The following is a 236,485-nucleotide window of genomic DNA, read 5'->3' as shown; positions in this document are numbered from 1 at the left end:
ATAACACCACGCTCCTTTCGCGCCGTTGAGGCGACTGAAGTTGAGGGGCTGCGAGAGGAACGTTTGTGTCCTTTAAACTCGTACTTTTCGCGGGTCGTGAAACACCAGCTCGTTTCACACCGACATTAGCACACTCACTTGAAAAAGGAAAACCTTATGCGCCCCGGGAACGAACGCGCTTCTCCGCCTCAGGTCTCGGCGAGAGAACGCGCCGCCGGAGCGTCCGGCCCGGCTCGGCAGCCCTTCGCGCGACCGGGCGGCCGCGCGCTCCCCGCGCGCCGCACTCCGGGCCCGCCGGGTCCTCAGCCGCTGGCGGCGCGCCCTTCCGGCTGTCAGGCCCGCCGGGGCGCCCGCTCGGAGACGCGCGCTAGCCCCACGCCGCGCCCCCGGCCCGCTCGCGCGCGCGGGAGACGGGCGCACGCTCGGCCCCGCCCCCGCGCTCCGCGGGCTCACGCCGAGCTCCCCGCGCCGCCTGAGGTCTGGAGAATCGAAACCCGGGGGAGCTCGCCCTTCCCCTCGCGCGCGCCGCCTGACCGGCAAGGGGAAGTGGGCGCCTTAGTTCTCGCCGAGGCCGGGTTTATTAACGGAGTAAATGGTCTAGCTTGACACCACACATTGTCTAATAAAACGATGGTCGGGGGTTGGGGGAGTTGAAAGAACCTCTGGAGCCCCGTCCACATGCCATAATGACGCGCCAGAAAAGGCGAGAATTTTATGTTTGGGAAGTTTCTGCAGTTGCGCGAATTTCGCCGGGCTCTGGTTGTGCGGGCGACTTAGAACTCTTGAGGCATCGGAAACCTTTCTTCGTTGGAGGGGAAAAAATAAAAAATAAAAAGAGGGGCTTTGTGGGGGGGGGGGAAATCCATACGTCAAATATAAGTACAAGCACACGAGTGCACACTCACAACCGCCGCCGGCCTCGCGCTCCGGGACCGGCCGCCGCAGCCTTTCAGCTCCGCGGGGCTCGGGCAGCGGGGCGGGCGGGCGGGGGCGGTGCCCTATGCAGATGAGGAGGGTGTGGCGATTCGTGCGGCGCAGGGCCCCGGAAGCGCCCAGAGGACCTCGTATAAAAAAAGTACTGAGGCCGTTTCTCCCGCACAACTGCTAAAGCTCCAGAGACAGGAACGTGTGCGGCGGCGGCGGCGGCAGCAGGAGCCGCCACCTCCGGGACCACCGCGACTCAGGCGGCGCGGGCGGGGGCGAGGGGCGGGAGTGGCCGGCGCGGGCGGCGGGGGTCTAGGAAGGACTCGAGTCGCTCGCCGCGGCTGGGAGCGCACTCGCTGCTCGCGAAGAGTTGTCTCGCAGTTCCTCGCTCGCCGCGCTCCTAGAAGGGGCGGCCGCCTCCAGGTGACACAGACGGGACTCCCGCTTGCGCTTTTCCAGATGCATCAGAGATACTTTTGGTGCGGGGCTGCTCTTGCGGGGCGCGGCGCGCGGCTGGGGAACCGCGGGGGCCTGGGGAGGGAGCGTCTCTGGGGTGTCCCCCTAGGCGAGGCGGGGGGATTCAAGCGGAGAAAGGGGGCGCGTTCCTGCCTTCGCGGCCCCCCCCTCCCCCGTCCGCCCGGCCGCTTCTCAGCGTCCTCAGCGCGCTCCTTCCCCCACTCCCCCCCCCCCCCCCCGTTCTCTCTTAGGACCGACCAGGGCCAAGTGGCGTTCGGCGGGCACTTCATGGCGGAAGGCGAAGAGTACTTTGCCATGGCCGAGGACGAGCTGGCCGGCGGCCCCTACATCCCCCTGGGCGGCGATCTGAGCGGCGGCGACTGCGGCGGCGGCGGCGGCGGCGGGTTTGCCGGGCACTGCTTGGAATACTGCGAGAGCCCCACCGCGCACTGCAACGTGCTGAACTGGGAGCAAGTGCAGCGGCTGGACGGCATCCTGAGCGAGACCATCCCGATCCACGGGCGCGGCAACTTCCCCACGCTCGAACTGCAGCCCAGCCTGATCGTGAAGGTGGTGCGGCGGCGGCTGGCCGAGAAGCGCATCGGCGTCCGCGACGTGCGCCTCAACGGCTCGGCCGCCAGCCACGTCCTGCACCAGGACAGCGGCCTGGGCTACAAAGACCTGGACCTGATCTTCTGCGCCGACCTGCGTGGGGAAGAGGAGTTTCAGACTGTGAAGGACGTCGTGCTGGACTGCCTGTTGGACTTCTTACCCGAAGGGGTGAACAAGGAGAAGATCACACCACTCACGCTCAAGGTAAATCACCTCCCCCCACCCCCGCCACCCCAGAGGGGCCCGGGGCCCCCGCGGCGGGCCGGGCGCGAGTGCTGCACGGCTGACACCCGGGGTTCGGGTCGGCCACCTGGACCCGTGTGCGCGCCCTGGCTAATTTTGCTTTTCAGTTATCTTATTTTTTTTCTGAGTTCACGAAGGTGCGTGGACTTGTGTCTGAGTGTTTTCGTTGACTTGCTGCTTCAGCGCCCCGCGCCTTCTGCTTCCTCATCTGCCCTGCCCTCTCTTCCTTCTCCTTATTTTTTAACTCTTGGCTTTCCTTGCTTGAGTCCTGTCCGGAGTACATTCGTACATTCTGATAAGTAGAAGAGTGAAATGTTGTCCATCTTTTTTTTTTTTTTTTTGAGTCATTGGATGTTTGAGTCTCCTGCAGCCTGCAGCAGAGGCGAGTCAATGGGCTTATTATTGTGTTGGAAAAAGTGACTAATTTCCTAGCTGCTTTCTGCTGACTCCAGGCATTAAGATTAAATACGGCTTTTCTCCTGGTTGGTTGTTGGGTTCGGGATATAATGGGTCCCCTCCTCCCCACTTTGGCTCAAAGCGCGTCAAAATGATCTGAGGAACCAGCCTCCCAGAATGTCTTAATTTAGTTCATATTTGATTTTAGCTACAGAATCCCTGCGGGGACCCACAAGATACTGATCCTATCAGTTGCCTGGCGGGTGGAGGGGAAACTAGGTGACTAGGGACAGGATGAGAGGCAGACTGACTTTTTACTGTAGGCCCTTCTGTCTTTTGAATATTGCAGCTATATTGTGTGAATCTTGTACCTGTAAGAGCATTCTCAAAAAATAACATTTCAAAAGTCAGACATGACAACAGAACCGCTTAGTACTGTGCTATGTCTGCCAAAAGCCTCAAACTATTACTTCTAGTCTCTTCCCCAGACAGCAGAACCACTCGTTAAATGTATTTTTTGTTGTTGTTGTTTTCAGAAGACTGTTTAATGTTTAAACCTGTAGGTAGTGTTTTGCTGAAACTTGACAAAACAAAAGGGGAGGAGCAAAATAATTCTCAGCTGTGATGAGGATGTATTTATTATTTTTTTCTAGGTTTGCTCATCTTCTTGTTTTGTCTTTTAAATTGTAGGAAGCTTATGTGCAGAAAATGGTTAAAGTGTGCAATGACTCTGACCGATGGAGTCTTATATCCCTGTCAAACAACAGTGGCAAAAATGTGGAACTGAAATTTGTGGATTCCCTCCGGAGGCAGTTTGAATTTAGTGTAGATTCTTTTCAAATCAAATTAGACTCTCTTCTCCTCTTTTACGAGTGTTCAGAGAACCCGATGACTGAAACGTTTCACCCCACAATAATCGGGGAGAGCGTCTATGGCGATTTCCATGAAGCCTTTGATCACCTTTGTAACAAGATCATTGCCACGAGGAACCCGGAGGAAATCAGAGGGGGAGGCCTGTTAAAGTACTGCAACCTCTTAGTGAGGGGCTTTAGGCCCGCCTCTGATGAAATCAAGACCCTTCAGAGGTATATGTGTTCCAGGTTTTTCATCGACTTCTCAGACATTGGAGAGCAGCAGAGAAAACTGGAGTCCTATTTGCAGAACCACTTCGTGGGCTTGGAAGACCGCAAGTATGACTATCTCATGACCCTTCATGGAGTGGTGAATGAGAGTACCGTGTGTCTGATGGGACACGAAAGAAGACAGACTTTAAACCTGATCACAATGCTGGCTATCCGGGTGCTAGCTGACCAGAATGTCATCCCTAACGTGGCCAATGTCACTTGCTATTACCAGCCGGCCCCCTATGTAGCAGATGCCAACTTTAGCAATTACTACATTGCACAGGTCCAGCCAGTGTTCACATGCCAGCAACAGACATACTCCACTTGGCTACCCTGCAATTAAGAATCATTTAAAAATGTCCTGTGGGGAAGCCATTTCAGACAAGATAGGAAAAAAAAGAGAAAGAGAGAGAGAAAAGAAAAATAAAAAGAAAAAGGTTGAGTGATCCAGCCCTTATTAGGGATATGTTTTGTGCAATGATGATCTGCTCCTGGTTTTAAACTTGGCAAAGCTTTGTGGATCTTTTCATAGGTATGGGGGCACGATCTCAAAATAACCCACCTACCACTACCAACCCTCCCGCCTGATTCTCCTACCCAATTGGATTCTTTCCTGAAACAAAAGAGACCTGTCATTAAAAGCAACCAGGTTCTCCTAAAATAACTAGAGACAGAGGAAAAAAAAAGCTTGATGACAATATGGGTTTGCAGTACCTGCTCCCATAGCTTTGCCATAGGAAAAAAAGACAAGTGGATAGTTTCTTATAAGATGGAATTCATGAAAGGGAATATACAGAGATTAAAAAAAGGTCTCCCTCCAACTTAATTATCAATTCAGGAGTTCAGATAGTAACAATGGTACAGAAAGAAGGGGTACACCAACATTGGGATTGCTGAGGTTTGTAGTGAATACTATCTGTGGAACTCTCCCATTGCGCTAATAGAAATGGCTTGCTCCAAGTGAACAGTAGTAGGTTGGTGCAGTTCTCATAACAAACAGCAGAACTTATGATGACACAATCCATTATTTCCAGCTGCGTGCATAGCTCACATTTTTTAAAATGTGAAAATGCAAGCAAAAACAGCTGTAGCAAAGAAAGTATGCTCAAGGACCAAAGATTTACCGGATAAAAATACCCAAGTAGAAGAGAGATAGTAGAATATATAAAGAGTTACTATATTTGTTACACACCAATATACATCAAAGTGCCTGTTGCCTTCTGAAAATTTGAAGTGGAAAAATTTTATGGTTTAATGACTTATTTTATCAGGGACTCAAGAAGAAAATAAAACAACACATAAGCTTGTGAATGGTGGAGGAGATGCCCTATTTTTTTCTTGACAAATACTTGTATAAAGTTAACATTGTTGGTGTGATGTTATCCTAGGTACATGTGTATGTGTGTGTATATTATGTGTATATATATACATATTTGTGATATGTGTATATACACACAGTTCATTGACTATGGTCTAGAATAATGTAGCAAATAGGAAATGTTTAAATACTGTGTGCTTTTATGTTTTCAACAGGATGACCTGAGACGTGGGCATATTGCAGTGATGAATTAAATCCCACATCTAAAAAACTTAAAGTGAATGAAGGAGGAAAACAATTAATATATTTGATAGATTGAGCAGAGATTATACCTTTTTAGTGAGTGTTTTTGTTTTTGTTTTCTTTTTATTTTGTGAGCCATAGAATTCCACAAATGGGAGAATATTTGTTTGGCAGAGCACTCTTTTTTTTATACTGAACTGCCATTTTGACAGTTTGAACCCTTTTAGTTTTTGTAATACTTGCAATACCTCCATGATGTATAATCCGGTGGATCATGGATCAGTGATAGTCTGTTTAAATCCCTGACTGCTCAAAAGAATTTCTGGTGATCTGAACACTACTTATTAATATTTAAATGAATTTTTAAATGAGTGCATTATGCATTCCAGGACCACTAGAGTTTAGTAAATGTGAAATGACCCTTTTTAAAGAGTATTTGCACAATTGCTTAAAATTTATATATGAGATATATATTATATATAAAATTTTATAAATTCATGCCAACATGAAACATCTTCGATCTGGTTGTCACACTGCATTTAAATATTTAGTACTGTACTTCAAATTCACTCACTTTGCATCGAATCAGTTCCAACTTTATTTTCTGTCTCAAGAGACCAGTTACACCTTTGTGAAATGAACTGGCGTTACTATTTCAGTTCAGTGACAGCTAATCTTGAACCCATCCCTTCTCCCAGCCTTTAATTTCTTTGGACACTGGTCTCTGAAAATGCATTTGTTGAAAACAAAACTTAACATCCGAAAACCTTCCCTCTTGTCTTGTGAGGCAGCCACATCATCCCTTACCAACCCTAGTGGATGACTGCTTACTATGTGCAGCCCTCTGAAGAATCAACTGATTGTTGTCATCCATTAGAGAAGGATTGGGGAAGAAAATAGCATCATCCTATTGGCAGTGTAATCTGTTTGTTATCTGGGCATCCCTCAGATGCTCATTGTTAGTTTAATCCATCCAACTACCTTTCTTGCGCATCTTTCTTTGAAGCCTTAACCGGAACTTGATGGGTTTGCTGGAGTAGCCTCCCTGTGAACTCTGTCCCAGCTGTAACAGCTACTGCACTGCCACTCGCTGTTTTGTAGGGAACTTTTTCTTCTCCCATGCTGGCTCCGACTCGCTCACTCCAGCCCTGGGTTTTGAGAAATTCATTGCTAATTCCCAGGAAATGTTCCATTTGCAGATTAAGCCTGATACTAAATGGTCAGAAACCCAGAGCTCCATCCTCCTTACCTGTTTGGACATTCCCTAAGATTAAAGCTAAGGGAACACTCGGGAATGGAGGAGGAGCGTCTGGGCATCTGCCTTGTTCCTTCTTATCCTAACTCTTGATGGATGAGTCGTCCACTATTTCACAAAGAATCTGGAGGTCTCCGGCTCTGCCAGAGCAACGATCCGCTGTTATTTTATGGCACAGATTCTTGTATGGAGGGGCCTTCTTTGAAAAATACACTTTTCATTTGTTTTCTGATATTTATGTTCTTTTCTTGCTTACTCCAGGGCTGGTAGCATAGTTGGAAATGCCAGCACCTGGCTTTCAGTTAGAACAGGCTGTACTCAAGACAACCTTCGGCATTTACTTTGATTGATATAATTTATTTCCCTTTTGTATGTACTATAGTCTTGTGCATATGTAGTTGAACAAACGGTGGAATATATGTCTATCTTTGTGGATGTGTGGCCTAAACATTTGAATGTCTGGTGAGAGAGAGCCATGTGTCATAGGTTAGAAGAAAGGACAGCTCTCAACTCCTGATTAGTGTCTGTGATTTGCTTACCTTTGTGTTTATCTGGTCGAGTGCGCTGTTACTTTAAAGCAGGAAGAAGTTTTTTGTTTTTTTTTTTCCTCTGCTGGAGGTTCTTCTCACCTGTCCAGCCTGGCACATCAGGGAACACTTCACCCGTGACAGTGCCCTTTTAACAAGTTGACTTTGTTTGCAGTAAAGTCTCATTGCCTCAAGATGTCTTACATCAAGATGGACTTTTCCTTTCCAGAAACAGGATCAAATATTTGCTCACTCTTGGTATTGGGTGGACTGTTTTAATGAGGCTCCAGCATTGCAAGGATGGAAGGTCTGTAAGCCAAGCCAAGGAGGAAACGCCAAGAAGAGTGAACATACTGTTCGTTTTTGCCACCCCTTTCTGTTTGCTTATTGTAGGTTGCCTTACTGCGTGTAAAGTTGTTTTCAGTGCAATGCTTGCCAAATAAATATTGTGAACTATTTTGTAAATGAAATGTATTATGTTAAAAGCTGTCAGCAGTTCAGAAATAAGCTTTTTTGTTGTTTGAAGACAACATGTGTTAGATGACGCCAAAAGCCAAAAAAAGTAATTTCATATATAGTACCTGTTTGAATATAATCTTTCTTTATGATCTCTCATAGCATAGCCTTTTTAGTGCTAAGAAAGAATCTCTATGTAATATTTTGTCATAATAATGGCTTGCTAACAAAGTACATGGTCAAAGTACAGAGTTGGAAGATGGCAAGTAACTTGGTGAGAATGGCTGCAAATCCTTGCAGAATAGAGGAGTCTCTGCCCGCTGGCTGTCTCTTCGACCTCTCTACAACCATCACCTGCTCCGAGACGTCCTGTTTGCAGCAAACTGCTTCTGGGGTCACTCTTTTGGAATACTTTCACTTTAGACTGTGTCACAGGCAGAAAAGGAGTTGATGGAGAATGGACTCTTTAAAAACTGACATGTTTGAATCAACGCTAGAGGGAACAGATTGTGAATTTTGTTTACAGCATCCAATATTTGGATTTTTTTTTTTTGTAAATAAAAAGAAGTTATTTTTTTCTATTGATTTGTGTGTTGTCTTCCGTGTCTGTGCTGTCTAAAGACCATATCCTCCGAGTCCAGCTGTGTCCGTGAGAAAAGATGGGGCAGTGTTTGGAGAAGACCCACCTTTATCAACTTCTGATTGGAGTACAAGTCACTAAAATGCCCAGCTTACAGCCAGCCCAACTCTTGACTGGCTCGGTCAGCTCCATTAGAATCTAGATAATGAGTACTGACATTTTGAATCTGGTTATGAGCTTAGCCGTGTTAAGTGCCGCAGGCAGAGCTGTCTTCCAGGATCAGTAGAGGCTCCTGATTCTGGACTGTAGGGCTGCTGTAGCCCTGAGGGGGCTTTGGTTCTCGGGAGTAGCCCAAGTGCTGTGATGAGGTCATCACCGGTTTTATGTGTGTCATCTAAGGCTCTATAGTGTTACTCAGAGTGTTCACCTTGGGAGGAAGGGAGGACCTTTTGAAAGTCACTAATTGGAAGGAAGAGTGATCATAGGATCTAATTTGTGCTTTATTTGTGTGCATGTACCGAGTGCAAAGACATTGCTCTTTGACAAGCATTTCATGTAATCTCACCTGTTCAGATTGCCAGGGAGCAGCCATTTATTTTTTCTATGTGTTTCTTTGGAGACTTTCTCACTACTAGTAGTATGAGAGTTTGGTAAGCCTCAGCTAATATAGGACATCCTTGTGGTTTATAAAACCATTGAAAGTTCTGATGTTGGACAGAATGCATGCTTGACACTGTATCTAAGAAAGAGCCATTCCTGGTATTCAAAGCCAGTTTCCCTCACATACGCATTATAAAAATACTAGGTGGTTATTGGGTTTGGTAGTGGTATTTGTGTGTCATTCTCTTCTTCCTTTGTTGCAACCTCTTCATTTTTTTTACAACCATCCCTTGCATGTCTGTGGTCATCACAAGACTCCTTTTTAAGCAAGGGTTGAATAAGGACAGTATATATTAAGCTCCTACTTAAAGGGTAGCCTTAGGTATACCCTACTATTTCTAGTTGAACTACCAGACTGCACCTAGCTAAGCCTGGAGAGAAGTAACGCACTCTTCTTTGGGAATAATCTTAACTTCCATGCAATAGTTTCTTTGAGAAGAAAAAAGACAAAAAATTAATACCCAGAAAGCAAAAACAAGGAAATCAAAATCATAGTTTTAGAATATTAAGTAGAATATAACTGTTAAAATCATTAAATACCTCAGAAATTAAGCCGTAATTTCCTTCTTAGAACTAAGTTTAAAATAAAAATATGAATGTCCTGCAGTCTAATAGCAAATACAGTCAAGTGGGAGAGGGGGAGAAAAATGATTTAAATTGACAATGGCTTTCACCCAGCAACACCCAGGTCTTGATTTCTAGTGCTGTGCTCCCAAAAAAGGAACCAGGTCTCCTTTGACAAATGGCTGGATCAAGGGCTGGGACAGGGAATACTTCGGAGGAATCTGGAACATCTTGTTTCAGAAAGATAAGATGTGCTAAAAAAAGGTGTGCTAACAGCAACAACAAAAAACAGGGATGAAGGGCATGTCAAAAGGACACAGGGGCCATCTGAGTGAACTCCAATGGCCATAACTAGAACAATTTGAGCAAAAAAAAAAAAAAAAAATAGTAGTATTTGATTCTAACCTAAAATATAAAATGTCTGTGAGTCCACCACATGGATAGAAATAGATGGTTACATAAATAAATGGAAGCAAAAAAAATAAATTTCCCATGCAGAATTCCAAATAATCCGTGTAGATACTGCTTACTCCAGGAGGTAGAGCTTAACTCCCAGCCTGTTAAGCATGAGCTGGGTGCGATGACTTATTTCTAAAGTGCATTGTATGGAAAAAAGTGAATAAAGAATACTTTTACCACTGGAGAGACCGGACAGACCTTCTAAGCCGGGTGATCATGGTCCCCATCATTAGTGATAAATCATGACGATAACAAACACCTTTGGTTATGAGATGGTGAAAATGGTACTTTACCTCCACAATCTTCCTCTCCAAAGCTGTAATGTCTAATTGTGACAAATTTGAATTGAGGGGTATACTATAAAGTATCAGACTAGTATTCCTTAAATCATCAAAACATAGAAAAATCTGAAAACTGCTACAGGGAAGAGGAGCCTAAGGAGACATGACAACTGATTGTCCTCTGGTGTCTTGGATGGGATCTGGGAAAGAAAATGACGTGAGGTAAAATCTCAGGGAATCTGAATAAAGTGCCGTGTTATTGAAATAATATTTCCATCTCAGTTCATTAGTTAATGACAAATGTCCCATGCTACTGTAGGACATTACTGGTGGGGAAAGTGGATTTAGGGTATATGGAAATTCTCTGTACTCTCTTCACAATTTTTCTTTAAACATAAAACTATTCTCAAATAAAGTGTTTACTGAAAAATGAAGACTGATCCTTCTTTGCTATTTCTAGGGAAGTGAATCTATTTGTAGAAACAGTAATGCATAGTGAGTTTAATTTTTTAATGTCTACCATACTTAAGTGTTGGAGAAGGCAATGGCATCCCACTCCAGTACTCTTGCCTGGAAAATCCCGTGGACGGAGGAGCCTGGTAGGCTGCAGTCCATGGGGTCGCTAAGTGGGACACGACTGAGCGACTTCACTTTCACTTTTCGCTTTCATGCCTTGGAGAAGGAAATGGCAACCCACTCCAGGGTTCTTGCCTGGAGAATCCTAGGGATAGGGGAGCCTGATGGGTTTCTGTCTATGGGGTCTCACAGAGTCGGATATGACTGAAGTGACTTAGCAGCAGCATACTTAAGTGTTAGGAGAGCATATGAAGGAATGGAAATAAAATGTGTTTTATTCACACACATCATAAAAATTGTATCTACAAGTTTTGAAGAAAAGGAAGTGGATTGAAGAGAGTTGAGTTATAGGCAAGTCTTTTTCTGTAGAACAGCAGGAAGAATTTATATTACCTTAGAGCGTTAAGGCAAGGGAACACTAACTGTAACTACAAACCATTATGTAGATATTTTTAAATATGGAGACTAAAATGAGCAGGGAATGAAAATTTCACCACCCTAATATACAGAAAACCCGGGGAAGTTGTTTAGAAACTCTTTGCAAGGGAGTAAATGATTTTTTCTAAATGCTAGGGGATGCTAATAGTTGGTGGAGTGTTGAAATGAATTATTATTTAATATAAATAACCACTTTCACCATTTACCTGCTTACCTAAGCTCTTTCAGCAGATCAGGTTTTCTTAAAGTGAAGGGACAGCTGTTCTTATATTTACTTTCTTAGCTCAATCACTGGCATTAAAAATCGTTGAAAAATGCTGTTTTCAAAAATAGATGCCCTTAGTAATTTTTAAAAGCAGCCATTCCAGCGTTGCAGTTTATGAAGTTAGGACGAGGCCTGTGCTTTCTGCCGAGGGACATGGAGCGCCCCAACAGCAGGAATTTATGAGTGTGGGGCTAAGTTATTTCTAACCTCCATAATGGAAAGTTCCCTTCAGAATCCCCTTCAGAAACTATTGATTTTCCAGCACAGTGTGTACTTATCAGTAATGCCAAGATTTTGTGGCATCATCTGGCCATGTCATTAGAAAACGGCTGAAACCCTATTCTTTCTATTTTTTCTTCTTCTAGCAAAATTCAACATAAGGAGCTACACTAGGCACTATGGATATCGCCATCCTATGCACTAATTCTGAATTGCATAAGGTCTGGAGTATCTTCCTATAGACCTCTTCAAATAAGGTAAAGACGATCATGCTTCATATGTTCTTGATTTTAATAGGGAATGTAAAGAAGTATTAAAATATCTGCATTTTGGAGTCTGATTGTCAGAGAAGAGAAACAAATTCAGTCAAGTTCAAGGCCTAATGTCTGAATTAGAGTTGCCAGATTTTGTAAATAAAAATACACAATGCCCAGTTAAATTTGAAATTCAGAGATGCCATGATTGTTTTAAAAGGGTAAGTTTGTCCCATGCAATATTTTGGACATACTTATACTAAAAATTATCTGTATTTATCTGAGATGCAAATTGAATTGGGAGTCCTGCATTTTAACAGGCAAGCCTAAAACCTAGCTTGGCTGAAAACGTTTCCTAGTATACAGCTAGAGTCCAGAACACTTTATAACTTGTTAATATCTAACTTCAGGTACCATGAAATGCTGTATTCACAGAGAGCAGCCCTGTGGCAGCAAACCCTTTGAAACATGGTTCATTCATTAAATATTTGCTGAATGCTTTTTACGTGTTCAGCCTTGTGTTAGACTCTGAGACCCAAAAGAAGGGGAAGGCCTGGTCCATTGACCTTTAGAAGCTTGGTTCCACTTACAAGCAGAACTTAGTTGCTGAAATTTAATTTTTCAGCTACCCTGGGGTTAATTACTCATGAGGCTTAGCTCTGCATGGGGTACTATAAAGAGCCCTGTAGACTAATGGGGAATCTGGATGAGGGTAATAGCCCTTGAAATGTGCCTTCCTGGGCGCTTTCAGGAGCAGATCTCCCCACAGGTAGCCCCCTGTGTGGACAGGCACTGGCCATTTGCTCGTTTGGCAGGAAGGATAAAGATAGATATTTTGCAGTTTCTGCTGAGGGAAGCAAAAATTCCCCCCCCCCACCCCCGCCGAGCTGCTGGACGTTTGCATTCTCTTTTTCAAAACCACTGCAAAAATCTTTAGGGCTTAACTAGAATGCACCTTGAAATTTTATTGCCCTATAATTCTGTTTGCTGCAGCACATTAAAATTCCCTTGAATGTTTCTTATGTAACCACTTCTGGTTAACTGTCATCTTGAAGTTATTACAACTTAGTCTTTGCTGCTTTTTTTTTTTTCCGTTTTTCCCAGAGCTGTGAAAGTTCTTTTCTCAGAGGCTTCAAATGCACCAGGCACCCCAGACCTTACCCGGTCCCAGTTTGTGTGGAGCTGGGTGTGTTGTCAGTCTGGGTATTTGTTTTGTCAGGGTAGAGATCTTATTTAAGGAGCATTTTTTAAACTGTCATTGGTGACTTATGTTCTCCTCCGGCCTGCACTGAGTAGGACAAATCCACAGCTTTCACCATCATCCAAACAGTTAATAAATACTTTCTTATGCCCTTGGCTTGATACTCTGTGAAGAATTACAAGGATTATTTGAAGCTGGCTCCTTCTCACTTGTGGTCTTAATTGAAAAGTGAAACAGGGATATGCACAAACAAATAAAACATGAAACTGCAGTGAAATTAAGAAATTTGCCAGAATAATGAGTGGCCAAGCTCGTTCCCTCTTTAGAGCATCTGCTGTTTGTTCCAGCTCCACAGAAAGTTCTTTCTCCAGATTTTTGTATCTCTTGTGCCCTCACTTTATTATTATTATCATTATTACCATCATCAGTTATTGTTATTGAAATATTACTTTCTCAGAGAGATTCTCCTATTTAGAGTTTCCCTCCAGCATTTTTACCAAGTTACTCTAAGCCTTTATCCTAATTTTAGATGCATATTATCAGTATATCTGTCCCTACCTGAAATTATATTATAAATGCATTTATTTCTTAATTTATGACTTATTTATCACCATAGAATTAAGTTCCATAAAGGCACTAACTTTATCTAATTTGCCACCATGTTCTTAAAGTCCAAAAGAACAGCTGCTATGTAGGAAGTGCTTGCTATATTTTGGTGGGTGAATGAATGAATGAATCCCATTTGGCTCAGGATGAGAGGTGTGGCAGAATATCTATTTGGGAGGGTGTTAAAAAAGATATAAGAAGAGTGAAGAGTAACGGAATCCTTTTAAAATAATAATGGGATCTCAGAGAATGTGTCTGATCATGGAAAGGGCCCAGAAGAGACCCAGGTGGAGAAATTCCAGTCTTGAGGCAAGAATGGAGCCCCAGACAATAGAAGAGAGATGAACTCTTCTCTCTTAGAAGAAGAGAAGTGGTGTTTGGGGCAGGAGTCTTCATGCCTCTTCTTGGTTCCTGAGCTCGAGTAGCTGAGAATAGTGGGCCAGTTTGTACAGGTAGCCTTTGTGTGGCCTGGTGCTCAGAACAAGGGTGATGGATAGTTCATCTTCTAGTGCCCACAGGTGTGTTCTATCTGTTCCAAACGAGACCTCACCTGGCAGCCTGTTAAACTGAGGACTTCAGTTGCCCTGCGCAGTGACTAGAGTCTCTTATTCATCACCTGCTCCATCTCTTAGAACCAAGGAATCCCTGAGAGAAGTTTTCTGGCAGAGTACAGAGACTGAGGTGTGTCTCCTATTTTAAGTTAAGGGTAGGGGCTGTTCGGGAGGAATTTACTTTGCTATTTGAAGGCAGATATATAAAGGACAGTTTGTTCATCAGCCCTTTCAGCTGATGAGACGGTTGGCGTTTCCACTGGCATCCTATCTGGTCAAACCTCATGGAACAAACAGTCCTGTCCTGGGCATTATACCTGCCGTGACTATTTGCTGTTGATGTTTCAGGAGTGTCCCAGTTGCAGAATGCTGTAGTGCCTGTTCTGGTGTTGCGTGTGTGTGTGTGGTCAGTTGCTCAGTCATGTCTGAATCTTTGTGACTCTGTGGATTGTAGCCCTCCCGGCTCCTCTGTCCATGGGATTCCCCAGGCAAAAATACTGGAGTGGGTTGCCATTTCCTCCTCCAGGGGATCTTCCTGACCCAAGGATCAAAGTTTTGTCTCTTGTGTCTTCTGCATTGCAGGCGGGTTCTTTACTGCTGAGACACCAGGGATTCCCATGCTGTGGTGCTGGCTAATGGTCACAATTAGATGCTGTTTAGATGCTGTTCTATAAGTGCCAAAGAAATTGAATCCCCGACTTCAAGAAATCATTCAAAAATTAGTTTCAGACTTTCATTATTGCCACTTGTATTTATGCAAACTAACTTGAACTTTCTGGATATTGTCCTAAGTCCAAAACCACTTAAGCCATGGTGATTCTCATCAGAAGGGATGTCAGGAGGGAAACTGGTTGAGATAAGCGAAACAAGCATGATACTTTTCATAAATAGTACTGAGCATTTCGGGCTTCTCCAGTGGCTCAGCAGTAAAGAATCTGCCTGCAATGTAGGAGATGCAGGTTTGATCCCCGAGTCAGAAAGAGCCCCTGGAGGAGGGCATGGCAACCCACACCAGTATTCTTGCCTGGAGAATATTATGGGCAGAGAAGCCTGGCAGGCTACAGTCCCTACGGTCGCAAAGAGTCGGGCTCAACTGAAGTGATTGAGCATGTGCGCACACACTGAGCATTTCATGTACAGCTCCATTGTAAAGCAGGTATGTGTGGGGCTTCTGAATCAACTCAAGGTTCTGAGAGTCAGCAGGGGAGATAAAAGATGGGTATGTAAAGAGAGAGTTTTTCCTTATTTCCATGAAAGGACAGTAGTTGACAGTATGTGCTTACCAGAATTCTTACTCCGCAGGAAGTCTTTCTTCCCTGGGCCTGTATCATGTGGTCTTTCCAGGCCACCTGAAGGGAGGACCTGATGTTTGCTGAGTTCTTCCTCTGGGTCAGGATGCTTAGCACTTGATGTACACTGTTCATCATCTTGTTAACAGCTAGTAGCGCCATTCTTTCCCCCACTTTACTGAGCAGGAAATGGAATTTAGGAGGGATAGAGTTCTAGCTCTCCAGCTGCTACTGCTGCTGCTGCTGCTAAGTCACTTCATTCGTGTCCAACTCTGTATGACCCCATAGGTGGCAGCCCACCAGGCTCCCCCGTCCCTGGGATTCTCCAGGCAAGAACATTGGAGTGGGTTGCCATTTCCTTCTCCAATGCATGAAAGTGAAAAGTGAAAGTGAAGTCGGTCAGTCGTGTCCGACTCTTAGAGACCCCATGGACTGTAGCCCACCAGGCTCCTCCGTCCATGGGATTCTCCAGGCAAGAGTACTGGAGTAGGGTGCCATCGCCTTCTCCAGCTCTCCAGCTCTCCAGCTGGATGGGGGTTAAAAAAAAAAAAAGGGAGGATTCCAGGGTGAGTCTTGAACTTCACCGTTCTTTGCTATGTCCTAACCTCTCCACCCCCTCCCACGCCTCACCCCTGGCTGTGGATGGTCAGTGCTGCTTTCTCTCCATCCTCTGAACTTAAGAGCAGAAGAGAGGCTACACAGCTCAGCCCAAAGGAGGTAGTGTGAACCCTAAGACAAAGAGTGGTTCTATGATTCAAGTCCCCAAGGCAGGCTTTACAGACAGTGTATGATATCAGTAGTGTGCATTTGATTTGATAAAATAATTATATTTTACATTTAATCACCAAAGTAATCCTGAGGATTAGATTAAAAGGATATTATGATCATCTCACTTTTAAGGTTAAAAAAAAAAAAATGAGACTTAAGGAGACAGAGCTTGTGATAAGACATAAAGGCCTTTAGAATTTGTTCAGTGTTCAGAGGGAGATTCTATTTCTGTCTGAGACACACAAGGCAAATTGGTATCCAGGTCCTTCTACATCCCCTCTATCAACCATCTATCCAGATGGCAGGTGCATCATAGCAATACAGCAGGTAAAAGGTCCAGGAAGAGTATCTGAGCTTTTCTTACATGATGAGATCACATAAATTGCCTATTGTGAGTGGATTACCTGACAAAAATTAAGCGTAATTTAAATTTTTAGTGGGCACTCAGAATTCAGTAAGCAACTTCAATGCTGTCAAAGCTGTTTTCTGTATGTCCTATTACAGAGAATGAGGCACTTAATCTTTAAAAAGTGATCAATTAGTCTGACTTACGTCACATCTTACTGACAATGCCTGCTACCAGCTGGCTGCTTCTGAATCTGTTTTTCTTCTTCTTCTTATTTGGGAGAAAATGTTTGAAAGGAAAGGTAAAGAAAGTCTGAATACATTTCTATAACTCTTGAAATGTTCATTAGTCTTCTTGTGCTGAAGGCTGATCACACCTGTTTACTTCTGCCGCCTGAAAGTTTCCTTAGCTTTTTTCTCCTAGCCTGCAATGTCTGCTTAATGATGTCACAAACCTTTCTCAATACACAATGTCAACAAGATTCTTTGTCGCTTGGTAGATAGTTGAGGGTGATTGGGAGTGGAGGGCAAGGCCAGGGCTGAGGGCCTGGATTCTAGTCCTGTACCAGCACCAGTTGAAGTGTTTCTAAGATGGTGCTTAAGGAAACCCATTCATGTGATTTTCATTTAGTCAGCCTTGAGTGATGCAAGAGCATCTGCAATTTTTTTAAAATGGTATTTATTTAGTTTTGGCTGTGCTGGGTCTTGTTTGCGGCGAGCAGGCTTTTTTCTCGAGTTGCAGCGAGCAGGGGGTTACTCTCTAGTTGCCGTGCACAGGCTTCTCACTGCGGTGCCTTCTCTGGTTGCAGAGCACAGGCTCTAGGCTGTGCAGGCGTCAGCAGTAGCACAGGCTACACTAAAGTGCAGGTTCAGTAGGCCCTCTGTCTCCACTTCGGTCAGCCTTTTCCGAGATTTTGTAAGTACCCTCTTTCTGCATTTAAACTTTTGGTGAGCCATCTAGAGCAGTTTCTCTTTCCTGTAATGCAACCAGAAACACTCATTGCAAAGTAGGCTTTGTGGGAGCCTGATGCATGGAGCCTCATGCTCTGATCTTAGTATCCATCCATCATTAGCCTGGGAGTGGGAAGGGCCAGCCCTGCCCCAAGGCTGCAGGGCTGCAAGGGCACAAAATACAGTGCCAAACTTTCAAGCTTGAAATCTGGTCCCACCGCTTACAACTTTTTTAACTTTAAACAAGGTAACCCCTTTGGATTTTTGTTTCCTTACTGTAAAAAGAGACTGTGTGCTGTGTGCTAAGTCGCTTCGGTCCTGTCCGACTCTTTATGACCCTATGGACTGTAGCCTGCCAGGCTCCTCTGTCCATGGGATTCTCTAGGCGGGAATACTGGAGTGGGTTGCCATGTTCTCTTCCAGGGGATCTTCCTGATCCAGGCACTGAACCTGCATCTCTTACATCTTCTGCTTTGGTGGTCGGGTTCTTTACCACTAGCGCCACCTGAGCAACCCAAAAAATGGACTAGTAGATGGCTCAGACTGTAAAGAATCTGCCTGCAGGGTGGGAGACCTGGGTTTGATCTCTGGGTTGGGAAGATGCCCTGGCAACCCACACCAGTATTCTTGCCTGGAGAATCCCCATGGACAGAGGAGCCTGGCAGGTTACAGTCCATGGGCTCGCAGAGTCAGACATGACTGAATGACTAAGCACAGCACCATAAGTAATTCTAAGTGACTTAGGTCATTGCTATACAGATATAATTAGGTGGGTATAGCATTGCTTTTAACAGCTGTGCTTATGCTTAGTCTCTCAGTCATGTCTGACTCTTTGCGACCCCATGGACTGTAGCTCACCAGGCTCCTCTGTCCATGGGGATTCTCTAGGCAAGAATACTGGAGTGGGTTACCATACCCAGTATGTTTTAAATCTGAAGGTTTTAAGCACTGGAGCTTCCCAGGTAGCTCAAGCGGTCAAGAATTTGCCTGCCCATGCAGGAGCGGCAGGAGAGACAGGATTGATCCCTGGGTCAGGAAGATCCCCTGGAGGAGGAAATGGCAACTCACTCCAATATTCTTGCCTGGAGAATCCCATGGACAGAGGAGCCTGGTGGGCTACAGTCCACGGGGTCGCAACAGAGTCAGGCACAGCTGAAGCGACTGGGCAGGCACATGCTTCAAGTAACATGTGTTGTACCTCGTCACCAAGACTAGACTGAACCTGCCCAAAGGGTTCCAGACACTGGGAGCTGTTTGCTCACCACTGCACCCCCTCTTGCTAACAGAGCTTGATGAATGTTTATGAAATGGATAAATAGATACCAGGCAGCTTATATGCAGACTATGAGTTGCAGGTGAGGAAGTAAGAATAGACCAATGTTCGGTTTCACTCATGAGTGGCCAACACTCTGCTCTCTGGGGTGGGTGGAAAGTGTTTAAGGGACTCATTGATTAACTCCTGCCCCCTTTTGGTTGGTGACCTAATCAAGTGTTTGGGAGTTGTCAGTGCATTTTCTCCAGTAAATGTTTGAAGCACTCAATATATACTTTTCTTACCAAATCTTATTGATGCCATGAAGATCTGGTTGTTAGGAACCTGTGGCAGATGTATGAATATTATCTGGTTTTCTCACTTGTCTGTCTTGTAAAGTAGCGGAGGGTCACAGTTACCCATGTATTAGGGTCTCCCCTGGACTTTGTTATAAGTACCTACTTTTCTTGTATGTCCCTATTTCTAACCAGCTCTGTGGGTGATTCTGAGGCACAAAGAAGTGTGAGAACCACTGGCCTGGTGGCTGTACACATTTTGCCTCCTAAGAAAATGTTTTTGCATGACCGTCTTGCATGTTACACTTGTGTAACAAACAACATATTATATATATTTTTAATTTGCATTACATGAGAGCATTTAATTTGCATTACACAAGAACATTAAATGAGCATTAAATGTGCATTAATTTGCATTATACGAGAGCGTTAAAGGAGTATAAATGTGCTGTATGACTCCCAGTTTACAAAAGAGGAAAATGATGAAGTCCATCTTCTTTCTCTAAAATACACTGGTATTTCTGTTGTGCATCTTGTGCATGTAGTTTTGGTACAGCCTTTGTCATTAATTAGTTTTGTTATTTGCTTCTCTACACATCAGCTGCTCCACTTACAAATAACTTGAAGGTGGTCTGGAGTGAAGCAGTGGGGAAAGGGGAGCCTGAGATTAGATGGGGAATGGGCTAGTTTTTTAATTGTTCTTGACTGAAAGAATACCATTGACAGGCAGGACACAGCTTTTTGACTCATTTCTCAAGTTAAAAAAAATGCAAATTCTTCCTTTTTCTATGACAACAAGAACAACAAAAACCTATGTCAACCGATGGTTGACATTTATTGAGCACTCATTTCAGGACAGCTGTGGTGCTGAGAGCTTTACATTCTTTGTTGACTCCTCATAACAACCTCATGAGTCAGACATCATCATTGGTGCTGTTTGCAGAAGTTGAAACTGATGCTTAAAGAAGCTCAGTAGTTGCCTAAAGATACAGTCTAAGTGGGAGAGCAGTGGGCTCTCTCCAGAGGATTTAACCACCAAGGTGGTTTGTAAGGCCCTGATCCTTGACCAAAGCAGGATGCCTCCAGGAGGCGTCACTGAGTACAAGCAACTGGGTGAATCTCATTATGGGGCTTCCTGGGACCTATGTAGGGCTTCCCTGGTGGCTCAGATGGTCAGGAGTCTACTCGCACTTCAGGAGATCCAGGTTCAGTCACTGGGTTGAAAAGATCCCCTGGAGAAGGAAATGGCAACCCACTCCAGTACTCTTGCCTAGAAAATCCCGTGGACGGAGGAGCCTGGAAGGCTACAGTCCATGGGGTGGCAAAGAGTTGGACACGACTAAGCGACTTCACTTTCTTTGGGGCCTATGTGAATTTATTAAGAAGAGAAAGGCTTCATGAATTGCTGTATTTTAACTGATATTTTAGGCAAATTTCTTGCATAGCTGAGACCAGAATTGAGAGAATTTTACCTAAAATTTCCAAATCTTCCTTCTATTCCAAAAGTCCCCATAGTTTCCTAAATGAAAGGAAAAAAAAAAAAAGGTTAAGTAAATAACATACTTCCTCAAACTTTAGCCTTTTTAATCTGTTCCTGACTAGTAGGCTGTCTAATCACCCGGAACTTTAGAGCTATTATCTAAACAATCCACATTCTGACTCCAGTAGTTTTCAAAGTTGGGAGAGTATGATAACCTTTTGATTCAGGAAGGAAATCTTAGAATTTCTATTTTTAACTGATCCTTCAGAAAGTTTATTTTCACACATAAGACATAATGTAGTCATATGTATGTTAAATCAATGACTAAATAAACAAATGTTTATTATGTGTATTCAAAAATGTTGGAGACAACCAATTTAGTCATTATTCTTTTCTATTTTTTTAATTTTTTATTTTATATTGGAGTATCAGGTGTGACTGAGCAACTAATGCACACATACATAGTTGATTTACAATATTGTGTTAGTTTCAGGTATACAGCAAAGTGATCCCATTATACATATAATATATATCTATTCTTTTTCAGATTCTTTTCCCATTGATTATTATAGACTATTGAATAGAATTCCCTGTGCTATACAGTAGGTCCTTGTTGATTATCTATTTTATATATAGTAGGGTCTGTATGTCGATTCGAAACTCCTAATTTATCCCCTACCCCCACCACCTTTCCTCTGCATGAAGCTGGTTTTCTCTGTGGATAGAAGTACAGTCTGTGTTCCACTTATCTATTGCTAGCTAACAAACTACCCCCCAAACTGGTAGTTTAAAATGATATTAATATTTACATTTCTCACAAAGCTGATGTTTGGGCAGGGCTCAGTGGTACCGGCTTGTGTCTGCTCCATCAGGATGGCTTGCAAGCTGGGCTGGAGGCTGTGCACTTACAGGCCTGGCCACTGATACTGCCTGGGGTCTGAGAAGACTCAAACACTTGCAGACAAAAACAACTGGGGCTTCTTGGTTCCTCTCTGTTTTCCTCATTGGTCTCTCCATGTGACCTCTCCAGTGTGGCAACTTCAGCTTATCTGGACTTTTGACAGAGCCACTCATGGTGCCCACAGGGCGTGTCCCAAGGGAGAGAGCCGGGAGGGAGCCCAGTGACCTTTTCTAACCTAGCCTCTAAAGTCCTGAAGTCATCCAGGGTCACTTCTGCCACACTTTACTTTTTAGGAGTAACTTTTGGGAATCAGACTTCATTTTTTGATGAGCGGAGTGTCAAAAGCTTTATAAACTTCTACACTTTCCTTAACTTGATGAGGATGGTGAAAGACCAGTAAGGGGAATGGATATCATCTAATGAAATCTGGACATTAAACTGCAGCCTGGATGTGAACCAGAGGGGCTGAGTTGAGTGGATTCCAGACTGAGTGGATTCAACCCACCTGTCCCGGTTGCCTTCCTGCATCTCTACCTCAGCGCCCGCATAGGCCCTGGGAAACTCCACCAGGCTTCTAGCCTGGTCCAGAAGTATTTGAAAAGGCATTTGGAGGTGGGGATAGAAAAAAGATATCAAGAATAGACTAGATGACACCCCATGAAGGGGAAAGAATTCGGGATTCCATTTTTCTATTCAGGTAGGTCTGAGAGAAGGGGTTGAGGGTCCTCCCGCCAAACTGTTATGCATGTCAAAATGTCATCACTGATATGTGTGTTATTAAAAAAAAATGCATATTTCTTCCTTCAAAAGGTCATGTCAATCATAGGTATGTATGCCTATAAAAAATATGTATGTATGTGTGCCTGCTCAGTTGTGTCCAACTCTTTGCCACCCCATGGACTCCTCTGTCCACCCACCAGGATCCTCTGTCCATGGGATTTCCCAGACTGGAATACTGGAGTGGGTTGCCATTTCCTCTTTCAGGGATGCAATCTTTATGTCCTGTGTCTCTTGTTTTGGCAGGCAGATTCTTTACTACTGAAGCACCTGGGAAGCCAAAAAATTTGTATACTTTCTATCAAAAGGTTATTTCAGTAACAGATGTGTGTTCTAATGAAACTGTGTACTTTTGCTATAAGCATTTCCTATCTGCAGGTTAGTTGATATTACTGAAACAAAAGTATAGCCAATGAACACTTAAAGTCACTTTCTTTTCTGCTCTTCACAACCCTTCTTTTTTTTTTTCCTCCTATTATTAATGTCTTTTTTTTTTAATGTGGTATATCTGTTACAATTGATGAGTCAGTTTCAATACATTGTTTTTATACTTTGTATTGTCTTGACAAATGTATAATGATACGTAATGTAGTATCATACAAAAGTGTTATTGCCTTAAAAATGTCCTGTGTTCCATCTGTTCATGGCTTCATTACCCTCAAACCTCTGACAACCAGTGATCTTTTTGCCATCTCCATAATATTGCCTTTTCCAGAATGTCACATGTTTGGAATCATATGGCAGTAGCTTTTTTAGACTATCTTCATTCACTTATCTATATGCATTTAAGCTTATTCCATGTCTTGTCGTGGCTTGATAGCTCATTGCGTTTTATCACTGAATAATATTCTATTGTACACGTACACTGGTTTGGTTATTCATTCACCCATTTGTGAATCTTGGTTGCTTCCAATTTTTGGCAATTATGAATAAGCTACTATAAACATTTGTGGACAGGTTTTTCTATGGACATAAACTTTCAACTCATTTAGGTACATGCCAAGGAGTGCTATTGCTTGATTATATAAAAAGGGTATTTTCAGTTTTGTAAGAAACTGTCAAAATGTTTTCCAAAGTGGTTGTGCCATTTTGCATTCCCACCAGCAATGAATGAGAATTCCTATTTCTCAACATTCTCAACCAGCATTTGGTGTTCTCAGTGTTTTGGATTTCAGTCATTATAACAGTTGTATAGTGCTATTTCATTATTTTAATTGAAGTCCCCTAAGGATATATGATGTAAGTATATTTGTGTTTGCTTCTTTGCCACCTGTACATCTTCTTTGGTGAGGTTCCCAACACTTCTGATAAAATAAATTTATAACAAGTATTTGAGTAAAATCTCTTTTCTATAAATAATAAAACACTATAAAAGAATTCCTTCTTGATAACCTACTCCATTGAGGTGACTGAGGTTAAGTGCTTTGATTTGTGTAATTTTCATTTAATTCTTAATTTCTAAGAATATGTTTGTTCCTGAAATTATGCTAAATTCTGGGCTAAAGTCTAATAATGGCTTACTTTCACTTTGGATTAAGTAGCTTAAAAGAAGGCATAGAAGAATGAAGAAATTTGGAAGTTGTTCAAAGGAAAGTCTTAAAGATGATTAAAGAGTTGAGACATAAGACCCAAGAAAGTATAATTTATTGAGATTATTCAACTTTTTCTTGATGTTTGCTTATTAGATTTTTATTCACTTATTTTTTAATTAGAGGATAATTGGCTTACAATATTGTGTAGGTTTCTGCCATACATCAGCATGAATCAGCCATAGGTATACATATGTCACCTCCCTCTAGAACCTCCGTCCCACTGCCCACCCCATCTCATTTCTCTAGGTTGTCACAGAGTACTGGGTTTGAGCTCCCTGAATCATATAGCAAATTCCCACTGGCTATCTATTTTACATATGGTAATGTATATGTTTCAGTACTGCACTCTCAATTCATTCCACCCTCTCCTTCCCCCACTGTGTCCATAAGTCTGATCTCTATATCTGTATCTCCATTGCTGCCCTGCAAATAGGTTCATCATGTGAAGACTTAATTTGGGGGGAGGGGGGCTTCAAAATCACTGCAGATGGTGACTGCAGCCATTAAATTAAAAGATGCTTGTTCCTTGGAAGAAAAGTTATGAACAACCTAGATAGCATATTAAAAAGCAGAGACATTACTTTGCCAACAAAGGTCCATCTAGTCAAGCTATGGTTTTTCCAGTAGTCATGTATGGATGTGAGAGTTGGACTCTAAAGAAAGCTAAGCGCTGAAGAATTGATGCTTTTGAACTGTGGTATCGGAGAAGACTCTTGAGAGTCCCTTGGACTGCAAGGAGATCCAACCAGTGAATCCTAAAGGAAATCAGTCCTGAATATTCATTGGAAGGACTGATGTTGAAGCTGAAACTCCACTACTCTGGCCACCTAATGTGAAGAACTGACTCATTAGAAAAGACTCTGCTGCTGGAAAAGATTGAAGCAGGAGAAGGAGACAACAGAGGATGAGATGGTTAGATGGCATCACTGACTCAATGGACATGAGTTTGAGGAGGCGACAGGAGTTGGTGATAGACAGGAAAGCCTGGTGTGCTGCAGTCCATGGGGTTACAAAGAGTCAGACATGACTGAGCAACTGAACTGACTGACTGAACTGAAATAGGTTCATCAGTATGATCTTTCTAGTTTCCATATAATTTCTGACTTTTTAAACTCTTTATAATAGGCTCTAAGTTCATCTACCTCATTAGAACTGACTCAAATGTATTTCTTTTTATGGGTAGTATTGCACTGTATATATGTACAACTTCTTTATCCATTCATCTGTTGATGGATGCCTAGGTTGCTTCCATGTTATAACTATTGTAAATATTGCTGCAATGAGCATTGGGGTACATGTGTCTTTTTCAATTATGATTTCTTCATGGTATATGCCCAGTAGTTGGATTGTTGGGTCATGTGGTAGTTTTATTCCTGTTTTTTTAAGGAATAAATAAAAGGGATCCAGATTGAAAAAGTATTAATACTCTTACTGTTGCATATGGCATGATATTCTATGTAGAAAACCTTAAAGAAAGATGCAACCAGAAAATTGCTAGAGCTAATCAATGAATATAGTAAATTCATAGGATATAAAATTAATACACAGAAATCCCTAGCATTCCTATACACTGAAAAATCAGAAAGAGAAATTAAGAAAATAATCCCATTCACCATTGCAGCAAAAAGAATAAAATACCAAGGAATAATACTACCTAAAGATACAGAAGACCTGTATGCAAAAATTTATAAGACACTGATGAAAGAAATCAAAGGTGACACAAACAGATGGAGAGATATACCATGTTCTTGGAATGGAAGAATCAATACTATGAAAATTACTCTTCTGTCCAAAGCAATCTATTGATTCAGTGCAATCTTTATTAAACTATAAATGGTATTTTTCACAGAACTAGAACAAATAATGTCACAATTTGCATGAAAACACAAAATACCCTGAATGGCCAAAGCAATCTTGAGAAAGAAGAATGGAGCTTATCCATTCTTAACCAGAAAGCAACTTTCCTGACTTCAGGCTATACCACAAAGCTACAGTCGTCAAGACAGTATGGTACTGGCACAGAAACAGAAATATAGACCAATGGAACAAGATAGAAAGCTCAGAGATAAAATCCATGCACGTATGGGCAGTTTATCACTGATAAAGGAGGCAATAACATACAATGGAGAAAAGACAATGTCTTCAGTGAATGATGCTGGGAGAATTGGACAGCTATAATGTAAAACAATGAACTTAGAACACTTCCTAACATGATATACAAAGATAAACTTAAAATGGAGGAAAGACCTAACTGTAAGACCAGAAACTATAAATCTCTTAGAGGAAAACATAGGCAGAACACTCTTTGACATAAAGCACAGCAAGATTCTCTATTACCCACTTTCTAGATTAATGGAAATAAAAAATAAACAAATGAGACCTAATTAAACTCAAAAACTTTTATACAGCAAAGGAAACTATAACTAAGGTGAAAAGACAGAGTTGGGAGAAAATAATAGCAGGTGAAACAACTGATAAATGACTGATCTCCAAAATATATAAGCAGCTCATGCAGCTCAACACCAGATGGTCAATACTGAAATCAGATTTATTATATTCTTTGCAGCCGAAGATGGAGAAACTCTATACAATCAACAAAACAAGACTTAGATTTGACTGTGGCTCAGATCATGAGCTCCTAATTGCAAAATTCAGGCTTAAATTGAAGACAGTAGGGAAGCCACAGCGTCATTTAGGTATGGCCTAAATCAAATCCCTTATGATTATACAATGGAGGTAATGAAAAGATTCAAGGGATTAGATCTGGTAGACAGAGTGACTGAAGAACTATGGACAGAGGTTCGTAATGTTGTAGAGGAGGTGGTGACCAAAACTATCCCCAAGAAAAAGAAATGCAAGAAGTCAAAGTAGTTGTCTGAAGAGGTCTTATGAATGACTGAGAAGAGAAGCAAAAGGCAAAGGAGAAAGGGAAAGATATACACAACTGAATGCAGAATTCTGGAAAATAGCAAGGAGATAAGATAACCTTCTTAAGTGAATAATGCAAAGAAATAAAGGAAAACAATAGAATGGAAAAGACTATACATCTCTTCAAGAAAATTGCAAATAGCAAGGGAACATTTCATGCAAAATTGGGCACAATAAAGGACAGAAACAGCAAGAACCTAACAGAGTCAGAAGATACCAAGAAAGAGGTGGCAAGAATACACAGAAGAACTATACAAGAAAGGTCTTAATGACTTGGATAAACAAAATGGTGTGGTCATTCATCTAGAGCCAGATATCCTGGAGTGTGAAGTCAAGTGGGCATTACTACTAACAAAATTAGTGGAGGTGATGAAATTCCAGTGGAGCTATTTCAGATCCTAAAAGACGATGCTCTTAGAGTGTTTCACTCAATATGTCAGCATATTTGAAAAACTGAAGAGTGGCCACAGGACTGGAAAAGGTTAATTTTCATTCCAATCTCAAAGAAAATCAATGCCAAAGAATGTTCAAACTACTGTATAATTGCACTCATTTCACATGCTAGCAGGGTAATGCTCAAAATCCTTCCTTCAAGCTAGGCTTTAGCAGTATGTGAACAGAGAACTTCCAGATGTACAAGCTGGATTTAGAAAAGGCAAAGGAACCAAAGATCAAATTGCCAACATCTGTCGAATCATAGAAAAAGCAAGGGATTCCTAAAAACCCATCTACTTCTGCTTCATGACTACACTAAAGCCTTGACTATGAGGATCACAAGAAACTATAGAAAATTCTTAAAGAGATGGGAATACCAGCCCACCTCACCTGCCTCTTGAGAAATCTGTATGCAGGTGAGGAAGCAACAGTTAGAACCAGACATGGAATAATGAACTGGTTCAAAACTGGGAAAGGAGGACTACAAGGCTGTATATTGTCACCCTGCTTATTTAACTTCTATGCAGAGTCAGTTCAGTTCAGTCACTCAGTTGTGTCCGACTCTGTGACCCCATGGACTGCAGCACACCAGGCCTGCCTATCCCTCACCAACTCCTGGAGTTTACTCAAACTCATGTCCATCAAGTTGGTGATGCCATCCAACCATCTCATCCTCTGTTGTCCCCTTCTCATCCTGCCTTCAATCTTCCCCAGTATCAGGGTCTTTTCCAGTGACTCAGTTCTTTGCATCAGGTGGCCAAAGTATTGGAGTTTCAGCTTCAGCATCAGTCCTTCCAGTGAATATTCAGGACTGATTTCCTTTAGGATGGACTGGATCTCCTTGCAGTCCTAGGGACTCTCAAGAATCTCTCCAACACCACAGTTCAAAAGCATCATTTCTGTAGTGTTCAGCTTTCTTTATAGTCCAACTCTCACATCTGTACATGGCTACTAGAAAAACCATAGCTTGGACTGATGGCAAAGTAATGCAGGGTACATCATGCAAAATGCCAGACTGGATGAATCACTAGCTAAAATCAAGATTGCAGGGAGAAAATTCAGTCACCTCAGATATGCAGATGATACCACTCTAATGGCAGAAAGTGAAGAGGAACTGAAGAGCCTATTTATGAAGATGAAAGAGGAGAGGGAAAAAGCTGGTTTAAAACTCAACATTCAAAAAACTAAGATCATGGCATCTTGTTCCATCACTTCATGGCAAATAACTGGAAAAAAGTAGAAACAGTGGCAGATTTTATTTTCTTGTGCTCAAAAATCACTGTGGATTTTTTTAAAAATATAAATTTTCATTAAAAAGCAGAGATATCACTTTGCTGACAAAGGTCTGTATTTTCAAAACTTTTTTTTATTTTTATAATAGTCATGTACAAATATGTTTTTGACTATAAAGAAGGCTAAGCACCAAATAATTGATGCTTTTGAATTGTGGTGCTGGAGAAGACTCTTGAAAGTCCCTTGGACAGCATGTAGATCAAACCAGTCAACCCTAAAGGAAATCAACCCTGAATATTCATTGGAAGGACTGATGCTGAAGCTCAAGCTCCAGTACTTTGGCCACCTAATGCAAAGAGTTGACTCACTGGAAAAGACCTTGGTGCTGGGAAAGATTAAAGGCAGGAAGAGAAGAGGGCAACAGAGGATGAGATGGTTGGATGGTGTCACCGATTCAATGGACATGAATCTGAGCAAACTCTGGGAGATGATGAAGGACAGGGAAGCCTGGCTTGCTGCAGTCCATGGGGTCACAACGAGTTGGACATGACGTAATAACTGAACAACAACAGCATGCAGCTCAATACCAGAAAAAAAAAAAAAAACAACCCGATCAAAATGTGGCCGGAAAGCCTAAACAGACATTTCTCCAAAGAAGACATACAGGTGGCCAACAAACACATCAAAAGATGCTCAATATCTCTCATTATTAGAGAAATGTTATTCAAAACTGCCATGAGGTAATCTCTTCACATTGGTCAGAATGGCCATCATCAAAAAATCTTCAAACAATAAATGCTGGAGAGAGTGTGGAGTAAAGGGAACCCTCTTGCGTTTGTGGGAATATAAACTGCTACAGCCCCTCTGGAGAATGGTATAGAGATTATTCAACTTTGACAATCGGTGTTTGAAGGGAAGACTCACTCTGATTTATGCTGACCAGAACCCTCCCCTGTGGCTCACTCTATACACTAAACAATCACTATGCCAAATGATGCCATAATTGAAATTCTGAGTTAGTGAAAATGTCTGTAACGGTTTTGATTCTATTTCTGCCCTGTGCCACCAGGTTTAAACTTCACTAAATGTAATTTTAGTGCTTTCTAATACTTTGAATATGGGTAATCCATAGGACCCTTATTCTCAGACCAAGCCAGAAAACAGAGGTTTTTATTTATTTATTTATATTTTAACAGGAATTTTACATCCTGTTAAAATTCTTTAACAGGAAGGTGCCTTGCTGTTCATCTCCATCCTATTGAGTAGGGAGCTTAATTTTTGTTAGTTTTAGTGGAAAAAACAGTCTCAAAAAGTCAAATTTATAATTAATAATTACAAGCTAGTTGTTAAATAATTTTCTTTAGTCATGTTAATTGATTTTTCTCTCCCTAGAATGACAAATATGGTACCTTAAGATGCTGAAGATAGAAGTGCTATGTGTATTTCTTTGGAATCTACAATCTATGAATTTTCTCTTTTTTAAAAGTTGTTTTTTCATTGATCTTAAGGATTTTTCAGTATTCTACTATAGAATTAAAACTCCTGTGTGGTTTATATGCGTAAAAGACAAATTTAGTACTGTTCTGTTTGAAGAGAATTTGTTACATAATTATGTTTCCTAATTACTACATTAGGAAACATTCTCTTAGGGACTTTTTCCGGTAATTGATCAGTTCAGTATTTATTTTGATAAAGGTAACTGTTACATCAGTGCTTGACCTGTGTTGTGTAACACACATTTTTGCCCTAGATAAATTTTATCTCTGTTGTCAATGCATTGCACACAGAAAAGACCATAGACCCTCCTTTTCTTCTTGTAAATCAGTTCACTTTTGTGTATTTCTGATTGTATTTTTAAATTGATTCAACAGTGGGAGAAATTTTTAATTGGATTTTAAGACTATTCCATCTAACTATGGTAGAAAGGCATTTACGTATGGTATCTTGAGTTTATCTTGTAGGTCCAGATTTTGTAATTCTTAGAGTGTTACAGTCTGATAAATTTGATACCTTTACATCCCTCAGAATGCCCTACAAGTAGATGTAAGGGTTATTCTCAGTACAAATGTTGGATGTTTGTATTTGCTTCACTGGGATGCATTTAAAAGGAAATATACCAGTACCTAATGCAGGCACCTTAGCAGTTTATAAGCTACTATAAAAAAAATGTGGAGATTTCACAAACCATGAATACATACGTCATGTTCCTCGAATGCTTAGCTAAGAGTTTTTTTTTTTTTAGTTCACTATATAAAACTTGTTTCCTTTTATTTGTTTTCAGTTCCTTTTAAAATTATTTGGGTTGAATTCATTAATGATTAGTGTCCTCTTTTTTATAGACTGTCATGGTCATGGGGTATCCTAAGTTTGGTAAACATTTGAACTAGGATGCCAAGTAGAACAATTGGCATTGCCAGTCAACTGGAAGTCAATGGGAGATTCCTTTGATAGTGCTTCCGTAGGAACCTTCTTTCCTCCCGTCCTCAGTCCTGTGGAATTCAAGCCAGAAGGGTCCTCAACTGTCAGGAAGAAAAAGATCATAGCACCTGGGATGGGCATAGGTCACCCTTATGATTCCATGAAGCGCATTGCTCCATTTCAGGCTCTGCTTCCTTTGGGATGCATAATGAACTCAGTGACATTCTCTACCTGACTTTTGGCTGCAGACTTGTAAGATGAGAGCACGAAGGCTTTCTCTCTTAGGATAAAAGACTGATGGAAGTACAGGTTGCTTTGTGAAACCAATCTCAGTTGTAGGCTGAAGGTAGCTTATTTGTGAAATGTTAAAATTACATAGAATAACTTTTGCACTTTCCCTAGCTAATTATTATTTTTTTAAATGTCTGTCCTTTCTCTTTCCTGTTTCTTTTCGTTTTCCCTGAGTGTTGTTCTGGTTTTGTTTTTTTAAATAGACTGACCTTTTTGGTGATTGGAGTTGTTTGAGTTGAACTAGACCCTTTAAAATACTGGTAAATCCTCTCAAACAAAACAAAATTGTGTGTGTGTATGCACACACACAGAAAATCAAAATATGTAGAAAGAAAAATAAAGCTATTCTGTTATTCTTGGGCCTCAGAATTGTACTCATAAAAGCTTAAGGCAAAGTGAAGGATGAAATCCAGATGAAGTGGTGCTAATGGAACACTTGCTTTCTGCTTTAAGAATTTATTTGAAACATTACGAGTGCACTGAACTTAAAATTTGGTTCTAGGAAAGCTGTCATTGAATAAAGTTCTGCTTTGACATCTTTTTGCAAAATGAGGAATTCTTTCAGAGGGTAGGGATCATCTTTAATAGATCTCTTTACAGCTTAACCTATCTTTCTTTTAATCTCTTTGAGCATCAACTTTATAATCTATAAAGATAGAAATACTAATTTATCCCTGCGAGGGTGGTCTGGAAAATTAAAAGAAAATTAGTGTAAGCTTGCTTTTTGAGTAGTAAAAAGTCTGTATAAATGTTTAGAGGCTTGTGTTTCAGACTGGCACCTGTGATATATTAATTAGCCTTTAATATGTTACTATCACATTATTTAATTTTCACAAAGGGAATGTCAGAAAAATTGGTGTCTAGTACTGCCTTGTGGCTGAATTCCAGAGTGTGACTTTGTGAAGATCATTAACTCCTTAGAACATCAGTTTCTCATTCATCTATTCTTTCATTGTGTACTGAACGCCAGATAGTGAAAGGCAGAGGTGGAGCTCATGGAACTTGAGGTCCACCCCACACAGAATATATATATATATATATATATGTATGTATATATTATGGGCTTTCCTGGTGGCTCAGTTGGTAAAGAATCTGCCTGCAAATGCAGGAGACCACCTGCAGTGCAGACCTGGCTTCCATCCCTGGGTCAGGAAGATCCCCTGGAAAAGGAAGTGGTGACCCATACCAGTATTCTTACCTCGAAAATCCCATGGACAGAGAAGCCTGATGGGCTACAGTCCATGGGGTTGCAAAGTCGGACATGGCTTAGTGACTAGACCACCATAGGGGGTGTCAGAAGGTGGCAAGTAGTGGTCTGCAAAAAGCAAAGGGATGAGGAATGCAGAGAGTAGATTTTTGTTTTCCACTTTTATTGAAGGTAGCCAGAGAAAGGCCTCATTGAGCAGCTATCTTTTGAGGAGAGACCTAAAAATGACCAGAATAGGGGCAGGTAGGGATGAGTAGGTAGAGGAATGCAGATACCCCACAATAGAAGTGTGTCGTGGCAAGGAGGCCAATGTGGCTGCAGATAAGTCAGTGCAAGAATGAGCAGAAGATAAGGCCAGAGGTTGGAGAGAGGAGGACAGACAGCATAGGGCCTCATAGGCCATTTTCTGAGTGAGGAAAAGGAACACTAGAGGATTCTGTATGAGTTAGAGTTTAATAGGGTGTTTTGTCTGGAGAATATAAACACAGGGGTCAGGCTTTATCCTCTAAAATCTCTTGTAGTCTAGGTCCAAGATCCTATGATGCTGGATGGTTTCTCTCCCAATTCTCCCACTCTTATTCCAGGAAGAGTAAAAGCTTGTTCAAGCTCTTCTTGGCCCACTTGTGGGACCAGCTGTTTGGCAGACTCTAGGAGTTAGTTCTCCATCAATGTGGGTCAGTAGCATCAGTTGAACCTTCTCCTTCCCATGGCTTTCTAAAAATAATTTAAAAGAAGTTTTACTGTTTCAGAAGTACTAAAGAATTGATAAGATAAAAGTGTGTGTGTGTGTGTGTATCATGTCTTTTTGACCTCAGCACAAGTGAAAAGCCCAGGGCAAACCCGCTTATGAATATCTAGGAAGACTTCCTCCCAACTTTCCAATTCTTTACTGATCCTTGGAAGACTGCCCTCTGAGTGTTCATATGAGCCTCCTGCCTTACCAATAGGTAAAAGAATTTGTCTCAATGTGGTACAATCACAGGGGATTTCAGGGCCAGGAATATGCTATTTACTAAATTTCATAGGACTTATAAATTCTTTAAAAGCATTGAAAAAAGAAATTATAGTCTAGCACTAAAATTATTTGCCACCCTAGTTTGATCAATTTATTTTTGTATTTGAATTATTTAAATCCACAAATACAGTGTTATTTGAGCAATAAATATTTTATGTGTGTGATGACTTGGAGTACACCAAGCTTTTGGGAGGATAGCATCTAGTATGAAGTGAAGCAGCCATTGTTCTGTACATTCAAATGGTGGCTGATGATATTGATTCAAAAAAAAAAGAATAAGATAATCTTTCCTTTTCTTTTTAAACATTGTAATTCAATCAAAGCTTCCTTATTGAAATGTGAAATTTCTATATTTATCAAGTCCACTAAGTTGGGTAGAGAAATAGAAACAATACCTCAAATTCCCTTACGTTCTCTGAGAGACAGAGAGAGAAAATGAGAGAGGGAAACAGAGAGACAGAAAGACAGACAGACAGAGGAAGAGATCAGTGTTTTCTGCAGTGAATTTTTGTGCTTAGAAAAGAAAACATTAACCAAAAGTATCAATGTCATAAAAAAAGACGTGGGTGGAAGTTACCAAAGGGCATTTGGATTCTCTGTAAAAGGCCTTGAAATTCCCAAGAACTAAGTTTAATAAAGGAAAAATAATCTCATATTGAACTTCATTAAATTGATTTGGCGGATATTCACAGTGCAGCTTGCGCACATGTGTAAGATGGTTTCCCAGCATCACAATGGATTGAAAAGGACGTATACGTTGGTATTAAGGTGTAAGACACAGCAAAAGCTAATTGTGATAGAGCAAGAGGTTCTATTAGAAATGACATTGTTGGGATGGGGTGAAAGGTGGGAGGAAAGTTCAAGAGGGAGGCAGAAACCAACATATAGGCATACCTATGGCCAAGTCATGTTGATATATGGCAGAAACCAACACAATATTGTAAAGCAATTATCTTCCAATAAAAAATAAACACATTTAAAGTTTTTTAAAATGACATTGTTCATGAAATATGAGGGAGTACCATGGACCTCTGACTAAAAACAGACTGTCCTTAGGCTACTGTCTTGGAGAGATGAGGAATATGGGACTGCTATGTATTATAAACATATTCATAATATTATTTCCCAGGTTTACTTCTGAGTTGCTCACTTTGAGAAGTTGCTTATATATGATTAATAGGAAGATTATATATGAGTAATAGTAGTAATCATTACTACACATGGTTAATACTAACCAGACTATTGAGAAGAAACATGAGTAAAAGTGTTGATCAAGTAGTTGGCTTTCTTGATCCTTTATACATTTTTAATTTCCTTACACTCAGTCAATTAGTGATTTTGAAACTCTTTAGACAAGTGTTCTCTGATGCAAAATCACTTGCACAAAAAGTTAGGAGCTCCCAGAGTTCTGAGCCTGATTGGTGGATGTCATGTCCACAGCCATTGTGCCACCATCTATTACCAGCTCCCAGAGTTCTGAGCCTGATTGGTGGTCATCATGTCCACAGCCATTGTGCCACCATCTATTACTGGCTCCCAGAGTTCTGAGCCTGATTGGTGGATGTCATGTCCACAGCCATTGTGCCACCATCTATTACCAGCAAAGTCAGCAAGAGATCTAGCTGGCTTTGATTGAGAAGTTTTTAGGCGGATTGTCTTGGTTTTGAAAATCATCTCTTTTGATAACAATAGCAAGTATTAAGACTTACATAGTGCTGTGATATGCCAGACATTATTTGAATGCATTTAATCCTCACTTTGACCCTATCTGATGTGTATCAGTTAGCTTTCTACGTGTAAGAAACCACCTTAAAATACAGTGGCTTCAGCCATATCATTTAATATTACTAGTCTGTGTGTCATCTGGGTGGTTCTGATCTGGGCCAGACTAGTATGTCAACAAAGGTCCATATAGTCAAAGCTATGGCTTTTCCAGTAGTCATGTATGGAAATGAGAGTTTGACCATAAAGAAGGCTGAGTGCTGAAGAACTGATGCTTTTGAACTGTGATGTTGGAGAAGACTCTTGAGAGTCTCTTGGACTGCAAGGAGATCCAAACAGTCAATCCTAAAGGATACCAATCCTGAATATTCATTGGAAGGACTGATGCTGAAACTGAAGCTCCAATACTTTGGTCACCTGATGTGAAGAATTGATTCATTAGAAAAGACCCTGATGCTGGGAAAGATTGAAGGCAGGAGGAGAAGGGGACGACAGAGGATAAGATGGTTGGATGGCATCATCGACTTAATGGACATGAGTTTGAGCAAGCTCTAGGAAATGGTAAAGGACAGGGAATCCTCGTGTGCTGTAGTCCATGGGGATCACAAAGAATCGGACATGACTGAGTAACTGAACTCTACCAATAACAAGTATGTCTTCTGGCAGCTGGGGGTCAAGGAGGGAGTCATATCATCTCAGCTGAGCTCTGTTCTGGAGTCTCATTTGGGACCACTGGCCTGACCTACCAGGCCTAGTCCATGTGACTGCTCATCACTCAGTAGCATCCTGTTTACAAGGAGCATGCAGGGGCCTGGGACAGAGTGGAGGAGAGCAAGGTTCCTTGAGACCTTGTCTTGGAGCTGATCCAGTCTCACTTCTGGGGAATTATGTTGGCCAAAAGAGTCAGAAGGCCAACAACCTATAGTCAAAGGGAGAGGAAAGAGAGTACACTTTTTGATGGGGAGAGAAAGAATAGATATTGGGATGAGTCAAGGACTCGTTTCTCCCATCTCCCACAAGTAGACACAGCTATTTCCATTCGACAGGTGAGAGAGCTGAGATACACACTTTCCATGACACAAGGTTAGTGGTAGGTAAGTGTCCAAGTCAACATTCCGACATAGGGGGTCTGACTCCAGAATCCATGGTCTTAACCTACATGCTGCATATTTCCTTGTCCTTTCCTAGATGTCATTGCTGCATGTGTCATGGATCATGGTAAATCATGCTTGTTGCCTTCTTTCTTGGAGAGGACCTCTCAGTCCCATGGCACCATCCATCTGCCTCATCCCCTTAACCCAATGCTTGCAATAAGTGATACTTCTCTCCCTTTTAGTATTTCCTCCTGGTTTTAACTCTTATCTCAAAGAGAAAAATCACCAGGTTTTTATAAATGGATTTTAGCAAAGTATTCATGGTAGTGTGTCTTTGTCATTTAGAATACCAATAGACAAGGGTAAGCACTGTTTCTATACACTTTTGTTTAAGATTTTGTTTTTAACAAATTGCAAAATATTTTTAAAAAATTCGAAAATGAGCTCTTTCTTTTATTACTTTGTACATTCCACAAGGTAGGGACCTTGACTCCATGCTACAGTTATTTCACCAGCGGGTAGCAAATGATGTGTTTGGTATGTACGAATTAAATAGAAGAAGGAAGGAAGTCAAAATACAAACCATCATTAGTACTTGATTTTATCAAGTGTATTATAGTCTTTACTTTTCAAAATAATTGTCTGTGTTTTTGTTTGTTCAGTGTCAGTTTCTTTTCCTTATTATACTTTATGTATGTAAATATAAACAAATTTATAAATATAAATATATATCCATGTATATAAGTATATATACTTAAATAAATATATACTTTAGGTATATAAATACATTTATAAATATATATACATTTATAAATATTTATATATGTATGATACCATAGTACTATATCCAGATTTTAAAGAAATCCTTTGCTAATTTGGAATTAAATATATTTATATATAAATTTATAAATATACTCCAAATTATGCATAATAATTCAAATATTATAAATAATATAAACATATAAATATATAAATATAAAACATTTATATTATAAAGATATAAATATTTTGTTTATAAAGTTATATATGTTTATATGTGATATTTATAAATTCAAAATTAGCAAAGGATTTCTTTGAAATCTAGATATAGTATTATGGTATCACAAATATATATATTTATAAATTTACTTATACTTTCATATCTAAAGTATGTATTTAAATATATATATACTTAAACAAGCGTATATTTATAAAATTATTTATATTTACATACATAAAGTGTAACAGGGAAAATAAAATGGCATTGAACAAACAAAATCACAGAAAGTTATTTTGAAAAGTAAAGAGTATAACATGTTTGATAAATTTATGGGGTTTTCAGTTGGGTCAGTGGTATAGAATCCACCTGCGAATGCAGAAGACACAAGAGATGTGTTCCATTCCTGGAATACAGGGGTTGAGAAGAGCCCCTGGAGAAGGAAATGGCAACCCACTCCAGTATTCTTACCTGGAAAATTCCATGGACACAGGAGCCTGGTGGGCTATAGTCCATGGGGTCACAAAGAGTTGGACAAAACTGAGCATGCACACATACATTTATAAATACATACATACATACATACATATATATATATGTATTTGTGTATGGTTCCATAATATTGTATCCAGATTTTAAAGAAATCCTTTGCTTAAGTTTGAATTCTCTTTCTCTGTAATTTTATATTATGACTTTCTGGATCTGAATGTATAGTTGCAACTCTAGTGCTTGCATTAAAGCTTTTAAGACTAAGGAAACTTCCCACCCACATGGGCTATTGCAAAGATGGACGTCACCACCTACCCCTCCCACTGTTCTGCTGCTCTTTTGAAATCTAATCCTTGGGCTCGCCCTAGGGCTATGCTTTCATTAGAACCCATGCAAATATGAGTGTTGAAAACTCCCTGAAGTTCTTTATTGGAAACTCTTCTCAGTTACCTGCTGAGTTGTTTGTGGTGCTTTTCTTGCTTTACCAATGGGAACTGAGACACAGATGAGGTAGGCAGCTTGTCAAATATAAAATCAAGGCCAAGGGATTGGGTAGCCAAGATAAGAACTGAAGGAACCTCATTGTATAGGCCTTTGTTCAAGAGACTAAGAAATGTAGTTTGTAAGGAAAGAATAATTGGGAGAACAAACACAGCCTCTCTTAACCATGAATTGTGTGTACATGTGAAGATTTTTGATTAGAACATACTAAAAGGTTGATGTGTAGTTAGTTTGCAGAATTGATAGTGGATCCACATGATTGTTAATAGGAGAAACATTTTATGATTCATTTCATAAGCATGTATGATTGTTCTCCAGAAACAGAGCTTATGTCTAGAAGGCAAAGAGCCAGATGAACTTAAATTGATTTCTTCCCCCAGAGATTAGAACACAAGTCACCAGAATGTATGAGAAGGGTCCCACGTGAGAAAGCCGCTGAACAGTGAGTTCTTCCTTTGTGATAAGCCCTATGTTAACCCCAGAGTCTGTCCATATCCAGCAACTGGTCTCAGAATGTTTTCTATGAATATATTTTATTATAATGACATTTCTTATTATGAGGATTACGAGGTTTCATCAAACAAGAAGTGGGATTTACTTCTGAGTATCACTGGCACAAAAGTCTATGGTCTTTCTGACATAACAAACCACTTTCTTTTTGGAACATTATTTTAATTATAGTTTTAAATAATTAAATCCCCTGGAGAAGGAAATGACAATTTTCCAGTATTCTTGCCTAGGAAATCCCGTGGACAGAGGAGTCTGGCAAGCTATACAATCCATAGGGTCCCAAGAGTTGGACACGACTTAGTGACTAAACCACTACCACCACCCACCATGAATTCATACAATTGGTTGTGTATTTTGCCAATTTCTTTATCTGTGTCCACAGTAAGGAAAGGAACTGCTTCTGTGTGAGATCCCAGACTTTTACTATCCTTTCTCTGGATACTTCACCATTGTAGCTCAGGGCTGGGAGGGAAGGACTTACCCTCGATGCACTGGAGGCCCAGATGAGAGAAGATGAGGTGTGTGCTTGGAGAAAGTGGCAAAAAGCACACTGGATGTAAAAGACTTCTGTGAAACACTTAACTGATTTGCAATTATTTCTTTCTTTTCAATCAGAATTCTGAACAACACAGTAGAAAAGACCTAATAAGAGGGAGTGGCCTGTGCCCAAGGAGCTAGCTGACTGCTGCTAACACAGAAAATGAATTAAATGTAAACACAATGATGACACACACACGTCTGTGACAGCCTATTGTATAGCACTATATGGGTGACAAAGACTTTCATCTTGTTTAGCAGGGGAGCTGCTGCTGCTAAGTTGCTTCCGTCATGTCCGACTCTGTGTGACCCCATAGATGGCAGCCCACCAGGCTCTCCCGTCCCTGGGATTCTCCAGGCAAGAACACTGAGTGGGTTGCCATTTCCTTCTCCAATGCATGAAACTGAGAAGTGAATGTGAAGTCGCTCAGTCGTGTCCGACTCGTAGTGACCCCGTGGACTTCAGCCCACCAGGCTCCTCCATCCATGGGATTTTCCAGGCAAGAGTACTGGAGTGGGTTGAGATTGCCTTCTCCGTAGCAGGGGAGAGTAATCTATAAATCAGCCGTTCTCTTTGTCATTTTCAATTTGTAATTATCCAACTGCCTGACCGAGAGGCACAATAATTAGTGTAGTCTTTCCAAGATGTATAAAAAGAACTGCCTGGAGCCATTATTAAAAACATAGATTCCCACCTTTGCTGATGAGTGAGAGCCCCCAGGGAAGTGCCCTGAAAATATTTTTAATAAGTTTGAAGGTGGTGTGCTTTAGCTGATAGAGTACTAGTATTAGTCGCTCAGTAGTATCCAACTCTTTGTGTCCCCATGGACTGTAGCCACCAGGCTCCTCTGTCCATGGGATTCTCAAGGCAAGATTCCTGGAGTGGGTTGCCATTTCCTTCATCAGGGGATCTTCCCGACCCAGGGACTGAACCCAGCTGATAGATAGGAGAACTTAAACAGAGTTCAACTCTGTGATTGATTTACTATGTTGAAATGAAGAGCTATTTTCTTCATTTAAGTATCAGTTTCCTCCTCTGCAAAATCAGGACGATGGTAGTCTCTCCCTGTGGGTTTTATTGTGAATACCGACATGTGTGCAAAATACTGATCATAGCGCTTGACTCAAGTGCTCAATGAGCTGCTTCCATTTTTGCTGGCATTATTGTCATTATTCAAGGAGTGTGATGTTTGTGACTCAGCCAAGTGGAGGAAATCGTGCATAGAAATGATAAAGGGAGTGATCCTAGGGAAAAGGATGAAGGAAAAGGATCTCCAACAGGTTGGATGAGGACTGTGACATTCTGGGTTAGAGTCAGTGGAGAAAATGGAATTGAACAGAGTTCCTAGGGTGACCGAGGGCATACAGTTTTATTCATATCCCCGCTCCAAGTATTTGCCTGTCTTCCCCCTCTGGGAGGGAATCAGGTGCTTGGCTTGTTTGCCTTGATTCAGAAGCATTTTTGGAAGACCTAGGACATGATATAAGTTTAATTGCTCAGGCTCGATAAAGGACAGAAATGGTATGGACCTAACAGAAGCAGAAGATATTAAGAAGAGATGGCAAGAATACATAGAAGAACTGTACAAAAAAGATCTTCATGACCCAGATAATCACGATGGTGTGATCACTCACCTAGAGCCAGACAAAAGTCAAGTGGGCCTTAGAAAGCATCACTACGAACAAAACTAGTGGAGGTGATGGAATTCCAGTTGAGCTATTTCAAATCCTGAAAGATGATGCTGTGAAAGTGCTGCACTCAATATGCCAGCAAATTTGGAAAACTCAGCAGTGGCCACAGGACTGGAAAAGGTCAGTTTTCATTCCAATCCCAAAGAAAGGCAATGCCAAAGAATGCTCAAACTACTGCACAATTGCACTCATCTCACACGCTAGTAAAGTAATGCTCAAAATTCTCCAAGCCAGGCTTCAGCAATACATGAACCGTGAACTTCCAGATGTTCAGGGTGGTTTTAGAAAAGGCAGAGGAACCGGGATCAAATTGCCAACATCTGCTGGATCATGGAAAAAGCAAGAGAGTTCCAGAAAAACATCTATTTCTGCTTTATTGACTGTGCCAAAGCTTTTGACTGTGTGGATCACAAGAAACTGTGGAAAATTCTTCAAGAGATGGGAATACCAGACCACCTCACCTGCCTCTTGAGAAATCTGTATGCAGGTCAGGAAGCAACAGTTAGAACTGGACATGGAATAACAGACTGGAACCATCCAAATAGGAAAAGGAGTCCGTCAAAGCTGTATTTTGTCACCCTGCTTATTTAACTTATATGCAGAGTACGTCATGAGAAACGCTGGGCTGGAAGAAGCACAAGCTGAAATCAAGATTGCCGGGAGAAATATCAATAACCTCAGATATGCAGATGACACCACCCTTATGGCAGAAAGTGAAGAGAAACTGAAAAGCCTCTTGATGAAAGTGAAAGTGGAGAGTGAAAAAGTTGGCTTAAAGCTCAACATTGAGAAAACGAAGATCATGGCATCTGGTCCCAACACTTCATGGCAAATAGATGGGGAAACACTGGAAACAGTGTCAGACTTTATTTTTTGGGGGCTCCAAAATCACTGCAGATGGTGATTGCAGCCATGAAATTAAAAGACACTTACTCCTTGGAAGGAAAATTATGACCAACCTAGATAGCATATTGAAAAGCAGAGACATTACTTTGCCAACAAAGGTCCGTCTAGTCAAGGCTATGGTTTTTCCAGTGATCATGTATGGATGTGAGAGTTGGACTGTGAAGAAAGCTGAGCGCCAAAGAATTGATGCTTTTGAACTATGGTGTTGGAGAAGACTCTTAAGAGTCCCTTGGACTGCAAGGAGATCCAACCAGTCCATTCTGAAGGAGATCAGCCCTGGGATTTCTTTGGAGGGAATGATGCTGAAGTTGAAACTCCAGTATTTTGGCCACCTCATGCAAAGAGTTGACTCATTGGAAAAGACTGTGATGCTGGGAGGGATTGGGGGCAGGAGGAGAAGGGGACGACAGAGGCTGAGATGGCTGGATGGCATCACTGACTTGATGGATGTGAGTCTGAGTGAACTCCTGGAGTTGGTGATGGACAGGGAGGCCTAACGTGCTGTGATTCATGGGGTCGCAAAGAGTTGGACACGACTGAATGACTGAGGTGAACTGAGCTGAATATTATTTTAGGGACTTCCAGGGTGGTGAAGAATCTGCCTGCCAATGCAGGAGATACAGGTTTGATCCCTAGGTCAGGAAGATCCCCTGGAGAAAGAAACAGCAGCCCACTCCAAAATATTTTTGTTGAGAAAATTCCATGGACAGAGAAGCCTGGAGGACCACATGTGTCACAAAGAGTCAGACATGACTGAGCACACAATATTATTTTACTTTGTTATATTTCTTTTGGCTCATTCTGATAAGAGGATATTACCTTGCATAACCAGGTCTATCAGAGATACAAATTCATAGAGTTCTCATAACAACGAATTCATTTATTCATTAATTCAAAACCCATTTGTTGAGCACCTGCTGTGTGCCTTTTAAGCACAAAGGACACATCAGTGACTAGTAGAGGGAAACACTCCTGCCCATGCAGAGTTTATGCTCTTTTGTATGTAACAGGGTGGGAGACACTAAAAAAAAAAAAAAAAAAAGAAGAAAATTATGTGATGACAAAGAGAAATAAAAGCCAGGAAGGAAGACAAGGAGTACAGGCAGGGTGTGAATGTGTGTGTATATTGTGTGCACATGCTTGCATGCAGAGTGAGGCCACATCACATGGGGCCTCAATAAAGACTTTGGCTTTAAGCGCTATGGGAAGTTTCTAAAAGGTTTTGAACAAACAACATTTTAAAAGGATCTCTCTGGCTTCTGGACAGTACATTCCAGAGAGGCAATGGAACTCGGAAGTGTGCTATTAAAATAAACTAAGAGAGAGGTGGTAGCTGCCTGGGCCAGGGCGGTGGCAGTGGAGATAGTGACGAGGGGTCAGATGCTGGATATATTAGGACGGTGGAGCCAAGAGCACTTCTCCTGGATTAAATGTGAGGAAGGAGAAAAGGCAAGGAGTCAAGAAGGACTCAAATGAAATATTGGAATTACTATCCCCTGGGATGAGATTGCCATAGAGGACTGCATGGCAACCCATTACAGAATTCTTGCCTGGAGAATCCCATGGACAGAGGAGCCTGGAAAGCTACAGTCCATGGGGTCGCAGAGTCAGACACGACTGAAGTGAATTAGCATACCCGGACGGGATGAGGTACTGTCCCAGGTGGCACTAGTGGTAAAGATCCCATGGACAGGGGAGCCTGGTGGGCTACAGTACATGGGGTCACAAAGAGTTGGACATGACTGTAGTGACTTAGCATGCACCCAGGGGATGAAATACAGTGTAGGGGAGCAAGTTTTTACAGGTAGATAAGGACTTAAATTTTAGGCACATGAAGTCAGAGATACCAAGAAGCAGCCATCTGGATGGAAAAGATCTGGATCTCAAGGAAGGAATTTGGGTCAGAAACATGGATTTGGAGTTATAAGCCTATACATGACATATGAGGCCCAAACTAAATGGCATTACCAATGGAAGGTCCAGAAGACTGGCTCAAAGACAAGATCTGGGGATGTGCAAACTGTAAGTGGTCAGGGAGATGCTGCTGCTGCTAAGTCGCTTCAGTTGTATCTGACTCTGTGCAACCCCATAGACAGCAGCCCACCAGGCTCCCCCATCCCTGGGATGTTCCAGGCAAGAATACTGGAGTGGGTTGCCATTTCCTTCTCCAATGCATGAAAGTGAAAAGTGAAAGTGAAGTCACTCAGTTGTGTCCGACTCATAGCGACCCCAGGGACTGTAGCCCACCAGGCTCCTCCATCCGTGGGATTTTCCAGGCAAGAGTACTGGAGTGGGATGCCATTGCCTTCTCCATCAGGGAGATGAAGAGAAGCTAAATCAGAAGATGGACAGAGCGGCCAGTGACTGACCATGGCCGCAGACCAGGAGTGTGTGTCCTGTAGGTCAAAGGAGACATGGTTTCAGGGGAGGGAGTGACCAATTTTGTCAGAAGTGACCAATTCAGAAGACATAATGGAAAAAAAAAAAAAAAAAGGAAGACATAATGGATGCAGTTTCAATCCTTGGGTCAGAAAGATCCCCTGGAGGAGGGGATGGCAACCCACTCCAGTATTCTTGCCTGGGAAATCCCATGGACAGGGGAGCTTGGTGGGCTACAGTCTATGGGGTCGCAAAGAGTTGGACGTGACTGTAGCGACTTAGCATGCACCCAGGGGATAGATAAACTATACGGGAGACCAAGATGAGCTCATTAAGACCAAATTGAGCATTTGAATTCACCACTGGATTGAGCAGAGTAACAGTTATGTGATTCTGTGACAGCAATTTCAGTGGAGTATCGGGGAAGGCAATGGCACCCCACTCCAGTACTCTTGCCTGGAAGATCCCATGGATGGAGGAGCCTGGTGGGCTGAAGTCCATGGGGTCGCTAAGAGTTGGACACTGAGCGATTTCACTTTCACTTCTCACTTTCATGCATTGAAGAAGGAAATGGCAACCCACTCCAGTGTTCTTGCCTGGAGAATCCCAGGGACGGGGGAGCCTGGTGGGCTGCCGTCTATGGGTCGCACAGAGTCGGACACGACTGAAGCGACTTAGCAGCAGCAGCAGTGGTGTGGTAGCTGGATGAGGCTAGATTCAGGAAAGAATGAAAGGAATTAGAGAGAGAGAAAAGGTAAATCTCAGGGGAAGAGCTTGGCTAAAAACAGGAACTTAGAAATAGGCAGGAGCTGTGTAGGAAGTAAGAGTTGTAGCTTTAAGATGAAGAGTAACAACGATGTGTTTGTAAGCTGCAGGGAGTGATCCCTGAGGCAGGGAAATTAATGACACAGAACACAGAGAGAAGTTCTCAGAAGTGTTGTGCCACTTCCCTCCCGCCTAAATATGCTCAAACCACTGTCATATTCTTCTCCAGTTTCTGTTTCTATGCCCCAGGTGACAAAGCAAGGCCTAAGGCCTTAGACAAACCAGGGCACTTATGACTTTCTTAAGCCCCTGGGATCCTCAGTACAGCTAGCCATGCACAGAGTTTCATTTTGACTTTTGCTTTTGAAAAGGAAGGAAGGAAGCAAGGAAAGGAGGAAAGGAAGGAGGGAGAAGGGAAGGAGGGAAGGGGAGATAAATCATATTATATATATATATTTGACAAGTGGCTTTTTAAAAAAAAACCTGCTTCCTTCTTTAATCTCTTAAATTTTATAACAACCCTTGGAGATGGGTATTATTTCCTTTTTTCAGATGGTAAAGTGAGTTCATTAGTGATTAAATAACATCTTTAAGATCTCAGAACTCATAATAGGCTCATTCAATTCAAACTCAAATCTATCAGACCCCAAAATATAATTTCACAGACTTCTCTGGCATAGGAAACTCACGGTAGGTTTGTGGTTGAACTCAACCTTGGAAACACAGATTGCGGCCCTCTCTCTTTTTGCTTACATGATTTCATCACTCTGTTAGCAGAGCCATCTTCAGTTGTGTGATTATTAAACATCCCATCTTCCCTCTAGTGAAAGCATTTTGTTTCAGAAGCAAATTTATTTTGCTATAAAGATGACCGTCTCAATTAGTGAAAAAGAGGCTCTCCTACATAGAACACCATCTACACATATCCTGCATTTACTGGACATCTAGAAATAAGCTTTTCCTAAGAAACAGAAAGTGAAAGTGAAAGTAACTCAGTTGTGTCTGAGTCTTTGCCACCCCATGGACTGTGCAGTCCATGGAATTCTCCAGGCCAGAATCCTGGAGTGGATAGCCTTTCCCTTCTCCGGGGGATCTTCCCAACCCAGGGATCGAACCCAGGTCTCCCGCGTTGCAAGAGGATTCTTTACCAGCTGAGCCACAAGGGAAGCCCAAGAATACCAGAGACACAGAAGGACTTGTATGATTTTACCCTTAAGGGGAGGTTAGCAGAAGTGTATCATTCTGCCCAAACACTGTGAATATGATTGGAATAGAAATGGTAACTGACAGCTGCTGACAGTGGGCTCCTGAAACCAGCAAAACCTGAGTTTATTTTTGTGTGTCCTCTTAGGCAATTCAGCCCCAGGTCTCTTGGCTTCCTTCCTGTTGGGATATCTTGCTTCTCCTTACCAGTCTGCAAACTATCAGAAGAGAGAATTTCTCTATTGCTGTGTTTGGTGCCTTGAAACTCTAAGCTTCTTAGAGAAATGTTGATTCTCCTTTCTCAGGGAGCGCTCTGAGAAATATTGATAGTTCCACCAACTTCTTCCTGGAGGAGGAAGTCTTTTAGCGTATCCCTTGCAACAAAACTGAGATGTGCCAAAATGGTTTGGCTGAGTAAGTTGGTAGGGACAGACATGTCTTGACAGTCAAACAGGTGAGTCAAGTACCAATTCTTCACAAGTGGTGCATGATAGAAAAGAATGGTTGGAAGAATTAGGCAACTGGTGAGTCCTTTGGAACATACATGATTTTTTACATTCAAATAGAGTCGTGTTAGGGATGCTGTCTTTGGAAAATTAAAAAAAAAAAAAAAAAGGTACTCAACAAATGTTTCATGAATACCTACCAGCTATAGAATACAATTGGAGAATATACTGAAGAAGGAAATGGCAACCCACTCTAGTACTCTTGCCTAGAGAATTCCGTGGACAGAGGAGCCTGGTGGGCTGCTGTCCATGGGGTCGCACAGAGTCAGACAGGACTGAAGCGACTTAGCATAGCATTAGCATAGAATACAAAGTAGTTAGATGAGTTTTCTTTTAGAATGCCCAGCCTAGGGACTTCCCTGGTGGCCCAGTGGTTAAGACTTGCCTTCCCACAAAGGGGTTGTAGTTTCAATCACTGGTTGGGTAGTTAAGATACCATATGCCTCATAGACAAAAAAGCAAAATGTAAACCAGAAGCAATATTGTAACAAATTCAATAAAGACTTTAAAAATGGTCCACAGTAAAAAAAAAAAAAAAAAAAAAAAGAAAAACGTCAAAAAAAAGACAAAAGGGATGATAGAATTAAAATATGTCATAAACATTGTTAATCAAATATACCAAGATAAAAGTTAAAAAATAAAGTACTAGTGCAGACAAAAGAGGGAAAATTTTAAAATGCCATAAATACTCAACTATTTTATTAAAAAATAAAAAGAATGCCCAGCCTAATGGAGGAGATTGATAATTGGGTGAAAACATAAAAGAACATTAATTCCTACCATGAGACTTTACTAAATGATTATCTCCACCAGTTCCACCCCCCCAAATCAGGGATGTTCCTGCTTAACAATTTCCCAGCCAACATGATGAAATATGTTTTCGTGGAGGAAAGGGAAAATAAAATCATATTTCTACTTTCTTTCGCCAAAATGGAAATCAGATTACGAATTCAGCAAAATGAAACATAAAGTTGAAAGTTATCATAGCTAATCCATAGGTCGGTGACCAAGAGAACAGTAGTAGAATAAAGAATATGGGGACTTCCACGGTGGTCCAGTGGTTTAGAGTTTGCCTTCCAGTGGAGGAGGTGTAGGTTCATTCTCTGGTTGAAGAGCTAAGATCCCACATACCTCATGGACAAAAAACCAAAACATAAAACAGAAGCAATATTGTAACAAATTCAATAAAGACTTTAAAAATTATCCACATCAAAAAAAAAATCTTTTAATAAATAAGGAATGTGAAGAGAATATGCAAAAGTTGAAATAAGTCATCTTATTTATAAGGCATTTGTATAAAATCTGAATATAAAGTGTTTACTGAAAGACAGAAAAAAATCTTTACAATTGAAAATCAGCTCCATAACCCAATTTTTAAAAGTTTTTTCTTTCCCTCAGTTTTTTTTCCTTCCATTCTCTCTCTGGGGTTTGGTAAAGAGGTCATCCAAAATATGCGGTTTTCTTCTCCGGTTTATTTCCTTGTTTGGAGATGTTCATGACAAGGTTTTTTGGGTAGTATTCACATATTCATAAGCTACTAATCTTTCCTGTGTGATATCCTCTTCAAGGAATTCGATATATTTTTATAAGGGTTAAAAAACAATTGTCCCTAGACACTTGAGAGATATATAGTAAAAAAAAAAACTGGAATTATTAAGAAAATAATTAATGACTGTTTCATCTGAGTTTCCCTAGTATTTTAATTAAAACATGTATTCCATGTAGTTTATGGTTACACAACCGTGGGCCTGGTTACTCTGTCTTACTTATCAACAAGTTCCAATTGTTCGAAGTGACCTTTAATTTCTCTTGATACTTATTTTAAACTAAAACTTCCTCTTTCATATTCGTAAGGAAGGATTATATAAATGTCACCTATTTAGCAGCACTAATATTACTTTTTTTATTTTTTAATGCTGCTTTTGGATGCTTAGTTGCTAGTATTTTACAAGCTGAAGGCTGCTCTTGTGCAATTGTTTTTACCTGTTAAGTCACTGTTTCCACATTAATAATAGGGTAAGATATCAGGCTTCAGTTTAGATTAGGACAGTACCTAATGTCTTTTCCACATTTACTTCAAGCCAGGAGAAGACTTCCTCTCTTGTTTTCATGGGAATTTTATGAATTCGAATATGTATATTTTTCCAGCTGTAGTATTTTAATTGCAATTGGAAATTACCAGTTGAGATATCATTTTTCTTAAGAAAAATTTCCTAATACTAAATCCTAGCAGTTAAAGCTGACTTCAACTACTCAAGTGGCATGATTTCCTTATGCTTGCCTTAGAATTTTTTGATCTTTCCTTCAGTTTTTTCATTGATACTTCTAGGTCAATGAGACATTAAATTATATTTTTCTCCTATAAGCCACCTTTTCATAAGTGGAATTTTCTTCTTTTGGTATGAGTGTGATGTATCCCCAGGACTTCTCTGATGGCTCAGCTGGTTAAGAATCTGCCTGCAATGCAGGAGACTCAGGTTTGATCCCTGGGTCAGGAAGATCTCCTGGAGGAAGAAATGGCAACCCATTCCAGTATTCTTGCCTGGAGAATCCCATGGACAGAGGAGACTGGCTGGCTACAGTCCATGAAGTCACAAAGAATTGGACATGACTGAGCATGCACATTGACTATTGTCTGTGATATATCCCTTGAATAGGCGATTAAGATAAACATAAGCTTTCTTGGTTAATATTGCTGAAATGAACCCATTTGATCTGAATCCTATTTTTGATTACAAGTGAGGCTTCTTGATTGCACACGTTTATGTCAGTCAGTTCAGTTCAGTCGCTCAGTCGTGTCTGATTCTTTGCAGCTCCATGAATTGCAGCACGCCAGGCCTCCCTATCCATCACCAACTCCCGGAGTTCACTCAGACTCATGTCCATCAAGTCGGTGATGCCATCCAACCATCTCATCCTCTGTTGTCCCCTTCTCCTCCTGCCCCCAATCCCTCCCAGCATCACAGTCTTTTCCAATGAGTCAACTCTTCGCATGAGGTGGCCAAAATACTGGAGTTTCAGCTTTAGCATCATTCCTTCCAAAGAACACCTAGGACTGATCTCCTTTAGAATGGACTGGCCGGATCTCCTTGCAGTCCCAGGGACTCTCAAGAGTCTTCTCCAACACCACAGTTCAAAAGCATTAATTCTTCGGCGCTCAGCTTTCTTCACAGTCCAACTCTCACATCCATACATGACCACTGGAAAAACCATAGCCTTAGATGGACCTTTGTTGGCAAAGTAATGTCTCTGCTTTTGAATATGCTATCTAGGTTGGTCATAACTTTCCTTCCAAGGAGTAAGCATCTTTTAATTTCATGGCTGCAATCATCATCTGCTGTGATTTTTTAGCCCCCAAAAATAAAGTCTGACACTGTTTTCAGTGTTTCCCCATCTATTTGCCATGAAGTGTTGGGACCAGATGCCATGATCTTCGTTTTCTCAATGTTGAGCTTTAAGCCAACTTTTTTACTCTCCTATTTCACTTTCATCAAGAGGCTTTTTAGTTCCTCTTCACTTTCTGCCATAAGGGTGGTGTCATCTGCATATCTGAGGTTCTCCCAGCAATCTTGATTCCAGCTTGTGCTTCTTCCAGCCCAGTGTTTCTCATGACGTACTCTGCATATAAGTTAAATAAGCAGGGTGACAATATACAGCTTTGACGTACTCCTTTTCCTATTTGGAACTAGTCTGTTGTTCCATGTCCAGTTCTAACTTTTGCTTCCTGACCTGCATATAGGTTTCTCAAGAGGCAGGTCAGGTGGTCTGGTATTCCCATCTCTTGAATTTTCCACAGTTTCTTGTGATCCACACAGTCAAAGGCTTTGGCATAGTCAATAAAGCAGAAATAGATGTTTTTCTGGAACTCTCTTGCTTTTTCCATGATCCAGCAGATGTTGGCCCAAAGAAAAGTTCATGGTGGTGATCAATTATAGCAGCGAGTCTTAGTCTTTGATTATTTTCAGTTAAATTATTTCCCATTATGTGTTTAATAGACTAGCTCAAACAGACATTCAGGGCCTTAGCCTTCCACTTATGGAAGGTTGTGGTGCTCACATGGCACCGTATAGAGTCATTACAAAAGACTTTTTCCTGCAGAGCACCTCTTTGTTGTTGTTGAGGAATCTCCTGTTGCTTCCAAGAAAAGATGGTGGTGTTTGTTTGTTTGTTTGTTTGTTTTAGTGGGGAGCCTGAGCAGGTGGGAGTTGGGATATTTGCGTCGGCTAATTAGTTCAGGGAATCACTCTATTAGCTAAGTTCAGGCTCTTCACCTGTAAAGAGTGAGGCAGAATGAAAAGTGAGACAAGCTGGGAGCTGTGACTCTGCTGCAAGTGCTTGTGCCTGGACAAAAGTCTCCTCGAGCCATAGAATACAAAGAAGCTATATGATACCAAAAATAATTGCATGCACTGTGCATTGCATAGTTGGGGCAAATTATGAACAAGATGCAAAAGAGACCAAAAACCCAACTGCTTCTAAAGTGTCAGGAACAGAAGCAGGGTACTACTGCTCATGCTCTCTGCATATGGCACCACCAAGGGGGTGGGCAGACCATCCAAGCCACCTATCTGCCTCAACTCCTGGACCTGCCCTCACCTTCACTCCCTTTAAGGGAATGGCTTGGCAACCTCCCAGGGAGCAAGTGAGAGAGGAAACCTGTTCCTTGTTTTGTTCCCTCATGCTGCAGCAGAGACCCCAATAAAATGTTGCCTGAATCTGGTCTGGCCTCTTATCAATTTCTACTGACTAAAGTGTCTATGAACCTAGGCTGGTATCAAGAGGATCCTGAAGTTCTTTCTAGCTTAGAAATTAACTTATTTTCTCTAATTTTACCTACAGGTTACCATTTTTCCCCCCCCTGAATTTGTAGTTGATGAAATCCTTTAAAGCAGCCTGTAGAAACTAGGAGAGATAAAGTATCTACTGCCCCAGAGAGCCAAATTTTGAAACCATACTCATTCTGAGTATTTTCTGCTTTGAAAGAACATGCTGAGTAGGTCTGCAGGCAGCTATTAGATTGTAAGGCAAGCTGCAGGAGTTAATGATGGTGTTCTCACCAAAAGCCTAGAAAAGAGTTGACTTCGTGAATATATGACAGTAGCAATTCAATTGTACCACAAAGGAAGTTACATTTAGCATCTGTAAGCTAAAATCTTGGCATCTGATCTCATTGGGAAACAGGATTGGGAAACAGAGAGACTTCACTCTTAAAGTGAAGTCGCTCAGTCATGTCCGACTCTTTGCGACCCCGTGGACTGTAGCCTACCAGGCTCCTCTGTCCATGGGGTTTTCCAGGCAAGAATACTGGAGTGGGTTGCCATTTCTGATCTCATTACTTCATGGCAAATAGAAACAGTGACAGATTTTATTTTCTTGGGCTCCAAAATCACTACAGACAGTAACTGCAGCCATGAAATTAAAAGACACTTGCTCCTTGAAAGAAAAACTATGGTAAACCTAGACAGCGTATTAAGAAGCAGAGATGTCACTTTGCCAGCAAAGATCTGTATAGTCAAAGCTATGGTTTTTCCAGTAATCATGTATGGATGTGAGAGTTGGACCATAAAGAAGGCTGAGTGCCAAAGAATTGATGCTTTTGACTTGTGGTACTGGAGAAGATTCTTGAGAGTCCCTTGGACAGAAAGAAGATCAAACCAGTCAATCCTAAAGGAGATCAACCTTGTATATTCTTTGGATGGACTGATGCTGAAGCTGAAGCTCAAATACTTTGGCCACCTGATGTGAAGAGCCAACTCACTGAAGGTCCTGATGCTGGGAAAGATTGAAGGCAAAAGGAGAAGAGGGCGGCAGAGGATGAGATGGTTGGATGGCATCACCAATTCAGTGGACTTGAGTTTGAGCAAAGTTTAGGAAATAGTGAAGGACAGGGAAGCCTGGCATGCTGCAGTCTGTGGGGTTGCAAAGAGCTGAACATGACTTAGCAACTGGACAACAACAACATATTACGATTAAAAGCTGACTAGAAATTGAATTTTATTGTCTAATCACTTTAAAATATTGTTTGTTTCCCCCATCATGTCTGCTTACTTCAAATTTCAAAGTAAGGTTGATAGACTTTTCTATGAGCAGTTTTCAGTTATGTTGCCCAGGCCATTCAGTTTTATTTAACAAAGCAAACGGTTAATAGTATCACACATAGAATGGGTCGCTATTAACCATGCTTTTTGCATTTAAATAAAGAGCCACTGATGATGATGATCCTAAAGGGAAACTGCCAGTGACACAGAAAGAAAAGCCACCCAAGTGTCAATTCTGGGAGGTATAGATGTCACTATTCATTCTAAAGTAGAATTTCCCTGTCTTCTTCAGGAGACATCAGATGCATTTACTTCTTTCCTTGTATGTCATGGAAACAGTGAACTTTTTTCTTATCCATATTTCTTAGTACATGGGCCACTTTTAATGATGATCAATTTTGCTTACTGGTCCATAGTGCTTGTAAAATACTATTTTTATTAATGGAGCTATCTAAGGATATGAGGGAGAAACATGGAAAACATTTAAATGCTGAGAAATACCAGTACCTAATTCTAAAATCTGACCTTAGGCGAATAACACAGTGAATGGAGATAATCTTTGTTTCACAAAATACATTTTAAATACAAAATGAAAACGGAAGGAGTATGAAACTAAGAGCAGTCATAAGAGAAAATTACATGATTCAGTTATATAATATGTGGTTGTATTTGATCATTTTGTGCTTCTGCTTACATATCTGAGATGAATGAAATTAATGAACTGGCTTCTCTATTATGACAATTAGAAGAAAGGCACTCACTAACTTTGTATTTAGAAGTATTATTCTCATTGTATTCTGGAAGTGGTTTCAGAAATATTTTACCATGAAGCTATTAGTGTATCAAAAGTTACCAAGATGACTTTAAGTAAGGGAAAATGTACTCTTCTACAATTTAAATTTTATCTTTGACTTTCTATTATCCGTATATCCATCCCTTTTCCTTCAGATGAATCTGAAACATTGGATATAAAAAGAATATATTTTTAAGCTCATCTCGTAGAATTTCGGAAAAGACAGAAATGCTGCTTTACCTTCCAATGTTAATTATTAATAACAGTGGTATCTGATTATTAATCATCTCATGTACTAATAGTGAGGTCATTTTAAAATGTCATCTTGTGGGAAATCTAGTCCAAAATGAAAGTAAGAGTTTTAAGTCCCAGTTCAGTGGTAAGTATGTGCTCTACTACTGGTTTAGTTGGAGAGTTCAGACCTTCTCTTTAGGCTGCCCTTGGGTTTACATCTCCTGTTAATGCATCTTCTGAGAATCTGCTTGTGTCATTTCTGCTTCAGACATTATCATTAAGGATAAAACGTTTCAAGTCTGAAATTACAGGTGATTATGTTCATACAGTTGGAAGAATAGTAGATTAATCTAAAAAACAGCACATTTTGTATGTATGCATTGACTCCCATTTCCATAGTGAAAGGATTTTTATGCTGCTAGGATGTCATGTTACTGTCGTCAGACTCTAGTTCACCCATTGATAATGACAATTGCATTGATTGCTTCAGCATCAGCTGACCTTCTATGAATAAAGAGCTTCACATAGCAGACTTCATTCAAAAAATCAGACCTAGATTTGCTGATACTTTTCTTTCAGTCCCCAAAGTCTCTATACATTTTTAAACTGAAATGTTATCTTGAGATAGAAATTTTCTTGAGATTGAGAAATGGAGGCTTGCTCTATATGTTTAAATAGTTTTTTTTAGACTTCATGATTCTTTACGTAGACATTTATTGTTATTTTTATGTGTTACTTAAGCAGCTTATGATTGAGAGTATTGCTTCTCCTACTCCAAGTTTAAGACCTGTCTTCTCCCCAGGAGTTTACCTGTTTCTCTTTCTCTCCAGCCCACTCCTCTGCTACGTTTAGGTATTTCTCACTTTAGGAAGTTAATCATGAAATCTGTTAATTTAAATTGAACTAAGCCATATGATCTCCACATTGATATGAAAAAGTAATAAAAGGTTAGGCATCACAGCACGAAGTCAATAAAAGGGTGAAAGAGTGAGCTTCCCAACAAGTGAGGCTATGGAATAAGGCCAATGTGGATTTGACTGAGTTGCAAATTTGTCACTTTCTAGTTGTGTGATTTGATCAAGGTATTTCATTTCTTCAAGTCCATTTCTCATATTCATGAAAGGTGTTGATAATGCTTCCTTCGTAGCAGTCTTATGATGAACAAATAAGATATTTTAAAAAGGAACTTATTATAGTATATTATTATTATTTTATCATTATGCTGAGTCAGTGAAAAATGACTCAAACTAGAGATTACACCCCACTCCAGTACTCTTGCCTGGAAAATCTCATGGGCGGGGGAGCCTGGTAGGCTGCAGTCCATGGGGTCGCTAAGAGTCGGACACGACTGAGCAACTTCACTTTCACTTTTCACTTTCATGCATTGGAGAAGGAAATGGCAACCCACGCCAGTGTTTTTGCATGGAGAATCCCAGGGACGGGGGAGCCTGGTGGGCTGCCGTCTATGGGGTCGCACAGAGTCGGACACGACTGAAGTAACTTAGCAGTAGCAGAGATTACTAGACTTAGTTTATGAACGTGATGACCTAAGAGAAACAAAACTTATTTTCCTGACATAGACAGTAAGAGACAAAGTCAAATATATGAAACCACTGTCGTCAAATATTGAGCTATAAGCAGTGTAAGACTGTGATTCCTAAGAGCAGAGAGACAAATGAAATGAATTCAAACACATAACCCCTCTGGCTTTCTGACTCAAAGCATATTTTGGCATGTGGTATAGGGAGGACTGTCTTCTATCTTTAGCAAAGTAGGTTATTCTTCATGAGTTGAAGAGACTGAGATCAGAATTCAGTGAGGCCATGTTACCTGGAAATTGTAAAGTGGAGTTCTGGAAAGGAATGAGGTAAGCAAAAAAAACAAAAATCTGCATAGGGGTTCATTTGAGCCTTTGCTGAATCTTAATATGTGCATGTATGTGGTGAAACTCTAAAAGGCAGGGCAGAGAACCATAAAGATGTATGCTGAACACAGAATAGGGAACTTTTTGAGTGCTGGTCAGTTGGAGTGGAGAGTCTTTGTTGATCACACACATTATAGACAATTTAGAAAGGTCATGCCTTTATAGTAGGACTAAACTTCATCTTAAGAATAAAGATTATTCTTAACCTACTCTACCAAAGAATAAAAATAAGTCTTAAATGATCAAGTAATCCAAAAATAACTAAATTACTTGCTAAAACAAATGTCAATATTGTTTAAAAGAGACAACTAAATCCAGATATTCCTTGTCATTACTTAAAATATCCAGCATCCAATCAAAAGCTACTCTATGTGGCAAGAACTAGAATAGAGTAATTGATAACCAGGAAACAGAACCAGGAACTATAGAGATGATAATATACAAGGACTTCTAAATGGGCCCTGTTAATAGTTCAGAAATTTAATGAAAAACATGAATGTAATGGCAATAGATGTAGAAAAGAAAAACAAGACAAAAATGGAATGAAAGACTTGAAAGTGAAAAAAATACAGTACTTGAAATGAGAAATATATGAGAGATTATTAGAAATTATGAAGGAAAGCATCTTAGATGAAAGACAAAGGGAAAAAGACTTAAATGAAAGATAGAGGGAGACTCCACCAGAAAATTACTAGAACTAATCAATAAATATAGTAAAGTTGCAGGATATAAAAACAACACACAGAAATCCCTTGCATTACTATACACTAATAATGAGAAAATAGAGAAATTAAGGAAACAATTCCATTCACCATTGCAACGAAAAGAATAAAATACTTAGGAATATATCTACCTAAAGAAACTAAAGACCTATGTATAGAAAATTATAAAACACTGGTGAAAGAAATCAAAGAGGACACTAATAGATGGAGAAATATGCCATGTTCATGGATTGGAAGAATCAATATAGTGAAAATGAGTATACTACCCAAAGCAATTTATAGATTCAGTGCAATCCCTATCAAGCTACCAACGATATTCTTCACAGAGCTAGAACAAATAATTTCACAATTTGTATGGAAATACAAAAAAACCTTGAATAGCCAAAGCTATCTTGAGAAAGAAGAATGGAATTGGAGGAATCAACCTGCCTGACTTCAGGCTCTACTACAAAGCCACAGTCATCAAGACAGTATGGTACTGGCACAAAGACAGAAATATAGATCAATGGAACAAAATAGAAAGCCCAGAAATAAATCCACGCACATATGGACACCTTATCTTTGACAAAGGAGGCAAGAATATACAATGGATTAAAGGCAATCTCTTTAACAAGTGGTGCTGGGAAAACTGGTCAACCACTTGCAAAAGAATGAAACTAGAGCACTTTCTAACATCATACACAAAAATAAACTCAAAATGGATTAAAGATCTCAATGTAAGACCAGAAACTATAAAACTCCTAGAGGAGAACATAGGCAAAACACTCTCCGACATACATCACAGCGGGATCCTCTATGACCCACCTCCCAGAATATTGGAAATAAAAGCAAAAATAAACAAATGGGACCTAATTAAACTTAAAAGCTTCTGCACAACAAAGGAAACTATAAGCAAGGTGAAAAGACAGCCTTCAGAATGGGAGAAAATAATAGCAAATGAAGCAACAGACAAACAACTAATCTCAAAAACATACAAGCAACTCCTACAGCTCAATTCCAGAAAAATAAATGACCCAATTAAAAAATGGGTCAAAAAACTAAACAGACATTTCTCCAAAGAAGACATACAGATGGCTAACAAACACATGAAAAGATGCTCAACATCACTCATTATCAGAGAAACGCAAATCAAAACCACAATGAGGTACCATTTCACGCCAGTCAGAATGGCTGCGATCCAAAAGTCTACAAGCAATAAATGCTGGAGAGGGTGTGGAAAAAAGGGAACCCTCTTACACTGTTGGTGGAAATGCAAACTAGTACAGCCACTATGGAGAACAGTGTGGAGATTCTTTAAAAAACTGGAAATAGAATTGCCTTATGACCCAGCAATCCCACTGCTGGGCATACACACTGAGGAAACCAGAAGGGAAAGAGACACGTGTACCCCAATGTTCATCACAGCACTGTTTATAATAGCCAAGACATGGAAGCAACCTAGATGTCCATCAGCAGATGAATGGATAAGAAAGCAGTGGTACATATACACAATGGAGTATTACTCAGCCATTAAAAAGAATACATTGGAATCAGTTCTAATGAGGTGGATGAAACTGGAGCCTATTATACAGAGTAAAGTAAGTCAGAAAGAAAAACACCAATACAGTATACTAACGCATATATATGGAATATAGAAAGATGGTAACAATAACCCTGTATATGAGACAGCAAAAGAGACACTGATGTATACAACAGTCTTTTGGACTCCGTGGGAGAGGGAGAGGGTGGGATGATGTGGGAGAATGGCATTGAAATATGTATAATATCATATATGAAATGAGTCACCAGTCCAGGTTTGATGCACGATACTGGATGCTTGGGGCTGGTGCACTGGGACGACCCAGAGGGATGGTATGGGGAGGGAGGATGGAGGAGGGTTCAGGATGGGGAACACATGTATACCTGTGGCAGATTGATTTTGATATATGGCAAAACCAATACAATATTGTAAAGTTAAATAAAATAAAATTTAAAAAAAAGAACCTATAAGAGAAAAATAATACAGGAGGAAAAAGGATGATCTCAGACTTTATTTTCAGAAGATGATGGAGAAACAACTCTATCAGAGAAAAAACCCAATAAATATATCATTTAAACATGGAGATGGAATTTTTCAGACACACTGAAGCTAGTAGATTTCATTGCAGGCACACCAACACTACAACAAATGTGACAGGAAGTTCTTCAGATGGAAGGAAAGGGATACAAGATGGAAACTTGCATCTACATGAGTTCAGTTCAGTTGCTTAGTCGTGTCTGACTCTTTGTGACCCCGTGAACTGCAGCACGCCAGGTCTCCCTGTCCATCACCAACTCCCGGAGTTTACCCAAACTCATGTCCAGTGAATCGGTGATGCCATCCAACCATCTTATCCTCTGTTGTCCCCTTCTCCTCCTGCCCTCAATCTTTCCCAGAATCAGGGTCTTTTCCAATGAGTCAGTTCTTTGCGTCAGGTGGCCAAAGTGTTGGAATTTCAGCTTCAACATCAGTCCTTCCAATGAACACCCAGGACTGATCTCCTTTAGGATGGACTGGTTGGATCTCCTTGTAGTATAAGGGACTCTCAAGAGTCTTCCCCAACACCTGAGTTCAAAAGCATCAGTTCTTCGGTGCTCAGCTTTCTTTATAGTCCAAATCTCACATCCATACATGACCACTGGAAAAACCATAGCCTTGACTAGACGAACCTTTGTTGGCAAAGTAATGTCTCTGCTTTTGAATATGCTGTCTAGGTTGGTCATAACTTTCCTTCCAAGGAATAAGTGTCTTTTAATTTCATGGCTGCAATCACCATCTGCACTGATTTTGGAGCCCCCCAAAATAAAGTCTGACACTGTTTCCACTGTTACCCCATCTATTGTCCATGAAGTGATGGGACCGGATGCCATGATCTTCATTTTCTCAATGTTGAGCTTTAAGCCAACTTTTTCACTCTCCACTTTCACTTTCATCAAGAGGCTTTTTAGTTCTTCTTCACTTTCTGCCATAAGGGTGGTGTCATCTGCGTATCTGAGGTTATTGATATTTCTCCCGGCAATCTTGATTCCAGCTTGTGCTTCTTCCAGCCCAGCGTTTCTCATGATGTACTCTGCATAGAAGTTAAATAAGCAGGGTGACAATATACAGTCTTGATGTACTCCTTTCCATATTTGGAAGCAGTCTGTTGTTCCAGTTCCAGTTCTAACTGTTGCTTCCTGACCTGCATATAGGTTTCTCAAGAGGCAAATCAGGTGATCTGGTATTCCCATCTCTTTCAGAATTTTCAGCAGTTTCTTGTGATCCACACAGTAAAAGGCTTTGGCATAGTCAATAAAGCAGAAATAGATGTTTTTCTGGAACTCTCTTGCTTTTTCAATGATCCAGCAGATGTTGGCAATTTGATCTCTGGTTCTTCTGCCTTTTCTAAAACCAGCTTGAATGTCAGGAAGTTCACGGTTCATGTATTGCTGAAGCCTGGCTTAGAGAATTTTGAGCATTACTTTACTAGCGTGTGAGATGAGTGCAATTGTGCAGTAGTTTGAGCATTCTTTGGCATTGCCTTTGGAATTGGAATGAAAACTGACCTTTTCCAGTCCTGTGGCCACTGCTGAGTTTTCCAAATTTGCTGACATATTGAGTGCAGCACTTTCATCTACATAAAGGAATGAAGAGCCAGAAATATTAAATATGTAATAGGACAGATTTCTTCCAATTTAAAACATTTCTTTAGAACATAATGGTCTATTTAATAACAATTTATATAAGTGTATTGTGAGATTTTTAACACATATAGACATAAAATGTATGTTAATAATAGCACAAAGAACAGAAGTTAAAGTGGAAGCATTGTTGTTCAGTTGCTCAGTTATGTCTGAGTCTGTGACCCTGTGGACTGCAGCACACCAGGCTTCCCTGTTCTTCACCATCTCCTGGAGCTGCACAAACTCATGTCCATCGAGTCAGTGATGCCATCCAACCATCTCATCCTCTGTCATCCCCTTCTCCTCTTGCCTTCAATCTTTCCCAGCATCAGGGGCTTTTCCAATGAGTCAACTTTTCACATTATGTGGCCAATTATTGGAGCTTCAGCTTCAGCATCAGTCCTTCCAATGAAGATTCAGGATTGGTATCCTTCAGGATTGACTCGTTTGATCTCCTTGCAGTCCAAGGGACTCAAGAGTCTTCTCTAACACCACAGTTCAAAACCATCAATTCTTTGGTATTCAGCCTTCTTTATGGGCCAAGTATCACATCCACACATGACTATTGGAAAAACCATAGTTTTGACTAGACAGACCTTTGTTGGCAAAGTAATGTCTCTGCTTTTCAATATGCTGTCTAGGTTGGTCATAGCTTTTCTTCCAAGGAGCAAGTGTCTTTTAATTTCATTGCTACAGTCACCATCTGCAGTGATTTTGGAGCCCAAGAAAATAAAGTCTGTCACTGTTACCACTGTTTTCGCATCTATTTGCCATGAAGTGATGGGACTGGATGCTATGATCTTAGTTTTCTGAATGTTGTGTTTTAAGCCAACTTTTTCACTCTCTTCTTTCACTTTCATCAAGAGGCTGTTTAATTCCTCTTTGCTTTCTGCCATAAGGGTGGTGTCATCTGCATCTTTGAGGTTATTGATATTTCTCCTGGAAATCTTGATTTCAGCTTGTGCTTCATCCAGTAAGGCATTTCTCATGATATACTCTTTATATACATTAATTAAGCAGGGTGACAATATACAGCCTTGACTTCTTTCTCTATTTGGAACCAGTCTGTTGTTCCATGTCCAGTTCTAACTGTTGCTTCTTGACCTGCATACAGATTTCTCAGGAGGCAGGTAAGGTAGTCTGGCATTCCCATCTCTGAAGAATTTCTCACAGTTTGCTGTGATCTACACAGTCAGAGGCTTTGGTGTAGTCAATAAAGCAATAATAGATGTTTTTCTGGAACTTTCTTGTTTTTTTGATGATCCAACAGGTTTTGGCAATTTGATCTCTGGTTCTTCTGCCTTTTATAAATCCAGCTTGAACACCTGGAAGTTCATGGTTCATGTACTGTTGAGGCCTGGCTTGGAGAATTTTGATCATTTTGTTGCTTGCATGTGAGATGAGTGTAATTGTTTGGTAGGTTGAACATTCTTTAGTATTGCCTTTCTTTGGGATTGGATTGAAAATGGAATCACAGGCATAAAGGTATAAAACTTCATAGAGGAAAATCCTTATAAAGCTAGGACTGGTAAAGATTTCATGCATTAAATATTTAAAAGGATGAGCCATAAAAATAATTGGTAAATTGGACTTCATCAGCATTATAAACTTGTGTTCTTTCTAAATAAAATAAGGCAAGTCACAGACTAGATGAAAATATTAAAAAAACATATATTTGATAAAATTTGTACCTGTGATTATATAAAGAACTGCTGGAAGCAACCTAGATGTCCATCAGCAGATGAATGGATAAGAAAGCTGTGGTACATATACACAATGGAGTATTACTCAGCCATTAAAAAGAATACATTGGAATCAGTTCTAGTGAGGTGGATGAAACTGGAGCCTATTATACAGAGTGAAGTAAGCCAGAAGGAAAAACACCAATACAGTATACTAACGCATATATATGGAATTTAGAAAGATGGTAACGATAACCCTGTAAAGAAAAAAAAAAAAAGAACTGCTACAGCTCAGTAGTAAGAAAACTATATCTCAATTAAAAGTGACAAAAGATTTAGACAAACATTTTAGGGAAGAAGAAATAATCACCTGGCACTGGAAAAGTCATTGAGAAAATACAAATGAAGAGTCACAGTGAGAGGAATTGGAGGAATCAATCTTCCTGACTTCAGACTATATTACAAACCTAGAGTAATCAAGACAGTATGGTACTGGCACAAAAACAAATATAAATCAGTGGAGTGAGATTGAAAGCCCAGAGATAAATCCACACATCTATAGGCACCTTATCTTTGACAACAAAGGCAAGAATATATAATGAAGGAAAGACAATCTCCTTAGTAAGTGGTGCTGGGAAAACTAGACAGCTATGTGTACCAGAATGACATTAGAACACTTCCTAATACCATACACAAAAATAATCTCAAAATGGATGAAAGACATAAATGTAAGGCCAGAGACTATAAAACTCTTAAAGGAAAACATCAGCAATATACTCTTTGACATAAATCCCAGCAAGATCCTCTTTGACCCACCTCCTAGAGTAATGGAAATAAAAACAAAAATAAACTAGTGGGACCTAATTAAACTTAAAAGCTTTTGCACAGCAAAGGAAACTACAAACAAGATGAAAAGACCACCCTCAGAATAGGAGAAAATAATTTTAGTTAAAGCAACTGACAAAGAATTAATCTCCAAAATATACAAGCAGCTCACACAGCTCATATCAGAAAAACAAACAACCCAATCAAAATATGGGTGGAAGACCTAAGTAGACATTTCTCCAAAGAAGACATACAGATGGCCAACAAACACATGAAATGACGCTCAACATTGCTCATTATTAGGGAAATGCAAGTCAAAACTGTGATGAGATATCACCTCACACTGGTCAGGATGGCCATCATCAAAATATCCATAAACAATGAGTGCTGGAGAGAATGTGGAGGAAAGCTAACTCTCTGGCACTGTTAGTGGAAATGTAAATTGATTCAGCCACTATGGTGAACAGTATGGACAGTCCTTAAAAAAACTAGGAATAAAACTACTATATGACTCAAGAATCCCACTACTGGGCAGATACCCTGAGAAAACCATAGTTCAAAAAGACACCTGCACCCCAATGTTTGTGCAGCACTATTTGCAGTAGCCAGCACATGGAAGCAACCTATATGTCCATTGACAGATGAATGGATAAGGAAGTTATGATACATATATACAATGGAGTATTACTCAGCCATTAAAAGGAACAAAATTGAGTTAGTTGTACTGAGGTGGATGAACCTAGCCAGAGTCTGTTATACAGGGTGAAGTAAGTCAGAAAGAGAAAAATAAAATTATATATTAGTGCACATATATGGTATCTGTAGAAATGGTGCTGATGGACCTATTTGCAGGGCAGGAATAGAGATGCAGACATAGAGGATGGTCTTATGGATACAGCCAGAGAAGCGGAGACTGTGATGAATTTAGAGAGTACCATTGCCATATAAGACTTCCCTGGTTACAAAAAAAAAAAAAAAAAAGACTTCCCTGGTGGCTCAGACAGTAAAGCGTCTGTCTACAATGTGGGAGACCTGGGTTCAATCCCTGGGTTGGGAAGATCCCCTGGAGTAGGAAATAGCAATCCACACCAGGACTATTGCCTGGAAAATCCCACAGACAGAGGAGACTGGTAGCTACAGCCCATGGGGTCGCAAAGAGTTGGACATGACTGAGCAACTTCACTTCACTATTGCCATATAAACAATACCACGTGTAAAACAGACAGCTAGTGGGAAGCTGTTGAGTAACACAGGGACATCAGCTCAGGGCTCTGTGATGACCTAGAGAGTGGGATGGTGAAGAGGTGGGAGGGAAACTCAAGAGGGAAGGGATATATGTATACTTGTGGCTGATTCACACTGTTGTACAGCAGACACTAACACAACATTGTAAAGCAGTTGTCCTTAGATGCAAAATAAAAATTACAATTAAAACATCACAATAAGATACCACCTCATACCCACTAGAATAATTACAATTAAAAAGATGAACACCGCCAAGTGTTGATGAGGAGATGGAGCAGCTAGAAGTCTCATGCATTGCTGGTGGGGATACAAAAATGTAATAGCCTCTTTGGAAAATAGTTTAGCTGTTTCCTATATCACTGAACATATATTCAGCATGCAGTTCAGCAAGTCTACTCAATATTTGCCCTTCAGGAATTGAAATTATGTGTCCACACAAATGCCTTTAAATAAGTGTTAATAGCATCTTTATTCATAATAGCACCATACTGGGAACTATGTCTCAGAAACCGGTGAAAGGATAAACAAATAGTTTTATATCTTATGATGGAAGATTATTCATCAATAGAGAAAAAGAAACTACTGATGGACGTGATATCATTGATGAATCTCAAAGGCATAATACTAAGCAAAATAAGCCAAGTACAAAGCAGAACTTACTTATTTATGTGAAAATGTAGAAGAAACACATGTAATCTAGAGAGACAGAAGCAGAGTGGTGGCGGTCTGATGCTGGGAGCAATGAGGCTGATTGCAATGAAGCGCCAGCATGCTTTGTGGGGGTGTGTGGAAATGTTCTTGATTATAGCCTAATATTGATTATAGCCTAATATTTGTTTTACAAGTGTATACATTTATCAAAACTCTTAAGACTATCATGTATTTCTCTTTCTCTGAGTATTTTTTACTGTATGCAAGTTCAGTTCAGTTCAGTTCAGTTCAGTCGCTCAGTCATGTCCAACTCTTTGTGACTCCATGAATCGCAGCACGCCAGGCCTCCCTGTCCATCACCAACTCCTGGAGTTCACTCAGACTCACGTCCATCGAGTCAGTGATGCCATCAAGCCATCTCATCCTCTGTCGTCCCCTTCTCCTCCTGCCCCCAATCCCTCCCAGCATCAGAGTCTTTTCCAGTGAGTCAATTCTTCACATTAGGTGGCCAAAGTACTGGAGTTTCAGCTTCAGCATCATTCCCTCCAAAGAAATCCCAGGGCTGATCTCCTTCAAAATGCACTGGTTGGATCTCCTTGTAGTCCAGGGGACTTTCAAGAGTCTTATCCAACACCACAGTTCAAAAACATCAATTCTTTGGCGCTCAGCCTTCTTCACAGTCCAACTCTCGCATCCATACATGACCACGGGAAAAACCATAGCCTTGACTAGACGGACCTTTGTTGGCAAAGTAATGTCTCTGCTTTTGAATATGCTATCTAGGTTGGTCATAACTTTCCTTCCAAGGAGTAAGGTTCGTGACATTATATGCAAATTACCCCTCAATAAAATTGATTATAAAAATGGGCTTATGAGTAATTGACTAACTTAATCTCCAAGCTAAGTTTTTTGCATTAATAAAAGTAGTGTGTCTCTGGAATCTTAAAAGCTATTTGCATATGCTTTCATTTAACCCTTGTAATAAGCCAGAAATGTATATTTTATTTTATTTATTAATAAATACTTGCTTAGGATAAATAGATTACTCAAATTCTTTTTTTTTCTTCTAAATTCTCAGATATATTAAGGTTTGAAATTTAAGTCTTCCATCTTTTTTGTTTTTTCTACTCTTGTCAGTGGCAGCCCTCTGAAAGAAAGAGCAAGGGACACTATGATCTAACGTTAAAGCTCATTACCATCCTTCCTGGAGAGGAGCCTATAAGCTTTGAGGGCTTTGCTACCTCTAATTTTAGATAAGCAGACTAAGAGAGAGGTACAACAGAGTAGAAATATGAGTCAGTAATATAGTAGGGAAAGAACTCAAAGGAAGGCCTTTGAGATGGCTCCTCAAATTAAGATGCTGTGATTTAAGAAATCACTGATTATTAATATTCATGCTTAGGACTGAACTTAATTAAGATCTCAAGTAACTTTTACTTGGGAAGTCAAACAGAGAAGAAGAATTTCAGAAATGCATTTCTTTAATTGAAGACAAAGTGACATTAATCCTCTAAGCGATTTTAGCTATGAGCTTAGTTGATGCTTGATTTATTTTCCTGTTTAAATAAACTTGGATAAGCAGTTGGATCAAAAGAAAAAGTACGGCATTATAGCTTATTTGTAAAAATCCCAGAAATTATTATAAACTGACTCTGTTCCTAACTTTTACCAGATTAGCAGTGATGAGATTCTGGGCTTTCTGTCTGCCACCTATTTACCGATCTTATCTACCTATCTTATTTAGTCCCAAGAACTCAGTAGTATACATATGATTATCTTGAATTTAAAAATGAGGTTTAATATAAATACACTTACTAATTATTTGTATTTCCGTGCTTATTTACTGTGTGTGTGCTTAGTCGCTCAGTTGTGTCCGACTCTTTGCGACCCCATGGACTGTAGCCTGCCAGACTCCCCTGTCTATGGAATTCTCCAGGCAAGAATACTGGAGTGGGTTGCCATGCCCTTCTCAAGGGGATCTTTCTGATCCAGGGAAGTATGTACTATAAATTGAATTAAATTTGTTTAAAAATTTTTTATGAAAATTTTAGGGAGTGGTTTCTAATACTTGGCAAAAATTTAATGCTTCCTGTTTCACTTCAGAAGAGGGAATAACTTTAATCAAGTTGATTGCAAAACAACTTTCTAGAAATAGAATTCTATTTGTCCCTTCATGTTTTAATATTAGAATATGTTTTGCAAAATGTTTTAGGTTATGGAAAAGTAACAATAGTATTCTGAAATTCTAACTTCGGAGACCTTATGTTTTAAAAATGAAAAATAATAGAATAATATACTGTTAGTAGATAAGGGAGGGTTCAGTATTGTGAAGAACAGTGCTAGGATTTAAAAAAAAGGTTAAATTTTGCAAAGTCTCACTAAAGGGGTCAAACATTTCCATTCCGTCATACCACCTGCACAATATTAATAAAATAAGTATTTTCAGCATGGAGTTGTGATGTCCCTGGTTTGTTTACTTGCCCACAGTAGTGTAAATATTTAAAAGTACAACAAATGGTGATTAGGGAACAAAAAGCACAGCATCTAAATAGCTAGTCTGCTTATTTCTATCTGCCCCCATCCTGTCCTTCGTCCAGTAAACTGTGACAAAGGAGTCCGCAAATCTGGTTACATGGATCTGTTCTCATCACTCAGGGTTCTGCCATCTCACAGCAATAAATAGCTTGACCTCCACTGAAGTAAGGAGCAATACATTTTCTGATTATTTATACTTTGAAGTTTGCTGTAATGAACACCCCCTGATTTATATAATAAAAAAGTTCAATATAGTTATTTATTTTCTACTGTGAATGGAGTTTGATTTATTGAAATAAATTTAAATTTTAAAAAGGAATGGCATCAACAATTCAAGCTGCTACAGTAAATGAACTGATTGAAGGTGTCCTTGGTACAATCAGAACCTTAAATTATATCCTGGGCAGGTAGGATGGTTGTGGGGAGCTTACTGACTAAAACTCTCCCTGAGTGTCTCGGAAAAATTGGATCCCTTTTCTTCAAAAGTGGTTAAATCTGTTCCACGGTACATTCAGTAACTATTAATACCTACCTCACCCACCTGTGTTAGTAAGATAAATATTGACTTTGAAACACAATAGGTTAGATGATTTCCAGTTTGCTTTTTGAAGTTTGTAAAATATTCTTCATTCGAACAAGTTCCTGAAAAAATGTTGAACACATTTCCTCCACTGAAAAACATCGCTTAGCACTAACTTTAGAAGTTAGCTTCCCTGCTTGCCCCAGCTCAGCCACATTATCTTCAGGCACATCGATTATTTTTGAATACTAATTTGATGAACACCATTTTAGAAGTGTAGAGTCAAGTAAAGGTTTTTCCCAAACATCTGGTCCTGCCACCTCATGGGATTCTTTCTCATGCAATTATATAAGGTGATTCAGGCAGACATTTGAGTGGGAATGCCGTTTTCACCAGGGTTTTCAACATTCTTGAAGGTTAAATAAATCTCAGGAAATTTGTGCTTGACGCATCCAATCTCCTTGCTGTAGTTTGCAATGACCAGGGCCAATGTCTGTCTTTTCCGACAGGCCAGGGGGAGCTTAGCGATGATTAGCCAGATGTATAGAATGTAAAATTTAATGCTGGGCTTAGTCCTTACAAGCTGAGGAGTTATATAATTATTTGAGGTAAAGAAGAGATAATAGCTTTCTGGAAGTTTCTCTACCTCCAAAGGAAGCCTCAGGCAGCAAATCTTATAATTTTATAATTAAATTATTCATCTGATCCTCATACCAAAAGACTAGGGTTTCTTCAATGTGGAGGAAATTAAACTAACTAAACCATAATTCAAATAAATATAACCTCAGTTTATCTCTTTCTTTTGCTCTCTTCCCCCCTCCTTCCCTTCCTGCTGCCTTCCATTCTTTCTTTTTTTTTTCTTATGAAATACTTGAATAAAGAGAAAGAACAGACTGATAGTGTCAAGGACTTAAATATAAAAATAATGATAATAATTTCCATTCAACATCCTGTGGTTAGTAGAGTCTCTGGCAAAGCCTGTTTACCTGGGCTCTCTTCAATACTGTCCCAGGAAAAAGCAATTTTAAAATGAAAGCTATAGGTCTGGTGGGGTCTAGGAGCACACAGATTTTTTGATCATCACAAGGTATTCAAGCGGCAGACCAGAATTTCATTACTGGAGCATTTAAAAAAATAAGTTTTTAACTGTTATTCACATCAGATTGCCTCTTATGTTGATCTTTAGAGAGAAATAACATATCTTCTTGGAAAGAGAAAGCCCACTGGTTTAAGGGAAAAATGCTCTTTTTTAGAGTGCAAATGACATTTTCTTCTGGTAGGAGGGAGAATTGTGCTTTATATTTATCTGATTTTTAGCTTATATTTAATGTTCCTAAGTCAAGCTGTTTCAACAGTGTTGTCAAGAACATGATGGATTTAATTACTAATACTATTTGATTTGTTGGGGGGCTGTATATAGAATAGTGACCCAAGAGGAACTGGAAGTGTGGCATTGGGTTGTTGGTGACTGCTGGGGCTGGGCGTTGAGGGGCTGCTAGATTAGGAATTCTTCAGATGAGAATGCTGTTAGACCTCAGGAGAGCTTACTGCCGAAGGAAATCAGACAAAAACAAAGTGGATAGTTGAACATGGCGCTTTGCAGAAGAGGTCATCCACTATTAAGGGGGCTGCCAAAGAAGCCAGCCTTGCTATCTCGTGAAAGTGCAAGTCACTCAGTTGTGTCCGGCTCTTGTGACCCCATGGACTGTAGTCCGCCAGGCTCCTCTGTCCATGGAATTTTCCAGGCAAGGATACTGGAGTGGGTTGCCATTTCCTTCAGGGGATCTTCCCGACCCAGGAATCAAAACTGCGTCTTTTGCACAGGCAGGAGGATTCTTTACCAGTGTGCCACCTGGGAAACACATATAGAAATGTATAGTATCAGGGAAAAACACTACAATGGCTTAAACTGAGGGAAGTAATTGGAAGAAATAAATTCTTAATTTCTGTAAAAAATTACTTTTATGGCAATAAAAATCCTCTGTCCTATTACAACCATTGTTATTATTTTCCCTGTGTAGTATATGTTTGCATTTTATACAAATGATATTGTGTCTCCTGTTTTAATTTTACATGGGAAATACCTGTGATAGTATCTATATTTATGTATTTGTCAGTGTATTTATCATCTGTTTACTCAGCTGATTATAATCTATCAATAATTTTCTATTATTTATTAATAATCTCTGAGCTTAGCTTTCTAGCACTATAGAAATTATTTACTAGAGTTTCAGTTCTGAGTTCTTAATGACTTCATAGATTTTTTTTTGTTGTTATAGACTTTGAAGACAGCGATAGTAAATGTATTTGTTTGTGCATGGTCTTTATAACCATTATTTACTTTATATAAATCTGAAAGGATCCTCCCAAAATGTACTTCCCTATTCTTCTATTATTAAATGTAAAGTTATATGTAAATATTCACTATTTTAACTAACTCTGTAATATACAGCTTTATAATTTTCTTTATAATTTGGATTCTTTCTTTGGGAGAGATTCATAAAGGTGAAATGAATTGCTATAAAAATTTTTAAGAATCTTTATAATACATAGTGCCAAATTAAGAAAGAAAACAAATGTATTTTTGTATTTATTGAACTAAATCAAAAACACTGTTTATCTGTGCTTCAATCTTCACATCCAAAAATTTCTCAATGTATATGCTACAGCTAAAGGAACTTCACAGCCATATATTTAGTGTTAAAGAATGGTTTCTTCTACTGCCACTCAGAAATGCATAGAATATGATGGCTTATTCCAAATTAAGTAGTCAAAATCATATTTGATTAATAAAGATATAAAGACAAAAAATTTTTGTACCAAAACTTTTTGAGTGTACTAAAAAAATTACAGTCAACATCCCTAATAAACACAGATGCAAAAACTTCAACAAAATAGTAGCAAACCAGTTGAACAATATATTAATAGGATTGTACACCATGACCAGGTGGTATTTATCCCAAGATGCAAAGCTGGTTCAATACATACATATCAATTTACACACCACATTAATGAGATAAAAGATAATCATATGATCATCTCAATAGATGGGCTTCTGTTAGTGGTAAAGAACCTGCCTGCCAATGCAGGAGATGCAACAGATGCAGGTTCAGTCCCTGGGTCAGAAAGGCCCCCTGGAGGAGGGCATGGCAACCCACTCCAGTATTCTTGCCTCGAGAATCCCATGGGCAGAGGAGCCTGGTGGGGTACCGTCCATAGGGTTGCAAAGAGTCAGACACAACTGAAGTGACTTAACACACACACACATCTCAGTAGATGCAGAGAAAGAATTTGACAAAATCCAAGCTCCATTGATGATAAAAGCTCTCAGAGTAGGTATTGAGGGAATACATACCTCATCATATTAATAGTAACTATGTTGCACACCTGAAACTAACATTGTGTATCAACTAAACTTCAGTAAAAAAAAAATAAAAATCTGTTGGAAACAAGCTCCTCTTTGGAAAACACCAGCACTTGATTTTGCTAAACAAAGCAGTATCAGTTCAGTTCAGTTCAGTCGCTCAGTCGTGTCCGACTCTTTGCGACCCCATGAATCACAGCACGCCAGGCCTCCCTGTCCATCACCAACTCCCGGAGTTCACTCAGACTCAGGTCCATCGAGTCGGTGATGCCATCCAGCCATCTCATCCTCTGTTGTCCCCTTCTCCTCCTGCCTCCAATCCCTCCCAGCATCAGAGTCTTTTCCAGTGAGTCAACTCTTCACATGAGGTGGCCAAAGTACTGGAGTTTCAGCTTTAGCATCATTCCTTCCAAAGAAATCCCAGGGCTGATCTCCTTCAGAATGGACTGGTTGGATCTCCTTGCAGTCCAAGGGACTCTCAAGAGTCTTCTCCAACACCACAGTTCAAAAAGCAGTATAAAATGAAACAAATACCTCCCTCCCCTCCTTTCTGTTCCTAAATAGATTATACTTATATATGTATATATAAAATAGTTTTCTTTGTGACAAGAGATATCCATGTTGTAAATTTGGGCTCATTAAATTATTTTGAAACTGAATATTAGTACTTAAAATTTATTTAAATTCTGTCATATATAAGGCACAACAAGCAATATAAAATAAGTTGCATTAATGAAAATAGATTGTAATTTCAAGAGTAAATGTTAGGATGATATTAAATTATAATTATAAAAGGAAGTAGATGATATATGTCAATATGAACATATTAAATTATATTAAAGGTATAAAGTATATTTAAAGCACATTTAAATTTGCTATACCAAAGTATATTTACAAAACTTTAATTGGGTGTTTTAATAGTTCATCAACTTATGATACAGAATGAACTTTTGTATGTTTTGGAATTGCAGGTAGTGATTTCTTCAAGAGAGTTTTGATTAACATTCCTAAGAAAAGTAAGCTTGGTCTCTCTCCTAGAACTCGGATAAAGGTGGTATTTGATTCCTAGTCTATGGAATGCATGGTAGGAATCTTGCCAAATATCTTACAAACTTAGCTCTAGGTTATGTATAGAGAAAACAGTAATTGGTAATAAGAAGTTATACTGCCTTCCAATCTGGCACTGAATTTCCTGGGTAAAAATATTCAGGTGTGTGTGTGTGTGTGTGTGTCCAGAACTATAATCCTTACTCATTCTATCTTTAGGCTGGAGGTGGTTGCTTAGTTGCACAAATCCCTATGTAATTAATCATTTGCAAGATTAGTGCTGCCTTGTTCCATCTTAGCATGGGCATAATTCCTTGAAAATTGCACATTTTTGAGATTAGTTAGACCTGTACAGTGCTGTCTAATTCAGTAGCCACCAGCTACACATAGCTATTTATATTTAAATCTGAATGAATTAAAATGAAATAGAAAATTCAGTTGCTTGGTCTCACTAGACACATTTGTTGATAGATGCTTGTGGTTACAGCTACTGTACTGGACAGTGCCGTGCAGGTCTGGAGCTGTGGGACCTTTTCATCATAGCAGTGAGCTAAACAAGACAAAATATTTTATAAAATAACCACTTTATAATTAGAATCCTATATCTTGTTTGGTTTCTTAGATAAAAAAGTAATGAGTAGTGGTAAACCATCAAAACTGTAAATAAAATTTAAATGTATGTTACTGAATAACCTCAGATATGCAGATGACACCACCCTTATGGCAGAAAGTGAAGAGGAACTCAAAAGCCTCTTGATGAAAGTGAAAGAGGAGAGTGAAAAAGTTGGCTTAAAGCTCAACATTCAGAAAACGATCATGGCATCTGGTCCCATCACTTCATGGGAAATAGATGGGGCAACAGTGGAAACAGTGTCAGACTTTATTTTTGGGGGCTCCAAAATCACTGCAAATGGTGACTGCAGCCAGGAAATTAAAAGATGCTTACTCCTTGGAAGGAAAATTATGACCAACCTAGAAAGCATATTCCAAAACAGAGACATTACTTTGCCAACAAAGGTCCGTCTACTCAAGGCTATGGTTTTTCCTGAGGTCATGTATGGATGTGAGAGTTGGACTATGAAGAAGGCTAACCACTGAAGAATTGATGCTTTTGAACTGTGGTGTTGGAGAAGACTCTTGAGAGTCCCTTGGACTGCAAGGAGATCCAACCAGTCCATTCTGAAGGAGATGGGTCCTGAGTGTTCTTTGGAAAGAATGATGCTAAAGCTGAAACTCCAGTACTTTGGCCACCTCATGCGAAGAGTTGACTCACTGGAAAAGACTCTGATGCTGGGAGGGATTGGAGGCAGGAGGAGAAGGGGACGACAGAGGCTGAGATGGCTGGATGGCATCACGGACTTGATGGACGTGAGTCTGAGTGAACTCCGGGAGTAGGTGATGGACAGGGAGGCCTGACATGCTGCGATTCATGGGGTCGCAAAGAGTCAGACATGACTGAGCAACTGAACTGAACTGAACCCTAAAGCATGAAATATCATTTGTTTAATGTGGCATATTTGGGTTTCATATTACAATAAAGACACCTTTTCTATAGATTGGAAAAGCAATCCCCAAAGGAAAGGTTAAAAAAAATTATTTTTCTATTTATTTATTTTTGGCTGCACCAGGTGTTAGTTGTATCATGTGGGATTTTCATGGGTCATGGGCTGCAGAGTGCGTGGATGCTATAGTTGAACTGTCCAGGCCTAGTTGCCCCATGGCATGTGGGATCTTAGTTCTCAGACCTGGAGTCCAACCCACATCCCCTGCATTGGCAGGTGGATTCTTAACCACTGGGCCACCAGGGAAGTCCCCTGAAAGGAAACTTGATGATGTTTCCAAGTTGCACATCTGCAGCTGCAGCTAACGCTCATGTAGCTGAGGACAGAACAACTTCAAATTATCTGTCCAGTGCATTTTTTGTCATCTTAAAATTGTAGTGTTTTTTTTTTTCCTTCTTCATTTGTTCAAAAGACATTGCAGAAGTAGGACAGAAAATACAGTTTTCTACTTGAATAATAATAATCATATTTTTGTTTTCCTTTACCCAGAGTTTTGGGACTAGCTGTTAATTAGATGTTAATTTTTATATTACAGAGAGGTATTTTTCCATGTAAGAGATTATTCAAACTATGACATATTGAGACTTTACCTGGATCATCCCTTTAAATTTCAAAAGGTGTACAGAAAATTCTTAAAAAGATGGGACCACCTTACCTGCCTCCTGAGAAACCTGTATGCAGGTCAAGAAGCAACAGTTAGAACAGGTCATAGAATAATGGAGTAGTTCAAAATTAGGAAAGAGGTATGTCAAGGCTGTATATTGTCACCCTGCTTATTTAAGTTCTAAGCAGAGTACATGATGCGAAATGCCAGGCTGGATGAAGCACAAACTGGAATCAAGATTGCTGGGAGAAATATCAGTAACCTCAGATATGCAGATGACACCACCCTTATGGCAGAAAACAAAGAACTGAAGAGCCTCTGATGAAAATGAAAGAGGAGAGTGACAAAGTTGGCTTTAAAACTCAACATTCAGAAAACTAAGATCATGGCATATGGTCCCATCACTTGATGGCAAATAGATGGGGAAACAGTGGAAACAGTGACAGACTTTATTTTTAGGAGCTTCAAAATTGGTGCTTTTGAACTGTGGTGTTGGAGAAGACTCTTCAGAGTCCCTTGCACTGCAAGGAGATCAAACCAGTCTATCCTAAAGGATCAGATCAGATCAGTTGCTCAGTTGTGTCCAACTCTTTGCGACCCCATGAATCGCAGCACTCCAGGCCTCCCTGTCCATCACCTACTCCCGGAGTTCACTCAGACTCAGGTCCATCGAGTCGGTGATGCCATCCAGCCATCTCAGCCTCTGTCGTCCCTTTCTCCTCCTGCCCCCAATCCCTCCCAGCATCAGAATCTTTTCCAGTGAGTCAACGCTTTGCATGAGGTGGCCAAAGTACTGGAGTTTCAGCTTTAGCATCATTCCTTCCAAAGAAATCCCAGGGCTGATCTCCTTCAGAATGGACTGGTTGGATCTCCTTGCAGTCCAAGGGACTCTCAAGAGTCTTCTCCAACACCACAGTTCAAAAGCATCAATTCTTCGGCGCTCAGCCTTCTTCACAGTCCAACTCTCACATCCATACATGACCTCAGGAAAAACAATAACCTTGACTAGATGAACCTCTGTTGGCAAAGTAATGTCTCTGCTTTTGAATATGCTATCTAGGTTGGTCATAACTTTCCTTCCAAGCAGTAAGCGTCTTTTAATTTCATGGCTGCAGTCACCATTTGCAGTGATTTTGGAGCCCCCCAAAATAAAGTCTGACACTGTTTCCACTGTTTCCCCATCTATTTCCCATGAAGTGATGGGACCGGATGCCATGATCTTAGTTTTCTGAATGTTGAGCTTTAAGCCAACTTTTTCACTCTCCACTTTCACTTTCATCAAGAGGCTTTTGAGTTCCTCTTCACTTTCTGCCATAAGGGTGGTGTCATCTGCATATCTGAGGTTATTGATATTTCTCCCGGAAATCTTGATTCCAGCTTGTGTTTCTTCCAGTCCAGCGTTTCTCATGATGTACTTTGCATATAAGTTAAATAAGCAGGGTGACAATATACAGCCTTGACGTACTCCTTTTCCTATTTGGAACCAGTCTGTTGTTCCATGTCCAGTTCTAACTGTTGCTTCCTGACCTGCATACAAATTTCTCAAGAGGCAGATCAGGTGGTCTGGTATTCACATCTCTTTCAGAATTTTCCACAGTTTATTGTAAAGGAAATCAACCCTAAATATTCATCGGAAGGACTGATGCTAAAGCTGAAGCGCCAATAATTTGGCCACAAGAGCTGACTCATTAGAAAAGACCCTGATGTTGGGGAAGATTGAAGGCAGGAGGAAAAGGGGATGACAGAGGACGAGATGGTTGGATGGCATCACTGACCCAATGGATGTGAGTTTGAGCAAGCTCTGTGAGATAGTGAAGCAAAGAGTCAGACATGACTGAATGACTGAACAATACAGAAAAAAAAAAAAGGAGAATGTCAACTCAGTTAAGAATAACATGTTTTTAATGTATCTTGAATATTACTTCATAACATTTAAAAATGGATATAAACATGAAAGATGTAATATTTTGGAAGACAACATGCAAAAATATCTTTGTTACAGTTGGGATAGGGAAATATTTCTAGCTCTAAGGAAAAATCTTGGTAAATTATATAATATAGAACTTAAGGACTTATCTTTATAAAAATACCATGAAGAGGGTGCGAAGGCATGCAGAATGGAATAAAATAAAGACACAGCATGGGAAAAGGTGTTTGTAATACATATAATGGACAAAGGATTTGTTACTAGAATATAGAACTCCCCCAAGACAATAAGAAAAAAAATCAGAAACCCTGATAGAAAACAGGCAAAAGTTATCAATAAAACTCTTCAAAAAGAGGCTGCCCAGTACATACTAATATCTAGGAAAAGTTTGTCAGCTTTATTAATCATCAGTGAAATACAAATTATAATATTATCTTATGACACACCTGTCAAAATGGCCATGATGAGAAACTGAAAATACCAGCACTCAGACCCTGCTTCTTGGTGTGTAAATTTGATCAAACCTTTTGGAAAACTATTTGGCATTAAAACTGAGCATATGTGTATTCTGACACCACTAGATCCACTCCTAGGTTTATATCCAGCAGAAATATATACAAATGTGCACCAAAAGGTGTGTACCAAAGGACATACAGAAGAACATTCGTAGCAACATTATTCACAGGCACACCAAGCTGACAGTCTAAGTGGTCCTCAAGGGTAAAAAGAATTCCTCTTGTTCTGTTTCTACAGAGGAATGCTAAACAGGAATGAGAATTAATGAACTCTAAAATATGCAACAACATAAAGTACATCTCATAACTAAGTAAAAGAAACAGGACACGTTCAGGTACATCATTTATGAATCCACTTATATAAAATTCAGAAATCATGTAAACTAATCAATGATATTGGCTAAATCAGGATGGTGGTTTCTCTTGAAGGAATGGGGTGGGGGTGGTGATTACATGGTATGTTCACTTTGTATATATTATGGTTCCAATGAGCACTTCTCTGTGGGTATGTAATTTTTCAACAAATTCAGTTCAATACAACATTGAGAAAACAAGTAACGGGTCATCAGTTTATGACTTTGCCACAGATGAAATATGCACCTGGGCCTTTGGCAAAGATTCTGTGTTGCTAAGTGCATCAAGAAAGATTTGAATAGAAAGCCTGGTTATTAATATGTACTTTTCTCTTGTGCAAAGAGAGCCATAGAAAATAAGAATATCTCCCATAAATCTGCATAAAAAAACTTCCTGGGATCAAAGAAAACACTAAGGAAAACCTAATTGGTTCTATCTGTGACTCCCTCAGCAGGGTTTTTGTTTTCTGAGCCCTGCTAGAAGCTCATAGAAAATCTTCTGATTGTCTCAAACCCAGAGCAAGGCTCTGTGATGCCACTGAAATAAACAGCAGGAGTGGAAGAGGCAAGATGGACCTGACTTATGTGACAAATGCTTTCTGTAATTACATATTGACCTCAGTGACCTCTGAGGGCTGCCAGAATGATGGCCTGAGAAGGCCCCAGTGCATCGGCTTACTCATGATACACCAGTGTCAGTTCAGAGAACTCAGAGTGGTGGTCCAGAACGTGCTCAGATCACCATGGGCCTCTTTCCAGTGAAATGTCAGGCTGCATGTGCCTCGGTATTTTGTACTTATACACATGTATTCATTATTTGTTAGTTTATTCAACAGATGCAGGGGTCTATATTGTGCAAGTCATTTATCGAGAAAGCAAAATGGAACCTAATGCCACTGTTGGAAATGAACTCTATTTTCAGTTGTCTTGGGATGCATGTCATGCTACCAATATTCTTCTTCTCCAGTGCCAAAAATCTGCAAGTGAAAAATTGTATGCTCAATTAAGCCCAGAAAACCAGACTAGAGCTCCCAGACTGTACTGCTCACAGTCTGTATACTTTGTGCCAAGACAAGTTAAGTTCATTACCTTCTAGGACATTTCTAAGTATTAATATACACAAGTAAAAACAAACACTGCTTAATATTCTCTGAAATTAGCTGCAGGGCATTTACCATAGGAAATCTTCCTCCTGAAAGATATTAGGAAGGAGAAAAAGTACTTTTCAAGGAGAATTTTATTTTGAAGAAGCAAGTTGCAAAAGAGTTTAAGAAGGATCACTAAGGTGAATGAGAAAAGTATTTGAAATAATTCCAAATATAGGAACAGAGTGCTTTTTATTACTTGCCAAAAGAAAGATTATTTTGTTGTTTGATGGACTCGACTCATTAATATCTACTTACATAGGTGATGAAGTTGTTGGGTGAGAAACTCCCAGCTTTTGGAGAGAGAAATGTAATAATTCATTGCATGCATCTGTCCATGAGGTGGGGGTCCATGAAAAAGAAATTCCAGCCTTTAGCCACATTTCATCTATGAATATCAAGCAGGAGCCCTACATTAATCCATATTCGTTGAAAACACTTGTACCTTTTACACTCTGCTTATTCATGCCACTGGATTAACTAAGTACATAAGCTGCTGCTTTCAGCTCTGGTTCTCCTGTTTTCTGCTGGTAAAGGTCAAACTGACTCATACACGCAACCTTTTGTTTATATCTCAGAGGTAGCTGACCCCATTGCACCTGCTTTTGAATATCTGGCAAGAGACAGGCTTGCAAATGAATATAGCTCTTTCAAGAAGTTGCTTATTTTCAAATGAAATTAGCATTTCCATAGGTGCCAAACCAGTGGTGGAGGAGAATGGGGACCTCTGTGTGAATGAAGACAGGTATACAGTGGAATCGTGGCAGCATCGGCATATTCACCTCAACCTACGAATGTGCCTCTAAATGATTGCTGAATGAATGAATGAAGAAATGAACCAAATAGTTTCCTTTACCCCGTTTTACCTAGTTGCTAATGTTTTATTCTCTGTATAGAGACTGTGTCAGGGAGTAAATATGATTTCAGCACTTCTTTCTTCTCCGTATTACCTGTCCTTCCCCAAGTATCCACCATACGTGTTACCTGGACAGTGACTATATTCAGCCATTAGAATTCTCTTCCTTTTAGATAAACCAGTGCTCACAACTTCCAGAGGACTTAAAAGGAATCAAGAGGATAAGCTGGAGGGCATTGAGAATTAATTGGGGTTGGAAAAGGTCACTGCAGGCAATATCAAGAAGTTGGATTTCATTCTGGAATCTAGTGGAGAACCAGTGGAAGTCTGGGGCAAGAGAATACCATGGACAAATGTGTGTTAGAAAGATGTTTTGGTGGTTATGCATAGAACTGACGAGAGACTAGAGATGGGATGTTTAATTCAGAGGCCAGTCCTACTAGTACAGGGCAAAGGTAGTCATTAGTCAATAGTCGTCCTAATGGCTTAGCCATTAGGATGGTGGTTTCCCCTCTGGTGTTAGTGACTGGTGGAGAGCATGAGAGGTGTTCTATCAGTGAGATTTTGCTTCTGATCTTGGTGCTAGATATTTGTAGAAATGCATCAGGCTCTTCATTTTGTGCATCTTTCTGTATATAGGTTACAGGTATATGTGTATTTTCTGTATTTATGTTATATATATGTATATACATTTTTTCCCCATATATATGTTACAGGTCAATAAAAAGTATAAAAGAAAGAAAATGATGTGTGAATCAAGGTAGTGGGAGTAAATAAAGAGGAAGTAATTTCTAGAGATAGGCACAAAGATATGCACAATGACCAAAAGAGGAATAAAGGGAAGGAGAGAATAAAAGATGACTTTGGCATATTTATTGTTAGAAAGAATGAAAAAAAAAGTGTTAGTCACTCAGTTTTGTCTGATTCTTTGTGACCTTATGGACTGTAGCCAATCAGCCTCCTCTGTCTATGGAATTCTTCAGGCAAGACTACTGGAGTGGGTAGCCATTCCCTTCTCCAGGGGAATCTTCCCAACCCAGGGATAGAACCCAAGTCTCCCACACTGCAGGCAGACTCTTTACCAACTGAGCCCTATTGTTAGAAAATGGAAGATGGTTAGTCCTTCTAAAGAGTTGGGAACCTCACCAGGAATAACTTTTTTTGGAGAGTAAATGATGAATTAGTTCAGCTTTGGATATTTGAGATGCTCATGAGCTATTTGGGAATGACTATGCAATAAGCAAATATGAATACTCTTCGGAGCCAGATGGGAGTTAAAAATAGGAGTTTATTAGAAGTTATACAGAAAAGAAAACGCACCCCACTCCAGAATTCTTGCTTGGGAAATCCCATGGACAGAGGAGCTTCACAGGCTACAGTCCATGGGGTCGTAAAGAGTCAGACACAACTGAGTGACCGACCACACACATACAGACAGAAGGGAAAAAAAAGCATGTGGTTGAAACAGTAGAAATATAGGAGTCCCTAAAAAAGTAAAGGAAAATGACAATTGCATACTGAATTTTAGAAAATTCTATCTATTTCAAAATTTTGCTGATGTCAGCCTAGTCCATGACATAGTAATTTTGATATGAAATGCAATTTCCAAATTGTCTTCAATTAAAATAATTTTTGTAATAATGTAAGAAATTCATGCAATGAAACGAACATTTTACATGAGATGACAGAAGACCAAAGTAGCAGAGTTGTTTCCATAATATCTAAAAACAATTTGCCCCTCTGGTTTTATGATTATATATTTTTTGCTTATAGACATATATATGTTTAAACATTTATTTAAAAAAATTTAAAAAAACCAAACCAAATGAGATTAGTAATCTCTGGACATGCCAGATGAACCTCATCATTTGAACCATCTTATGTTCATTTTATCAAGATGTACACTTTTAAGTAAGGTAAAATATAGGCATATCCTCAATGCACATTTTATAAAGAGTATAAATATTGGGAACACTATTACTGTCCAATAATTCAATTGGAAAGTATATTATATTTAAAAACAGCCTCAGAGAGGCTACCAAAAAAAGTTCAGGTGGTAAGCTTTTACTTTTGGATTTAGTCCCATTTGAAATGGTTTAATCAGTTTGTTAATTGAAAGAGGCCTTAGAAAAAATTAATAGAAAAGTTATAAAGATAAAATACATTCTTAAAAGAAATTCTAAATAACCCAAAACTGTTCTAAAAGGTTTCTGTTATCAGTATGAATTTTCTGGAAATGTTTGCTATTGTGCAATATACATGAATTTTCTCTGTGAACACTGTAAATTTAGTCCTTCAGTCATGAGTTCTTTTGGACTGATGAGTGTGCTGGGATGGCCCCATTTAAAACCATGTGACACTTAGGCTGACAGGAGTTTGCTCTAGCTGTTACATGCTAGAGACCAGCGACAAGCACCTACTTTAGCAGAGTGTCCTTGAGACAGTAAATCTTCTATCCGCATCTAAATAGCCCAGGTGGGAAGGCTGTTTTCTTGTGCCAATTCTGCCCTAGTCGAGAAGGCTGGTTCATTGGATTTTGTGTGTTTGAAGTGTGGAGAATATTTTGAGTGCAAAGTAACTTCTGAGATTTGTAACAAAAAGATGTGTTTGGATTATAGAATCTTGGAGAACAAGATTTCTTTTAAATTCCTTAATGCCACCTAATACAATATTCTATATGTTCCATGAAAGACATGCTCATTGCTTATTATAAAAAGAAAGAAAAAGGAAAGGTGACTGCTATTTTCAGTATTTCACTTAATACTTAAGAATGATACACTTACATCTTTAATTCATCCAACACATACAGTTTTACCTTTGAAACTAGGGAACTAGAAAATTATATCGGATGCACCAAGGTATAGTAATCATCAATCTAGGATCAATATATATGATGAGTATAGAAGGCAAATTGAGACTTCCCTGTTTCTTAGGTAAAATGATTTTTATGTTAGATAAGATGATGGTATGCATTTCTTTTATGGTCCATCTCTTGCAATACCTAACAGTCAGCTAAGGTGCTGAAATATATCACCGATATGAAATGTCCAGGGTAGAATTCTCATATATGACAAGAATATCCTAATTTCTTTCCCCATCCGTCCTGGGCTTGTCCGCATTTTTCTAAAACCCTCAGTACAATGAACACATTCATTACCGCCCCCCTTTGTTCCTGAGGCAGTTGATGGACTCTACTCCAGGCAATGATGATTCAAGATGTTGGAGGGAGCAAGGCCAGGACTGTCATTAGCCATGCCTTTCAAAATGTTCCAATCACATATTAATTCTTTTCCAAATAGATGCCGGACAAATCCATTTTGACCCAGAACCAGAAGGATGAAGCCAAATCTAGAATCATCCATGTTGGCTAAGGTCGCATCCCTGGCAAATACATTTTTCAAAATTTCGTTGTGTAAGGAATTAAGCCCAATTCCTTTCCACATGGGGAAAAGCCAAAAACAAAAGCTGATGATTGTAAAAGTGAGACCAAAGAGCCACAGGACATATTTATTTTGGAAAGAAACTTGAAAGACTAAGAAGTTAAACCATAAAACATTTTACACTGGTTTAGATTAAACCAACAGTTTAAAAGATAAATATTTTGCATTTTTAAATGCAGATGTCCAAGATAAAAGTAGCTGTTGTGCAAAGAAAGCTCATGATTAATGTGGAAAATCCTCCCTAAATAGTTCCTGAGGTATATGCAAAATGGGAAGCAGTGTCATTTTATAGATTTTTAAAAAGTGTTTTTCAAAGGAAATTAATTTTCAAAATTACATATATATATATATATATATATGTAGCTTGAAGGGAGCTTGCAGAGTAGGGAACAAGGAAATAAGTAGCCTGACCTTGACTGACTCTCCCTCTGATGTGCTGAGGCTGCAACCTTGACTGAGCTGAAATCTAACTTAGAAGCAGCAGGGGGCTGGAGGTGTAGTGAGGGGATGGGGGTGGTGGGGTGTTGATGTCCTTCCCTGCAGAGCATTCGCCAAGGCAGTGAGCAGGTGGAGAAGGTTAGGGAGTGACCGTGAGGGGAAAATTGAAGACACCTGGGCCAGACCACTAGCCAGTGATTAGATGAAACAAAAAGATCCTGCCCTCCATTCTCAGGGATCCACGAACCACCGCAAAAGCTAAGACATTTTTGTTTTTCCCTTGTGCCCTAAATAACCTGGCTTATTTCTAGTTATTCTGTCCTGATTTCATTCATAAAGTAACCCTGTATGAATTTGAAGGTAATCCTGATTTTTCCTTTCTTTTTTTTTTTTTTGCAGTTTGAGCTAAAGTTATACTTAGGGCGATTCTTATCTTTGCCCTCTGGATCCTCATTAAAAAAAATCTTTATTTCTTAAGGACACTGTTTAGTATTGCCACATACTTTAATTGTTACTATGTTTGCACACACACATCTCTGTATGTGTATATGCATGTGTGTGTATATATTATCTGAATTCTAACACATGTCTGCAATATATGTATATGTCTTTGTAAGAAAGTTTTTCTTATCAAGGCCATTTGGTTTTTTTCTTACTACTTTATTTTTTATTGAATTATAGTTGATTTACAATGTTTTGTTAGTTTTAGTTGTACAGCAGTGATACAGGTATACTATCTATCTATCTATATATACACACATATACACACACATACACATGTATATAGTCTTTTTCAGAGTCTTTTCCCCATAGGTTATTATAATATTCTAGAACTATAATCAATATAATAATAATATAGTGCTATACTCAACCGACTCGATGGACGTGAGTCTCAGTGAACTCCGGGAGTTGGTGATGGACAGGGAGGCCTGGCGTGCTGTGATGCATGGGGTCGCAAAGAGTTGGACACGACTGAGCGACTGATCTGATCTGATACTCAATATAAAAATATACTTATTATCATTGATTATTATCATTATATTGAGCATAGTTAGTTCCCTGTGCTACACTGGGGGTCCTTGCAGGTTATCTATGTTATGTATAGTACTGTGTAATATTAATACCAAAGTCCTAATCTATCCATTGCCCATGCTTTCTACTTTGGTAACCATAGTTCACTTTCTATATATGTAGATTTATTTTTGTTTTGTAAATAAATTCATTTATCATTTTTTTTAGATTCCACATGTAAGTGATATCATATGATCAAAGCCATTTTGAATTATAATTTGAGTATTAACAGGCTGACTAGTTAAGTAACGCTTGTAAATTTGAAAGCACATGCCTCTTTCATTCTCTGGGTTATCAAATAGATGTTAAAAAACAACAGTCTCAGGGATGACTGATGAGCTTTTAGGTGATACTGTACAATGTCTAACTCTTTGTTAGATATAATATTGAAGCTGTATCAAAATTAGAATGGTCAAGAGTATCTCATCCTAAGTGGCTGAGACATGTATTCCTTGTTCATTCTTGGCTACCTACTTCATGACTACCATAGCACAATATGTTCTTCTCTTCACAGTGTCATAGTGTTAAGAGAATTCTCTAGGACGGACCCACTCCTAAGACCACGTTTGTCAACCCTTTGGCTAAAGTACAGACTCAACTCTTATCAGTTCTCACATGACTCAAAAGTTGTGTAACAGACACTTGGATCCCTTTGACCAGCTCTTTTCTCCTAGCTTTTGTGTACATTGCTGCTGTGTGCTTACATCTGTGATCTTCACAGGTTTGCTTTTGGATGTTGGCATCTTCTTGCCCATAAGGAGAGCCAGAAGCCTGGGGATTTTAGTAGAATATTAGTAAAACAGGATTACCACATAACTCGAACATGTGTAATAAGTCGATGTGATATTTTCTGTGTGAAACAGGTGAAGAGCCTGGGACCTAGCACATAACATTATCATTATATTTAGTACTTATGACATATAGGGTTTTGTGCATGAAACGAAAACATATTATGTATTTTAAGCAGATTTAAATAGAGTGAATTTTAATAATGGGAGTTGTTGGAAGGGCTGGAAATCAGATGTTCACATAGTACTGTGAGATTCATATGCCAGGAGGAAGCTGGGGAATCAGAAGGTTGACATTGAAAAAAGTGAGCTTGAGATTAGACCGCAGCTGCAATCTTAGGAGCAGGAAGGAAGGATTGAGCAACTGCCTGAATACTATATGGGAAACACAGCTGCCTCAGTGGCTAAAGTCTCTCAATACCCATCAGATTGGTGATTGTATGCTGGAATCTCTATAAATATTCCTGGCAGCAGGAAACAGCCAAAAACATTATGAAGATGGCCTCCACCTCGTTTGTGCATTTCAGATATCTTATAACTGCTTCTAACTGGGAGACCAGAGTCCTAGTGGCAAGAAAGTCTGAGAAGTAGAGTTTTAAGCTTTCCAGTTATTGCAGCACTAAACAACATGCTTAAAGGAGGTGGGAATAACTGCTGAGTGCTAATCTGGGCCATTACGTTCCCAAGGAGCGTGTTTCACCGTGACGACGGTGGCCAGGCACTGCTAGTTGACTGTATTGCTCACAATACCAATTAAAGATCACCTAGAATCAAGTGTTCAAGTGTCACATTTTAAAATACATGTTGAAAAAAATAGTGTGTGCTCCCGGGTAGCCATTAAAATGGTAAGAGGTCTTAAAACCACATCAAAACAAGAAAAGGCCAGAAATGGGAATGAAAATAGCAATCTGCAAACCTCTGAGGAGGCAGGTATAGACGTGCTGTGAGTTTCACTGTGTGGCAGAAGGAAGATAAATAAAGACACGTTAAGAAGCAGCTTTCGGGTTGGGTTTTTTATTTGAAGTTTCACTAAGTTTCTTTCAGATCTAAGATTCTATGGTTCTAGGTATTTGGAGATAGATTGAGTGTCCCTTAGTACTTTTTGAAGGCAAAAAATAAGTATGATTTTCACAGCTCTTTCATTTTGATTATTTTTTTAACATTCTTCTATCTTTCTTAAAAGGAGTGTGTAACATTTTCATCTCTTTTATTACCTCTGTTCTTTTTACTTTATTCAAAAATTTAGTTCTCATTACATGTACTTAAATAATAGCTTTGTATCATATAAAATTTCAAGAGAAATATGCTCTGAAATTACAAGGGATTATTCACTAATATTTTAGTGGTTTTTGAAAATGCTTCATTGTTAAGAAACGAATATTCCAGGCAAAGTTGGAAAAAAAGAAGTGAAGGCATAGATGGGTAGTTTGGGCAATGGAGAATCAGAATGAATTCTAACAGGAAAAAATTCAAAGTATATTAATAATTTGAAAAATAATAGTCCACAACTCAAGTATTTTATGGGCAGAAGAAATCTAGACTCCTGAATTGCCAAAAGAGACACAGATGAAACCAGAGAGCAAATGATTTTGCCATATGTGCTGTCAATAAATTAAGACTGATGTAACTTTGGCCTGTTAAGGAAGAATCCTCATGGACCAGGGTGGAGGTAGTTTTACAGTTTTAGCAGTGAAGTAGTCAGCTCTGGGCAACTGAATTCTAGAGTTAAATGACAGAGGAGTACAGAGATTCAAGGAAACCATTAGATAAAAATAATGAAGAGACCTGAATATGGAAACACAGGAATGATAAAGAAATTGTGCACTCAGTGAAAGAAAATAATATTTTAAAGATGTGGACAAATACCATAAATAAAATTCCTTAAATTAAAATTCATTTCAGGTAACTAATCAATCTGGGAAACTGTAGTAGACCATGTATAAATGAACACTTCGATATGAAAACTCTTGGGTTGGGCAGTAACTGAAAAATACTTCTCATCCTTTAAGGGAGAAATAGGAAAATAAATCTTCATCCCAAGCCAATAATTGCCTAAATCAGCAATATATTCCCAATCTCATACTTTAATGTACTTTATAAAAACAATACTAAAAATGGCTTAAGAATGTGTATGCAAAATCAAACAAAATATAAATAAAATGATTAGCACATAGACAAAGTGAAGTTGCTCAGTCGTGTCCGACTCTTTGCGACCCCATGGACTGTAGCCTACCAGGCTCCTTCATCCATGGAATTTTCCAGGCAAGAACACTGGAGTGGGTTGCCATTTCCTTCGCCAGAGGATCTTCCTGACCCAGGGATCGAATCTGGGTCTCCTGCATTGCAGGCAGACACTTACCATCTGAGCCACCAGAGAAGACCTTGGACAAAGAGATATTTAAATATAGTAGTTCTAATGGGTTATCTATGTGATGTAAATAGAATATTCTTCCCATGAAAACTCAGGGTACTTTTCACAGTACACTTTAGCTCCATTTCTTTTTTTTTCTTTGTTTTTTTTTTTTTTTAATTTAATTTTATTTTTAAACTTTACAAATTGTATTAGTTTTGCCAAATATCAAAATGAATCTGCCACAGGTATACATGTGTTCCCCAACCTGAACCCTCCTCCCTCCTCCCTCCCCATACCATCCCTCTGGGTCGTCCCCGTGCACTAGCCCCAAGCATCCAGTATTGTGCATCAAACCTGGACTGGCAACTCGTTTCTTACATGATATTTTACATGTTTCAATGCCATTCTCCCAAATCTTCCCACCCTCTCCCTCTCCCACAGAGTCCATAAGACTGTTCTATACATCAGTGTCTCTTTTGCTGTCTCGTACACCGGGTTATTGTTACCATCTTTCTAAATTCCATATATATGCGTTAGTATACTATATTGGTGTTTTTCTTTCTGGCTTACTTCACTCTGTATAATAGGCTCCAGTTTCATCCACCTCATTAGAACTGATTCAAATGTATTCCATTTCTTTAATTGACAGAGTTCATCAATTGTGCAATGTTTTTCCCAAGTAGCAGTTTTTTATACGTTGAGCTGAGCCTGCTTGTGTTATCCTGAAAGTAATTAGCTCAACTACTTACCCTGAGGCTGTGTCTCTTCTTGATGGCAAAACATTAGAAAAACAGTTGAATGTTATGACCAGTCAACCAATTTGTTTTCCTACACAATAGTTGCTCAAACAGACATTGATGGGGACAGGTGGAAAAAAAGGTCTCCATTAATCCAGAGGTTATCAGCTTGTTGCTGTGACTTTGGAATATGATGTTTTCCTTGCGGGGGAAGCAGAGGAAACCTGCACTTGCTGACGCTGGCTAGTGCAGTGATCAATAACCGTGCAAACACGTCCCTCTGCACCCATTCCGCACTATGTGTCAGGCACTCTGTGTATATACGTGTCTCTATATATGCTATACATGCCTCATCAATCTTCTCAGCCTTCTGATGTAGTTGATGTTATTTTATCATCTCCATTACACAGTTAGTGAACTTGACTGTGCACTAAACATAGTATTCAAACCCAGCCTCTTAACCATCAGCTAAACTCTACTGCTTCTATTACTTGGTGTGGGAAACAGATCAAGTAGCACCATCACTTTATTATTCTGAACAGAAAAATTTGCTTATGTTTAAAATGGAGAAGGGAGTTAATGTCTTCGGGCTTTGTTTAGGGTTTTGAGGAGGGGGACTAAGGAAGCAGATCTAGATGGAATGCTGTCAGAGAGAGGGGCAATTGTATAGATGATCTTACTTGCAAAACAGAAATAGAGACACAGACAGAGAAGAGGCATGTAGACACCAAAGGGGAAAGGGGAGGTAGGATGTACTGGGAGCTTGGGATTGACATATATACACTGCTGATACTGTGTATAAAATAGAGAATTAGTGAGAGCCTACTGTATAGCCCAGGGAATTCTACTCAATGCTACGTAGTGACCTAAATGGGAAGGAAATCCAAAAAGGAGGGGGGTGTGTGTATACATACAGCTGATTCACTTTGCTGTACAGCAGAAACTAGCACAAAGTTGTAAAGTAAGCATACTCCAATAAAAAATGATTTAAAAGAAAGAAAGAGGGGGAATTGCATGATTGGACATTCCAATAAATCTTGCCTGTGTCAAGAGAAAACTGGGACAAAGATAAAGTTAGAATTTCTAGAGAATTAGGAGTCACTCATTTGGGCCAGGAGAAGAGGTATTTGTATTTTGTGGATGCCACAATGAACTTGTTATATTTTCCTAGATAAAATGTTGAATTAGCCTTGCTTCTTCTCATTTTATCATGGTTTCAGAGTAACCTTGTCTGAAGTTGGTATTCTGCTTATGTCCAATAGGACATAATAACATGGCCTAGCTGTGAGTGCCAGGCCAACTTCTTTCTGAATGTCAGAGGTTGCTTTATTATTCCATCTTGATTTCTTCAATAACTGCACACACCTGGTACCCCTTCTCTCTCTACCTGCTGGAGGAGCCAAGCAGCCTATGCTTGGGAGACAAATTCATGCAGAATTGAGCTCAGGCATTTCATCGAAGTCCATCAGCATTGCTTTTTCCTACTTGGAGGGAAGAACAATCATATTTTATAAAATGATAGTAATTTATAGTTTAAATTGAGTTTAGTTACATTTAAAAAATCATTTGCATTGAGTTTATTTTGTTTTCCTAAGAATAAGTCCCTCTATGGGGTTTTGATTTTCTGATCGTGTTTGTATTGTCCTCTAGTGAAGTTTGTTTTTTAGTACCTAATGCATGCATGCGTTCTAAGTTGCTTCAGTTGTGTCTGAGTCTTTGTGACTCTACAGACGCTATGAATCCTCTGTTCATGGGATTCTTCAGGCAAGAATACTGGATTGGGTTCCCATGCCCTTCCCCAGGGGAATCTTCCCAACCCAGGGATCGAACCTTCCTCTCTGAAGTCTCCTGCATTGGCAGGCAGATTCTTTACCACTAGTACCACCTGGGAAGCCCTGCTGTCTAATGTCTTGTCTGTCTGTCTGTCTTGAATGGTGTTTGTCTAGGAGAGGATAGGCCTATAAATTTGTTCTCAAGTCAACCTGGGGTTGACATGTTCAGATTTCTTTTCAGCATCCTTTGGACAAACTTGGTTCAGGTTACCACTTCAAAACCTTAAAAGGATTTCTTCCTCAATCTTGTTTTTGTGTTTCTGAATAACTTTTGTTATTGAGAATAAGTTTTGTTTTAGTTTCATCTGCCTGGAATCAGGAGGTTTTATCTGGTCCCTGATAGGTGATGGTTGATCACTGACCAAGTTCCATTCAAACACCTGTCTCCCAGACACTTTGTGAGCTCATGACATCTTTTCAATCTAAAACTATTCCTCTTCCAGGACATACATCTGCTTCCTTTATGTTTTCTCACTATAGAACTTTTGTGCGTACTTTCCTTTCAGAATTCCACCAAAGACAATTTGGAATTTCACCAAAGATAGTGCTCACTAGATTTTTTGATCTAGACAAAATTGTTCATTTGGGAGGCAACTTAAACTGAAAAGAAACAAAAATTTGACTCTCCAGTGGTCTATTTTATTTAGTTGGTATGGAGAGGTTTCTAAATACAACCTGGATTTAAAAATTGCCCCCTTAGAGATTCATTAACAAAAACTGATGCAAAATGTGAGCATGGTAACTCTTCTTGTGAACCCATTCCACTGCTTCCCTTCTATATCTCACTCTTCCCCTTACATTATTTGCCTTAACCCCCAGACTCTTGTTCAGGATTTTCAGAGTGATGACCCCAAATTTCATGTCAGAATAGTTGGATGAAGAGATTGCACTGTTCTGGAAAATATTCTTCCGTTTAGACATCGACGTCTTTTTTGATTTCCTCTTCATGGGCATACAGTGTTAGTCTCTCAATCATGTCCAACTCTTTGAGACCCCCACAGACTATAGCCCGCCAAGCTTCTCTGTCCATGGAATCCTCCAGGCAAGAATACTGGAGTGGGTTGACATTTCTTTCTCCATGGGGTCTCCCCAACTCAAGGATCGAACACATTGCAGGCAGATTCTTTACCACCTGAGCCACCAGAGAAGACTCTCTTCATGGGCATACAGGAAAGCTACATATTCCAGCTTCTTGGGAAGTTGTGTTAGACTTGTACGACTGTTTTGGCCAAAGGAGTGCCACTTCCAGGCACTTCCAGGCAGGGCTATAAAACCCCCTGCATAATTATTCCACACTCACATTTTCTTTGGCAACCTTGATAACTACCTTTTTAAGATGGCAATGTCACAAAATGGAAGAAGCTTAGATCCTGAGTCATCTGCTTGGAAGAAATCCACCAGGAGAGACATCAGACCAAAAAGTAGGTGAGAAACACATTGTTATTGTGTTAAGGCGCAAAGACTTGGGGGTTGTTTGTTTAAGCAGCTAATGTTATTCTTCCTCATTGATGCAGTGGTCACATAATAACTCTCTGTCCCCATTTTGTTTTGGACAGAATGGTTAATGAGTATGAGATAGAAAAAGATACTTGAGAAAATAAAACATAATTTATTTAGAGAAACAGATTATCTAGAAATCTAATTAGCTCAGTTAATATTTTTAAACTTAAAGTTTGATACACTGATAAAGTTTTTTAAAGCAGATGAAAATTGATCAATTGATATTTTAGGATGAATAAAGGAAATTGTTTGAAAGAAGGCTAATTGGCTTTCATAGATATTTCAAGTGGCCTCATTCGTTTAACAAACATCAATTTGACACCTGCTATGTGACATGAGCTTTCCTTAGAACTGGGAAGACAGCAACATAAGAAAGAGATAGGAGATTGTATTCTAATGGAGAAGGAAAAACCAATGCATGAATGAATGATTATGGAATTTACATTTTAGAAGGTGATAAGATTTAGGGTGAGAAATAAACAGAGAAGGTGCTAGGGGGCTCAGGGGAGAACTGTCTTTTAGATAGGGTGGTCAGGGAAACACTCAGAGGAGGCAGTTTATGAGCAGAGACTTCATAGGGGTGGGGGAGAAAGCCTGAAGAGAGCCTGATTCCAGATGCCAGACTTGGGAGGATGCCACGTGTGCTAGAGGAATAGCAGGAGAAAACTGTAGCTGGAAAAGAGCAAAGATGGGGGACTCTAGGAAATGAGGTCAGATAAATGATGCAATTCAGATCCTGACCAGCCTTATAGATTACTGGGCGACATTTGTTTTTTGCTTTGTGGGTCAAAAAGTCACTGGAGGGTTTTTAGCATGAGGCATTCTCTGATGTGCATTTTAACACAACCACTCTGGCTGCTAGGTTGAGTTTAAACTATAGTGGGCAAGAAGGAAGGGGAGACACCAGTGAGGAGACTGTAACTGGAATTTGGATGAGAAATGGCAGGTGCTTGGGCCAGGGAGGTAGTGGTGAGGGAAGTCAGAAGATCTCACACATGTTTCTCAGTAGATTCAGAAGATTTGCTTTTGATTAAATGTGATGTGTGAAAAGAAGAGAGAGGAATCAACAACAACTCTGAATGGAAGGATGGATTTGCCTTGAGCTTAGAAGGCTAAGACTATGGGAGAGGAGGTTTTGGGGGGAAGTAAGAACAAAATTTCAGCTTTTGTCTTGTTAATTGCTGAGATACCTCTTAGACTCCCCGTATTCAAGACATCACTCACAATGTGACTTCACTAATGTCATATCTTGAACAGTTTGCTGTTTGCTTACTGTGTTTTTCTTTCAAAGTGATTGTGATGTCCTTGAAAACAGGGATGATATTTTAGTTTCGCTGTTTATCTTCCACAGTGTCAAGTACAATTTTGAAACCCATAGTGCCTCTGTAAGTCTGCTGATTTATTATGTTAAAAATCAGATGAATGTATAATAAATCAGACATGTGAATTATCTCATGTAGGCTCTCTTTAAAAATTCCGTTCAGTATTGTTTATGTGTTAGTAGGTGCATGTGCCTCAGTATTCAAAGAACACAAGGGAAAAAAGGCTTTGGCAGAGAGAAGAGAAAAGCTCTCTAGCAATTAAATCCTGCATGGAAAATGTTACCAGAAGTGATTCCTTTATGATACACACATTTACAGGAAGAATCTCATTTGTATTTAGTCTGTGTTTCAGCTCATTCACAATGAGAGCACATGTCTTAGGAGCTGTAGCCAGGAAATATGCCAGAGACCCAGAGACTGAGCCCAGTTAGGTGGACCCTGGCAGGCAGGCACATAAGAGCAATCTTTCTTGCATCTTGCAAAACTGATGATGGGATTTTATTACCATGCCAAGAGTTCAAAACCAAATTATGATGAATCTAAATGACTTAAGTAAATGGCTATTTCTTTTTAAAAAAATCTCTCATACATGTTTTGAAAAGTGAGAATTTATTTTATTATTTTCTTGTTACCTTTGAATAGAGTATTCAGCAAATTAACTTGATTCAGGAATAACATAATCTGTGACCTTGTGAACCTAAATATAAACATCCTCAGTGGAGGCCAAATTAAACTGCTTTCAATTTGCCTTACTCTCTGTTAGTAATTACTGGACACAATAGGTACTTGGATATGTACTGGTTGAATTAGTTTGGTATAAAATGAAAAAAAATATATAGGGCAGTGAGATTGTGAGTTTCACTTTTCCATGAGTCAGTGTAACTCAGAACACTCAGATAAATTTGAAAAAAGTGACACAAAAGGAAGATTTCATAAGATCTTCTTATGGAAGATTGGAAAAAAGTACATATGGTATTGCTAAGTAAAAATATATCAAATCTTAGCTAGAAGACACCAACTGTGTTGAAATGGTTGTTGCTATTCATCGTTGTTTAGTCACTAAGATATGTCTGACTCCTTGGGGACCCCAGGGACTTCAGTCCACTCAGCTGCAGCTCCTCTGTACATGGGATTTCCCAGGCAAGAATATGGAGTGGGTTTGCCATTTCCTTCTCCAGGGGATCTTCCCAACCCAGGGATCGAACCCATGTTTCTTGCACTGGCAGGCAGATTCTTTACCACTGAGGAGATTGGAAAGCCCATGTTCAAATGGTGCATTTTCTCAATAGTCTGTTAATTCAATTTCAGGTATGTAGGTTCATGCTGAGATCAGAGTTGAATCCAGCACTATGATCTTGTCTTAGATACACCAAGAGATTCCTCATGTTGCTATATGTCTCTTCAAACAGAATATATGACTAAGCACTGATATAAAGGCATATGTTAATTCTTTCCTTCATTAATGATGTTATGCAAAGTTCTCATGCATTTGGAAAGGGTAAATTTTTTCCTCCCCTCTGTACATTATTCCCTTAGTTGTACAGTTTGATTTATTTTAAGATTAGCTGGCTTTGCCAGTTTAAGATTAATTATAAAAAAATGATAATTAAGCAAGCTTTTGTTGTGGCTTGACTTTTTATTTCTTGGGAGGAATGATTATTGTTTGGTATGACTGTTTTACAGCAGAATGAAGAATTCATTCAGGGTCCTGGGTTTGAGGGTAGGATAGGAGGTGGGGCCCATCTTCTGATCCTTTGCTGTCTAGAGTCAGTTCTAAGAAAAAAACCTCTCTGAGAAGTTAATATGCACAGAACTACCTTTCTATACTAGATTCAGCTGAATTTTGTGGCCTTTGTGCTAATAAAATAAAGGTTGGGGAAAGGATAAAAGTCCTGTAAAAGCAATTACAATCAAAATGAGTCATAGTGCTAAAAGGCGAATTTGCTTATCAACATTTACAGTGCGTACGTCATTCCAGTGATTCTTAATTAACAGTATCACCATGGTTTTCTGTTACCATCACAAGGCTGATATACTTATGTAAGAGAATATTTTTATTTTAAATTGTACTTGTGAGTTGATAAAAGAAGGCTAAAACTTTTTGAAAAAGAAACTTCATATTATAGTATCATTTTTTTTAATGGAACTTAAATAGTCTCTAAAATGTGATTGTAAAGAATTGTGTCCAATTGCATATTACAATCTTTGCACATGCATAACTGTGCCTAGCTGCTTGGCTGAGGCCAAAAATATTCACTTTCTGTGTCTACATTTTGGTTATTAAATCCAACTTAATCTCCTAATATAAAAGACTTTTTTTAGGAGACAAATGTCCAAGTAGCTAATAAATGTTATACCTTTCCATATTGGCTTAGCAATAAACAGACAGGGAATAAGCAGGATTTCAATATAAATCCTTCACTGAAGCGATTATTATTTTGAGCTTATCATATCAGAAATGCAGCTATTAAACTCCAGAAGAGCAGATCAGTATTAGGAATGCAAAATAAACAACAGTACATCACTCCTGACATCTATAATTATTTATAATTCTCCTAAATCCACCCCCCCATTATTAGCCAAGCTTAGGTTAAAACCCTTAAGCATTTATTTGATATTAGTTGAGATCATGTTAAGACTTATTTGCTAGAGAACAAAGTGTCTCCCTTTGCAGTGGAACTCTGATGAGGTCTTTACCCTGGTGACTTTTGGGATAGTTGAACCCAGTGGGTCTACTCTTTCGTTTGCATGAGGAAGATAACCTAGCCCTTTGACTACACCACCCATTTGTCTCTAGAGTTTAAAGGCACAGGTCCCTAGATCTCAATTTCTGTGGAAGGAAATTATACTGGTTCAGGCGCCCATTTCAAAAACAGTATGGAAAGAATCTGTACTACTGCAAAATAATACTTCTTGGGGGAAAGTCTGTTGGGTTTAAAACAACTATTTTGATAAGCTGAATGAGGAGAATGGTACCACACCAAAGAGATGCCTAAATGAAATTAGTGGTGTTTTCTTAGGAGTCTTTACATAGTCACATTTCTCTGATACCTTCTGATGAATGCTGTCTTGATGCAAGAATTGTCATCATTATTTCTTCAGCTTTTTTCTTTTTGCCTTGTGTGAGGTGAGTGGAACATAAAAGAGTGTGGAAGGCAGAATTGAATTGTTTGGCAAAGTCGCAGACAGAGCAGACAGAGAGGTTGAGTGTCACTGCTATTAAAGCAACGGAGTCTGGAGAAGAACAGGAATTTAGGGTGGTTTGCCATGCAATGTACTATATATAAATCCCCTCTTTCATTCCTGCTCTGACATCTTTAGCAAACTTAAAACTTCCCAGTAATACTGCATGCGATTGGGCTTCTCCAGACGGAAGTTGAGAGTACAAGAGAACTGACTTAAGCGTTACACCAGGGAGGAAAATCTTTTGGCAAAATCAAATGAGGAGTAAAGCAAACCGACGAGTAACTAGAGTCTATTTTTATTTGTCATGCAATTATAGTTGGAGACCCAAGCCAAAATATATTGCTTCCCTAGTTCCTCTGGAATAATGACTCCCAACAGTGAATATGGAGTTCCCCTTTAGGAAATTATATGACAGACTCTGTCTGGATATATCCAGAAAATTCTGCTCCAGTCTTTTAGTATGAGCATTTTCCTGGGACTGATGAGGCATAGTGATGGCAGGAGACACATGTGGACAGTTTCTAAGATGAAGGAAGCAAATCTAGACCTGTTGTCTGAGAAAAATACTTGAACTAGGAAAACTTCAAGCTAGTTTGGGGGAAAAAGGGTCACGTACAGCGCTTGTAAATTTCTTCCCCTAGAATGGACCTGAAGAATCAATGTGGATTCTTGACCAAGACCATGTATTTTCACATTTAAACCCAAAGTGATACATGTGAAATGGTACTCAATTTTGAATTCTTAATTATCTGAGCCAGTCCCAGGCCATTAGAATAAACTGCTGGCCACTTTAGTTTCTCAAATGCTTTGTTCACAACCACATGCAGGCTTCATCTTGCCTTCTGTTAGAATTTAACCCTGACATGGTTTTCCTAGTTCCTCCTGTTTTTGTGTGGATGGTTCAATGATGCTGTGACTAATGCTTTAGTGACGTTTCAGTTTTTCCTTTCAGTGGAAATATAAGTGTCTATCCACCTGCCAATGCAGGAGATGTGGGAAATGTGGGTTTGATCCCTGAGTTGGGAAGATCTCTTAGGGCAGTAAATGGCAACCCACTCCAGTATTCTTGCTTGGAAAATGCCATGTATAGAGCCTGTCATGCATCAGTCCATGGCATCACAAAGTGTCCGACATGACTGAGTGACTGAGCACACATGCGTACCACATCCTCTTTATACATTTATCTGTAGGTGGACATTTAGGTTGCTTCCATGCCTTGGCCATTGTGAGTAGTGCTTCTATAAATATTGGGGTGCATGTGACAAAAGATATTTTAAGTGGTAAAGCCTCCCAAGAGGGAGCATATCCTTTCAGAAATGCTGCTTTCTATGTTCATAATCCTATTGGAAGAACAGTGATTTAGTGTAACTCAGCCTGCACAGGGGAGAAGGCGATGGTACCCCACTCCAGTGCTCCTGCCTGGAGAATCCCATGGACGGAGGAGCCTGGTGGGCTGCAGTCCATGGGGTTGCTGAGGGTCAGACACGACTGAGTGACTTCACTTTCACTTTTCACTTTCACGCATTGGAAAAGGAAATGGCAACCCACTCCAGTGTTCTTGCCTGGAGAATCCCAGGGACGGGGGAGCCTGGTGGGCTGCCGTCTATGGGGTCACACAGAGTCGGACACGACTGAAGTGACTTAGCAGCAGCAGCAGCAGCCTGCACAGGACTGGTTTGTCAGACTTTCATTACCAATGTTCTGTTGACCTCTATGGCAAGAGCTTTCCACTTGCAAATTATGGCAGCCTTTCCATTAGAGATTTCTCTTTTTTTTTAACTCCCATTATACATACATCAATACAGTCCTACTGACTAGGTAACTTTCATTAGCTATTTAATGGTGAAATATTAAAATTGACCTCAATCAAGAATTGACCTTTAATCAATCAAGAATACCTTTAAAAGACTTCACTGAGAATTCTCCATAGAAATAAATTCCATATTATGTTGTCCAAGAAATTTCCAAAGTGGTAGGTATTCATTGCCTTCACTAGACTTATAATTTAAGCCATTAAATTCTCTAAAATGTCCAATGGTACTAGTAAGAATTTTTTTAAAATACTGTCATGAATTTATCAAAAGTATGCATTCTAGAGGGGGTTCCCAGCTGGCACTAGTGGTAAAGAATCTGCCTGCCAATGTAGGAGATGCAAGAGATGCAGGTTGGATCCCTGAGTTGGGAAGATCCCCTGGAGTAAGAAATGGCAATCTACTCCAGTATCCTTGCCTGAAACATTCCATGGACAGAGGAGCCTAGCAGGCTATAGTCCACAGGGTCGTGAAGGGTTGGACACAACTGAGCAACTGAGCACTCACACTTGGGGCCTTCTATAAGAGATCATATCATGAAATAGCTTGAAGACATACTGATTAGGTTTCTCTTGATTGCTTTCAACATGGAATAATGACTTTGGTGTATGAGTTCTGGGGATTCATCTCATGCTATACTCTTTGCTCTTGACCAGAGAATTTATTTTCAGCAGAGTCAGCCTAAGTTTCACATAGAAACTCCAAGTCTGCTTATCAGGGTGCACCTGCTTGTCAGTTTAGGTTGAACTTGTAATTATACTTGTGTGCATGCTCAGTTACTAAGTCATGTCCAACTCTTTGCAACCCCATGAACTGTAGCCTGCCAGGCTCCTTTGTCCATGGGATTCTCCAGGTAAGAATACTAGAGTGAGTTTTCATTTTCTTCTCCAGGGAATCTTCTTGACCAAGGGATCAAACCCACATCTCCTGTTTTGGCAGGCAAGTTCTTTACCAGTGAGCCACCTGCAAAGCCCAACTTGTAACTTACTACCTCCCCCTATTTTTTTCAATAGGCTGCTATTCTGGTCATCAGAAGATGTTGAGATAATAGAAAATTGGCAGGGGGTAAGCAAAAGTCCAACAATATTTATTAACTGAGATGAGGACTAGTCTGAAGCAATTCTCTTTTCCCTTTAATCCCATTATTTATAATTATGAACTCAAAAGGAACATGACAACACAAATAATATGATATTCGTATTGAACTATATGTTAACTCTAGTTATCAATAGCTTCAGTTCATCTGATAGAAATATATTTCTTGTGTGAGGTATTGGCATAGAGAGGAAATACTGAAGAACTAGAATATGCAGTTTCTTTCTCTCATATGGCTGAGGCTATAAAATCTCATTTGATAATAATGTATTTAATGAGAGGACACAAGTCAAATAATGTAAATCGTTATTTAGTCATGTATGACTAAGTCATGTATGACTCTTTTGCAACTCCATGGACCTGTAGCCTGCCAGGCTCCTCTGTCCATGGGATTTCCTAGGCAAGAATACTGGAGTTGGTTGCCATTTCCTTCCCCAGGGGATCTTCTCAACCCGGGGATCAAACCCTCATATCCTGCCTTGGCAGCCAGAACTTTACCACTGAGCCACCAGAGAAGCCCACATAATATACATTATTAGGCACCAATTTATCAGAGTAACTCCTGGATGTACAAGAAAAGCTTTATATTATTACTATATGGATGGAAGAAACACATTTCAGAAACATTAAGGATTAATTGATTATATGTAGATGCTTGTAATGCAGTATCCAATACGACAGAGATCTTGTTCAAAGAACTCACGCCTGTGTGGGGATATTGATCTCACCCCGACTAAATAGTCTGGGAAGGTGAGAAGCCTTAGCCATCCATTTCTTCAACTCGCTGGAATAAAATCTGGCATTGCAACCCTTAAAAAAAAATACCTATGATCATATTTTCTTTTTGGAGTTGGTTAGAAAAACATATAAATCAGACACCTGAAGTATGCACACAGAATTCTTGAGGCTGTAAAAACAGGGATTTTCCTTAGTTTGCATCTAATAAAATAGAAAAGTTACCCACTTGACAGAAAATGGGCTTCCTGGAGGCTCTCAGAAAGCCAAGCTCTGCCGTGCACAGTGCTGTACATTCAGAGAACAGCGCTGTGTTGACACGTTGCAATAAATGGGGCTCCGCTGTTGCCACTATCCACTAAAGGAAGCATTTCAAAGATCCATTTTCCAGGGCTAAGATTTTAATGGCTTTTCTTAGTTCTGGTGGTTCACTCTAGCGAAGAACAGATAGCTCTTGGCAGTACATCTGGAAGGATCATCCGTGGACATCTGAGTGCCATTGTGGGGCTTCCAAGGAAGAGTGCAAAGTGTTCTTTATTCAGTCTCAAAGCTGCCACATTGGTTGCAAGGTGGAGATTCTTAATCCTTTTTCATGATGAAGATCATCCTCTATCTTTGTGCTTTTTTTTGCTTTGTCCCAGTTCATACTCTTTAAGGAAGGCTCTCTTGGAACTCGAGAACTCTATGTTGATAATAATAGAGCATTTTTGCCTCAAGGTAGGTGTGAAGAGAGATAAAGATAAGGAGCACATCTAAGCCATTTTAGTTTTAACCTATTTCATGAAGTTTTCCACCCCTCCCACCCCTACACACACACTCAATTTTTTTTACAGGGATTTAGCTGTGCTTCCTCTCAGGCAATGGCACCCCACTCCAGTACTCTTGCCTGGAAAATCCCATGGATGGAGGAGCCTGGAAGGCTGCAGTCCATGCGGTCTCTGAGGGTCGGACGCGACTGAGCGACTTCACTTTCACTTTTCACTTTTCATGCATTGGAGAAGGAACTGGCAACCCACTCCAGTGTTCGTGCCTGGAGAATCCCAGGGATGGGGGAGCCCATAGATGGGCTGCCATCTATGGGGTCGCACAGAGTCGGACACGACTGAAGTGACTTAGCAGCAGCGGCAGCAGCTGTGCTTCTGATAGAGCACAACTTGCTAAGAAAATGGAAAGAACATCAGAGAAAGACAGGACAGATTTAGTCCTCAAACAAATAAGCAGAAAATGTGTGAAGCACTTTGACAACAATGTAACAAAAATTATGAATACATACATGTTTCTAGCATTTCATTCCCCCCTCACCTGCCATCTGGTTCTACTTAACCTCTGAGGGTATGTGCTGGGGGAGTGTTTTATGCTATCATGATGCATAATTGGGAAGAAATGGGAGGAAAGAATGAGACTGGAGTAGAAGAGCTAGGGTATCTTTAAGTACAAACACTGGGAAGCTCTTTGGTGTGAGGGAAGCAAATTGAAGGGAGAAGGACTTCGTGTAACATTATTGTGGTCTACAGAATCAAACAGAATCTCTGTTTGAGTTAGAGAGTTGCACGTGAAAACCTGGAATAACTTTGGAAGAGATATTTGTCTTCTGGACTGGATTTTCTCAACAACGGTGTCATGCCAAGAAGCTGCATCATGTGAATAACCACTTGCTAAGTCATCTATTTAAAGATAACTTTACTTAGTTTGGTATATTTTCTGTGTATTTCACCTCATAAAGTTTTACTTATGTTTTTGTGGCATGTCTTAGATGGACCCCTTAGAAACAAAGCCTGTCCAAGAGTTGAGTCCACTTGGTTTATGGGAGGAGTGATCTTCAGAAAAAAAACTCTCTAAGAGGGAGTGAAGGAGTAAGGGAGGACAAAGAGGCAAGTGAAGATGTGATTGCAGGTCAAGTCCAGCCTTGGTCTGAGGCCTGGGGGGGCAGTATTAGACTGTCTAGACTCCTAGACTGCACTAGGGAGTAGATCTTTGTACCATAACCATTCAGTAATGGGGGAGCTAAAAACAAAATTATCCAAGACACTTAGTAAAGATGATAATAATTTGTGCTCAGTTGTGTCTGACTCTTTGCAAACCCAGGGACTATAGCCCACCAGGCTCCTCTCTCCATGAATTTTCCAGGCAAGAATACTGGAGTGGGTTGCCGTTTCCTTCTCCAGGGGATCTTTCTGACCCAGGGATTGAACTCAAGTCTCCTGCATTGGCAGGCAGATTCTTTACCGCTAAAACCACCTGGTAAAGATGATAAGGCAGACTTTGTTCATGGAAGATTATCACAATGGTGTTTTGTAGTAGGGAAAAGAGATAGGACTCAATGTTGACTCCACCAAGGACAAGTGGAAAATTATAACCCAAGGAGCAGGGTCTGTGAGTGAAAACTTACTAGGGAATGAGGTTTTTTTTTGATAGATGTACTTAACACAATTCTTGCTGAAGGCAGGCCAGGGTGATAAGGTAATATCAAGGGTAGAGGATGAGAAATGTCATCAGATAGGGGTGGTCAGTTACCAAGGTTGGAGGATTATCGCCAAACAGACTAAGCTGGGTTCTTACTCCCACAGCCAGACTGGGAGGCCCAGAGTCCAGCTAGCAGAGCGGAGAAGCCTGAGGAAGCTTTACTCAAGGAGGAGAGCTTGTCAGGTGCTTCAGATCCCTTCTGGGTGAGGTGGCTTCCACCAGTTTCGGGCGGTTTTCTGAAGGAGGGCAATATCTCCGAGCTGTTAGCATTCACAGCAGCGAGGGGATGCGTAGAAGCACAGGTTGGTACAGGTGATCTGGTGCTATACAGCAGCAGGATTTGCATTTATAAGAGCTGGCACAGAGTCGGATCTGTGCAAGGCAGATGAAGTTGGCATCTATACTGGGCAACTTAAAGAAGTATTGTTTTTTCTTGTCAGTCGGACCACATGACATCTGGACTCCTTAACAGGGATCTTCAAGGGTTGTGCCAAGGTCTCCAGCCTCATTTAAGGACACTGTATTCCTCACATTCTGTCTTTATCATATACCACTCTTCTCTTATTCCCTAAACCCACCCTCCCTTCTCTCATCCATACCCTACTCTCTCCTTCCTCACTGGTACCTTCATTTGACTGTTTCCTACCATGCTTCTTGGGCTTCCCTTGTGGCTCAGCTGGTAAAGAATCCACCTGCAATGCGGAAGATCTGGGTTTGATCCCTGGGTTGGGAAGATCCCCTGGAGAAGGGAAAGGCTACCCACTCCAGTATTCTGGCCTGGAGAATTCCATGGACTATACAGGGCCTGGGGTCGCAAAGAGTCAGACACGACTGAGCTACTTTCACTTTCATCATGCTTCTTGCCATAACTTAGACATCACTCCCTCCCGGAGGCTTTTCTTAGCACCCAGACTTAGACCTCCCCTTCCAGCCACCTAAGTCACCTAGTAGTGCCTTTTATAGTACTTTCCAGAATACATTTTTTTAAATTGGAGGATAATTGCTTAACAATTTTGTATTGGTTTTCTGCTGTACAACAACAGAAATCTGTACAACAATACAAATTTGTACAACAACACAAATCATCCATAAGTGTATATATCCACATATATATGTATATATATATATATATATATATGTAGGTATGTATGTATACACTCCCCCCTCTTGAGCCTCCCTCTCACCCCCCGACCCATCTCATCCCTCTAGGTCATCACGGAACACTGGGCTGGGCTCCCTATGTTATATAACAGCTTCCCATTAGCTCTCTGTTTTACACACGATAGTGTATATATGTCAACGCTACTCTCTCAATCCATCCCACTCTAAAAGACCATGCCCTATGTCTGCATCTCTATTTCTGCCCTGTAAATAGGTTCAGCAGTACCATTTTTCTAGATTGCATACATATACATTAGCATACGGCATTTGTTTTTCTCTTTCTGACTTACTTCACTCTGCGTAGCAAGCTCTATGTTTAATCCACCTCATTAGAACTGACTCAAATTCATTCCTTTTTATGGCTGAGCAATATTCCATTGTATACATGTACCACACCTTCTTTATACATGAATCAGTTGATAGACATCTAGGTTGCTTCCATGTCCTGGCGATTGTAAATGCTGCTGCAATGAATGTTGGGGTACATGTGTCTTTTCGGATTATGGTTTTCTCAGGGTTTATGCTCTGTAATGGGATTGCTGAATCATATGGTAGTTTTATTCCTAGTTTTTAAAGGAATGTCCATACCATTCTTCATAGTGGCTGTATCAGTTTACATTCCCAGAATGCATTTTAATTTCTGGTTGACTTCCTTATCCATGCATCCTTGTAGACTATAAAGTCTATGAGGGCAGACCATAAAATTATGCTCATTATTATATTCTAGACTTGGCAAATAATAAGTACATGCATTATGAATGTATGTATGAATATATTGTACAGAATAAATATATCTAAACTTTTCAATTTTAGGAGAATGAAAGTGTTATCTTTCTGTTCATATGTACAATATTACAAAACATAGATTAACTCACACATCTAAAAGAATACCTTCTAAGTCAAATGTAAGTTTTGACAGCATTAAGAAAGAGCTAGAAAACGAATCCTGACGATTTGACCACAGATTTAGGGAAACAGTACATCTCCCACACAACAGTAAATCTATTTTTCTAATGTATATGGCTACTGTTATGCCTAATAACATGCACATTTGTATGAAAGCAAATCTGCCGTCAAGGTGGTGTTTGTGCCTTTTACAAAAGGAAATTAAAAGTCCACACTATTGGTAACAATAACCCGGTGTACGAGACAGCAAAAGAGACACTGATGTATAGAACAGTCTTATGGACTCTGTGGGAGAGGGAGAGGGTGGGAAGATTTGGGAGAATGGCATTGAAACATGTAAAATATCATGTAAGAAACGAGTTGCCAGTCCAGGTTCGATGCACGATACTGGATGCTTGGGACTAGTGCACTGGGACGACCCAGAGCGATGGTATGGGGAGGGAGGAGGGAGGAGGGTTCAGGATGGGGAACACATGTATACCTGTGGCGGATTCATTTCGGTATTTGGCAAAACTAATACAATTATGTAAAGTTTAAAAATAAAATAAAATTAGAAGAAAAAAAAACCATTAAAAAAAAAAAAAGTCCACACTATTGCTGGGGAGGGATATAACTGAGGTCCACACAGTCTTTACCTTCAAAGAGAAGCGATTCAAGATAAGGCTGGGAACTGCTTGGCTAGAGCAGAACGACTCCATCAGGATGGGTCTGGATATGAGTACTGGTGCTATGTGATGAGGAAGGGCATGAGCTTTAGAGTTGGAAAGGCTTTTGGTTTAGTGCCAGCTCTGATGCCAGGGTGACCTTACATGACACCATCACCATCCTCATTCTACAGGTTCATCATCTGTTAACAGCTGTTCTGGAAGGTCAGTGAGGTCATGCCTGTGATATGCTGAGCACCGTGCTTAATGCACAGTCAGAGCTCAACGGCCTTGGCTAGTTCACCAGAACACACTATGGTGGAGAAGCACGGGTGGGGTGTCATTGCTTAGCCTGATGAGTGTGAGATTCCTGGCCAACTGCATGAGTGAAGGTGTCCTTAGGTAGAATGGTAAGGGGAGAACAATGCAGCACAGAATCCAGCCATCGTTCCATTGTGCTTAGTTCAGGCCTGCACACAGAGTGTAAGAGTGTAATAACCAATGCCACCTCTGTTGTGCATTTTCTACGTGTCAGGCACTCGAGTTTACACCATCTCTTGTTTTTACATTATGTGAAAAACATATACTATCGTTTCAATTTTATAGACACAAGAAAGACTCGGAGACAGCATATTTGCCCAAGTTACTATAACTGTGAAATGACAGAGCCAGGATTGGACCCAGATTTATTTAGCCGATGGCAAATGTTAAGGTTAATTTTAGAAAAAAATATATTTGAGGGAAAAATGAAACCCAGGATCCCGGTAGTGCATTTTCTTTTCCTCCTGCCAGGTTAGCAAGCCATTAACCAGCTCTCCAAACAAGTGCTTGACCTCCGTGACATAAAGATGGAATAGAGGCTGATTAGAATGTAACTAAGAAGTAATTTTGTTATGGTTTCCCTTGACCCTGGTCTCCAAGGTGACTCAAAGCCATATCTCGTTCCAGCTTCTCTAAGTGAAGGGGAATGATATGCTTTGGGTTCCTTTTGATTTGTTCTCTTTTCCCTGTCATTTACCCTGCACCATCCACCCATTTACCAGGCATTCATTATCTTTAAACCATGCGCATGTGTGCTAAATCGCTTCAGTCTTGTCCGACTCTTTGTGATACTATGGACTGTAGCCTGCTAGGCTCCTTTTTCCATGGGGATTCTCCAAGAGTACTAGAGTGGGATGCTATGCCCTCCTCCAGGGGATCTTCCCGACCCAGGGATCGAACCCACGTCTCTTATGTCTCCTGCATTGGCAGGTGGATTCTTTACCACTAGCGCCATGTGGGAATCCCCCTTACAACCACAGAAATATGAAGCATTAGTCACTCAGTCATGTCCAACTCTTTTGCAACCCGTTGGACTGTAGCCTGCCAGGCTCCTCTGTCCATGGGATTGCCCAGGCAAGAATACTAGAGTAGGTTGCCATTTCCTTTCCCAGGGGATCTTCCTGACCCAGGGATTGAAGCCAGGTCTCCTACACTGCAGGCAGATTCTTTATTGTCTGAGCTACCACAGGTGTCTATAAATTGGAAGCACCAATTTAAAAATATTTTTTCTGACTCTTCATTTAATACATTTTACAAATGATAAAGATGTTCTCTGCACAAGTCACTGCTGTAATGACTTCTTATTTGGGATATCAAAGTAGTAATCTTTAATGCTTAATAATCTTATATTCATTCCGTTTTCCCCTTGATGTATATTGCTGTTTGACCACACTTTGTGATGTGGAATGTCAGAAAATGGGGTATTTGGCATTAATCATTTTCAGTAGGAATCTGTATTAGTCTTTAATTTTCTATCATAATATAAATTTTCTGATAAAACTCATGTTGTAAAGTGTTCTGACATAATTGTCTTATAATCAGGACAGCTCTTATTACTTTTTTTAGAGACCAACAGAGCATCAAAAAATCATTGTGTTAGAGGGGATGCTAATAACTATAAAATCTAGTTTCTGAAAGTGTGTTCCAGTGTTCAAGGTTCTCACTATCTCACCTTCTCTGTAAAACAATGACATAATGTTTGCATGCTTAAGTGAACTATGGAAATAGTGATTTAAGAGGAATTACAAATGTTTCTTGTAAGTATCTGCTTGGCTAATCCACCCTGCCTCTGTAACAGGGAACACAGGGTACAGGATTTCTCAAGTTCATCGTATTACCATCCCCTCATCCCACTCCACTCCCACCCATCTTTCATGGAGCATCTCCTGTGGCCCGTGTGCCTCAGAATACACTGATCTATTCAAATATTTGTCTGCAGATTAGGAAACTAAGCCCCAGGGAAGTTAATTATCACCCACTGTGAAACCGTGGGTGTCTCCACGTATTCTTTACTTTTGTTGTTGAAATCTATTCACCTGTCATTTAGGCCATAGCAGTCAGACTAGAGAGGGCTTACCCTGCAGGCGACAGAAACTTCGGTGAAATCAAGTAATACCCTGTAAGATCAAGGTAGAATTGTTTCTGAAAAAAGACATGCATTACAGAAACTAAATCAAAACAGGAGCTTTACATTTCTACTTTAAAATGAATGATGGTTTTTGGTAGTGGAATTTGACCCAGCTTCTTAGTTCAGAAAATTTTTTTTCCCTAATAAAAGTATTTTATAATCACTGAAAGAACCAGTGGGCTTTTGGTGTCCAGCATAAATCTGATTTTTGAGATAATTGAAATAGTTGAACACATTGAAATGTGCTAAGTGATCTAGTTGGGATTAGTTTACGAACAAATAGAAAGCAAGTCACATTTCCAGATTGTATTAATGTGACACTAATTCTTGTAAGTTTTCTTTTTATTTATGGAAGGAGAATCAAGTGATTTTTACTACCTAGTTTATTTTGAAATAGAATGGATACACTGTTAACAGCATGTAACCAGTTTTGGTAAAGTTCTTGTTTTGGTGTAGTATAATAAGGCAATATAGGAAAGAAGGGTAAGGTTAAATTGAGAAACTAATTAACAATTGTCTTTTTTCAGCATGTAATCAGATAGAAGGAATAGCTGGCAGTCTGGGGTACTCTTAGCACTGATCATAATGTCCTTAGAGGTGTATGAAACAGCAGTGAAGGAATTTCACTTTTGGCTTTGGTGATAATTATGAAAAGTCTGTAAGCTTATTATTGTTGTTTTTTAATCTCTGCAGGTCGTCCTTCCCCACTCCACCTCCATATTTTTTCCTTTCTTCTTAGCTTCCTTTAAGTATAACTTACTAAATTCTACTTGGGTAGATGCTAAGGAGTGGAAGAAAATGTTGTTATCATTCTTCTCTTTATTTAGCCATCTAATCAAATCATTGGTCATAATGATATTTTATATTTTTACTGAATTTTGTGATTATATAGTACTTATACAAGCATCTTTATTTAATTATTGCAAAAATGCATCAAGAAGCCAGAGTAAATGTTGCTAATTGTCTTTACAGATGACAAACATGTGGATTAGGGAGATCAAATGATTTGTCCAGTTCATAGCTAAAGAGCAACAGACTGGAGTCAAAGCCAGGTATGATTTTTATTAAAAAAATTTTTTTCTCCACTGCAAAATGAATTAATATATATTATAAGATGAATAAATAAATATATATATAAAGAAGAATATAAGAAAAAAATCACCTATTTATCCAACATTAAAAAATAATTATTATTATATTTCAGTATTTGTCTGTTCAGTTTTTAAAATATATGGGTTTTTAAAAGGTAATTTTGGTCAAATTGCATATATGCCTACATTTAAATGTTTTTCTGATACCTGGAGTAACAGGCAAGTTTCGCCTTGGAGTACAAAATGAAGCAGGGCAAGGGCTAAAAGAGTTTTGCAAACAGAATGTACTGGTCATAGCAAACACCCTCTTCCAACAACACAAGAGACAACTCTACACATGAACATCACCAGATGGTCAATACCGAAATCAGATTGATTATATACTTTGCAGCTGAAGATGGAGAAACTCTATACAGTCAGCAAAAACAAGACTGGGCTCAGATCAGATCATGAACTCCTTATTTCAAAATTCAGACATAAATTGAAGAATGTAGGGAAAACCACTAGACCATTTAGGTATGACCAAAATCAAATCCCTTATGATTATACAGTAGAAATGACAAATAGATTCAAGGGATTATATCTGATAGACAGAGTGCCTGAAGAACTATGAACAGAGGTTCATAACATTGTATAGGAGGTAGTGATCAAAACCATCTCCAAGAAAAAGAAAGGCAAAAAAAGCAAATGGTTGTCTGAGGAGGCCTTACAAATAACTGAGAAAAGAAGAGAAGCAAAAGACAAAAAAGTAAAGTAAAGATATAACCATCTGAATGCAGAGTTCCAAAGAATAGCAAGGAGAGATAAGAAAGCCTTCCTCAGTGATCAATGCAAAGAAATAGATGAAAACAATGGAATGAGAAAGACTAGAGATCTCTTCAAGAAAATAAGAGATACCAAGGGAACATTTTATGCAAAGATGGGCACATAAAGGACAGAAATGGTATGGACCTAACAGAAGCAGAAGATATTAAGAAGAAGTGGCAAGAATACACAAAAGAACTATACAAAAAAGATCTTCACAACCCAGATAATCACAGCAATGTGATCATTCACCTAGAGCCAGACATCTTGGAGTGCAAAATCAAATGGGCCTTAGGAAACATAACTACAACAAAGCTAGTGGAGGTGATGGAATTCCAGGTGAGCTATTTCAAGTCCTAACAAATGGTGGTGTTAAAATGCTGCATTCAATATGCCAGCAGAGAAGGCAATGGCACCCCACTCCAGTACTCTTGCCTGGAAAATCCCATGGATGGAGGAGCCTGGTAGGCTTCAGTCCATGGGGTCGCGTGAAGTAGGATACGACTGAGCGACTTCACTTTCACTTTTCACTTTCATGCACTGGAGGAGGAAATGGCAACCCACTCCAGTGTTCTTGTCTGGAGAATCCCAGGGACAGTGGAGCCTGGTGGGCTGCTGTCTATGGAGTCGCACAGTGTGGATACAACTGAAGTGACTTAGCAGCAGCAGCAGCAATATGCCAGCAAATTTGGAAAACTCAGCAGTGGCCATAACACTGGAAAAGGTCAGTTTTCATTCCAATCCCCCCCAAAAAAAAGCAATGCTAAAGAATGTTCAAACTACCGCACAATTGCGCTCATTTCACATGCTAGCAAAGTAATGCTTAAAATTCTCCAATCTTCAAAAGTACATGAACTCAGAACTTCCATATGTTCAAGCTGGATTTAGAAAAGGCAGAGAAACCAGAGATTGAATTGCCAGGATCCATTTGATCATTGAAAAAGCTAGAGAATTCCAGAAGAACATCTACTTCTGCTTCATGGACTATGCTAAAGTCTTTGACTGTGTGGATCACAACAAACTGTTGAAAATTCTGAAAGAGATGGGAATACCAGACCATCTCATCTGCCTCCTGAGAAACCTGTAAGGAGGTCAAGAAGCAACAGTTAGAACAGGACATAGAGCAATGGATTGGTTCAAAATTGGCAAAGGAGTACGTCAAGGCTGTATATTGTCACCCTGTTTATTTAACTTATATGCAGAGCCTGTTCAGTTCATTCGCTCAGTTGTGTCCACCTCTTTTGCAACCCTATGGACTGTGGCACTATATGCAAAGTACATCATGCAAAATGCTGTACTGGATGAAGCACAAGCTGGAATCAAGATTACCAGGAGAAAGATCAACAACCCCAACTATGTAGATAACACCACACTAAAGACAGAAAGTGAAGAGGACCTAAAGAGCCTCTTGATGAAGGTGAAAGAGGAGAGTGAAAAAGCTGACTTAAAACTCAGAATTCAAGAAATGAAAATCATGGTATCTGGTTCCATCACTTTATGTCAAATAGATGGGGAAATAATGGTAACAGTGACAGACTATTGTCTTGAGCTCCAAAATCACTGCAGATGGTGACTGCAGCCATGAAATTAAAAGATGCTTGCTCCTTGGAAGAAAAGCTATGACAAACCTAGACAGCATATTAAAAAGGACAGACATTGCCAACAAAGGTTCATATAGTCAAAGGTATGGTTTTTCCAGGAGTCATGTATGGATGTGAGAGCTGAACCATAAAGAAGACAGACAGCTGAAGAATGCTTTTGAACTGTGGTATTGGAGAAGACTCTTGAGAGTCCTTCGGACTGCTGGGAGATAAAACCAGTCTATTCTAAAGGAAATCAGTCCTGAATATTCATTGGAAGGACTGATGCTTAAGCTGAAGCTCCAATAATTTGTTCATCTGATGCGAAGAACTGACTAATTGGAAAAGAGTCTGATGCTGGGAAAGATTGAAGGTAGGAGGGGAAGGGGACGACAGAAGATGAGATGGTTGGGTGGCATCATTGACTCAAAGGACATGAGGTTGAGTAAGCTCTGAGAGATGTTGAAAGACAGGGAGGCCTGGCATTCTGCAGTTCATGGGGTCACAAGGAGTCGGACATGATTGAGCGACTGAACAGCAGCAAGTTTTTTTCTAGTCGACCTTTTTATATACATATTTTAAATGTTATAAAATATTTTTACTTGACCCTTTTCAAAATATAAAAATTAAACTTACTAATTTTAACAAGTTAATCTACCTAAGAATCAATCATCTTCCACTCCTGACATTCTAGGAGCCCAATTGGGCTTGATACCCTTACATATCAGCTAATGTAGAATAAAATATTTTTTCCTAATTTTATATATATAATATAAGTTTATAATCATATATATATATAAACTGTGTCTTACAATATATAAATGAGATCTTAACATATGTATCATATATGTAATATATGGGGTTGTTTCTCATGTAATATTTCTTCTTAGAGTTGCTGTCTCTGACCCCTTCTTTTATCATCTTTCCTCACTGTGAAAATATCCATATGGGATTCATGTGGAGTAGCAACATTTGTTAAAGACATGAATGTTTGAAAGTAGAGAAATGTAAAAACAAATTATGATACCTTCAACATGTCAAACAAGTTTTATAGCATTTTTTTTAGTTGGAAGGATAATTGCTTCATAATGTGTTGTTTTCTGCCGTGCAATAATGTGAATCAGTCATAATTATATATATATATATATAAATATGTATATACCTATTTCCCTGGTGGCTCAGATGGTAAAGCATCTGTCTACAATGTGAGAGACCTGGGTTCGATCCCTGGGTTGGGAAGATTCCCTGGAGAAGGAAATGGCAACCCACTCCAGTACTCTTGCCTTGAAAATCCCATGGACGGAGGAGCTTGGTGCAGGCTACTATCCATGGGGTCGCAAAGAGTCGGGCACGACTGAGCGACTTCACTTTCACTTTCTCTCTTGTACATCCCTCTCCTCTCCCATCCCACCACCAAAAGTCATCACAGGGCACCAGGCTGGTCTCCCTGTGTTATATAGCAGCTTCCCACCAGTTATGTATTTTATATATGATAATGTACACATGTCAATGATACTTTCTCAATTTGTCCTACCCTCTCCCGCCATGGTATCCACAAGTCACTTGCCATGTCTGTGTCTTGGGGAGGGAATGGAATTTTAAAGCTTTCAAAGGTGTTTATGATGAGTATGCTCTACTATTGGGCAATACTTAAAAGTATGTAAAACATTCAAAAAACACATTGGAAAAGAAATACACCAGAATATTGATGGCACTTTTCTCTAGGTGACATTTTAAAATCCAATGCAAAATTTTTATTATTTTAAATAACCCAAATGATTAATAATAAAGAGATGAGTTGTGGGGTAGAGATGGGATTCTTATCTGCCTTTTTGCCCTTGATCTTTTCCTTGACTCTCCTGATCAGTGAAGTTTCTTGTCTTTTGAACAACCCTTCCCTGGTCAATGGTGATAGTTCTGATGTGAATTATGAGCCAATTTACTCTTTCTCTTATAGAATCCTCAAAGTTTACTCTTTCCCTTTAGTGGGCTGTTTATCAACAGGTTAAGATGACTACATTTTGATAGATTGGTTTTCTAAACCCAGGTTTGATTAAATGGACTCATAGAATATAAAAAAAAAAGTAAAGAACAGACTTTTGGACTCTGTGGGAGAAGGTGAGGGTGGGATGATTTGACAGAATAGCATTGAAACATGTATATTATCACATGTGAAACAGATCACCAGTCCAGGTTTGATGCATGAGACAGGGTGTTCAGGGCTGGTGCACTGGGATGACCCTGAGGGATGGGATAGGGAGGGAGGTGGGAGGGGGGTCCAGGATAAGGGAAACATGTACACCATGGCTGATTTATGTCAGTGTATGGCAAAAACCACTACAATATTGTAAAGTAATTAGCCTCAAGTTAAAATAAAATTTTAAAAAATGAAAAATAAAAAGAAATATCACCCCCTCTAATAGAAGTACTCTTCTTTGAAAATGTTGATGTATTCAACTCAAATTCAAAAACAAAAGTTGTTTGCTTTCTTCATATTCTAGGTTACCATATAACAGACACACTGATAATATTGAACTAGATTCTTATTAGTGAGTCATTTGGTCAATTAGGAATACAGCTGTGGGGCATTGAATTAAGAAAAAACACATATAGAAAATCACTCAAATTTTTAGACTTTCCTTAAAACCTTTGTGGTTGGTGGTAAATTGCATGACACTTTAGGAGGGCTTTTAGGAGCTTGAGATATATGACTTAGCATAAGGGATCTTTTCCTCAAACCAGGACATATCTCTTAACAGTACAAAAATGAATGCTTGGTCCAGTTTATTTTTAAAATTTCTCCATTTCTCTATAATGCATAGAGTATATTGAAAGCATTTTGTATCTCTTTTTTTTTGTGTGAGATGTGCATCTTCTTGACCACAATTTGTCACCAAGGCAACCAAACCTTTGCTTAATGTCCTGTACTTCAGTAAAATAAAATGCATGCCATTTTAAATACAGTTTTTTGAAAAGTAGAAATGGTTTGATATTTTACTTGTAATGAAAATTAAACTGTTTATTACTCTATTTCCCACTAAATCACATCTTTCTAAGTATTGAGAGGGATCCTTCTCAGAAAGATGATTGTTTCAGGTCCAAGGAGCCATTCTTTTGCCTCTAGATCTTGACACATTAACAATTATTATCAGATTTTGGTTTTGGTCTCCATCCATCTATGTGATTTGAACTTCCTTAATCCTATTGGAAACACAAGTGAGTTTAAATAAAATATTCAATATGACTAGGAAAGTGAAGCTATCAGTAAAAAAAAATGAGCCTGTAGAGACAATCAGATGGACCATCCAGGCTGTGTACAGTTTTGATTCTTTCCCAGTGATTTCAGTGTCCCTCTGGATTATCAAAATTAATATTGATGTTTGCTTCAGATTTGAAGACCATGTTAGATATGTGTAATTTCTCAACATTCAGCTTCTCCATGGTTCCATTACCTGCTTTTTTTTTTTTGGTAAAGTATTTGATTTGTTGCCTCTTTTTTTCCATGGATGACATTTGTGATCTGGAATAACTTTTCTGACGTATTCAAAGCCCTCAGTATGAGTCTACTTTCATTTCAGACCAAGTTAGTTAGTTCTGTTTTCAACTACCAACAGTATAGTGTATTTTCTGGTTGGTTCATTCCTTCAAAAGAGTCTTTAGGTCTAGGAAAATGAGGAAGAAAGAAGTCGGGTCGGTCAGTCAGTCAGTTCAGTCACTGTCATGTCCAACTCTGCGACCCCGTGGACTGCAGCACGCCAGGCCTCCCTGTCCATCACCAACTCCCGGAGTTTACGCAGACTCATGTCCATTGAGTCGAAAGTTGGGGGCAGAGATCAACTATCTTCTGGGGCTCTAAAGCAGAGAATCAAACACACGGACTTCCTTATTAATTTCTCAAAAGGAAGTGAGCAACTCAGTCAGGAAGCAGGAGTGTAAGAACTTTGTAAGACTGTTATATGTTAGTTCCTGTTATCCCAAACTGAGTGACATTTAAGAGCTTAAAGACATAGAATGGATGAGCTGATCTCCAGAACCTGCGAGGCTGGGGGTGATTTGGGAAAGAATGGTGAAGGGGAGAAATCATCCAACTTATCAGCAGTTTAAGGGAGATGGAAACAATTTTCCAAAAACTGGATGAGTGAATGGCAGTATTGAAGGAGAGCTCTTTGGATTCCTGAAGTCTGTACTGTGAAAGAAAGGATGACAATGGAGATGAACCTGAGCTTGAGACGGGCCAGCACTAACAATGGCAATGCCTGAATGATCTTGGCATTCAACCTCCTTTAGTCAACTTTCCTCGGCTGATCTTGGCTTTCTCAAATGCTTCCCTTCCAGGATAAATGCGTCAAGATTTTCCTACTTGCTCCTTTGACGTCATGGGATGTTGGGATGGAGAGATGGAAGTCACAGTCCTTTATATATGAGGCAGGATGCGGAGGTCATAGGGGTGACCTCTGTGAGCTTTAGTGTTTTTTTAATATATGAGGAGTACATAATAGTATCTGTCTAGTAGGGTATGTCAGCAATCAAATTTGATAATTGCTGGTTCTACTTTGATGGTTGCTTATCTTTTTATTTACATTTCTTGTTTTCTTATTTGGTTTGTGATATTCTTAAATATCAAGATCATGTCTTAAACTTTTTTATATCTCAGATGCCTTGTATTAAGCACTCTGGACTCTGGGACTCAGTAAATGGCTTTTTATGAACGCAGTATGCTCTTGACTGAAAACAGTAAAAAGTTATGGAGCATCTACTATATGCTAGAACTTATCTATATTAACAAAGTAATTGCACTAAGATGCTGAGGACAATTGATTATCACCATTTATAGATGAGGAAACTGAGGCCCAGAGCTGAGGTAACTTGACCAAATGGTCCATGTGGTGGTGGGCTCCAAAAACCACTCACTATGCTCTACTGAGAATGACCTGACATCCCTCACTGATTTCATAAGTCAGGGAAAGAAGAGGAAATATCAGTGCCGGTAAACACGGGCAAGTGGCCACCACTGCTTCTGAGACTGAAGTGATTTTCTTATTGTTTCATGCCCAACAGCAGAGCATGTTCTTCTTTTTCTAGGAAAGCACTAGAAATCATCTGACAGTGCAGATTCAGGAGCAAGAAGGGTAGGTCTGTTGCTGCTGCTCTAGCAGTTAACTCTTACTTTTTTTTTTTATCTCTCTTCACTGAGCAGTTTCCCCAGAGAAACTTTCTTGCTCTGCACACCTCAACAGTAGGGACAAGAACAATGACAGCAGTATCACACTCAGATTAAAAATCTAGATTAATTGGTATGCTGCTGCTAAGTTGCTTCAGTTGTGTCCAACTCTGTGCAACCCCAGAGACGGCAGCCCACCAGGCTCCCCCATTCCTGGGATTCTCCAGGCAAGAACACTGGAGTGGGTTGCCATTTCCTTCTCAAGTGCATGAAAGTGAAAAGTGAAAGTGAAGTCGCTCAGTCGTGTCCGACTCTTAGCGACCCCATGGACTGCAGCCCACCAGGCTCTTCTGTCCATGGGATTTTCCAGGCAAGAGTACTGGAGTATGCTATCATTGTTCAACTCATGAATTTTCAGATGGATGGAGCTGTCATCATGTTCATAAACAGTCATCATGTTCATAAACATGTTATTTAAAGTGGTGTCTTTTTCCTCAGAAGAACTTTAGGCTAATGGGAGGAACGTGAACTGTAGGGAGGGACACATCTGCATTCAAGCCTAGTTGCACCATGGATTAGCTGCATGAATTTGGTCAAGTCCCTTATTTCACTGAGCCTCAGGGGATAATAAGCCATGACTTTCAGGGCTCTTATGAATATGATGTTTTGAATTTCAAATAGGTTATATCTACAGGGAGAAATACTCAGCTGCTCACAAGTGATCTTTGCTTGCCTTACCTATATGGCTGTTCGTGGTGACCCAGACTCACAGAATCATTGCACAATTACGTATTTCCTTTTGCCTTCACAAATCTGAGCATAAGTTTTTTTGGGGGTTCTTAGAAAATCCAAATGCAACAATAATTCCTTATTTGGGGCACTGAAAGACAGCACTTCAGCTGCTCTAAGAAATCTGTGCATGTCCTATTCTACAAATTATCACAATTTTCTTCTACGTTGCAGAATAGAAAAACATGGTTATGTTGATTCAATGGCTTAATAAGAAGTTGGGTTCTAATGAGCACTGTGAATTGAAGCATGCTCTGTAGTATCCAACATGCCAGTGTAAATGTTAGCAGATCAACGAAGTTATAGCAATGTTTTCTTTCCTGGTATTAATGAGTTCCATACAGGTAGTGTGCATGGTGTATACTTACAGGTGTTCAACCATTCTTGTTTCCTGGGATATAGGACTGTTGGTGCTAAAACTAGGATAATCCTTGACAAATGAACACAAGTCAGTCACCTTACATATAAGGCTGAGAGGGATCTGTGTTTATATCAGTTACACGAATTTATCTTCTGATATATTCATTAACATGTCAAACAGCCACTTTTGCTTCATTGCTCCTAAATGAAATGACTGTGAATTTTATTTTCAACTTAAATTTCTAGATTTTACATTGTTTTGAAGCTTGTATTAAGGTAGGTATGAGATGCTATTAGTCTTTTATCAAAATTAGCTGGAGGAAAATTGTAGGTTTCAGTGGTTTGTGACCTAACCAGAAGATAACTTTAAGATTTTATAATTGGTTTCCACCCCAGATCCTTCTGTATCCTGAAAATGGCCATCTTCATGTCTGGGCTCATCATATTACATATTATTGTATAATTTATAGCTAGAGTCCACTTTTTGCCAGGTTTTGAGCCATACATAGATTCTAGAAGAATTTTAGGAAAACTCATAAAACAAAAAAACAAGGGAAATACCCTCTAGAAAACTTCCACTACTTATCAAGAATAAGAGAAAACAGAAAATCTCAAAATAAGCAAAAGTAATTTTTGTTTTTTTCAGTGTAGAGTAGGTGATCCAATTCTCACGTGCATGCACCTGTGTGTGATAACGTGTCTGACTCTTTGTGACCCTATGGGCTAGTCCCCTAGGCTCCTCTGTAATAAAAATGCACAGAGACTCAAAGATTGAGAGTTTGAAATTGAAATGAGTTTATGTTCTTTTGGAGTGGGACTTTGATGCCTTTAATGCATCTCTCCTGCTCCCTATATGTGTAGTTCCAATTTAACCTTCATTAGGGTTAAATTTAACCTTCATTAGGGGCTCAGTGGTAAATTTAACCTTCCCTGGTAGCTCAGTGGTAAAGAATCTGCCTGCCAATACAGATTCAATTCTGTATTGAATTGAGGGAAAGCAGGTTCAGTTCCTCAGAGAAGGCAATAGCACCCCACTCCAGTACTCTTGCCTGGAAAATCCCATGGATGGAGGAGCCTGGTAGGCTGCAGTCCATGGGGTCCCTAAGAGTCGGACACGACTGGGTGACTTCACTTTCACTTTCCACTTTCATGCATTGGAGGAGGAAATGGCAACCCACTCCAGTATTCTTGCTTGGAGAATCCCAGGGATGGTGGGGCCTGGTGGGCTGCCGTCTATGGGGTCGCACAGAGTCGGACACAACTGAAGTGACTTAGCAGCAGTAGCAGGTTAAGTTCCTGGGTCAGGAAGATCCCTTAGAGAAGGAAAGGTCAACCAGCTCCAGTATTCTTGCCTGGGAAATCTCATGGACAGAGGAACCTGGCGGGCTATAGGGCATGGGGTCACGAGAGTTGGAAACAAGCTGATGACTAAACAACCACCACTACCTTCATTATAATACCGCTTCTCTCTTTTGCTTACCAAAACTGGTTCTCAGAAACAACACAAAATTAAGTTACACTGCTATGTAATAATGTAGAGTTTAAGTTATGATCTATCCTCCAGAAATGCCATTTTAACATGAGTGAGAGTCGTAGTTTAAGAAACAGACCACTAACGGTAGAATTCCAGATACTAGGGATTCCAGACAGTGGGAGGACATTGGAGACCCTTGCTGTTACCTCTGAAATCATAGCATGGAATAATCATTTTCCTGAGGATAAATCTAAGTGGTGTTGCCCGGTCATGAAGAAAGGTCCATGTCTGAGCCCAGGTGTAACTTGAATTACTTATCAATTACTTATTAACTTTTTTTTTTTTCCCAGCAGTAATCATCTCAGAGTACATAAAGTGTATTGCCACGTTTGAATGCCTAGTGACCGGATTAATTTGTACGTTCTTTTTATTTTCCCAAATTGACTAAAATCAGAACACTATGGCTGAAATAAGAATCCATCACTGATACAACAAGAGTTGATGGTACCTGGGGTTGTGCCACTGATTAGCTTTAATTTAACTGAAGTGAGTTTTTCTTCTTTTCCAATGGGTCTTTGATGCCTTTAATGTGCCTCTTCTGCTCCCTACTAATTTAGTTAAGTTTAACAACCCCTAACCTTCATTAGGCGACCCACTCCAGTACTCTTGCCTGGAAAATCCCATGGACAGAGGAGCCTGGTGGGCTGCAGTCCATGGGGTCGCTAAGAGTTGGACACGACTGAGCGACTTCATTTTCACTTTTCACTTTCATGCACTTGAGAAGGAAATGGCAACCCACTCCAGTGTTCTTGCCTGGAGAATCCCAGGGACGGGAGCCTCGTGGGCTGCCATCTATGGGGTCGCACAGAGTCGGACACGACTGAAGCGACTTAGCAGCAGCAGTAGCAGCAGCAGCAACCTTCATTATGGGCTTTCCCTGGTCACTCAGACAGTAAAGAATCTGCCTGCAATTCAGGAGACCTAGGTTCAGTCCTTGGATTGGGAAGATCTCCTGGAGAAGGGAGTGGCTACCCACTCCAGTATTCTTGCCTGCAGAATTCCAGGGACAGAGGAGCCTGGCTCACTGAGCTACAGTCTATGAGGTCACAGAGTTGAGTATAACTGAGTGACTAACACCTTCACTTTCTTTTTCAGCCTTCATTATAATACAGCTGCTCTACTGCTTGCCAAAATAGTTCTCAGAAACAACAACTCAATTGCATAAACCCCTTGCAGCCATGTGATAGCTCCTAATTCTTCCTTGTTGAGGACATCACAACTGTTATTTTGTTAGGCAATGTTGGCTCTTCAGCCCCCAAAGGGCATGGTTAGTGATCAGTCCAAGCCAGTCTTGGCAGTTCTATTCCGTTTTGCCCCTGATTGGTTTAAGGGTGGATATGACTCAGTTCTGGTTAATTGGATATAAAGAAAGCTTCCTGGGACACATTTTCTCCTATGTGAAAAAGAAGCAGAGCCTTAGAGAAGATTCTCGCCTTCCTTTCTCAAATGCTAATGGAGTGTGTGATGCTTCAGCTTCAGTAGACATCTTGACATCATGGTGATGTGCCCAATGACAAAAAATACAGTTCTCTGATGATGGTGGGACAGACAGCAACTCAGTTTGGTTCAGCAACTTCACAGCAGCAACTGTGAAGAATTGCATGTCTCCCTTGTGACTCAGCTGCTTAAGAATCCACCTGCAATGAAGGAGACCTAGGTTTGATCCTTGGGTTGGGAAGATCCCCCAGAGAAGGGAAAGGCAACCTACTGCAGTATTCTGGCCTGGAGAATTCCATGGACTGTATAGTCCATGGGGTTGCAAAGAGTTGGGCAGGACTGAGCTACTTTCACTTTCATTGCTTCCTTATTCTTTAAGGTAATTAAAGTCTTTATTGTCTAAAATTTAGCCAAATGTTCTATAACTTGCAGCCAAAAGCCTCCCCAGGTGCTGCCATCTCATAATAATGAAATATTTTAATATGAACTGTAGGTATTTTAAAATATTATGTAAAATGTGAAAGTGCCTCTTTAAAGTGTATTATGGACTTTTCAGGTGGTACTAGTGGTAAAGAACCCACCTGCCAGTGCAGAAGATACAAGAGAGGAGGGTTCCATCCCTGTACTGGGTAGATCCCCTGGAGGAAGACACGGCAACCCACTTCAGTATTCTTGCCCAGAGAATCCCATGGACAGAGGAGCCTGGAGGGCTATAGTCCATAGGGTTGCAGAGAGTTGAACATAACTGAAGCAACTTAGCACAGCAGAAAGTATATTATGCTTATTTTTCTATTGTTTGTATTAATATTTAAGGAAAATAATGCCACCTACATAATAACATAATTTCTTGATAAGTCCCTTGGTTTTCTCTTCCAATCAAATTGCTACCCCTCTTTCCTGTGATTAAGATCTAGAATTTCCACTTATAAGGCAATCCAGATATTTGGTATTTCTTATATTCAAGGTATATAATAGGCTGAAATGAGTAGTTTAGAATATACATAGCTTTATGGTGTCATGTCTCATCAACATTAACATATCTTTCCACTCACTTCCTTCTACATAAACACAGCAATTTAATAGCTGGCCTTTCATGTTTTCCCTGTTCATTTTTCTTGCAAACTTTAGTTCTGTCTTTTGTGTATACTTCCTTGTTTTTCTTATTGCCAGATGTCTTTGCTATTCAGGATTTTAGCTTAATTTGATTTTCACCTTTCACCTGATTTCACCTCTCCATCATGTACTTCTGCTTCCTATCTGCAGCCATTTCTGATACAGTTACCAAACCATCTATCTGTCTTCTTTACAACCCCAATGATTCAAATGGATCATGCCCTAATAACTGGAGTTCCAGTGTCATTTAGTATCATGAATGATTGCTGGAGATGTATTTTATTTTTTAATTTAACTATGCTGTTTTTTTTTTAACTGTCCTGCTTCTTATGTTTTGCATTTTTATTGGAGTCTAGTTGCTTTACAATGTTGTGTTAGTTTCTGCTGTACAGCAAAGTGAATCAGCTATATGTATACATGTATCCCCGCTTTCTTGAATTTCCTTCTCATTTAGGTCACCACAGAGCAGAGCAGAGTTCCAGTGCTATACAGTAGGTTCTCTCTAGTTACTTTATGTGTGTTTGTGTTAGTCACTCAGTCATGTCTGTCTCTTTGTGACCCCATGGGCTGTAGCCCGCCAGGCTCCTCTGTCCATGGAATTCTCCAGGCAAGAAAACTTGAATGGGTTGCCATTCGGTTCTTTAGGGATGTGCGGGATCCAGAGATGGAACCCAGGTCTTCTGCATTGCAGGCAGATTCTTTACTGCCTGAGATACCAGGGAAGTCCTATCTATTTTATGCTGCTGCTAAGTCGCTTCAGTCATGTCTGACTCTGTGCGACCCCATAGACAGCAGCCCACCAGGCTCTGCTGTCCCTGGGATTCTCAAGGCAAGAACACTGGAGTGGATTGCCATTTCCTTCTCCAGTGCATGAAAGTGAAAAGTCAAAGTGAAGTCACTCAGTCGTGTCTGACTCTTCGAGACCCCATGGACTGCAGCACACCAGGCTCCTCCGTCCATGGGATTTTCCAGGCAAGAGTACTTGAGTGGGGTGCCAGTGCCTTCTCTGCTATGTATTTTATACATAGTATCAATAGTGTATATATGTCAATCCCAATCTCCCCATCCATCCCACACCCCTCTTTCCCCCTTCAGTGCCCATGCATTTGTTCTCTATATCCGTGTCTCTGTTTCTGCCTTCCATATGTACCTTTTTTTGGTTGTTGTTGTTAGATTCCATGTATACTGACTATACTTTTAAAGGCTTTGCTTGTTTGTCCTTAACTACCTGATAAGTGACAGGAGGCATTGGTGAAAAGCACAAGTAGTAGAATGAAACTTCAGTAGAATGTTTTCTTATGTATGTTTCCAAATGTTAGTTAACCTGTGAATGAAAAGATTCATAGTATCAAATAATGTAGCACTTTGAATTGAACTGAGAATTCTGTCTGGGTATAGCCTAAATTTCTGAAATCTCAGCCATCATGTTCAAATTAGTGACTCCTGGGTTGGCCTAATTGCTTAAAATCAATATTCTCCTAGTTGCGTTTCCTGCCTATTTTTTGAGGTGCCCCATGAAAGATCATTGTTGGAACTTTTACATTTCTGTACTTGTAAAGAAATATAGTTAAGTGATGTGAAGTGCTGTTCTGACGCTCCAAAGAGAATTAGCTAAAGGTTAAATCTTAATTGGGAAGTGAGAGGTGGGATAGGAATGGTGGGAAAAAAGAATATGAGCCTGGGATATCTCTCTGCCCCTTTCTTGCATTGCACTCTGTGTTTATCTTTGCTCAGAACTCAATTCTTAACTGAATAAATTGTTACAGTTACTTGTTAGGTTTAAGGAACCAACTAGAAACATCATGGAAAACCGAAGGAGCAAAAATAACTACTAAAGAACAAGTGGAGAAATAGCATTAGATAGAACCATGTCATTTGAGAAAAGTTAAAATCTAAAAGCAAACCCAAGAGGATTTTCTAACACAATGATAATAAAAGATAATTATATTCACCTGATATATTTCAACAAATCAGTTGTATATGTTTTTAAAAACCCTACACTTCTCACTGTGTGAAAAGTATTGATATATCCTAGGAAAAATTTATTTTGCTAAGGAACCATGGGAAATTGTAGCATAGGCCACATCATTTAAAATAGACTGCTGCCACTGCTGCTGCTAAGTCGGTCCAACTCTGTGTGACCCCATAGACGGCAGCCCACCAGGTTCCCCCATTCCTGGGATTCTCCAGGCAAGAACACTGGAGTGGGTTGCATTTCCTTCTCCAGTGCATGAAAGTGAAGTCGCTCATTGTGTCCGACTCTTCACGACCCCATGGACTGCAGCCCACCAGGCTCCTCCATCCATGGGATTTTCCAGGCAAGAGTACTGGAGTAGGTTGCCATTGCCTTCTCCGAAAATAGACTGCTAGCAAATGACAATATAAAGAGGAAAAAGATTAATTCCTGAATTTCAAGACATAAATCTTTTGTTCTTCCTATTTTATTTCACACTTGTAAGGAGTCCCTCAAAGATTCCCCTTCAAAGGAAACTTTGAGGTCTTTATTTTTCTCCCTATTGAATGGATGGGGAGAAAATTGGTCTCTAGTGACCAGATAGGGATGGTTTAACAATCTAGGTGAAACTAATTTAAACATTATTGCTATGACCAGACTTCCCTCTCAGGAGAATAGTGAATTTGCATACTTGGGCAAAGTGTTTGTTGACTAATAAGATATAGACACTGATATAGACATATAGAGGTCAGGAGGCATCTTATATAGCAACAGAGAAAGCTGTTTACAAGTTTTCTCTGAATCTATTTTGATTTAAGAACCTACCTATGAAGTACAATGAACTATTATTTAGTACTAAAATGAAACGAGCTATCGATCCATGAAATGCACCTTAAATGTGTGCTTCTAAGCCAAAGAAACCAGTCTGAAAGGATATGTACTAAATTATTCCAAACTCTATGACGTTCTGGAAAAGAGAAAACTAGGAAAGCAGTCAAAAGATCAGTGATTGCCAGAGGTTTTGGAGGCATTAGGAATGTATAGGGAATTTTCAGGGAGGTAAAACATTCTACTTGATATTCTCATGGTCATGTTTTTCAAAACCCATAGAATATGCAATATTAGAGTGGATCCAAGTGTAAACTATGTGTGTTGTGTGTTAGTTGCTCAGTCATGTCCAACTCTTTGCAACCCCATGGACTAAAGCCCACCAGGCTCCTCTGTCCATGGAATTCTCCAGGCAAGAATACTGGAGTGGTTAGCCATGCCCTTCTCCAGGAGATCTTCCCGACCCAGGGATCAAAACCAAGTCTCCCGCATTGCAGGCAGACTCTTTACTGTCTGAGCCACCCTAATATAAACTATGGACTTTAGTTAATAACAGTTGCACTCATCTCACACGCTAGTGAAGTAATGCTCAAAATTCTCCAAGCCAGACTTCAGCAATACGTGAACTGTGAACTTCCAGATGTTCAAGCTGGTTTTAGAAAAGGCAGAGGAACCAGAGATCAAATTGCCAACATCCGCTGGATCATGGAAAAAGCAAGAGAGTTCCAGAAAAACATCTATTTCTGCTTTATTGACTATGCCAAAGCCTTTGACTGTGTGGATCACAAGAAACTGTGGAAAATTCTGAAAGAGATGGGAATACCAGACCACCTGACCTGCCTCTTGAGAAACCTGTATGCAGGTCAGGAAGCAACAGTTAGAACTGGACATGGAATGATAGACTGATTCCACTTAGAAAAAGGAGTACGTCAAGGCTGTATATTGTCACCCTGCTTATTTAACTTATATGCAAAGTACATCATGAGAAACGCTGGGCTGGAAGAAGCACAAGCTGGAGTCAAGATTTCTGGGAGAAATATCAATAACCTCAGATATGCAGATGACACCACCCTTATGGCAGAAAGTGAGGAGGAACTGAAAAACCTCTTGATGAAAGGGAAAGTGGAGAGTGAAAAAGTTGGCTTAAAGCTCAACATTCAGAAAACGAAGATCATGGCATCCGGTCCCATCACTTCATGGGAAATAGATGGGGAAACAGTGGAAACAGTGTCAGACTTTATTCTTTTGGGCTCCAAAATCACTGCAAATGGTGATTGCAGCCATGAAATTAAAAGACACTTACTCCTTGGAAGGAAAGTTATGACCAAACTAGATAACATATTAAAAACAGAGACATTACTTTGCCAGCAAAGGTCTATCTAGTCAAGGCTATGGTTTTTCCAGTGGTCATGTATGAATGTGAGAGTTGGACTGTGAAGAAAGCTGATCGCTGAAGAATTGATGCTTTTGAACTGCGGTGTTAGAGAAGGCTCTTGAGAGTCCCTTGGACTGCAAGGAGGTCCAACCAGTTCATTCTTCAAAGGAGATCAGTCCTGGGTGTTCATTTGAAGGAATGATGCTAAAGCTGAAACTCCAATACTTTGGCCACCTGATGCAAAGAGTTGACTCATTGGAAAAGACCCTGATGCTGGGAGGGATTGGGGGCAGGAGGAGAAGGGGACGACAGAAGATGAGATGGCTGGATGGCATCACTGACTCGATGGACATGAGTTTGAGTAAATTCCAGGAGTTGGTGATGAACAGGGAGGCCTGGCGTGCTGCAATTCATGGGGTTGCAAAGAGTTGGACACGACTGAGTGACTGAACTGAACTGAACTGAATGTATCAGTATTGATATTGGCTCATCAGTTATAATAAGTGTACCACACCAATGCAAGAAGTTAATAAGAGGGGGAACCTGTTGGAGTGCCACGGGTATATGGGAACTCTCTGGACTTTCTGGGTACATTTCTATAAATCTAAGACTACTCGAAAATTAAAGTCTATTAACTAAAAATATTATAATAATATTTGTAATAAAACAAAAAGATATGAAGAAGCTGATATATTCAAATGTCAGGACAAAGTGCATTCTTATTAGCTATAAATCTCCTGATAGGGTCAGCTTAAACCTTATCACTAATAATGTATTTATAAGAAATATCTTGGCAGGAGATGAACAAAATAGGGCTCAAGGAGAATTATGGGGATAAATTAAGAAGTGAACATATTTTAGCGAGAAAATAAGTAAGGGCTTCCCAGGTGGCACAGTGATAAACAACCAACCTGCCAATGCAGGAGACACAAGAGATATGGGTTTGATCCCTGGGTCAGAAAGATACCCTGGAGTAGGAAATGGCTACCCACTCCAGTATTCTTGCCTGGAAATTTCCATGGACAGAGGAGTCTGGCAGGCTATAGTCCATGGAGTCGGACTGAGCAACTGAGCATGCACACACACACACACACACAGACACACACTGAAGTAAATCCTCCCAAAGTTTTGCATTAGAGACATTTTAAGGACTGCTTCTTCTTTGCATTTGAATGACAGTAAATAATTGTTTAATTATAAAGACAAAGTTTAGAAGGGACCATGAGGGAAAAGCATAGTTAAAGCATAGGAGGAGAATTGGTAAAGAAGAATTTTGTTCTAAAAAAAAAATTACCTCTTTCAGTATTGTGTTTTGACATCACTTATTATTTTTCCCTGATTTTAGAAGTTATTTATACTCATAGTGGAAAAATTGGAAAATTTGGAGGAAAAAATTATAGAAAACATTTATCTCATATGATCATTTCACACAAATATATTCAGTATCTACATTTTGGTTGGAGAAGGGCATGGCAACCCATTCCAGTATTCTTGACTGGGAAATCTCATGGGCAGAGGAGGCTGGTTGGCTACAGTCCATAGAGTCACAAAGACTTGGACATGACTAAGCAACTTGGCATCCCACATGGTATAATGTTCTCTCAAACTTCTTTTTCACATTTTTATTTATTCATTATATTTCCTCCCTGTTTAGAAAAATGTTTGACTATATTGCTGATTGACTTCCCTAGATCTACAATAATAACTTACTGCAAACTTGATGGCTTCAAACAACAGAAGTATCTACTCTCATGGTTCTGGAGGCGAGAAGCCTAGAATCCAGTTCTTGGCAGGCCTGTGCTTCCTGTGGAGCTCTAGAAAACAATCCTTCCTTGCCTCTTCCGGTTTCTGGTGGCTCCTGCCCTTTCTTTTCTGTGGCTTCATCAGTTCAGTCTCTGCCTGCGTTTTCATGTGGCTTCCTCCTCTTCTTCCTGTGTGTCTCTCTTCTGTGTGTGTGTGTCTCTCTCTCTTTTTTTTTTTTTTACTTTACAATATTGTATTGGTTTTGCCATACATCAACATGAATTCACCACGGGTGTACATGTGTTCCCAATCCTGAACCCCCTCTCCCACCTCCCTCCCCATACCATCCCTCTGGGTCATCCCAGTGCACCAGCCCCAAAATTCCTGTATCCTGCATCAAACCTGGACTGCCGATTAGTTTCTTATATGATATTATACATGTTTCAATGCCATTCTCCCAAATCATCCCCCCCTCCTCCCTCTCCCACAGAGTCCAAAAGACTGTCCTATACATCAGTGTCTCTTTTGCTGTCTCGCATACAGGGTTATCGTTACCATCTTTCTAAATTCCATATATATGCATTAGTATACTGTATTGGTGTTTTTCTTTCTGGCTTACTTCACTCTGTATAATCAGCTTCAGTTTCATCCACCTCATTAGAACTGATTCAAATGTATTCTTTTTAATGGCTGAGTAATACTCCACTGTGTATATGTACCACAGCTTTCTTATCCATTCGTCTGCTGATGGACATCTAGGTTGTTTCCATGTCCTGGCTATTATAAATAGTGCTGCGATGAACATTGGGGTACACGTGTCTCTTTCAATTCTGGTTTCCTCAGTATGTATGCCCAGCAGTGGGATTTCTGGGTTATAAGGCAGTTCTAGTTCCAGTTTTTTAAGGAATCTCCACACTGTTCTCCATAGTGGCTGTACTAGTTTGCATTCCCACCAACAGTATAAGAAGGTTCCCTTTTCTCCACACCCTCTCCAGCATTTATTTCTTGTAGACTTTTGGGTCACAGCCATTCTGATTGGCATGAAATGGTACCTCATTGTGGTTTTGATTTGCATTTCTCTGGTAATGAGTGATGTTGAGCATCTTTTCATGTGTTTGTTAGTCATCTGTATGTCTTTGGAGAAATGTCTATTTAGTTCTTTGGCCCATTTTTTTGATTGGGTCGTTTATTTTTCTGGAATTGAGCTGTAGGAGTTGCTTGTATATTTTTGAGATTAGTTGTTTGTCAGTTGCTTCATTTGCTATTATTTTCCCCCATTCTGAAGGCTGTCTTTTCACCTTGCTTATAGTTTCCTTTGTTGTCCAGAAGCTTTTAATTTTAATTAGGTCCCATTTGTTTATTTTTGCTTTTATTTCCAATATTCTGGGAGGTGGGTCATAGAGGATCCCGCTGTGATTTATGTCAGAGAGTGTTTTGCCTATGTTCTCCTCTAGGAGTTTTATAGTTTCTGGTCTTACGTTTAGATCTTTAATCCATTTTGAGTTTATTTTTGTGTATGGTGTTAGAAAGTGTTCTAGTTTCATTGTTTTACAAGTGGTTGACCAGTTTTCCCAGCACCACTTGTTAAAGAGATTGTCTTTTCTCCATTGTATATTCTTGCTGCCTTTGTCTAAGATAAGGTGTCCATAGGTGTGTGGGTTTATCTCTGGGCTTTCTATTTTGTTCCATTGATCTATATTTCTGTCTTTGTGCCAGTACCATACTGTCTTGATGACTGTGGCTTTGTAGTAGAGTCTGAAGTCAGGCAGGTTGATTCCTCCAGTTCCATTCTTCTTTCTCATGATTGCTTTGGCTATTCGAGGTTTTTTGTATTTCCATACAAATTGTGAAATTATTTGTTTTAGCTCTGTGAAAAATACCGTTGGTAACTTGATAGGGATTGCATTGAATCTATAAATTGCTTTGGGTAGTATACTCATTTTCACTATATTGATTCTTCCAATCCATGAACATGGTATATTTCTCCATCTATTAGTGTCCTCTTTGATTTCTTCCACCAGTGTTTTATAGTTTTCTATATATAGGTCTTTAGTTTCTCTAGGTAGATATATTCCTAAGTATTTTATTCTTTTCATTGCAGTGGTGAATGGGATTGTTTCCTTAATTTCTCTTTCTATTTTCTCATTATTAGTGTATAGGAATGCAAGGGATTTCTGTGTGTTGATTTTATATCCTGCAACTTTACTATAGTCATTGATTAGCTCTAGTAATTTTCTGGTGGAGTCTTTAGGGTTTTCTATGTAGAGGATCATGTCATCTGCAAACAGTGAGAGTTTTACTTCTTCTTTTCGAATTTGGATTCCTTTTGTTTCTTTTTCTGCTCTGATTGCTGTGGCCAAAACTTCCAAAATTATGTTGAATAATAATGGTGAAAGCGGGCACCCTTGTCTTGTTCCTGACTTTAGGGGAAATGCTTTCAATTTTTCACCATTGAGGATAATGTTTGCTGTGGGTTTGTCATATATAGCTTTTATTATGTTGAGGTATGTTCCTTCTATTCCTGCTTTCTGGAGAGTTTTTATCATAAATGGATGTTGAATTTCGTCGAAGGCTTTCTCTGCATCTATTGAGATAATCATATGGCTTTTATTTTTCAATTTTTAACGTGGTGTATTACATTGATTGATTTGCGGATATTGAAGAATCCTTGCATCCCTGGGATAAAGCCCACTTGGTCATGGTGTATGATCTTTTTAATGTGTTGTTGGATTCTGATTGCTAGAATTTTGTTAAGGATTTTTGCATCTATGTTCATCAGTGATATTGGCCTGTAGTTTTCCTTTTTTGTGGGATCTTTGTCAGGTTTTGGTATTAGGGTGATGGTGGCCTCATAGAATGAGTTTGGAAGTTTACCTTCCTCTGCAATTTTCTGGAAGAGTTTGAGTAGGATAGGTGTTAGCTCTTCTCTAAATTTGTGGTAGAATTCATCTGTGAAGCCATCTGGACCTGGGCTTTTGTTTGCTGGAAGATTTCTGATTACAGTTTCAATGTCCATACTTGTGATGGGTCTGTTAAGATTTTCTATTTCTTCCTGGTTCAGTTTTGGAAAGTAGTACTTTTCTAAGAATTTGTCCATTTCTTCCATGTTGTCCATTTTGTTGGCATATAATTGCTGATAGTAGTCTCTTATGATGCTTTGTATTTGTGTGTTGTCTCTTGTGGTCTCTCCATTTTAATTTCTAATTTTATTGATTTGATTTTTCTCCCATTGTTTCTTGATGAGTCTGGCTAATGGTTTGTCAATTTTATTTATCCTTCAAAGAACCAGTTTTTGGCTTTGTTGATTTTTCTTATAAAGACACTGGTCATTTAATTAGGGTCACCTGGAAGTCTGGAGTAATCTCATCTAGAGATCTTAAACTTACATCTGCAAAGATCCTTTTTTCCAAGTCAAGTCATATTCACAGGTTCTGAAGATTAGGATATGAGTATATATTTGGGAGCAGGGAGAGGCTGTTATTTAACATACTGTACCAGCTTTGATTTGAATTTTATTTTCCTTCTGTGTTAAGATTCTTGTGATAACACATCTCATTGGCTCAAGATTGCCCACTTTTTACTTTTTTTCATCTCTATAATTCACATGCATTTTACAAAGGATGAGATAGTTAGATAGCATCACCAACTCAATGGACATGAATTTGAGAAAACCTTGAGAGATAGTGGAGGATAGAGAAGCCTGGTACACTGCAGTCCATGAAGTTGCAAAGTATTAGACGTGACTTAACAACTGAACAACGACAACCACCGTATTTTATTTACCTATTCATATGTTGATGTACATTTAGCTTATTTTTATAGGTTGTCTTTTGTGAATAACAGTGCAATGAACATAGGAATGCAGGTGTCTCTCTGAGACCCTGATTTCAATTTATTTGGCTAAATATCAAGGAATGGATTATATGGTTGTTGTTGGATTATATGGTAGTTCCATTTTTAACTCCTTGAGAAACCTCCATATTATTTTCCATAATAAGCGTACTGATTTATTTTCCCATCAGCAGTGTACCAGGGTTTCCTTTTCTCTAAAACCTTGCCAACACTTGTTATCTTTTGTTTTATTGATAATAAACAGGTGTGAGATGATATCTCATTTTGGTTTTGATTTATATTTCTCTGAAAGTTAGTGAAGTTGAGCCACCAGGCTCCTCTGTCCATGGAATTCTCCAGGCAAGAATACTGGAGTGGGTAACCATTCCCTTCTCCAGGGGATATTCCCGACCCAGGAATTGAACCTGAGTCTCTTGTATTGAAGGCAGATTCTTCAATGTCTGAGCCACTAGGGAAGCCCAGCTTTTCATATACTTGTTGTTAATTTGTAGATCTTGTCTGGAAAACTGTTTCTTCAAGTTCTTTGCCCATTTTTAAAATGTATTTTCCCCTGATTTTATTGAGAAATAATTGGCATACATCACTGTGTAAGTTTTTCCCACTTTAAAATCAGATTATGTGTTTCTGACATATCTTGCACATTACCTTTTTATCAAATAAATTGTTTGCAAATATTTTCTCCAATTCAGCATGTTTTTTGACATTTTCATGATTGTTTCCTTTGCTGTACAGAGCTTTTTAATTTGATGTTGTCCAACTTGTTTATTTTTACTTTTATTGTCTATGCTTTGGTGTAATACATATCCAAAAAGTCATTATCAAGACAAATGTAAAGGAGCTTTTTCCCAATGTTTCCTTTAAAAAATTTTACAGTTTCAGGTCTTACATTTAAGTCTTTAAAACATTTTGAGTTGATTTTTGTGTATAGTGTAAGATAAGGGTTCAATTTCATTCTCTTGCATGTGAGTATTCAGTTTTTCCAGGACCATTTATTAAAGAGACTATCTTTCTCCTTTGTGTGTTCTTGGTACACTTGTAGAAGATTTAGTTGACTTTCTGTAGGTGGTTTTACATTTGGAATCTATTCTGTTCCATTGGTCTATATGTCTCTTTTTATGTCAGTACCATACTTTTTCAATCATTATAGCTTTGCAACATAATTTGAAACCAGGAAGTGAGATGCCTCTAGTTTTGTTCTTCTTGCTTTTCTTCTTTGGCTACTCTTTTTTTTTTTTTTTGTGCTGCTAAGTCACTTCAGTAGTGTCTGACTCTGGGCAACCCCATAGACGGCAGCCCACCAGGCTCCCCCCTCCTTGGGATTCTCCAGGCAAGAACACTGGAGTGGGTTGCCATTTCCTTCTCCAATGCATGAAAGTGAAAAGTGAAAGTGAAGTTGCTCAGTCATGTCCGACCCTTAGTGACCCCATGAGCTGCAGCCTACCAGGCTCCTCCGCCATGGGATCTTCCAGGCAAGAGTACTGGACTGTGTTGCCATTTGTAGTTTCAAATAAATTTTATGATTGCTTTTTCTATTTGTGTGGAAAATTCCACTAGAATTTTGATAGGGATGGCATTAAGTCTGTAGAGTGCTTTGGATAGTATGGGCTGAATATCTTCAAGAAAAGTTCTTTCAATTTATACTCTTATCAACAATTTGAAAATGGTTTTTGAATATTGAGTATTTTTTAGTTGCCCAGTAAAAATAAACCAGGATTTTAACCTACATTTATTTGTTTGATTAGACTACTTGATAACCTCTTGTTTTTGTTATTTTATTTTTTTCCATTAAAAGATTAGTGGTTTTCTTTTAAATTTTTTATTAAGTATGATTTTCTGAATGTCTACCAAATGTTTTTCAGATACCAACCCCTGCAAAGTAAAAGCTATTTTCCTTAATTTCTTCATGAGGTAACTGATTTGTAGGAGTGGTTGATGTATTTTCTAAAAATATTAAGTTTATTAGTCTTTGAGAAATATTTTCTGGATTATTTCTAATTTGAGAATTGCCTTTTTTCCATTTGTTTATATTTCTTAGCATTCAAAAGTATTTTTGTTATTTTATTTGTTTAATGTGGTCACTGTTATTGAATTTTTTTCTATAAACATTTTGCTTTGGAAAGCATTTCTTTCTCCCAAAGATCTATTAAATATTTACTTCTATTTTTGTCATGCCTTTTTATAATTTGCATCTAATATACATATATATATATATATATATATATATATATATATATATATATATAGGTTAGTCCAGCATTTTGTTGTCATTCTTATTGAATCATCCTGAATTAGGACCTAACTGGAGTTTTCCAAAATCGCTGATTTGCCTAATACCTTTTAAAAGAGTATCTTTAATTTTTTGGCTTGTGGTATTTCCTTCATGATGTATTGACTTTTATACATGCCAGGGCTTCCTGCAAAAATACTGCAGTTATTCTGTTTATCTTTGTGATATGCTTTTAGTGATACCATGTTGTTAATTACTATAGGTTTAAAAATGTATTTAGTATTTTTTAGAACAAATATCTCCAGAGCATTTTCTCCTTGTTTGTTCATTCCCACAATATTTCCTCTTCCCATCTAAGTTATTTTAAAATCAATTTGAGAGACTTCCCTGATGGTCCGGTGGATAAGACTCCGAGCTTCCAAGGCAGGGGACATGGGTTTGATCCCTGGTTGGGGAATTAGGATCCCACATGCTGGGCAGTGTGGTCAATAAATAAATAAAAGTGATTTGATAATGACTTAAGAGTATGATAAAGAAAATATATTCTTAATACTTTTCCTAGCCAAATGTACTGTCTATTATTTGATTCAAAATATTGTTTATTGAGTGTGTGTTATGTGCGAGTCATTGTTTTGGTCATTAGGGATACAAACTTGAGCAAGATGATTATTTTCCTGCCGTGTCAAATTACATTCTCATTAGGAAGAATTATAATAGATGTGTTAATAAATACATCTAGACTATAATGTCAGGCAGTGATAAGAGCTGTGAAGAAAAATAAAGGGCTAGAGAGTGAGTTGTTTTATAAAGAATGGCTGGGAAGGTCCTTTCTGAGGAGCTGACATCCGAGCCCATGGAGCCAGTGAGTGGCCTGAGGGAATCTGGAGGAAGCGCTTGACAGGCAGAGAGAATGGCCACTACAAGGACTGTGAGGAAGGATGGAGCATGGTGTGCCCAAAGTATGGCACTGCTGTTTGAGTGACTAGAGTGGAGGGGGCCCAAACAGAGTGGACAGCGTGGAAGGCTAGAGAGAGAAACGGGAAAGGAAAGTGAAGTTGCTCAGTCATGTCCGACTCTTTGCGACCCCATGGACTGTGGCCCACCAGGCTCCTCTGTCCATGGGATTCTCCAGGCAAGAATACTGGAGAGGGTTGCCACTTCCTTCTCTAGGGGATCTTCCTGACCCAGGGATCAAACTCGGGTCCCCCACATTTCATGCAGACGCTTTACCATCTGAGCCACCAGGGAAGCAGAGATAAATGGGACTAGGTATTTTATGGTTCCATAAGAGGGTTTCCCAGGTGGCCCTAAAAATCTACCAGGTGGCAGGTAAAAATCTTCCTGCCAATGCAGGAGACACAAGAGACTCAGGTTTGATCTCTGGGTTGGGAAGATCCCCTGGAGGAGAGCATGGCAACCCACTCCAGTATTCTTGCCTGGAAAATTCCATGGACAGAGGAGCCTGATGGACTACAGTCTGTGGGGTCACAGCAAACTGGATACAATTGAACACACATACATACAAAGACATGCATTATAAAAAAAGGAGTTTTGGTTTTATTTCAAATATAATGGATGGGAAGTCATTGGAGTGTCTAGAATAGGGAATTAACATGATATAATTTGTGTCTTCTGGGTAGAGAAGAGAAAGCCACTCAGAGCTGGCAGGAACTGTAGCTGGATTGGACGTGTGTGGAAGGAGATAGTGAGGTGGTAAGACAGAGCCCTGGGTGTTGAGCTGAGGGCCTGCACGGTGGCATGTTTACTGAGAAGACAAGACCCTGGGCAGAGTTTCAGTTGGCCATCCAAGTAGAGAGGTCGGGTACCTACCCTCTGGGTCAGAAACTCAGCAAATATTGGAACTAGAAATCTGAATTGGGATGTCATCACCTTATAGATAGATGGAATTTAAAAACAAGGGCTCCATGAGGCTAACCTGAGAATGAGCATAGATACAGCCTGGACCCTGGTGAAGAGAAGGAAGTAAAATGAAGCAAGAGGGGAAGACTCAAGACCAGCAAAGGGGAAGAGAGGCAGCAGGGAGAGAGGTGAGTGCCACAGTGTTGCCAGAAGGAGGGTGTGATCAATCGTGTAAATGTGGTCCGGAGGTCCCAGGAATGGATTTAACTAGGTTGCTTTCATTGGGGCTGAGCTAGAGAGAGAAAAACCTGCTTGGGAATGGATTCGAGAGAGAATGGTTGGAGGTAGTAGGAAGAGAGCAGATAGAATACTACTCACAGAAATTTGCTATGAGGAGGAGCAGAGAAGTGAGGCTGGAGATGCACTTAAGATCACATGTTGGGAGGAGAGGACTTTTTGATATGGGGCCTTTTATAGCTGATATACGGGATTAAAGTGCTGATGTCAGTGACCCAGGAAGGAAGAAGAAGCTCCTAGTGCAGGAGACGTGGGGGGATGCCTGCAGGAACCCTAACAGACAAGTGACTGGAATCTCTAGTACATACAGAAGGTTAGGCTTTGGGCAGGAGAACAGGTGTTTACCCACTTTTATTTAAGTGAAGTCATCTCCGTTTTAAGTGACTCTGATATGGAGTTTATTCAGGAGTCCACACTGTCCGTCATTGCTCATCCAGGTGTTTGTGATATTATGCAGGTTATTTAATCTGGGAATAAAAGAGACATGCATGAATTAGCAAACCTGCAAACTTTCTATGACAGATTTGTTTAAATGACTTTTTGGCAAAACTGAAAAAAAAAATCCTTCCAATCAGCCTCTTAATTGCAACTGGTTCCATCCAACTGAGCCCTGTAGGTGTGTGCTGACTCTTCAGTCCACATTTTCCCATATTCAGAGCAAATGTCCAGTTTATGATTATCCTCTACTTGAATGTGGGCTTCCCTGTGACTCAGCTGGTAAAGAATCCACCTGCAATGTGGGAGACCTGGGTTTGATCCTTTAGTCAGGAAGATCCCCTGGAGAAGGGAATGGCTACCCACTCCAGTATTCTGGCCTGGAAAATTCCATGGACTTTATCCATGGGGTCCCAAAGAGTTGGATACGACTGAGAGACTTTCACTCTACCTGAATGTGCTACTGGAATGTAGGGGGCACCCAAGAGGAAACAAACAACAGATGGTTACAGTTCGTGGAAAGCCTCAGGCTCAAGGGTCCTAACCTTTGGGGGCATCTGATCTGTATCCCTGAAAACCAGGCCCCAGGGGAGCACCACCCTTCAGCACATGCAGCACAGCTTTGACACCAGGGAGTGCCCAGACTTTTCTTCATTTTATTTAATGATTATATCATTTTTTTTCAGTTAATACTGTAACTCTGTATTTTTTTTTAATTAACTTATTTTTTAAAATTTATTGACTATATATTTTTTTTAATTTTTAAAATATAAATTTATTTATTTTGATTGGAGGCTAATTACAATATTGTGGTGGTTTTTACCACACATCGACATGAATCAGCCACGGGTGTACATGTGTACCCCCATCCTAAACCCCCCTCCCACCTCCCTCCACACCCCATGGTTGTCCCAGAGCACCAGCTTAAATGCCCTGATTCATGCCTTGAACTTGCACTAGTCATCTATATATTCTTAAAAGGATTTCCTGGAGGCTCAGATGGTAAAGAATCTACCTGCTGTGCAGGATACCTGGGTTTGATCTCTGTGTCAGGAAGATCCCCTAGAGAAGGGACTGGCTACCCTCTCCAGTATTCTTGCCTGGAGAATCGCATGGGCAGAGGAGCCTGTTGGGCTAGAGTCCATGGGGTCACGAAGAGTCAGGCATGACTGAGTGACTGACACTTTCATATTCTTAAAAAATGATTGTTGCCAGGAATTTTATTACTTCTATAATAAAACATTTAATATATTCAATAATAACTAATATAACATGAGTACTTATATTAGCACTTCCAGTTTGTGGTAGACCTTGTCCTACATGGATTAAATTGGGGGTGGATGGGCACAGAATAGAGTCCTAATGAAATAGTGTCTTTGTTACTAAAGTTGATTGTCATGGGATGCAACACCAGGTAACCTGGCTGGAATCAGATCATGTGGGTCCTCTAGAATGATCATGAGAATTATTCTCAGAAATTTCATTAACATGTGTTAATTTGCTTGCTGTGTCTCTCTGAAGCTCCCTAACATGTTTCTGATTTGTTAAAAGAAAGTTGAGGGGAAGTGATACTTCATGCACTTAAAAAAAATTTTTTTTATTGAACTTAGTTGATTTGCAATGTTCTGTTAGTACAGCAAAGTGACTCAGTGCGCATATATATATATATATATATATGTATATGTATATATGTGTATATATATATATATTCTTTTACATTATAGGTTATTACAAGATACTGAATATAGTCCCTTATGCTTTGCAGCGGGTCCTTGTTGATTATCTATTTTATATATAATAGTATGCATATTTTAACCCCATACTTCTAATTTATCCCTCCTTCCCTTTCCCCTTTACTAAACTTTTCTATGCCTGTGAGTCTATTTCTGTTTTGTAGGTAAATTCATTTGTGTCATATTTTAGATTCCATATACAAGTGATATTATATGATATCTGTCTTTATATGTCTGATTTTCTTCACTTAGTATCATAATCTCTAGGCCCACTTGTGTTGCTACAAATGGCATTAGCTCATTCTTTTTTTATGGCTGAGTGTTATTCCATTTTATATATATACCACATCATCTTAATCTGTTCCTCTGTTGATGCACATTTAGGTTGCTTCCATTTCTTGGCTATTGAAAATAATGCTGCTCTGACCATTAGGGTGAATGTATCTTTTTGGATTAGTTTTCTCCAGATATATGCCTGAGAGTGGGATCACTTGATCATATAATAACTATATTTTTAGATTTTTAAGAAATTTTGATACTTTTCTCACTTTTTTAGATTCTTTTCCCATGTACGTCATTACAGAATACTGAGTAGATTTCCCTGTGCTGTACAGTAAGTCCTTGTTGATTCTCTGTTTTATATATAGTAGTGTGTATGTGTCAATCCTAATATCCCAATTTATCCCTCATTGCCCTATCCTTTGGTAACCATAAGTCTGTTTTCTGCCTCTGTGACTCTTTTTTAAGATGCTTTAAACATGGAGGTCATTGCAGAGTATTGATAGAGTTCTCTGTATTTTCCTCAGTGTGGCCCTCTCCTTGAAGCTGATGACTGCATCAGCATTCAGGGTCAGGCTAAGCCTCCAGTCGTTATCATGGGGATTGATGGCAAGTGTTTGAGGGGAAATTTAGCAAATCCCAAACTTTCAACCACTTCTTCTCTGTAAGAGTGGTCAGAATTACTTCCTGATATGATGGCTATGATCATCTCAGGAGGCTCCTTATGAGAAATTCATTCCCTTGCTCCCCAACTGCACTGGGTCTCTTGAACAATGCCCAGAGGAGTCCAAGAATCTTCTGGGGATTCTCAGCTCCCACCACAGACAGCCACTGAGACGCTGAAATCTATGTCTAAGAAAGACTCAAAATACAAGGAGAAAGTCATAGAAATGCACATTTCTTACAGGAAAATAAAAGCATCACAAGGGTAAAATTCAGACTTAAAATGAAGAAACTAGGGAAAACCACTAGATCATTTAGGTATGAACTAAATCAAATTTCTTAAAATTATACTGTGGAAGTGACAAATAGATTCAAGGGATTAGATCTGACAGACAGAGTGCCAAAAGAACTATGGACAGAAGTTCATAACATTATATGGGAGGCAGTGATCAAAACTACCCCCAAGAAGAAGAAATGCAAAAAGGCAAAATGATTGTCTAAGGAGGCCTTACAAATAGCTGAGAAAAGAAGAGAAGCAAAAGGCAAAGGGGAAAGGGAAAAATATACCCATCTGAATGCAGATTCCAAAAAAAAAAAAAAAAAAATAGCAAGGAGAGGTAAGAAAGCCTTTCTCAGTAATCAGTGCAAAGAAATAGAGGAAAACAATAGAATGGGAAAGACTAGAGATCTCTTCAAGATAATTAGATATACCAAGGGAACATTTCATGCAAAGATGGGCACAATAAAGGACAGAAATGGTATGGACCTAACAGAAGCAGAAGATATTAAGAAGTGGCAAGAATGCACAGAAGAACTATACAAAAAAGATTCTCAATGACCCAGATAACCATGATGGTGTGATCACTCACCTAGAGCCAGACATCCTGGAGTGCAAAGTCAAGTGTGCCTTAGGAAGCAGCACTACAAACAAAGCTAGTGGAGATGATGAATTCCAGTTGAACTATTTCAAATCCTAAAAGATGATGGTGTGAAAGTGCTGCACTCAATATGCCAGCAAATTAGAAAAACTCATCAGTGGCTGCAGGACTGAAAAAGGTCAGTTTTCATTCCAATCCCAAAAAAGGGCACACCAAAGAACGTTCAACCTGCCACACAATTGCACTCATCTCACATGCTAGCTCAAAATTCTCCAAGCAAGGCTTCAACAGCATATGAACTGTGAACTTCTGCTTTATTGATTATGCTAAAGCCTTTGACTGTGTGGATCACAGCAAACTGTGGAAAATTCTTAAAAGAGATGGGGATACCAGACCACCTGACCTGTCTTTTGAGAAACCTGTATGCAGGTCAAGAAGTAACAGTTAGAACCGGACATGGAACAACAGACTGGTTCAAAATTGGGAAAGGAGTGCGTCAAGACTGTACATTTTCATCCTGTTTATTTAACTTATATGCAGAGTACATCATGCAAAATGCCAGGCTGGGTGAAACACAAGCTAGAAGATTGTGTTTCATCAAGATTATTGGGAGAAATATCAATAACCTCAGATATGCAGATGACACCACCATTATGGCAGAAAGTGAAGAGGAACTAAACAGCCTCTTGATGAAAGTGAAAGAGGAGAGTGAAGAAGATGGCTTAAAACTCAACTTTCAAAAAATGAAGATCATGGCATCTGGCCCCATCACTTCATGGCAAATAGATGGAGAAACAATGGAAACACTGACAGACTTTATTTTGAGGAGCTCCAAAATCACTTTAGATGTTGACTGCAACCATGAAGTTAAAAGACACTCTCTTCTTGGAAGAAAAGGTATGACAAACCTGCCACTGCTGCTGCTAAGTCGCTTCAGTCGTGTCCGACTCTGTGGGACCCCATAGACGGCAGCCCACCAGGCTCCCCTGTCCCTGGGATTCTCCAGGCAAGAACACTGGAGTGGGTTGCCATTTCCTTCTCAAGTGCATGAAAGTGAAAAGTGAAAGTGAAGTCGACCTAGACAGCATATTAAAAAGCAAAGATACTACTTTAGTGACAAAGGTTGTATAGTCAAAGCTATGGATTTTCCAGTAGTCATGTATGGATGTGAGAGCTGGACCATAAGGACTGCTGAGCACTGAAAAACGGATGCTTTTGAAATGTAGTTTTGCAGAAGACTCTTGAGAGTCCCTTGGTCTTCAAGGAGATCAAACCAGTCAATCCTAAAGGAAATCAGTCCTGAATATTCATTGGAAGACTCATGCTGAAGCTTAAGCTCCAATTCTTTGGCCACTTGATGGGAAGAAATGACTCATTGGAAAAGACACTGATGCTGGGAAAGATTAAAGGCAGAAGTCGAAGGGAACAACAGAGTATGAGATGGTTGGCTGGCATCACTGACTGGATGACATGAGTTTGAGCAAGCTCCAGGAGTTGGTGATGGGCAGAGAAGCCTGGTATGCTGCAGTCCATGGGGTCGCAAATAGTCAGACATGACTGAGTGACTGAACTTAAGATGTTAGAACCTCAGAATGACTTACAGCCTTTGTTATTAGCTGTTTTCCCCTGAGGACAACTGGGAAGTCCTGGGAATAGGTAGGGTGACCTTTTGTCTTGATACACCATGTCTCCTTCTTATTACTATCTCTAGTAGGAGATGGTGCTACTGCCTGGAGTTGTGGATCATGCTTGACCTTCGTGCTCAGTTGTATCTGACTCTTTGTGAACCCCCGAACTATAGCCTCCCAGACTCCTTGGTCTGGAATTTTCCAGGCAAGAATACTGGAGTGGGTTGCCCTTTCTTCCTCTGGGGCATTTTCTGGACCCAGGGATTTTACCCGTGTCTCTTTTGTCTCCTGCATTGGCAGGTGGATTCTTCATCACTTGCACCACCTGGCAAGACCATACATTAGACAACTACTAGCCATTAAGTGCAGTATTAGAACTGGATTCCAATACCAAATGACTTATAGAAGTATTCAAACATATTTCCAAATATCAATAGAATTATCTGGCTAAAAGGCATTGTCTTATTGACCTGGTGTTAGGTAAGGAGAGCTAACATTTGCTAAGAAACTGCTGGTATTGTCCCTGAACTTCACATATGTTCTTTTATTTCATTCTCTCAATACTTTCTCCATACATGAGAATCCTCTGTCACATGCCAAGCCTTGGGTAGAGCCCTCAAGATATATCACTGAGCAAGGTGGACAAACTGCCTGCAGATTCAGAGCTTACAATCCATTGAAGTAAATAGAAATGATCAAATTAATAGTAGCCATTGATCGATTCTCAATTTACAGTAAGCATTTAGCTTATTACCACTTCAAAAATGAGGGGAGCAAGTCTTATGGTGTGAAGTATTAAGATTTGAACCTAGGTCTTGCTGTCCTTTCTGTGGACAGTTTGAATCTGACTTCTGCTAGTCAACGATTATGTAGTCCTAAGAAAGTGACTTCATCTCTCTGAGTTCCTGAGATGTTGAATGGCTACAGTAAGATTCCTCCAAGCATTTTCCATCTTCTACCTTACCTATTTTACCCTTATTTATTAAATGCTTCCCATCTTTCAAGTCTCAGTTTAATCATTGCTTCTCAAGAAAGACTTACCTGACTGGCCATTTCAGCCCCCAAGAATTATCTGAGTGAAGATGTTTCATGATGTCTTGTGGCATTCCCACATCATAGTACTAACTGCCTGCAATATACCTGCCTGTTTATTTTCCTTAAGGCAAAATAAAATAAAATAAAGTATATAGCCTGAGGGGTCAACTGTATTTCATCAAGCTCTCCTGCGGATAAGTAGTTACTGAATTCCCAAACTGGAAACCACCTTGATTCTGCCATATTTGTGAAGGTCTGTCTGATTCTGGGACTGGTAAAAAGGCCTTTGAGTGAAAGCTCAGTAAAGAAGTTAGCCTGAAGCCAGAGTCGTGGCTAGAGAGGAAAGCGAGGCCAGGTTGCCAGCAACTGGGCAGGCAGGACTTTGCTGGGCAGTGCAAAGAGTCCTCCATCCCTGCCCAACACTCCTGGCACAGTCACCCAACACCTCAGTCCGCAGACTGATATATTTTTGATGAGGGAAAAGTTAGGGAAATCCTGGAGAGTCAAAACAGACAGAAGACACAGTTCTTCTATCCTGAATCAATGGGACTCTTTGGGCCAGTGCTTTGCCTTTCTGAAATCAAGGTCCAGTCTGGTGCAAATCAATATTTGCTGATGCATAATTTCAGGGAGCAAGCTTGTGTTTTCTATAGCAAGGTTGTCTTTTAATAAGATGACCAAGCACGACTTTATAAGGCAAACAAATGAAATAAAACCTTCCAGATGACTACTGGAAATGTTTCTTCTTCTTTTTTTTAAACTCCAATACAGACCTTTCAGTGAAATGGCCTGACAGTTTTATGCGTCCCTTCCTGTTTAGCATGGCAGTGAAAGATGGAATTTGGGCTTGTTCTGTCTGAATTCAGGCCCACCATGGCCTGTTGAAGTCACTTTCTCAAAATAAAGACAGTCTTAAATAATAAACTTTGTTCTTCTCTTCACCTGTGTGTTTTTTTTTTTAATTTAGAGATTATAAACATATAAAACCAATGGATTATAATTGCTATGCTGTCCAGAATATAAATTATCTTTGAAGTATGTATGAATGCACATAACCTATTGGAACTGGGACTGTATGGGGTGGGGTTGGTAGGGAGAGAAGTATAGAGTCTCCATGGGGAATTAGTGTCACTAAAGAATAAAGTTTTAAGATTCTTCCTTTTACTCAGCTAAATAGAAAATTAAATAAGATGTTCTAGACTGGACACAGCATGCCCTACATACAGGAAAGATCTAGGGTTTTTTGATGAATACTTACTGAAAGGATAGCTTTCCATCCATTTTTAAAAACAGACTGTATTTTTTTTAGAGAAGTTTTAGGTTCTAAATTGAGCAGAAAGTACACAGAATTCTCATATACTTCCTACCTCACGTATGAACGGGCTCTCCCACTGTCGATTCTTCCACAAGAGTGGTGCACTTGTTACAGTCAGCGAACCCACACTGATGTGTCATAGTCACTGAAAGTCCATAATGTACATTAGGGTTCATTCTTGGTGGCATACATTCTATAGGTTTTGACAAATGTATTGACATCTTTTGGAAAAACCCAAATGAAGTTTTGATCAACCCAGTATAAAGATGTGTACCCACCTTTGACTTTGCTCAAGGCCATTATCACACTCACAGTGGAAGGACAGAATGTTTCACTGGCCTAAAAACCCCCTGGACTTGCCCATTCATTCCTCCTTGCTCTCTGACTCCTGATCTTTTTTACTGTCTCCATGGTTTTCTAGAGCATCTTCTGGGCCTCCCGGGTGGTGCTAGTGATAAAGACCCTGCCTGCCAATGCGGGAGATGTGAGAATGTCTTATAGTTGGAGTTATACAGTGGGTAGTCTTTTCAGTGTAGCTTCTTTCTCCTAGTAAAGTGCATTTCATATACTTCCATTTAGTTTCTTGGCTTGATGGCTCATTTTTCTTTACCTCTGCATTCCTTTGTCTGGATGTACCAGTTGATCCATTCACCTACTGAAGGGCATCTTATTTGCTTCCCAATTTCAGCAATTCTGAAAAAAAAAAAAGCTGCTATAAAACATCTGTGTGAAGGTTTTTATGTAGAAATAAATTTTCAATTTATTTGGCTAAGTACCAAAAGCACAGTTGCTGAGTCATATAATGAGTATGTTTAATTTTGTTCGAAAAACCACCAACTTGTCTTCCAATGCGGCTGTACCATTTTGCAGTCCCACCAGCAATGAGTAGGAGTTCCTGTTGCTCCACATTGATGTCAGCATTTGATGCTGTTAGTGCTTTGGATTTTCACCGTTCTAACATTCAGAAAATGAAGATCATGGCATCTGGTCCCATCGCTTCACGGGAAATAGATGGGGAAACAGTGCAAACAGTGTCAGACTTTATTTTTCTAGGCTCCAAAATCACTACAGATGGTGACTGCAGCCATGAAATTAAAAGACGCTTACTCCTTGGAAGGAAAGTTATGAGCAACCTAGATAGCATATTCAAAAGCAGAGACATTACTTTGCCAACAAAGGTTCGTTTGGTCAAGGCTATGGTTTTTCCTGTGGTTATGTATGGATGTGAGAGTTGGACTGTGAAGAAGGCTGAGTGCCGAAGAATTGATGCTTTTGAACTGTGGTGTTGGAGAAGACTCTTGAGGGTCCCTTGGACTGCAAGGAGATCCAACCAGTCCATTCTAAAGGAGATCAGCCCTGGAATTTCTTTGGAAGGAATGATGCTAAAGCTGAAACTCCAGTACTTTGGCCACCTCATGCGAAGAGTTGACTCATTGGAAAAGACTCTGATGCTGGGAGGGATTGGGGGCAAGAGGAGAAGGGGATGACAGAGGATGAGATGGCTGGATGGCATCGCTGACTCGATGGACGTGAGTCTCAGTGAACTCCGGGAGTTGGTGATGGACAGGGAGGCCTGGCGTGCTGCGATTCATGGGGTCGCAAAGAGTTGGACACGACTGAGCAACTGATCTGATCTGATCTGATCTGAATAGATAGGCAATTGTATCTCCTTGTTGGTGGTTTTTTTCCCATCCAATTTTGAGAGCTACCTCTTCAGTGTGGGAGGGAAGCATGGGATCCAGACACCAGGAGTAACTGAGATTAGAGAAGGGGGAGCTGGCTGTGATGTTGGAGGTGGAACAGTGGGCAGTCTCAGTACCCCTGGGCTTCCTGAGTATTTCCTAAAACACAGTCGAGAGCCTAGGGAACTAAAGGGAAGGTCAATTCCAAGTTATGGGAAGATTGGAAGAAACTATGAATACTTTATAATATACTCATTCCCTCAGCTTAATGAAGCTATGTGTGATTGAGTGTGTGAAACTTGATTGAGTGTGTGAAACGTGGTGTGCATATTAGTTTAGAATTAGCATATTCTGAGCACACATAAGCTTTTCACAGTTTCACAGTTGCAGTACCAGTGGACCTTTGCTTATGAGGATCTCAAACTATGTCTTCTGTCACCTTGGAGGTTGATTTTATCAGTAGGCATCTCAACTGAATCCTTGCTATACCATTCCAGTCATTAGGTACAATCAACTTAAGAGACTAAGGTCAGGGTCAGTCTATAAAATCAGTGTGCCCTTCTGTGTCTTTGCTACTTATCTTGAGGTGCAGAGTCCCTAGGCTGTCCTTCCACTGTGAGTGTGATAATGACCTTGAGCAAAGTCAATGTTAACAATAGAAAGAAAGAGGAATGAGTGGAAGGAAATCTCTCATTCATTCCCTGTCAACACTTCCTCTTTCCTCTGGGCCATTTTTCCCTTTAAGGAAGGCTACCCTTCAAGCAGCTAACAGTACATTCTTTTGTTCAGTCAAGTACTGTACAGGCTCAGCTTTGACAGCAAGCTCATTTGGCCTTACGCTATAGTGTGCTTTGAAATTTTGCAATCTCTGTTGCCTCCATACCCATTTATACATTTATGCAGACAGTCCTCACTTTGCAGGGTACCTTGTTACAGAGACTTGTGCATATTGAAATTTTGCCCTTGTTTCCATGTATCTGAGATTTGATCTAAGAGTTACATGCTTCTCTGGGAAAATTGCCATCATCAGGAATAGACTTTCTCACCTTCTCAGGTCTAAACTAACCCATACTTGCATCCATTTACCATTGAGGAAGTGTCTCTTCCTCAGTATCACCTGAACTCTCCATCCCACCTGAGAGGAAGAAAGAGTCACTATTTCAAAATATCCTTCATATAACACCTTCATTGATTTGCTACTTTTTATGCCCTGTACCTGTCACTTAGGACTTTACTTTCTTGGTTTTGAAACACTCTCCTGCTTTCCTTCTTTCCTCAGTTCATTATCGTTTTATAATCTTGACTGGCTCCTTCTCCAGTTGTCTCATTTGGAGCACCTCAAGATTTGTGTCATCTTTTCATCTCTCACCTTTGTCCCCGAGTGATCTCACCAGCTCCCAAGGGTGTGAGCTCTCTTGTTCTGACGAAGCCCACGTTTCCACTGGAGGCCACATCTCTCTCTTGAGCTCCGTGGTTTCACATCCCAGTGTCTTCTCATGTCTCCCCTTGGACGTGTCTTCAATTCTGCAACTTAACAGATCCAGAGTGGAATTCTGGGCTTTCTGCATTCCATGTTCATCTTCTCAAACTCCTATTCTTCTACTTTCATGTTAAAAGCACTGCACTTTAGCAAGTTATTCAAGCCAATATCTAAGAGTCCTTCCTTTCTGATAAACTAGAGATCATATATATTAGTAAGCCTTATGGATGCTACTTTGAAAATATATCTGAGACTCTTCTTTATTTCATGTCCATGGCCACGTTCTTAGTCCAGGCCTCCCCTGTCTCTTGCTTCCATGAACAACATCAGCCTTTGACTGATTTCTCCACTTTCACTTCTGTGCCTCACCCTCTCCCCCTATAGCTGCCTCCTACCCCTCACTCCACACAGAGCAGCAAAGGGGAAATTCTCAGTGATAATCTGATCACATTCTTCCCTTGCTTTCAAAATCCTGCAATGTTTCCTTTATATTTAATGTAAAACTTAGTCTTTCTCCCATATCCTAGAATATCCTCCATCATCGTGCTTAGCCCCTCAACCTTACTTCTTTTCACTGTTCCCTTCATCTGCTCAAACATCACTGCTGTTTGAGAAGGGAAGAGGGAAGATTTCTATTTTATAATAAATAATTGAGGCCCAATAATGAGTTTCACCCTCAGCTCTGCTTTATTCTCTGGAGCTATGATCTTTGCACTCTTCCATTTGGTGTAATATAAGGCAAATACCAAACAACAACAACAAAACCCTCTGTGTGGTATAAAATCAGGAGTGTACTTAAGGAATTCATGTGATCAGACAAAGGAAAAACAGTTCTGAGTTCAGGGAAGTCTATCATTTACTCACTGTGGAACTTTTAGCACACTCTGAAACTCAGTTTCTTTATCTATAAAATGGGCATAATAAATTGACTTCATAGTGTGGGAGTAATGATTAAATGACAGTGTTTTGGCATGCTTAGAATATCGTGGCACACAAAATCTGCTCATTTCCTCCCCCACTCTGATCCCTCCTGTTTTAAGAAACACTTTTATACGTGTTTGGGGTGGGCTGGCCATCATAAAATCTATGACTGTCCTTGCACAGCAATAGTAGAGACAGTCCCTCCATTATGGCCGTGACCACCAGCCCCTTTCAGTGGGTGCCTGCTCTGTGCCAGATGTTGCAATGGGTGCTTTACATACTTCATTTCCTTTAGCCTCTCAACACCTGAATTCGGGTTTCCTGGAAACTTTGGGAAGGTATTTCTTCAAGAAAATATTTCCATAGTCAAGCACATTTCATAAATGTTGAAAATTACACACTCCTCATGGAAAGTTAGTTATAATATGTAACTTGAACTAGAAAATTAAAGATCTTGAGCAGTCTTGTATAAACATCATTTCATTAACTTACATATCACAGGGGGAATCATCCCTCCAAGACTGGTGTTTGTTTGTTTGATGTTTCTGCTTAGCAACTGCTTACATTCTGCAGCTCCAGTGTTTCTTGGGATACATACTTTGTGCACTAGAGTTCGGTTAGTGCTGCTTAAGATCAAATGAACGTTTGGTAAAATTTTGCTTTCCAACTGACATTATGTTCTTTTCTGCTTTCATCGTTGGGTATTATTCACTCTTATCTTCTCCATTCATTTACAACTGTGATGGGTTTGTTTTCCTCTGCTATGAAATCTGTTTCTGCCTTCTCTCATCACTGATCAGTCTGCTACTCATTATAAAAGTCAGCATTTCTACAGACTGCGGAAGAAAAAAAATCTGATAGAGAGAGAGAGAGGAGGAAGGGAGAGAGGAAGGGAGGGAGAAAGCTGGAAATAAAAAGAGAGAGAAAGGGAAAAGAGAGACAGGGAGACACATGGGGGAGAAAAAGGGAGGGGGGAAAAAGAGAAGGAGAGTGGGATTAGCCTGTGTAGAATTTTGGGGGATGCTTTGGGAGAAAATGACCTTTAAAAAGTCTAAATTATATTAAATTAAATAGATTTATTTTTGTTAGAATTTTTAGCCATAGCAACAAGTGTGAAAATAACAATGATTTATAGAATAGTAATATTTTCTTCAAAACTTATTTTTTCTTATGATATTACTTAAAATTTTTTCAAAATCTGTTCAGTTTTATACAGGATCTAATCATGTCTCAAGGCAGGAAGGGAATAATAAAATAGCATAATTTTTAAGGTGCTTTTTAGGACATGGATTTTGTCCTATTTTTGTTTAAATAAAGCAAAACCATGGCAGCATCTGGCAAAGAATAAGTATTCAATAAATAAATGAATTTCTGCACCATAAAAATAGGGCCATAAATCCTAAAACCACAACTGACATAAATCTGCTGCCTAAATATCTTTAATATGCCCAGTTTGTCATCTTTTTTAGAACTGAACTTGGGGTTCTTTTAGGTACAGTTGTTACTATTAAGAGTGTCCAAAGGTAGTCATTTAAATTATTATGCTTTTTAGCTTTTAAAAAAAAGCATCATAACTTTGTTCTGATAATTTCTGGAAGGATGGTTATCATTCAGCTGGTTTAAATTACTATTACATTTGCACAGATATCAAGGTATTGTCTTAGTCCATCTAGGCTGTTATAAAAAAAAAAAATACCATAGACTAGTTCTCTTAAACAATAAACATTGATTTCTCACAGTTCTGGAGGCTGGGAAGTCTAAGATCAAGGTTCCACGGGATTTGGTGTTAGATGAGGGTTGGCTTCATGCACTGTAGACTACCATCTTCTCATTGTAATCTCACCTGGTGGAAAGATAAACCTGCTAATCCCATAAGAGCCCACCTTCGTGAGCTAATCATCCCAAAAGACTCACCTCCTAATTCTATATAATTTGGGATTAGGATGCAACATATGAATTTGAAGGGGTATACAAATATTTAGTCCATAGCAAGACTCTTGCTTTTGTTATCAAAGACACAACTCTCACATTTTCTTAGGGTTATTTACCATGTTCTTACCTTTTTAGTATATCTCTTCTCATAATTATGTAAGTGCTAAGATTCTTTTTGTCCATACTTCCCAGGAACCGGACTTTCTGTATGGCTCAGCAGTAAAGAATCCACCTGCCAATGTAGAAGACGCAGGTTTGATCCCTGGGTTGGAAGGATCCTTTGGAGGAGGAAATGGCAACTCACTCCAGTACTCTTGCTGGGAAAATTCCATGGACAGAGGAGCCTGGCAGGCTACAGTCTATGCCAGGCTTCAAAGGGTTGCAAAGAGTCAGACACAACTCTGTGTGAGCGGCTGAGCATACACCCAGGACATATCAAAGAGAATGGCTGAATTAAGAAATTACCAGAAAATATATTCAATGAAGATCATTTAATAGTAAAAAAAAGAAAAGTATTAATTTACTTACTTTCATGGTTACATGGTTACTTATATGCACAGTACGTGATATGTGGTCCACCTGGGCCGAAATATTCAACCACATCTGAGTAGTGACAGTTTTCTTCCTGAGATGAGGTTATTCTCTTTGGTTTTGAACTTAGTTCAGGAATGAGGTGAGGAACTGGTTGTAGTAAACAAAATAATGTAACTGGGAATGCAAATTTTTTTCCAAGAGGGGGATATAAATACAAATATAAAAAGGCCAGGTGTAAAACTTTCTAGCTTGAAAATCTAATTAACAATTACAGGCCTCCTTCAGGAACTATGGGGGCAAAAGAAAGTGTGTTCAGATATGCTATATCTGCTTTGGTGGTAAAGCTGGCCAACCTCTGATAAGAATTGACATCTTCAGTTGGGTGCACTGGAAACTTCATCTAATGAGTGTCTGTGGCAGCAATGGGAGTTGTCTGTGTGTGTACATGTGTACTCTCCAGTATGTGATCCATGAAACTCAGCAAAATAAAATCCAAAAACTAAGTTTAAGAAGGGTATTTGGCAGGCAGTTTGCTATTGCATACAGAGGTGGCATTGACAAAATTCTTACTAGTCATTATAAGAGATCTGTATCATGCTTATAATTTTAGACTGAGCTGAAGAGTCACAGAGAGCCAGGGATGTTTAAGTCATCTGCTTCTAAGCACAAAGGGAGTGTAAACCTGGCCAGCTTTGGCCGCCGCCTCATTCATTGCCGAGGGTTTCTGTTAAAAGTCTTCTTTATGTTAAGCTGCTGTCTCTATCTCTCTCTCTGCAACTTTCATCACCCTCTGCCCTTTGGAGACACAAAGAACAAATTTAATTTCTCTTTTCTATGACAGCCAGCCGTTCAATTATTCATTCACTCATTCAACAGACCTTTATTGAGTCACAGCCATATGCAGGCACTGAGAACCAAAGGTCGAAAATACCAAACCATGTTTCTAAGAATGCCCCAGTCTGTGACATCTGATACTGCCTTTTGCAGTTTCTGCCCTACAGGGTAATTCCTCATGTGTTCCCCTGCTAGGCTTCCTTGCTACTCCTCTCTTTTGAATGAGTTGATCAAAGATCTTCAAAGTGGGAGCGTGAGTGGGGATCAGCCAAAAATGATTCTATAGGAATTTCTTGACCAGAGCAAAGGGTGTGATATCTCTCCCTCAGGGAGCTCTGATGAGATGATGCAATCAAAGTCATCATCACATCACACATGACAGCAATGTTTTTTATTTTCCATTTATTGAATTAAATCCAAAATCATCATCCTGCCCCCAAGGTCCTGCCCAACCTAGGTGTATTATTTTATATTCTACTACTCCCCAGTGTGAACTTATGGTGTGTTTTCTTTCCTCTCTTTGCTAATTTGTTTCTCTTCCAAGAATACCCCTATGGTGGCTTGTTTCAAAGCTAAATGTTTAAAAAGGGTTGATGCTTTTCCTGTTGTTGTTCTTCCTGAAACCTTCTCAGGAATTTTCCTGAAGTTGTTCTCTGCCATGTGATAGGTCTAGAAGAGTGCCTGTTAATTAGTTGGAAGCCCACTGTGGACCAGACTTGGCAAGGTATTGAATAGTATCCATGTCATTGGAATATAACTCAGAGTTCACACTTATCATCAACTAATCCTCACAGTAACTGTCTGAGAAAAGAGACAACTGAAAAGTTTTACTAATACGGTCAATAAAACTGGGGTCCCCACTGCTTTCTTAACCTGTATCTGCTGATGCTTGTACTGCCTGAGTCTTATAGGTATTATTATACCGAGACACAAGAGACACAGGTTTGATCCCTGAGTCAGGAAGATCCCCTTGAAAAGGAAATGGCAACCCACTCCAGTATTCTTGCCTGGAAAACCTCATGAACAGAGGAGTCTAGTAGGATCAGTTCAAAGTGTTGCAAAGAGTTGGACACAACTGAACAACTAAGCACGTCATGTATGTTGCTAGAGAGGACTTTCCTGTTTTAACACCTGATTGCGAGTTCCTCTCAGAGAGGCAGCTCTCTCTATTTAGAAAAACATGCTAACATTGCCTTAGGGGAAGATATGGAAGCATACTTGAGAAGCTAGTGAAATAAAGAAAAAAAGCTACTTAAAGAGGTTAAGGATAACCGAGGCCTGAAGAGTGAGCAGAAGAAGGAAGAGAGAAGGATGGGGAGGCAGGAAATAATGGGCAAGTGGAGAAATGGAGGAAAGGGAGCAGAAAAAAATGGCTGAAGGACTTCTGAGCACAGGGATATCTTCAATTCCATGGCCAAGTTCTTTGCTGTTGGATCTTGTGGTCTAACACCCATTACCACAAACCTTCAGTGAAGTCTGCCGCCTCCAAATGCCTTGGTGTATGGATGTTTCAGGTGAAATCAAGTACAGGGAACTTTACTGACTGTCTTAACGGTGCAGGGCAGGATGGCCGTGAGATAAGAAAGTTCTGCAAAAAAACACCAGAATCAGAAGTTAGCCTTAGAATACACACTCCATGGAATTAGTCCCATTTTATAGGAACTCTCAAAGGATGGGAGCAACCCCAGCCAACATGTGGGTTACATTTACATTTCTGCCTGCCAACTAGACGTGAGGCAATTTGAGTGCAAAGGCTGTGGTTTCGATTTTGCAGTGCCTCATGCCTCGTGCTCAGATTTCCTCATTGCCTGTTTTATTTTTCAGTTTCAAGTTCCACACTCAGCAGCTTTTGAGCTGCTATTCAAATGTTTATCATTTCCAGGGAAATTTCTCATTTGGTCCGTATCTGAAATTTAAGGTCACATTTTTTAGTATACTGTTTACACAAATATAGTATGTTTTTCATTAGTAACTGTGAAAAACACCCAAAGGTGCCATTTTCAATCAATTCTGATATTCTTGTTATTTTATGTCACTTAGGTTAGCATCAGTATTATTTCTCCTTGTTCAACCAACCACAGAATTCAGGCATATATTTTATATAGAGGCTAACCTGAAACTTCTTCCCATCTAGACTTTCTTAGAAGTTATATTAGTTGAGGAAAAACAGTAGCAATAAAAACCTACTTCCCAAATTGAGTGCTGAGTTAAGATATATATTGTAGGGTCACAATGCATAATTTCATGCTCTGTGATCTATTTCATTGTCAACCTGACTTTATTAAGTTTAAATTTGAGAATTAGTTGACTACCTACTTTCTGTAGTCATAAGAATGACTGTAGTACTCATGTGGACAATGTAAAAGTGGAATTAAATCATTTATTAAAGTCAGAGATTTTTACTTCAGTGTTTTAATAGATAAAATAAAATGTAGTAAAAGCACTGAATTGGTAAAACTTAAGGTAATCCAACTTTATCAACCCTTCTCACCAAGAAAGAATGACGAAATTTTCAATTCATGACTTCAAATCTATTTTCCATACGGAAATAATTTACATTTGTATCTGAATGAATCATTATTATATTTATATCCTACTTAGCAGAATACTGACTAGTGATCTGATGGTAAGAACAGTGGGCTATGAATCATGAACACTTAGGTCTGGATGTGACCCTGCCTCTAACCAGCTGAATGAATTTGAACACCTTTCTAGATCTTAAGTTTTCTAAATGAGAAGTGAGAAGGGGTTTTACAGTTTCTCTCAGCACTATTGACAGTTATAATTCTCAATAATAGTTCCTCATGGGAATTAAAGTTATTTTCCAAATTTAAAAACGCTTCATGGCAAGGATTCCACTTAAAGGAAATATTTCCGAGCATGCTGATAAAATATTGAAGGGCTAAGCCAAGAAGTTTTGCTGATTACAAAAGTAGACTTCACTAGTTCCAGTGGTATCTTATTTTCAGTGGGTCAAATGTATCACATATGCTGGAATTCCAATGCTTGTCTAATGGGCCCATAATCTGCTATGAAGGACATTTATATGTTCATTCATTTTGGTTGTTTTTATTTTACAATGAAAAACAAGATTGCAGTGCCAAAGAGGACCACAGAAAGGACAGGACAAAGCTTCCAGTCCAGCAAAGCCATCCATCTTTGTCTTCTGCTTCTGTCCTCAAACCCTCCTTCCTCTGTGTTCAGATTTTCTTTTTGGCACCTCAACCTTATTTATTCCCAAGTGCCTTATCCTTCTCTTTAGGGTTTAAAAAAATTGATCCAATTTCATCTTGTCTGGCCGACTTACCAGGAGAAGTTTTCCTAGAATAATTGCCTGGGAATTCACTTCATTGTGGTGTGATTTTTTCCTTCCGAAAAATCCCTTTAGAAGCTTCCACTGGGAAGAAGCCCATTTCTCAAAGACAAAGGATGGAAATAACCAGTGAGTGGATCTCCCAGAAGATCTGTGTCTTCCAAAAGACCAAGTAGATAAATTCTGAAGTTTAAGAAAGGAGGTGAAAGGATAAAGGGTTAGGAATGGAGACATTTTATCTTGAAATATATAATCTTGGATTTAAATAAAAATTTAGCCTGTGAAAAGCTTAAAATGATAGTTCAAAATGATGCATTTTGGCTTTCATAATGATTGCATCTTTGCTTTTCAAAATTTAGTGAAGTAATATATTTATATATAAAACTAACTTTGCTGTTAATATTTGGAGTAAGTCTGTAGGGCACTATTAGAACAACCATGCATTTTTACAAATTAGAGTTTAAGCATGGAAGGAAGTGATGAGAATAAGGCCTTCATTATTATATATTCATTATGTGAGAGCCAGCTTCCAAGATAGCATGAAAGATTTAATTTATATACCCCAGCTCCATTCTGACCAGTGGCTTACTGCATTCATTGTATACATCCAAGAAAGGAGAAGCAATGCCAAAAATTTGACAATTAATAACTGAGATAATGGCTAATTTGAGGAACAAAGGTATTTTTATGCAGATCAAATTTTTGCATATATTACCTAATCACTTGCCTCCAACTTTCATTCTTTCTTGTTTGTGTGGACTTAGTCACTGATTTAACAATGTGTGCTCTTTTCTTCTTCTAACTGAAATATTTCCTTTCCAGAAACTTCAAGAAAATTTTCAGATATTCAAATAGTTCAGATTAGTACTTGAACATCTATATCATTAGTACCTGAGCATTAGTACTTGAACCAGGTTAATTCTCGGGGCTCTTAAGGAAGCAGATGGATTTTTTGGTGGAAAGGAACATAATTTTTGGTTCACTGGAGGTCTGGGACTATTTTAAATCAGTTCTTGTGTTGCTTTGTTTCTTCTGAACCTGATAGCTGGATTAACAGGAAGCAGTATGAGACCAAACCAAAGTTATTTTTCATCTTTGGGTGGAGCTAATGTGCCCATATTATTCAAGTCAATTTAATTCAATGATATCTGTTGTCATGCAGTAGGTCATCTTTGTAGGCTATGAAGAAGAAACATATGTAAAGCAAAATAATTGTGGATTAGTCATAACTCCTTTGCAAATGTCAGAGACATAAAGTTTATGTCAAAGAAAAGTTTATTAGAAGGGTACTTGCTTCTTGAGCAATTAAAAGAAGTAATTATAGGAGAAGACTTAATAAGTTGTGAGATAGAGACACAACTGGATCATCTGAGCGTCAAGAGCAAGAAGAAGCAAGAACTTTACATTACCAGGACTTTTGTTACCCTTTCTTGTCTCTGCATCACTCTTTATCTTAGTCTTCCTTCTTTCAAAAGACCGGCCTAATCTACATGAAGTAGAAAATGGACATCAAAGCTTCCAAGTGTTCCTACCACTAGTGTAGACTCATTCTTTTTTTCTCAGTTGTAAGTCAGAAAAGCCTATACAAGAACTCTCAGTGTCCAATTGTGGATTATGTACCCTCTCTCTATGTATGGGATCCTATGTGAAGGTGGGAGCAGATGCTGAGTCTGCATCTGACTTTAGGGTGCTTAATTTTAGCAGCTTGTGTTTTAGTAGCCACATTAGGGTAGCTAACCAAGAGTTAGTCCTGTGGGAAAAATGGGCAATGGAAATCAGACACATAGTGAGAGGTTAGAAGAGCAGGAAAAAAAATGCCTATTAAAAAAGAGTGATAACAAAGGAATTCAATAATCTAAGCCTGAGCACTGTTGGCAAAAGGTCTCCCTTTAGAAATGGTAAACTGGTCTACCCTGATACAGTTTCAGTGGTCAAATATATATATTTTTTCACAGTTTAGAAAACTCAGTCTAAGCAACCCAGCCTGAAACTGTCGTCTGGGTTTCTAGTGTCTTGGATATCTTGACAGAAGCAAGAGCGAATCTTCCCTTGATGGAAGCACAAGCCAGGTCTTGCAAGATTCCCACAGATAGGACACAGCTAAATATGAACTCATGATCCAAAACTACAAATCATCTGAGGAAACTGCCAAACAACAAAGTCAAAGAGAAGCTCTCAAAAGCAGTTAAAGAAAGATAATTAGCGTCACATCAAATTTCTCAGCAGCACTAATAAAGATAGAAGACATTAAAATGATATTGTAAAAAGTGCTGAGAGGAAATAAATGTCAACCCTTATTTGCATATCAGATTCAACCACAATTTAAAAGGAAAGAAGAAATTTATCTAAAAGGAAGTTATGATACTTGAAATGATAGACAAAAGGGCAAATCTAATTAAATGTACAAAACTAAATTAATTAAGTAGTAACTATATGTGTTTACATATATATGCTTACACATACATAAAAAACAATAAAAGTCTCATGGGTGATAAAATAATTATTACATAATTAAAATGCTGGGCAGGGATAGCATAAATTTGGAGGAGAAAGACAAGATTGAAACATTCTAAAGCCCATGAATTAAGAACAAGGTAGAAATATAGATAAACATCACATTTATTTTAATTTGTCTTAAATATCAATATTAAGTACAAAAGGAATAGAAATAGAGTATTTAACAGAATAACAGAAATAGAGCATATCTTTCCTCTTCATTAGAGGAAACTTTAGAGGAATGCAGAAAAGAAGAAAGGGGCATAAATGAAATTGCTGTTGTTCAGTTGTGTCTCACTCTTTGTAACCCCCATGGACTTAGCCCACCAGGATCCTCTGTTCTCCTTCATCTCCTGGAGTTTGCTCAAATTCATGTCCATTGAGTCGGTGATGCTATCTAATCATCTCATCCTCTGCTTCCCTCTTCTCCTCTGGCCTCCAGTCTTTCTCAGCATTGGGGTCTTTTTTGAATGAGTTGGTTCTTCTAGGCAAGTGTAAAATACAGTCATAATTCTAAAAATTAGTCTAATCCAAGAATATTAACAATCTTAAAAACATAAATATTGAATAAATTAAATGTACTATTTAATTTAAATAATTTTCAAATTAGACAAAAATATATTTCTGCTATTATTTGTAAGTGTCATAAATAAAACACAGGTTATAGAAATACTGGCTATAAAGAATAGAAAAATATATAGCAATCAAGCAAATGCTTACCAAAGAGGCTCATGAAAGTGTGAAAGTGAAATTATTAATTACTCAGTCATGTCCAACTCTTTGTGATCCCATGGACTGTAGCTCACCAGGCTCCTCTTTCCATGGAATTATCAAGAATTCTGGAGTGGGTAGCCATTCCCTTGTCCATGGGATCTTCCTGACCCAGGGATTGAACCCGGATCTCCTGCACTGTAGGCGGATTCTTTACCTTCTGAGCCACTAAGAAAGCCCAAAAAGCTCATATGGATCCCTTAATATTAAACAAAATAGTCAGGAAAGCAAAAGCATTATCAGAGCTACAAAATTTACAAGTGTTATAATTTATCAGGAAGATAAAACAACCAAACTTGCATGTGCCTGGTAATATTAATCTCAAAGTGAAAATGAACAGAACTGGAATTAAAAAGGAATATTGGTAAATACACTCTTGTCATGGGAGATTGTAACACATCTCTCTAAGTAACTTATAGATTAGGAAGACTAAAAATTGGAAATAATACAGATGATTTCAATAATAATAATAAGCTTTCTTTAAAGTGCATTTATAGAACTCTGCATCCTTCAATTGAGCCATACTTTTTTCTTATGTATACATACAACAGTTATGAAAACTAGCCATATATTAAATTATAAAATAAGCCTCTGTCAAAGAAGAAATATGAATGTCCCAGTATTATACAAACTTGAAATCATATTCTTGTATATTTAAAACAAAAAATCCAATTCTAAATGCTTAATATAGAAAAATTTATAATAAAAACTAGAGAATACTAAGAAGCAAATGATAAATAAGTTATTTTTGGTAGATATCAAAACTTGTGGAATGCAGTTGAACTCTTGGTTAGAGGGAAACATATAGCTTTAGATGCTTACATGACAAAATGATAAAATTTAAATCTTGAAAAGCTAAGGGTATGTCTCTGTAACTTGAAACAACAAAGTTAAAATGAACCTAAATCATTTTGCAGTCCTTTACAAGATAGACAGGTATGGCTACAAGAGGAGAAGGAGGAGAGTTTTAAGAGAAAACAGAGTTTGTTTTACTCAGAGGTCCTAGAGACTGCACATGCAGGACCCCATGGAAAGACACCAAGATGGTCAGGAGGCAAGTGCCAGGGCAAGGTTTAGGCCACAGCCTTTACTGGGGGTTTTGTGGGAAAGGCAGGCCAGACAGGGTGAAGAGTTTAGGATTAGCCATTTGAATACTTTTGGAAGGGGTTTGGGCTCCTGAGAAATCTGTATGCAGGTCAAGAAGCAACAGTTAGATCTAGACGTGGAAACACAGACTGGTTCCAAATCGGGAAAGGAGTATGTCAAGGCTGTATATTGTCACCCTGCTTATTTAACTTATATGAAAGGTACATCATGCGAAATGCCAGGCTGCATGAAGCACAAGCTGGAATCAAGACTGCCGGGAGAAATATCAATAACCTCAGATATGCAGATGACACCACCCTTATGGCAGAAAGTGAAGAAGAACTAAAGAGCCACTTGATGAAAGTGAAAGTGGAGAGTGAAAAAGTTGGCTTAAAACTCAACATTCAGAAAATGAAGATCATGGCATCTGGTCCCATCACTTCATGGCAAATAGATGGGGAAACAATGGAAACAGTGAGAGACTTTATTTTTGGGGGCTCCAAAATCACTGCAGATGGTGACTACAGCCATGAAATTAAAAGATGCTTACTCCTTGAAAGGAAAGTTATGATCAACCTAGACAACATATTAAAAAACAGAGACATTACTTTGCCAACAAAGGTCCATCTAGTCAAGGCTATGGTTTTTCCAGTGGTCATGTATGGATGTGAAAGTTGGACTATAAAGAAAACTGAGCACTGAAGAATTGATGCTTTTGAACTGTGGTGTGGGAGAAGACTCTTGAGAGTCCCTTGGACTGCAAGAAGATGCAACCAGTCCATCCTACAGGAGATCAGTCCTGGGTGTTCATTGGAAGGACTGATGCTAAAGCTGAAACTCCAATACTTTGGCCACCTGATCCAAAGAGCTGACTCATTTGAAAAGACCATGATGCTGGGAAAGATTGAAGGTGGGAGGAGAAGGGGATGGCAGAGTATGAGATGGTTGGATGGCATCACCGACTCAACGGACATGAGTTTGAGTAAACTTGAGTTGGTGATGGACAGGGAGGCCTGGCAAGCTGCAGTCCATCGGGTCGCAGAGTGTCAGACACGACTGAGCGACTGAACTGACTGACTGAACTTGGTCTCCAGGAGTGGTTCCTTGTTGAGTTGAGTGGCTTCTGGACCTGGACGACAAAGGCAAAAGAATAATATGCTCTGGGGTATAAGAACCGGATGAAGAAGTGTGGCTCTATTGGTTAGTTTGCATATCAAGGTCATGCTCCTTCCTGGGTCCTTTGCTATCTTTAAGAATCAGCTAATCCATCATAAAAAATGTTTATAATATACAGTAGAAAGAAGGAAATAATAAGAATCAGGTGTTCACAAAATAGATGAAAAAATATACTAAAAAAGATCAACAAAGGAAACGTCAGTGTACTTGAAGAAACTAATAACACCAATTCAACAGAACTCTGACAGCTTTGATCAAGGCAAACACAATTAACAACATTTGGAATAAAGGGGAATAACTAAATATACTGGAGATGTTAGATAATATGCAACAAAAACCTTAAGGTTGAAAAATTTGAAAACTGAGATAAACAGATCATTTTTTCTTAAATATATCAAAATAGACTGAAGAATAAGCATAAAACTGAAGTAAACCTATCATAATTTGAAAAGATGGAATCGACACTTGACAGGTTTATGGGCTTTCACTTGTGGGATTGTTTTGGTTATTTGGAAGTAGATAACATTTTTGCAGAGAACCAGCCCAAAGTGTGGTGGGGTCATGTATGGTTTATTAATTCTACTTTGGTTGGGGTGAGAGCTCAGGCGAGATTAGTGAGATTTTATCTCACACAAGTGGGAAAAATAGAATTTGAATTTATATTGAAGGATTAAATATAGCCCACACTCTTGAGAGAAGATTTCTTCGTGCTACTAGTCTGTTGTTTTTCCTTGTAAGTCAAGGCTGTGTAGGTGATAAATACCACAGGATATCTTTTTTTTTTTTTTTTAATAAATTTTGCTACCTCAAAGGAACCATGGATTAGGAAAAGACAGAAACTAACTCTCTGGATATATATAGTTTTTCTTGGCTAGGCTGCAGTTGACTTTCACTTTTTCTCCAAAGGGTTGGACTTATGTGGAAGGGGGAGTAGGAAAAGTCAATGTTCATACTTGCAGATTGTTTAAATTCCTCTTTCTCTGATTGGGTTTGTTCATATTTTCTGCCTGTTTACTCCTAGGCTATTGATTCTTTAGAATTTCTAGGATCTTTTACATTAGAGATGTTAACATTTTGACTGTCAGTTGCATTGCATATATTTTTCCAGTCTGTCACTTGTAAACATTTGCCATAACATAAATTTATATTAAGTGTGTCAGTGTTTTCCCCTTTATAGGTTTGGGTTTTCTGTTTTAAAAACTTTTCCTTCATGAAAGGAACACAGTAACACAAGCACTGCCCTTAAAGTCCTCGAGAGTATTTTTGACAGTGAAAAAATTTTACACTCCTCCAGTATGGTGTACACATTGGAAGTTTCTGCTTTTCATGACTGAAGTTTCTGTTTGCCACAATGGGACTTGAATTGTTTTTACCTGAAATTAAGCTCACAATTTTCAGATTTGGTCTAGTGTCAAGGCAGGATATGTAAGAGACATACACAGGTTTGATCCCTGGGCGGGGAAGATCCTCTGGAGAAGGGAATGGCTATCCACTCCAGGATTCTCGCCTGGAGAATCCCATGGACAGAGGAGCCTGGTGGGCTACAGTCCATGGGGTCTCCAAGAGTCAGACATGACTTAAGTGACTTAGCACGCAGGCAAGATTTAAAGGGATGAGAGTCTGTTTCTGGAATGTTTTTTCCTTCTTTTTAAAAAATGTCACTGTGTAATACTGCTTCTTCTCCACTGACCTTATGGTACTAGTTTTCTCCTTGGCAATTTAGAAACGCTCCTGGGCAGAAAGCTGTAGGATTGTTTGTCTTCTTGAGTTGAAATAACAAGTGAAAGCTACAAAGTTTGGACTCATTTATACCTACAAGGCTTGCCTGCATTTATGGAGTCCATCTCATTTCAGTTTAAGGGCAACCCACTTGGAGGAAATGAGTCCAGACTTTGTAGCCTAAGAAAGTCAACTGAAGGGACATAGACTGTGGCCCAGCACCACTTTGCACTTACCAGCTGCCTGAAAGGTGGTCCTTTCTGATTGATAGGATTCTATGAAAATAAATTATCTGACTCTTCAAATTCTTGTTTTTTCCCCATGGAATTTCTTTTAATTCTGAAATGCAAATTGGGTTTTACTTCACAAAATGTAACAGAAGAGCTAATTAAAACATTTCTGCCAATTCTCTTTAATTCCACAGCATAGCTTTTCAAATAATGCATTTAGTTCATATTTTGAAACTGTAACCACTTGAGGGATCTTAATTTTTTTTTGGTTAAAGTTTGTTTATACTCATTTCTTTCAATATTTCAGGATAGTATGATATTTAACCAAAGGCAAAGAACATGAAGCTTAGCATTTTTTCCAAAGTTGGAATGAAAAGCAGGGAACTGTATTGAGTGGTGTTTTCACACTGTATGTCATATTCTTCGCTTTATAGTTCTTGTGAACAAGAGCTTTACTAATCTGTCTGAACACTTTGTTTGACAAGAACCATAGTATGCTCTGTGATGGATGCGAGAGGTCCAGTTGGACCTTGTGTCTCATTTGGATTTTGGTGTTTTCACAGCATGCTGTCAGGCTAAGTAGGATAGATAATTCTCAAAGCTATAGGATGATATGCAGTAATGCTTGGAGAGTCTTCTAGATTCTAATTATTAGACTATAATTTTATAGTCTATCTTCCTCTCTTGGAAGGTTATAGGTTGATTTTCATAGCAGAATTTGCTTTGTTAGAAATGGGAATCCTGATTTTTCACAAGGCCTCTTTCCTTCATGATAAAAGACTCCTTCTCACTGCTTTCCTTGAATCTGGGAATGGCAGAGCAACCTATTTAATCAATAAGAAATAAGCATAAATGTTGCCTGTAAATTCCTAGAAGTCTTGTTAAAGACAGGATTGGTTTTTTTCATGCCCCTTTCCTTTATATACTACCTGGAAAAAGGAGGATATGACTGGAGCTCTAGCATATTGCTTGAACTTTAAAAATGAAGACCATACTTTTAGTTGGAGCTGAGCAATTAAAGATGCTTTCATCTCTTATGTCTTTTATTGCATAAGAGATGAATAAACTTGTATTTTGTTTAAGCCAGTTTTTTTTTTCTCTTAAATATTCAGCCAAACATTCCTAACTATGTAGTAGGATTTGGTCCTAGTAATGGAATGCTGCAATAAAAAAAAAAAAAAAAGAAAGAAAAGAAAATGTAGCAATGGCATAGCAGAGGCGGTTGAGTAATAGATGGTGTAGATTCTGTACTCTAGAGAGCCATTGACCATTGTAATGTCATAGTAGAACATTGACAAACTATCCCATTGGAAGGCATACCACCTATGGACTGAAGTCAGACAAAAGGGGGAAAGTTCAACAAACTGAGAATGTGAGAAAGTCTTCTCTGCTACACAATGATTTTGGAGAAGACTTAAGATAGAGAGAGACATTGCAACTGAATTTAGATGAGTATTTCAAGCAGAAATAGACCTGCCGAAGATTTGCTTCTTTGCTGAAGAACTTCTCTACCTATGGTGCCAAACTGTCTCGATTGGGAGTCCCAGAATTTACACCCTTGCGGGGGTGAAAAAGCCAACTGCTCCTGTATCCAAACTTAAGCAATAGTGACAAAACTGAAGTCTTAGCTGGTGGTAAGACTGTGGCCCCTCAAGGGTCTTTGCTTAACCAGAGAATTTAGTCCAGTCTTTGGACAATATTTGAATTAAAAGCATAGTGTGTATTCATTTAGTAAATAGTAAATGAGCTCCTATAATATTCTTGACTGCCATTGAAATAGAAATAAAAAAACAAGGTAAGTGGGAAGTGATAGAGTTCCACTCTCAATAGGATTGGTGGGATAGACCTCACTGAGAAGATGGCATTTACTTCAAGACTTGAAAGGGTTGAAGGAGTGAGCCCTATGGTTCTCTGGACAGAGTATTTTAGGGAGAGGCAGTGGCTAGTACAAAAGGTCCTGATTTGTACCAGGGCTCTGTAAAATGGTAGAGGTCAGTGTGATTAGAGCAAGGACAGAGAGTAAATGAGGTAGGGCAGACCCTCTATAACCTTGAAGACCACTATGATGATGTTGGCTTTTGCTCAGGTTGTGAGCCTTTGAAGATTTTTGAATGGAGGGGCAAACTGATCTTATATATGTTTCCAAAGTGGATCCTATTGCAGTTTTGAGAATAGTCAATAGAGGAGCAAGGGAAGTGAGATGAGTAGGGGACTACTGCAGTATCCAGAGGAAAGAGGATGGTAGTATGTCCCAGAGTGTACCTGTGAACGAGCCAAGAAGTGGTTGGAAGTTGCATGTATTTTGAAGGTAGAAACTCCAATACTTTGGCCACCTGATGCGAAGAGCTGACTCATCTGAAAAGACCCTAATGCTGGGAAAGATTGAGGGCAGGAGAAGGGGACGACAGAGGATGAGATGGTTGGATGGCATCACCGACTCAATGGACATGAGTTTGGGTAAACTCCAGGAGTTGGTGATGGACAGGGAGGACTGGCATGCTGCGGTTCATGGGGTCGCAAAGAGTTGGACACGACTGAGCAACTGAGCTGACCTGAGACCAACATGATTTTTTAGAATTTATCTCCCCTCCCAAACTTACTTTTCCCAGAAGACTTGAGGCAGTGGCTATTTATGTGACACTTTTAATTCATAGACTTTTAGTAAAGCAGATTGCCCTCCATCATGTGGGTGGATTTCATCCAATCAGTTGAAAGCTCTTGAGTGAGAGAGAATTCTGCAGCTGATGATTTTTGGACTTGAACTGCAGCTTTGGCTCATTCCTGAGTTGGCAGCCTGCTGGTCCACTCAGCAGACTTTGGACTGGTTAGCCTCTACAACCAACCTCCACAGCCTCTGTAAAATAAATCCACATATACATTCCTATTGTTTTTGTTTCTTTTGAGAACCATGCCTAATACAGGAGAATTATGCATTAGCATTGTGAGGAATTTAAAAAAAAATTTTTTAATGTTAATTCATCCAAAACAACCTCATAGAAATATTTAGAGTAATGTCTGATAATGTATCTGGGCATCACAGCCCAGTCAAGTTGACACATAAAATTAATCATCACACCTCCTAAGTTCATGTATATACTTATAATACTTTATGTCACTTTTCCTGATGATCTCAGGTGTAGATTCAAAATTCTTCTCAACATTGTGGCTTCAACAGACAAACTAAAGTTGACATAAGGATTGGAATGTATTTTCTATCTCTGATTTATAAACTAAAAAACAAATTCTTAGTTTGACAAGACCCCAAACTTCTATTTCCTTTCAATATTATCACCCTTTCTGCTTCTTAGGCTTTGCCTTCTCTGACTCTCTTACACACGCAGACACAGTGGCCTACTCTAGCCACACCTAATAATTCAGTTTTTAAACTAACCACAAACTTTTTTAAACTTTAATTTTTCTATTATTTATTTGTTATAACTACACAATGGACTTATACTGCTTATGTGACAAGAAAAATAGTTAATGAATATGAATATTGTGAAAGCAGAATCATTGAGGTAAAAAGATGAAAAAGTTTATAGGTCTAGTTCAATCCACTCATTTTCAGATTCAAAAACAGAGGACCAGAGAGATAAGTGACTTGTTCAAACTCAGCTTGTTAGACGTGATCTTGGGACTATTGACCAAGTTTCTAGTTTCTTAGCCCTAAAGTACCTCTTTTACTATAGATTAACCACGGACTTTTAGATCTTTGCATTTGTGAATCACACATTCTTCTGGATTACTTTCCTTTTATTCACAAACTCTGTCAAGTCTCAAAAAAGATGTCCTAACACCCAAAAAAGATGTCCTTTATCATTATAGAGGAAAGTGAAAGTGAAAGTTGCTTATCCGTGTCTGACTCTTTCTGACCCCATGGACTACACAGTCCATGGAATACTCCATGCCAGAATACTGGAGTGGGTAGCCTTTCCCTTCTCCAGAGGATCTTCCCAACCAGGGATAGAACCCATGTCTCCCTCACTGCAGGCAGATTCTTTACCAGCTGAGCCACAAGGGAAGTCCAATATATCATTATAGGGGACTAGAATGCAAAAATAGGAAGTCAAGAAATACCTGGAGTAACAGGCAAAGTTGGCCTTGGAGTACAGAATGAAGCAAGGCAAAGGATAATAGAGTTTTGCCAAGAGAACTCACTGGTCATAGCATACACCCTTTTTTGACAACACAAGAGAAGACTCTACACATGGATATCACCAGATGGTCAATATCTAAATCAGATTGATTATGTTCTTTGCAGCCAATGATGGAGAAGCTCTATATAGTCAGCAAAAACAAGATGGGGAGCTGACTGTGGCTCAAATCATGAACTCCTTATTACCATATTCAGACTTAAATTGAAGAAAGTAGGTAAAACCACTAGACTATTCAGTTATGACCTAAATCAAATCCCTTACGGGATACAGAAGTGAGAAATGGATTCAAGGAATTAGATCTGATAGAGTGCCTGAAGGACTAAGGACGGTTCATGATATTGTACAGGAGGCAGGGATCAAGACCATCCCCAAGAAAAAGAAATGCAAAAAGGCAAAATGGTTGTCTGAGGAGGCCTTACAAATAGCTGTGAAAGAAGAGAAGTGAAAGGCAAAGGAGAAAAGGAAAGATATACCCATTTGAATGCAGAGTTCCAAAGGATAGCAAGGAGAGATAAAAAAGGTTTTCTCAGTGATCAATGCAAAGAAATAGAGGAAAATAATACAATGGTAAAGACTGGAGATCTCTTCAAGAAAACTAGAGATACCATGGGAACATTTCATGCAAATACGGGCACAATAAAGGACACAAAAATGGTATGGACCTAACAGAAGCAGAAGATAATGAGAAGAGGTGGCAAGAATACACATAAGAACTATACAAAAAGATCTTCACAACCCAGATAACCACAATGGTATGATCACTCACCTAGAGCCAGACATTCTGGAATGTGAAGTTAAGTGGGTCTTAGGAATCTAGTGGAGGTGATGGAATTCCAGTTGAGCTATTTCAAATCCTAAAAGCTGATGCTGTTAAAATGCTGCACTCAATATGCCAGCAAATTTGGAAAACTCAGCAGTGGCCACAGGACTGGAAAAGGTCAGTTTTCATTCCAATCCCAAAGAAAGGCAATGCCAAAGAATGCTCAAACTACCACACAGTTGCACTCATCTCACACGCTAGTAAATTAATGCTCAAAATTCTCCAGGCTTCAACAGTATGTGAACCGTGAACTTCCAGATGTTCAAGCTGGGTTTAGAAAAGGCAGAGGAACCAGAGATCAAATTTCCAACATCTGTTGGATCATCAAAAAAGCAAGAGAATTCCAGGAAAACATATACTTCTGCTTCATTGACTACACTAAAGCCTTTGACTGGGTGGATCACAGCAAACTGTGGAAAATTCTGAAAGAGATGGGAATACCAGACCACCTGACCTGTCTTTTGAGAAACCTGTATGCAGGTCAAGACTTAACAGTTAGAACCGAACATGGAACAACAGACTGGTTCAAAATTGGGAAAAGAGTACGTCAAGACTGTATATTTTCATCCTGTTTATTTAACTTATATGCATAGTACATCATGCGAAATGCCAGGGTGGGTGAAGAACAAGCTGAAATCAAGGTTGCTGGGAGAAATATCAATAACCTCACATATGCAAATGAAACCACCCTTATGGCGGAAAGTGAAGAGGAACTACAGAGCCTCTTATTGAAGGTGAAAGAGGAGAGTGAAAAAGCTAGCTGAAAACTCAACATTCAAAAAACTTTAAGATCGTGGCATCTGGTCCCATCACTTCACAGCAAATAGTTGGGGAAACAACAGAAATGATAACGAACTTTATTTCTTGGGCTTCAAAATTACTGCAGGTGGTGACTGTAGCCATGAAGTTAAAAGACATTTGCTCCTTGTAAGAAAAGCTATGACAGACTTAGACAGTGTATTAAGAAGCAGAGACATTATTTTCCTGACAAAAATACTTCTAGTCAAAGCTATGGTCTTTCCAGTAGTCAGGAATGGATGGAAGAGTTGGACCATAAAGAAGGCTGAGCACCAATGAACTGATGCCTTGGAACTGTGATATTGGAGAAGACTCTTGAGAGTCCCTTGGCCTGCAAGGAAATCAAACCTGAATATTCATTGGCAGTACTGATGTTGAAGCTGAAGCTCTAATACTTTGGCCACATGATGGGAAGAACTGACTTATTAGAAAATCCCGTGATGCTGGGAAAGATTGAAGGATGGAGACGAAAAAGATGAAAGAGGATGAGATGGTTGGATGGCTCTATGGACATGAGTTTGAGCAAGCTCCGGGATTTAATAATGGACAGGGAAGCTTGGCATGCCGCAGTCCATGTGATCACAAAGTGTTGGACATGACTGAGTGGCTGAACAACAACAACAAAGAGCTGAAACTGTAAAGCTCCAAGAATAAAACACAAGAGTTTAGCTTTTGGTGATAATGTTTTTTTTTTGGATTTGATGTTAAAGAAAAAGGCAGCAAAAGAAAAAAATGGGCTACATCAAACTGAAAAGCTCCTCAGATCAAAGAAGACAATTAACAAAATGAAAAGGCATCCTAGGTGATAGAGAAAATATTTGCAAACCATGTATCTGATAAGGGTTCATATACAAAGTATATAAAGAACTCATGGAACTTAATTGCAAATAAAAACCAACCAGATGTAACAATTAGCAGAGGATTGGCATAGATATTTTTCCAAAAAAAGACATACCAATAGCCAACAGGTTTATGAGAGGGTGCTCAACATCACTCACTAATCATCTGGGAAATTCAATTTAAAACCATTATAAGATCTCATCTCACATCTATCAGAATGGCTGTTATCAAAAAACAGTGTTTGTAAAGATGGGGCTAAATGGGGAACTCTCATGGATTATTAGTGGGAATGTAAATTGATGCAGTTGTTATGGAAAACAGAATGGATATTCCTCAAAAACATTAAAAAATAGAACTGCCCAATAATCCAGTAATTCTGCTCCTGAGTATTTATCTGAAGAAAATGAAAACACTAACTAGAAACAATAAATGCACCTGTATGTTCAGTTCAGTTTAGTTCAGTCACTCAGTCGTGTCCGACTCCTTGCGACCCCATGAACTGCAGCACGCCAGGCCTCCCTGTCCATCACCAACTCCCGGAGTTCACTCAAACCCATGTCCATCGAGTAGGTGATGCCATCCAATCATCTCATCTTCTGTCATCCCCTTCTCCTCCTGCCCTCAATCTTTCCCAGCATCAGGGTCTTTTCAAATGAGTCAGCTGTTCGCATCAGGTGGCCAAAGTATTGGAGTTTCAGCTTCAGCATTAGTCCTTCCAATGAATACCCACGACTGATCTCCTTTAGGATGAACTGGTGGGATCTCCTTGCATTCTAAGGGACTCTCAAGAGTCTTCTCCAACACCACAGTTCAAAAGCATCAATTCTTCTGTGCTCAGCCTTCTTTACAGTCCAACTCTCACATCCATACATGACCACTGAAAACTAGACAGACCTTTGTTGGCAAAGTAATGTCTCTGCTTTTTAATATGCTATCTAGGTTGGTCATAACTTTACTTCCAAGGAGTAAGTGTCTTTTAATTTCATGGCTGCAATCCCCATCTGCAGTGATTTTGGAGCTCAGAAAAATAAAGTCAACCACTGTTTCCACTGTTTCCCCTTTTATTCACCATGAAGTGATGGGACTGGATGCCATGATCTTAGTTTTCTGAATGTTGAGCTTTAAGCCAACTTTTTCACTCTCCTCTTTCACTTTCATCAAGAGGCTTTTCAGTTCTTCTTCACTTTCTGCCATAAGGGTGGTGTCATCTGCATATCTGAGGTTATTGATATTTCTCCTGGCAATCTTGATTCCAGCTTGTGTTTCTTCCAGCCCAGCGTTTTTCATGATGTACTCTGTATATAAGTTAAATAAGCAGGGTGACAATATACAGCCTTGATGTACTCCTTTTCCTATTTGGAACCAGTCTGCTATTCCATGTCCAGTTCTAACTGTTGCTTCCTGACCTGCATACAGGTTTCTCAAGAGGCAGGTCAGGTGATCTGGGATTCCCATCTCTTTCAGAAGTTTCCACAGTTTATTGTGATCCACACAGTCAAAGGCTTTGGCATAGTCAATAAAGCAGAAATAGATGTTTTTCTGGAACTCTCTTGCTTTTTCAATGATCCAGCAGATGTTGGCAATTTGATCTCTGGTTCCTCTGCCTTTTCTAAAACCAGCTTGAACATCTGGAAGTTCATGGTTCACATATTGCTGAATCCTGTCTTGTAGAGTTTTGAGCATTACTTTACTAGCGTGTGAGATGAGTGCAGTTATGCAGTAGTTTGAGCATTCTGTGGCATTCCTCTCTTTGGGATTGGAATGAAAATTTACCTTTTCCAGTCCTGTGGCCACTGCTGAGTTTTCCAAATTTGCTGGCATATTGAGTGCAGCACTTTCACAGCATCATCTTTCAGGATGTATGTTCATTGCAGCATTATTTATGATAACCAAGATATGGAAATAACCTAAGTGCCCATCAGTAAGTGAATGGTTAAAAAAAGATGTGAGATATAGGTACACACACACGTACACATGCACACAATCGATTATTACTCAGCCTTCTCAAAGAATGACATCTTGCGATTTGTGACAACACTGATGGTTATAGAGGATGTTATGCTAAGTGAAACAGATCAGACTGAAAGAATGTAGTGTATGGTTTCACTTATATATGGAATCCAAAACAAAACAAACAAACATAACAAAACAAAAACAGAGTCATAGATAAAGAGAAGAAACAGGTGGTTGCCGAAGGGAAGAAGAGTAGAGGGAGATAATACGTGAGGGAGATTTAAAGGTAACTTCCAGTTGTAAAATAAATGAGTCAGGGTATGAAAGGTATAGTGTAGGAATATAGTCAGTAACTATGTAGTGTAATTGTTTGGTGACATAATGTAACTAGGGGGCTTCCCAGGTAGCTCAGTGGTAAAGAATCTGCCTGCCAAGCAGGAGACTGGGGTTCAGTCCCTAGGCTGGGAAGATCCCCTGGAGAAGGAAATGGAAATCCACTCCAGCATTCTTGCTTGGGAAACCTTATAGATAGAGGAGCCTGATGGACTGTAGTCCATGGGATTTCAAAGAGTTGGACAGGACTTAGCAACTAAACAACAGCAACAAGAATACTGTAGCTAGACTTATTATGGTGGTCACTTTGAAATGAATAGAATATCCAATCACTGTGTTGGTTATCAAGAACTAATAATAACAGTGTTGAAAGTCAATTATACTTCAAAAAGTATGATTTTTGAAGTATATTCAAGAAGAGATCAAATTCGTGGTTACCAGAGATGAGAGGTGTTGAAGAAGGGGGAAGCAGATGAAGGCAGTCAAGATTGTGTGTGTGTCAGTCATTCAGTTGTATCTGACTCTCTACGACCCCATGGACTGGAGCCCACCAAGCTCCTCTGTCTGTGGGATTCTCCAGGCAAGAATACTGGAGTGGGTTGCTGTGCCCTCTTCCAGGGGATCTTCTCGACACAGGGATTGAGCTCGGGTTCCCCACATTGCATGTGGATTCTTTACTGTCTAAACCAGTAGGGAGGCCCCAAACTTCCAGTTATAAGATAAATAAGCACTAGGGATGTTATGTGAAACATGAAAAATACAATTATCACTGCTCTAAGTTATATATAAAAGCTTGTAAGACAGTAGATCCTGAGTTCTCATCACAAGGACATTTTTTTTTCTATTTCCTTAATTTTGTATCTTCATGAGATGATGGATGTTAACTAAACTTATTGTGACAATAATTTCATGATGTATTTAAGTCAAATCATTATGCTATACACCTTAAACCTATACAAACCTGTCTGTCAATTACATCTAAATAAAACTGAAAGAAAAAAAATAAAATAAACTTCATTAAACTCTAAAAGGACCCCAGAACTACCATATTATGCATATTTATCTGAAGGAAACAAAATCACTATTTTTAAAAAAGATACCTACATCCTCATAGTCATTGCATCATAATTTACAATAGTCGAGACAATGAAGCAACCTGTGTCCATTAGCAGATGACTAGAAAAAAAAAGATACGTTTTATACATATATATATATATATATATATATATACACACACACACACACACACAATGGCATATTATATATGTATATTTATATGTACACACAATGGAGTACTGTTCAGCCATAAAAGAAGAAAACTTTGTCATTCATTATAGCATGGACGGACCTTGAAAACCTTATGTTTAAATGAAACATTTTAGACAGAGAAAGTTAAATACTGTACGATATCTCTTATATATGGAGTCTAAAAACAAAACGAAAGGCCAAAACAGAAAACTAAATCATTGATACATAGGACAGGGTGGTGGTTGCCAGAGTTCAGGGTAGTAGGTAGGTGAAATGAATGAAGGTGATCAAAAAGGACAGTCTTCCAGTTATAGAATGAGTTCTGGGGACATAATATACAGCATGTCGTCTTTTTTAAAAGAGTTTAAAATCCAAAACTATTGTGACTTAAAAATATTAGAATTTGTTGGGGGCTTCTCTTACAGAACAGAAATCCAGAGGAGTGGTTAGGAAGGATTACCTAGATGTGTGTCTAGAATTGTTACGGCAATTCCATAATGTCATCAACATCCAGTTTTCTTCATGTTCTCTACTCTGCCATTTGTAGGGTGTTGCCTTATCCTTATAGTCCAAGATGGTAACTGGGGCTCCAGCCGCGCCAACTGCATTCAAAGTTACCAGCAAAAGGAAGAGCGAATTAAGTACACACTTCCTAACTTTTAAAGGAATTTACCAAAGTCACACTTTTGCTCACAGTGAAAGAAAGTGAAAGTGAAGTTGCTCAGTAGTGCCCGACTCTTTGTGACCCTGTGGACTGTAGCCTACCAGGCTCTTCTGTCCATGGGATTCTCCAGGCAAGAATACTGGATTGGGTTGCTATTTCCTTCTCCAGGGGATCTTCCCGACCCAGGGATCGAACCCAGATCTCCCACATTGCAGGCAGATGCTTTAACCTCTGAGCCACCAGGGAAGCTCTTGCTTATAGTACTGCCTGAATTTAGTCATATAACTACCAGAAAAGTTGGGAAATGTAAGTTAGGTTTGAAGCAACATGTCCAGCTAAACTTGAGGTTTTGCTATTACAAAAGTACAAGAATAGATATTGAATGGCAACTGGAAGCTTTTAAATAAAAAAAATAAATAAAAGAGGGCTAAAGATGGATCCCTATATCATTTAAGTTGGTGAAGGAGACTTAAAATTAACCATCTGGGTAGGAGAAGAATGAAGCCAAGTTTCAAAGAGAGGTGGATAATATGTTGAAAATCAGAGAATTGTCTGTAAAGCACAGCAAATTAATTTGATTTATAGATGGCCACCGGTGACCATTCAAGTGTTCATTTCCATTAGCAGGTGCCTGTCAATGGAAAACCCACCAAATACTCCAAGGCCTGGGAGGCAGCCAAGGCAAAACTGACCAGTTACACTATACTCACATGGAGAATTTACATGGTCTGGATTCATTTTCTGTCTCTGCAATCTTCTGGGTTTGCAGTTGAAGCAAGGTAGAGGGATAGAGTTCAAAAAAGACCTTTATAGTTCTGATCAATTGATTTTTGACAAGAGTGCCAAGACAATTTGGCATGTTCTTTCAATCGTGGAAGAACATTCTTTTCAACAAATGGTACAGGAACAACTAGACATCAACATGCAAAAGAATAATTGGATACCAACTTCATGCCATATACAAAAACTAACTCAAAATGGATCAGAGACCTAAATACAAGTGTTAAGACTATAATACTCTTACAGGAAAATGTAATAGTAAAATCTTCTTTATCCAAGATTAGACAGTGTTTTCTTAGATATGAGTTGAAGACATAAGCAATAAAACAAAAAATGATAAATTTTAAATCATCAAATTGTAATACTGTTATATTTCAAAAGATCCTGTCAAGAAAGTGAAAAGAGCACCTACAGAATGGGAGGCTGCTGCTGCTGCTAAGTCGCTTCAGTCGTGTCCAACTCTGTGCAACCCCATAGACGGCAGTCCACCAGGCTCCCCCGTCCCTGGGATTCTCCAGGCAAGAATACTGGAGTGGGTTGCCATTTCCTTCTCCAATGCAGGAAAGTGAAAAGTGAAAGTGAAGTCGCTCAGTCATGTCTGACTCTTAGCGACCCCAGGGACTGTAGCCTACCAGGCTCCTCTGTCCATGGGATTTTCCAGTCAAGAGTACTGGTGTGGGGTGCCATTGCCTTCTCCACAGAATGGGAGGAAACATTTGCAAATCATACATCTGGTAAGGGATTTGTATCTAGATAATATAAAGAACTCACAACTTAGTAAGTTAGTAAAAAGAAAAATAGTCAATTGAAAAATGGGTAAAGGAGTTGAATAGATACCTCTGAAAAGAAGATATACAAATGGCCAGTTAGCACATGAAGAGATACTCAAATGGGAAATCAAAACCACAACAAAGGACTACATCACATCCACTAGGATGGCTTTAACAGAATAGGACAATAATAAGTGTTGGCAAAGCTATGGGAAAATGGGGATTCTCATACATTGCTGTTGGGAATGTAAATGATTCCTTTGGGAAACGGTTTGGAAGTGTCTCAAAATAATCATGAAATTATCTTATGACCAAGCAATCCCAGTCCTAGGTATAAGCACAAGAGAAATAAAAACATGTATTCTTAGAAAAACGTGTAGATGGATGTTTGTAGCAGCATTATTCATAATAGCCAATTAGGAGAAACAACCCAAATATCTGCCATCTGATAATCAGATAAACAAAATGTGATATATCCATCCGAGAGGATGCTATTCAGCCATAAAAAGGAATGGAGTACTTATACATGCTACAAGATAAATGAACCTTGAAAATAGTAGGCAAAAGAAGCCCATCACAAAAGCCCATATATATGATTCCATTTACATAAAAGTCCAGAATAGGCAAATCCACAGAGACAGACAGTGGATCAGATTGTGGGAGCTATGGGGAGGGTAGAGTGAGAAATAACTGTTAACAAGTGTGGGGTTTCTTTTTGGGTGATAAACTTTTCTGTTATCATGGTTGCATTGTAAACAGTAAAAGGTGAATTTAATGGTAGGTGAAATATATCTCAATAATGCTGTTAAATAGAACAACAGGACCTATGGCTGATTCATGTTGATGTTTGACAGAAAACAACAAAATTCTGTAAAGCAATTATCCTTCCATTAAAAGATCAATAAATTAAGAAACACACACACAAAGCAGCACCAATACTGTCAAATATCGCAATATTTTATTTTAAAAAAGAAAAAGAACAACAGGGACTTCCCTGGTAGGGTCCAGTGGTTAGGACTCTGCACTTCCACTGCCCAGCACAAGTGTTCAATCCCTGGTGGGGAACTAAGATCCCACAAACCGTGTTTACAGACAAATTAACAACAGCAACAACAAAAGACTACAACAATAAATATAGAGGGGTAGAGGGGTAGGGAGTCCAGACTGGGTTTATATGATTACCAGTGACTACATAGTCATGTATGGATGTGAGAGTTTGACTGTGAAGAAAGCTCAGTGCTGAAGAATTGATGCTTTTGAACTGTGGTGTTGGAGAAGACTCTTGAGAGTCCCTTGGACTGCAAGGAGATTCAACCAGTCCATTCTAAAGGAAATCAGTCCTGGATGTTCTTTGGAAGGAATGATGCTAAAGCTGAAACTCCAGTACTTTGGCCACCTCATGCAAAGAGTTGACTCATTGGAAAAGACTCTGATGCTGGGAGGGACTGGGGGCAGGAGGAGAAGGGGATGACAGAGGATGAGATGGCTGGATGGCATCACTGACTTGATGGACGTGAGTCTGAGTGAACTCCAGAAGATGGTGATGGACAGGGAGGCCTGGAGTGCTGCGATTCATGGGGCCGCGAAGGGTTGGACACGACTGAGCGACTGAACTGAACTGAACTGAACATAGTAATATAAGTGGTTCCAGTAGCACCAGAAAACATCAGTCCCTGTGCCTGCTGTTTAGGAGTTTCTGTGCTTGGACCTGTTTTGCATCCTGTCAGTGACCACAGACTTTCACCCACCATCAGCATGCTCACTATTGCACTTCAATCCCTGGCTCCCTCATTTCTCATTCCACGACCACATCTGACCACCTCTATCCAGCCATAGAATCTCTTCTTACCCGAACAGTGTCCTTCTTCAACTCTGCTTTCAGTTTTAACGTTTCCTTTCTGGTGGGGTTGGGGGTGGAGCTGAAGCAGGAACCATGTTATGTGAGCAGCAGGACTGAAGGGCTCTATGACCCTGATGGTCTCCACACATCCTAGAGGTTCTGATGCGTGCCTGTGTGTGCTCAGTACTGTCTGACTCTTTGTAACCTTAAGGTCTATAGCCCTTAGGGCTCCTCTGACTATGGAATTCTCTAGAGTGGGCTGACATTCCCTTTTCCAGGGCATCTTCATCACCCAGGGATTGAACCCATGTCTCCTGCATCTCCTGCATTGGCAGGTGGACTCTTTACCACTGTGCCACCTGGGAAGAGGTTCTGGATCCACCTCATAAAGGAAGAAGGCCTTGAACAAATCACTGAGCCCACTGACTAATGGAATTGAAATTGAAATCTCTTTGCAATTAATTTACAATTCCCTGGGCTTAAACAAACTGAAAATGGTTCTAACAAGGAATTAAGATAGAGACTCCATGAGCAAAACTCTCATTGTATTTATTATAATAACATGAGCTTGTTAAACGCTTATGTTACTAAGCCATGTTCTAATTGCTTTGTGTGTGACATTTAATCCACACTGCATCCTAATACAGGAGGTTATATTATTATTCTTACTTTAAAGATGAATAAAACTGAGACTGGGAGAGGTTGGATAATTCACTTGAAGTCGCCAGCTGAGGAATGACAGAGTACAGACACTCTCATGGAGTTTGCATTTCGTTTCTTTTCTTTTTATTTTTACATTTTAAAAATTTATTTATTTTTTAATTGGAGGATATTTGCTTTACGATATTATGTTGGTTTCTGCCATACAGCAACATGAATCAGCCATAGGTATACATGTGTCCCCCTCCCTCTTGAAGCTCCCTCCCATAGCCCTCTCCATCCCACCCCTCTAGGTTGTCACAGAGCACAGAGTTAGAGCTCCCTGCATCACACAGCAAATTCCCATTGGCTATCTATTTTACATATGGTAGTGTATGTTTCTGGAGAAGGCAATGGCAACCCATTCCAGTACTCTTGCCTGGAAAATCCCATGGACAGAGGAGCCTGGTAGGCTGCAGTCCATGGAGTCGCTAAGAGTCGGACATGACTGAGCGACTTCACTTTCACTTTTCACTTTCATGCATTGGAGAAGGAAATGGCAACCCACTCCAGTGTTCTTGCCTGGAGAATCCCAGAGACAGGGGAGCCTGGTAGGCTGCCGTCTATGGGGTCACACAGAGTCGGACACGACTGAAGCGACTTAGCAGCAGCAGCAGTAGCAGCAGGGTATGTCTCAATGCTACTCTCTCAGTTTGTCCCTCCCTCTCCTTCCCCTACTGTGCCCACAAGCTTGTTCTGTATGTCTGCATCTCCATTATGAAGTGAAGTGAAAGCCTCTCAGTCATGTCTGACTCTTTGTGACCCCATGGACTGTAGCCCGCCAAGCTCCTCTGTCCATGGAATTCTCCAAGCAAGGGAGTGGGTACCCATTCCCTTCTCTAGGGTATCTTCCCAACCCAGTCGTTGAACCCAGGTCTCCCACATTGCAGGAGGATTCATTTTAGTCTGAACCTCCAGATAAGCCCAATACCGGAGTGGGTAGCCTGTCTCTCTCCAGGGAATCTTCCCAACCCAGGGATTGAACCTGGTTTTCCTGCATTGCAGGCAGATTCTTTACCAGCTGAGCTACCAGGGCCCCTCAGCAATGTGTCTCCATTGCTGCCCTGAAAATAGATATTTTGCATTTTTGTTGTCTTTACTATCTCTTCTGTTCTCTTGAGCCCATGCCTCACCTACATTTAGAATCTGCCCATTTATGTTTCCAGTATTAGTAGTAATAATTATCAGTATTATTGCAGCAAAATTTATCTTCTTATTAAGAGACAAACATATTTGTAGTCATTTTTAAACAATTTTACCCCAGAAATGGATAGTTAGGGAGTTTGGGATTGACATGTACACACTGCTATTTAAAATATTTAAATTAGATAGCACAATATATTTAAAATAGATAACCAACAAGGACTTACTGTATAGCACATGGAATTCTGCTCAGTGTTACGTGGCAGCCTGGATGGGAGGGAGTCTGGGGGAGACTGGGTACATGTGTATGTATGGTGGAGTCCCTTTGCTGTTCACCTGAATCCATTAAAACATTGTTAATAGGCTATACTCCAATACAAAATAAAAAGTTTAAAAAAGTTTCCCCCTAGACTTGATGTGGCACAGACCACTATACCCAAAGCAATTTCTCTTCCTTTGGATACACAGCTGAGTCTATTCCCTAGTCTGTCTGATATCAGATGTGGCCGTATGACTAAGTTCTGCTGAGAGGAATCTGGGTGCCAGAGCTGGCCTATTTAAAAGCTCCCATGTTCTTTTCTGTTCTCTTTTCCCTTCCCAGTGGACTGGGATGGCAACTGTCCAGGTGATCTTAATACCTACATTTGAGCTGAGAGCCAGGGGTCCTGAATGATTGTGTAGAGAAGTTACCTCACCCATCTAAAGAAACAGGACTGTAGCTGAAGCAAGAAATACAGGTCTATCTTGTTAAGTGACTGTAATGTTAGGGTCTATTTTTTTTTTATGTAGCGTCACATTCTGACCAACATGTTGTTGTTCTTCTGCATGTTTAATTTTTAAGGAATGAGTGAATGAACAAATAAAAGGGAGGTGATCTGGAGGAGGTTAAGTAGGCATTTTTTGAGTCCTTAGTATTTTCTAGACTCTTACACAATATTTCAAATTCTTACAGCTCCTTGAAGTGAGTAATTGACACAAGGGCACATACAAAATCTATACATTCCACTACTCCAGGGTGTCTCAGAAGATAACTTATTCGTCTTCTCCAAATGTGAGTGAGTAGAAGAGGAAACATATGGAAGTCAAGTCACTATGGACCTGCCTCCACACAAGGATGGGTGGTTTGGTGAATGGTTTGTAGTTATAATCTTTCTAAAAAAAGACTTTGAGACCATTTTTGTTATTGCACAAGGTTTATATCATTTATATCTTTCTCTTTTAATAGAAATAGTTTTTTCTTCCTTCAGATATTGATCATCTTTTAAAATAATTTTATAGCTAATCAACCCTTTTTGGTTATTTGCTCAGTCATGTCTGACTCTTTTGAGACTCCTCAGACTGTAGCCCACGAGGCTCCTCTGTTCACAGCATTTCTCAGTCAAGAATACTGGAGTGGGTTGCCATTTTCTTCTCCAAATCAACTCTCCTCCAATATAAAATAAAAATTAAAAAAATTATAATATATTAAATCTAGACTTATCCTCATGATCAATTGACTTTTCTTTCTGTATCTCTCTCTTTTTAATCTGTATCTCTCTTTTTTTAATCCAAAGTAGTATTAATATACAATAACATTTTCTGGCAGATACACTGTGATCATTTAAGACATGAACTATAATAGTAATTAAGTAATGGACACAGTGTTTTTATACATAAAAACATTCACTTAAATAAAAGTTTTCCCAGTTGTTTTTTATGTCTTATTCAATATAATACGAACTATAAAGGTGAAAAGTTTAACACAGCATGTTTATATGGATTAAAAAAAAACAAAAATTCATGTTGTAGTACTTATCTTTTTAGGAAAATGAATTTCTATACTTAAGGTAGCTGTGTGTTTAGTATTGTGTGACAGTAATTCATGTGAGTCAGGGTTCCTGTCTGAGCAGCTGGAAGAGGAGGAGCCATCCTTTCCAGAGACACAGTAGAAAATGAGTCTGTTCTTAATCTAAAGTGAAATGTTGGGGCTATGGTGACAAAATCTAAACTCCGTCCAATTTGGACATCATTTGGAGTTGATTTAAGCTTGTCACATGTAAACAGATTTCTTGTTTTAATTTCAAGCTGACAGCTACAGATGCTTTAAACACCACTTGTGCTATAAAATGGAGAACCTCCTTTTTTCCTTTATCCTCCCAATGAATGTAGATATTTGTCAGAAATTTGGACCTAAGGAACAGTATTCTTCAAGGCATCATCTAAATTCACTTAGCATAACATGTGAAATCTCTTATAACGTGTAAAAGTTTCCTTTATGTACAAAGCACTGGAGTTTTAAACAGCACCTGCATTCATGGTCAGAACTGTTATTCTCTTATTTTTGCCTTGCTCTCTGTGTACTTAAAGTTCTCATCCATAAATCATTTTTATAAAATGAATAAACAACTTCTTTCACTGATGAAGTACAAGCTGGCTGCACTAGTTACATTATAGCTAAGAATAACACAGTGATAGAGTCCTGCAGAAAGAAAATGAATGCTGTGCCTGAGAGGAAGGGAACTCATTAACGCAAAAGTCAAATTAGATTGGGAATGATGACAAAGACCAAAACTTAGTTTCAGTGAAGATTAAGCCTATTGACATTTTATTAATAATTCTTTAATAAAGCTACTGATGCATTTTTGTCGGGAATTTTAGACAGTGGCTGACTGTTAATGAACATGAAGCAAACTGCTTACGTGTCTGACAGGAGTTATCAAAGCCAGAGGAAACGATCTGATGAAAAGAGAATTGGAGATGCTCATTTTTACCCGATATTCCATGTGAGAAGAAATATGTTTTATAGAAATTAGCACAACACCTCTCTTTAGTGCTTCGTAAACATCCTCTTTGTTGTGTATAATGAAGGAAATAGAGATTCGATCAACAGAATAAAGTAAAATGCAGAGTTCATGTATGCACTAAAATAGCCAAATAATTCAAAATCTCCCAATAAATGTCTATGTAGAAAGACTTATTTTTATCTATATAGGTGTTGTGACACAAAAACTAAATAAATGATCAGAGTGCAGCTGTCTTGAAGAACTTAAATCATTTTAGTAAGGTGAATAATTTTATTTAGACAAATTGGAAGTTTGATGTCATGTAGGCCAGACATCAGGGCTTCCCTGGCGGCTGAATGATAAAGAATCCACCTGGCCAATACAGGAGACATGGGTTCGATCTCTGGGTCGGGAAGATCCCCTGGAGGAGGAAATGGCAACCCACTCTAGTATTCTTGCCTAGGAAATCCCATGGACAGAGGAGCCTGGTGGGCCGGGCTACAGTCCATGGGGTCACAAAGAGTCAAACATAATTGAGGGATTGAGCATGCACGCAGGCCAGACATCTGGTTTACTAGCTGAAAAACCACTGAAGTGCATATACTCAACTATGTTGTTCTGACTCATGGCAGAAGCCTAAACAGATGCTAATGGCTTATATTGTTTTAAGTTACGCTATGCATTCAACTTGCACTTGATTTAATGTAATTTTCAAACAAGATTAACTGTTATATATTATCCAATAATTTAAAATAAGATCTCTTAAATAATGAAGTGATCTCAGAAATCTAAAAAAGAATATGTTATCTCTTTTAACGCACCATAAAAGAGCCAAATTCTGACCTTCAGTGCTGTATATTGTTGAAACCTATAAAGAACAAAACTAAGTTAACAGTCTTCTAAAGTTGAAGATTTTACCTACACAATATAATTCACAGATTTACCATTTAAGATATTTGTACAGTCTCTGACCACAGAGCCGTCCAATTTTTTTTCTACTTGTGCACAATTTATGATCTGATAAAATTGAACTTATTGAAATCCCATGATCAATGTCAAAACCATTTATAAAACTTCCTTTTGTACAGAAATGCTTCCTGTTGTACCTCCTAATTCCACCCTAGAGATCCCTAGCCTCATGGTATGATTGTTGACTTTCCACTCTTCCCATCTCTGTGCTTTCCAAGCCGACCCAGCTGTGGTGAGCAGACTTTTTTCATAAAGCCTTTCCCTCTGAGATAAGACCCGCCTTCACATAATCTTAGCACATGCTTTCATTTCCTCTCGTGCCTGAATAATTTCAAATGCAGCCTTCCCAGTCTTCAAAGAGCTGTAAACATTTTTCCTAACACATTAAAGACTATTATCACACTTTTATTTTTGCTTGTATGAGAGAGAAATCCATTGCTGTGCTGCAATGAAGTCAGTCATTTTGCAGCTTTGGAAAATCTAGATGCTGAGAAATATCAACTTGGATGCCTTCCAAAAGCAAATTGTAGTGGGGAAATTAGAGTAATCAAATCTCACATTGGCACCCATCAACACTCTCACTAATAATTGAGTTTACAATTAGGAAAGCACTAGGCAATGAAAAGTTGGTCATGTTCTCAAACACAGCAGAGAAAAAGATGAAAGCCTAAGTCCAATCTTGAGAAAGGGATGTGGCAATGCGGTTGGCAGAAGGGTGACCTATTCAATCCTCATTCTCTGGTTTTTGCCTTCTTTATAACCTGTTCCCACTGACATTACCTAAATGCAGAGTTCCAAAGACCCATGTTTTCTAGTCTCCCCTCTCTTTCTGCCCTCTTCCTTCCCTGTCCTAGAAAAGTTGGGTATTTCTTGTTTGTTTCTGGAAAAACTATTATGTAATTGTGGTTAACAATTTCAGCTTCTGAGGGCAGTCACTTCCTGAGATTGACTATTCCCTGTCAGCTAGTCCTTCTGAATTGATTCAGAACCCACACAATACTTCTTCAGTATGCGAGTTCTTCACATTTTGGAAACATGTTTGCATGTTTCCTCCCAGCTCATCTACTCCAAAACCAATACCTCTAGTCCTAGAAAGCAATCCTCATATAAAGAAATCTCTCAGGCGAGCCTTATTCAGATAAGCCTTTTTTTTTTTTTTTTTTGGTTGAATGACTTGGCTACTTGGCTAATGTTCCTTTAAAGGATGGTGTATAGAACGAGATATAAAATTCCAATTATAACCAAATTTTATCTAGATATATACTGTTATTAGGGAAGTAGGAATATGCTAGCTTTTTCAGTATATATCTTGGACTTGTTAAATTTGGGGTCAAGTAAAATGTTCACATTTTTACGAATGAAAATTACCAGTATATTACAAGAAAAATGTCAGGATTTTGCTTTGTTTTCTTTTCTTCCTGTATAAATGAATATGGAGGAACGTGGTGATAATTAAGAGCTTTAACACTAAACACCTAGAATCTTAACCAGAGCAGGTGAACAGATAAAAGAAACCCTGCTTATTATCAGGAAATAGATTGAAAGATATAGCATTCAGATCTCTATAAGATTAAACCAGAAATAAATATATATTGTACATTTATGAACTATTTTTGAAAGTATACACAATAGCTGGTACACCAGTTACCACAAAGATACAAATATGAGGGAATGTTCGTGCACTGTTGGTGAGAAATATAAATTGATATAGCCAGTATGGAGATGCCTCAAAAATTAAACTACAATATGACTAAAATAAAACTACCATATGAATAAAATGAGCATATGGCCCAGCAACCCCACTACTGGGCATATACCCTGAGAAAATCACAATCCAAAAAGACACGTGTACCCCAGTGTTCGCTGCAGCACTATCTGCAACAGGCAGTACATGGAAGCAACCAAGGTGTCCACTGACAGATGAATGGATGAAGAAGCTGTGGGACATATGCACGATGAAACCTTACTCAGCCATAAAAAGGAGTGAATTTGAGTGTTGTGGTGATGTGGATGAAACTAGAGCCTGTTTTACGAGTTAAGTAAGTCAGAAAAAGAGAAACAAATATAGTATATTAAAGCATATACGTGGGATCTAGAAACACAGTACTCACGAACATATTTGCAGGGAAGGAATGGACACACAGACATACAGAATGGACTTGTGGACACAGCAGGGGAAGGAGAGGGTGGGAAGAATTGAGAAAGTATCATTGATATATGTGTAAAATAGTATATGGGAAGCTACTATATAACACAAGGAGCCCAACCTGGTGCTCTATGATGACCTAAAGGGGCAGGATGGGGGTGGTGGTGGAGGGAGGCTCCAGAGGGAGAGAATATATATGTGTGTATAGTTATGACTGATTCGTGATGTTGTACAGCAGCATCAACACAACATTTTAAAGAAATTATCCTCCAATTAAAAATAAAAAGAAATATCTTTAGAGGTTTATATAAAGGAGGTGAAATTGTTATAGAAAAATAAATAATAATTTCTACCCTTAAAAAAAGATATAACTGTCGCTTGCTAGAGGACAAAGTGAGAGGAATTTGCACTCTTTACTTGTTTGTATCTTAAAATTTGAACTGTGATTATATCACCTATTCAAAAAATACTTTTTTTAAAGGAAAAAATATATTTTTCCATACTTATTTTTGTATGGTCAGAATTTTTTTCTGGAAAGTTTCACAAAAGTGATTAACAAGTGTTATTTTGAAAGTGGGGGTATTTTGAACGCCCTAACTCTATTGTTTGAATTATTTGATAATAGGTGTGTATTCAAATGTTAGCAGGGATTTTCTGCCACATGTTTTTTATTCATTAAAGTTTTTCTTCTATTTAAAAAATAATTTCTCAGATAGTTGTTATAAGAGGAGGAAGATACATTGATGAATCAAAATTAAGGATGTCAATAAAATGAATTTGAAATGGCAATAATCTGAGATTCTTCACGAACATTGTTTCAAGAAACAATCAGTTTTCTACATGAATGATTTTTTTCACTTTGCATTCTTTTCTGATGATTTAATTTTGTATTTTCCTTGTAATATATTTTCTGCTTTATTACTGATGACCAATGTTCTATGTTGCTCTGTCTCTACATTATTTTAACCAAAGTTAGACCATGGAGATAGGCAGAGTACATTGTCCAAAGGCAGTGAAAACATGATTTGTGTCTTCCAAATCTCCTAATAATACTTGGCACACAAAAGATCATTAATTAATACTTGTTGATTTGAAAACATAAAAAGAAAAGTGGACACTTGAATGCTTCTAAAGACATTCTTAAGTAGAACAGAGAGTTGATCTTTAGTAGCGGTGTGGCATTCATTGACCTGAAACATCTTCCAAATTTCACAAGTAATTGAGAGATTCTGTGGGTCACAAAGAGTCGGACACGACTGAGCGACTGATCTGATCTGATCTGATGAGGATCTCAAACAAAAATTTTACCATCGGGGAAAATAAATCTTTGATAAGATCAACCCTTTTCTTTATTTTTCTGCTTTGAAGAAAATTGCACTGTATGGGTATCATCAGCTTTCTGGCAATGGAGATGGGGGAGAAGGCAGTGTAGACATGCATAGTGATGGGTCAGCAGAACATAAGTAAGTCCAAGTCAGTCATCAGAAGATATGAAAGGATGGGCATTTAGGTTCTTACTTAGGCAACTGAAGCCCTCATCTTGTTTTTTTTTCTCTAACCAGCAGTTCTATTATGAAAATAAACTAATATTTTGGATTGCCTAGAAAGATACTAGAAGGATTCATATAATCATATTGTTTCATAATGTATTTGTACTTTTAGATAATTTTTCCTATTTAATAACATATAAAACAATAAATTCACTTTTAAAAACCATTAAACATGAAGCAGATGTTGAAACATGCTCTAACCAAGCCTCTTTGTTGAAAGATGCATGGTAAACCAGACTTCAAAATTTCAACAAATACTCCAACGTTGTCTTTATTTTCTGAGACACTATGAAAACTCTGTAGGGGGCATTCTCCCGTATAGTATGAGCAAAAATTCAACTAACACACTAAATTATAGCAGCTAACACAACTAAAAGTGACAGTGCCTTCTCCGATAAAGAAACAATAGTAGTAGCTGATGCTTTTAATTTGTCTTCACACTTTACATGAGAGGCAAATTACAGGTTAGGTTATGAAGTCTTGCTTTCAAAGTTCACCCATTAAGTATTAAGTGAAATAAATACTCAAAAAGTATTTATTTAAAGTCTGTGACAGGGACTCAAATGATAGTAAACATGACCCGTTTTCTCTTCGTTTACTTTGCAAAATCAGTGTTTTACTTTTTTTCCCCATAACTCCCCAGCTATTGTGTCTTTTTATCGTGGCCCAAGATTTCTTGAGATTAGCTAGAGTTATAGCCTTGATCATTACATCTCTGGATTTTCTTTTCCAGGGGTTTGGTAAGATTTAGTATAAACTCAGATATGGTGAAGTTTTCCACTTAAATAGTAGTTGCTTTCACAAAGAGTCCTGCAGCAATTAATTTAATGCAACATCTTGAGATGTTTTAGAAATTTTTAGAAAATTTCAAAGATACAGGAATTTTCATGTGTTATCTATTGTCCATTGTTAATTGTTATTCACAAGGAAAATTTTCCGATAACTTAAAAGGCAACTTATTTTCTTTACATTATTGAGAGATCCATAGAGGAAGAGTACTGAGTTGCAGGTGTTCATTTCACGAAATTCTCATTACAGAGGGAACAAATAAAGGTCCAGATGAAATATGATTCTATTTCCCATCGAGTAACAAGCAGTTTGCTTCAGTTGAGTTTATATCTTTGAAACTATGTTGGCAGATCATGAGTTTTTTGGCAACATCAGTGAAAACAGACTGACATGGTTTTGGTTTACACCCCAAAGCTCATAAGCAAATTTTTCTGCCAGTGAGCTACTCATGGGAAGCACGTGAGCAGGTGAAAGTATGATTGCATGGTCACTTCTTCCGTTGCTCATAATTTATTTATTCCAAATGGTCCTTTGAACATCTGTTTTATGTTTGAAGTTTTTTAAGCCTTTTTTTATTTTTACGTATTACTAAGTAGAACTAATCATCTAAATTACAAAAACATTATGAAATGATATGGCTTCACAAATCTTTCTAGTATCTCTCTCAACAACCAAAAATGTCAGTTTATTTTCATAATAGTACTGCTGGCTAGGGGAAAAAAAAGATGTCTTAAGAAGAATACTTCACTGAAATATTCATCTGTGATAAATGAGGCACTTCATGCCTTCTGATGACTGACTTAGACTGATTAAGTAGTGCTCTTCCAGCTGATCACTATGAAAATCTATACTACTTTCTTCCCCACCTCTATTACCAGAAAGTTTTGCCACCTGGTTAATGCATTTTTATTCAAAACGGATAAGCAGAGGTCAGGGAAGATATTTCATGGAAGATTTTTTTTTTTTTTTTCTGGATGGAAAAACAGATCTTCATTGATTCTCTAAATTAGTCCTGAGATTTGGTGAGCTTGTTAGACCTACATCTCTTGATACCATACCACTTCTTAAAATCCACACTTTTTTGTTTGAGAATACCTTTTGGAACCATATAAATGGCCTTTAAGTATTCAAATCAACAAATATTAATACATATCTTTTGCTTGCCAAGTACTTTCAGTTCAGCTCAGTTCAGCTCAGTCGCTCAGTCGTGTCTGACTCTGTGACCCCATGAATCGCAGCATGCCAGGCCTCCCTGTCCATCACCAACTCCCGGAGTTCACTCAAACTCATGTGCATGGAGTGGGTGATGCCATCCAGCCATCTCATCCTCTGTTGTCCCCTTCTCCTGCTGCCCCGAATCCCTCCCAGCATCAGGGTCTTTTCCAATGAGTCAACTCTTTGCATGAGGTAGCCAAAATATTGAAGTTTCAGCTTCAGCATCAGTCCTTCCAATGAACACCCAGGACTGATCTCCTTTAGGATGGGCTGGCTGGATCTCCTTGCAGTCCAAGGGACTCTCAAGAGTCTTCTCCAACACCACAGTTCAAAAGCATCAATTCTTCGGTGCTCAGCTTTCTTCACAGTCCAACTCTCACATCCATACATGACCACTGGAAAAACCATAGCCTTGACTAGATGGACCTTTGTTGGCAAAGTAATGTCTCTTTCAAGTACTTTAGTGAGTTTCAAAGGCTATGAAAGGTCCTGTCACTACCTGTGATGGACATACCTTCAATGAATCATGCCCTTGTATAAACTCTTCCCCTTGATTTCCACCATAACTTGTGACTTACTTGCTTCTAGCCAATAGGATATGGCAATAGTGATGAGACATGATTCCCATGATTATGTGTGTGGCAAATGTGAAGGAGATTTTTCAGATACAGTTATAGTAGATTTTGTGTTAAGCACAATGGAGATTATTCCAGGTGGGCCTGATATCATCGGATGGAAGTCCTTAAAAGCCGGACTCTGCCATCTTGTGAGACTCTTGCTCAATGGCTTTGAAGAAGTAAGTTCCTGTCACAAGAGCGCCTGTGAGAGGCCACATGCCAGAAACTGTGAACTACCCCAAGGAACCAAGGGTGACCTATGATTGACAGCAAGAAAACAGTAACATCAGTCCTTTAACCACTAGGAACTGAATTCTGGTAACAACCACATGAGCTTAGTAGAGGACTCTCATGTTCTAGAAAAGATCACAGCCTTGACTGTAGCTTTGGAAGACTCTGAACAGAAAACCTAGTTAAGCTGTGATTGGACTTCTGACTCCCATCTGTCAAATAATGTTTTAGGTTTGTGATAATTTGTTATACAGCTGTAAAAAATGGAGAAGGAAATTACAACCCACTGCAGTACTCTTGCCTGGAAAATCCCATGGACGGAGGAGCCTGGTAGGCTGCACTCCACTGGGTTGCAAAGAGTCTGACACGACTGAATGACTTCACATTCATTTTTCACTTTTATGAATTGGAGAAGGAAATGGCAACCCACTCCAGTATTCTTGCCTGGAGAACCCCAGGGATGGGGGAACCTGGTGGGCTGCCGTCTATTGGGTCGCACAGAGTCGGACACGACTGAAGTGACTTAGCAGCAGCAGCAACTGTAAAAAAACTGATGCACTATCTATAGAGCATTCTCTGAGGTATTGTTGTGGCCCCAACTTGGATTTAAAATACTGTAAATAAAAATAGAAAAAATTCGAGAGTAACACAGATCATCTAATAAATTAGAAAATAGATCACATGCAAAATACCAAGTTAAATAATCTATTGTGTGTTTTTCAAACTCTGAAAAAAAAAAAAAATTGGAATGAATGTATCTCATGAGTACATGTTGAAAGCTGATTATTTTTTTAAGTAACTTTGTTTTATAAAGAACTTAAATTGACTGTTGATTCAACCTCATTTCATTAACATTAAGAGTTTCAATATGTCAAGCTGTCTTCTTGCCCTTACTGCTACTATCCTTGAAAGCATGAATTCTTTTCAACTTGAGCCAGAAAATATTGGAGATTTTTGTTTAATTCCTCAGTGCTTTTGGTATAGGCTCTTTGGAAAGCTAAAATATAATTCTTAAAAGAGTTGTGCTTACTTACTGAACAATAGTCCTTTAGATATGAGTTATTTTATGACTACACTGAATACAGACCATTTCATGGGAATCATCAGTATGCAATGGGGTAAAACTTGGAAAAATGAAAACTGCCTTTCATAGCATTTATTTTATCCCTTTTGGGGGAAGTAAGAGCCTGATTATATCTAGGTAACCATAAAATTTCTCTTCTAACAAGCATACGTTAAAATGAAAGGAGGAATTATTGAAAATGGGGTTGGGATAACAGGAGGGTGCGCAAAACGTGTCTTGGTGAACCAGGCTTTTTTGTCACTTCTGTTATAAAGCAATTCCAGGTAACAGACACAATGCTATCATGTTCATTTGAATTTCTTTGGGCTTTCTGACTGATACCAAATAAAAATAGAAACAAAAACACTTTAACCTAAAAGTTCATCACCAACACGGTGGACATGAGTTTGAGCAAGCTCTGGGAGTTGGTGATGGACAGGGAGGCCTGGTGTACTGCAGTCCATGGCGTCACAGAGATTCAGACATGACTAAGCGACTGAACTGCACTGAACTGATATCATAGATTATTCTGAATCAATTTAAATTTTGACTGAGGTTACGAGTCTAATTTTAGGTGACTTGTTAGACAAGAATTGATAACACTGTATTGTATAACTGCTAAGAGAGTAGAATTTAAATATTCTGTCTTTCTCACACACCCAAAAGATAAATATGTGAGGTGATGAATATGTTAATTAAATTAACAGTCTATACATTTTCAAATCATTACATTGTACACCTTATATATCTTACAATTTTGTCAATTAAACTTAAAAACAAAACAAAACAAAAAAACTCCCAAACTGTGGGCCCCATCTCTTACATAATCTGACTTTATTTCCGTTTTTTTCTTTGTTTGTTGCTATAAGCATGTTCTGTTTGGCTTATAGACAATTTCTCTTCCTTTTTTTTTTTTTTCTTTATTTCCTTCTATTTGAGAGGAAGTATAATGTAGAGATTAAAAGCACATGTGCTGGATTCTAACTGCCTTGGTTCAAATCTAGTTTCTACTGTTTGTGACCACTGACAACTTAATTCATCTTGTGTTTTAGTTTTCTCACTTGCAGATAGGAATAAAAATTGAGACTTAACCCCACTCCAGTACTCTTGCCTGGAAAATCCCATGGATGGAAGAGCCTGGTGGGCTGCAGTCCATGGGGTAGCTGAGGATCGGACACGACTGAGCGACTTCACTTGCACTTTTCACTTTCATGCATTGGAGAAGGAACTCGCAACCCACTCCAGTGTTCTTACCTGGAGAATCCCAGGGATGGGGGAGCCTGGTGGGCTGCTGTCTATGGGGTCACACAGAGTTGGACACGACTGAAGTGACTTAGCAGCAGCAGCAGCAGCAAGAAGTACTTAACTCATGTATTGTTAGAGAATTTGGGGCACATAAGTAAGCACTTAATAAATATTAACTATTGTTATTATTTCACTCTTAATAAAGATCCCAATGAATAGCTAATTCACTGAAATTTTTCAGTGTAAACATTTTTCCAAAACTATGAAAACACAAATTATATTCTATAACTAGGAAAATAAAATTAATGCTTCATAAAAATCAGCTTGCTAACTTAAAAGGAAACCTGCTTGATTCTCAAGGAAATGATTTTAAAACAAAAGGACTATGGCAATGGAAAAATGTCTGCATGTTAAAGCCAAAACATACTTCCATGACTTTGGTCTTTAGAGACTAAGATTCCAGTGGGATTAACTGACTGAAGTTCTAAGCATGCTTGATAGTTCTGAATCAAGTTCAAGTATTTACGTTTACAATCAGTGCCTTAGAATTAGATATGGTTTAATCTGACAATCAAGTTCATTGGATAAATCACTCCTCATTAGAATTAAAGTACTGTTCAGAGTATAGCATATGGTCTTTGGAAGGTGGACACATTTCCATGAAAGAGACTTCGAGTGACTGTATAGTAGGAATTTAATAAGTCTGGATAGGGAACATTAACTATGATTCATCTTGCTAATTTGGTACGTTAGCTCAAATTTGCCATTAAACTAAGCAAAGATCCAAGTTACTCAATTACCAAAGTATTCAGTTTTTTGTTTCCAGATTAAAAAAAAAAAAAAAGCCAGGAAAAATGAAGGTGATTTTTGAGATGTGAGTTAAATTATCTCTCAATATTTTGGAAAGGTGAGTCATCTCTTGGATATATTGCTTTTGTCACATTAGTTGGTCTGGAAAAAAAAAAAAAAACGATGATATAAAACAGAAGCACCGTAATCTTCAAAGAAGAAAAGTAAGTGAACAGATTCTTTCTCTTATTTTCTTCTTTCCTTTCCCTTCCTTTCCTTTCCTTTTGTCCATCCCATCCTCCCTCCTTTTTTGTATATCTACCTGCTTTCTTGCATTTGTTGGTAAAATTCAGTAAGTCCAAATATGAAGTTACTGCATAATATAAAAGAAAATAGGTTGAGAAATAAATGTTGGAGTCAATTTGTACATCAACATGACTGAGTGATCGAGAGAAATGAGGGATTTACATAATGCAAATCAAATAGGAAATAAGTCAGATAGGAAGTTCAGACCCTGATATTCCTTCTGTAGATGAGTTATGACCAACCTAGATAGCACATTCAAAAGCAGAGACATTACTTTGCCAACAAAGGTCCGTCTAGTCAAGGCTATGGTTTTTCCGGTGGTCATGTATGGATATGAGAGTTGGACTGTGAAGAAAGCTGAGAGCCGAAGAATTGATGCTTTTGAACTGTGGTGCTGGAGAAGACTCTTGAGAGTCCCTTGGACTGCAAGGAGATCTAACCAGTCCATTCTAAAGGAGATCAGTCCTGGGTGTTCTTTGGAAGGAATGATGCTAAAGCTGAAACTCCAGTACTTTGGCCACCTCATGCGAAGAGTTAACTCATTGGAAAAGACTCTGATGCTGGGAGGGATTGGGGGCAGGAGGAGAAGGGGACGACAGAGGATGAGATGGCTGGATGGCATCACTGACTCGATGGATGTGAGTCTGAGTGAACTCTGGGAGTTGGTGATGGACAGGGAGGACTGGCATGCTGCAGTTCATGGGGTTGCAGAGAGTTGGACACGACTGAGCAACTGAACTGAACCAAACTGAACTTGCTCTTTTTTAAACATGAGTAACATAATCATAGACTTCATAAAAATTTAGATTTAATTCTCAAATTTATATATTTATTTGTGAGGTTTTGCCTGAGATCTAAACTCATCTTTCTTTTCAGTTCAGTTCAGTTCAGTTCACTTAGTCATGTCTGACTCTTTGCGACCCCATGGACTGCAGCACACCAGCCTTCCCTGTCCATCACCAACTCCTGGAGCTTACTCAAACTCGTGTCCATCGAGTCTGTGATGCCTTCCAACCATCTCATCCTCTGTCATCCCCTTCTCCTCCTGCCTTCAATGTTTCCCAGTGTCAGGATCTTTTCCAATGAGTCAGTTCTTCGCATCAGGTGGCCAAAGAAATGGAGCTTCAGCTTCACCATCAGTCCTTCCAATGAATATTCAGGACTGATTTCCTTCAGGATTGACTAGTTGATCTCCTTGCAGTCCAAGGCACTCTCAAGAGTCTTCTCCAACACCACAGTTCAAAAGCATCAGTTCTTCCCCACTCAGCTTTCTTTATAGTCCAACTCTCACATCCATACATGACTACTGGAAAAACCATAGCTTTGACTAGACAGACCTGTGTTGGCAAAGTAATATCTCTGCTTTTTAATATGCTGTCTAGGTTGGTCATAGCTTTTTTCTAAGGAGTAAGCGTGTTTTAATTTCGTGGCTGCCGTCACCATCTGCAGTAATTTTGGAGCCCAAGAAAATAAAGCCTCGTACTGTTTTCGTTTTTTCCCCATCTATTTGCCATGGAGTGATGGGTCCAGATGCCATGATCTTAGTTTTTTCAATGTTGAGTTTTAAGCCAGCTTTTTCACTCTCCTCATTCACTTTCATCAAGAGACTGTTAGTTCCTGTTCACTGTCTGCCATAAAGGTGGTGTCATCTGTGTATCTGAGGTTATTGATATTTCTCCCAGCAATCTTGATTCCAGCTTGTGCTTCATCCAGCCTGGCATTTTCCATGATGTACTCTTCATTTAAGTTAAATGAGCAGGGTAGCAATATACATCCTTGACATACTCCTTTCCCAATTTGGAACCAGTCCATTTTTTCATGTCCGGTTCTAACTGTTGCTTCTTGACCTGCATACAGATATCTCAAGAGGCAGGTAAGGTGGTCTGGTATTCCCACTTTTTAAAGAATTTTCCACAGTTTATTGTGATCCACAGAGTCAAAAGCTTTAGGATAGTCAATGAAGCAGAATTAGATGTTTTTCTGGAATTCTCTTGCTTTTTCTATAATCCAAGGGATGTTGGCAATGATGTCCTGGTGTGCACAAGGTTTTGTTTGAGCCCTCCAAGCATCTCTGGAAGTTATGGGGTTTGAGTCTAAATGTGATTTTTCCCCTCCCACTGTCTTGTTGGGGCTTCTCCTTTGCCCTTGGACATGAAGTATCTTTTTTTGGTAGGATCCAACTTTCTCCTGTCTGACTCTTTGCGACCCCATGGATAGTAGCCTACCAAGCTCTGCTGTCCATGGGATTTTCCAGGCAAGAATACTGGAGTGGGCTGCCATTTCCTTATCCAGGGGATCTTCCCAACCCAGGGATCGAACCTGGGTCTCCTGCATTGCAGACAGATGTTTTACCAGCTGAGCCACCAGGGAGGCCCGCTTGTTCAACAGTGAGTTGCAGATTTGGAGTTCTTGTAGGAGAAGATGAGCACGCATCCTTCTACTCTGCCATCTTGGAATCCACCCATCTCTCTTTTGTGTAGTTTAAATTTTAAGTGTTAACTCACTTTGTTGTTTCTGATCTGATCATATCTCATCTGCCTTCTATATTGTCAACTATAGTCAGCTGTTTTCATTATCCCCTCTATAGCACACACCCACAGTTTTTCAACTGCTTGAACTTATTAGCAAGGTAACAGCTATAGCCATTACTATGAAAAAATTTAGAGTAGAGAAACTGATTTAACTTTACTTAATCCATGATTTTCTGATCACAGAATATTTTTTTTTTCATGGAACACATATTAACACTTGACCAGAGTAAAAACTGAAAAATTTACCATAGCCTGTAAGATCCGGTAGCAATTCAGTCTGACTCCTATTGTATTTCTGACCTCATCTCCTACAACTCTCTACCCTCCCTCATACCTCTTTATCTGTATTGGCCTCCGTGTGTGTGTGTGTGTGTGTGTGTGTGTATGTATACGTGTGTGTGCTCAGTTACTCAGTCATGTCTGACTCTTTGTGACCTCATGGATTGTAACCCATCAGGCTCCTCTGTCCATGGGATTCTTCAGGCAAGAATACTGTAGTGGATTGCCATTTCCTCCTCCAGGAGATCTTCCCGACCCAGGGATTAAACCTGTGTCTCCTTCATCTCTTGGATTGGCAGGAGGATTCTTTACCACTGAGCTACCTGGGAAGCTCTATTGGCCTCTTTGCTGTGGACTACTTCTAGTTCACCTCAGAACTGTAGGTTTAGGCTTCTCCTGGGAGACCCTGGGGCAATAATCCCAAGGATGGACAGCTTTAGTGTTGGAAGTGAAAATGTTAGTCACTCAGTCATGTTGGACTCTTTGTGATCCCATGAATTGTAGCCTGCCAAGCTCCTCTGTCCATGGGATTCTCCCAGCAAGTATCCTGGACAGCTTTAACATCACTTCAAAAACTCGAGGCATACAAAACTGCCAGAATAGTATCTAACCTTAGTAAAGTCTTTGTAACCCCTTTGGGAATTTATTTGCCAACAAACGTCAACTAACTGACTTTACAGACCATAATAATTTATTTCTTAAAGTAAGTCAAATATCCTTTGTCATAATTTTCTAGATGCCATTATTTTTTAGATAAAGTGAATCTAAATATTTGTAGTAATAAAATGAAAAATTTAAAAAATTTTTATGATAAAGTCTTTTAACCTTTTCAGGTTAGAAATTTTTTCTTTTTTAAAAAAAAAAAAACTTTTTATTTCATATTGGGGTATAACTGATTCCCTGGAGAAAGGCATGGCAACCCAGTCCAGTATTCTTGCCTGGAGTTTCCCCAAGGACAGAGAAGCCTGGTGGGCTGTAGTCCATGGGGTTGCAAAGAGCTGGACATGACTGGGCGACTAAGCACAGCACACGTAGCCTATTAACAATGCTGTGATAGTTTCAGGTAAACAGCAAAGGTACTCAGCCATACATATAGTGTAACCATTCTCCCCCAGACTCCCCTCCCAGCCAGGCTGCCACATGACATTGAGCAGAGTTCCATGTGCTAAACAGTCCGTTCTTTGGTTATTCAAGTTAAATTTTCTAATGAAGTCAATTACTATGGCATGGCCAGTGGAGAGAGAAAAATGGTTAGGAGTCTGACATTTGAATCCTGATTGCTATTCCTACATTTAGGTTCTGCCACTTACTCCTTATATGATTTTGGTCACATTACCTCTTTCCTCTCATGTGGAGGCCTGGAATGATTGAACTTTCCATTCCTGAGAGTGTTAGTTGTTCAGTCATGTCTGGCTCTTTTTGACCCCATGGACTGTAGCCCGCCAGGCTTCTCTGTTCATGGGATTTCCCAGGCAAGAATACTGGAATGGGTTGCCATTTCCTTCTCCATTTCCTTTCCTACTAGGTAGCTTGTAGCAGAAAAGACAGACTGGATCAGTACTCTTAAACTTTACCATGATTGAGAATCACCTAGATGCTAAAGTATGTCTGGCCCTAATCCCAAGGTTTCTGATTCAGTAGGTCTAGGATGAGACCCAATAATTTGCATTTCTAATAAGTTTCCAAAAGAATGCTTCTGATGCAAAGCTACCCTTTGAGAACCACTGGGCTAGAATATTCTGCGGTAACAAACAATCCCAAATCTCAGTGGCTAACAACAGAAGTGGTTTCTGGTGTATACTGCAGGAATAATGTAGTCTTCAGGGGCTTCGCTCATCATTGTCACTCAAGGACCCAGGCTCCCGGGGACTCCGTTGTCACCCAAGTTTCCATGGTCATCACAGAGGGAAAAGGAAACATGGTGAATCTTGAACTGGCTCTTAAAATTTCTGATTGGAAGTGATCACTCAACGTCAGCTTTTATTAGAAAGTTTACCAGAATTTCTCTTTCTGTTAATATTCACTGTCTAGGGATAGCTAACTTTTCAAGAAGGGTTTGACACTGAACTTTGAGATGTGTGGGGAGAAGTCAGAAGGGCGGGGAGGGAAGACTGTTCTCATCTTTGTGCTGACTTTGTGAAATAATATACTCTTTTCATTATTTTTTTCCCCTCTATCACCCGAACTGCCTTTTGTTACTTCGGGCTCTTTCTCTATATACAAATCTTGCTTCTGGGAACCTTTCCAGCTTTAACTTCTGGATCCCATTTCTTCAATCTTGCCTGTCCTGTGGTTGACATAATAGCTCAGAATTATTGATCAGGGCTTTATTTTAAGTGTTTTACACGTAGCCTTCGCTTTAATCACTAAATCTCTTATCATCTGCATTTTATAAATAAGGAAACTGAGATCCAGAGGCCCCTCAACTTTAATCTGATAGTTGTCTTCTGTTTTCTTGAACTTGAGGCTTTGGAACTTCTCTTACTTAGAGTCCCCCCTTAATCTGGTTTGTGGACTTCATGTGCTACAGGTGTGAGTTCACATAAGGCATGTCTCTATCGAACTTGATTTCTGGAAAGGAGGCACAGGCTCAGATGATGAAAATGTCTGCCCCCAGGCTTCCCTGGTGGCTCAGACAGTAAAGAATCTGCTTACAATGCAGGAGACCTGGGTTCTATCCCTGGGTAAGGAAAATCCCTTGGAGAAGGAAATGACTACCAAGTCTCGTATTCTTGTCTGGAGGACACCACAGACAGAAGAGCCTGATAGGCTATGATCCATGGGGTTGCAAAGAGTCGGACACGACTGAGTGACTAAACAGCACCCAACAACAAACCTGGTATCAACTCTCTACCCCATTATAGGAGGACACTTGATAACTCTAGACCTAATTCTTATTTGTAAAATGAGAACAATAGTAATGACCTCAAAGAAACCCATTTTTAAGTAAAGCATCATTTTTCTGTACTGCAAAGGCCTGCCAGAAAATCAAACAAGAGGTGGCTGGACCGGTAAGAGCTTATGCAACTGTAATTAATTAATGAGATATGTGGGTCTGTTCGGTACAATTTTTTCAGTGTATTTGTGCTGCCAAAAGATGAGTTTAGTCTCCAGAGACCGGGATTAAGTAGCATGAAGAATTTGAAGTAATCTTTCTTTTCTAGCATGACTATTGTTTTTCATCTCTGTTCAAATAGCCAAGTTGATTTATTTCATAGTTCTAGGTTTGCTTGCACATTATTTGATTATATGTTTTTCAGTTTACAATTATATGCAATGGAATGAGTGTGCTTTAGTATTCTGTTAGGCATTACTATGGATACAAGAGAATTTAAAAGGCATAATCTCTGATGCACATGCTAATTGGGAAAAGTTAATACTCCAGAAACATTTCTAGAAAGATTCCAAATTATGTATTGGGTGGGACTTCCCAGGTGGCCCAGGGGAAAAGAATCCACCTAACAATGTAGGAGACCCAAGAGATGCAGGTTCAATCCCTGGGTTGGAAAGATCCCCTGTAGTAGGAAATGGCAACCCACTCAAGTATTCTTGCCTGGAAAATTCCATGGACAGAGGAGGCTGGCCAGCTACCGTGCATGAGGTCACAAAGAGTCAGACATGACTGAGCACGCAAACAAGCAAGCAATGTATTGGGTAGGAGCTTACAGGAAAATCCAAATGAATGATTTGGCCAACCCAGTATTATACAGTATCAGATAGTGATGTGTACACCTATAGTATATGGCTGGGGCTTTCCTTACTTAGATTTTGAGAGAAATTTATCACAGGAAGGCTTTACAGGGGACACTACATTATCTGGTAGATGGTATCTTGGAGTATATTTTTACAAGATACAGAAGGGGTGGAATTCTGTTATGTCACCCCTCAGACACATGCCAGGTGGGTCTTATCAGAAAACTGGATTAAGATAGGGAGGAGTTCCTAATTATCTGTTCCAGCAACTAAGCCTTCCAATGTTAAACAAAATTAAAAAAAATACATCTCTTTTCCTAATTTATTCTCCCCAATGCTGTCAGAGTAATCTGTTAAAAATGCAAATCTGATCATGTCAACTTCTGGTCTATGCTTTGGTTCTTGAAAGCTTCTTTCTTTCTTCTCTTCCTCTGTTCATTAAAAAAATCTACTGTGTATCTATGTGATATTAAGCACTTTGTTGAGTATCCAGGCAATAATGTAACAGGAGGGAGAGGCAGGGCAAAACTTTTGAAAGGCTGGCATAGCCCAAGGACACAACATAAACCGATTAGAATCAGATGGGACCATGATGGCAGATAAGACTAGAACTCGATCTTCAATCAGCAAGTGAAGTGACACACCCAGAGGTGCCATGACAGTTTCAAGGCACTGTCAAAAGACCAAGGAGTGGGTGGCGGCCCAAATCCTGGAAATCTCCACCCCTTCCCCAAAATAGTTGGAATAATAGTCCCACTCATTCAGTTCAGTTGCTCAGTCCTGTCCGACTCTTTATGACCCCATCAATCACAGCATGCCAGGCCTTCCTGTCCATCACCAACTCCCGGAGTTTACTCAAACTCACGTCCATCGAGTCAGTGATGCCATTCAGCCATCTCATCCTCTGAGGTCCACTTCTCCTCCTGCCCCCAATCCCTCCCAGCATCAGGGTCTTTTCCAATGAGTCAACTCTTCGCATGAGGTGGCCAAAGTATTGGAGTTTCAGCTTTAGCATCATTCCTTCCAATGACTGATCTGCTTTAGAATGGACTGGTTGGACCTCCTTGCAGTCCAAGGGACTCTCAAGAGTCTTTTCCAACACCACAGTTCAAAAGCATCAATTCTTCGGCTCTCAGCTTTCTTCACAGTCCAACTCTCACATCCATACATGACCACTGGAAAAACCATAGCCTTGACTAGACTGACCTTTGTTGGCAAAGTAATATCTCTGCTTTTTAATCTGCTATCTAGGTTGGTCATAATTTTCCTTCCAAGGAGTAAGCGTCTTTTAATTTCATGGCTGCAATCACCATCTGCAGTGATTTTGGAGCCCAAAAAAATACAGTCTGACACTGTTTCCACTGTTTCCCCATCTATTTGCCATGAAGTGATGGGACCAGATGCCATGATCTTCGTTTTCTGAATGTTGAGCTTTAAGCCAACTTTTTCACTCTCCTCTTTCACTTTCATCAAGAGGCTTTTGAGTTCCTCTTCACTTTCTGCCATAAGGGTGGTGTCATCTGCATGTCTGAGGTTATTGATATTTCTCCCGGCAATCTTGATTCCAGCTTGTGCTTCTTCCAGCCCAGCGTTTCTCATGATGTACTCTGCAGATAAGTTAAATAAGCAGGGTGACAATATACAGCCTTGACGTACTCCTTTTCCCATTTGGAACCAGTCTCTTGTTCCATGTCCAGTTCTAACTGTTGCTTCCTGACCTGCATACAGGTTTCTCAAGAGGCAGGTGAGGTGGTCTGGTATTCCCATCTCTTTCAGAATTTTCCACAGTTTATTGTGATCCACACAGTTAAAGGCTTTGGCATAGTCAGTAAAGCAGAAATAGATGTTTTTCTGGAACTCTCTTGTGTTTTCCATGATCCAGCTCATTAGCATATGAAATTGCCCAGACTATAAAAACTAAGCATACCACGTTTCCACACCACTAACCTCAGAGCCACAGCCTCTGCGATGGCCCACACTCTGTGTGTTGAGTGTGCTTCTCTCTCAATCTGAATAAGTCGACTTCCTATCTACCATCCCCAAGAAAAAGAAATGCAAAAAGGCAAAATGGCTGTCTGAAGAGGCCTTACAAATAGCTGAGAAAGGAAGAGAAGTGAAAGGCAAAGGAAAAAAGGCAAGATATACCCATTTGAATGCAGAGTTCCAAAGAATAGCAAGGAGAAATAAGAAAGCCTTCCTCAGTGATGAATGCAAAGAAATAGAGGAAAATAATAGAATGGGAAAGACTAGAGATCTGTTTAAGAAAATTAAAGATATCAAGGGAAATTTTCATGCAAAGATGGGCATGATAAAGGACAGAAATGGTATGGACCTAATGGAAACAGAAGATATTAAGAAGAGGTGGCAAGAATACACAGAACTAAACAAAAAAGATCTTTTTTTTTTTAATTTTTATTATATATTTTATTTATTTATTTATTTATTTATTTTGGTGATTTTATTTATTTTTTATTATTTTTTAATTTTATTTAATTTTTAAACTTTACATAATTGTATTAGTTTTGCCAAATACCAAAGTGAATCCACCACAGGTATACATGTGTTCCCCATCCTGAACCCTCCTCCCACCTCCCTCCCCATACCACCCCTCTGGGTCGTCCCAGTGCACTAGCCCCAAGCGTCCAGTATCGTGCATCGAACCTGGAGTGGCATCTCGTTTCATACATGATATTTTACATGTTTCAATGCCATTCTCTCAAATCTTCCCACCCTCTCCCTCTCCCACAGAGTCCATAAGACTGTTCTATACATCACTGTCTCTTTTGCTGTCGCGTTCACAGGGTTATTGTTACCATCTTTCTAAATTCCATATATATGTGTTAGTATACTATATTGGTGTTTTTCCTTCTGGCTTACTTCACTCTGTATAATAGGCTCCAGTTTCAGCCACCTCATTAGAACTGATTCAAATGTATTCTTTTTAATGGCTGAGTAAAAGCTATATATGACAAACCTACAGCAAACATTATCCTCAATGGTGAAAAATTGAAAGCATTTCCTCTAAAGTCAGGAACAAGACAAGGGTGCCCACTTTCACCATTACTATTCAACATAGTTTTGGAAGTTTTGGCCACAGCAATCAGAGCAGAAAAAGAAATAAAAGGAATCCAAATTGGAAAAGAAGAAGTAAAACTCTCACTATTTGCAGATGACATGATCCTCTACATAGAAAACCCTAAAGACTCCACCAGAAAATTACTAGAACTAATCAATGACTATAGTAAAGTTGCAGGATATAAAATCAACACACAGAAATCCCTTGCATTCCTATACACTAATAATGAGAAAACAGAAAGAGAAATTAAGGAAACAATTCCATTCACCATTGCAACGGAAAGAATAAAATACTTGGGAATATATCTACCTAAAGAAACTAAAGACCTATATATAGAAAACTATAAAACACTGGTGAAAGAAATCAAAGAGGACACTAATAGATGGAGAAATATACCATGTTCATGGATTGGAAGAATCAATATAGTGAAAATGAGTATACTACCCAAAGCAATTTATAGATTCAATGCAATCCCTATCAAGCTACCAACAGTATTCTTCACAGAGCTAGAACAAATAATTTCACAATTTGTATGGAAATACAAAAAACCTCGAATAGCCAAAGCGATCCTGAGAAAGAAGACTGGAACTGGAGGAATCAACCTACCTGACTTCAGACTCTATTACAAAGCCACAGTTATCAAGACAGTATGGTACTGGCACAAAGACAGAAATATAGATCAATGGAACAAAATAGAAAGCCCAGAGATAAATCCATGCACATATGGACACCTTATCTTTGACAAAGGAGGCAAGAATATACAATGGATTAAAGACAATCTCTTTAACAAGTGGTGCTGGGAAATCTGGTCAACCACTTGTAAAAGAATGAAACTAGAACACTTTCTAACACCATACACAAAAATAAACTCAAAATGGATTAAAGATCTCAATGTAAGACCAGGAACTATAAAACTCCTAGAGGAAAACATAGGCAAAACACTCTCTGACATACATCACAGCAGGATCCTCTATGACCCACCTCCCAGAATATTGGAAATACAAGCAAAAATAAAAAAAATGGGACCTAATTAACCTTAAAAGCTTCTGCACATCAAAGGAAACTATTAGCAAGGTGAAAAGATAACCTTCAGAATGGGAGAAAATAATAGCAAATGAAGCAACTGACAAACAACTAATCTCAAAAATATACAAGCAACTCCTACAGCTCAACTCCAGAAAAATAAATGACCCAATCAAAAAATGGGCCAAAGAACTAAATAGACATTTCTCCAAAGAAGACATACAGATGGCTAACAAACACATGAAAAGATGCTCAACATCACTCATTATCAGAGAAATGCAAATCAAAACCACTATGAGGTACCATTTCACACCAGTCAGAATGGCTGCGATCCAAAAGTCTACAAATAATAAATGCTGGAGAGGGTGTGGAGAAAAGGGAACCCTCTTACACTGTTGGTGGGAATGCAAACTAGTACAGCCACTATGGAGAACAGTGTGGAGATTCCTTAAAAAACTGGAAATAGAACTGCCTTATGATCCAGCAATCCCACTGCTGGGCATACACACTGAGGAAACCAGAAGGGAAAGAGACACGTGTACCCCAATGTTCATCGCAGCACTGTTTATAATAGCCAGGACATGGAAGCAATCTAGATGCCCATCAGCAGATGAATGGATAAGAAAGCTGTGGTACATATACACAATGGAGTATTACTCAGCCATTAAAAAAAAAAAAAGATCTTAATTAATGACCCAGATAACCATGATGGTGTTATCATGCACCTAGAGCCAGACATCCTGGAATGTGAAGTCAAGTGGGCCTTAGGAAGGATCACTACAAACAAAGCTAGTGGAGGTGATGGAATTCCAGCTAAGCTATTTCAAATCCTAAAAGATGATGCTGTGAAAGTGCTACACTCAATATGCCAGCAAATTTGGAAAACTCAGCAGTGGCCACGGGACTGGAAAAGGTCAGTTTTCATTCCAATCCCAGAGAAAGACAATGCCAAAGAATGCTCAAACTACTGCACAATTGCACTCATCTCCCACACTAGTAAAGTAATGCTCAAAATTCTCCAAGCCAGGCTTCAATGGTACATGAACCATGAATTTCCAGATGTTCAAATTGGATTTAGAAAAGGCAGAGGAACCAGAGATCAAATTCCCAACATCCATTGGATTATAGAAAAAGCTAAAGAGTTCCATAAAAACATCTACCTCTGCTTTATTGACTACGCCAAAGCCATTGACTGTGTGGATCACAGCAAACTGTGGAAAATTCTTCAAGAGATGGGAATACCAGACCACCTGGCTTCCCTCCTGAGAAATCTGTATGCAGGTCAAGAAGCAGCAGTTAGAACTGGACATGGAACAACAGACTGGTTCCAAATCAGGAAAGGAGTATATTGTTAAGGCTGTATATTGTCATCCTGCTTATTTAACTTATATGCAGAGTATATTATGCGAAATGCCAGGCGGGATGAAGCACAAACTGGAATCAAGATTGCCAGGAGAAATATCAGTAACCTCAGTTATGCAGATGACACCACCCTTATGGCAGAAATGAAGAACTAAAGAACCTCTTGATGAAAGTGAAAGAGGAGAGTGACAAAGTTGGCCTAAGGCTCAACATTCAGAAAACTAAGATCATGGCATCCAGTCCCAACACTTCATGGAAAATAGATGGAGAAACAATGGAAACAGTGAGAGGCTTTATTTTCCTGGGCTCCAAAATCACTGCAGATGGTGATGGCAGCCATGAAATTAAAAGACACTTGCTCCTTGTAAGGAATTCCATGACAAACCTAGACAGCATATTTAAAAGAAGAGATATTACTTTGCCCACAAAGGTCCATCTGGTCAAAGCTATGGTTTTTCCTGAAGTCATGTATGGATGTGGGAGTTGGACTATAAAGAACTCTGAACACCAAAGAATCGATACTTTCGAATTGTGGTATTGGAGAAGACTCTTGAGACTCCCTTGAACTGCAAGGAGATCCAACCATCCCATCCTAAATGAAATCAGTCCTGAATATTCACCGGAAGGACTGAAACTGAAACTCCAGTTCTTTGGCCACCTGATGTGAAAACTGACTCATTAGAAAAGGCCCTGATGCTGGGACATTTGAAGGCAGGAGAGAAGGGGATGACAGAGGATGAAATGGTTAGATGGCATCACCATCTCAAAGGACATAAGTTTGAGTAAGCTGTGGGAGCTGGTGATAGTCAGGGAAGCCTGGCATGCTGCAGTCCATGGGGTCACAAAGAGTCAGACAGAACTGAGCGCCTGAACTGAACTGAACCGAACATATCATTTTGTCTCTTACTGAATTCTTTCTGTGATGAGACATCAAGAACCTGAACTTCATTAGGTTCTGAAGCCAAGGGCTTTGGCTGGGTTCAAGTCATAGCCATGTGGTTTCAAGTCCGAAGTAGGATTTTGTCTGGGTTTGAGTCCCAGCACATGGCTTCCAGTCCTAATCTGTGGTCAATGGTTTCAATAACATGTAATAAGAAATAGTGCTTGTTTGCCTTTAGGACTTTCTGTTCTATCTGTGAGGAAGCTGAGCAGACAAAAAGTTACAGTGTGGTGTAATATAGAGAATTCACAGAGAAGGGGAGTCCCTCATGCAGACTCAGTGTATCAGCAGAGGTTTTGCAGAGATTTTGATGCTTGGGTTAATTTGGAAGTACTAATGGGAGTTGGTGAGACTAAGGATGTGTATATAGAAGGTATAAGATGCTTCCGTAAGAGAGAGCAGCAAATTCTAAGCATCAGAGATAAGAGAGAAAATATGTAATAAACAGTTAACATGGGTTCTAAAACAGGTAGAGACAAGAGCTGAAGCTGCATGATAAAGACCCTACATGTCTTGGCAAAGTTTTTGGAATTTACTCTAAAGGTATTAGGGGCTGCTTAAGGATTTTAAATACAGTATCATTGTGTTACTTTACATTTTTATATATACCCTAGTAAGCTAACAATTATTCTTTCTTCCTCTGGAGAATCTCTGCTTAATCCTCCTGGTGTTTTGTACTATAGGACCTTATCTCCCTGGCTGTGGATTTCTGGCTAAACTTCAGGTAGAGGCACTAATCAGGTTAGCTCCATCAGATATTGTGTCTTTTGAGTTGGATCTGAGGACCACCCAAAAGTAGAGATGGGAATCTTAACTTGGGATCCATAGAATTACATATTCTGTTAAGAGAATTTGGAAGCAGAGAGGTAAATATGGAGCAATTATCAAGAGAAAAGTTGAGGCTGGAGACAAAGTGAAACTCCTCTCCTGAAATTGTTGTTCAGTAGCTCAGTTGTGTCCATGTCTTTGTGACCCCATGGACTCCTGCACACCAGGCTTTCTTGTCCTTCACTATCTCCAAGAGTTTGCTCAAACTCATGTCCATTGAGTTGGTGATGTTATCCAACCATCTTATCCTGTCTCCCCCTTTTCCTCCTGCCTTCGATCTTTCCCAGCATATTTCTAGTCTTAGCTCCTATCAAAACCTGAATTGTGTGAAATTGATGACCAGTCCAAGTTCGATGCATGAAACAGGGCACTCAAAGCCGGTGCACTGGGGCAACCCTGAGGGATGGGATGGGGAGGGAGGTGGGGGGGTTCATGGTGGGAGGACACATGTACACTCATGGCTGATTCATGTCAATGGGTGACAAAACCACTACAATATTGTAAAGTCATTAGCCTCCAATTAAAATAAATAAATTAAAAAAAAATTTGAATGCTTTCCTAGTTTTGGGTCCTCTAGACAGCATGCATTCTTATCTCAGTTTGGATTCCTAGATGCAGACCTTAAGATATAGAGTCAAGAGACAAGTATTTTAGAAGCATTCCCAGAAAAATAAGTAGAATAAATGGGATCAGGGAACAAAAGGGGGTGCAGTGTGTAGACAAACCCAGTGGAGGGGGAACTCAGGCTCAACACCTCAGGACAATCCTACAGGCAGTGTCAGTCGTTCCTCTGGAGTTTTCTCAGTCAAAGCTGCAGGGAGCCCCAGATGTTTCTACCCCTGTATCTGTCAGCCATTTGTTAAGAACTCAGTTGGGGCCTTCCTTGATGGTCCAGTGATTAAGACTCTGAGCTTCTAATCTGGGTTCCATCCCTGGTCAAGGAATTAAGATGCCACATGATATGGCCAAAAAAAAAAAAGAGGAAAAAGAAGAACCCTCCCTGAGAAGACCCCAGTGTTGAGAGAATTCTAGTTTTCTGTGCCTATAGCTGAGAGAAGCTTCTAGGTCTGGCTGTTGAGAGCAGAGGCCCACCAGGACCCCCCGGTGGGTGACAGGTACTGATCCAAGGAGGTATGGGCAGGAGAACTGACGCTAGTGGCTATAATCCTTGAAGTTGATTCCTCTTTTACATTTTTTTCAGTGAGCCTAAGTTCATTTTATATAACCTTCAACCCAAAAATCTAAAATAGCACCATGGTCATTAGGCTGTATTTTACAGCAAGAATTCTAGCTACAGATAATGGACTAAGAGATGCCAAATTTTGAGATAAACCGTTACAAACTGTTGAAATAATCCATTAGTCATTTTATTTTGCTTTATCTCATTTCATGTTCTTTATTCATTCAAAAATAGTTATTAAATGTCTGTGTTACCAATTGATGTGGATACAGCAATGATTAAGGTTGATAGATTCAGCAGTTCTTTTGTCTAATAAAGAAAATGAGACAAATTAACAGGAAATTATAATTGGGTGTGATAAGAAATGAGTGCTTTAGGGAAACATTTGAAGGCACTCAGTGGAAGGGAAATTTCCTTGGAGAAAGAGATGTGGAAACTGGACCCAAAGAGGGAAGAGATAATAATGGCCTAGAAAACCGTAATGTCAATGAGTAGAAGTGAATTTGTCTGGAAGTTATTTAAGAGGTAGAAGTAATAGGCCATGAAGTAATATTCACGAGCATGAAAGATTTTCTACTTGGTTGGCTAAAGATAACCATTAACTAGGGCAAAAAAAAATACAAAAAATGTAGATTTGGGAGTCAATACTGAAGTTTGTCTTGGCAACATTAAATGCGAAATATTATGACACATAAAAATGGACTTGTGATCTTTTTTGGAAGTCTAAGGCATAAGAATGGACGTCTTACAGAGAATTTTAAACTTAATGCCATGACCCAACTTTGAAGGAAAGTTTGATTAGAAAGACTGACATAACCAACAAATTTTATGAATTAACTGGACTTAATCCCAACACTTTTAGATTCTCCTTGACTTTCATTTCCCTTGGTTAGATTTATCTTTTAAAAGCCAAAGAGTCAGTTATGACTGTAATTTATTAGGAAAATTTCATGTGTCCTTTTTGCTTGCTGAAAGTTGTGTTTCTCAAGCCTTATTATCTGAATTTGCCTGTCTATATTGAGGGCAAAAGGAGAAGGGTGCAACAGAGGATGAGATGGTTGGATGGCATCACTGACTCAGTGGACATGAGTTTAAGCAGACTTTGGGAGATAGTAAAGGACAGGGAAGCCTGGTGTGCTGCAGTTCATGGGGTTGCAAAGAACTGGACACAGCTTAGCTACTAAACCACAATAATTTTGCTTAGCTATGTATCACCTATATCATCTTTAACAATAGTCTCTCCCCTCTCATTTCCATGCTATAATATCCATAAAACCATGTATTTAATGTGATAGTTATATTTTATAAAGCACAATGAAATAAATGCATAACTATCATATACCACTATTATTCATGTATAACATCACATATTTTCACACCAAGAGTGGTTTGTATATTATATTTTGGTAAATACTCGTTTAGATAATTAAACCTGTTAGAAGAGTGGACTCTGGGTCATCTCTAGATATGGTTTATCACACAGTTACTTTTCCAAAAGAAAAGGTAGGTTTTGCCGGTGGCTGAAATGTATGCAATAAGTCAGAGACTATGCCTTTTCCTTTTCTTTTTTTGAGATAGATTCAGAACCCACCTATCAAGGGTTGGTTCATGCTCCCTATTGGTAGGCTCATGCTCCCTTCAAGCCTGTAGGGAGGATCTTTCCAGGCCTTTTCTTAGCTTCCAATGGTGATCTTGGTGTCCTAGGCTTTGCAGAGTTTCTTTGGGGCTCGATTCACTGCTTTATTAAGGAAAAGAGGAAGCTGGAAACTTTTACAAGAGCATTCATCTCCCCCTATACACTATCTGTGAGTCTGAAGGGAAGAGAAGTTCAGTTTAGAGCTTTGTATTTATTGGACCATATTCCTTAGATTGGCAATTTTATAAGAATCAAAGACCAGATGGTGTTATTAAAGAGAAATGAATGAACTAAAGCAAATAGACTTGAAGATGAAGCATATGAAAGAGTAAATATTCTAAAGTAGGCAAGAATGAGGCCTTTCCTCTGAACAGAAATATCTAAAGCTGCTCACAAATGCCCTGGGTGACTGCAGTAACGAAAGTGACTTCTCCAGAAGGCATTTCTTAGACTTGAATTATGGGGATGAAATGCTTGACACATTTCTGAGGTTAGATAGGGCTTCAGGCAGCCTGTCTGCAGAAGGGAGCAAATACAGGGGCACTTTGTGATGACCTTAGTGCCATTGGCCCAGAGACCATATGGAGCAACGGACCAGAGCCTGACTGGTCCACCTGGCTTCAGAGCTTGCACAGCTATTTACCCATGGCAGCACTGGTGTGTGCTAAGTCACTTCAGTCGTGTTCGACCCTTTGCAACTCTATGGCCTATAGCCCATCAGGCTCCTCTGTCCATGATCCCATGGACATGATTCTCCAGACAAGAACATTGGAGTGGGTTGCCATTTCCTCCTCCAGGGGATCTTCCCTACCCAGGATGGAATCTGAGTCTCTTATTTGGCAGGTGGATTCTTTACCACTAGTGCCACCTGGGAAACCTCACAGCACTGGTACCCAGGCCTTTTTATCCAGCTTACTTAAGTCCTGTTTGGAACAAGATTAGAAAATACATTTAATAAACAAAAGTGCTACTATTGATATTATCCTGTGACTCTATGCAGTCTCAAAGGCAACATCAAACGGTAACTAGGATATGACATGCTCTAGTTGTGAGGTTACTGAGTTTGTTTTGGTTTAGATTAACAGACTCTATTTAGAGGAAAAAAAATGAGCAGGAAGTACAGAGAATCCCTCTACTCTCCCCATAGCTCTCCCTGTTATTAACATCTTACATTAGTGGGAGCACATTTGTTATAATTGATGAATCAGTAGTAATATATTGGGCTTCCTGGTGCTCAGATGATAAAGAATCTGCCTGAAATGCCAGAGACCGAGATTTGATTTGATCCCTGGTTTGGGAAGATCCCCTGGAGAAAGGAATGGCTACCCACTCCAGTATTCTTGTCTGGAGAATTCCATGGACAGTGGAGCCTGGTGGACTGCATAGTTTATATTGGGATTCACTCTTTGTGTTTTATAGTTTGACAGGTTTTGATAATGTTATGTATCCATCATTACCATTATGCAAAATAGTTTTGCTACTCTAAAAATCTCCTGTGTTGTACCTATGCAACTTCCCTCTTTCCCCTGGTCTCTATAGTTTTGTTTTTTTCTATAATGTCATATAGTTGGGTTCATATAGTATGTAGCCTTTTCATATGAACTTCTTTTACATAGCAATGTGCATTTCAGTTTCCTCCAAGTCTTTTCGTGACTTAATTGCTCATTTCTTTTTATCACTGAATACTATCTCATTGTCTGGATGTACCACAGGTTACTTATTGATTCATCTACTGAACGGTATCTTGATTGCTTCCAAGTTTAGGCGATTGTAAATAAAGCTTTTTATAAACATCCATGTGCATGTTTTTGTGTGAACATGTCCTTTTTCTTCAGTTTTACTGAGATTGTAATTGGCATATAGCATGTGTGTAAGTTTTAAGGGTGCTGCATAATAACTTGACATACAAGATTGTGAAATGATTCCTGCAGTAAGTTTGGTTAGTAACCATCAGCTAATATTAATATTCATTTGCTTACTCCAGCATGACAGCTTGAGTATATGTAGTAAGGCAGCATTTAGCTTTGTAAGATGTACCAAACAGTCTTTCAAAGTGGCTGTATCACTTTAAGTTCATTTGTAAACTTCCTCGTTGGTCACCACTGTCATCAGTGGTCATCACTTGACCATCACTTGGTCATCACTTGGTCATCACATCTCTCCTCATCCTTTCATTTGTTTGCTTGGTGACCAGGGCTCTCCATGTGACCTTCATCAAGCTGATCAGTACCCAGCACCCCACCCCAGCTCCTTTCCAAATGCATGTGTGGGTCTCATCTCTTTATATTTCTGATCTCAGCTAGGAAAACAAATAATAGCAATGAGCATTCAGGTAGCACTTACTATTTACAACAAACATTGATATAAAATTTTCCTTTTAATTTTCAAAACAAATCTCTAATAAGGGCTCATTTTCCCCAATTTGAAGATGGGGAATCTAAGATGTAATTTAAATTCATATAACTAGTCAGTGGTAGAAAGGGACTGGACATTGCTCGACCTCTTAAAAAGCTCTTCTGTAATAAAGAGTGTGGTTTAAATAAGCATATAAATAAATCAGATAATTCTTTCAGTTGAAATTGGAAGTTTTAATTGCTAACTTGGCTGACATCTTACTCCTCCAGAAAACACAGCCTTTTAAAAAGTCGTATTTCTAATGGCATAACCCAAAGGAACAAGTAATGCTGGTTATTTTACTCACTAAAGGATGCTTTACTGACAAAGTTGGTCAAATATGCAATCGGTCAAACTATCTGCCTTTTAAAAAAGGTTTTACTTCTCTCTTGATATAGCAAAGAAGTAGTAATGATCCTTTCTGAAATTAGAGAAAGTTGTTAAGGAAGAAATGGTCTGTAAAGAGTGAATAGACTTCCCAGCATTTTATAAGTTGTTTGCTGAGCTTTAAAAGGGAAATTTTTAAATGTAGAAGTTACTCTTGCACATAAAAATGCTATATAGATGTTTAAATAATTTTCTATTTATAATAAAAGCATGTACTAGAAGTAAAAACTGAAATTGAAGTCAATTTTTGAAACAGAAAAAGGTTACGAATCCTCTCATATAACTTGGCATTATGTTTTAATTAAATGTGTTCCATTAACATTCCCTGATCATTCCTCTTGTTTCCTTTGAATATCCCCCAGTCATCCAAGTGGTTTCTGGCCATTGTGTAGACCTCAATATATTACTCCCAAGGGATGCACTGTTTGGAAATTGTGAGCTGCATTCACCTGTCTTTCTAGGATCCCCGCATCCAACCCTATTCCTAAGGTAGCAGTGAAACGAGATATTCAGGATCTGTATTGGCTTCCTAAGCCAGTAAAACAAGGTTCCATATGCTGAGCGGCTTAAAACAACAGAAACTTATTGTCTCAGTTCCAGTGGCTAGAAGTCTGAAATCAAGGTGTTGGTAGGTTCATGCTTCATTCAAACCCAAAGGGTAGAATGCTTCCTTGCCTCTTTCTAGCTTCTGGTGGATTCCTGGTGATCTTTGGTGTTCCTTAGCTTGGAGCTGCACAGCTCTAATGTCTGCCTTTGTGCTCACATGATATTCTCCTTGTGGTGTCTCTCTGTCCTCACACAGTCATTTTTATATAAATACATCAGTCATATTGGATTGGGGGCCAGGCTACTCCTGTATGACCTCATGTTAACCAATTGTATCTATATCAACCTATTTCCAAATAAGATCACATTCTGACATTCTGGATGTTAGGACTTCAACATATCTTTTGTAGGGGAGGGGGGGGAGTGTGAGAGATAATTTACTCTACAACAGCACACTCTTCTTTATTTCTGGGAACAGCAACTTTCTTCTGGGGATAAAAAACAAAAAACACTCTTAACCCATTTCAATTATCTAGTTCTAGTGAATGCATTCTGCTAGTTGACACAGAGGTTAGAATATAACTAAATCTACACCTTTCAAAGTCCTTTCTTAGGAAAAGAAAAAACTAGATTCAGCTTCTCTTGGTCATAATAGGCATCTGAAACATGGAACATGTTTCCAGACTCACAGAAGATATCAGTCTTGGAGAATTAAATGAACAAGCAGAGAATGGCAGAGATAAGAGAGCTCCTTTGGCTGCAAAGACATAAACTCTATTTTTGCGGTAGTTAGTTGGAGAAATTGGTTTTCTTTTATTTGTAAAACAAAATCAACATAACAATAAAAACCATAAAATCACTAAGGGACATCTACCTACTGGAGTTGGGTAGAAGTTGCCACCATGCCACTCTGAAGATCATCTTCACAATGCAGACTCAAGAAATTGTTCAAGGTAAAGTAGATCTCACATGGAATAAATCAAGCTGGTTTTCTGCGTTTATCCATAATTCAAAAATTTTGGACTCATAATGCTAGTGAGTCCAAAATTTAGGGATTTTAAGGGCTATGGTTTTTCCGGTAGTCATGTATGGATGTGAGAGTTGGACTGTGAAGAGAGCTGAGCACTGAAGAATTGATGCTTTTGAACTGTGGTGTTGGAGAAGACTCTTGAGAGTTCCTTAGACTGCAAGGAGATCCAACCAGTCAATTCTAAAGGAGATCAGTCCTGGGTGTTCTTTGGAAGGAATGATGCTAAAGCTGAAACTCCAGTACTTTGGCCACCTCATGCAAAGCGTTGACTCATTGGAAAAGACCCTGATGCTGGGAGGGATTGGGGGCAGGAGGAGAAGGGGATGATGAAGGATGAGATGGCTAGATGGCATCACCGACTCGGACATGAGTTTGAGTCACCTCTGGGAATTGGTGATGGACAGGGAGTCCTGGCGTCCTGCAATTCATGGGGTTGCAAAGAGTTGGACACAACTGAGCAACTGAACTGAACTGAACTGAACTGAATTTTGATTCAGACACTGGGTCACTGCATATATCAAGTCATTTACTTATTTGCCCTTGGCCTCCTATCTGTGTTGATACAATAGGAATGAATAGTAATTGCTGAATCTAGAGGTATGATTCAATTTGTGTTAAATATGTTTCAGAGTTAATGAAATTCTTTTTTTTTCTATAGTATTTTATACATATAACTTAAAATAGTATAGAAATTTTTAAAGAAGACATACCATTTAGATTTCTGTTTATATTTTAAAAGAATGTCAATTCAAAATTGTATGACTATGAGGACTGAAGAAAGTTATTAGAATGAAAAAAGTTTAATAATGAACTCATAAAATTTATTGTAGCTTGATGTAGATTTTCTGTTTCTTTTAAAACATGTTTTGAGGCTATGTTATAAGAAGCATACATATTTAGAATTGTATCTTTCTGTTGCACAAGCACTTTTATCATTATAACTGGCTTTCTTTAATAATTCAATGTAATCTTTAGCATAACCAGCAAAAGAAGAATCTAGTATAAATTAGTACCCTTAGCACTTCTTGAAAAATCTAATGATCTTACATCATTTAACTTAGTTTTTTGGAAGAATAAGGTACTAAGATGGCCATGTAAGCCCCTTTTATGATCCAGAAAAGCAATCTCAGTAGCATGAGATAAATCTTATTTCTATCAAAGAGAAGCATGATTGTTGAAATAAAAAGGAAAAGAAACTGTTTCCTATTACCTTGTTATTTATACAGTAGAGCATATTAATATACATTATATTGGATTGGCTATAAAATTCTTTAGAGTTTTTTTCTGTAAGTGCTGATAGAAAGACTGAATGAATTTTTTGGCCAACCCAATGCATATACATAATACATAAACATATAGACTTAATACATATACATATGTAATACACAATATTGTAAATAATAGGATAATAGGGAACAATGGCAAGCCACTCCAGTACTCTTACCTGGAAAATCCCATGGACGGAGAAGCCTGGTAGGCTGCAGTCCATGGGGTCACTACGAATCGGACGTGGCTGAGCGACTTCACTTTCATTTTTCACTTTCATGAAATGGAGAAGGAAATGGCAACCCACTCCAGTGTTCTTGCCTGGAGAATCCCAGGGATGGCAGAGCCTGGTGGGCTGCCGTCTCTGGGGTCGCACAGAGTCGGACACGACTGAAGCGACTTAGCAGCAGCAGCAGGGAACAAAATGTGGCATAATAGAAGTTACTTGATTAATCGAAAAAGAAGAGAGGGAGAGAAAAGTTAACATAGATTAGGCAGGACATTAAAAAATAGTAATATTACAAATCTCAAATAGTTTCAGCAATAATATTGAAAAGAAATGAACTGAGTACTCCAAGTAGTAGACTACAAATGATAGTTATATGGCACTTATAAGATAGACAACTTAAACATGAGGATACAGAATGATAGAAAATAAAATTGAAGAAGAAATAGGCAATTGCTAATCAAAAGAACATGGAACAGCAGCCTGGTTCCAAATAGGAAAAGGAGTACGTCAAGGCTGCATATTGTCACCCTGCTTATTTAACTTATGTACAGAGTACATCTTGAAAAATGCTGGGCTGAAGGAAGCACAAGCTGGAATCGAGATTGCCGGGAGAAATATCAATAACCTCAGATATGCAGATGACACCACCCTTATGGCAGAAAGTGAAGAGGAACTAAAAAACCTCTTGATGAAAGTGAAAGAGGAGAGTGAAAAAGTTGGCTTAAAGCTCAACATTCAGAAAACGAAGATCATGGCATCTGGTCCCATCACTTCATGGGAAATAGATGGGGAAACACTGGAAACAGTGTCAGGTTTTATTATTTTGGGCTCCAAAATCACTGCAGATGGTGACTGCAGCCATGAAGTTAAAAGATGCTTATTCCTTGGAAGGAAAGTTATGACCAACCTAGATAGCAGATTAAAAAGCAGAGACATTACTTTGCCAACAAAGGTCCATCTAGTCAAGGCTATGGTTTTTCCAATGGTCATGTATGGATGTGAGAGTTGGAGTGTGAAGAAAGCTGAGTGCCGAAGAATTGATGCTTTTGAACTGTGGTGTTGGAAAAGACTCTTGAGAGTCCCTTGGACTGCAAGGAGATCCAACTAGTCCATCCTAAAGGAGATCAGTCCTGGGTGTTCATTGGAAGGACTGATGCTGAAGCTGAATCGCCAATATTTTGGCCACCTGATGCAAAGAGCTGACTCATTGGAAAAGACCCTGATCCTGGGAGGGATTGGGGGCAGGAGGAGACTCAATGAATGTGAGTTTGAGTAAACTCTGGGAGTTGGTGATGGACGGGGTGGCCTGGCTTGCTGCGATTCATGGATCGCAAAGAGTCAGACACGACTGAGTGATTGAACTGAACTGAACTGAACTGAATCAAAAGAAAGCTACTAATGCAGTCAATTATACTTAAGATATGAAGCATTATTATAAAAAGGCTTAGTTTCCATCAGAGAAGCATAATGCTTTTTTTAAAATTAATTTTTATTAGAGTTGCTTTACAATGTTGTGTTAATTTCTACTGTATAGACAAGTGAATCAGCTATATGAATCAATAAATCCCCTCTTTTTTTGGATTTCCTTCCCATTTAGGTTACCACAGAGTATTGAATGAGTTCCCTGTGCTATACAGATCAGTTCAGTTCAGTCACTCAGTCGTGTCTGACTCTTTGCGACCCCATAAACCACAGCACGCCAGGCCTCCCTGTCCATCACCAACTCCCGGAGTTTACCCAAACTCATGTCCATTGAGTCGGTGATGCCATCCAACCATCTCATCCTCCGTCATCCCCTTCTCCTCCTGCCTTCAATCTTTCCAAATATTAGGGTCTTTTCAGATGAGTCAGCTCTTCACATCAGGTGGCCAAAGTATTGGAGTTTCAGCTTCAACATCAGTCCTTCCAATGAATATTCAGGACTGATCTCATTTAGGATGGACTGGTTGGATCTCCTAGCAGTCCAAGGGACTCTCAAGAGTCTTCTCCAACACCACAGTTCAAAAGCATCAATTCTTTGGCACTCAGCTTTCTTCACAGTCCAATTCTCACATCCATACATGACCACTGGAAAAATCATAGCCTTGACTAGATGGACCTTTGTTGGCAAAGTTAATGTCTCTGCTTTTAATATGCTGTCTAGGTTGGTCATAACTTTCCTTCCAAGGAGTAAGCGTCTTTTAATTTCATGGCTGCAGTCTCCATCTGCAGTGATTTTGGAGCCCAAAAAATAAAGTCTGACACTGTTTTTCACTGCTCTACAGTAGGTTCTCATGAATTATCTATTTTATGCATAGTAGAGTATGTGTGTCAATCCCAATCCCAATTCATCCCATCCCTCCTTTCCCTCCTGAGAAGCATAAAACTTTAAAGAGAATATGAGAAACTGAACTAAAATGAGGACTGGGTGAAGTGAAAAGTAGATATTAGACAATATATAAAAAAGTAGATAATCTATGTTAGGTAACAAAAATAATAATGGTAGAATTAAAGTTCATACTGGGTTAAAGTAAAGAATTTACTATAGTTTACTAAAGAATTAAAGAGCAAAACTGTGCAGAAAAAGAAATGAGTGAGATGGAGGACAGATTTTAAGTGTTCTCATAACTAAAAGGAAAGAGAAATGATATAATAAATAATGAGGGAGGGTAATGAATACAGGAGGCTTAATAACTATGTAACTTTTGAGTAACTTTCATTTCTGAAGTATAAATAAAAATGAAACAGAAGCAAAACAGATATTAAGAAAAATACTTTTGATCTGTGTTCCAAGTAAAATTACTGTAAAGAATCTAGTTCTAGAAGAAAACTGGCAACATTTTTTAAACTAAAGTTGGAACAATGTGTTCTAATTAGACTTAAGGTGAAACTTAAAAGCTCCCAGTGGGTTAGGCTATGTGCCTTCCCATTTATGTCTTTCTTTGAACATTTCTTTGCATAGTTAAGGCACTTCCAGGGATTTGTCAAGATAAGGAGATACTGTCATCCTTTCTATAAATAGAATCGGATGGCTGTTGGACAAAAGCAGGTAGAGAAGAGTCCAATGAATGTGTTATGTGACTAACTGTTCTCTTTAGAACACTGGAGCATGTTTCCCAGTCTCTTGTGGAGGCCACTGCTAGAAATTGTCCAGTCCACCAGGAGTTCTGTGTATGCCCAGCAGAGTTGTAAGAGCCCCATCATGGGATTCTGGAACACTTCACGCATGTCCCTCTTCACTACAGTATATGTTGTTTGTAGGAATCAGGACATGGATTTCTGGGATCAAAACACAGTTGAATTCCATCTCTACTGTTATAGTTTCATGGGATTCCAAATTCATGGCATCACATTTCTGTAGATTTCCAGCACTATAAAGTGACTGAGTTTTAGCTTAAAAGGCACTGAGGTAAAAAGATACATTGTAGTTGTTAATTTTCTCCAGGACCTGGGCAATGACAACTGGGTGGCTTGAGTGCTATGAACAGAATTCCAGCTGTAAGTGACATCCCTGTGGTACAAATGAGTCATGGAGTTGAGAATTTCTAACTGAGCTAATCCAGTGGTAAACACTAGGGATGATTCATAGACATACAGAAGCACACTGAAAAATTCTGGATACACTTGGGGGGACAAGAATCCTGTGAAAGATTGTAACAATTGTGATCAAATATTTTGAGCATGGTGCCATTGAAATGGTGTTAATAGGACCACAGCTATAAGCATAAGGTGATAAAATCTCTTCTCAGATTACAGAAAGTTACAAGAAAAACAACAACAACAGAACAAACTTCTAGAAGCATCTAAGAAAGTGTACCAGTTAGGATCCAGTTGCAAGAAACTGAAACATCCTGGCTATGTTAAGTAAAAGAGAATGTAGTAGAAGAATTATTGTTAGAAGGTCTTTAGGGAGTCTCTTGGTTGGCCTTTTAAGTTAAAAACTCCCTGAACGACATCACTGAACTGGCCAGAAATGGAGCTAATACCCACATCTTAATTAGGAAGGGGAAGAATCAGTTGGTCACCATTTGAAATCTTCTAGACTTAAAGAAGGGCTTCCCAGTGGCTCACTGGTAACGGATTCTCCTGCCATGCCGAAGATGTAGGAGACGCCACAGATTTGATCCCTGGAAGACCCCCGGAAGAGGGCATGGTAACCCACTCCAGTATTTTTACCTTGGAGAATCCCACGGGCAGATGAGCCTGGCAGGCTATATAGTTCATCAGGTTGCATGGAGTCAGACACAACTGAAGCAATTGAGCATGCGTGCACACAGACTTCAAGAAAAACAATTATCGTATGATCTCACTTATATCTGAAATCTAATAAAACAAAACAAAACAATAATAACAACAAAAAAATGAAAACATGCTCATAGATACAGATAACAAATGGGTGGTTGCCAGAAGGGAGGTGGATGGAGGAATAAATAGGTGAAGGAGACTGAGAAGTATAAATAAATTATAGAAATAAGTCACAGTGATGTAACATATAGCATAAGGAATATGGACAGAAATATTGCAATAACTAACTTTGTATGGAGACAAATGGTTACTAGACTTACCACATCATTTAAAAATGTATATAAATGTCAGATCCCTATGTAGTAAACCTGAAACTAACATACAATTACATTTCAATTAAAAAATAGCATACTGCTGTAATTTCAATGAAGGACTCAGAAAGCTGCCGCACGGCTGTTAAACACTCATGTAGCTGGTGACTGGATCCCTGAATGTTGCTACAAGGAAACCCAGTGCATCTATTGTTGTTAGCTGTGCTTGGCCATAGAAATAGCCAAAATAAGAAAATGGCCTTCTCCTTACTTCCTCTGTCTAGATACCATGTGCCTGCATCTAAGTGGTAAAATGTAGCTCAAATCCAGATTCCTAGCTGCAGAGAAATTAGGAAAATGCAAATTGTGATTTGTGTCTTTTGCAGTACAGGAAGAGGCACTGAAAGAAGGCTGTGATAGGTTTTGAGTATCATCTGCCACAGCAGGGTAATAGCAGTCAAAATCAGATTATTTTGCAAAACAAAATGTTGGTCAACAAAAGAGATTCCCTAATAGGACTTCAAAAGGACAAGGTGGTAACTCCCCAATTATATTTAATACCATTGTCTTTCTTTTGTACAACACATTCTTTTAAATATGCAAGGACTTGCACAATGTCACACTGTTCTTAAAAAATACCTAAAGGTTAAATTTGGTCAAATGTATGATAAGTCAAAATGAAAATCTTAAGAATGGAGCAGTGTTGGTATAAATGGATTTGTGGATTATTTACGGGTTCAGTTCAGTTCAGTCGCTCAGTCGTGTCTGACTCTTTGTGACCCCATGAATCACAGCACGCCAGGCCTCCCTGTCCCTCACCAACTCCCGGAGTTCACTAAGACTCACGTCCATCGAGTCAGTGATGCCATCCAGCCATCTCATCCTCTGTCGTCCCCTTCTCCTCCTGCCCCCGATCCCTCCCAGCATCAGAGTCTTTTCCAATGAGTCAACTCTTCGCATGAGGTGGCCAAAGTACTGGAGTTTCAGCTTTAGCATCATTCCTTCCAAAGAAATCCCAGGGCTGATCTCCTTCAGAATGGACTGGTTGGATCTCCTGGCAGTCCAAGGGACTCTCAAGAGTCTTCTCCAAAACCACAGTTCAAAAGCATCAATTCTTTGGCGCTCAGCCTTCTTCACAGTCCAACTCTCACATCCATACATGACCACAGGAAAAACCATAGCCTTGACTAGACAGACCTTTGTTGGCAAAGTAATGTCTCTGCTTTTGAATATGCTATCTAGGTTGGACATAACTTTCCTTCCAAGGAGTAAGCGTCTTTTAATTTCATGGCTGCAGTCCCCACCTGCAGTGATTTCGGAGCCCCCAAGAATAAAGTCTGACACTGTTTCCACTCTTTTCCCATCTATTTCCCATGAAGTGATGGGACTGGATGCCATGATCTTCGTTTTCTGATCTGTTAACTAATTGAAATCCCAGTCCCAAGGATCCAGTTGGGTCATATGTTGTCAAGTGAATTCTGTAGCTCAGGGTGGAATTTGGACCTGTATGTTTTCTTCAGCTGTTTTGTTTCTGCTTCTGCCCTTTGACAATCATAGGAAAAGTCTTTATTTCTGTTTATCCCACAGTATGGATGCAAGGTGCTTAAAACCTCAAGACTGTCCTTCTGTACTTGCCCTTGTTAACCATGTCTATACTATCTATGAAATTGAGCAGTTGGATACAGTGCTTTTGCCTCTATCCGCAAAAGCAGAACTGCACAAAGAGAAATCATTTTTAGTGCCAAGGAATTTCAGTCATCTTTTTTCTGGATCGTTAAAGCTCTTATGGAAAGACCTGAGTCTTTGTGGGCTGTATTTTACATTGTAAAAGATTAATAAACTAGCCACGATAGATATTATCTGTCATCAAGACTCTATGTTATCCCATCTCTTCTATCTGTGAATATTTGCCCCAGAATATGTGCCTGCAATGTCATCAGCATCATGCACAGCAAAAAGGCACAAAAATAAACTAATATAAAATAATACCTTTAGAAGCATGATGAGTATGGTGATTTTTTTCTTCTATTTTTCTGTGCTCATACGTTTTCATTGATGAGACTTATTAAATAAATAATTCTTTAAATTTAAAAAAGACACTATACTCTTTTACTAAAATATTACTGTTATTTTTTCTGTCACTCTATCTAAAAGACTGAATATTTATTCATATGCCTAAAAAAGATGGTTGTGAATATAGGAAGTGTGTAGTTTTCTGTATTTTAAATCTTTGTCAATAAGTATGCATTAACTTTTTAAATTAGAACAATGTCTTTAAAGGTCCATTGAACTGTTCTATAAATGAGTATGATGAAAGTGTTGACTCAAAGCAACACGAAAGGACCCTTAATTTCAGAATGGGGTTTTTTCTTGCTGAATTAGAGGGTGAACCTCTGATTTTTAGCTTCACAGTGTTCAAGCCTGGCAGGCTACCGTCCATGGGGTCGCAAAGAATCAGACAGTACTGAGCATCTAGGCCACAGCAGCAGGGATCACCACTTGGCATTCAACATGAATAACATTTCTGGAAAATAAAGTATGGAAGCGATTTGTGTAAACAGTCTGTTGCTGTTGTTTAGTTGCTCACTCGTGTCCAACTCTTTGGCAACCCCATGGAGTGTAGTCCACCAGGCTCCTGTGTCCGTGGGATTTTCCAGGCAAGAATACTGGAGTAGGTTGCCATTTCCTCCTCCAGGGGATCTTCCCAACCCAGGGATGGAACTCACTCGCAGAGTTTCCTACAACACAGGCAGATTTTTTACCATTGAGCCTCAGTCTGCATTTCTTTTCTATTCTGCCTGAGGTCAAAGGACTTGATTCAGTTTCAACCTTTATATTCAGTCAGTTGTATTTCAACTTGAATCTGAATGACAGAACCAAGGCTCTTGTAGAAAAGTAGCGAATTCAGGACTTTGAATGCTCATTTTTGTTGCCAGAATCTTAAAAGTCAATCAGAGATTCTCTACAGATTCATGAAACATAATTGCAGAACACACATAAACATAAGCATACACAGAGACATATGTAAATAATCTTACATATACACATATCATATTTTAAAAGTTAATACTAAGAAACGCAGTGGGACTCTTGGGTGGAATATATATGTATCTTATAAAAACCAGTAACATCAAGTAGAGTCATAAAAAGCTTTCATAAATGTTTGCATAAAGTTAGGTACAGAGTCTTTCACTTTTTTTTTTTCCCCAGGAAATATACACAGGAACAGGATTGTGCCTGTTAAACATGTGAAATGGATGGATTTTCTTCAGCTGTCTCATACTTTTCTGTTGGCTACTCTTTGTTATCGACTCCTAGCTCTTTCCAGGAAGTCTCTTCTGTACCCTTCTTCCTCAAAACTTGCTCTTTACTAACTGTAATGTTAGAAATTATATGGTAACTTAGCTCCTACTAAATTACAGGTGACTTAGAAAGATCAAATTCAAACTACCCGACACATGTGAAATTTTAAAAGGGGTTTATAGTGCATAGGAAAAAAGAAAAATATCAACAATAAGGAAATATAGATTCAAGAGTTCTACATTTATAGTTTGATCATTTCATTTGTTATCTTTTTGAATTTAAGTCCCTGAAACTCTTTGAGCTTTGGTTCTTCCTTTCATCAAATGGAGATAATGACACATACTTTTGAAGGTTGATGATGACTGTTAAGAGTCTGTATGATTTTTCACATGGAGTATATCAAATAGTAGGTACTTAATAAATATTTCTCCACTCACTGTTGAGTCACCATATCCACAGGACTAGAATCCTAAGGCTAACAGTTCTGATGTTACTTGTAACCTACAGAGAAGAATATTTGGGGCTTTTAATCTGCTGAGAATGACTGACTACAGGCATTGGTGGGTAGAGTAAATAGCCTTTGGGAAGCTCATCTGGGCTTTGTTCTATAACTCAATATTTATGTCCATTGAAGTGATCTAATGACCCTGTCTAGTTAAGCAATCTTTTACATTTCATGCTTATTTATATCCTAAAATCATTTCTCATGGAAGACAAAACTGGGATGTGAGGACAGTGTAATAGCATTACCAGGATTGTTTATGGATAGCTATCCAGTTTAGTTGTTCCCAGGCTTGGTAATCTCTCGAGTGTATCATTCTGACCAGCGATGATGTTTGGGTGCTGCAGAACACAGCTGATGAACACACTTCGTAAACCTCCCTGTTGCTAAACTGAGCCAAAAAGCTGCACATGAGCCTAAACAGATGTTTCTGTTGTTTAGGCCCATGAAGTTTATAGAGTGCATGTTTATCTTTCGAAAGAGAATGTGGAGAGTTCATTCAGTCTTGAGATCCAATCTTTCCGGAGGTTGGACTGCCTAGAAAAGTTGGAACAGAAACTGGATGAGCACATGAAGTCATGTGGGGGCGGTCAGAAAACAGAGCCCTTTACTAGTTGGTAGGAAGGAGAGAGGACACTTGGAAACTGATTTGCCTACAAATGGGTGATGTTTTACAAGACAGAACCTAGACAATAGTTTGCGTTTAAATACATGTAACACATCTTCATGATAATGGATTCGTTAAAAAACGTGCTTTCTTGCCATTTAGTACATATGAAATAAACACAAAGTGTCACAACTTCCTGCACATATTTCATATGATTAAAGTTATCTATGCAAAGAGGAAAAAGCATCAAAAACTGAAAATTTTGCATATCATATATGTGAGTCATCCCTGATTTAAAGTGTTGGCCACAGAAGAAGATTATAGTTGTTCAATTCAGCATTTGTCTTCTAACGGTTTAGCAAAGGAGACAGAGGTGAAAATAGTCAGTTGTACTGCAGTGCTATAAAATATATATAGTTCTACCTTGAAACATTTATCTTTTTGTTGCCAAATATCAGATCACTTTCCTATTTTAGAGGGATGCACATGTAAATAGAGGGGGAACCTGTTCCTCATTATAAAGATTGAGGAGAGTAAACAGTATGCCTCTGAATATTCTCAGTGAAGACTGTGGGTATGTCACTCAAGAATGATTACAAGCCAAGGCTAGTGTCATAGGTGTGTGACCTGTGCATAGAAAGGTCAGGCAATTGGCTTAATGCTCTTCTCTCACTGTCTTAAAATTCTTAATAATTTTTGGATGAAGGACCTCACATTTTCATTCTGTGCTGTGTTCCACAAATTGTACAGCTTGTCCCTGCCAGGAACACCTTTCACCCAATTTAAGAGAGTGAACAGAGTCATGTAGGAAGCTGGGAAGAGCTTATGGTGCCTGGAAATGAGCTGTAGATTCAGGATGCAACAGGAAATGTCTAGAAGTGGTAGACTTCAGAAGTACTAGAAGTGGTCCTGGTGGGCTGGTGGGCTGTTGGGGCTGGTGGTAATAGCAGGTGTCAAAAGACAGCTTTCTCATGAAATCATTCTGGAGAAGGGTTTTAACTCTACCTTGACTAATTAGCAACACCACATATACCACACATTTTTATTCTTCCTATTGAGTATCTGGGCTTTTGTAAGTAGTCTCCTAAAGCTGCTATAGCAAATACCCACGAACTGGGTGGCTTAAACAATAGAAAGTAATTATCTCCAAGTTCCAGAGGCCAGACATTTGAAATCACGGTGTTACAAGGTTGGTTCCTTCTGAAGTTTCTGAAGGAACCAGCCTCTCTGCTTGGTTCCCAGTTGTTGTTGGGAGGCCCTGGACTTCCTTTGGCATGTTCCTTGGGAGACACATCACTTAAGTCTCTCCCTTTGCCATCACATGCACACGGCCTTCTCCCCCGGTTTTATGTCTATGTCCAAATTTCCTTTTTATTATAGGAATACCAGTCATGTAGAATTTAAGGTTCCCCTAACTGTATGTGTGTGTGTGTGTGTGTGTGTGTGTGTGTGTGTGCAGACACGCGTATATGAATGCCTTATCATGCTCAGTCATGTCCGACTCTTTTCAACCCCATGGACTGTAGCCCACCAGGCTCTTCTGTCCATGGTATTATCCAGGCAAGAATACTGGAATGGGTAGCCATTCCCTTCTCCAGGGGATCTTCCTGACCCATGGATGAACCCAGTCTCCTGCAATGCATGTGTATTCTTTACCATCTGAGCCACCAGGGAAGCCCAACTAAGTATGATTTCATCCTAACTTGTTTATATCTGCAAGGACCTTATTTCCAAATGAGGTCATATTTACAGTCTTTGGGTAAGACATGAATTTTTGAAAGACACTACTCAACCCAGTACAGCTGTTACTATCCTTTTTAATCAATTTCTTTTTAGACCTAAATTATCTAGAATCATATTATTTTACTTTCAACCATGAACTTTGACAAGTATGGGATTCTCTGTAGACTTAGGTTGGTTAGGAAAAAGGTATTCTCAGAAAAATTTACACATGAGTTGCATCTTGAATAACACCTATGAGTGAACCAGAAAAAACAGAGTAAGGAGATGGCATTCCATGCTGACATACAAAGGCACAGAAGCCGAAAATAGCAATAAATTCTCTAGATCTTCAATTCATTGATATGTGTGGAGGACTGGAGGAGCTGGTAACCAAGATGGGGGATTTGAAAAACAAGGCACTAAAGAGATTGAAAGGAATCAAATTAGAACAGGGCCTTCAGCTCAGATTTTATCCACAGGCAATGAAAACAGTGTGATGCTTTTTGTTGAGAGTGACGTGAAAGGAGTATGTCAAGGCTGTATATTGTCACCCTGCTTATTTAACTTAAATGCAGAGTACATCATGTGAAATGCTGGGGTGGATGAAGCACAAGCTGGAATCAAGATTTCTGGGAGAAATATCAATAACCTTAGATATGCAGATGACACCACCCTTATGGCAGAAAGTGAAAAAGAACTAAAGAGCCTCTTGATGAAAGTGAAAGAGAAGAGTGAAAAAGTTGGCTTAAAACTCAACATTCATAAAACTAAGATCATGGCATCTGGTCCCATCACTTCATGGCAAATAGATGGGGAAACAATGGAAACGGTGAGAGACTTTATTTTTGGGGGCTCCAAAATCACTGCAGATGGTAACTGCAGCCATGAAATTAAAAGACGCTTGCTCTTTAGAAGAAAAGCTATGATCAACCTAGACAGCATATTAAAAAGCAGAGACATTACTTTGCCAACAAAAGTCCGTGTAGTCAAAGCTATGGTTTTTCCAGTAGTCATGTATGTATGTGAGAGTTGGACTATAAAGAAAATTGAGCGCTGAATAATTTATGCTTTTGAACTGTGATGTTGGAGAAGACTCTTGAGACCCCCTGGGACTGCAAGGAGATCCAACCAGTCCATCCTAAAGGAAATCAGTCCTGAATATTCATTGGAAGGACTGATGCTGAAGCTGAAACTCCAATCCTTTGACCACCTGATGCGAAGAACTGACTCATTTGAAAAGATGCTGATGCTAGGAAAAATTGAAGGCAGGAGGAGAAGGGGCCGACAGAGGATGAGATGGTTGGATGTCATCACCGACTCAATAGACATGAGTTTGAGTAAGCTCCAGGACTTGGTGATGGACAGGGAAGCCTGGCATGCTGCAGTCCATGGGTGCGCAAAGAGTTGGACATGACTGAGCAACTGAACTGAAATGAATATGTTTATGCTTTGACAAATTCCTTCAATAGCAGGAATAGACTACTATGGAAGGAGATGGGGAAAGGGGAAGTGAATCAAAATAGTGATGTATCCCTGAAGACAGTAGGAACCAAAGTCAGGATTGTGGCAGGAGCAGCGTGAAGATCCATTGTATCTAGAATCCACGGGACTCATAAATACCTAGATTCAGAAGTGAGAGAAGGAGAAAACAGGGATGACTTTAAGGATGGATTATGGAGGAGCCTGGTAGGCTGCAATCCATGGGGTCATGAAGAGTCAGACACCATTGAGTGACTTCACTTTCACTTTTCACTTTCATGCATTGGAGAAGGAAATGGCAACCTACTCCAGTGTTCTTGCCTGAAGAATCCCAGGGATGGGGGAGCCTGGCAGGCTGCCGTCTATGGGGTTGCACAGAGTCAGACATGACTGAAGCGACTTAGCAGCAGCAGTATGCTGTCCCTATTTATGAGTCGTTAACCCATTTTCCATGACCTAACTATTAAATTAACCATTTCTCAGTCATTTCAGAAATGAATATTTTCTTAAACTTGACCCTACTGACATTTTAGGTGAAACATTCTTTGCTGTGTAGTGGGAGAGAGGGTCCTGTAAATTTTAGGGTGTTTAGCAGCATCTCTGGATCTAGCCATCAAATGCCCAGTATTGCTCTACCACAGTTGTCTTGAGATATTATTGCCAAATAGCCCTAGGGGGTGTAGAACCACCACTAGTTGGGAACTACTGGGTTCATAGGAGGTAGAGTAGCTTTGGGGTAGAGAGAGATGTGTCCACTTTCATCCCTTTTAAGTTTCTCATTCTTCTGGGCTATCTGATTGAAGATGTGAACTATGCAGCTGGAGGTAGGTAAGTACCCGGTGCAGAGCTGAAAGATCTGAGCTATTTTACAAGCTTGAGAATATTATTTCCGTATGATTAATTGAGACTTGGGGGAAAGGCAGGATCAAGTGTAAGAAAAATGGAAGACCAAGACCAAACACCTCGGATCTGCAGTTTTGGAGCTGATGTAAATTGAAAACGCTGTGGTGGTCAAAGTGACCAAGAAGGACAGCTTGAGAGTCTTCTCTCTTCTTCCTCTGTGCCTCTCAACAAGTGCACCCTTGCACAACTCTCTCATGATAATTACTAAACCACCAAGGAAACGACAACAGCAAAGAAGTGGTTTAGGGACCCAAAGCCAGGGTTTAAGCCACTCGTAGAGTTTGGTAAATGGCTGTGGAGAAGGGTAATACCTAAGTTCTCAACTTAGACCCTTAAAAGCATTTTTTTTTATATCTTCACTCTGGGAAAAGTACTAGAAGAAAAGTCATGAGTCTAAATTTTTGGTAGTATATTCTCATTTCTGGACAGCTCTGGTTAATGCTGCCCAAAGCTAAAACTTTAAGTACATTGGAAATATTTTGATATCTTCAACTTTTCAGGCTAATAATTTAAAGATAACGAAAATCTCCTAGAGGGACGATCTCCTGGGTAACAGACCCAAACAAAAAATTGCCTTGGAACCTAAGACCACTGGTTGATTTCACAAAAGTTAACCTTTAAGTAGCATTTCAAGCAAAAGCCCCATTTCTCTTCGACTGAATGCATCTTTTATTTTATTGTCCTTTAAACAAATCACACTAGTCATACATGAATATGTTATTGTTGTAAAAGATTCAAACCACACAGAAATATTTAGAAAAAAACATGAATGTGCCCCTTCTCCCATCTGACGCTGTTTTTGCTTTCCCCTTCTATCCCCAGATGCAACAATTCTCGACTGTTTGGAGTTCCTCCGTCCAGTGCTCTGTGTTGGACCCTAAGTGCACACCACTGAATGTGAAACATTGTTCTGCAACTTGCTTTCTTCTCTTTCCATATCTTGGAGGTATGAAAGAAACCTTAACACCACATAAATAGAAAGGTTTTTTTCTTTCAGTAAGGAAAGTGAGAGTGAGGGAATGCAATCGAATGAACCCAACATTTATCACAGAGAATGACAATGACAAGACCACAGTTCAACTAGCTGATACAATGCCTTTGGAACCCATCCTCAGGATAAATTCAGTGAAAAGCACGCTGACTTTCAAAGACTCAATATTTTTATTTGATGACTATGGAGGCAAAATACCTTCCTTCATCTTGTGGCAACAGAAGACAATAAAAGTGACAATATTCTGTTTTTCTTCAATTCTCTCTTCATTTTATATTAGCTATGGTTAGAGGTAACATCGGAGAAGGCAATGGCACCCCACTCCAGTACTCTTGCCTGGAAAACCCCATGGACGGAGGAGCCTGGTGGGCTGCAGTCCATGGGGTTGCTGAGAGTCGGGCATGACTTCACTTTCACTTTCACTTTTCACTTTGTGCATTGGAGAAGGAAATGACAACCCACTCCAGTGTTCTTGCCTGGAGAATCCCAGGGATGGGGGAGCCTGGTGGGCTGCCGTCTATGGGGTCACACAGAGTCGGACATGACTGAAACAACTTAGCAGCAGAGGTAACATAATGAAATTGCCTAAAAAACTCTAGAAAGCAAGGTGAAACAATCATTTTCTTTGTATCGAAAGATACTTAGCCAATGTCTTTCTTTCTCTCTTTTCATTTTCAGCTGCATTTGGTCTTTGTTGCTGCACGAGGGCTTTCTCTAGTTACGGTGAGCCGGGCTTGTGTTGCACAGGATTCTCATTGTGGTGGCTTCTCTTGTTACAGAGCCTGCAGTCTAGGGTTATCAGGCTTCAGTAGTTTCAGCATGTGGGCTCAGTAGTTGTGGTACACAGGCTTAGTTACCTTGCAGCATGTGGGATCTTCCCAGACCAGGGATTGAACCTGTGTCCCCTGCATTGGCAGCTGGATTCTTAGTCACTGGACCGCCAGAGAAGCCCCATAGCCCATTTCTTATTCTTGTTATATCTGTGCCCTGTCCTCATGGGGCTATTTCCTAATAAGGAATTAACTTGGCTGAGGAGGAGCCTGGGACATTGACCTGACAATTTCATTTGCTTTCCTGGTGGCTCAGATGGTAAAGAATCTGCCTACAATGCTCGGGACACGGGTTTGATCCCTGGATCAGGAAGATCCTCTGGAGAAGGAAATGGCAACCCACTCCAGTATTCTTGCCTGGAAAATTCTATGGAATTGTCCATAGTAGCCTAGTGGGCTATAGTCCAAGGGGTCACAAAGAGTCAGACATGACTGAGCGACTAATACTTTGTAACTCCAATTCAACCCTAACCTGACAGAGATGATGCAAGGAAGAGTGTGTGCAGTGAAGCAATTCTTTAGTCATCCTATAGGGGTATCTTCTCCAAGAATGTTAAAATTAAGCCTGATATTTTTCACCACTGATTTTCTTCCCTAAGCTAATGCTGGCCTGACAACATTGCTCATCATCTTGACATAAGTGTGGAGTATTTCTGTATCATCAGAGAAAATTGCTCTATTTATTCTGCATAGAGTGATTTTCTCCTAAATCAGAATAGCAGTCTATTTTATTCCTCACTGTCACTTACTAGATAAATCCCATCAATAAATTTGCTGTTCCTTTGTGAATAAATTGTCTCTGCTATCATTTTCATTTTATAGCTAGTCACATCTTTCATCTGGATGCTATTACTCACCTCCTTGAACATTAAGTTCCTCCTTCTCAATGAAATAAGCTGTTCTTAGTACTTTTTCCTCCAAGTCAGTACTAAATGCTCACATCAAGTAAGCATTAACGGGAAGAGTACTGGCTGGGGATTAAGAAGTCATGGGTCAGATCCCATTTCCAGTCCCCTCCGTCCAGACATGTGACTTTGGGGCAAGCTACTTGTCAGCTTGAGTTTCTTCATCTGTAAAAATAGGGGAGTATGCTCTTTCACTACTTGTATTCCCATTGTGGTTTGGGGAATAAAACAAGACAGGTCTATGTAAAAGATCTCTGTAAGGTGTGGCACTCAAAGGCAAATTGTTAAAGTACCAGGCACAGCTGAGGTACTCATAAAAACCTTTTTTATTAGTCGAATCAATTTCTCCCACTTACTGCTTGCCAATACCAGAAGATTCACAGAATAAGGGGGACAAGAGCTGGAGTGAACACCCTGGCTTTTAACTCTGTTCCTGCCCAGTTCCTCCAACTTCACTCATCTCAGAGATCAGTCAAAACATGTAGATACTGACTATACCAAAAGTACAGATGTCTGATCTGGTGATCTGGGCAAAGCTCGTTAACCCATAGAGTAGGTATTATCCCCAAGTTGAGATAACCCAGCCTGTCTTCTGGGAATTTGTTCTTTGATAGGGGAGACAAACTTTCACTGTTACTAGAGTGGAGTCAATTAATGACTGGCCCCTAGGAGAAGCTTTTTGAATCGCTGCTAACACCCTTAGCTTTACCAGGATATCTTTTCTTCTTATGTCAGATTATTAAGTACATCTTGGAAACCTATGAAACAGACAAAAAATAAACAGGGCTGTGTAGTGTGCATATACCAGTTCCTGAGATACGGTAAGCATTCAGTAAGTGAAGGGCTTCTCTGGTGGTTATAACAGTTCAACATGACATTGGTTAGTTTAAGATGTATAACATGTGTATTTGATATATTTATTTATTGCAAAATGATTACCAGCATAGCATTAGCTAACATCTGGATCACATCACATAATTATTATTTCTTTTTTTCGTGTGCAGTGATAACATTTAAAATCTTCTCTCTTGGAAACTTTCAAGTAAGTATTACAGTATTGTTAACTATAGTTACCATGCTGTACATCAGATCTGCAGAAGTTATTCATCTAGTAACTGAAAGTTTGTACTCTTTGACCAATATCTCCTCATTTCTCCTGTCCCCTGTCCACTGATAACCACTATTCTAGTCTTTGAGCTTGACTTTTTTTGATTCCACATATAAATGAGATCATATAGCATTTGTCTTTCTTTATCTTACATATTTCACTTAGCATAGCACCTTCAAGATCCATCCTTGTTGCAAGCAAGAAAATATCCTTTGTCTCAGATACATGGCTGAGTAATATATCATTGTGTAAAGTCATTCAGTCGTGTCTGACTCTTTGCGACCCCATGGACTGTATCCGTAGAATTCTCCAGGCCAGAATACTGGAGTGGGTAGCCTTTCCTTTCTCTAGGGGATCTTCCCAACTCAGGTCTCTAACCCAGGTCTCCCACACTGCAGGCGAATTCTTTACCAGCTGAGCCATAAGGGAAGCCCCACCATATCTTTATTAGTTAATCCATTGATAGAACTTAGATTGTTTCCATATCTTGGCCATTGGCTGCAATGAACACAGGACTGCAGGAATCTGTTTGTATCTCATGAATATATACCCAAAAGGAAGATTTCTGGATTCTATGGTAAACTATTTAATTTTTTAGCATCCTCCGTATGGCTTTCCATAATGGCTGTAGCAATTTATATTTCTACCAACCTCCTTATCCACACTTTTCTCCACATCCTCACTAATATTATTTTTATCTCTTGTCTGGTGGGCGATAGCTATTTTAACAGGTGTAAGATGATATCTTGTTGTGTTTTTGATATGCATTTTCCTGATTATTAGTGATGCTTTTTTATGGCCTATCTTCTTTGAAAAGATATCTATTCAATTCCTCTGCCCATATTTAATCAAAGTGTTGTTGTTTTTTTTGCTATTGAGTTGTATGAATCCTTTATATATATTTTATGTTAACCCCTTATCAGATATATGATTGGCAAATATTTTCTCCCATTCTGTAGATTTCCTTTTCATTATATTGATGGTTTCTTTTCTGTGCAACTTTTTACTTTGATGTAGTACCATTTGTTTATTTTTTATTTTGCTGCCTTTGCTTTCATATAAAATCCAGAAAAATCACTGCTGAGGTAGCTGTCAAGGAGATTATGTACTGTATGTTTACTTAGATCTTTAAGCCATTCAAAGTTGATTTAGCATGTGGTGTAAGGTAAGGTACGGTTTCATTCTTTTACATGTGGCTATCAAATTTTCCCTACAACTCTTATTGAAAAGGCTGCATTTTACCCATTTTACATTCTTGGCTCCTTTATCAAAAATTAGTTGACCATATACGTGTGGGTTTATTTCTGGACTTCTATTCCATTGATCTGTGTCTGTTTTTAAGCCCATATCATACTGTTATGATTACTATAGCATTGTGATATAGTTTGAAATCAGGAATTGTGATGTTTCCAGATTTGTTTTTCTCTTTCAATATTACTTTGGCTTTTTGAGCTTGCTTGCAGTTTCATACAAACTTTAGGATTATTTTTTTCAATTTCTTGAAAAGTACCATTAGAATGTTGATAGGAATTGCATTGAATATGTTGATCACTTTGGGTGGTATGGAATTAGAATATTAGTTCTTCTAACCCATGAGCATAGGATATCTTTCCACTTATTTGTGTCTTCTTCAGTTTATTTCATCAGTGCCTTAGAGTTTGCAGTATATGGCTATTTTACTTCCTTGATTAAATGTTTTCTGAGGTATTTTATTTTTTCATGTTATTATAAATTAGATTGTTTTCTTTTTTTTTTAGATTGTTTTCTTAATTTCTTATTTTGATAGTTTGTTATTAATGTTCAAAAATGCAGTTGATTTTGTATCCTGAAACTTTACTGAATTTATTAGTTCTATAGTTTTTTGGTAGAATCTTTAGAGTTTTCTATGTTTAATACATTTCATCTGTAAATGTGACAGTTTTGCTTCTTCCATTCTGATCTGAACGTCTTTTATTTCTTTTTCATGCTTAATTGTTTTGCTAGGACTTCTCATACTATTTTGAATAAAGATGGGAAATATGGGCATCCTTGTTTTGTTCTTGATCTTAGAGAAAAAGCTTTCAGCTTTTAACTGTTTGGTATGATGTTAGCTATGGGCTTGTCATATATGGCCTTTATTAAGCTGAGGTCCAATGTCACTGCAGATGATGACTGCAGCCATGAAATTAAAAGACGCTTATTCCTTGGAAGGAAAATTATGACCAACCTAAAGTGTCTAACTCTTTGCAACCCCATGGACCATAAACTACCAGGCTCCTCTGTCCATGGGATTTTCCAGGCAAGAGTACTGGAGTGGGTTACCATTTCCTTCTCCAGGGGATCTTCCCAACCTAGGGATTGAACCCGGGTCTCCCGCATTGCAGGCAGACGCTTTGCTGTCTGAGCCACCAGGGAAGATTCCTATGACCTACCTAGATAGCATATTAAAAAGCAGAGACACTACTTTTCCCACAAAGGTCTATCTAGTCAGGTTGTGGATTTTCCAGTAGTCATGTATGGATGTGAGAGTTGGACTACAAAGAAAGCTGAGTGCCAAAGAATTGATGCTTGTAAACTGTGGTGTTGGAGAAGACTCTTAAGAGTCCCTTGGACTGTAAGGAGATCAAAACAGTCAATCCTAAAGGAAATCAGTCCTGAATATTCATTGGAAGGACTGATGCTGAAGTTGAAACTCCAATCCTTTGGCCTCCTGATGTGAAGAACTGACTCATTTGAAAAGACCCTGATGCTAGGAAAGATTGAAGGCAGGAGGAGAAGGGGATGACAGAGGATGAGATGGTTGGATGGGGATCACTGACTCAATGGACATGAGTTTGAGTAAACTCCGGGAGTTGGTGATGGACAGGGAGGCCTGGCATGCTGCAGTCCATGGGGTCACAGAGTCAGACACGGCTGAGCTACTGAACTGAACTGAACTGAAGTTAAGGTATGTGATTTTTTTTCCATACATATTTTGTTGAGAGTTTTTATCCAGATGTTCAATTTCATCAAATGCATCAAATAAAAAAAGATTAAAAAGATCATATGATTTTTATCTTTTTCTTAATGTGATGTATCACACTAATTTATCAGCTTCATGTGTATATATATATATATATATATACACACACACACACATATATATATGCTTTACATTTATCCACTCCAGCTCACATTTTGGAGAAGGCAATGGCACCCCACTCCAGTACTCTTACCTGGAAAATCCCATGGATGGAGGAGCCTGGTAGGCTGCAGTCCATGGGGTCGCAAAGAGTCAGACACGACTGAGCAACTTCACTTTCACTTTTCACTTTCATGCATTGGAGAAGGAAATGACAACCCACTCCAGTGTTCTTACCTGGAGAATCCCAGGGATGGGGGAGCCTTGTGGGCTGCCATCTCTGGGGTCGCACAGAGTCGGACACGACTGAAGTGACTTAGCAGCAGTAGCAGCAGCAGCTCACATTTTATGTATCTGATATCACAACTTACCTCTTTTTAAAGTGTGTATCTATTCAAAGTTGTTGTAGTTACAGTTATTTTAATACTTTTGTATTTTAAACTTTATACTAGAGTTATAAGTGATTGACCCACCACTGTTACATTAGAGTATTTTGAATTTAACTATATATTTACCTTTACCAGTGAGTTTTATACTTTCATATGTTTTCCTGCTTTTTTCCTGTTTTTTGGACTTCCCTGGTGGCTCAGACGGTAAAGCATCTGTCTACAATGCGGGAGACCCGGGTTTGATCCCTGGGTTGGGAAGATCCCCTGGAGAAGGAAATGGCAATCCACTCCAGAACTATTGCCTGGAAAATCCCATGGACAGAGGAGCCTGGTAGGCTACAGTCCATGTATCGCAAAGAGTTGGACATGACTGAGCGACTTCACTCACTGTTTTCCTGCTTCTAGTTAGTGTCTTTTCATTTCAACAAAAACTCACTTTAACATTGCCTATAGGGCCAGTGTAGTGGTTATGAACTCCTTCAGCGTTTGCTTGTCTCTTTATCTCTCCTTCAGTTCTGAAGGGCAACTTTGCCGGGGTTAGTATTCTTGGTTGGCAGTTTTTTCTTTCAGTACTTTGGCTATATCATACCACTTCCTTCTGGTCTGCCAAGTTTCTGCTGAAAATCTGCTGATAGTCTTATGGAGAGTCCTTTGTATGTAACGAGTTGTTTTGTACTTGCTCTTTAAGTTTTTCTCCTAACAATTGACAATTTAATCACAATATGTCAAAAAGCATTACACCATGTCTTGTGGGTCTCCTTCAGTTTAGTTCAGTCGCTCAGTGTCTGACTCTTTGCGACCCCATGAATTGCAGCACGCCAGGCCTCCCTGTCCATCACCAACTCCTGGAGTTCACTCAAACTCAAGTCCATCGAGTCGGTGATGCCATCCAGCCATCTCATCCTCTGTCATCCCCTTCTCCCCCTTCCCCCAATCCCTCCCAGCATCAGAGTCTTTTTCAATGAGTTAACTCTTTGCATGAGGTGGCCAAAGTACTGGAGTTTAAGCTTTAGCATCATTCCTTCCAAAGAACACCCAGGGCTGATCTCCTTCAGAATGGACTGGTTGGATCTCATTGCGGTCCAAGGGACTCTCAAGAGTCTTCTCCAACACCACAGTTCAAAAGCATCAATTCTTCAGTGCTCAGCCTTCTTCACAGTCCAACTGTCACATCCATACATGACCACAGGAAAAACCATAGCCTTGACAAGGTGGACCTTTGTTGGCAAATTAATGTCTCTGCTTTTGAATATGCTATCTAGGTTGGTCATAACTTTTCTTCCAAGGTTCTTATTTGGAACTCTGAGCTTCCTGGGTTAGATGTCTCTTTCTTTCTCTGGGTTAGGGAAATTTTCAACCATTGTTTTTCTTTGAATAAGCTTTCAGCTTCTTTGTACTTGTCTTGTCCTTCTGGGACTCCTATAAAGCACATATTTTTCCATTTGAAGGTGTACCAAAAGTGTCTTAAGTTATCTTTGTTGTTTTTCTTCTTTTTTTTTTTTTTTTTTTTTGTTTCTCAAACTAAATGAATTTTATTGTCCTGTTTTCAAGTTCACTTATCCTTTCTGCTGTTTCACTTAGCCTGCTGTTGACTTCCTGCTCTTGGATTTTTTAGTTAACTTATTGTATTTGTCAGCTTTATGATTTGTTTGATACTTTTAAATATTTTATATTCCTACTTTGATGTTCTTACTTTGTTCATGTCCTCAGTAAATATCTTTATGACTGTTATTTTGAACTCTATTATATGAATCATTCATCTCCATTTCATTAAGAACTATTTCTGGAGTTTTATTTTTTTCTTTGGAATATATTCTCTTTCTTCATTTTTCTTGCTCTCTGTATTGATTTTTGCACATAGATAAAGCATCCACCTCTCCCAGTCTTGACTGAATGATCTCATGTGGGAGATGAACCTTGTCTATTAGTCTAGCTGAAGTCTTGGTTGTCCCTTAAATTTTTGTAAATAGCAAGCTGTTTTCTTTGTTCTTGATGCCTGTCAGTATTTGAGGATGTACCAAGACCCATCAGTTTCCTAAAGGGGGGAGAATCACAGCCAGCACTTAGATGCCAGTTTATTGGAAACAGGGCTCTCAGCATCTTAGAAAATTTGTAGTTTGGCCACACCCAGGGAAAAGCCAGGATGTTGGCATTTTGCCTACTCCCCTTGTGCTTGGTCCAAGTGTAAAACTTTGTGTGTAAAGGTGCTCCTGCACCCATTAAAATGCTTCTTTCCTAAAGTCCTATGGGACTTGGGAATGCAAGCACTGTTAGCTCTTAGTCAGGTAATCCAAGTGCCCATCCTGGGCAGAGCTGGAAAAGTTGGGGAGCCAAGTGTGTGTACAAGCTTCTTCCAGAAAAAATACTGTCATCTTTAAGTGGGCTAGGGAGACAGCAGAAGAGGTTCCACAAGCTTCCTCGTCTCCAGGAAGAATGTCATTCAGTCCATAGGTGTGTGCTAAATTAGAAATTTGATGCTCAGGCAGCAGCTTTCAAAGTATGCAAATCAACTGCTTTCAGAGACAGACTGGGAGATGAGTGTTTCTGTTGTTTTTGTTTGTCCCCTCTGCTCTGAGTTCTGGGAAGATAGCCAGTTAAGAACTGCTTCTTTGTTTGCTACAATCCTATGGGACTTGTGAATGCAGTACTGTTGGGTTTCAGAACCAGGCAATCCAGGAGCCTCTCTGTCACATGGCAGCCACCTAGCTGGGAGTGCAGATTATGTACAAGCTCCTTCCAGGGAGATACTGGTAATTTATAGTAGTCTAGAGGAAGAAGGCAGAGGAAATGTCCACTGGCTTCCCTGGTCTTCAGGTAGGATGTCAGTCAGACCCTAGATATGTGCTAAATTATAAGCCTTTTCCATCTTTGTGCATGGAGAGTTATGTCATTTTCTTAAAATGCCGAGATATTAATTAGTTTTCGCTTTATCTATGGACATTTATGTAGGTTTACTTTATCAAAAAGCTGCAACAAATTCTCTTACAATAGGTTGTATTAGGCATATGTTTTGTTCTCT

At 39.4% G+C, this 236,485-nt stretch overlaps 1 protein-coding gene across 3 annotated transcripts; it reads left to right on the top strand.

Moving 5' to 3' along the window:
- The first annotated feature begins 1,095 nt into the window (after positions 1–1,095).
- Positions 1,096–227,392, top strand: TENT5A (terminal nucleotidyltransferase 5A). Of its 3 annotated transcripts, XR_015132643.1 has the most exons (5): positions 1,096–1,403; positions 1,632–2,196; positions 11,743–11,853; positions 107,793–107,872; positions 226,966–227,392. XR_015132643.1 is itself a non-coding variant. In XM_086316923.1 (3 exons), exons 2-3 carry the CDS (start codon positions 1,669–1,671, stop codon positions 4,096–4,098), a joined length of 1,305 nt encoding a protein of 434 aa, XP_086173049.1. In that variant the 5' UTR covers positions 1,096–1,347; positions 1,632–1,668; the 3' UTR covers positions 4,099–8,139. The 3 variants fall into 3 exon arrangements, 2 of the variants coding, with proteins under 2 accessions (XP_086173049.1, XP_086173048.1); XM_086316923.1 differs by lacking the exons at positions 11,743–11,853; positions 107,793–107,872; positions 226,966–227,392 and adding an exon at positions 3,322–8,139 and having other exon boundaries at positions 1,096–1,347; XM_086316922.1 differs by lacking the exons at positions 11,743–11,853; positions 107,793–107,872; positions 226,966–227,392 and adding an exon at positions 3,322–8,139.
- Positions 227,393–236,485: the final 9,093 nt, after the last annotated feature.

This window comes from Bos grunniens, chromosome 9 (assembly GCF_055505025.1).
Source record: "Bos grunniens cultivar Pamir isolate PY7600 chromosome 9, Bosgru_T2T1.0, whole genome shotgun sequence".
NCBI lineage: Eukaryota > Metazoa > Chordata > Mammalia > Artiodactyla > Bovidae > Bos > Bos grunniens.
Note: the sequence above shows the minus strand (reverse complement) of the source record. Positions and strands in the feature narration are given on the sequence as shown.

Excerpts from the sequence above, each read along its gene's own strand:
- TENT5A (XM_086316922.1), top strand. The coding sequence starts at position 1,384 with ATGCATCAGAGATACTTTTG. Across the intron at positions 1,404-1,631 it reads ATGCATCAGAGATACTTTTG|GACCGACCAGGGCCAAGTGG; the intron begins GTGCGGGGCTGC and ends GTTCTCTCTTAG. Across the intron at positions 2,197-3,321 it reads TCACACCACTCACGCTCAAG|GAAGCTTATGTGCAGAAAAT; the intron begins GTAAATCACCTC and ends TTTAAATTGTAG.